This window comes from Schistocerca serialis, chromosome 1 (assembly GCF_023864345.2).
Source record: "Schistocerca serialis cubense isolate TAMUIC-IGC-003099 chromosome 1, iqSchSeri2.2, whole genome shotgun sequence".
Classification (NCBI taxonomy): domain Eukaryota; kingdom Metazoa; phylum Arthropoda; class Insecta; order Orthoptera; family Acrididae; genus Schistocerca; species Schistocerca serialis.
Genome location: NC_064638.1, coordinates 239,122,239 through 239,381,020, shown reverse-complemented (window position 1 = coordinate 239,381,020; position 258,782 = coordinate 239,122,239). Strand labels below are relative to the sequence as shown.

Genomic DNA, 258,782 nt, shown 5'->3' with positions numbered 1-258,782 from the left:
TGACTGATGAAACACATGATGGAACCACAGTACTCTTTGCAGATGACACTAATATTCTAATAAAATGACACAGTGAGGGAAAACTGCAGGAAAACGCAACATTGGTTATGCGTAGCTTAGCACAGTTGTTCCATACCAATAGGCTCATCATAAATTCTGCAAAAACTGTGGCAGTTAATTTTCACATCATACAAAATGTCCATCCTGCAAACCCTAATTTCAGCATTGAAGGAAAAAATGTCTCATGTGAGTCATACAAAATTTTTGAGCACATACACATAGGAAAAACAGAAGTGGGAGGTGCGTCTGAGCAATCTAAATAAAAAACAGAATACACTTACCTATGCTGCTAGGATTCTTATTCAAAATACTACCTGCTCATCAGGGATGACAATATACCACAATAGTATACAATCACAACTTATGTACGGAATAATTTAATTTTTGGAGAGACTTACATAATGTAAAAAAAAATTAAAATACAGAAAAAGACTATTGAGTTGATAGACTCCTCTTTAAAAGTTTCAAAATATTGATTCTGCCTTGTTTGTATACATTTGAAATACTTAATTTGACAAGACGGAGTATCTTGAAAAAAAAAAGAAAACATCTTCAAACATAATTATGATATAAACACATATGGACAAGCTGAACCTAACCATAAGCACAGTATGTACAATCTTATGCAAAAGTATGTATCATACTGGAGTTATGTTGTATAACCATATACCTTCTCACTTAAAATGCATACCAACATAAAATACATTTAACATAAAGCAGAAATGCCTCTTGCTCGACCATCTCTTGGATCATAATAATAAGTAATCATCATTAATTAAGTATTACATCACTGCACACTGTAACGTACCCTGTGTTTACCATATTGCCTCACTCAGTAATTACTGCTTTCATGTGTAGGAGCAACATAGTATGTCCATATATCTTATTATGGATTTTAATTGTGTTGACCATCCCAAGGACTATATGTAACTTAAATTAATTATCTTTAACCTTGTCCTATATAATGTGTATAAACAACGTTCTGAAAATGATTCTTGGAACAAATAAATAAATTAAAATGGTAATAATGAAAATAGATCACAGTTTTATCCTCAACACTGATGAAGTGTGTAAAACTCTGAGAATTATAAAGTTAAAAACTCAGTTCCTGATCCGTTTTTTGCTGCAAAGAAATATTGTGATTTTTCAATCTAACATTATAACAAAACATCCTAATATTAATTTACAATTCTTGTCTGCGATTGAAAACTTGTGCAATTGATAGCTGGTCCAATTTCTATTTTTACGTAAAACAGTAGAGGACACACAAATTAAAAGCTGCAGGAGAAGATTATATTGTGTTCTATAACTGAACTTACTGAAAATTATAATAATAATAAACCACTCCCCCAACAATCTGAGTTCTGTAATATCACAGTCTGGAAATTACATGTTATAAATTTCATTCAATAACATTTTAGCTTTGAGTGAGTCAAACATGCAATGTCCTATCTGGGCTGTTTTGTCTTACTACTTCAGCACACACAGAGTTAAGGAATAAAAGCAGACAAGTATATCAAGAAAATATGGCACTATGTTAAGAAAGAAGACATAAGTAATTATGTAGGAGTTACTTGTAATAAAATATAAGGCAATCTCATGTGGTCCTACCAACTGACAGCACGTAAAACAAGAAAAGCACTTAGTAAACACACTCACTTTTGTGCATACATGTGTGATCCTCAGACCTTCCAAACTCAAAGTGAACAGATGCAAGCAGTGATATGTATGCATCACTGAAATATCTACACTGCTACGCACATTGCAAAATGCTGTAGTACCCATTAAAAGGTGAATATATGCCAATGTTGAGTCCACTCCTCAGTAAGAGAATACGAGGCATGGTAAATCGCTTGTTGAAAATAACAAACGTAAATAAAATGATAAATATGGGTATTAGTTATATTAAAAAGCATATTTAGCACAGAAACACTAAACAGCAATCTGTTACAATGACCTAACACTTAAGAGAACCCCCTCTCCCCCCCCCCCCCCTTGATCAATCTGACCACAATCAAGATTCTGAGGAAGGGGAGGGAAGAGAGAGAGAGAGAGAGAGAGAGAGAGAGAGAGAGAGAGAGAGAGACCATAACACCCTGGATGTATAGTATTAAACAGACCTGCACGTGTGTACAATCCAGCAATATTCTGAAAAAAGGTAAAACACAAACAGTATTACCTAATTAGAACTGGTATACTGCATATACCAGGAATTACAAGAATACGCCACGGAAATATGACTCGTTTTGCAAGCTTTCACGAAATAATACCTCTTCACTGGTGTAATGAGATGGTCACGTCACATATTACACATTTCCATGGAGTTGACCAAGCAGCTTCTTTTTCCATGTACCTAACACACATCAGTTTCGAGAAGGAATCGCAGCCTTATAGCCTTAATGTACCAGGTACTGTTTTACATGTTTCTTCTGCCATTCTTTGCATGTTACCACGTAGTTTTTTCTGCAAGTGATCACGATTTTCATTACTAGCTTGGGTTTCCCCCATTTCAGTGTCACATTTACGAAAACAAATAACTAAGTTAGCATTGCCCCTGAAATCCAGTCACAAAATTTAAAAAAACTTTATACGCCTCAATATGCAGAGCAACTAACGATGGACTGCTGTTGGGAAAGTCGCAATTCAAATTATTGTGAGCTATCTACCCAACAGAATTTAGACTTCTAAAGTTAAGACTATGCTCCTATCAAATTTTGGACTCCATTTGTAAGTTATTTTCTAGCAAATAATATGTTGCCATCTGATTTTCAACGTGTATTTACGTGAGCATTCCCAAACACCGGTCGGTGTAGTTATACACAGAAAAAGCTATGCATTCGGGTGATCGTGAAATGACTATACAATTTCAATAATCAGTATTTATTAAACCACCACACAGATGATAACAATAATTTATACGTCTAATGTCAACACCAGTACCAGATTTAGAAATAATTTCACACTATACTTCCAGATGCTGCAAGTCTGTCACATTTATTTCAAATACAAAAAAGTATTTTACAATCACAATAAAACTAGAAATTCACTGAGAAGTCGTTTCTTGTTGCTTTATAAATCATTTAAATAACAGATTACAAATAATGCGACAGTTCTGTAAAACTGCCCGTCGTTCCGAGACAGCACATGATTTGATGAAAGCCGTCTATATGGGCTTAATTTTAAAGTGAAGACCGATCAGTGAAAATACCAAACACTTGAGGTCTTGCACTAGATAGTAAAAACAACGCAGTCCTTCGGGATCTCTCGACTGGTTAACGTCAACCAATGACCCAGTCTTCGAAGTCGTGAAGGAGATGTGCTCATCGCCAATGACAATTTCCAGCTCCTGTCTTCCCACTCTGTCGGGCTGCGGCCACAACGAATCATCTTCCTGCATTATCTCCGAGTCATGAATAATGCGTTTCAGTTCTTCCATAACACAATTGTGCACATATGCTTCTTTTCTTATCATAGTATCGTTCTTGTAATTTGAGTTATTTGCATATCGTAGTTTCCCATCCGGCCTAAATTCGAATTCCAGGAATTCATGTCCGAATTTACCTTTATGGCCAACGTAATAACGGATGTAGAAGTCCGTAGACGACATTTTCCACCCGCTTCATGCACAGAATTCACACACGCTTCCCATTCAATCATAAACAAATCCCACAGATATACAAGTGGAAATTCGGACGCTCGCCGTGTCAACGATCATTCGCAGCTGTGCTTGAGTAGAAATATCTTTGGTAGGTGCAATAGCGCACTGCCACAGCCGAATCTAGAAGTCGGCTCTGTAATTGTGCATTTTCTAAGAAGCGTCCATATCACGCCGTTTTTTATTCAAATTTGCGCATGTGCATGAATTTCCAGTAGTGCATTTACGCATACGTAATTTCCAATAAATTTCTTTTGGTTGGAATCTTCGCGCTTTTCAGCAGACGACAGACGAATAGGGCCCATGCATGGTTCTATAGTGTGGTGAGGTTAATGCTGAGAAGCGATTTGTGTGCAAGAATGTCTGTTGACTCCAAAGAAAGCACGCTTAAATTTAAAGATGATTACGGATAAGTAAGTGCCGCTTCTAAGGACTATTCGAATAAAAATTTGGGTATTTCTACACGATGCCTCTTTCCTCGTACGCAGTCGCGGCTGCACGGGAACAAAAGCGCATTCACAAAAAGTAGTAGAGAGAACGCACATCTGATGCACGTTCTCGTGTCCAAATGTTGTCTGATTGCTGCAGCCGTCTGCTATAGATCCGCTTCTTTTCTCGGCAGTTTGTGCTGTGTTTCCTGTGATCAAAATGCGACAGAAAATGAAGAGACAAAGGCAACTGTGGATGAAAAGTTATCTAAAATGCAACAAACGTACTTCACTGCGAGGTACACAAAGTGACAGCGATGTTTTGTTTGCAAACTTCACATGTATGTCACAGTCAGATTTTGATTTTTTAACTGCAAGATTGGAAACCTACATCCCTAGGCATGTTACGCTTATGCGAGTTGGATTCTCTGTAGATACTGTGCTGCAAATAAATTTTATGTCGTGTTCAAAGAATGCTTGCTTGCAAAGGCCATCCCAATATTTATTTCATTTATTTGTTTACAACCATCGTGAGATGGTGCCAACATAATAGTTGCTGTTACAGAGTTTTTTGGTTCTCAGCTTAAACTTAAGGTAAATGGTGTTATTATAATGCAGTGCATTTGTCATTCAGTAGCCTTTATAGTTAGTAAACCTTGTGAAAACTCGCTCATGTACCAGAACGACTTCTAAGAAATATATCTTCACACTTGTCTCATAGTTCCAATCATTGTGTCCAGTTGATTGAGATCCAAGAATATATGAGTAAGGAAAAGAGTAGGATACTGAAATCAGAAACTACAAGACGGTTATTAATGCACCAATGCGTATACCTTGTAACTGATTACTGCTCTTCATTACAATGCGTTTTTTTTTATTGTAGCTGCATTTGAAGAAAAACTAAAAAATGTTGATTTTATCTTTGGTGATCTAAATAACCATTACACCAAATCTTACCTCTTGTTTCTCAAATATGCTCTTAATTTTCTAAGCAGTTTCAATGCTCTCTTCCAGAGTGGAAAACTTCTTATTTGTTCCCTAGCAGAAAATTGTATTAAACTTTGTAAAGAAATCGACCATAACATTTTCCCAGTAAGAATACTGCAAGAAATTGAAATTCATCATCCATGTTGTACTGGAAAATTATTTCCCTAAAGTGCAGTATAGTTAGGACACAAGTGTGAAACATTGCTAAAGGAGCTACCTGCTTCTGGCGTTGATGAAATCGATGCAACGATTCTTGCCCATTTGGGATCCAGTGTATTAAGAAATGAAATTGTCAAGCCTTAGTGTAGCACTGGGTTAGGATGGGTCTGGGCTGGCAGAAGTGTGACATTTAACTAAACATTTCAGTAAATTTGTCAGTGGAAATAATGTGTCTGTAAAGTGGCGGCTGATGTCCCATTTCTTGGTAAATAGAAGACAAGTCATTTAATGGGAATGGAGACAGATGAAATATGGCACATTACAATTAATGTTATGTTATGTTAACCAGGGACCTAGAAACGATAGAGAGGCTCTGTCCCCACCGCAGCCGCAGTGGTCCGCAACCCCACGACGACTACTGCAGTCCACTTCACCCATCTGCCGCCCCACACCAAACCCAGGGTTAGTGTGCGGTTTGGCTTCAGGTGGACCCCCCAGTGAATGTCTCACACCAGACAAGTGTAACCCCTATGTCTGCGTGGTAGAGTAATGGTGGTGTACGCATACATGGAGAACCTGTTTGCGCAGCAATCGTCGACATAGTGTAGCTGAGGCGGGATAAGGGGATTCAGCCCGCATTTGCCGAGGCAGATGGAAAACCGCCTAAAAACCATCCACAGAATGGCCGGCTCACCGGACCTAGACACAAATCCGCCGAGCAGACTCGCGCCGGGGATCGGCGCTTCTTCCCGCCCGGAAAGCCGTGCTGTTGACCACACGGCCAACCGGGCGGGCTACAACTAATGTTAAAGACTTTAGTGATAAACTGAAATTTCCTAACTTAGGAAAACTCGCAAAATCGGTACTAGCATTACCTAATTCAAATATGGAGTCATGAAGGAGTTTTTCAGTACTGAGCTATGCACAGACAAAGAAGAGGAATCGAATAGGTGATGTAACACTTGGCGCAGTTGCAGTCCCTTACAAGCGCAGGAATAGGAATGCTGTTTGTCTAAGGTAACCAGCGCCCATCTGAAACTTCACAATCCAGACATCTTGTTTTCGATTTGACAAGTAAAATCGATATAGGTTCAGTACTTTAGATATTTTAGTAGGCTTGTAATTACTCAGTTTCCTTATACGATTTCTAAAAACTTTTAATACGTAGGAAAAATTTTGATCTTGCGGAAAATTATGTGCTTGAGAGAGGGCTCTGGCATCAATGGTTGAGGTGCTTGTTCACACAAATAACCAAAATTTGGTATTTTGTGCATTCACCCAAATTTTCCACATTTGTTTATTTGTAACACTAATGAAGAATTGCTACTGCTGATACAGATGCAAAGAAAGATGTATGAAAGTATGAACAATTACTTTCAGCAGAAAAGTCTCCAAAGGTCTAATTAGCAATATATAACTAGTAAGAGGCACCACCAAACCGACATTTACAAATACTATCTGTGGACACCTCTCTGAAGTAAGATGATGCTGCAGACAAATTTTGGTAACAACGTATCCGTGAACAGTTCCATCAGAATCCACCACAAACTGTCCCCTCTGTTTCAGATAACAGTAACTGCAGCCTAAGGAAAATAACTGTGACATTTTTCATTTCTGCAATGAATCTTTTTTTTAAATTTGTGCTGAGGTCACTGGTCCCTAAGCTGACGCACTACTTAACCTAACTTAAACTAACTTACGCTAAGGACAACACACACACCCATGCCTGAGGGAGGACTCAGATCTCCAATGGGGGGAGCCGCGTGGGCCATGACAAGGCGCCTCAGAGTACATGGTTACCCCATGTGTCTTCTATAATGAGCATTTCAATTTTGTTATTATTTTCTTATATCAGTTATAATTGTGGAAATGTATTAACGGTTTTGTAATTGTGTAGTCTAACTGAAATTAACTATCTAGGTCCAAACAGAACATGTTTTGCAAGTAAAATTATTTTTAATTAGCCTATTTTGCACTCTTCCATTCCCACATGAATTAAGGAGTACTACTATTGGCTAGTAAATCCCTCCCCCAACTGAATCATGTTTCTTCCTGTGATTGGGTTGGCTTCCATGCCTCAGTGATACAGAAAGCTGTACCATAGTTGCCACCACAATTGAGGGATATCTGTTGATAGGCCAAATAAATGTGTGGTTTCTGAAGAGAGATGGCAGCCTTTTCAGTAGTTGGATGGGCATCAGTGTGGATGATTGATTTGGCTAAAAGCCAGGGGAAACTACAGCTGTTAGTTTCCCAAGGGCATACAGCGCTAATGTACAGTTAAATGATGGTGATATCCTCTTGGGTATAATATTCTGGAGCTAAAATATCTCCCCTTTCGTATCTCCAGGTGGATGTCATCATCAGGAAAAACAAAACTGGCAAACTACAGGTCAGAGCATGAAACATTAAATCCCTTAACTAGGCTGGTTGGTTAGATAATGTAAAACAGAAAACAGATATCTTGAAGTTAGACGTAGTGGGGATTAGTGAAGTCTGCTCTCAGGATGAACAGGACTTCTGGTCAGGTGAGAATAGGATGACAAACACAACATAAAACAGGAGTACTGTAGGATTAGGTCTAATAATAAGTAAGAAAACTGAAATGTAGGTAAGCTGCTACAAATAGCATAGTAAATGCATTATTGTAGCCAAGATAGACATGAAGCCAACACCTGTCACAGTCAGGTGAGAATAGGATGACAAACACAACATAAAACAGCAGTACTGTAGGATTAGGTCTAATAATAAGTAAGAAAACAGAAATGTAGGTAAGCTGCTACAAACAGCATAGTAAATGCATTATTGTAGCCAAGATAGACATGAAGCCAACACCTGTCACAGTAGTGTAAGTCTATATGTTAACTAGCTCTGCAGATAATAAACAGATTGAAGAAATGTGTGGTGAAATAAAAGAAATTATTCAGATAGCGAGGAAGGGGAAAATGTTATAGGGGACTGGAATTCGAAAGTAGGGAAAGGAACGGATGGTAGAACAGTAGGTGAATATGGACTGGGGCAAACCACAATTTATTGGTTATAGATTAAGACTGGAGAAATTGCAAAAATCTAGGAAATTAAGGAGTAGGGTCTGGGATAGGTTTAATAAACCAGAGATTGTTGAGAGTTTCAGATGGATATTGGGTAACAGCTAACTGAAACAAGGGAAAAGAATACAGAAGAAGACAAATAGGTAGTTTAAAATATCTTGATGGCAATTCGCCATTTTCAGCTGGATAATACTGTGCACTGTAGCATGTAAAGTTGTTGTTGTTGTTGTGGTCTTCAGTCCTGAGACTGGTTTGATGCAGCTCTCCATGCTACTCTGTCCTGTGCAAGCTTTTTCATCTCCCAGTACCTACTGCAACCTACATCCTTCTGAATCTGCTTAGTGTATTCATCTCTTGGTCTCCCTCTACGATTTTTACCCTCCACGCTGCCCTCCAATACTAAATTGGTGATCCCTTGATGCCTCAGAACATGTCCTACCAACCGATCCCTTCTTCTGGTCAAGTTGTGCCACAAACTTCTCTTCTCCCCAATCCTATTCAATACTTCCTCATTAGTTATGTGATCTACCCATCTAATCTTCAGCATTCTTCTGTAGCACCACATTTCGAAAGCTTCTATTCTCTTCTTGTCCAAACTATTTATCGTCCATGTTTCACTTCCATACATGGCTACACTCCATACGAATACTTTCAGAAATGACTTCCTAACACTTAAATCAATACTGGATGTTAACAAATTTCTCTTCTTCAGAAACGCTTTCCTTGCCATTGCCAGCCTACATTTTATATCCTCTCTACTTCGACCATCATCAGTTATTTTGCTCCCCAAATAGCAAAACTCCTTTACTACTTTAAGTGCCTCATTTCCTAATCTAATTCCCTCAGCATCACCCGACTTAATTAGACTACATTCCATTATCCTTGTTTTGCTTTTGTTGATGTTCATCTTATATCCTCCTTTCAAGACACTGTCCATTCCATTCAACTGCTCTTCCAAGTCCTTTGCTGTCTCTGACAGAATTACAATGTCATCGGCGAACCTCAAAGTTTTTATTTCTTCTCCATGAATTTTAATACCTACTCCGAATTTTTCTTTTGTTTCCTTTACTGCTTGCTCAATATACAGATTGAACAACATCAGGGAGAGGCTACAACCCTGTCTTACTCCCTTCCCAACCACTGCTTCCCTTTCATGTCCCTCGACTCTTATAACTGCCATCATGTAAAGTAGCAACTCTTATTGAAACCTCGATTCCCATCGAAATGAACTATTCAATATCGTTTTGCAATGGTACAAGAAATAGGAAATCTCTATGAGCAAATATTGTAGCCATGTGGAGTGGCGGACTTGACTTTTTTGCGTACTTAAGACATAATTATGATGATTTATAATCAAAAGATGGTGAAATATACATTCTTTTCAAAACTATTCATAGGATGTGTAAACATACCTCAAAAATTATACCTGTAACGTTTATACACGAAAAAATCGTAATTACTGTACAACTTAATCAAAAGACCTAAGAAACATGATAGCAACAAAATCCAGTCTGTAATTAAAAAGTTATTACGCTTTGTATAAAAAATATATTGTGAAACTCTATTTTCAGTGTTTTGGCAGTATTAATCATCTAATTTCAGTTTGTCTATTATTCTGAAGAATATAATAATAATGTATTATCCAAACTCTGTCACTTTGTCTGGAAAACTATTCAACTTTTAACTGTAAAATACAAAATTAACACTTTACACAACACTTGTACTCAAAGTTCGTTTATTGTAAACTACAGAAACAGTGGCTACAACAGCCGAGGGAAGTCAGTGTTACGTCAACATTTAGACACGGAAATCTGCTTGACTTTGTGAGGCAATTAAACACTAATTCTAAAGTTCAACTGTTTTGGCCACATCATTTCACTACACCTGATTAATCAAGACACGTAGATCCTGAAACTGTGGAGAACCCAATACTTTTTTTTATAGGTGGAGGTAAACTATGGGGAAGAAGTACACAAGAATCTTCACCATCAATAAACTTACGCTGACTACCAACTTTCTTAGCATAACAACACAGTTACGTGTGTAAGGCAGCAACCATCTTCTAAGACAGATTAGCAACAGGGAGCAAACGATTTTGCGACATTTTACAAGTTCCTAACTAGGAGCGAATTATATAGTTTCATATGTGTGCTTTGATAGTTTAGTTTCTGAATCCCTGTGTGTTAATCTAGTTTATGAGAGACAACTCTTGCGTTTTTGTTGGTGTCTATGGTAGAGTTTCGTAGCACATAATGATAGTCGTTTGTTTGCCTGTGTAGTGTAGTTTTCCACCGTCTTTGGTATGGATATGAACTGTTATTGTTATGTGTGGATGTGAGCTGAGTTGGTGACACTCCACTCTTAGCTCCAGGCTGTGTTGGCTTTGGTTACACAGCTTGAGGCTGCAGTGGATGTTCTCGACCTGCCATCAGGATCCAACAGATGTCTAGCAAAACCCACAAGTCTGCCGATCTGTCCACATTGGTGGTCAGACCAGTTACTGAGTAGCCTCCCCAATATGTTTGGTTTCTGACTGTAATTGAGCCAAACTTTAAAGGACCTAATGTGAACTGAACTGTAACTGATCTGAATGCAGCTTGACTTTGTATGAAATGTGCAATGGAAATAAAAAAATGATCTAACCGTAATCAAAATTTCCACTTACTTCACATCTTGACAACACTGCTGCAGATTTCTCAAAAGTACAGCAGCAAACAGCAAGCAAGCATTGGCTAAGCTAGATTTCTGATTCTAAATATTATATACAAACTTTTGCATGTGGTAATGTGTAACGACAAACTGTGGGGTGGAGAGTTTAGCTATTTATATGAAGTGATATTCCAAGACAACGATTTTAGAATGGAGTATGTATTCAAAAGATAGAGTAAAACTTCGCTTGATCTTCACACGTAACAATGGTCTGAACAAGAATGCGCTTAACAAAGTGAACAATGATTTAAAAACTACACAAAGTTAACAGAGAATTTCTATAAAAATCTAACAGCTTAATCAATTGATATTTCACTCCATGATTCTGGGAATTCAGCTCTGAGCAAGTTAACTAGCTGACAATAATCATCCCTAGCTGTGCAATGCTGCAGTCTTAGCTCAAACTTCTTCTCTTCAAAAATAATAACATTGTTCAAAATATATATTCCTTTCACATCTCAATGTATATATTATATTCATCTTTAGTGTCCTTTCTTTATCTAACATATATGGTCACAAGTCCACACAGCACTACTAAATATGTCCATTATTTACCACCACACTTCAACTAAGACTGAGCGAGGTGGTGCAGTGATTAGCACACTGGACTCGCATTTGAAAGGATGATGTTTCAAACTCCCTTCTGGCCATTGTCATTTAGGTTTTCCATGATTTCCCTAAATTGCTTCAGGCAAATGCCGGGATGATTCCTTTGAAAGGGCATGGCCGATGTCCTTCCCCATCCTTCCCTAATCTGGTGGGCCACCCAGTGACCTTCCTGCTTGGTTCCCTCCCCCTAAACCAACCAACAAAGTAAGAATGTATCAGACTGTGCAGAGCGATGACAAGACCAACGATTCTTTAACAGTAACATAAATTGCTCTCTCTATCTGATGTGTACTGCGATGACATACAAAACTAAAAAATGACATGGCTACCTTGCAGCTGCTCACACTCAGGTTGACCCCTCACTCGTGTTAGAGTGGGAGGTCGCCTCTGGATGTGGCAAGTTGTGGAAAACTTTCTAGGTGACCAAACATAATGCCTCTATTGTTAGTCCGACAAACAGGGTCTTAGTCCTGTCTGTGGCTGACACTATCCCTCGGCGAGCTACAGTCGCTTGTCCTTTTTCAGAGGAAACCTCTCTGTCTGGAAAATCCAAGCAGCCACAGAAGGTGGGATTACTGGTAGTTGGAAGCTCCAATAACGATAGATGCGCTGTGGCTGCCAAGAAAGGGAAGAAAGCCAAGGTGCATACTGGGGGGAGTCAATCCAGATGTGGAACAGGTCCTTCCGGACGCCATGAAGAGCACAGGGTGCGGCTAATTGCAGGTGGTAGTTGAGGGCGGTACCAATTCTGTGAGTCACTTTGGATCAGAAGAGATTCTCTCTGGTTTTGAGCGGCTATCAGAAGTGGTAAATGCGCCAGTCTTGCTTGTGAGAAGAAAGCAGAGCTCACCATTTGTAGCTTAGTCGACAAGACTGATTGTGGAACTCTGGTATAAACCTGAGTGGAGGGTCTGAATCAAGCGCAGAGTGTGCTACGACCATGTAGGCTGTAGATTTCTCTACTTGCTGCATAGGGTGGTGAGATTTTGGGCTTCTCTAAATAGGTCAGAAGTCCATCACATGCAGGAGGCGGCTACACGAGTAGTGGGAGCTGTGTGGCAGGGACTGGGAAGTTTTTTACATTACAGGGACACTGGGAAACACAGAAAGGACTTCAGTATCAACGGGTACAGCTCTAACACAGGAAGGACATAGATCTCAGAACAATCGGACAAGAGCTGTGAATTGTTGTAGCTGTGTTGGAAAAGTACCACAGCTCCAAGTACTAATAGAACGCCCTGATGCTCGAATATTTATAGACACTGAAAGCTGGCTAAAACTGGAGATAAGTTCAGCCGAAATTTTTGTGAAAGACCAAACAGTATATAGAAAGGATACCCTAAATACAGTTGACGGTGGCCTGTTTGTTGCTGCTAGAAGTAGTTTATCTTGTGGTGAAATTGAAGTCATAAGTTCCTATGCTTTAGTATGGGTACAGGTCATTCTTAGCAACCGGAATGAAATAGTGACTGGATCCTTTAACCGACCTCTCATCTGATACAACTGCTGAAAGGTTCAAAGAAAGTTTGAATCTAATTTTAGACACATACCAGACTCATACAAATACATGGTATTTTCAATTTACTCTCGATATGTTGGCGAAAATACATGTTTAAATCGGGAGACACTCATAAAACAACATCCGAAATTGTGCTAATTGCATTCTCTGTAAATCATTTCGAGCAGCTTGTTCATGAGCCCATTTAAATAGTAAATCGGCGTGAAAATATGCTTGACCTCTCAGCAACAAGTAATCCTGAGCTAATAACTAGCATCCAAATGAATACTGAGATTATCGACACTGGGTGGTCGTGGCGAGACTGAATACCATAACTCCCAAAGAACCGAAAAATACATGTACCAAAAAGACATATACAAATTCACTAGACACCTTCTTGAGAGACAATTTCCATCCCCTCCAAATTAACAATGTAAGTATGGACCAGATATGTCTTGAATTCAAAGAAATAGTATCCACAACAATTGAAAGATTTATATGAAATGAGCTAAAAAAAACGACAGAGCTGATCCCATATGATCAGAACACTGTTGCAGAAACATCAGAAAGTGCATGCCCATTTTAAACAAACGCTAAACCCCCAAGATTAGCAAGCTTTTACAGAAGCTCGAAATTTAGAGCGGATTTCAATGTGAGATGCTTATAATAGTTTCTACAACGAAGCTCTGTCTCGAAAGGTGTCAGAAAATCCAAAGAGATTCTTGATGTGTCTAAAGTATGCTAGTGGCAAGACACAATCAGTGCTTCCTCTGCACAATAGCAATGGAAAAATTATCGATGAGCTGCTAAAGCAAAATTACTGAAGACAGCCTTTGCAAATTCCTTCCCCAAAGAAGATGAAGTACATATTCGAGAATTCAAATCAAGAATAGCTGCCAACATGAGTAACTTAGAAGCAGATATCCTCAGAGCAGTGAAGCAACTTAAATCCCTTAATAAAAGCAAGACTTGTGGTCCAGATTGCATACCAATTAGATTCCTTACAAGAGTACACTGATGCAATAGCTTCACACTTAAAAATAATATACAATCAGTAGCTGATGAAAGAGTCATACCCAAAAACTGGAAAGTTGCACAGGTCACACCAATATTGAAAATAGGCAATAAGATTAATCCACTAAATTACAGGCCCATAACGTTAACGTCGATATACAGTAGGATTTCAGAACATATATTGCGTTCCAACTTTATGATTTACCTTGAACAGAATGACCGATTGACACATAGTCAGCCCGGATTTAGAAAGCATCATTCTTTGAAACACAACTACCTCTTTACTCACATGAAATGTTGGGTGCTGTAGACAAAGGATTTCAAATTGATTTCATATTCTTAGATTTTCTGAAGGCTTTTCACATTGCACCTCACATTCGGTTTCTAATCAGATTGCATGCTTATAGAATATTGCTTCAGTTATGTGACCAGATTCATGATTTGCTGTCAGAGAGGTCACAATTCATAGTAATTGATGGAAAGTCATCAAGTAAAATACAAATGATTTCTTGCGTTTCCCAAGGTTGGATTACAGACCCTCCGCTGTACCCTATCTATTGAAACGTTTTAGGAGACATTATGAACAGGCGACTTAGATTATTTCCAGAAAATGCTACCATTTATCGTCTAGAAAGTCATCAGAAGATCAAACCCAGTTGCAAAATAATTTAGATAAAATATCTGCATGTTGCAATAATTTGCATTTGAGCCTAAATAATGAAAAGTGTGAGGTCATCAATATGAATGCTGAAAGTAGTCCATTAAACTTCGGTTACACGATAGATCAGCCAAATGTAACATCCATAAATTCAACTAAATACCTAGGAATTACAATTACAAACAACTTAAATTGGAAAGAACACACAGAAAATGTTGTGGGGAAGGTGAACCGAAAACTGCATTTTATTGACAGAGCTGTTAGAAGATATAACAGATGTACTAAACAGTCTGCCTACACTATGCTGTCCATCCTTTTTTGGAATGCTGCGCAATTTGGGATCCTCATGAGAAAGGAAAAATGGAGGGCAGTTCAAAGAAGGCAGCACATTTTGTATCATCGAGGAATGGGGAAGGAAGTGTTACAGACGTGATACAGGATTTGGGGTGTACATAATTACAACAAACGCGTTTCCCATTGCAGTGGGATCTTTTCAAGAAATTTCAATCACAAGCTTTCTCCTCTGAATGTGAAAATATTTTGTCGACGTCGACTTACATAAGGAGAAACTATCAACATAACAAAATAAGGGAAAGCAGAGCTTGCACAGAAAGATATAGGTGTTCGTTTTTTCGAGCGCTTTTCGAGATTCGAATAAGAAGAGAATTATTGTGATGGTTGTTAAGGTTGTTTGATGAAACCTCTGTCTGGCACTTAAGAGCGGAATACTCATGTAGATGTAGATGTAGATACTACAATAGGGTGGAGTGTAAGCTGGAATCTGTTGAAAATCGTTAGAACAGTCTTGTTAGTAATTTTTAAGTTTCAAGTATCTGTGCATCACAAAATACTAATTTCAGAATCCTAAAGCAAAGGTATGAATGGCACTGACAACAATAAGGACCAAAAGTGAAATGTAAGGATAGACAAGGAAAATGACAAACGGAGTAAATGGAAATTAATTACATGGAACTTTGACAACATGGACAACAAAGAAAAATAAGCACTTGCACGTTTTCCTGTTTTGTGCAATAGTGACAGACAGTGTGAGAGGTTGTGTGGACTGTAAATCAACATTTTTGATGTGTTAGGCAAAATTGTTCGTTAAGGCAAGGCAAAACGGGGAGGAAAATCAGTTTCTATGTGATTACTGCGAAAATTTATTTAACCAAATCAAGAAGAGTTGGATTAACCAACTAATAATTTGGACAGTAAATTCACACTATGAAAATGAAGCAAAAATGTGAGAAAAGGGATTACCAACCTCAATTCGATCGTGAGGAACTTACAGTAGACCCAGAACACAGACAATCGGATGAACAGTTAGTTCCTACTGAAAACAATGTTCTAAATGTAGAATCAGATCTGATAAAAATGTTGGACATACTTGCACCATATAAAATGCAGTTTTATTTAAAACTATCGAAAATGTAAATTTTAATGAAGACAGGGTGGTAGTATTTGATGCCCATAAGCAAACTGTTATGTGTGTCATGAACAGGATAGAAAGTTGTACCAAAGTTTTACCAAAAGTTACACAATAATTAACAAACACAGAAGCAAAAGCACTCAAATAAAGTTAAAATATCCGAAAATGATTCTAGAAACAAAATTTCTAAGTAAACTCGAAGTTGGGGGATATATATATATATATATATATATATATATATATATATATATATATATATATATAGAGGTATTTTCGAAAGAAGACATCCTGGGAGTTGTAGACTTTAACTCAAACTGTAAAACAAAATGTTATTCCAAATGAATATTGCAATGAAAATGATTATTTGTTTCAGGGAATGATAAAAGTAGAAATGATAAAAAATGAATCCATAAGCACTGTAGGTTTACATATTGCAAAAATGAATAGTAAGCATATAGTGTAAAGTAATAGTAAGAACTATTTAAAGTCAAAAGCATATTCCAAGCCAATTTTATATTTTTCAATGTGTATATGTAATGTTAAACCAAAACAAGTATATTCAAAGAAATTCGTGTCAGAGGTAGAAGCAAATGAATACAACAATAACAATGAGTTATGTACACCATAACTTCAATGACTAGAGGGGCATGTATGTTCTGTTGTATATCATGTGTTTGTCCAACACAATGCTCTGAGCTGATGTGGATCTTACTTCAAAAATTTCGTTTTCCAGAGCCACTTCCATTCCCTAACTGTCCTGTCAATTTACAGATTATCTTGTGCTGTCATGCTATCGTTCTTTAATAGGTGCACATGTAGTAGGTTATTTCAAATGTAGTTACATAGCCATAATAATGATAAATTTATTTTTTATTTGTCCAAGAGTCATATAAACGCATTTAAAATCGATTAAGGCGGTGTAATTTTGAAACATGTTAACACTAACGATATTTTACACTGGTTTAATTGAAAGATACATTTACATCATAGCAACCCATCCGCTTCAGGAACGACAACAGCAGACTATGTAGATCGTCAGTGAGCAAAGTGGACCAAAGTATTGGAATCTCTCTGCCATGCACTGCCTTGCGGCAGCCCTGAGATTTTTCTGTAGAAAAGTATGTGGTGAAAAGAACTCACTGGCTACCACTTTTCTCACCGACGCTGAACGATTGACATGCTCCCCTGAGCGAGATAGTGTTGTATAGTGAGTATCTTTGCATTGTGTAAACTTGAAGGAAAGGTGCAGTGATGATATTCTGGATGACGCTGGTTAGTCTGTATTGCAAGGTCGGCCGAACAATGATTCAGGCATTTGCAAAAACCTTGCTGAGCGCTAGTGGCAGAATGCTAACATTTTGTTCATTTGGCCCGGATTGAGACATGTTTTTCACACAACCCTATCAGTTTCACAGGATCGGTAGGCTACTTCTGCATCACAGAATTCTTAGAAACGTTTGTATCACGGCGGATATTGTGTCAAGTGTCATCTGATTGCCATAGTCTACCATGTGTGTGCCCACAAATGTCCTTTTCTTGTATTTGCTAGGTATGGAATACTATTCGTTACTTGCCACTCATTGAAACCTTTAGTTCTGTGAGGCTACTGAATGCCATAGAAATTATTTCCACTGTGTCCATTTTTATCAATATGTAACTTTACTTTGTTAATGTCCTGTGTTAATTTTTATGAAGTTGTGTCCTGTTCCAATAAAGGAACCGAAAAATCAAGAATACTTTCCATGTCCTGTTAACCTTTTTTCCCGCTAACGCCTATATGTTAAGTATACCATAGGGCTGTTGGTGCAAGGTCAGTGAGGAAACAATTTCACACAACTTTTTTGCTTATATAGTGAGGAAGTTGTCCTACATTTTAAAAAGATACATGTTTTGATCGTCTTTGAGAAGAAATCTATTTTACATTAGCTGTTCTGTGAATTACTTTGCTGTTTGATTTCATTGAAGTTACATAAACACGAATTTTGGAAGCACTTAGAGAACATTTACTCTGTACTGGATCTGTAAAGGAAGAAATGCAGGATTATTAATTAAATGCTGTCGTTTTGAATGTCTATTGTTAGCAAACGAGCACTGATAAAAAGAATAGACTATGAGGGGTGAATAATAAGGTGAAAATTTCAAGAACGTGTATTGGTTACTTCAAGTACAGTTTATGTTTTGTATGAGTAACTTTATGTGTGAAGTGGAACAATATTTGAAATACATTAAACATGTTTTTCTATTTTTGAAAGTAATGGTACTGAACATGTGCTGATATATAGTATGTTGTGCAACACCCCACCCGTCCCTTAGCTGGTTTTGGCGTGTGTTCACCCCAACTAATTGACTAATAGATCAACAGAGAGTCCAAAACTGCCACAATATCAGATAACGCAAAAAAGTAATATGGCCCTGTGACTCCTGATTGAACTGCGGTAGCAGTGTTGACATTAATTTATTCGGAATTGATCACTTTTAATTAAAAGGGGTGCACATTGATGTTATATTGAGCTACTGAACACGAGATGCAAATGTTGAACATAAAATTAATTAAGAAAGTGACTTGGGATTTCAACTACTTGATTGAAAAGAGATGCAGTCGATTAGCACAAATTTATTTTAACTCCCGACCTTCAATCATCACATTACAAGACTCTCCTATCAGGCAGTGGTAATAAATTGCGTTTGTGTGGAGTAAAGCGCGATAACTCAAAAGTAATTCCTATCGACTGACCCAGGCATAAAATTATTTTTGGAAAATGTTGGAGCTAACGTAATGTTGTTGTCTGGTATTTCACACCAACTGAGTTGCAAGCCTGATCTATTTAAAGAGAATACAGCTTAAGGAGTAACTTGGGGTTTTTTGATTGTGTAGTGACATCCAAAAACTGTGTCTCATGTAGAAAAGAAGTTTGGGACTGTATTGTCTCATGGTATAGGAAACAATTTTGCTGTTTTGAAAATGTGATAAGATCAATATAACACTGCTGTCTAGAAGGACACATCTCCAAAGAGAATTTTGAACTGCTGTTGATTTGTACTTATAGTTTTTGAGAAGTGTTGTAAGTGATGTAAATAACATACGAGAATTTCTTTATTTAATCCACTATAGTATAGGTTTTATCACTTTATCATAGTGTGATAATTACCCTTTAACATACAAGAGATGTATGCATACACTTGAAGTGTGTACATAGTATGAAGCATTTTGAAATCTTAGAACTTATTCCTGTTAGCACCAAAGTCTGATTAATAGTTGCCTACATGCAACAGATATTTGTTTACTTTGTACATACTAATTGATTGATTAACACATTTTATTGCTTGAAACAAATTATGTCACTGTAATTCAGTGGTTGATTTCAACCTCTAGTAACCTATTTATCAGTATATGAAAGAAAAGTGAAACACTGTGAACTCTGATACGATACCTCGATTTTACTTGTAAAGAGAAAATTACTTTGTTGGAACCACAGATCTATACATCTGGGAATGCAACACCAACACATGAGATTACACTCAAAGAGATATGACTGGTTTCAACTATATGTACACACCATTGACCATATTTATGAAATGCTAGGGAGATAAAAAATAATACTGATGATCACATGACAAAACAATTTGATACGAGCTATGAAACTTATACACTGATTTGTATGAATTACCAATTTGAGTACATTGCCTGACACTGAAGTTTCTACATATTACAAAGAAGAAATGCAATTTATATCTTTCCTAGGTATAAATTTTTCTAGGAAATAAATTGCAGAAAAATGAATATATTATGTATTTCACGATAGCTTTTGTTGTGAAAGGTAGTCTCATGTCACATCTATGAAACGTCATCTCTAGACACATAAAAGCAACATTCTTCCTTGTCACAACCAATCAGCTTATCGTTTACATATTTGACATATAAAAAAAACACAAACAAAAATTTTCCTTAACAACTAACAACATGAATTATGGAATGTGATTTTCCAGTAGCCTAAATCTAATATTATTATACATATACACAACTTAGAGGCTACACAGCCCTTCTTCAATATATAAACGTACTCAAGTCTTTGTGTGGGTAAAGGCCCTTGTCTTCACCCATGTTGGTGTGTATAAATCTGTATGTTCCTGGGTGGAGGATTTTGTAATTATGTATGGTCTGGTGTATAGTAGTTGCCACTTACCGTTTGGTTTACCAATTTTTGTGGGTTTGGGATGTGTCTTATGTAATACCTTTTCACCTATATGAAATTGTATTGTACGTTTCAGCTTTCTGTCATAAATTCCTTTCCATGGTATAGGGTTTGAAGTAGAACAGAAAGTTTCATAAGGATATGCTTCCATTTTGTACACAAAATCTCTAATGATATGTGTTTTATTTTTCATATTCGTGTATATAAGCAAGTATTAGTTCCCTTAGTTCTGCTTGCTGTCTTGAGACAAGCACTTTGATGTACTTACCTTTCTGTTTATTATGCCAACGTTTATCTCTTCTGCTGCTGACTGTTCGTTATTGTATGTGTTGATGACACACACAACTACAGGATTTATCAATTAAACCTAAGTCGTGAGTAACCTCGGTTTTATGTCTAACAGTAGGCCTACTTCCCTTGATTATGTCTACCCCAAATAATTGGTAATTTACAGTGAAATGACATTGGCCCTTTCCTATATCAATTTGTTCTTGGTATGTCCTAAGTATATCCATACCAATTAAACAATCAACTATTAATTTCTCTACTATCAAAAAACTGTCCTAATTGGACAGTAATTAAGGCTTGTAATTTAACTCATTTCGATTTCCGAACAGTGGCACTTTCTACCTTTCAGTTTTGCATTGGCAGTGTGAGTATGCGCCCACGTTTCTTCAGTTCTTGAAAAAATCCCTGTACATCGAATTATTCGAAGCACCCATGTCAAGCACAAGGACAAATCTTTTAGGCTTTAATAGTAGCTTGTACCTTGCCCTCTGTCAAGTTTTCCTGTATGCCCTCATTGCTTTGATAAAGATCATATTTCACATCACTACCTTGAACGTATCTGATAAAGCAAGTGTCGATCGAGCTCGTGCGCCATTCTCATCCCAGGTCACAGAACGGTGTCCCACAGTGACTGGTTCACGTTTTCCTGTGCATCACTCTCTAGGTTAAGTGTAACTTCTACTATACGGACTGTTAGTGTTTGATTATGCCAATTAATATCTTGTGAGGCTCTCGACTGAAATTATCTTTGCATTTGCATGTTATTCGACATATATGCTTTACTTTGCTGGCCGCATTCCGCTGTCTGTGGATTATTCAGCTGTCTGGTATTGTTTTATGTTAGCCAAGCGATCGGTTAATTATTGCCACTAGCTTGTGTCTGTACATGTTGTACAGGTTGGCCATGGTCTACTTGCCTGTTGTAGTTGTTTTTGTTAAATTTTTGCCCATTTCTTTTATATCCACCCTAGTATTTACAGTTTTTGCCATTGCCTTTGTGATTACTGTAACTGTTACCCTAGGTCTATGTGGGATAAGGTTGCCATCCGTGTTGTACTACGAATCCGTTGTTCACTTGTTGACCCGTAAATCCCTGTGGCATTATCTGCATATTAACAGCCTTGGGTTGCACTGGTACAGATAGAAAGTATTAGGTGTGGTGTTCCGGAATGGTAATGAGTTTTTCCCTAACGTGGGCAGGAAGACCGCTCTTTAACATTTTCAGCACGTCTACTTGAGATCCTGGGTTCGTCCAGTATCCAGTTTTATTCAAATATTTTTCAGAATAGCCACTTAAGCTTCCATGTATGGTATTGAATGGAGCTGGGTCGAATACTTTACACCTGAGCCTCTCTTGTACGGCCTCAGACCAACATTTATCCAATAAGGCTCCCTGAAACTGTTCATAGTAGTGGCAACATTCCTCTGTGTCCATAGCCCAGGAACGAGGTAAAACATTTCGAAATGCTCTGATAAAGACCACAGGGTTTGTTCTTTTCCCTTCAAAGGTAAATACCGGAAATTGCTGAGAACCATGTCACACTTTCTGTGACAGGCGTGTTTATGTTCGCTTGTGGCGTAGCGCATGACAATTGCGCTTACTCGACAGGTACAGATGCCGCATGTGTTGCTGCATTCGGCAACCTTCGCTATTTACCTTCGATGGGCTAGCCACGTATCGTGGGTAACCAGTGAAAGTATCTAACTTCTCTAAAAGCATGGGTTTGTTTTATGTCAAACGTTGTTTTGGAATGTCAGTAGTTTTATCAATACTGCCTCGTAACTTTTCCTCTGCTTCCTTTAAAACTGAATCTATTTTAGCTAGAAATTGACTTTCTTTCTCTTTTAGAGCTTTCTTTACTGTATCTACATAAATTTTGCACTCTGGCACTACCTTTTCAGCAAGGGTGCTGCCTTTATCCAGCATCCAGGCTTCAGTTTTTTCAGTTATTTCCTTTACCTCTGCACATACCTCATCTCTCTGTGTTTCGGAAAATTTTGACTCTAAACGTCACTGGTTTACTCTTAGACAACTTTTGTACTTCTGCACCATCATATTTTTTACCGACACATCCACTTGGGATTGCGCCTCCTGAATTTGAGAACGTGCATCACTAAGGTTCTGTAACTCACTTGCAAGTAGTTCCTGTTTATCGTCTACCGATGATATTTTTTCCGTTAACATATTTATTTTGCTGAAAAATTTCTTGTTTTAGTTGTTTATCTATTTGTTTCAAGTTCCTGGATAGTCCCTCAGATAATTCAGTGCGTGTAGTTTTGCTCACCTCATTGAACTGCCGACTAATACTATTCTTGAAACCGTTAAATGCCTGCTTCTGCTGCGAAAACTATTGTCTTATATTTTCCTGATGTTTTGTGAACTGCTTTGTCATACCCTTAAGTTGTCGTGTTATACTTTCTTGAAATTCCTGTTGTTTTGTAAGCTGTTGTGTTATTAGTTGCTTGAGGTGTGTCAAATTGTGTTTCTCACTAGTATTTATATTGTTTTTAGGAACTGTTTCCTGTTCTTGCGTTCGTGACATCGTGAACAAGCAATGAAAGGAATTTTCACTGTCGCACACCTCAGTTTCACTATTTGAAAAAATGTTTCCCGGTGAGAACTGAGCAAATGTCTATTGAGGGTCATGAAAGTGACATCATGATTAGTTATAGTGGGACACCAACCTCGTTGTTTTGGTTGCCATCGGCCAGTTCAGGAGTTGGTGTGTTACTTTCAACAGTTGCAAAAACTGGATTTCTGACATCTTGGCACGTGGCATTTTGTAATGAATTTTCAACAATGGCGATTTCCTTTGACTCCATTGTACATAGTTTTTAACAAAATCATGAATAAAAATATGTTTTTTCAAAAATGAAATTTTTTCTATTTGGTACTTTTTAATTAAACCTGATTTATCTGTGTATTCACTAATGAACCTGGTCATTACCTGACACAGTCTTATAGAATTTGAATGACTTATCGTGCATTTTAATGATGGCTTTGTACAAATTTTGCGTACTTTCTGTAAAAATGCACTTTCCGTAAAGGATATTAATTGGAAGGAAAAGAGAGACTACACCAAGTGCGGCCATATAAGCAAACAGTGTAGCAGCTTCCTATCTTTACTGCTGAAATTAGCATTCTTGGCTTGACTCGTTTGTAGGCATAATTTAAATTTAATTTGCTCCTTTAATGTTTTTATCACTATCAATCTCGTGGGCATGTAACAACTGCAATGAAAGTTTCGTTAGTTTCTTGTAACAATATTATGAGTCATTTATCTCAAAACTTTTTATCTCAACTATTGAAAGGTCTGCTCATATTTCGCTCAGTGCCGTCTTTAAAGAAGTCGTCATTGGATATTTATATATTTATGTGGGGGGATAATCGTGGAAATTGATTAATAATTGCTGAAATAATTGGAAAAATTGTTTAGAAGAAATAGTTGAAAGAAATTTTGAAGGTAATTTGTGACTCTGTGCAAAATCCTAGGTGAAGTTCAACTGATAACAATATCAACAGACATTCAATATCAATACATTCAAGGTCAATATTGATAATTTGCATTACATTCATATATAGAAAGAAACAGTTGAAGATACAGGAAGTAATAAATTGAAGAGTGTATTTCTTATTTTGTTTTGTGGTGGATGTATCAAAACATTATCCTTGCCACAAAACAACTCGTTAATTTATCGTCATCAGGATCTGTAACCCATTTAGTTTACATGTACAAAAAGAAAATAACGAAAAAAATAATCTGAGTCAACATAAACCTCAAGCAATGCTTTCTTTGGACAGCTATATAATACAAAGTAAGAGAGTGTATCAATAATTGTATAACACTGTAATGCTCAAAAAAGCGTGTTCAAATGTGTGTGAAATCTTATGGGACTTAACTGCTAAGGTCATCAGTCCCTAAGCTTACACACTACTTAACCTAAATTATCCTAAGGACAAACACACACAAAAATGCCCAAGGGAGGACTTGAACCTCCGCCGGGACACTGTAATGCTCAGTTTGTGCGTTTGCTGTCTGTATGAAAGTCTGTCGATGTGCCAGTGTGCCAGGCCACACCTAGTAGTATAATACAGAACTATGTCTACATGTATTACAAAAGAGCTTTTATCTAATCTATTTGTGCACAGAATGAGATAATTAAAAATGGATAGACAACACGAGGACTCCCGAACTTGGTTCAAAAGACAAATAAATTCGCCAGACGTTTTCAGTGTAATATTTATACCTAATACGACTGGTTAGCCAGTAGCGGTGACCGAAATGCGGTGTTTGGTGGTATTGTCTGATGTTTGGGAAAAACAGAAATTCTAGTTGGGCCAGAACTTGCTACACACATTTGGGAAATTCAGTGATGTCGATAACTGAGCATGGACTGCTTGTTAATCATCTGTGAATGTCTATAGCTGTATCTGATTGTGGGGAAAATATAATAGAAACTTGCAATAATGACCATCTTAAAAAAGAAATATCTGTGCACAAACAGAAGCTAAGGCAGAACAGAGACCTCCTTAAAAGGCTTAGTAACGCAGAGTTTTCTCTAGGAAAACAAGTGTTGGCCATCAGTTAAACAATGAAACAACAAATTCTATTAAACAGGAAAATCACGTGGAATTGTTGAAGTGCCGACAGGTGTGGCCGAGAATTCTAGGCGCTTCAGTCTGGAACCGCGCGACTGCTATGGTCGCAGGTTCGAATCCTGCGTCGCGCATGGACGTGTATGATGTCCTTAGGTTAGTTAGGTTTAAGTAGTTCTAAGTTCTAGGGGACTGATGACCTCAGATGTTAAGTCCCATAGTGCTCAGAGCTATTTGAACCAATTGTTGAAGTAAATTGCAGAGTATGGTCTTCATTTGGTGGAGCACATAGAAACCTCTACTGGGTTTAAACGAATTTCTAATCGAATTCAAAACGATTTAATGCAGAGTGGTGCATGATAAACCAGCTCTGAGCCGTTTATGCACGAATTGTTGTCAGGCACAAACAGCTGTAACGATAAATAAACATGTAATAATTAGATAATAAAGACATAGCAAATACGTTTATGTAAAGGTATATATTTACTGCACTATTCTTGTCTTTTACATTACATTATGTGCTGAAAATGACCCCCGTATTCTTCAGTGAACGTTTATGCGCACCCTAACATGTTAATATACATTTTGCGTTAATTCTCAAAATTTCATTACTAATATTACCTTCAAGTCTTCTAATGTTATTGGATTATTTGCGCCCATTTTTCCGTAAGGACTACCTCACTGATAAAAGTCACAATTTATTTGGTATGATGGACGTGGTGGTCATAATTCTTTGCTGACAGTCCTTTCTTCTGTGAATCTTTCAAAAAATTGTGAGACCGACTCACGTGAGGCGTAACAGATCATCCCATTCTGTTGAAAGACAACGTATGTACGTTCATGGGGAGTCAACTTTGTGTAAAATACCTCAAAGACTCTCATATATGCAGCAGTGCTTACTGTTGTTTAAAAAAAATATGGTACCCACAATCTGACTTCTTGATACGGTACACCATACATTGCTTACTGAGCAGTATCTGCTGTTCTGGGCATTAACATGCCCTCTCAGATGAACTCACGCTTCATCACTAATGAAATGCAGTAGCCAATCCAGCATTCCACTCTCAATTGTTTGTCATGGCCATGCATGATAATATACACGTTTTGCCTTATCTTTCTCCTTCATTTCTTGAACATATGTCATTTCTTCCCTGTATGATGTAAAACACGTTGACAAGACCTACACGATATGTTCACTTGTTGCAACAATTTACATATCGACTTCTTTGGCCTCTGGATCATTTGTGCTCGAATTTCCGCAATCACCGCAGGTGTACAAACGGATGGGCTCGATTCTGTTTGCGTTTGTAACTAGTCCTTTAGTATGCCACTGGGTCACCATATTCTGTATGTGTCAGTGGAAAGTTAGGAGCTCATAGATTGGAAGCAGTTAAATACACACAACACTATAGATTGCCTGGAATGGGAGACCATGATGTGAAGTCATTAGGCTCAATGTTATTGAATTTTCATATTGAGGTAATTCAGTTTGAACTATGTATGGATATGGAAGTAGTGCTTCATTTTAGCGAAAGTTAGAGTATGATCCTGAGGGTTGGACTTTCTCTTAGAACATCATGCCAAAATTGATCTTCAGTGACATACAGTGGATTTTAGGATTTTAGAGGGATGGCATTCCAGCTAGTGGAAACCCAGCGCCTGTGAAGTACTGTTGCAAGGTTAATCTAACTTAAGCGACAAATCGATTAAACTGCATATGAAGATGCTAAGGCTTGATTCTCATGACACTGTGCTAGAGAGCACTGGGAAGTGTTTTTGGATGAATGTAAGACCTGAGAAACCTGTTGATTGTTAAGTGTAATAGACCCACTAGAAGAGAATGATGTGTTGGACACATCATGTTGTTTTGCAAAAAAAGTGTATTGTACATGTACAAGAGAGAGATGGCAGGAAAATAGTAACTGTGAATATGGATAATTTTGGGGCCAATGACGTAAAACTAACAAAGGGACTGTTGTAACGAATTTGGATATCATGGAAGAGGATGACAGGGAAACATCAGATGTCCATTATCAGATGCTGGCCACCACTAAAACTTCATTATGTATAAAGACAGAGCATCTGGAGGGACTGGAAAATTTGGGAACGGAGAAACTGCTAGAGAGTCTGAGGATTTATTTTACCCTTGGAGTCCATTCCAGCAACACCCTTAACACAACATCAAATTCCACCAGGGAATGAAGCATTTGTATACTGGAAACCATATTGTGTACCTTGGCATTTACAGCCAGTTATGGAGGATTTCATTAACAAACAGCTAGTCGATGAAAGGGGAATGGGGAGCTACCACATGGCGGGCAACTGTCGCAGTCATGTTCAAAAAGCCAGCAGATGGTTCTAAGAAACATAGATTCCGCTGTGACTATCGATATCTTAGTAGTAAGACGATAACTGACGCCACTTATCCCATACCTAATATCATGGAGATCGCTGATAATATGGGACAGTGCTGGTACTTCTCTACTGTGGATTTGAGGAGTGCATACCATCAATTAGAGTTAAATTTGTTCTGTTCAAAGTATGTCTCAATATAAGTGCAACTTTAGCAGCTGACTGAAAGCAGGCATTACTTCATCGGCCATTCCTTCACACAAAAGAATTCCACTGTTAAAACTTTCAATAACATTCAGTATTTGATTGTCAACTTAATTTTCATTATACTTTGTTCACACTTGGTGAATCTCAGGTATAAAGTACACACTTTCTCCACATAAAATATGCAAAGTCGACAGACAAACAGTAATTCTAATTCTAAATGCATTCGTTCACTTGCCAGTCCCATTTCAACTGGTACATTGTGACGAAATTGTATATCGTCATTATTTCCTTAACCACATGGCAAGGCCACGTATCTGTTGCCCATTACTCGGAGAGTAGGCGCTGCCTGATACCGAGTGAGTGACCGGCCATCCGTGTGCTCCTGAGTGCATGTGCATAGCGAATGATACAGACAAACACTTCTCACATGGGTTGGCTACATGGATGCAGTGATGCAATACTCTAGTAAATGGAGCACATACTTTTGAGAAATCGGTTCTCTCCAGTAATCTTTTACTGGCATGTTTTTCAGAAAACTTCCTGAGACTACCCTATTCAGGGTTGTACATCTCTGGGCTGTATACCTGTTTACGTAAATGTTCCTGTATGCCTGGAGACCAGTATTTTGCAAGAAAAGCGTTTTCAGATTCTTCACATGTATGACAATTTTCTGCAGTTTTGTTAGCCCAAAGGGCAGCGTCGCCTACTACATGTGAAATTATAAACTGTATCTTCTGATAATCAGGTCAGAACCGTGGTAGTACGTTCTGGAATGCTTTTATAAAAATCACCAGAAGCAGTGTAATCTTTTTGTCATTGGAAAACGTTTTGCTCTGCTAGTGTTTAATTAACCCTTTTGCAGGTCGTGGGGATATATATCCCAATAAACGTACTTCTTTGCAGCGTTTAAGGGAATATGTGTTACCACTCCTGTATGTTCGTGGTATCTAGTGACAGTCTGCTGCACCAGCCGTAGTTCCTGTTTGTTGTGAAATATAGCATTCAGGATTGTGAGATATCCCACCAAACAACTGTGTTCAAATGTCTCTTGGGAAGTATGGTTACCACCAAAGTAGTTTCTGTAAGGGGTTTGGGAAGTATAACTACCACAAAATTAATCGGTCATTTGTGGTCATTGGGAAGCATACTTACCACCAATGTAGGAGTATTCGAAAGCTTTTGGGAATACATCTTACTACCTCCATCTATGCCTGACATCTTGTGGTAGTACACTGTACCAGGTGTATGAAAATAGGTACAACAATCAGCTTCTGTTTGTTGTGGGATCAACTGAGTAGTGGGACAGGGGCGGCATCAGTGCATTTTGTTAGTGTGGGTTGCCTACACCAGGGGCAGGCATATGTCAGGGCAAACCTATTGGTCTCCTTTGATTGACAGCTACTTTACCTAGTGTTCTGCTAAGAGGATTAAGACCCACTGGGGATAATCCACCCATTTGGATTGACAGCTTATGATCCCCCTGGGTATATTCCAATCTTTTGATTGACAAGTCTTTAACTTATTGTTCCCCCACCCCCTCCTCCTCCATAGCCTCCACCACTTCTTACCCTATCCCCCAGGGAACTCCCCTCAACGATACAATATTACTTTTGATATCAGTTTGATTGACTAATTCATTAAATCCACTGGCTGGAGAACCTCCAACCCTCTGACTCCCCTCCACCTCCCGGAAATTGTCAGGAAAAAGATTCAGTTGATGGGTCATTTGGAGGGAATTCGATTGTGATGTATGGAATATTGTTTAAACAATTTAGACAAAGTGTTGATTATTTTTATTTAAATAATTTATGGGATTCAAGATGGTGTATGGAATATAGTCTGTGAAATATTGTTTATTTAAACAGTTTACAGGAAACAGGATAATGTATGGAATATAGTCTATTTAAAAAAAATTTCAGGAAATCGATCGCAGCATGGAATGTTTAAACAATTGCGGCGCTTTTTTTATTCTGATCGCGCTTGGAAATGCTGTGTACGCTTAGTTTATATCTGTTGTCAGAGTCAGGGATGTTAATGCTCTTATTTTCTTCACTTTTCGAAGCACGCTGGTGTCTAAGCACAGAGGGGAAAATCGGAACAATTACATATCTAAAAGTTCATGCCATATTTCGAAACCCACAATGACTTTCTGCAGATGGGCAAATTACAAAAAACTCAACAGCAAACTATTGTCTACAGGTAGAGAAACATACAGCAGTCATATTGTACTGACAGATAAACCTTGCAAAAGCGGTCTACAGATCATGAATGTAATGAAGTGCGGTATAGTAGCCGCTGTTTGGGATCTCTGATGCGTGTCTCTATCGTCAGATCACTGCAACGAAGGTCAAAACCACCCAATATTCTAATTACACACCACATTATTAAATACCACCGACCATGGATCCCATATCAGCATCCTCTGGTCTCACTGTACCCGAACAAAGCATCGAGTGGCGGCATTCTGCTGATTGGGAAATTCCAGACTCTCTTCCTGTCTCTGTCTTTCTCCAGAGGCTACTCCCTGATTGCCTGTGTGAACCAATGTCCTGAAACTTGCAGGCAGAAATTTGCATCTCTCCTCAGAATACAGTGTTTCTATTGGCTAATACTGGAGACAAAGAGAGAGGTAATACACTTTCGATATCAAAAATAGAGTGAAAAAAGCCATTCAGAGCTGTTTGCAATCTATGATGTAGCCCCCATCCCTGCTGGCAGGAGAGAGACCCATATCCAAATGTATGTATGCACTCAATACAAATATCGGAAACGCGATTGGGTTCATAATTAGTTCTCTCCGCTAAATTCAGAAGGAGGGAGGAAGGTTCTGCTGCATGATAGAGACATCAGCAGATACCACTGTGAGACAGAGTTCATTGCGATGTGTTGAGAAGCACTAAACATAACATACTTAAACTGCGATCCAATCGGTAGTAATAAGCTGTTCATGGCTATATGTCAGAGCTCGCTACCAATCAGGATCTGACATCGCGACTGGGTTTTTAAAGCACTATTTAACATCTCGCTGCTTCTCTCCACTAAGTTCGGAAGAATGAGAAGGAGGAAGGCCTACTGCATGACAGGGTAGAGACAGCAGAAAATACTGCTGCAAGACAGAGTCCACTGCGATGTATTGAGAAGCACTGAACACGACACACTTAAACCACGATCCAGTCTGTGGAGACAGCTGAAAACACTCGCACATACTGTGCACTCACTTACCAGACGCCCACACGCAGTGCGCCAAACCCCTCAAACGCCAGCAGCACCTACGTAAAGAGGTCAGTGAAAATTTCCGCTGTGGCATCAGATGCAGTTGTGGATGCACTTATACGCGAGAATGCACCAACCTCTGCCATAGATATCATCCAGGGATGACTGGAGTGGTAGGAATTCAGATGTTGTCAATATGTCCAGTGCAAACGTCCATCATTTTGAATCTTCACTTATACCCTTGCAGGCAGCCATGGAGCACTGCGAAACAAACAACTGCAACTTGGATGTATGCAGTGGTTCTAAACAATTCTACCCTGACATAGACCTCCCAGTTTAAAAAACTCACTTTACCCAATCCGAAGCAACGATGTTGTTGACCATACACCTCGAATTTCTCACACGAAATGTAGATTCCTTCCGCTTATACGAGTTCTTTTCGAAGATAGAAGAAGTCGGACAGTACACGCAATTTTATGTTGCTAACGTATCGCTACTTGTACTAAAAATCCTGTATGGGACTATGGCGTACTCTAAGGATTCTAAGTATTCTTTTATCAACCAGAAAATTATCTTTTCTTATCTATCACTTCATGCATCACAGGACTAGAATATTAAACTCATTTTCAGCTCTTGAAGTAGTGCTGAGATCTACCACAGTCACAGAACGCCGCCTGACTTTCGAACTCTCTCTTGAGGTAACCAAATATCTCGCCGCATACGAAGCCTCTTAAGGTAACAGCATAGAGAAGTTGTAAATATAAGCTCTATACTATGTATCGCTTCATAAATTCGTTAACGCATCTGATTTTATTACCATAGTTGTCTCTCTCTGTATAGATGGATGATTAAAATATCGTTAAAAATATAGCCGCAACGAAAAAGACACAAAGTGAAGATCCACATCCGTGCAAGAGAGGGTTCCTAATTTGTTGTCTGATACATTCCGAAGGTGATTGACAGCCTCTACATTTAAACTCATCTTCCACAGTGATGGAATAACTGAAGTCTTAGTATTCCGTTTCGATTGATTCCTCTTATTGCAGTTATGTACGCGATCATGTTGTGGTGCTAGCCATCCCTGGAAGGTGTTGCCCCTCCACCAAGACTCTTCCTCCATCTCAAACAAGCGAGCTAGTCAATCAGTATGCGGTAATCAACGGCGTACCAGGGGACAGACGGGATGGAAAAGACACCGTGGATATACTGTAATAAGCATCACAGTTGATACTGCGATAAATTTTAGCAATTTTACCGTAATTTAAAACACCGACCAATGACGCGGCAACATGCTACCCAATTTCTGTATCATCACTAAACCGCCTCTCCTCTACTTTGCGAGTACCGTTGTCAATGTAGATCAATGACTGTGCAGTACTTTCATTCACTGTTAATTGTCGAACATATACATCAAAGTATAAGGTTAAAGTTAGAGACTGAAAGACCTCCTCGCATTATCTTTGACCAACCCTCCCTGCAGCACTGTCACCGATTTAATGTGCAGTTGACCAGAAGTGGAATAAAGTGAGCTGAATCCGTAACAGATGTTCTGCGCCCATCCGAGAGCACAAGATTTCTCCAGAAGTGCGTATGTAGGGGATGTTAACACCCCTATCGGTATATAGTAGTAGATATGAAATTATTGTGATATAATTGCAGACAGTTAAGAAGGAGAATAAACGTGGTTGTTATGTGTGATGGAGCATTCTAGAGAGAGAGAGAGAGGTAGATGTTGCTGCAGGTCATTTGACAATTTTTTTCCCATTGTTCTGTCAGGATGCATCAGTTGTGTGACATAACCTGTGTTCGACTGGTATAAAAGCGTGTGTTCTGAGTGTGACTTAGAGCACTGTCTCCTTGTAATCGTTAACAGCGAGCCTCTCAGCATTCAGAGGAGTTCCATCTCATGTGTAATGAAACATTTCCATCCTGTTTTGACACATTCCTCGAGACAAATGAAGATTTATGTGACCTACTCCATTCCCTTGCCGTATCTTGGGCATAAAATCGAGTCTTCAGTTTCATAACTATGGTGATTCTAAGTTAGTGACAGCTCGTTTGTACAGCAGTCTTCTTGTATACATCTGCTTGACAGATGTCCTGTTAACAGAGTTAGTGGTGGCATGATGTGTAATTTCACATGTCAAACACCGCTGCTATGCGTTTGTCTCTTTCTTTGAAAGAGATTTTCTCAGTTACCAACAATAATTTTATATAGGACTGATGCGAGCGTAGCATAATTTGTGACCTATGATCAGAAAGCTGTATTGTGCATGTATCACGCAGAATCGATGTTTGAAGGAAGTAGTTTTTTCATTTTACAGTTTGTCACCATAGTTTATTGTAGCGAAACCTGCAAGGAGAATGTATGTCATACAATAGAAATATATTTCTTACATTGGAATATTTACAGCCTTGCATTCCACATGACTAACAAGTTGGAAACTCTAACATTATAGCCTGTTTTAAGTGCAGAACTGTGTAGCCTTAGGAGTGCATGTGTTTATGTTCTTTCTTACCGATACCTTCTTCATAATTCTGTCCAATTTCCTCTGTGGACTATCGACACTGTAGGGCGTTGTCTCATTTCTCCTAAATATGCGTCACGATTACAAAGAGTATTTGTTACTAGGTATAAGGTGATTACCTTGTTTTGAGCTTCATCAAAGGAGACATCAATTAAGCTCCTCTGTCTTTATGCACCTGTGTTGGAAAGTTAATTGTTGTAATCAACTTGTAAGATCCAAATAAGATTCCCAGATCATTTTTCCTATCCCTATTCGATAGAAAATCTACATTGAAATCACCACAGACCATTAACTGCTCGGTGCTAGCTGTCAACAGCATCGTCATAGGGAATCCATATTCCTCATAAACAGTTCAAAATCTCCCAGTGAAGATCTATAAACAGTGACAATTAAAAGTGAACTATTTTTCTGTATTAATTTAGAAGCACACACCTCTGTGTGCAGATCGATACAAAATCTATTTGTTTCAATGCTTTTGTATTTGTGTTCTGTTTTAATGTACGTAACAACTCCTTTTCCCATGTTGAAATATGTTTTTTCTTCACTCTAGTCAGTTTAGTTATGTTACAGTCTGTTGCTTGACTTATGAATTTTAAATATGTTTTCTGAATTCTAATACAGCTGGGACAGTAGTGGAACATTATGCAATATCTTGAGACATTGTTTTATTTGGAACAATCGTGCTTGCTCATATGTAGAACAATACATCTACATCTACATCCATACTCCGCAAGCCACCTGACGGTGTGTGGCGGAGGGTACCTTGAGTACCTCTACCGGTTCTCCCTTCTATTCCAGTCTCGTATTGTTCGTGGAAAGAAGGATTGTCGGTGTGCTTCCCTCTGATTTTATCCTCATGGTCTCTTCGCGAGATATACGTAGGAGGGAGCCATATACTGCTTGACTCTTCGTTGAAGGTATGTCTCGAAACTTTAACAAAAGCCCGTACCGAGCTACTGAGCATCTCTCCTGCAGAGTCTTCCATTGGAGTTTATCTATCATCTCTGTAACGCTTTCGCGATTACTAAATGATCCTGTAACGAAGCACGCTGCTCTCCATTGGATCTTCTCTATCTCTTCTATCATCCCTATCTGGTACGGATCCCACACTGCTGAGCAATATTCAAGCAGTGGGCGAACAAGCGCACTGTAACCTACTTCCTTTGCTTTCGGATTGCATTTCCTTAGGATTCTTCCAATGAATCTCAGTCTGGCATCTGCTTTACCGACGAGCAATTCACAGGGAAGCTGTTACCTAACTAACTGACATACAAGCACATACTATCAAGTTTTTTTTAACCAAGCGAGAATTAAAACACAGGTATTAATAGTCACAGAACTTGGCAAGGAGGTACCAATCACAGTGCTCCTGTTGACCAATACATGAACCCTGTTGACAGATGGTCGAGCAAATCAACCGTCCACCTGATGAAGCTGTGGTCTGCTGCATGTCCCCTCAGATAAAAGGGAGTTTCGTTCTCGATTTGCATGGTTGATGAGAATGTCTAATGTTCTTCCACTTCTGCTAAGAATATGATGCAGACCAGTATACATAAGCATCAATTCACCCCATCTCTGCGCAACGTTACATGTGTACAGGACTGCAACTCTCAAAGTACAAAGGTTTGTGGAGTCCCATGACATGATGCTTGACATGGCCAGAATTGTGACATCGTTCTCTTAAGTGAGCAACGAAATCTGATTCCTTCGAGGCATCCATTGTGATTGGCGTGGTTTGATGAGTTCACTGGGGAAGTGTCCAGGTCAGGCTTGCAAATGTTACACAGCCCAAGTAAGACTAATGATAATGGAGATGTCCTTTTTAACTCATAGCATATTAGTGCAGCTTTTAACAACTGGTGCTGCCATTCAGCCGTACCATTACTTGCGGGATGGTAGCTTGTAGTTTTGGGGTGCAATGTGCACACAAAATTTACTCAACTGGGCACATAGCTCAGACTCAAACTGACATCCTTGGGCTGTTGTATCGTGAAGTGGGCAACCAAAGTGAGGTACCCTGTGTGACAAAAAGGCTGTGGCCAGTGTCTTGGCTGCTATGTTGTTCACTGGGATGGCTTCTGGACATCAGGTAAAAGCTCCTTCACTATCAAAAGATATCATTGTACATCTGAAGGGGGTACTGGTCCTACCACATCGATAGGGTCTTGAAAATCTCCAACTGGGCGTGGATATGGCCAGAAATCTTGCTGCAATGGTGTTGTGGACATGCTTGAGATCAGTTTCAACTATCGTTTTGTATCCCTGGCCATACAAAACTGCTAGTTATTAGTTTCATTGTTGTCTTGACGCTGGGGTGACACAAACTGTACAAGTTTTCTAAAACACACTTACGAAACACAGAAGGTATGAAAGGACGAATTCTACCATTGCTAACCTTGCAACACAGTTTGCCATTTGCACCTAGGATATCTTTAAGCTTCAGTTGAATGCTGGATGCACTGTCTGTTAAAAATCCCTATAGCTCTTGCTCAGGTTCTTGTGCCTTAGCTATTTGCATAAAGTTTACTGCCTCTGTGATATTGCGCATATGGGAAAGATAGTTTGCCATTACGCTATCGATTCCTGATAAGTGTTGCACACCAGCACTAAACTTTGCGACAAACTCCAGTTGATTATATTGTCTTGGCAAATACTTGTTATTATTTTGCCGAAACGTATAGACGATGTATAAATTGAAAATTCCCTCACCTCTAAACGTGTACAAAAAGTTTTATGGACCTGTAAACCGCAAGTAATTCGAGATCGTACATGTTCCATTTTTGTTGTGCTGGCAGGGATTATGTGAGTAGAATGCGAGGGGCTGCCAGGCATCATCCACATATTATTGTGAAACTAGTGCTGCTTCTGCTATGCTTTGTGTAGCTGATTCGAAAGTGGCATTCATTCTGTCTGTCCACTGCATTGGTGTTCTTCCTTCAGTACTGTACAATAATGTGGAAAGAGGCTCCTGAAGTTCTGCTGAGTGGGGTTGATAGCACAAATAACTATTGAGAATTCGTAAGAATCTTCAGCTCTTCAGCGGTTTCTGGCTGCAGCATACTTAATATGGCTTCGATGTTCCCTGGTAATGGCAACCATTTCACTTGTGATCTAAGATTGCCTAAGAAGGTGATCTCTGTCTGCTTGAAAACACATTTTGCAGTGTTCAGTATGACATCGTATTTGTCTAGGCATCTAGAAATCTTGAGTAAGTGCTGTTCATGTTCCTCCAGTGTTGCCGAAAAGAGGAGGATATCGTCAAGATACCCAAAACAACATGACAGCTTTTGTAGCCCTGTACCTATGACTCTTTGCCATGTCTGTGCAGCGTTTTTTTTAATTTCGAACATCATAGATCAGCTTTCAAAAAGGCCAAAAGGCATGATGATAGCCATCTTTGATATATCTTTCTCAGTTGTGGGAACATGAGTATAGGCTTTTGCACAGTCTAACACGCTAAATAATAATGCTCCACGTAATGCATAGTTTTAGTTTCTCAATAGTGGTACAGGACAACGATCTGGTATTGTCTTAGCATTAATGGCACGATAATCCCTGCATGTGCGCCATGTGCCACTCTTATTAGGGAGCAGATGTACAGGCGATGACCATGGGCTGCTAAATGGACGAATGATGCTTTCTTTCAACATGGAATTAAACTCGGTCCTTGCAACAGCACAGTAGTCTCGAGCTAGGAGTCTGGATCAGCATGAAATTGGAGGGCCTGCGGTAGTCTTAATATAATCTGTGGTGCTGTGACACATGGTGCCTCTTTTGGGGCACCTGGAGGACTCATGACATCTGAGAACTGACCCAGTAGCTCAGCATCTCTACTGCCTGTTGAGCAGATCAGCTTGATGTCGGAATCCATCGGTAGAAAGGCCAGTGACGCTGTCAATCAGGAGTGTCATTCTACGAATTAACTCGAAATTGATCTTTGCTCACGCTTCCGTATCTGAAGGTGAGGTTATTACATCTTGCACCTCTGCTATGTACCAATGATCTAACTGGCTGACGACCAGCGCCAATTTGGTGGAGTCTGTAGTCAAACCGGTGCAGAGAAAACTTGCCACTACCTATGCGAAAAATAAGGCTGGGTTGTGTGGCCAAAATGAGGGTAACCACACTGCCTAATGCCTGTGTGCCTCCCATCTCGCAATTTCCTGTTTCTTGAAAATTCGGCGTGATATTTTTGTATTGCTGATTTTATTTCCTCGAGCTGTACCACGTCGGGGTCACTATTATTGTACTCTGTTGCTTGACTTTCAAATTTAACACATATGCTGAGTTCTAGTACAGTGAGAACAGATATGCAACATCTTGAGACAGCGGTTTAATCAGAACAATTAGGCACGTTCATATGTTGAACAATTACAACAATCCACAGAGAAACTCTTGCATAACTAATTAACATACAAGCCCGTACAAGTTTGCTCGGGAACCAACTGAGAATTAAAACACATAAATTAATGGTCGTAGAACTTTGCACTGCGGCATGGAGAAACCGATCACACCGCTCCTGGTGGCCGGTGCATGAACCCTGATGGTGACAGCTCGTCGAGCGAATCAGCTGCGTGGTCTGCTGCGTGGTCTGCTGCGTGTTGCTACACAGCCCTAGATTTCCTTGTTTATCGACTTAGATAGCAAGAACAATAAATATCCGATATGAAAGTCAACTGATGCAAGAGCGAAAAACTTTTTGATGTTTTTAACAAGCATGCCATATCTCAACTGGCTCCATAATACCAAACGTATATCCTCACACAGCGAGAAAAATTACACGCTACACGACAAACAATGATCCTGAATCTGAGGAAATGAAGGAGCAGGACACATATACGATAAATTAGCCGCCAAAAAGTAAACGTTCGGGTTGGGATGGTCTTGTTAGCGCAGTAATTAAAGACTGTGCAACGTTGTGTCAGTGTGAAGATTTTGGTTGTTAATTTGCTGAGGATTGTGTTACTGTAAACCTGTCAGTTTCGAAAATTATTGTGATTCCATGATAGTGGTTATAAATTTTGCCTTTGATGAGTGAATATAAATATTACAACGACGTGGCTGTACAAAGTTTGTTAGTCTCATAAATGAGCCTAGGCTTGGAGATTTGAATCTATTTTTGACGCAAAGTAAAGTTTCATGTTTACGCAATGCACCAAGTGTTGCTCAGGGTAACCCTCGTCATTACAAAACGGTTTTTTTTCAGTTTTTAGGCCCTTCTCCTGTGTATCAGTTTTATAGGAGAATCAGATGTAGCAACCAAGATCTGCTTTCGTATTTCGTTTTTATCAACGCCTCTGTATTCTCTTCTGCTAAATACTGCAATTTTGTCAATATTCTTACTCATTATTTCCGATGACTCAATGTTGTAAACTGTACCGACGTGAGGTCCAGTCGGAAGTATGGAAATGGGAACTGGCGCCAGAAGAAAAAGGCTGTAGTGTGGGCTGTGCATGTGCAAGGTTTCCACATAGTTCTTTGGTACGCCCCATTTGGCGCGAAACGTGAGACGTGTTTCGGATGCATTGCAGTACTTTTTGTTCTTTGCATTTGGCGCGAAACGTTGGACTGGTTTTGTCATGGTTGGGTAGTGTCAGATTGAAAAACTGTTTAAAATGTCGAAAGCAGGAGTTTTAAGAAGAAGGAAGGTTGGTAAACGACGACAATATGTGTTAATGTTAGATGTCTGAGCCTGTATTTGTTGTGTTTATATGTGTGCGCTAATGTTACAATGTTACGTAATTACTGAAAGGCAGCTACGGCAGATGTCATTTTACGGTTTTTGAATAAAGCTCCTGTAGTGTGTTACCAGATTGCTGCAGATTACCGATTTAATGTAGGATTAGTGAAATAACTTCGCACGAACTGTTGAAATGAACTGTTTGTGAGTAGAATGTGCTATTTTTCACTTACTGATGTCGACAGAAATAGCTCAGCAATCGAGAAGTTGTCGTGAAAAAGTTTTTTCCAGAACCTGAAAGAGAAGGAAACATGGATATTAAGTCTCTTCTCAACACGAGAATTGTATGATCACCTGCAATACGATAATCGCATGCTCACCTTCACATTATCAAAATATTAATATTTCGCCATCACACCTCAGTAGTGTACACCTAGGACTGAGTGATTTATGCCTTTTAACAGTCTGGCAGCCTCCCTCGTTGAACAAGATCGTCTCTACTGTTTAGCACCTAGGTATTCATTTAAACTATACACGGCTGCATAGACCCAATAACTGTGTAATTTGTTTCTCAAAACAGATGTATATTTCAATGCTTTTTATTCTGTGTTGCAATTTATGTTAAATGCACCCAGCAATGAAACGATCACTCTCGGATACCTTGAGCCATTTCCTAAGTTGTTAATCGTCAGTATTTCTCGTAGTGCCTATTCTAATTGTGTATGTATCTGTTCAACTGGGTGGTACTATTTCGTTTCATGTAAATTTAGTGCAGGGACTGTCATTAAGTTCCCGTAATTTTTCTGCCGGATAGTCTTGAGGGTCACATTTGCAATGCACGTAACAGCCTTCTTTCAAGTCACTTACCTATAGATATGTGTATATGCATTATTTCCTCAGACTACAATGCAGGATTATAAGTGGGGGTAGATCAGACCATGGTGTATTGTTAATAACATGTCTGTGTTTACTGTTTTAGACATGTTCCTCATTAAGAATGTTTGTGCTTACCTTTGAGCATACTTTGCAAATAGGTCCTCTTCAAATGCTTGTTAACGATGACAACCATGAATTTGTAATTCCTTACTTTTTTGAAAACTCCATTACTTAATTGAACGGAAATGTCAGTCTCTGCAGTTTTATTCGCTTGGTATTTTCATGTATGTTGACTTATTTGCACTTACAAATATGATTTCACTGAAGTATAAATTATTTGTGCTACATTAATCAACTGTACAGTATTGCAATCATTGACTTAAAACTTAATTTCTATGTTACAAGTATGCAAGAATTCTGTGAGACTGTAGTATGGATTGTCTATTAACCATTTGTGCAGTTTACTTTTAGATTAGATTACTTTCATTCCAATTGACTCATAGTGAGGAGGTCCTCCAGAATGTAGAACATGCCAGAAAAATAATACATCGCAAATATTTACAACTAAAACAAATGAGCTAATGTACCTTCCCCAGGTCCCAAGTGGAATGATTGTCATATTTTTTAATGAGCACTATATGAAAGGATCTCTCTCTCTCTCACACACACACACACACACACACACACACACACACACACACACACACACAAACGCGCGGTTGTTAAGCTTTTTATGGCTGCTGGCAAGTTTTTGAAAATGTGTGTTCCTGAATAATGCGCACCTTTTTGTACATGAGTAAATGACCATAAATCCTTGTGGAGATTATTATTTCTAGTATTGATTCCATGAACTTAGCTGTTGGTTTGAAAAAATGATATATTTTTAATGACCAATTTCATTAAGGAATAAATATACTGGAAGCAGTAGTTAGTACCCCTAGTTCCCTAAACAGGCCTCTTTAAGATGTTCTTAAGTTCACATCACATATAACTCTTACTGCACGTTTTTGTGCTCGGAAAACTTTAGCTTGGCTTGATGAATTACCCCAAAAAATACCATATGACATAATGGAGTGAAAGTAACCATAGTATGCCAGCTTTTTCATTTTTATATTCACCATGTCTGATAGGATTTGCATTGCAAATAGAGATTAGTTTAGATGCTTCGGCAGTTCTGTGGTTTGCTCCTCCCAGTTTAATTTATTATTAAGCTGTAATCCCAAGAATTTAACACTGTCCACTTCTTCTATATGCTTGTCATCATATGATAGGCATATAAAATTATTGAAAGGTGTATTGAGTGCAGTATGTGGTAATTTGTTAAATAATTTCAAACAGTTCACTTTGTGAGTGTTGCCTGTTTTTGTCAGACTGTCTAGGAATATCAGTACTCTGTTTCTGGTGTCATGAAAGTGTATGTTCTCTCTGGTGTTAATTCTGTTCTGTTCTTTTTAGAATATATCAGCGATGCATAAATATAAAGATTTATCACTGCCATTATTTTCATTTTGACGAATAAGGGACGGTAGTGTTCCCTTGGACCAACCTTGCACATTATTTGTAGCCCCTTTTTCTCCATCATTAGTACATCACTGACATAACATGAGTGGCCCCATAGTAACGGTGCATAAGATATGAGGCTGAAAAAGTCCAAAGTAAGCTGTTCTGGGATACTTGTTACTCACTAGATCTGTTTCCAGATGTGATAGAACACCCTTGATAACTTTTTGCAGACCTGGTTGATATGGGGTTGCCAGATAAGTTTGGAATCAATGTGTATTCCAAGCAGTTCCACAGATTTTTGGTTCTTCCTCTTTTGCCGGATGGGGATGCGGAATTTTCTCTGGATTACATAGAAGTTTGTTAGCCGAGGACCAGTTTAGTGTTGAGTGTGTTATGTGATTTATGGTGTAACTTTGATAAATCTCGATCTGTGCTGATTAAGGTTGTATCATCCACATAGATAACTGGCTCAGACCTAACATAAGATAGCAGATCTTTAATTGCAAGGACCGAGGACAGAACCCTGAGTTACACCAGATGTGACACTATTCATAAGAGTCTCTATTTTGAATTGATACAAATTGTGACTTGTAGGATGTCAAAGGAGAAATAATCACATGCCTTACTCAGATCACAAAGTTCAAGTGAAATTGTTTATTTTCAAACGCAGTTAATGTCAGATTAACTATTTAAAGGATTGCAGAGGTGATATTTTTCCCTAGTCGAAAACCATGCTGCCTACTACAGAGGAGGTCATACTTTTCAAAATAGTTTCTTAATTTGTGGAAAATTGCTTCAAATATTTTGGAAAAGATTGGTGCAATAGACACTGGTCTACAGATTTCAGGGTGGTGTTTCCCCCCCCCCCCCCCCCCTTTTTGTGTATAGGTATAACTTTAGAAATTTTAAGCTGATCAGGGAAAACTCCAACTTCTAGGCATTTATTCATAATAAAAGACAGTGGATTGCAAAAGAGGTGTATTGTCCTTTGTATTGTGTAGTTAGATAGCCAGTAGTAGTCCATGGTTTTAGAGTTGGAAATTTTTTTTAACTATATTTATAATATCTGTGGGTGTGACAGGGTCACAGTGAAATTCATGCCCTTTAAGTAGCTGATAAGCAAGTATATCAATTGGTGGTATGTCTGACTGTTTAATTTTTTTTATTTTAATTCATTTACTGTAGTTGTAAAATATTTACTGAGCTTTTTGGGCTCAAGTGGGACATCTTGTGTTTGGGCAGAAGTATGTTTTTGTTTTGTAGTATCCCAAGCAGCCTTGCATTTGTTTGGGGCCCCTTCTGTGTACTTTTCATAGGCAGCTTGTTTGACAAGTTTAAGGTTGGCTTTGTAATGTTTTTTACATTTCAGGTAGTCTTATAATAAGTATCATTTTGTTCTGTCCCACATTTGCCATTGTTTTTGTGTGTTTTATACAGTGAAAGCATCTTTTCCCAGATACTAGCAAGGTCATCAGTGTATCATTTAAGCTTTTTACCTTTTTATTTGCTTTAATACTGTTTCTTTTCATTGTTGAGCAAGAGTACCAGAAGTCAGTGTATGTGCTAAGGAAATTATTATAGTGTTTCAACAGTTGATTGATCTGTGTCGTATTCATAAACAAAGTTCCAGTTTACCTTTCTGAGGGAGTCTGTGAATAACTTGGACATATTCCTCTTTCTGACCTCTAACCCATGTCATGCTTGGCTTATTATTTGCAACCTTATAATCGGGTCAACAGAAACCTCCGATCTTACTTGTCGGCTTTGACCCGTGACGTAAGCGTGTTGTGGTGTGTGACGTCATTACGGCGCGGAGTTTGGTTTGTGATTGTGGCGTGTTTGTAGATGTCGTGGGGTGTTTGTCGTGCCCTCTGGTGGTGTGTTCATGGTTTACGTTTGTTTGGTTTGTTGGGGTCAGTTTGCTGTTGCTCAGTGGTGAGTGCTGTGTTCGTGGTTTTGAAGCGGAATTTGTATTAGTGAGTTAACGGTTTTGTGTGATGGTTAATGTATTGGTAATTGCTGTACGTCGGGTGAGTTTGTTATTGAGTGTATTCGGTTTGATTTTTGTATTGGCGGATGGGATCGGGAGATTCTGTTGAGCTATATAGGTCAAGGGAAGTGTTCGATCCTAATTTATGGGATCGGGAGCTGTTGTAGATGTATGTAGGTTTAAGGGAAGTGTTTTTTGAGTTTTGTATCTGGGGATGTGATCGGGAGGTTCTATTGAGCTATATAGGTCAAGGGAAGTGCCCGATCCTAATTTATGGGATCGGGAGTTACTGTAGATCTAGGTAGGTCAAGGGAAGTGTCTGATTCTGGATAAGAATGTGTTTTTTGGTATTTGGTCAGTTTCGTGTTGTTGATTTTTTTCGTCGTTTTGCGTGGTTTTGTGTGGCGGTCGGTGGCTACAATTGTGTATATTTAGTTTCTCCCCAACCAAAAACCCCCAATTTCCCACGCTTGTCCCGTTAGAGTCATTAGGCTTTTTGTGAAACCTGTGTATTTCAGTGTTTATGATACGTATGCGATGTTTTTATGTCCGCCATATTGGAATTGTCGTTTATGGTCGTTTCCGCCGTATTTGTGACGTCATGCGTCAAAGCCGACGGGTAAGATCGGATGCTTCTGTATTTCCTTATAATCTTATCTGACTGTGTATACTGGTATGTTAAGAGTAGACGATCATGATCTGCAAGATATTCATCTGCAATGCTTACACTATATAGGTCTCTTGAAAAATTTATTATAATATTGTCCAAACAGGCATTTCCACGTGTCGGGCTATTGTTAGTATAATATAGATTTATTGATCTGAGTAGGTTTAAGAATGTTTTTGTGCCTAGTTCCTATGTCTAGCAAGTCGACGTTGAAATCACCACATATAGCTACATTTGTTTTGAGTTTAAAGATTTTTGTCATCATCTGTTCAAATTTCTCGAAAAATAAATTAACATTACTGTTTGGAGATATATACAAGCTAACAATTACAATATTTTGGTCTATCAGTCTTATACAAGTAGATTTGCCATTTAATTTTGAGGAGTATGAACTTACATCTATTGTAGAGAATTGTGTACATTGTCTAATAAATATTGCGGCGCCTCCATTTTTTCCCTCTCGTTTCTATACATTATAGCTGCCAGAATGTGCTCTTTAGGTATGAACAAATCTACTTGATGTTCTATAAGCCAATGTTCTGAGCCACACAGTACATCACATTTTTTATTTTACAAAAATGTTCTAGCTCTAACAGCTTGTTTCTAACGTTGCAAATGTTGACTTGCAGGATGGTAAGCCAATGTTTTTCATTGAAAATATTGATGATCAGTTTGAGGACGTTGTGGCAATAGTTAAGATGAGAAACCGATATTTGCCGATAAAATTATCACACACCAACCACAGGCACTTCAGGCCAGTCTCAAGTTAGATGATATACCAATCACAATTTCTCCTCATAATAAGCTTGATAGATCCCACGGTTTTCTCTTCCTTTGGGACCTAACACTTCACTCATGAAGAGCTGAGTACTAATCTGGTACAGTGTAGTGTCCCATTTTGTTTGTCCTATCCAGAAGGGACCAAAGATAAGAGTGTAGACACTTTTATCCTAGCCTTCAATGGCGAAATTTTGCCTGAGAAGGTTAAGGTCATGGTTTGTGTGTGATGTCAGGCCTTACTCTCCTCCTCCGATGAAATGTTTTATGTGCCGAAGGTTTGGACACGTGTCCTGCCTCTGTTCTAATGAGGCTGGCTATCTGTAGGTCATGTGGACGGGCGTCCCATGAGAGCAGCCCTTGTGATCAACCCTCTCACTGTGTCAAGTGTCTGGACCCTTACACTCCTCATTTGCTGCAGGGCTCAGTGTTCAAGAGGGAAAAGAAAATTCAAGAGTATAAAACACTTGACTGCATGTCTTATGAAGATGCAAGTTTCAAGTTGCCACAGTCCTCATCTCAGTGTCTTGCACGACACCTTGAGGCCCTGTTCATATTCCAGGGCCTGCCCTCCAGTAGGGCGAGGGAACATCAGCCCCTTCATCCCCTACACATATAGCACCAGCGGTTCCCACACAATTAGTGTGGCCAGAGATGCCTAGTCATCCCCTGGTGTCAGGGATGAGGGCACCCATCAGTGTTCCCCCTCTCAAGACAAGTACCAGCAGCCATGGGCTGTGGGCTGAAGAAAAGTACGGTTCTCTTGACTCCTGGAAGATAAAATGGGGAAATCTTTACAGAAATGAAGTCTTGGAAGGATAAGCAGAAAGGTACATTTTTTCTTAGGCTTCGGACGTTCTGCTTCCTAGCCCCATAGCAGTCAAGCCTGTGCACATGGATGATGGATTGCAGAGTCTTGTGGACTATGACCTGGTGGCGGTAGCGAAGTAACCACACCCATAATTTTAATTTGCCACTTTCTTAGGCCTGTCACCAATCCTCCTCCAGTGTAACTTTCTTGGTTACTATTGCCATTTGACCAAACTCCATCATGTAATGACAACTTATTTTGCAATTGGCATAATGCTTCATGAAACACGGTTTATGGCAGCACCCCTCCCTGTTCTGAAAAACTACCACCCCTACTGTACCAATCGCATTAATGTCGAGAGGGCATCCTGTGGGGTCTGTACCTTCATACACTCCAGTATTTTTAGTGAGCAGGTGCCCCTTACCACTGCACTGGAAGCTGTAGTCATTAGTGTCCACCTATCACTGGAAGAGCTAGTGGCACGGCCCTTTTCCTCTTATTGGAGGACTTGATGCCCATAAAACTCTGTGGAGCGGCGACACTGTCTCTCAGAAGCCGAGTGCCAGAACACCTCTTTTCAGATTAAATGTATGCCTACTCAACACCGGAGTTGCAGACCATTTCAATGTGGCCCGTAGAAAATTTTCAGTTATTGATATTGCAGTTTGCAGCCCAAGTATCTTACCCCTGATTCAGTGGCATGCCGTTGGCTACCTTCGTGACAGCGACTATTTGCCTGTTGTTCTCTCTCTCCACTCAAGGACGTGTAGAACATGCTCCATGTTGGTTGTTTTGGAAAGTGTAGTGGCAGGCTTTCTCCTCTGCAGCCCTGTTTGCAGCTGGTCATGTGATTGATATCGACAAAGTGGTACAGGATACTATTGATACAATTGCTCATGCTGGAGGGTGGTCATGTGATTGATATCGGCAAAGTGGTACAGGATAGTATTGATACAATTGCTCATGCTGGATCGGAAACACCTTATTTAGTGCTGCCTGCTATCTTTTCATGTGCAAGGCTTTGTATCATACAATGTCTCTTTTAGTGAATGGGAGCTTTTCAGCACTCTGAAAGAGTGACACAAGGCCCCTGGACCGGACAAAATCCACAACCAAATGTTCAAACGTGATTGTACCGACAGCTTGAAACATATCCCCTGACTTTTTAAGCCCATTTGGTGGGAGAGTATATTTCTCTTTTAATGGCTGGAGGGTATTATTCCTGTTCTGAAACCCAGATATTTTAACTACCGGCCTATCTCTGTAACAAATGGGCTGTGTAAGCTATTCGAACGAATAGTCAACCACCATCTTTGTAGGTGCATTGAAGCTGGAGGGCATATATCATGATTCCAAAGTGGCTTTTGGGCTTTCTTGTGCACCATATATACCTGTTTCATTTGGAATCCGCAGTACTTTCGCGCATCACCAATATGTGGCTGATTGCTGTCAGGGTTGCCTCAAGTTCTGGAAATCAGGGAATTTCAAATGTATCAGGGAAATTTGAAAAAAAAAAAGTTTGAAAAATTTCGTTTTGGTCTCGGTAGATGAAATGTTCTGTTCATTGAGATGTCATGCTTTGTCGTTGGCTTGGTGCAGCTGAGTATGTGTGCCTCTTCCCTGCTACCTCATTCTTACTGCTTCTCCCTTTTCTACCACTTCCCTCAGATTGCAGTCAGTGCCGCCACTATTTCTTGTCGCTAGCCTAGCAGCTGCTGACGAGAGGCGTGAGGAGTGGTTAGTTTGGATCTGATTCTCAGACTGTTGATGCAGCAGCCAGAGATGGTCACGTGCGCATGAGTTGTCTGAGCGCTTGTGTGAATGTGTGTGATCTTGTATTCTGACAAAGGCTGTGACCAAAAATTTACTTGTGAGAGTGTGATTGTCTTTTCTGCATGCTTGTCTTTGGCTCAGCGATCATCTTTATGGTGAGCAGCTACCTATCCTTATTAGTATTGATTCTCAGAGTATTCGCGCAAGTCTTATTTCATCGATATTGTGTCTGTGACACATGAACATGGTTTATCCTTGGAGCCAGGACTGCGGTGCCCCTTGGCAAGCCAGAGGACACAGGCAATGTCTTTCAGGAATTGCAACTGTACCACCACAAGTACATTGTACAGTGCAGCATTTTATAGGCATTTTATTTATTCTGATACATTTTGACACTTTGAAAGTAGTTTATATATTAGAAAGTGTGGACAATAAGAAGGAAATTGTTGCAGTGGCTGACACGTTGTACACTATGTACTCACGTATGTCTTGAAGAAAAACCCACACAGTACCTGTAAAATAATACACATAACACTATGGGTAATAACCCACAAAAGTGGACATCGTCGAACCAACATTTTATTGGCGGTCGGTACCTATGATGGTTTACACAACTCTTCCCTGCCCTATACACTGCTTTCCAGGGGCCTACATTTTTCCTAACATTATTTCTGAAATCAGAGAAGATTCTTTAAATATGTCTTGCAACCCCAACAAAATACATATTTTTATCACCAAATATGTTTTTGTTTTATTGAAATAAAGTATCAGTGGTCTAGATGAAACATACACACATCTAAAAAAAAGTTTTGCATCACCTCAGTTCCAGGAGTTCCGTAACCTGTGCAGAAAATTAGAATAGAGATCGACATAAACATCATTTCCGCTCTTTTTAGTGCTAATGGAAACCACTCATTGCATATTGTACCACCATACAGAGAGACTTTTCAGAGGTCGTGGTCCAGATTACTGTACCCACTGATACTTCTAATACCCAGTGGCATGTCCTCGATGGTCCCCTGTAGGGTTTGACTTCCATATTTCAAAATTTTTCCGGAGAGTGAGCCAATTGGGGAAGGGTGCCTTGCATGGTGCATCGTGTCCATCATGCATTGAGATCTTTAGCCCACTTTCTCGTTGTCACATTGCAGTGCCACTCATTCTCCATCCCTTGGGTGAGACTACATTCCTGGGTGCAGTTTCTTTCATGCACAATGCTGTGTCGTTTTCTGTGCCGACAACGACCTTGGACTTCTTTGCACGTGATATCCAGCATGGTAGCCAGTCCACTGTGGTGGGGCTGCCATGTACCCTGTTGGTTGTAGCACCCTGACAACACAGGGATCTCTCTGCTGATGACTGTGCTGTTAACTCCCTGTATATGCCAAGTAGTAGATGCCTATCTCCCTGGGACATTGGGACTCCCGGCAATGGCCATCCTGCCTAAGTGGCCCTTGCTGTGGCTGGGTGGCACCCATGGGGAGGCCCCTTGGTCTGGCCCACCCTAAGTGTTCGCGGGCGCACTTCAATGCGCAGGCGTATGACCCCAAATCGTTCCCCTCCCTGGCCATATCATGAGAGGAACGAAAGTCTAGGGCTGGCGGCGACGCTTTTTTGCCCTGGTACCTAGTACGTACGAGAGCTGTTTGGAAGTCTTTCATGACGATGAAGCCTCAGTTCTTTGTAGAGCATTTAGAGGGCAAGTTTAGGGAGGTGGAGGGCTTGTCTAAAATGGTCTCTGGGTCAGTTTTGATAAACACAGCATCCGCTGCCCAATCACAAGCATTACTCACTTGTGACAAATTGGATGATGATCCTGTTATCATCACACCCCGTGAGAGTTTAAATATGGTCCAGAGTATTATCAGGGTGTATACGATCCGGGACAGCTGGGAGATTCTGGAAAAAACCTGCGAATTTTTTAGAATTCCGGGAATTTTTCATTGTTTTAGTTTTCTGTTAAATTTTTGTAATTTTGACTGATAAGAACCAATACTCTAACGAAGGATATTACTGTATACCACTTTTGCAGAATAATACTGCAGCAATAAAACATGAACAAGAGAGAAAAAAAGGAAAATAAGGCTTAAGTCGCAAAGGAAATGCGCCATATACAACAAAACACTGTGCTCATACAAGCGTCTGCCAACCAAAGTGTGTCAAAGGCTTTAGGAAGAATATGCAGTGCAACCTAAAAACAAATTGGCTCCGATGAGCGTGACGTGACAGCTGTTTACATTACTCATTTTAGCAGTTGCAGGCGGGGTCTTGCGCGTGCGCAGTTGAGTCGCGTGTGAGTAGTACCCCAGATCACGTAAGATCTTATGTGATCTGGGCTAATACCTTCTCCCGCTTCTGGCTACAGATGTGTGGCTTTGCGCCACTATCTAAATTGCTCCAGTTCGGAAATCGTAGATCCGGGGCTGATGCACAGAGCAGTCAGAGTTGTAGTGGGGAGGTGGGTAGTCTCCACGTGACCTGTGTTTATGTTTAGTGATTTTGCTGTTTCCTCTTCGGTTATTGCTCTCACATTAAATGAAAACAAAACGGATTTCTGTGGCCGGGAGCTACCAAATGAATTAAAATACGTTCGCATAATTACTGAAGGCTAAAATATGTTGTTAGTTTGATGTTTTATTTCCACCTTTCTGACAATTAAGCATTAATCGCCTTGCAGAACAATGAAGTTATTTTTGTCTGTTTGCTAAAGACATTTGGCTTTCATTAATCTTTTGTGCTGAGGCAGTCAATTTATTTGGAACTAAGTGTTTAATTTAACACTGTTGGCTAGTTTCAACTGTTCGCTGCACTTCAAGTGCACGTTTTCCATTTTCTAGCTCGTATGGCATTATGCCATAATAATGAACCAAACATGAGATAATCAGAGTACTGGTACTCAAGGAAATTCACATCCGAATCTGGACATACGATTGTGCACTTTAAGCCGAATTGTGCATTTTAGTATGGTTCACGAAATTCCGAAGCTCATGAAGTAGCCTTTGATGTCTTGTTTCTTTTATGACATAATGCAAGATCTTTTAATGTATTGCACGTACGAGCATGTGGGCTTCCTGCGTCATCGTAGCTACGCAGGCACAAATGATGGTTTGAAAAGTGTTACTTTCAAAGTAAATTTCCTTTTATGCAACATGAACTATGTGCAAGAATGTACGATGAATTTCTTAGATCACAGAGCGTTTGACTCTCATTCAAAAATCTACTCTTTGAGGACGACCATCTAGAAGAATTTCGAGCCCAGAAGATCAGGTATTTACGTCATTATTAAAAATTTTACTCGCACATTTGTGTGATGTTTCTTAAAGGATAACACGCGCAAAAAGATCAGCATTATATGTAGAAACTTACCTTCTCTTGCAGCTTATTAATCTTCGAGACGAATATTATTTGTGAAAGCTTTGTTTTTCTTGTAGCAGCACTATGTCTATTAATTTCCACCATTAACTTTACTGTTTTTTGTGTGTTCGTGCTACTTAAGAGTGATCTTGCTATTGGTTGACTACAACACGTGTCCTATGCTGTCATCAGCTGGCAAGATCACGTGACATGAGCTATGACTGGCTTACAAAAGCGTCGCAATTTCGATTTCATTGCTTCGGAAAGTAACATGCAGTGTTTGGTGGAATTCGAATTTATACCACCGTAACAAGGAAAGAAATGCAGTGTACATGTTGCTGCACATCACAGATATTTCCAAAACGTGCTTTTCGCTCCTGGGTTTCGTTTTCTATAGTGCTGGCAAATTCTATGTCTGTGTAGAAAATCGTAAACATTCTAAGGATTGATAAGTTTTACAGTGCCAAGGAAAAGTATACTGTCACTTAACACGGAAAAAGTGTATTTTCAACCGTGAAATCCGGGAAAAATCCAGGAATTTTTTTTTCTTGTCCATGTATACACCCTGATTATATTCTGCAGGGACATTCTTTTGCAGTTTGATGACGAGCTGCACTCCAATGTAGAGTGGCGAGGTGTTCATTTCGTCTGGTGTGTTCATCGGGGCCAGAGAATTATCAGGTTATCACCGGTGCCTTCATGTTGGCCTTCGAGGGTGATACATTGCCCGAGAAGGTCAAGGTGATGGTCTACTGCTGTGACATCAAGCCCTATATCCCTCCCGCGATGCGGTGTTTTCATTGCTGGAAGTTCAGCCATATGTCTTCCCACTGTACTTCCAGCCTTACATGTCATGATTGTGGACCCCCATCACATGCCAATACTCCTTGTGCCCCGCCTCCCAGCCGTGTCAACTGCGGAGAGCATCATTCACCTTGTTCGCCAGACTGCAGGATTTTACAGAAAGAGAGGAAAATCATGGAATATAAGACCTTGAACCAGCTGACCTACACTGAGGCTAAGCGGAAGTTTGAACACCTCCATCCTGTTTGTATGACCACCTCATACGTCGCTGCTACAACTGTTCTAGCCCCATCAGCTCCACCTACCCCAGTCACCTCTGAGCCGGAAGACTACAGCTGCCCACTTGATGGTGGGGAGCAATTCCGTCCCTGTTGCTTCTGCACCACCTACTTTGGGAGCAACTCCTCTCCAACTATCGGGGACTTCTGTCCACCCTTCTAAGCTGGAGAAGTGTCCAACTTCTTCGGCAGCCTATCACTTGCAAGGGGTCCCTTGGGTCTCTCCCTTCCCAGGTTTCTGCTAGGGGGAAAGATGACTTTCGCCAGTAGCTGGTTGTAGGGTTTCACTCGCATCCTCAGTCCTGGAGACTAAATCAGTCAAGCCCTCCCAGCCAGAGAAACTCCAGGACCAACTAGAGAAATCCAAAAAGAAGACTCCCAAGACCAATGGAATGGTGGTGGCACCCACACCACTGCTACCTACAAGCTTTGCTTCTGAGGATGAGGTGGAGATTCTGGTGTCAGCTGAGGACCTAGCTCTCCCTGGACCCTCAGACACCAGGGATACAGACTGCTCAGGAAATAAATCGGTGGCAGCAGGTGACCCTGAGGTGTAAACTGTCTCATTGAATGTTCCATGCCTTCCCAGCCTCATGATCACATCATCCTCCAGTGGAATTATGGTGGTCTTTTCCTCCACCTGGCTGAGCTACGGCAAATGTTAAGTTTTACAGCTACTTCCTGCATTGCCCTCCAGGAAACCTGGTTGTTCCCGATAATGTGTAAGCTTGCCCCCCCCATGGCTATAAGTGATACTGCAGAAACCGTAGTGACTATAATAGTGTCAGGTGGAGTTTGCGTCTTACTGGCCGAGGCAGAGATGTCGAAAATTTACTGTCACAACTTGACCTCTGCCTCTTAAATACAGGTGCCCCATGCATTTCAGTGTGGCACATGGCACATACTCGGCCATTGATCTCTGGGTTTGCAGTCCTGATCTTCACCCATCTATCCACTGGAGAACACATGATGACCTGTGTGGTATAGTGACCACTTCCCCATCTTCCTGTCACTGCCCCGGCATCAGACCAATGGACGCCTGCCCAGAAGGGCTTTAAACAAGGCACACTGGGAAACTTTCACCTCTGCTGTCACCGTTGAATCTCTCCCACATGCTAACATTGATGTGATGGTTGAGTAGATGAATACAACTATTGTTTCTGTGGCAGAAAATGCAATTCCTTGCTCTTTAGGGTGCCCGTGGTGAAAGATTGGCCCGGTGGTCACCAGAAGTTGCTGAAGCAATTATGGAGCGTTGGCGAGCTCTACAGCGGCATAAGCGGCTCCCTTTCCTGGAGCACCTCATAGCCTTTAAACGGCTCCATGCCTGTGTTCGCCATCTTATAAAACAATGGAAGCAGGAATGTTGGGAGAGATAAGTCTCGACCATTGTTTGCCATATGTCACCTTCCCACGTATGGGTAAAAATCTAATGTGTTTTCAGGTACCTGACCCCAATAGGTGTTAACATAAGTGGTGCGTTGTCCAACAAAGAAAATGAGATTGCTGAGCGCTATGCGCGAGCCTCTGCGTCGGAGAATTACCCCCCAGCCTTTCGCACCCTCAAGCGATGGCTGGAACGGAAAGTCCTCTCGTCCACTACATGCAACAGTGAATCCTATAATGCCCCATTTACAGAGTGGGAGTTCCTCAGTGCCCTTGCACATTGTCTCGACACCGCTCCTGGGCAAATCAGATGCACAGTCAGATGATTAAACATCTCTCATTTGACTACAAGCGACATCTCCTTGTCATCTTCACCCGAATCTGGTGCAATGGTGTCTTTGGCGGGCAAGCACCATCATTCCAGTCCTCAAACCCGGTCAAAACCCGCTTGATGTGGATAGCTCTCGGTGCATCAGCCTCACCAATGTTCTTTGTAAGCTGCTGGAATGTATGGTGTGTCAGCAGCGGGTTGGGTCCTGAAGTCACGTGGCCTGCTGGCTCCATGTCAGGGCGGTTCCCGCCAGGGTTGCTCTGCCACTGATAATCTTGTGTCCATCGAGTCTGCCATCCGAACAGCCTCGGCAATACCTGATTGCTGTCTTTTTTGAATTACCGAGCGAGGTGGCGCAGTGGTTAGCACACTGGACTCGCATTCGGGAGGATGACTGTTCAATCCCGTCTCTGGCCATCCTGACTTAGGTTTTCCGTGATTTCCCTAAATCGCTTCAGGCAAATGCCGGGATGGTTCCCTTGAAAGGGCACGGCCGATTTCCTTCCCCATCCTTCCCTCACCCGAGCTTGCACTCCGTCTCTAATGACCTCGTTGTCGACGGGACGTTAAACACTAATCTCCTCCTCCCCTCCCTTTTTTGAATTACATGAAGCATATGACATGACTTGGCGACATCATATCCTTGCCACATTGTATGAGTGCGGTTTCTGGGGACCACTCCCGATTTTTATCCAAAACTTCCTGTCGCCTTGTACTTTCCGTGTCCAAGTTGGTGACTCCCATAGCTCCCTTCATATCCAGGAGAATGGAGCCCCACAGGGCTCTGATTGAGTCTCTATTTTTAATGGCCATTAACCGTGTAGCAGCAGCTGTTGGGCCCTCTGTCTCACCTTCTCTGTATGCAGGTGACTTATGCATTTCGTACTGCTGCTCCAGTATTGTTGTAGCTGAGTGGCGCCTCCAGGGAGCCATCCACAAGGTGCCGTCATGGGCTCTAATCCACGGCTTCCAGTTTTCAGCCGCAAAATTGTGTGTCGTGCACTTCTGTCGGCGTCATACCGTTCATCCGGAATCAGAACTTTATCTTACTGACAATCCACTCGCTGTAGTGGATGCATATCAATTCTTAGGACTGGTTTTCAGTGCCTGACTGACATGGCTACTTTGCCTTCGTCAGTTTAAGCAGAAATGCTGGCAGCACCTCAATGCTCTCCGCTGCCTGAGCCATACCAGCTGGGGTGCAGATTGCTCTATGCTGCTGCAGCTCTACAGAACCCTTGTTCAATCCTGCCTTGACTGTGGGAGTGTTGTTTATGGTTCGGTGGCACCCTCGGCATTGCGTTTACTCGACCCAGTGTACCACTGTGGTATTCGCCTAGTGACAGGTTCTTTTAAAATGAGTCCGGTGACCAGTGTCCTGGTGGAGGCTGGAGTCCCTCCCTCCATTGAAGGTTAGGTGTGCACAACTGCTCGCTAGTTACGTTGCATACATTCATAGTTCTCCTCCGTATCTAAATTACTGTCTCCTATTCCCACTCCCGCATCGGTGGCCCTGGTCAGGGCTAATGATTGCGGTTCGCGTGAAATCCCTTCTGTCTGGATATGAGTCCTTCACTTTACCACCTATACTTGAGGTCCATTCATATACACCTCCATGGTGTACACCTAGGCTGTGGCTTTGCCTGGACCTTTCACATGGCCCTAAGGACTTGGGTAACTCTGCGACTCTCCGCTGTCACTTCTTCTCGAGTCTCAATATGTACCGGGGCCATGAAGGGGTTTACATTGATGGCTCGATGGCCGATGATCACGTTGGCTTTGTCTATGTTCATGGAGGACATATAGAACAGCAGTCCTTGCCTGATGTCTGCAGTGTTTTCACTGCAGAGCTTGTGGCTTTATTTCATGCTCTTGAGCACATCTGCTGATGCCCAGGTGAGTCATTTCTTGTGTGTGCTGACTCCTTGAGTTGCCTAGAAGCTATTGACCAGTGCTACCCCTGTCATCCTTTGGTAGCGACCATCTAGGAGTCCATCTATGCACTGGAACGGTCCAGTCGTTCAGTGGTGTTTGTCTGGACTCCAGGTCACGTTGGAATCCTAGGCAACGAACTTGCCAACAGGGTGGTCAAACAGGCTATGTGGAAACTGCTTCTGGAGATGGGCATCTCTGAACCTGACCTGCATTCTGACTTACGCTGCAGGGTTTTTTGGCTTTGGGAGACGGAATGGCGTAACAGTATGCACAACAAACTGCATGTCATTAAGGAGACTGCGAATGTGTTTTCATGGTGCAGGAGGTAACTGTGGGCTGCCCAAGCATGGCCTTCGGGATCCGGCAGAGGACAACTCAATCCCTGCGAGAGGCCCACATTGAAGACTTCCACACATTCGCAGTATCTTCACACTGTGTTAGCTGACAGTCAATGTTCATCTCTAAAAACTTTGTGTTCGCCACACAATCTATGGATTTATCATCCATGCTTAGTAACAGTAGTATCTTCCTCTCTCTCTCTGTTTAAATTCATACTAGTCATTTTATGTTCAGTGTAAACTTATTACATACTGCCCAATTGTAGACATCTGTGAAGTTTCATTTGCTTCCTCAGTAGGAGTACTGATATTTTATCAATGACTAAGATGTTTCTGTAATCAACTCTGGAAAGGCACTGTGCACTGGTGCTGCTGCTCGCAGTGTGGTTTCAGTCCCCTGAGACTGCTGTGTGTGTGTGTGTGTGTGTGTGTGTGTGTGTGTGTGTGTGTGGGGGGGGGGGGGGGGGGGGGGGCTCTCTGGAAAGTCATTGATATATATTAGGTTGGTGCATAGGTTCATAGCATATTTGTTTTGTGTGAAGGTATTCTGGTTGCTGTGGGTTTATTTACCAATTGTCATTTTTTTACTTGTGGTTCACTGTTGCTATTTGAATTTACATATTGTCATTTAGAGATAATGAGTAGAGATATGGACACAAGAAAATGGAGTGCCAAGTGGGGAAATTGGAACATTTCAGAGATATTCTTCCATTAAGTTCAGTCGAGTGGTGACAGCAGTTGAGGCAGCCAAAAACAATGCGCCATGTATAGGGGTAATATTATTGGATAGAACATGGCAAGAAAGTTGTTTTCTTGTTTTAAGGAGGATCGTTTTGTCATTAGTGACTCACCATGTTCAGGAAGAGCTTTGGGGTTTGATGATGATCGTTTAAATGCATTAATCCACAATGATTCAGGTCAGTGTACTCTAGAACTGGCAATTGTGATAAACAGCGATCATTCCACCATTGTGTGGCAGTTTCATTCAGTGGGGAAGTTTCAAAAAATGGGTGTGAGGGGACTGCATGTTCTAAGCCAGTCACAAAAATCAGTTGGTGGCTATGTGTTCATCTCTGCTTGCTCATCATCAATTGGCTCGTGAACAACACTGTCAATTCCTATCTTGTATCATTACTGATGACGAGAAATAGATTGAATGAGCTCAAAGAAGGTGACAACACGCCATACAAAGACATGTGTACATCCATAAGATATTGTTATCCATCTGGCAGGACAGCAATTGCTTCCTTGAGGTGTAACCATCACTGCTGACATTTATTGTCAACAACAGAGGCTTCTTGCAGATGCAGTCAGAGAACAATGACCAGGAAGACTGTGTGAAGTGATGCTACTCCACGGTAATGCCTGTCTGCATTCTATTAGACTGCCAAAAAATATTATAGAGGATTTAGGTTGGGAAGTCATTCCACACCCACCTTATTCAGCTGATATTGCTCATTCTGATTTTCACCTTTTCTGCTCTTTACCAAACAACTTTCAAGGAACTTCCTTTCCAGATGCAAATGCACTCTGAACGTGGCTTGACGAGTTCTTTACCCCAAAACTTCGTGATTTCTACTACCCCTGTGCTGGCAGATTGTTGAAAACAGTGAAGGAAAATATGTTATAGATGACTAAAATCTCTGTTATGTGTATCTGTTGTGTTTATAACTATGCACCAACCTGATATTAAGAATGTAGTTCGATTGAATACTATGTGCTGAAGAACAACTTTGTTTATATATTTCTTGTGTGACAGTTCTTTCACTAAAAATTTGTCATCAGAAGATGTGTGGATGATCTCCACTTTTTGTACCCAGTTTTCCAAGTAAGACTGAAACCAATCTATCGCTGTTCCTCTTACACCTAGTGCTTTGAACTTGCTCAGTGGTATTTTATGGTCAACAGTGTCTGCAGCATTGGACAAGTCTAATAAAATACGTGTAGCCACTCAATATATCAAGACCTTAGAGTATCACTTCGGTGAACTTGGCAGTGACTGATATTGTACTTCTTCCACTTTTGTAACCAAACTGTGCTTCATTGAAAAGGTTGTATTTATTCATGTAACTTATCACTTTCGTGATTGCTTCAATTATGTTTCAGAATAAAGACAGCAGTGAAACTGGTATGTAGTTTTTAATGCTTTACTGATTTTCTTTAGCAAGGGCATGCTTTAGGTAGTCTTTGATAAAACATGAACTAAATGATTCATTTACACAAATGTAATGTGCACCTCAGTTTTTAAACTTAAATTAACAAAAAAAAGGGTATTTGGCACATCACTGGTGGTGTATTTTTGTATTGTTGAAATTTATTTTACAATGCTAATTTTACTTCAAACAATAGTGAATGTGTATATGAACTATAAAAAAGAACACCTAACTTGATTACCTACATGACATACAAAGAAACATACTGTAAATTACAGGTGGTAATCATCATTATTCACTAATGTCATTACTGGAATCCTCAGAAGAGTTTACATCAGAAGTAAATTCATTTCCTTCTTCCCTGCTGTCCTCGGTGTTCCAGAGCACATCACCTTCACTGCCACTGCCTGTATTTGAAATACATCATTTCTTGAATGATTTTACAATCATTGGGGCTTCGAAGCATTTCCAGGCAGCCAAAACCCAGTGCGCAATAATGTAGGGTGCAACACGTGTAATTTTTCCTGTCAGAGTCATTTCAAGATTCGGTTCGCAAAACCATTTTTTGTAGCATTCCTGAGCATAACCTTTGAAAGGTTTATTTATACTAATGTCCAGGGGTTGTAATACAGAAGTCGTTCCTCCAGGATTAATAACAAGTCACTGGATAGGCTGTGGATCTTCTTTTTTACGTCGTCAGTGAGATGACCACGAAATACATTGAGACAAATCACTGATGGTTGCTTGGGAAGCCCACCAGGATGGAGTTTCCACACATTTCAGAGCCAGTCAAGCATCAGAGTTTGTCGCCCTTCCCTTCTCTTGATTCTGAACAATGACATCATCAGGGAATAGCTTTTCATTTTTTAGAGTCTTCGGGCTTGTTTTTCGCTTGAAGATTAAAAAAGGGGAAGTTTGTTCCCATCTGCTGTGATTGCCAGCTTTACTGTTACTTGCTGTTTTTCACACCCAGATGTTTTGATGGTAACTTCTTTTGTACTTTCCTCATCAATTGCATAATTACATGGCTTATCAAACCAAATTGGAGTCTTTGTCAGTGTTGCCTGTTTGGCCGATAGAAAAATTCTTCTCTTTACGAAGTGTCATAACATACTGCTGAAATGCTTGAAGATTCTTCTCAAAATCCTGTGAAATCTTTTGGAATATTGTTGTATGGCATCGCAGAGATAAGCTTGCTCATTTCATAAAGCGATCAACCCATCCTCGGCTAGCCTGAAACTCTTAGTTCGGTATATTAAGAGCTGCAGCCACCTCTTTTGCTTCTTTACTACTTTTTTTCATGTCACTGGTCACATGTTGCCCATTTTTCCTCCTTTCTCGGACGAATTCCAAAACATTTACTTCAACATCAGGATGTCTTCCTTTGCGAGGTCCAGCTAATTTCTTTTTAGTAGCGGTAGTTGCAAATAATCCCAGTTTCTGTTTCTTCATAAGAGAATGTTACTCTCAGCTACACTGAACACTACCTGCACTTCTGTTACCGTATTTTTCAGCATAAAGAATTACTTTACGCTTGAAAGTAGCTTCATACAATATTCTTCTCTGCTTGCCTTCCATTTTGTGACTGCCTAATGCACTGAGCGAGGTGGCGCAGTGGTTATCACACTGGACTTGAATTCAGGACGACGACGGTTCAAACCCACACCGTGCCCTCCTGATCTAGGTTTTCTGTGATTTCTTCAAATTGTTTCAGGCAAATGCTGGGATGGTTCCTTTGCAAGGGGACAGCCGACTTCCTTCCCCATACTTCCCTAACCTGATGGGACCAATGATCTTGCTGTTTGGTTGCTACCCCCAAATCAGCCAGTCAACTGCTTAATGCAAACACATTGCAAAGGACTGTAGTAGGCCAACAATAATGAATCAAGGTTGAGAAGTATAACAAAAAATTCTATTTGAACTGATGACTAAAGAAAATTTCCTCTCATGACAATGGATTTTGTTCGGACGCCTACAAACAGAATTCAGAACTGGAAATATATACCAGCTCTTTTAACTCGATAACCTCTTACCCAATTTACATCTTCCTTTCTTTAATCCACAGACACCGTACCTGTATTTTCTAGCTAGAGTTTAATAAATTTCTTACTACTTCAGGTCACATAGGCCAGCCAATAAGATTTCCCTAGCCGGAAATGGCTGGGCCCAATCATCATGTATCTGGAACACTTTGTGTCAACTGTCTTGTTTTTCCATTACCACTACAACCTAGCAGTAGCTGAATGATAATTGCACAATGAAGCAAAATGTTGCAAGTTGCGTTGGCAACACCTATCTTGGATTATGTCAACATTTCCTCTCTCTAATCTCCCTCTCTACAATGGCCTAAAATATTCCATTAACTCCAACACCACGACCACCATCACCACCACCACCACCTGTGGTGCGAACCATCTATTTTTTGTGCCATTTCACATCAGATGTCGATAGGAAGAAAACGGGATGAAGTCAAGCGAGACATTGAGTAAGAATTTAGAATCAAGGTAAAGCTTCCTAGGAAGAAATATAAATGTAGGAATTTTTGCAGTGATCTTAAGTGTTTCTCATGGGGGGGGGGGGGGGGGGGTGGTACGAATTTATAGTGTAGAATCATGAAAAACTTAAAATCGGAGAATGTAAAATCAAAGTTCCACTGTATTAATTCATCCCAAACATCCACTGTAACAGAAAGCTGTTTCCCTACTATGAATCATTAATCGTGACTGATTTACATGCCTGCAGTTAAACACTTTCAGCCGTTCGCAGTACCAGCACAGCAAGGCCGTTTTGGTTATTGTTACAAGGCCAGATCAGTCAATCATCCAGACTGTTGTCCTTGCAACTACTGAAAAGGCTGCTGCCCCTCTTCAGGAACCACACGTTTGTCTGGCCTCTCAACAGATACCCCTCCGTTGTGGTTGCACCTACGGTACGGCTATCTGTATCGCTGAGGCACGCAAGCCTCCCCACCAACGGCAAGGTCCATGGTTCATGGGGGGAGGCAAGGGGAAACTACAGCCGTAATTTTTCCCGAGGGCATGCAGCTTTACTGTATGATTACATGATGATGGCGTCCTCTTGGGTAAAATATTCCGGAGGTAAAATAGTCCCCCATTCGGATCTCCGGGCGGGGACTACTCAAGCGGATGTCGTTATCGGGAGAAAGAAAACTGGCGTTCTACGGATCGGAGCGTGGAATGTCAGATCCCTTAATCGGGCAGGTAGGTTAGAAAATTTAAAAAGGGAAATGGATAGGTTGAAGTTAGATATAGTGGGAATTAGTGAAGTTCGGTGGCAGGAGGAACAAGACTTCTGGTCAGGTGACTACAGGGTTATAAACACAAAATCAAATAGGGGTAATGCAGGAGTAGGTTTAATAATGAATAGGAAAATAGGAATGCGGGTAAGCTACTACAAACAGCAGAGTGAACGCATTATTGTGGCCAAGATAGATACGAAGCCCACGCCTACTACAGTAGTACAAGTTTATATGCCAACTAGCTCTGCAGATGACGATGAAATTGAAGAAATGTATGATGAAATAAAAGAAATTATTCAGATTGTGAAGGGAGACGAAAATTTAATAGTCATGGGCGACTGGAATTCGAGTGTAGGAAAAGGGAGAGAAGGAAACATAGTAGGTGAATATGGATTGGGGGACAGAAATGAAAGAGGAAGCCGCCTGGTCGAATTTTGCACAGAGCACAACATAATCATAACTAACACTTGGTTTAAGAATCATGAAAGAAGGTTGTATACATGGAAGAACCCTGGAGATACTAAAAGGTATCAGATAGATTATATAATGGTAAGACAGAGATTTAGGAACCAGGTTTTAAATTGTAAGACATTTCCAGGTGCAGATGTGGACTCTGACCACAATCTATTGATTATGACCTGTAGATTAAAACTGAAGAAACTGCAAAAAGGTGGGAATTTAAGGAGATGGGACCTGGATAAACTAAAAGAACCAGAAGTTGTACAGAGATTCAGGGAGAGCATAAGGGAGCAATTGACAGGAATGGGGGAAATAAATACAGTAGAAGAAGAATGGGTAGCTTTGAGGGATGAAATAGTGAAGGCAGCAGAGGATCAAGTAGGTAAAAAGACGAGGGCTAGTAGAAATCCTTGGGTAACAGAAGAAATATTGAATTTAATTGATGAAAGGAGAAAATATAAAAATGCAGTAAGTGAAACAGGCAAAAAGGAATACAAACGTCTCAAAAATGAGATCGACAGGAAGTGCAAAATGGCTAAGCAGGGATGGCTAGAGGACAAATGTAAGGATGTAGAGGCCTATCTCACTAGGGGTAAGATAGATACCGCCTACAGGAAAATTAAAGAGACCTTTGGAGATAAGAGAACGACTTGTATGAATATCAAGAGCTCAGATGGAAACCCAGTTCTAAGCAAAGAAGGGAAAGCAGAAAGGTGGAAGGAGTATATAGAGGGTCTATACAAGGGCGATGTACTTGAGGACAATATTATGGAAATGGAAGAGGATGTAGATGAAGATGAAATGGGAGATATGATACTGTGTGAAGAGTTTGACAGAGCACTGAAAGACCTGAGTCGAAACAAGGCCCCCGGAGTAGACAATATTCCATTGGAACTACTGACGGCCGTGGGAGAGCCAGTCCTGACAAAACTCTACCATCTGGTGAGCAAGATGTATGAAACAGGCGAAATACCCTCAGACTTCAAGAAGAATATAATAATTCCAATCCCAAAGAAAGCGGGTGTTGACAGATGTGAAAATTACCGAACTATCAGCTTAATAAGTCACAGCTGCAAAATACTAACACGAATTCTTTACAGACGAATGGAAAAACTAGTAGAAGCCAACCTCGGGGAAGATCAGTTTGGATTCCGTAAAAACACTGGAACACGTGAGGCAATACTGACCTTACGACTTATCTTAGAAGAAAGATTAAGGAAAGGCAAACCTACGTTTCTAGCATTTGTAGACTTAGAGAAAGCTTTTGACAATGTTGACTGGAATACTCTCTTTCAAATTCTAAAGGTGGCAGGGGTAAAATACAGGGAGCGAAAGGTTATTTACAATTTGTACAGAAACCAGATGGCAGTTATAAGAGTTGAGGGGCAAGAAAGGGAAGCAGTGGTTGGGAAGGGAGTAAGACAGGGTTGTAGCCTCTCCCCGATGTTGTTCAATCTGTATATTGAGCAAGCAGTAAAGGAAACAAAAGAAAAATTCGGAGTAGGTATTAAAATTCATGGAGAAGAAACAAAAACTTTGAGGTTCGCCGATGACATTGTAATTCTGTCAGAGACAGCAAAGGACTTGGAAGAGCAGTTGAATGGAATGGACAGTGTCTTGAAAGGAGGATATAAGATGAACATCAACAAAAGCAAAACAAGGATAATGGAATGTAGTCTAATTAAGTCGGGTGATGCTGAGGGAATTAGATTAGGAAATGAGGCACTTAAAGTAGTAAAGGAGTTTTGCTATTTGGGGAGCAAAATAACTGATGATGGTCGAAGTAGAGAGGATATAAAATGTAGGCTGGCAATGGCAAGGAAAGCGTTTCTGAAGAAGAGAAATTTGTTAACATCCAGTATTGATTTAAGTGTCAGGAAGTCATTTCTGAAAGTATTCGTATGGAGTGTAGCCATGTATGGAAGTGAAACATGGACGATAAATAGTTTGGACAAGAAGAGAATAGAAGCTTTCGAAATGTGGTGCTACAGAAGAATGCTGAAGATTAGATGGGTAGATCACATAACTAATGAGGAAGTATTGAATAGGATTGGGGAGAAGAGAAGTTTGTGGCACAACTTGACCAGAAGAAGGGATCGGTTGGTGGGACATGTTCTGAGGCATCAAGGGATCATCAATTTAGTATTGGAGGGCAGCGTGGAGGGTAAAAATCATAGAGGGAGACCAAGAGATGAATACACTAAGCAGATTCAGAAGGATGTAGGTTGCAGTAGGTACAGGGAGATGAAAAAGCTTGCACAGGATAGAGTAGCATGGAGAGCTGCATCAAACCAGTCTCAGGACTGAAGACCACAACAACAACAACAGTTAAACACTTGCTTCACATGATGGAGTAAAACAGAAAGGTGGCAACACACTAAGAAATAGCAAGTAACACTTATTACGAGAATGTTACAAATGCTACTTAGGTACTGTCTGATGATTGGCAATGGATATTTTAATAACTTTTTCTCTCTAGGCAGTCCATGAGAGTAATGATTGCAGACACTTTGTACTGGTCCTAGTTCTATGTACGCAGTGTGAACTCAGAAGGTAGTCTTCAGAGCATTTTACTATGCAGATTGCAGGTACTGAAAAAGGTGTGCAACTGCTAGTTTGTAACTGTCAGGATGTCTGTGATGTGTCTTATTTTCTTTCCTCTTAGCTGAAAGATTTTCAGGTCTGTCAGTACAGGACAGAAGCAATGTAGTCTGCAGTTGACAGTGTTCCCTATTGGTTGCCCACTCTGTCAGTCAATGTACATGACATGCTCTAGGAAGTAGTGTGGATGCAGGAGGAGGCCAGAGCTTCTGAGTACCATGTGGAGGTTGGTGCAAAAGACCTGAGAGATGTCAGGTGTTTTGCCGTTGTGGTGGTGGCTTTTTGCGGTATTTATTGAGTATGTCTTGTGTGGTACACAATGGCAGTTGAAAGCTGACAGCAGCAGTGGTGCCAGCTGTCAGGGATCTCTTTTCGCCAACTCTACTACAGTTGAACGCACAGGAGCTGCTAGGTGTGTTCCTTAGTAATATTTAATCAGGTGTTCTCCACCCACCTTGTAGTAACTTGCCTTTTTCCAGCTAGTGGTTTATGCATCTGCTATTTAATTCATCTTAAAATATGATTTACATGTACTCTTTCAGACACATGGCATGTGTGAGGAGAGATTTTCAGTTAATCTGAATGAGTAATTGGGCTAATTCTGGTGATTTATTTGTAATCCTTCGCAATCTTGTTTGTTGTCCCAAATGAATACTTTCATTTGGTTTTCAGTATTGAAGGTACTTCATTACCAGTACTTGTTAGTTCATACAATGTCAGTGTTCAGTAACTGGGTCATTGTGTGTGAATACATTTTTAAATCCAGAATTTAATATTTTTTTCTTTCACTGATGTCTTCTGTGCTCTCGATGGTAGATTTGTTTGTAGATATCAGACTGCTAGTGTTTTCTCTATCAGCTTGCCTCCATTTTCTCCTTTTTGCAATCTCCTATTATATTACAAGGCATATATCCATCTAGCATGCGATTTATGAGGTTTATAAATTTTGCCTACAGCTCTTCTACATTAGTCACATTTGAACTAAATGTTCGCATTGTTCGTGTTTTTTCCAAGTATTTTGGCACCCATGTAAGAGTTTTGCCAAACCGTATTCTCCTTGATAAACTTTTTGCCCTCGTAGAACTTCATTGCTATAATAGCACCTTGATAGCTAATCCATTGTGCATTGAGAAACTGTGTGAAAAATCTATTTGGTTAATACTCAGGAGGTCTGAAATATTTTTTCATGTTGACTGTTGAACTGTAGTCTGATTAGTTACTTGGTAGTTGACACGTCTCACTTTCAACATAAGTTCCTCTTGTCAGAGCTCTTCATGTTGTGTGTAAACTGGCCACCATTGGGGAAGTGCATCTTAACAATTAACAAAGGTCCACTTCACTGACAGTGTTGGAGTAGAGCTCACCTGCTGTTGCACTTTGAAGAAGTGCCATGAACTAGCAAAATGCTTTACCGTGAAAGCACTGCTTTTTAGTGATCACAGCAGGCAACACTGCCTCTATTTATACTCAGGTAGCATGCTTTGTCTTTGAAGTGTCAGCTAATGGGGGAGCTGACGGTTGCTGTGACAATACTGTAGTGGCACTTTCCAAATACTTTTACAGGTAACTGTTGTTGTTACACTGATTTATGAGCTGTTTATTTTGCTGTTGGTATTGTATTGTGGGTTTCTGAGTTGGCTATATGTTGATTGAAGACAGTGCCTACTACAACTGTTGTGGTATAATCCAAAGTGAATTTTCTTGGTCCATCTACAACCCATTCATGTGGCTGAGTGTTCCATGTTCTGGTACTAGTGAATTACAGGCTGTTACCACCCTTACTTCGAAAGAAACAATCCATTCTTGTAGGTTAAGATTAATTTTAAAATGTGTTTCTGATCCACAAAATTTTCTGTTTCATATTTTACAGGAGGTAAATTATAATGAAGATAAGATAGGCATAAATTTAAAAGAACTGGAGAACGGAGAAAGAGAGTACCGAAAAAGGAAACTCAGTCCATCTAATGGACATGAAAAGACTTCTGGAGATGTAAAATCAGAACATAATAGAGCACAGGACTCTTCTGATTCATCAGAAGAGGAGACAGAATATGATCTTAAAAGAAAAAAGGTTTTAGAGGAAAGAGAGCGGATGCTAAGGTGAGATCAGTTACATTCAAAATATGAACATTTAATTTTTGTTTTTTTACATTTAACTATACATTACCATATTTTTAAAATCTGTAAATTAGTATCTTGTTTCCAAGTTTTTGTGAAGAAATTATCAGCATATGTTAATTCTGTTACTTGAGTTCATGAATTTTTCTCTCTTGCGTGAGAAGTTGGTTGCCATCCTGTGGCATGCTGTCATCGTAAATGTGCGTGGTAAAATTTGTGGTTGGAGTAGTTAACAACTAGCCACTGTCTAGCCATAGCAAACTTCATTTCAAAGTATTTGACAAGAATCACATTAGAAAATTTTGCGTATCCATTTTTTTGTGTTGGAATTTCAAACCTTGCAACACCCTAAGAATCAATCCTGTAGAGCCCATGAAGATAAATTAATCATGGCAATCAAAGAAGTATTCAAATATCTTTCTTCCCATGTTCCACTCTTACACACATCCACCCTTGTTCATTCATAAATTATGGCTATAGTGTATAACCACCTCCAATAGCTTCCAAACTCTGTTATCAGTAAAGGGGATGTCACATTGCTGGGAGCATTCTCAGATGTATTTTTATACTCCTGAAATGGGATATGCTTACATGACGTGTCCACCCTTTGCAAAATATGAGGAACATTTCCTGGAATTGTTCATTCACTGTCAGTTGCCTGTGTGACATGCACCTTATTTCTAACCTTATCCATCCTATTCCTTTTTCTGGTGAGAATGAGACTAACAGTTGTGGAAATTAAGCTTGCTTATGAAGGAATTATTCCACCTTGAGCAGCTTGAACTTAATGGAAATGTGCTTAAAATGGAGCATTGTACCTGTTTGAATAGGTACTGATGCCATTCATCTGTAAAGCTGTGGGGCCACTAGTGTTATCTGAGCATCGAACACGTAGTGTGAATGAGACTGTTGTTACTGTGTTTGATGATAATCACGAAGAAGCAGACGTGATAGACAGAAGGCAGTTAATCCTTGGAATGTTTTTAAGCTACTGTATGAAAGGATATTTTGCATTTATGTATTGGGTAATGCATAATCTAATCAAATCTAAGATATATTAAATTGGAGGATTGGCTCTGAAGTGCTACATCCAGCAGCTGAAGGAACTAAAAGTAAAGGTTAATATGCAGCTTCATCCCCAAAAATATCAGAGAAGTGTGTTGCAGAGTTTTGACGATTGGACAGCATATAGGATTTTTATAACTGTGTTTAGAATTCTTAATATTAACCAGTGATCCAACATAGCTGCTTTGACTTGCAATCCAGTGGCAATGTAATTGTAGTTTGTAACGTGCAAAATGCATGGCTCAGCTCACTTAAAGGGAAACAAAAACATCAGAATAGAAGTCTGAGAGCCCTGTTTGATGGAGCTAGAGACAATATATCCACAGTCCACTATTGGCCCATTCAAATCTGGGCTGTAGAAGCTGCTAGAGCAGTTGGTCTGGACAGTTCCTTTGCATTTGCCAGTGCCTACAAAGAATATAGCTTTCTCCTGGCACACAGCTATGTTCATGGCTTGCAAAGAGATTAGAGAAGACCATATTGTTATGCCGACTCCAGGAACATATGTGGCAGATGGATTTTTATTTTCATTTTTGAAAATGAACTATTGCCTTCTTCAATACTATTGAAAACAAGGAAGAAATAAAATGATATTGTACAGCCCATTCATAGGGCCACATTTTTATACAATAGATGTGATTGTGGTCGTCGATGGTAGTGTGTCCAATATGGTTTACATTTGTTGTAGAAAACGCAAGGGACATTTGGCCCACTGGCTGCAAAGAACAGCAATGTGTCCACAGAACATCCTTGTTGAAGTGAGTTAAAGTGGCAAAATAAGTAAAGAGCACTTGAAAGTCTCTTGGTGAACTACTTCCTCTGATTTGGTCAGTTACGATTTGCTGAAAGCCTAAGACTGTAAAATGGTGGGTTTGTTTGTAAATAACTTTTCTATTGCAAGTCATTATTTTCATTTATTTATCTTTTACATGACACATTTCAGGAAATTATGGAATCATCTTATAGTAGAGATGTTGAGTCACAGTTAGGCACAAAAAAGACTGTTGGGACAGTCAGGTTTCGGACAACAAGGCCTTTGCTGAAAATGCCCCCCCCCCCCTCCCCCGCCGCACACAAAACGCACACGCAAATGCAACTCCCATCATGCGCTTCTACTTGCTGTCTGGCTTCAGCTGCCAGAGATCATGGTTATTTGAGTGAGAGTTTTGTGTGTGTGTGTGTGTGTGTGTGTGTGTGTGTGTGTGTGTGTGTGGGGGGGGGGGGGGGGGGGTGTACTTGGTGCTACAGTTAGCATGTTTGTCCAAGGTAGAACACAAAGCATTCCTGGATTATTATTTTGTATATTTCAGAGTGAGCAAGGGTCAAGTTTGTACTTAGTTACATATTAGTTTTTGATGCAGTTCATTGGATTTAGAAAACTCAATTTTACTTTGTGGATTTTGAAAAGATTTGCAATATTCTGTGATATATTGATGGTGTATTGGATGTTAGATATATGTATGTCTTTGTCTTTTTCTTTTGTGATGCTGTTTGTTTTGGATCTTTCTTGATATTGTCTAGGATAGTGTCAACCAAGGGTCTGTTTCACTTTATTTCTTGTTGCAAGTTTTATTGGTTCAAAGATATTTTAGTTGACCTGTACACTGCCTGTTTGTGGATGTTCGGATGACATTAGGTTGCAGGAATTGTCAGTCATCACGATATTTTTCCTATAATTTTTGAATGTGCATGTGGTGTTGTGTCTTCTAATATTTAGGTCCAGGTAATTGATTCTTTTCACCTGTTCATATTACACTGTAAATGTAATTTTCTCATGTAGATTATTGAAGCAGTTTAGACTGTCTTTTATGTCTTAAGCATTACCTTAAACCAGTAGTGTGTCATTTACATATCTCCTATGAAATTAAATTGTCTTAAAGCAGGGTTCTTGGCTGCTAAATAAATTTTGTTCTATATGTAGGCTATAATTCCATATGTAAATGATCCCATTTCTAGGCCATCTGGTTGTTTACACCGCATGTGCGCGCGCGTGCTTGTGTGCGCACACTCTGCACCACAAAAGAAAAAGAAAAAGAAATAAACAAACATGTATATAGCATTCAGTACATTGGCAGTATTCACAGAAGATAGCAAATATTTTCAAAAACCACAAGGTACAAGTAGAGTTTTCTAAATTTAATAAACTACAACAAGAACTAATACATAAAGTATATACATATCCCATGCTCACTCTGGAATATACAAAATAATATGCCAGGAATACTGTGTGTTCTTCTTGGGACAAACAGGCCAAAATTGTAACACCAAGTACACACAGCACATTTAAGCCTACACAAACACATCATACTCTTGACGTATGTGAACACCTGTAAGCAGCTAAGGGTGTTCATTTCACTGTAATTTCATTCTAACGAGCTGCATGGTCACCGATGGTATCTGTTCTCTCGGACATGTCCGAAAGAACAGATACCATCTTAGTATATATATCATACTCTGTCAGCTACATCTAAAAATATATCTGTTTGTTTATGTAAGTTGTTCTTCAGGTATAGTGTACACAGAAAATTGCATGTGATGTTTAGCATGTGTGAGACTTTGCACAAATGGACCATAAGAAAACTGTAACTGCAAGTTTTCCCAGATTTTGCCACTAACTAGATATAAGAATTGATTACCAACTAAAATTTTGCTTTTTTTCATACATTGCAGTAAACTCAACAGAACAAAGCAGAACCTCACACATAAAAAGCATTATGTAAAAATGGTTTAGTACACAGTAAAACACCCTTTAAAAAGGGAATTATTTCCGGAATGTGTCATGTAAAATATAAAGAAAAGAAAATCGTGACTGGTAACAGAAAAGTTATTTATAAACAAACCTGTTGAATATCTTGGAGAAAGAGGTCTATTGTTCCATGATTCATGGTCAGGACCCAAAGACTACAGTATCATCTTAGCATGTTTTTTCCCAACAATGTTATTGCATTAAAGATACTGTTGACAGAGACAAACAGGCAGTGAAGATCATATATCAGAAACCATGCTGATTTTTTGGCTTGCTGGCTGGATAACTTTACCTAGTTGCTAGATGGATATTCCCCTATCCACTTTCATTCTGTTATTTACAAATTTCTGCGCCAATATGTAGAGGTCTGTTAACAGATGCCTGGTAAAGATCCAGCTTCAAATTTGATATTCTTGTTGCATCATTTGCTAATATGATAACTTTGGCTTTGATATTGGCTACTACAGTATGTGTAGACCAAAAATGTTCTAACATCACATTCGAACTTCAATATTGAGTAAGGGAGGAACATATGACAACACAGCAACCTCATGTTTTGGAAATATGACTGTTCACATGAACGGCATGTGTTAATATAAATTGATTCAAACAAGCAATTACCTTTGCCAAATAATACCTAATTTGTGACTGTTGTAAATCTGCTGATAATTGTCTGTTACATCATGTTGTTTGTTCATCAAAGTCATTTTTTCAGTTTTGGCTATGCAAGGTAGGCTGCTTCCCTTGTTACACTTTCACCTCTCAAAAGAATAATTGGCCAACCATTCTGTTTTTAATTTGTGGTTGACATACACATTCGCTTACAGCACTTGATGCATGAATTCATAAGTACATGTGTAAAAGAAAGTTCTACATGTGTAGCAAGCAAAGTATATTTAACCCATCTTCCTGTATTGCTCTGTCAAAATAGGCAGCAAAAAGAACTAGTATGACAAAGGTGGTGGTATGGGTGTTGTATAAGGATGAGAAGTGTGGCACAACATTTGGTTTGAATCTGACAGTGGTGCAATTTCATGCAATCCCCACAAGTGCTGATGTACACATGATAATTTAATGGAGAACATTATACTAATCCCCCAGGCGGTTTGCCACTCTTTGGCGGGTTCGTGCTTGGCTACCACGGGGCCCCAGCCTTTGCAGCACTTTTCCCCTTCCATGCTGCATGCCTATCCTCTTGATATTCTTTTTCCCCCTCCCTTGGGGAACATGTCTGTGGTATTATTGGAAATGTTCTGCGTTGTGTCACTGACGTGTGAACAGTCTCTACTTTTTCCTCCCTTTTCCTTTCTTTGTTTCCCTTCTTCTCTCGTTCCTCCGCTTCAGCATTTGGGAATCCTCTTTTTTCTTCTTCCTGCCTGTGAGCTCCTGAAGACCGGCCCACGTGCCTGATTTGTAACAGGTGACCGGGTAATGGGTAATTCCCAGCCCCGGGTAGACAGGTAGGGTTCGCACAACCCCCTGGTACAGGCCAGGCCCCGGGAGGGGTGATTGCCTGAGCTATACCCTTCCCAAATTGCCAATTGGTCCCTCCACCAGGTGTTTGGGAGGTGTGAACGATCATCTAAGGCGGGTGCGCCCCTTGTGAAGGGGGCCCTCAGTTGGAAGGAGCGCGCCATCAGAGATGCTGGAAATTGTGGGGATTTCCTCGCAATGTGTCAATCATCCTCCCCATCGACATCTACGAAATGTAAAAGTAATGAGGCTACTGATTCAAAGACCCTTCCTGCTGCACCACGGTTCCTTGTGGTCTTACATACTGAAGACGGTCAGTCTTTCGCCACAGTGAATCCGTTTATTATCCAGAAAGGTGTTGATGTAGTTGCTGGCTCTGTGAAATTCTGCTCTCGTTTGCAGAATGACACTTTGCTTTTGGAGATGGCTTAAGATTCTCAAATACAACAGCTGCTTTCTGTCTCGCTTCTCCATGGCTACCCTGTTCATGCCAAGGCACATAGAACTTTGAATTATTCCCGTGATGTAGTTTACACCAGGCTGCTTGACGGTCTGAGGCTAAAATACAATCTTATCTCTCTGATCAAGGTGTCATTGCTGTCCTTTGTGTAACAAGAGGTCGATTCATCCTTGGGGCCCACCTGCACTCTTCTCCTCACCTTTGATGGGGTGGTGCTGCTGTCAAAGATCAAAGCAGGCTATGAAATGATCACATTCCAGCTGTACATTTCGAATCTGATGCACTGCTACCAGTGTCCTTGTTTCAACCACACTCGAACATCTTGCTGACACTCAGCCAAATTCGTAACCTGTGGCAGGGATTCACACGAGGGTGAATGTCTGCCTCCTCCTCCCTGCTGAATCAACCGCAATGGCGGCCATGCTGCCTCCGCTCAGGATTATCCTGTGTATCTAGGTGAGTGGGCTGTTAAAGAGGAAAATATGCCTTACCCAGTAGCTCGCAAGTTACTGGCTAGTCGCAAACCCTGTGTTCTCCTGTCTGGCACCTACAGTTCTGTTCTTGTTACCCCTCGCTCCATGAAGGACGTAGCCACGCAGACATGCGACCTCAAATTTGGCTCTGAGGCTGTGAAATCGCCCAGTGTCAAGGTAGCATCGCTGTTCCCCCATCCCGCTGTGCAACAAACTGTCAAAACTCTTGACTTGAGGGGCAAAGCCACCCATTACACAACCAGCAGGCAGGAAAGGACAGAAGGAATAGTCCCGTGAAGACTTCTCTGTTCCTCCAGCCAAACAACACCCAACTCTTATTCTAACCAGAAGGGCTCGAAGAAGTCCGCTTAAGACAAACTGTCTTCTCCTTCGCCAACTCGGAGATCCTGCTCGACGGTGTCGCCATGTGGTCCCTTAGCCCAGCTGAACTCTCTCACCGGTACGCACCATCAACTGTTTTTCGGCGTTGGACTCCACAGACTGACTGCATGAGTACGCCGATGCTTCGGTGGCAGCTGCCGAGTTGACACCCCTACATCTCTTCCTCCTCATGACTGTCCTTCAATGGAATATTTATGGCCTTCAGTCCCACAAAGAGGATTTATGGCTACTTTTAGCATCGCAGCCTCCTCTTGTACTCTGCCTTCAGGAAATGAAATCGCACCCTCACAACCGGTTTGAGCTTTCACATTACATACTGATTTCTTTTGACCTTCCCCCTGAGGTCGGCATTCCGTCTCATGGAGGTGTCATCTGCCCAAATGGGATGACCTTCATAATCAACCCATCTCCCTGACTACACGTCTTCAAGCTGTTGCAGTTTGCCTTTTCCTTCCCTGCCTGACTTTTTCCCTCTGTACAATTTATGTCCCTCCGTCATTTGCTGTCACCAGGGTAGACTTTCTTCTGCTTATTGGGCAGCTACACCCCCCTCCCCCCATTTTTGTTTCTCAGTGACTTTAATGCACATATCGACTTTGGGGTTCTCCCAGGACATGTCAGATAGGTGCCCTCTTGGCTGACTTTAACCAACTTAACCTCTTCTGCCTTCACACTGAAGCACCCACTTTCCTTTCAGACTCCTCGCACACCTGTTCCCATTTGGACCTATCCTTTTGCACTGCCCAGCTTGCCCATCATCTTCAGTGGTCCGTTCTTTCTGATGCCTACTCGAGTGACCATTTCCAATGTGCTCTCCGTCTGTTGACTCCTACCCCATCTGCATCCATGCCCAAATGGCAGCTTACTAAGGCTGACTGGCAGCTTTACTCCTCCCTGGCGACCTTCAAAGAACGGGATTTCCCCAGTTGTGATGACCAGGTGGACTATCTCACAAAGGTTATCCTTACTCCTGCAGAATGTTCCAATCCTCGCACTTCCTCTTTACCATGTCTTGTCCCAGTCCCTTGCTGACTGAGGCATGCCGCGACACAATTTGCGCACGGAGACGTGCTCTTTGCTTTTTTAACCACCAGCCTATGCTGGAAAACTGCATTCATTATAAACAGAAGTATGGAAAACGTCCTCTATTTCTTTGGATTAGCAAAAGAACTAGCTGAATTTCATTCACTAGTTTTTCTAACTGTTCCACACCTTCCTCTGTCGTGTGGGCCAACCTCTGACAGCTCTCTGGAACCAAAATCCATTCCCCATTTTCTGGCCTGACAGTAGCTGATGATGTCATCGTGGACCCTATTGCTATCTCAAACACCTTGGGCCACCATTTTGTGGCAGTTTGGAGCTCTTCCTACTATCACTCTACCTTCATCCATCGGAAACGAGTGGAGGTGGCTTGAGCGATACCCTTCTCTTCTCAAAATCATGAGTGCTACAATGCCGCCTTTACTATGAGGGAGCTAGATCATGCATTCAGTTCATCCTGATCCTCCGCCCCAGGGCCAGACGCCATCCACATTCAGATATTGCAGTACCTCTCATGCATGCAAGCACTTTGTGCTCAACACGTACAACCACATCTGGGCTGAGGGTACATTTCCTGGATTCTGGCATGAAGCCACCGTGATACCCATACCTAAGCCTGTTAGGGACAAACACCTTCCTTCTAGCTACCACACCATCTTTCTTACCAGCTGCATTTGCAAGGCGATGGAACGTATAATTCATGCTTGGCTGGTGTGATGGTTCGAGTGTCGCCATTTACAAACGAATGCACAGTGTGGATTTCAAGCGCAGCATGCTGCAGTTGACCATCTCGTTACTTTGTTCACTCATGTCGTGAATGCTTTTCTGCAGAAATTCCAGACTGTGGCTGTGTTTTTTTATTTGGAGAAGGCCTACGACATCTGCTGGAGAACTGGTATCCTCTGTGGGGCTTCCATGGGCGCCTGCCCTGTTTACTTCGGGCATTTTTACAAGACTGAGTTCTCAAGGTACGTGTGGATTCTGCCTTGTCAAATGCCTTTATCCAGGAAAATGGTGTGCCTCAGGGTTGCGCCCTGAGCGTCGTCCTCTTTGCTATTGCCGTTAACCCTATAATGGCCTGTCTCCCACCAGGCATCACTGGCTCCCTTTTTGTCAATGATTTTGCCATCTATTGCAGTTCTCCACGGACCTGTCTCACTGAGCAGCATATTCAGTGCTGTCTTGATCGTCTTCACTACTGGAGCATTGACAATGGCTTTCGCTTTTCCACTGACAAAACTGTCTGTATGAATTTTTGGTGGCGCAAATGGTTTCTCCCACCATCTCTCCATCTTGGGCCTGTTGCCTTTCCATTTGTTGACACTACGAAATTCGTGGTGCTCGTGCTCGATAGGAAACACTCCTTGGTCCTACCATGTATATTACCTGGCAGCCTGCTGTACGCGGTCCGTCAGTATCCTACATGTCCTCAGTGGTACTTCTTGGGGTGCCGATCGAACCACCCTCCTCAGTTTGTACCGGTCCCTTTGTCTGTTCAAAACTCAATTAGGGGTGCTTTGTTTATGCATCTGCACGCCCGTCCCTTTACACCATCTCAACACTATCCATCATCATGGCATCCGTTTGGCCACGGGCACCTTTTACACCAGCCTGATAGAGTGTCTGTATGCTGAAGCTGCTGAACTACCATTGTCCTACTGCCGTGACTTTCTCCTCAGCAGGTATGCATGTTTGTTTGCCATGCGTGGCCACCCCTCCTGTGCTGCCTCCTTTGATGAGTCCTTTGATCATCAGTTTGGGGCTCGTCCCTCTTCTCTGTTGCCTCCTGGAGTCAGCTTTCGCCACTTGCTTCGGCAGCTTAACTTCACACTACCTGCTATCTTCCCAATGGGTGTGAACCCTTCACCACCTTGGCTTCGTGAATCAGCCCATGTTAATCTTGGCCTTCATTCACTTTCTAAGGGCACTACTCCAGCCTCGGTTTATTGCCTTCAGTTTCACCTCCTTTGCATGGAACTTTGCGATAGTACCTTTGTATACACTGATGGGTCTCGCACTGACCGTGGGTTCAAATGGTTCAAATGGCTCTGAGCACTATGGGACTTAACATCTATGGTCATCAGTCCCCTAGAACTTAGAACTACTTAAACCTAACTAACCTAAGGACATCACACACATCCATGCCCGAGGCAGGATTTGAACCTGCGACCGTAGCAGTCGCGCGGCTCCGGACTGATCGCCTAGAACCGCTAGACCACTGCGGCCGGCACTGACCGTGGGGTCAGGTGTGCCTTTGTCATTGGCACCCGTGTCTTTCAGTATCGGCTTCTGATCCATTCCTCAGTATTTATAGCCAAGCTTTTTGCCTTGTATCAGGCCACAAAGTACACCCAGCGACACAGCCTTCCCAATTGCGTCCTCTGCTCACTCACTCACTCAGCGCCCTCCAAAGTCTCTGTGCACTGTACACTGCTCATCCCTTAGTGCAGCAGGTCCAGGAAAACTCACATGCTCACTCTTGGTGGAGCCAATGTCATGTGTCTGTGGGGTCCCTGGTCATGTCGGTCTGCTAGGAAATGAAGCTGCTGGCGCTGCTGCCAAGGCTGCAGTCCTCATACCTCAGCCCCGAGTACCTACGTTGCCTCCGGTGATCTCTGCATTGCTGTCTGTCAGGAGGTGGTGTCCCTTTGGCATCGCCCTTGGTCCTTCCTTCACCGGAATAAGCTTCGGCTTATTAAGCCTCTCCCGGCACCTTGGACGACCTCCTCTTAGCCCTCCCACTGGGAGGAGATTATTTTAACTCGGCTGCATATTGGGCACTGCCTTTTTAGCCATTGTCATTTGATCAGTGGTGCTATCCCACCACTTCGTACGCATTGCCCGAAATATTAACTGTCTGCCACTTCCTGCTGGAATGCCATGGTTTTAACAATTTACTTTCCAGTTTGGGTTTGCCGTCTGATTCATCAGCCGTTTTAGTGAATGACACACGGGCTGTTGACCGCATTTTACTTTTTATCCGCCAAAGCGATATGACGAAGGCCATTTAATTTTTAGTTTTGGACCTCCATTTTTGTATGGTGTTTTTTTAGCCCTTTCTCCACAGGCCTGTTATTAGCTGTCTCCTATTACGTCTATTGGGACTGACTTATAGTCATTTCCCTCCTCTCTCTGTTCGTGTTCTATAGTTTTGACTTGGGCGCGTATGACCTCAGTTGTTTTTTGCACCACAAAACAAAACAAAACTAAACATTTTACTAATGGCTACTCACAAACCCTTCCAAGATACCACAACTATCAGAATTGTACTGGCCCCAAGGGAGCATCTGTAGGGGTCTGGACAGGGAGATCCCCTCCATACAAAATATAAAAGAACAGCAGTGTGAGTGCAAATTACCCCAGAGATCACCATTCGGAGCTTCCTCTCCCCACGCCCCACCTCCAATGCCCGTACTGTCCTGGCAAGGCTCCAAATACACTTTGAGATAGGTACCCTAATCCAACAACATCACCGTCCCCTTCCCTTTTTCTGCTACTTGGGGCTTTCAGTGCAAATTACTACATGAGGGGAGCACCACATCTTCTTCTAGGTGCCTTCTTATACACCAACTTCTTTTTAGTCTCTATCAGTGTCTCCTCAATGATGATTACCCCTACCCAGTTTAGTGCTGCCTGTGGCATAATTTTGATTATAAACCTCACAGTTTCTAAACCCAATTTTGTTATTTGAATACAGTGGTCATTATACAATGATTTAAGTGACAGTGATTACCCTCCGGTGATCTTATCCTCCTCCTTGTCATTGCTCAATGGAGAAATTGCCACACAGATCTCATCAGGGCCAGTTGGCGGTTGTATACCTCTGCCATCAACTTCATCTCTCTTCCGTCAGATTGAATCACAGAGGTTGTCGGAGAGGTGTCTGCTGTGATCACCTGGGCCACTGAAACTACCATACTCCTATCAATGGCCTCAACTACTGGTGAGTGGTAATGTGGTGGACCAATGACATATATGACAGCTGTTAAATACCGAAAGGGCTGATACATAGTGAGTGGCTTCCTTGTCAGACAGCTGTCATCATTGTCCGAAGGTGTACTACCTAATTAAACACAGTAGAAACAAATGCTGGGAGTGCTACAGATCTTCCCTGGGAACATAAGCCTCTTCATCTCAGGTGTGGGCCAACCTCTGTAGCCTACTGGATTACCAAAGCTCAACTGTTTCAGATCTAATCCTCCTCCTGATGCTTTGTTCTTGTTGAACACCTTGCGACACACTAGGTGACCCCTCTGCGGGTCTGGGGGTTAGAATAGGCCCGAGGTATTCCTGCCTGTTGTACAAGGCAACTAAAAGGAGTTTCACACGTTTCGGCCTTTGTGATGGTCCCCTGTAGGGTTTGACCTCCATTCTTCAGAATTTTCCTGAAGAACGAACCAATTGGTGAAGGGTGCTTTACAAGGTGCATCGTTTCCATCGTCCATTGAGATCTTTAGCCTACTCTCTCGTTGTCGCATTGCAGTCCTGCCCATACTCCATCTCTTGGGCGAGGACACCTTCCTGGGTGCGTTTTCCACCATGCACTATGCAGTGTCGATTTCTGCATTGACGATGACCATGGACTTAATTACACCTGATATCCAGCATGGTAGCCAGTCCATTATGGTGGGGCCGCCATGTACCCTGTTGGTTGTAGCCCCCTGACCACACAGGGATTGCTCTGCTGATGCCTGTGCCGGTAACTCCCCATGTATGCCAAGGGGTAGATGCCCATCCTCTTGGGGCATCGGGACTCCTGGCAATGGCCATCCTGCTAGGTGGCTTTTGCTGCTGCTGGGTGGCACCCGTGGGGAGGGTCCCTGTTCGAAGTGGGTGGCATCAGGGCGGATGAAACATGATGAAGCATAATCAGTCATCTCTTGCTGGTGGTGGAACACCAGCAGTCTCTAAGCGATAACGAGCTCAATTCAACACACACAAGTATTGGCCCAAATCGTTCCCCACCCTGGTCACACCATGGGAGGAACGTCAGACTAAGAATGGCAGCGGATCTTATTTGCCCCAGTACCTTGTATGTTAGAGAGTTGATGGGGGAATCTTTCATGACGATGAAGCCTCAATTTCTTGTTGAGCATTTAGAGGACAAGTTCGGGGAGGTGGAGGGCTTGTCCAAACTGAGATCCTCTGCCCAGTCACAGGAGTTACTCGCTTGTGACAAGCTGGGGGATGTTTCTGTAATGATCAGGCCCCATAAGAGCTTAAATATGGTCCAGGGTTTCATATTTCACAGAGACCTTTTGCAGTCTGACAATCAGCTGCGTGCCATTTTAGAGCGGTGAGGTGTACATTTCGTCCGGCGTGTCAACCGGGGTCTGAAGGATAATCAGGTTGCCTATGGTGCCTTCATCTTGGCCTTTGAGGGTGATACATTGCCCGAGAAGATCAACTTGATGGTCTACCGCTGTGACGTCGGGCCCTATATCCCTCCCCCAATGCGGTGCTTTCAGTGCTGGAAGTTCGGCCATGTGTCTCCCTGCTGTACTTCCAGTGTCACATGTCGGGATTGCGGACGCCCATCACATCCCAATACTCCATGTGCCCCACCTCCCATCTGTGTCGAGTGCAGAGAGCAACATTCGCCCTGCTCGTCTGACTGCAAGATTCTCCAGAAAGAAAGGAAAGTCGTGGAGGACCAGACCCTGGACAGACTGACCTACACTGAGGCTAAGAAAAAATTTGAACGCCTGCATTCTGTGCCTATGACATAGTTTTACGCCGCCGCAACAGCAGTTCTGGCACCATCAGCTCCACCAACTCAGGTCACCTCTCAGAGCCGGAAGACTACACCTGCCCCCTTGATGGTGGGGGCATTTTCCTCCCTGTTGCTCCTGCACCAACTACTTTGGGAGGAACACCCCCCCTCCCCCCCCCCCTTCCCCCGCCCCAACCATTGGGGACATCCTTCCCCACGTGTAAGCCAGAGAAGTGTAAGTCTTCTTCGGCTTCTCTCACTAGGAAGGAGTCCTTTGGGTCACTTCCTTCCCAGGTTTCTTCTTGTGGGAAAGACGGCACCCGCCAGTGGCTGAAGAGCCGAAAAGCAGCTGGTCGTAGGTCTTCATGCTCATCCTCAGTCCCGGAGACTGAGCCAGTGAAGTCCTCCCAGGCAGGGAAACCCAAGGAGTAGTGAGAGAAATCCAAAAAGATAACCCCCTAAGACAAAGGAAATTGTGGTGGCACCTACACCACTGCTACCTACAATCTCTGTGGCTGAGGATGGGGTGGAGATTTTGGCATCCACTGAGGACCTAGATCTCTCCAGATTCAGACACAATGGATATAGACTGTTCAGGCAATAAATCTGTGACAGCAATTGACTCCTGAGGTGTAAACTGCCTCATTGAATGTTCCATGCCTTCCCAGTCTCACGATGTCATCCTCCAGTGGAATTGGAGCAGGTTTTTTCACCACCTGGCTGAGCTACGGCAACTGTTAAGCTTTACACCTGCTATCTGCATTGCCCTCCAGGAAACCTGGTTCCCAGCAATGCGAACCACTGTCCGCCATGGCTATAAGGGGTATTACAGGAACCATAGCGACTATAGTAGAGTGTCAGGTGGAGTTTGCGTTTATGTCCTAAACTCGGACTGTAGTGAACATGTGCGCCTTCAAACCCCTCTTGAAGCTGTGGATGTTAGAATAAGGACGATGCAGGAAATAACAGTCTGCAATCTATATCTTCTTCCAGATGGTGCAGTACCCCTGAATGTATTAGCTGCACTGATTGATCAACTCCCTAAACCTTTCCTACTTCTGGGAGATTTTAATTCCCATAACTCCTTGTGGGGTGGTACCATGCTTAGTGGCCGAGGCAGAGATTTCAAAACTTTACTGTCGCAGTTCGACCTCTGCCTCTTAAATACTGGGGCTGCCACACGTTTTAGTGTGGATCATGGTAGTTACTTGGCCATTGATTTATCAGTTTGTAGCCCAGGACTTCTCCCAGCTATCCACTGGAGAGCACATGACCACCTGTGTCGTAGTGACAACTTTCCCATCTTCCTGTCACTGCCCCAGTGTCAGGCACATGGATGCCTGCCCAGATGGGCTTTGAACAAGGCAGACTGGGGAACTTTCACCTCTGCTGTCACCGCTGAATCTCCCCCACGCATTAACATCGATGTGGTGGTTGAGCAGGTGACTAGCACAATTGTTTCTCTGGCAGAAAATGCGCTCCCTCGCTCTTTATGGTGCCTGAGGTGTAAGGCAGTCCCTTGGTGGTCGCCGGAAGTCGCTGAAGCAATTAAGGAGCGTCGGCGAGCTCTACAGCGGCATAAGCGGCACTCTTTCCTGGAGCACCTCTTAGCCTTTAAATGGCTCTGTGCCTGTGTTAGCTACCTTATCAAACAATGGAAGGAGGAGTGTTGGGAAAAATATGTCTCCACCATTGGGTGCCACACGTCACTTTCCCAAGTCTGGGCAAAGATCAAACGTCTTTTTGGGTACCAGGCCCCACAGCTGTCCCCGGTGTTACCATAAATGATGAGTTATGTACCGATGCTAACACGATTGCCGAGAACATTGCTGAGTAGTTAGCTCAAGCCTCTGCGTCGGAGAATTACCCCGCACTCTGCAGTGAATCCTATAACACCCCATTTACAGAGTGGGAGCTCCTCGGTACCCGTGCACATTGCCCCAACACAGCTACAGGGCATGATTGCATCCACAGCCAGGTGATTAAACATCTCTCATCTGACTACAAGCAACATCTTCTTGTCATCTTCAACCAGATCTGGTGCAATGGCGTCCTCCCATCACAATGGTGGGCGAGCACCATCATTCGGTGCTCAAACCCGGTAAGAGCCTGCTTGATGTGGGAAGCTATTGGCCTATCAGCCTCACCACCATACTTTGTAAGCTGCTGGAACATGTGGTATGTCGGCAGTAGGGTTGGTTCCTGGAGTCACATGGCTTGCTGGCTCCATGTCAGGGCGGCTTCAACCAGGGTCGCTCTACCACTGATAATCTTTGTCCATCGAGTCTACCATCCAAACAGCCTTTTCCAGATGGCAACACCTGATTGCCGTCTTTTTTTACTTGCGTGAAGCATACGACACGACTTGGCAACATCAATTCCTTGCCACATTGTACGAATGGGGTCTCCGGGGACCACTCCAGATTTTTATCCAAAACTTCCTGTCGCTCCGTACTTTCCATGTCCAAGTTGGTGACTCCCATAGTTCCATTTATATCGAGGAGAATGGAGTCCCACAGGGCTCTGTATTGATTCTATTTTTAGTGGTCATTAACAGTGTAGCAGCAGCTGTCAGGCCCTCTGTCTCACCTTCGCTGTATGCAGACGACTTCTGCATTTCGTACTGCTGCTCCAGTACTGTTGTTGCTGAGCGCCGCCTCCAGGGAGCCATCCACAAGGTGCAGTCATGGGCTCTAATCCATGGCTTCCAGTTGTCAGCCGCAAAGTCGTGTGTCATGCACTTCTGTCGGTGTTGTACCGTTCATCCGGGACCCGTACTTTACCTTAACTGTAATGGAGACGTATCAATTCCTAGGACTGGTTTTCGACGTTTGATTGAATTGGCTCCCTCATCTTCGTCAGCTTAAGCAGAAGTGCTGGCAGCACCTCAATGTGCCCCGTTGCCTGAGCGACACCAATTGTGGTGCAGATCGCTCTACGATGCTGCAGTTCTACAGAGCCCTTGTCCAATCCCGAATTGACTATGGGAGTGTGGTTTATGGTTCAGCAGTGCCTTCAGCATTGCATTTCTCATTCCTGTGCACCATCGTGGGGTTCAATTAGCGACAGGAGCTTTTAGGACAAGTCCAGTGACCAGCCTACTGGTGGAAGCTGGCGTCCCTCCACTGCAGATCAGACGTGCGCAACAGCTCCATTGTGGCTCTCTCCAAACTGGAGTCCTTTCCTTTAGCACCTCTACTTGCAGTCCGTTCTCGTACGCCTCCATGGTGTAAGCCTTGGCCGCAGCTTCGATTGGATGTTTTGCATGGCCCTAAGGACTGCGTTAACCTCGCCACTCTCCACTGTCACTACACCTCGATTCTTGACATGTTCCAGGGCTCTGAAGTGGTTTACACTGACGGCTCAATGGTTGATGGTCATGTAGGCTTCACATATGTTCATGGAGGACATATTGAGCAGCACTTCGTGCCAGTTGGCTGCAGTGTTTTCACTGCAGAGCTGGCGGCCATATCTCTGCGATCTTGAGTACATCCACTCATGCTGTGGTGAGTCATTTCTCCTGTGTACTGACTCATTGAGCAGCCTACAAGCTGTTGACCAGTGCTACCCTCGCCACCCTCTGATAGCATTCAGTCAGGAGTCCATCTATGCCCTGGAACAGTCCCGCCGTTCTGTGTTGTTTGTGTGGACCCCAGGACACGTCAGAATCACCGGAAACGAACTTGCCAACAGGCTGCCCAAACAGTCTACGCGGAAACTGTTCCTGGAGATAGGCATCTCCAAAGCTGACCTGTGTTCTGTCTTACACCACAGGGTTTTCCAGCTTTGGGAGACGGAATGGCATAACAGCAAGCACAACAAACTGCGTGTCATTAAGGAAACTGTGAATGTGTGGAAGTCTTCCATGCAGGCCCCTTGCAGTGAATCAGTTGTCCTCTGCTGGCTCCGAATATGTGACTAACGCATGGTTACCTACTCCATTGTGAGGACCCACCTCAGTGTCGCTGTGGCTCCCAAATGACAGTTGTCCACCTCTTGCTGGACTGCCCACTTTTAGCCGCTCTGCGGCAGACTTTTAACTTTCCCAGCACCCTGCCTGTGTTGGGCGACAATGCCTCCACATCAGCTTTAGTTTTACGTTTTAAGTTTCATCCGTGAGAGTGGGTTTTATACTTCTTTGTAGGTTTTAGTGCATGTCCCTCTTTGTGCTCCACCCTAGTGCTATTAGGTGCCTTTAAACCGACCAACCAACCAACCACTAGGTGACAGCATCAGTGTCTCTTTCTTACCTGGCCATCTATTGAATATGTAAGACAAGTTGATAAATAATGAATCTTTCAATGACTGAGAATTGCTTGAGGCCCTTGTTTCATGGTGTGGCCCCAAGACATGATTAGAGTCATAATCAGATGGTGAAACATCTGAATGTGACTCACGCTTATCTACTCGGGACCTTCAACTTTATTTGGCTAGAAGGTGTTTTCCCTTCACAGTGGCGAGAGATCTTCACCATTCTATTCATAATACTACGCCAAAAACCCAATGTATATTGTCAGCTACCAGCCAAACAGCCACACTAATGTGCTGTTCAAACTGCTCCAAACAATTGTGTACGACAATTTTACTGGGCTGTATTTTGTACTTTTGTCGGGCGTGGTTTCCAAGAAGGATGATGCAAAACTTTGCCTATGATTGGATTGGAAACAGCAATGTGACAGTGTTTTTCTAAATGCAAAGTTTCTTTGTAAGTTCTTTGAGGCATACAAAACTTCTTGTGGCCATCCCATTTTGCTTACCTTGCATGGCTGGAACTTTAAAGGCTCCCTATTGATTTTTTGTAATCAGCTTTCGTCTTCAGATGGTTTCAGATTAGAGGTGGTACAGTGCGCAATTACCTGTAGGTCCAGGAGAACAGTGCTCCTCAGACCTCTATGCTGAGTGTTCCACTCATCACCACCAGTGAGTTAGTGATCTGTCTTATTATCAGTAGCTACCCCTGTGCTGTATATTTGAGTTTTGGGTTTGGAATATCTTCCAGTCTGTAACCTTGGCTCAACACCAGCTTTGAGGTACCATCTGAAGGGCCTCAGCTTCAACCCTTTGCCATGCCTTCTGCATTTCTCCCATGAAGATTTGACTTGTTCATTTCTATTTCTGTATGACGATTAATTCTGTCCCAGAACTAGGCTTGGATACCAAGCACTATGTTATTGTTGCATAGTGTTGAGTTTCTGCGATGACTCTTTGATAACAGCTGACAGGCTGTCCCTTATTCGATAACTAGTTGTTTGTGACAGCCTAATACTGTCTGCTTCCTCATTCTTGGGGTGTAGTTCACAGTACTGTGCTCCGTATTTTCTGGATCCTAGTCTTGATCAGACTGGATTGTTTGCCAGATTTATGGCTCAGTGGCTCCATTGGATTTGAAATTATTGGATCCAGTATGTCATTGTGCATTAAGACCTGCCACTGGCACATTCCAGTCTAATCCCACAGATGTTCTCCAAACTCTCACAGACATTCTCCTAGCCTAAGAGGAGATCTTACCTCTTCATTTCTGATGGTACCAGCTCTAGCTCACTTAGGAAATCACCATACGACAATTTCTTAATCATCCCACTAATGTGATTGGTTGATTTGATGTATCGTTGTTTATTATGGTTCCTGTTCATGAGGTGTTGCCATAGTAGGAAAGTATTTTCACGAAGAATATCACAGACATCTTTCAGCACTGTTTCACATCAACTAACTTTAAACTGGACAACAAAATCTAAAAGCAAACTTAGGTGGACAACAAAATCTAAAAGCAAACTTAGGTGGACAACAAAATCTAAAAGCAAACTTAGGTGCCGCTAAGGGGAACCCAGTCAGTGCAGTTGTAGTGAAATTATATTTGGAAAACATTTGAAGAAGCAGTCTTTTGGCCATTGAAGAAAAATTCCTCATTGGCTTCAGTATGTCATTGATACTTCTGTTACATGGCATATGGAGAAAAAAATCTCTTTTAAAATTTCTCAATTTTCTGAATGATATTAATTCTAATATAAAGTGCACTATGGAGAAAGAAAAAGGCCAAATTTCATTTTTGGGTGTACATGACGGTGCCCGTTCATTGTGTTTTTCCTGGGACAGTCCTGTTTTTTCCAAAATGTTCCACTGTCCTGAAAAATGTTTTATGGGGACGCTCAAATGTTGTGCTCTTTTTAATCCCCTTGGTTAAGGTATTTTACGTTACTGGATGCTTGATTTGCAATTTATTACTGCGTGTTGTGCAAGTGTATACGCTAGGGAGAGTCACTTTTTATCACTGGTAGCGGTGAAACTGTAGAATGTACATTGTGCAAATCAAACTTTACTATTGATGTGGTGGAAAGTGTGACATTGTGAAACACATTAAAACTAAGAAAAATTGCATGAGTGCACACGAAAATGCACCTATTGATGAAATACATAAAAGTGAAAAGTATGATGACAGTGTGGCAGAATAATATTGTAAAAAATAATTTGGGATCATGAGAGCCCATGATGCAAAGGTAAACTTCTGTGTGTATTAAGTTTTATGAATACAGTATTTTTGTTTTTTTTTTCCCTTAATTATCATAGGCCTGTTTATGAACTTTCTAAAATTACGTTTTTTAAATAAAAATGAAATGGATGTCCTAAAGTACATGTACTCAGAAAACTTCATCGAACTTCAGGGCACAAAGTCTGCAGGAAGCCCACTCACATGCGTAGATACAGCTACAGAAAATAGTCTCCATCCTCTGCAGGAAACAGAAGTGATCAAAACATTGGTGGACAGGGCTGAAAGAATTTGTGAAGTACAGTACTTGAAGGATGAGCATAATCAATTAAGATCTGTTTTTGGCTGAAATCAGTACTCTGGCAAAGAGACCTAGGGCAGTAAATTCTAAAAGTTCTGGAGTTTCTAGTGAAAAAGAACCAACTACAGAGAAAGTTTTCCTCCTATTTGCAAAAACAGTCAGAGTTCGCACCAGCAGAGTATTCAAAAGACATAATATTAAAATACTGTTCAAGCCAGCAAAAAAGTTGTATGAATATTTCAGCACTGCAGAGGGCCTATGCCTCTACTTTCCACAGCAGGAGTATATGAAATCCCTTGCACATACACTCCTGGAAATGGAAAAAAGAACATATTGACACCGGTGTGTCAGACACACCATACTTGCTCCGGACACTGCGAGAGGGCTGTACAAGCAATGATCACACGCACGGCACAGCGGACACACCAGGAACCGCGGTGTTGGCCGTCGAATGGCGCTAGCTGCGCAGCATTTGTGCACCGCCGCCGTCAGTGTCAGCCAGTTTGCCGTGGCATACGGAGCTCCATCGCAGTCTTTAACACTGGTAGCATTCCGCGACAGCGTGGACGTGAACCTTATGTGCAGTTGACGGACTTTGAGTGAGGGCGTATAGTGGGCATGCGGGAGGCCGGGTGGACGTACCGCCGAATTGCTCAACACGTGGGGCGTGAGGTCTCCACAGTACATCGATGTTGTCGCCAGTGGTCGGCGGAAGGTGCACGTGCCCGTCGACCTGGGACCGGACCGCAGCGACGCACGGATGCACGCCAAGACCGTAGGATCCTACGCAGTGCCGTAGGGGACCGCACCGCCACTTCCCAGCAAATTAGGGACACTGTTGCTCCTGGGGTATCGGCGAGGACCATTCGCAACCGTCTCCATGAAGCTGGGCTACGGTCCCGCACACCGTTAGGCCGTCTTCTGCTCACGCCCCAACATCGTGCAGCCCACCTGCAGTGGTGTCGCGACAGGCGTGAATGGAGGGACGAATGGAGACGTGTCGTCTTCAGCAATGAGAGTCGCTTCTGCCTTGGTGCCAATGATGGTCGTATGCGTGTTTGGCGCCGTGCAGGTGAGCGCCACAATCAGGACTGCATACGACCGAGGCACACAGGGCCAACACCCGGCATCATGGTGTGGGGAGCGATCTCCTACACTGGCCGTACACCACTAGTGATCGTCGAGGGGACACTGAATAGTGCACGGTACATCCAAACCGTCATCGAACCCATCGTTCTACCATTCCTAGACCGGCAAGGGAACTTGCTGTTCCAACAGGACAATGCACGTCCGCATGTATCCCGTGCCACCCAACGTGCTCTAGAAGGTGTAAGTCAACTACCCTGGCCAGCAAGATCTCCGGATCTGTCCCCCATTGAGCATGTTTGGGACTGGATGAAGCGTCGTCTCACGTGGTCTGCACGTCCAGCACGAACGCTGGTCCAACTGAGGCGCCAGGTGGAAATGGCATGGCAAGCCGTTCCACAGGACTACATCCAGCATCTCTACGATCGTCTCCATGGGAGAATAGCAGCCTGCATTGCTGCGAAAGGTGGATATACACTGTACTAGTGCCGACATTGTGCATGCTCTGTTGCCTGTGTCTATGTGCCTGTGGTTCTGTCAGTGTGATCATGTGATGTATCTGACCCCAGGAATGTGTCAATAAAGTTTCCCCTTCCTGGGACAATGAATTCACGGTGTTCTTATTTCAATTTCCAGGAGTGTATGAGCTCATCCTGTACAAGGTTTTCCAGTAGGAATGCTCCTAAAGACCTTCTGCCTACTTCCCTTGGAATGTGCTCACCATGTATTCCCATGCACTCCTAATTGGTTAGTACCCAGACCATGAATTGGAACTGATCAGTCTAAAGGACCCATGACTGTCTCCAGTCAGGAACAATATTCATTACCAGCAATGTTTAGTGTTTTCATGGCAGAGCTGACAGCTATTAATGACAAATTGATTGGTGTTACTAACTGTCATTCTATGATATATACTGTTCACAATATTCTCTGTGACCTTAGCTATACTACCTCCTCAGTTGTCTTGCTCTGGGTTTCAAGTCGAGTAAGTATCATGGGAAGTCAACTTCACAACTGCTAACATTAGCTTTAAATGATCCAAAGCACAGATTAAGTAGCGGTGCAAACAGGAACTAATCACTAAATGATGTAACATACGGTTGGCTACCGACCCCACTAATGTGAGCTATTATCCATATTTGCCCTGCGATCACTGTGTGTGGGTACCTCATTAAATAAGATAAAATTAAGGGTTAATCCGGTATGCTCATAACGTTTTTAGACTTCTTATTTCCACTGTTATTGATTTTTTTGACTAGAAGGAATTATTAATTCTGTTACTTTCGTACCCTGCATTGGACTACCAGGGAGTTGGACACAGGGAAGGTGCCTCTCCCTGCAGATGAGCTCTGTCAGTTCTCAGACCTGTAGATTGGCCCAGCTTCTGTAATTTTATTTCACTTTAAGTTATTTCTAGAATCAATGTTGCTTTTAGTGCCTATTTTTACAATTGATACATAATCTTAAAATTTGATTTCTGGTTGGTGTGATGAACTCAAAGTGGACCATGCCCACTGACTGACCAACATACCAACCAGTTTGGAATTTTTCCATTCAACATTGAGTCATTTAAAAAAACCAATGTTGTGTCATTCCTTCAGAAAATCATTCAATTTCTTACATAATTTGATGTTGCATACATTTCAACTTTGAATTTATTGATTTTCTAATGATTGTTCTGTAAGAATGGAAATGTGAAATAGAAGTATTTAATGCTTTCAGGGATATAGGTGTCACAACAGCTAAAGAAGAGGTCCAAGAGGTCATTGATAAAATTAAAGCAGTAAACAAGGAGAAAAAAAAATCAATAAAAAGCTATGTAACCCGTACTCGGGAATCACTGTAAGTATAGTTACCAATTGCAGTACTAATTTTTAATTTTTTTTCAGCAATTAAGAGTTATATTCTGTACATAATATCAATACGTTTTATTGATCATGAAATGAGTTTTGAGAGGTAGTGGTGGTGAGCTCAAGAAGTTGTTTACAATAGTTGAAAATTAGTTCTAGCTGCTAGTGCTCAGTGTTTGTTTGCAACCCATACTGACTCTAAATTCATGTTGTACTGGGATATGTGCTAACTGTCATACAGGACAAGAGTGCAGATTGCTGCTGAAAAGCCACAAATGGCAACTGGTACAACGAATGTCAGCATTATTGTCATTTGAGATGCTACACTGCCCACCCTGCTCCTTCCAGAATCTGGAGTACAGAATTTTTAATCATTATAGGATTTTTAAACAATCCTAGAAGTGATGTCCCATGACTCTACTGAATCTCGTGTTTGGTGAATTGTAGCAATTGTGATTACCATATAACTGCAAAACTTTGATTACCAGATAACTACACGGTTTTACAAAAAATGCGAAGCATCCAAAAGATAGCGTTGGAGATTAGTGTAACTTTGTACTTGCGCGCATGATCGGCAGGTTTGTAAATGATATTAGTTGAACGTGTAGTGTTGCTACCAAGCTTAGTAGGGTATATAAGGGTTGTTGGTTGAACATTGTGAAGAATACAGAGACATGTACTTGTGTGAGGCTGTGTTGTTAGCACTTGGTCTCAGAGAGATCTCATTGTTGGTCACCATTTGGTTGGCTGGTAGAATCTTGCAATGTCCTGATCTGTGGGGCATTTGGATGTGATGCAGGCCCGATATTGGGCTGCATGGGAATATGAGAGCAGGCATAATCCTCATCGAGGTTTCGGGCATCACGTCTAACTACTGTAAAGGTGAATTACCGCATTGTGCACTAAGCGCATTGTTACCCTCTACGAATGCACCATCCATCTGAGAACAAGTAATGGACTCCTTTCAACACTGTGTCCTCTGGCACCATTGATCAGGTACTAGGAGCAGCCGGAGTAGAGAACTACTATCCAATGTGTAGGCTGCTGTTTACACCGAAACACAAACAACTGTGTTTGGAATAGTGCCATGACAGGGAAGCACGGACTACAGATGAAAGGCGTCACATTATGGTTCTGCTCTACCCCAGATGACAGTCATCAGCAAGTATGATGGCGGCCTGGGGAGAGATCCCATTCTTCCGAGGTTTTGAGAGGCACACCAGTGTTACTCTTTGTGTTATGGTGTGTGGAGCTGTGAGGTATGACTTCAGGTACTGAGTGTTAAGGAAACTCAGACAGCAGTATGGTTCATCACGAACATCCTGCATCGTTGTGCGTTATCTCTCGTTCAATAGTACCGTGGTGCCATGCTAGTCTACAAATGGTACTTGCCTCAGTGAACTGCCCACGAGATGTTGAGGTACTCCTGTAGCTGGAAGGATCTCCAGATCTGTACATTTGCCCTTGAAAGAGGGTACAGTGGCTTGATGATACTCTTCCCAGCTAAATAAGTCAGTGTATCCAGGTCAGAGAGAGCAGCATTGTGAGGGGTCATAATGCTAAGTTCTTTTTAAATTAAACACAATTTTGTAATCATTGAAGTACCACAATCCTCTCATCCATGAAGCTTCATTTTATTTCCTCCTCTTCTGTGGATGATGCCCTTTCTTGTCAAACAGGGCAGCATTTCTAATCAAAGCACAGGGCACAGTCATGATTTAGGCTTTTTGGGAAGGATGATGAAAAAGATACTGCAATAATAGTAGAGCTACAGGCAATAGTTTGGACCATGACCAGAGTCGTGCATTTAAAGATGACATCAGGTGCACAATGCTGAAAATGCTCGTCACACTAGTGTCACTCTGAGTGGTGAGGGAAGTTCTAAATGAAGATGCATTGTATAGGCTGGTGGTAATGCAGTGGTTGTTAATTGCGGAGGGAAGAGGGATATTCACTTCAGAGGATCGATGCTTCGCCCCTCACTATACACGACATGGTCTGCACTTGAATGAATGCTTCAGGTAAGAGGCTACTTGTGTGGCTGATTGCCAAAAGCATTTATTATCAATCATATCCAAATGTCTTCTAGATTTTTGCTGGTTTTAAGGAGATAAATTCAACCAGAAAGCAGAGCTGCAAAATAAATAGTTAAAATTAAAACCTGTACTACAAAGTACTGCAACTCCAACATAAACAAGGGTATTAAAGTAACAGTGTTTGGTGTTGTCCATCTAAACATCAGAAGGATTATCAATAAGGAGGATATACTTCTCATACCTGTACTGGAAAATGAAACAGTTATGAAATTTCAGATGATTTGTTGTGCATATTGAAACATCATGGGTAAATCACTTCAGTTCCGGTGATTTATCTTGATGTATGCCTTATTAATGTTACTGAATTTCGTGTTAAACAGCTCTTTCAATGCTGTGCTACGACAGTCAATGCGAAAACATACAAACAGTTAAATGGGCAAGAGTGGAATGCATTTAAAGTTCATAAAATAGTTACAGACACTTTAAATAAGATTATGCAGGCTTCAGAGAGTCATTGTTTCAATTTGAATATTGAGTTTAAGATAACACTGAACAAAGACATCTAGCTTTACATGATTTGCCTCATTAAAATTGCTCATGAGAATTAAAGGACATCATGTGAAGGGCATTGACTTTTGTGTTTACAGTACTACTACCCTCAGTGGCTTTAAATGTAAAAATGATTGTCAACAAAAACAAACAAAGCAACTTCGAACAGTTATTTACTGATCATGGAAGAAATCTATTGTTTTGCAGCATTGAAGACAATGAGCGAAGAGAGTTTTTGAAAATAATGCTGGTGAGAAATTTATATAGAACCTATGTACAAAGAAAACTTGGCTCTTTCTCAAACATATCGCTGAAGCACTGTGCCTAGTTCTTCCCTAAAACAAACAGGTACAGAATTGGAATAAAGCAAGGATGAAAGAAGAATTTCTAATGTAAAAGTATATTATGTGAGAAAGAGAGAGCTCTACAAAATTCACAGGTCAGGATAATGCAAGAATTAAAACTCCATTACCACTGTTATTGTAAAATCCTCCCGTCTGCTATTACTAAAGGCAAAAATCATGCAGTATGCTCAAAAAGTTAAAAAACTGCAACATTAAGGCAAAGTAGTTTAAGAAACAAGCAAAAATATGACCCAATAAAACAGCTCACACAAAATAGCTGTTGCAGACATGGTGACATTTCCAAATCATTGGCCACCAAATTAAATTCTCAGTGTAGCAGCAAATGTTGCACTCACTACTAAACAACCAAACATACATGGATAAGATTTACTTGTGCAGGCACTAAGTGCACAACTATAAGACAGTTTCAAACATACAGCTCCTAATGAGATACCAGTATTCGCCAGCTCTCAAAAAAGTATCATTTTATGGCTGTGATTGTATTTCAAGCAGAATATTAAAATCCTGAGCTGAGCTGATATGATTAAGTTATCTTTGCAAGCAATCAGTGGCTTAGGGCAGTTTCCTAACAGACTCAAATATGAGGTTTGTTTAAAAAATTCCGGAACATTCGTAATTTAGTACCAGTGGTCTGCTAGAGCGAAATGCACACTCCTGTGTTTGATGTGTAATTGTTGTAAGTTTCATTGTTGTATGACTGTTAGTTGTTGTTCAGTGCTGTATTGAGCAGAATGTTGTGTCTCACAGTTCTCTAATTTTGAGATGGCAGAGTTTGAGGAGCAACATGTCTGCATTAAATTTTGTGTGAAACTCGAAAAAGCCTTCACAGAGACACACCGAATGATGCAGGAAGCCTATGGTGATGAGTGCTTAAGCCATACTTAGTGTTGTGAATGGTTCAGATGGTTTAAAAATGGCCGGATGGAAGTTAAAAATGACCCACGTTCAGGGCGCCCTTCGATCTCTACCAATGATACTCATGTCAGGAACGTCAACGAAATAGTGCATGCCAATCAAAGACTGACTGTCCAAGAGATTGCAGAAGAATGGAACATTTCAGTTGGATCATATTATTAAATCCAAACACAGCATCTTGGAATGCATTGTGTTGTCACCAAGTTCCTCCCTTGAGTTTAGACCAGAAACACCTTTGCCTCGCCAGTTTTCGGCTGCCAAGAGCTGCGTTATGCATTTCTGCCGGCGACGAACAGTTCACCCTGAGCCGTGGCTTTATTCTGCCGGCGAACTTCTTGCTGTGGTGGAGACACATCGGTTTTTGGGTGTGGTTTTTGATGCCCGGTTAACTTGGCTCCCACATATTCGGCAGCTTAAACAGATGTGTTGGCGGCATCTTAATGCTCTGCGATGCTTGAGCCACACCAGCTGGGGCGCCGACCGCTCTACCTTCTTATGGCTCTACCAGGCGTTAATCCAGTCCTGTCTGGATTATTGGAGCTTGGTTTATGGTTCAGCATCCCCATCTGCGTTGCAGGTGCTGGACCCAATCCTTCACAGTGGCATCCGCCTTGCCACTGGTGCTTTCTGGACCAGGCCTGTGAACAGCTTTCTTGTGGAGGCAGATGCCCTCCACTGCAGTTACGGTGCCAGCGTTTACTGGCCGCATGCTGCACATGTTTGTAGCTTGCCCGGGCATCCTAATTATCGTCTCCTGTCCCCTCGGTCAGTTGTCCATCTCCCAGAATGTTGGCCCCGGTCGGGTTGTAAGATCGCGGTCTGTGTCAGAGAGCTTCTCTCAGGGCTTGAGGTTTTTCCTCTTCCACCTCCTTTCTGGGCCCCTCTGCGTACACCCCCATGGTGCGTGCCCTGCCCTTGCCTTCAGCTCGAATTGGCACAGGGCCCGAAGGACTCAGTCCCTCCGGAGGCCTTCTGCCACTGCTTTCGTTCCATCCTTGCCACATATCAGGGCTCTGGCGTTGTTTACACTGACGGTTTGATGGTTGCGGGTCGTGTCGGTTATGCTGTGACTCTTGGGGACCATTACGAACAGTATACATTGTTGGCTGGCTGCAGTGTTTTCACTGCTGAGCTGGTCGCCATCCTTCGTGCCCTAGAGTATGTCCGCTCCTGCTCAGGTGAGTCCTTCGTTATCTGTAGCGACTCCCGGAGCGGTTTACAAGCTGTCGACCAGTGTTTCCCTCGCTCTCGTCTGGTGCTAGCTATCCAGGAGTCCCTCCATACTCTTGCCCGTTAAGGCTGCTCTGTGGTCTTTGTGTGGACCCCAGGCCATGTTGGGATATCTGGCAATGAAAATGTTGACCACCTGGCGAAAGAGGCCACCAGTAAACCATCTCTGGATATTGGCCTCCCGGTGGCTGATTTGCGAGCAATGTTACACCGCAAAATTTTCGAACTTTGGGACACTGAATGGCGCAACCTGACCACACCAAACAAACTCTGTCCTATCAAGGAGACGACGGATGTGTGGCGGTCGTCCATGCAAGCCACTCGCAGGGACTCACTAGTCCTTTGTTGGCTCTGCATTGGCCACACCCACTTGACACACAGCCATTTACTGCGCCATGCGGACCCGCCTCTATGTCGCTGCAGGTCGGCTTTGACGGTGGTCCACATTTTGTTGGCCTGTCCACTTTTAACTATGCTCAGGCAGACGTTTGCACTGCCTGATATGCTCCCTGCCCTTTTAACTGATGACTGTGCTACGACAGGCTTAGTTTTGCGTTTTATTTGGGCAGGGGGCTTTTATCACTTAATTTAGGTGTTTGTCTTTTTGTGTTGCTTTTTGGCCTTTGGCCTTGTGTGATTTTAATTCCTTTTGTCTCTTCTCAGTCTGCGTCTTTCTTGTCCTATGTCGTCTGCCCATTGTTCGTTTTTATTCTGTGTGGGTGTTTTTAGATGTTGGAAAAGGGGACCGATGACCGTAGTAGTCTGGTCCCTTTAATCCCACAAACCAACCAACCTTTGCCTCGCAATCTGTGAAGAGCTTTTGGATCGTGCAGTAGAGAATGAGATGTTCCTTAAGAGAATCGTAACTGGTGATGAGACATGGGTCTTCTGTTATGATGCTGAAACCAAGGTTCAGTCTTCACAGTGGTTTGGGAAAGGTTCCCCAAGACCAAATTAAGCTCATCAGGTCAGGTCAAATGTGAGAGCAAAGCTGATAGTTTTCTTTGACTTCGAAGGATTAGTTCATCATGACTTTATTCCACAGGGGCAAACTGTTAATTGATGGTACTATAGGGACATGTTGCAATAAGGAAATGGTCTGAAATGTGGCAAGACAATTGATGGCTCTTGCATCACGATAATGCACCATCACATTCATCCCAGTTGGTGCATGACTAGCACAAAAAACAAATTCACAGTGCTGCCTCGTCCTCTGTACACTCCAGTTGTGGCCCCCGTGGACTTTTTTTTTATTTCAAAAGTTGAAAACCCCATTGAAAGGATGAAGATTTACAAAGAGAAAAGAAATAAAAGAAAATTCACTGATGGCCTTTGCACTTCTTAAGTAGTAATACTCAGTACGTTGTCCTCGATGGTGAGTGTTCATCGGAGGTGCGGGTATCATCTGGAGTGCCCCAGGGAAGTGTGGTAGGTCTGCTTTTGTTTTCTATCTAAATAAATGATCTTTTGGATAGGGTGGATAGCAATGTGCGGCTGTTTGCTGATGATGCTGTGGTGTACGGGGAGGTGTTGTCGTTGAGTGACTGTAGGAGGATACAAGATGACTTGGACAGGATTTATGATTGGTGTAAAGAATGGCAGCTAACTCTAAATATAGGTAAATGTAAATTAATGTAGATGAATAAGAAACAGAATCCCGTAATGTTTCATTACTCCATTAGTAGTGTAGCGCTTGACACAGTCGATTAAATATTTGGGCGTAACATTGCAGAGCGATATGAAGTGGGACAAGCAGGCAATTGCAGTTGTGGGGCAGGCGGATAGTCGTCTTCGGTTCATTGGTAGAATTTTGGGAAGATGTGGTTCATCTGCAAAGGAGACCGCTTATAAAACACTAATACGACCTATTCTTGAGTACTGCTTGAGCATTTGGGATCCTTATCAGGTCGGATTGAGGGAGGACATAGAAGCAATTCAGAGGCGGGCTGCTAGACTTGTTACTGGTAGGTTTGATCTTCATGCGAGTGTTCCGGAAATGCTTCAGGAACTCGGGTGGGAGTTTCTGGAGGAAAGGAGGCATTCTTTTCGTGAGTCGCTACTGAGGAAATTTAGAGAACCAGCAGTTGACACTGACTGCAGTACAGTTTTACTGACGCCAACTTATATTTCGCGGAAAGACCACAAAGATAAGATAAGAGAGATTAGGGCTCGTACAGAGGCGTATAGGCAGTCATTTTTCCCTCGTTCTGTTTGGGAGTGAAACAGGGAGAGAAGATGCTAGTTGTGGTACAAGGTACCCTCCGCCACGCACCGTATGGTGGATTGCGGAATGTGGATGTAGATGTAGAAGAGGTGTATCAGGACTGCTTACGAAAGGGGAAACGGTGTTGAGAATGGCGTATCAATTGCGGAGGAGAGTATTCCAAAGGAGACCATGCACAATAAGTAAAAGGTAAGTGTAAAAATGTTGTGGAGAAAGTTCCAAAATTTTGTGAGCAGACCTCATACTATATAACAACAATATAGAAAACTGGAGATGAGTCTCTAATTAGAGACCTACTTCATTCTTTCCGATTGTATAGAAATTATTTGAGAATGTGCTGTTTTATAGAATGATGACTAATTTAACTGAGCATAACGGTCACTTTAATTGAGCATAACTTTCATCAGAGACAAGGGCATTCTTGGGAATGCCCCAGGGAAGTGTGATAGGACCACTCTTGTTCTCCGTATACATGACTGATCCAATGGGTGGGGTGAACAGCAACCTGTGAGTGTTCACTGATGACACTGTCTTGTATGGGAATGTATCGTCATTGAGTGACTGTAGGCTGATACAGAATGACTCACTCAGAATTTGTTTGATTGGATGTGTAGCAGCTTGCTGTTAATGCAGAAAAACTTAAATTAATGCAGATGAGTAGGGCAAACAATCCCCAAATGTTGTAGTACAGTATTTGTGGTATGCTGCTTGACAGTCACATTGATTTAATATCTAGGCATAATGTTGTAAAGCTTTAAGAGGTGGAACGAGCACATGATTGGATAATAGGGAAGATTGTTTGGGAGAATTCTAGGAAAGTGTAGCTCATTTATATGTCGGACTGAGCATAGAACACTAATGTGTATGGGATCCACACCAGGTCAGATTAAAGGAAAACATTGAAGCAGTTCAGAGGCATGCTGCTAGATTTGTTACCAGTTATTGGAATTAACATGCAAGTGCTATAGAAATGCTGTGTGAACTCAGATGGGAATCCCTTGGGAAGAAAACTGTGCTTTTTGTGAAGCACTGTGGAGAAAATTTAAGTGAACCAGTGTTTATGGCTGACTGCAGAACAATTCCACTGTTGCCAATGTACATTTCACACAAGGACAGCGAAGATAAAATAAGACAAATTTGGAATTGTTAAAAAGCATATACATCAACAGTTCTCAACGGAGGTAGCACCCACCAGCCTACATAGTCTCTTCACAGCACATGGAAAGGATTCCTTATGCGGACTGCTTGTTTAAAAACCATTTCTATTGCAGAACTGTTTACACCAAAGATAAGGTAATACGTTTTATTGAGTTGTATGTTTATTAGTTCTTCTGGTGACTGATGTTACCAATGTGCATGGTGACAACTGAACACACATTTATATGGATTATAATTTTATCAAACAATGGACAGCTGTGGTTTGAATGTGTGGAATATATGAATATAATTTTGTGTGTGTTAAGCTTTCAGATAAAAATAAAAGTAGTCTGTCTTGTATGTAATATGATACATGAAGTACACCCTACAGGTGTAATTTTTTGTCAGCACCTGGGCACACTTCAAGATTTTACAAGCAGATTTCAGGATCCCTTTCAAATGACCATTCCAGATTGAGTACCAGAAACTCTCTCTGACCCACAAACATCAGAATTACACTTGCAGAAAGAGCTGATAGAATTTATAACAAATGAAGAGTTAAAATTAAAAAAGGATATCAAGAATTGTGGCTTCAAAGACAAATTCCTAATTTGTATTCAGCTTTATGAGCTATAGCAATGAAGTATTTCATTGCTTTCCCATCTTTGTATTTCACAGAAAGAGGATTTCACATGGTTATAAAGCCAATTACTAGGAACAGACTGACTTTCAGTGGTAGTGTGTGGATTAAGATTGCTGATGACAAGCATGACACCAGACATTGAAAAATTAATCATTACACACAGTTCAGCCCTCTTACTAAAAATAATGTAATATTTTTAAATACATATTTGTTAATTAACCTTTGTGAATGACACTAACATTGATAATACCTGTTAATAAAATTATTTTAAAAATTCAATTCCAATTAAACATTATTGATAATTGTGAACCAGGTTGAATATTTAGAGCAATTCTCTTAAAAATTCAACAACTGCGGCACAATTGATGGCAGTTCACAATGTAATCTTCTGTTTCCTCTCTCCATGTCTTTCCAAACTTCTGTAATATGGTATTCTTGATATAAAACTGTCATAGAATTTTTGTTTTGTTTTGAAAAGTAGGTTATGATCAATGCTAGTTGGAAAACTTTGTTGTTTACTTATAGATTGGGATGGCCAGATTTCCTTTCTCTGAAAACAAAGTTGTGGGGAAGTTGAGTAATTTTTTCTTTGAAAAGTTGGTCATGGGTTGGAAAAGGTTGAGAACCTATGATATAGATAACAGTTTTTCACTCACTCCATTTGCGAGTGGAACAGGAAAGGGAATGTCAAGTAGTGGTACAATATACACTCTGCCATGCATTGTGTGTTTAGTGATGTACGTATGTATGTATGTATGTATGTATGTATGTATTGACTGTGTTTGACTTTTGTAAATGTTTCTCTACAGAGAAAGCAATAAAACAGATTAGAAATTAAGTTCTAGTAGAGCTCAAAAAGCAAAATTTTCCTGTTGAATATTGTGAATTTGGCACACCCTTAAACTGTGTGGATAGTAAAAGTTGAAGTGTTAGATCATTAATGATATCCCATTTGCATTTAAGGAGTTTTATTTTAATAATAGAAGGGAGAGGATCTTATTAACAGTGTCTCAAAGGCGTGATCAGAATGGGGGAACATGTAGGGTCGCACATGGACTGATTCTGTGTATGCTGGTGTTCTTCCCCAATGTAAATGATCTTTCAATGGCCTTAAAGGAGCAGAAGCATACTAATCAAGGTTCCAAACTCAGTCTCTTCAGACACAACTCAGATGATAGCTGAACAGGCCTATAAGAAGTTCTCAGTTGAAAGTTTGTCTTAATTCTCAGAAAAACTTGCCTAGCATGTTGTCAAGCAACCGATAATGACCTTCATTTGTGGTAAACTATGTGAAATTGTGTTTCCGACCTTTATTTGTGGTAAATTATATGAAAATTATATGTCTGTGTTCATTCGTCCTACAAGGCCAATTGCATAACAAATTGTGTGTGTGTGTGTGTGGGGGGGGGGGGGGGGGGTAAAGTGTTTATTTAGCAGAAGACAACAGTAAGAGTATTAAGTAAACTAATGATGTCAAGCACACCTAACCTCAAATCGTCATTGTCGTCATCTAGACTAGATAATTGTACATCTTGAAGTGTCTTAAAGGCAAGGTGTTTGGAATTCTTACTCACGTTTCAATATATTTACTTCTTAACAGTTTTTGTTACTAACAATAAAAATTAATTTGAACTGAACTCTGATGTACACAATTGTAATACGATGGCAAGTAGTGGTATACTTGTGACCCGGCATGATGTGTGGTAATGGTACCTTGAATAGGACTTAGGTTACCCAGAACTGTGAAAACTTTCTCATTGAGAAATACCAATGTATTAAAGTAAATTAGTTACCAGTAGGAAATAAACAGCAGCTGATGAGAAGGCAGCAGGTTTTCCCAAAGTGGCAGCTTTCTTTCTGATTTACTTGTGTAAATTTAACTGATGTAAACGTGGATAGCAATAAACAGTATAGTGATAGTTACTTGTTAATACAGTGTACAGAATAAGTTTATATGATTTATCTTGTGTTTCGTTCATTTAACATTTTGTTCTATGTCCCTGAAGGTCCTATCTTGTGATGGGGTCTCTAGAACATAATGAATGAATTAATGAATATATATCAGAGTTCTTACCATTTAAGTATTGTCTGAAATCCAGCCCATTGTCAAGGTAGGTAATAAGCATGTATCCAGATAATCTGAGGAGTGTAACTCTAGGATAATATTTTCACCTGCCTCGAGATGACTGGGTGTTTGTGTTGTCCTCATCATTTCATCATCATTTCTGAAAGTGGTGAGTTTGGACTGCACAAAGGTTGGGAATTTGTCTGGGTGCTGATAACTGTGCAGTTTAGTGCTCCACGAACCAATCAGCATCAAGTAATGGCTTGTAAGAAAACTGAACTGATCAGAAGTACATGGTTGAATGTGGAAAGAAGTATGTGGTTGAATGTGGAGAGCATAATGTGTGTGGAAGCTCACTAAACGATGCAGAAAAAGCCAGTTTTTTCACTTGCTATTAACATAGGGATAAAAACAGTTTGTTGCTGAGGAGTGTGATAGGTCACTAAGGAGATGTACCATCAGCCTTATCCATCTGCTTCTGTCACCATGTTTCTACCAGAATTTGTAGGACACAAATGCTCTTCACACAGTTTTTCTATTGACATGGCCACAGTAACTTTTATACCTATTATAGTAAAATTGTTTGTGGAAAGAAATTAATTTATTGTTTGACATTTGTGTTCTTTCATCAGTGTTGGTCACAATTTGTATTGCAGGCCACGCCGTGCTTCCATGAGACTCAAAGGTCAAGCTCCTGATGGTACTGAAGTAATTACAGAATCTTCGGAATCTTTCTTGGAAGTATCTTCTAGAAAACCTGCAGGTGAGTTGGAATAATTTTATTTGTAAGTAGTGATCCTTATGTTTTTTGTTCCAATATAGTTTGAAAGTTACCTCTACCTTTCAGAAATTTTTTGCCAGTGGCAGACATAATTACGTTTGAAGTCTCATGACATTACAATTCTGTATGGATCTAGCCCCTACATGAGTTACCTCTATCTATCTGCCCTCTCTGGTATGGTTCATCACCATCCTCTGACTTAGTATTCTCTCCAGTTCAAAGACTGGTTTGATGTAGCTCTCCATACTAATTACCTGTGTAACCTCCTCCATCTCTGAATAAGTACTGCAACCTGCGTCCTTCTGAACCTGCTTACCGTGTTGATCTCTTAATCTTGCTCTAAGACTTTCACTGCCCCCCCCCCCCCCCCCCCCCAACGTCACCCCTATACCGACTAGTACTAAAATGGTGATCCGTTGGTGTCTCAGAATGTTCCCTATCAACTGATCCCTTATTTTAGTCAAGTTAAGAGTTTCAGTAACCTCTGCAACATTGTCTGCCCACTGTTTTGTCTTTTGCTTGCCTTCTTCTGGTTGGCTTCCATTCATAAACTGTTTCGTCATTTATTGTCAATCCAGTCTACAAAAAGGTGACAGAAGTACAGGGGTAGTGATACGCACTTATTTCAGATGGCAGTAGTACTGTGTACGTAAGGGCTCTGCCTTGGCCGAGCTGTCATTTATGTTCAGTTGATTCATATGAAAAGGTTTCTGAGGATACTATGGTCACACAACACTTAGTTGATTTGATGTAGGACCAGAATTCTATCAGTTTTTAGGCTGGAACACCACCTCGTTGCCAAGCACCACACAATGCAACTTGTTAGAATTTTTATTTATTTTTGTCCATGGTGGGCACATTTTTCACCTTACCATTGTCTTCACGTCTCACACTTTCAATCTATTTTTTTGTTTTGAAACTACCATTTCAGCATAGATTCTAAGTGACCTGGACTCCACTCCTTTTAGTCAGTGAAGAAGGAACCATTTTGTCTGAAAGCTAGGTTTAACTGTTTTTATTTACTATGTTTCACTCAGCTGTGCTAAGAGTTGTTGCGCTTGGAGGTAAATACTGGCTAACCTATCTGTATTTTGTAAATGAAGCAAAATTCTGAGGGAGATTTTCCTTTTTGACTTGCTTGTTTGGTAATACATTAAATTTTGGGCATGCAGTTGCACAAGTACTACCACTTAATTCATATTTTATCTATGAATCATCTAGCCATCCTCAGAGTGAGTTGCAAGACTGATGACAAGGTTCCAAGTGTGGCCTTATATGCTCCACTGTGGTGGTACTGTGCATGCGGGTCACTGATGCTGGTCGGTAGCAAAGAGGTACACTTACACATGCACCAACTGTGATGAAAGTGTTCACACAATCGATTTACTTATTAGTATATATTTGGTGGTGGTAACAACTTCACATCGCTGCAATTTAATTACACCAAGAACCAGATCCCACATCTTATCCAAATTAAAACCATTACCTCAACTTATTAAATTATCGGTTAATCTAATTTCTATGACTTCTGTGAAAATGGAATCCCCAAAGGAAGCGTGTGCTCTTTCCTTGAGGGTAAGGCGTATTCTCGACAACAACCGTGTTATGGTGATCTTCCGGTCTGCTATGGAGATTGCAGCTTTGCTTGGTTATGTGAAGGATGATTTATTGCTTGGTAAGGCAGGTGTGCATCAGATTGCTTGTGGGAATTCTGATAAGTAATACACAGGTTAGACAACACATACCATTCATGAGAGGTGCGTGGAACCAAGGCCTGTGAGATAGATAGGGTGCGGCATGTGTGTCACCAAGGTAGGCCTGCGCTCGTTTGCTGGCTCGGCTCGTTTGCTGGCTCGGCTCGTTTGCTGGCTCGGCTCGTTTGCTGGCTCAGCTCGTTTGCTGGCTCGGCTCGTTTGCTGGCTCGGCTCGTTTGCTGGCTCGGCTCGTTTGCTGGCTCGGCTCGGCTCGTTTGCTGGCTCGGCTCGGCTCGTTTGCTGGCTCGGCTCGGCTCGTTTGCTGGCTCGGCTCGGCTCGTTTGCTGGCTCGGCTCGGCTCGTTTGCTGGCTCGGCTCGGCTCGTTTGCTGGCTCGGCTCGGCTCGGCTCGTTTGCTGGCTCGGCTCGGCTCGTTTGCTGGCTCGGCTCGGCTCGGCTCGTTTGCTGGCTCGGCTCGGCTCGGCTCGTTTGCTGGCTCGGCTCGGCTCGGCTCGTTTGCTGGCTCGGCTCGGCTCGGCTCGTTTGCTGGCTCGGCTCGGCTCGGCTCGTATGGTGGCTCGGCTCGGCTCGGCTCGTTTGCTGGCTCGGCTCGGCTCGGCTCGTTTGCTGGCTCGGCTCGGCTCGGCTCGTTTGCTGGCTCGGCTCGGCTCGGCTCGTTTGCTGGCTCGGCTCGGCTCGGCTCGGCTCGTTTGCTGGCTCGGCTCGGCTCGGCTCGGCTCGTTTGCTGGCTCGGCTCGGCTCGGCTCGTTTGCTGGCTCGGCTCGGCTCGGCTCGTTTGCTGGCTCGGCTCGGCTCGGCTCGTTTGCTGGCTCGGCTCGTTTGCTGGCTCGGCTCGGCTCGGCTCGTTTGCTGGCTCGGCTCGGCTCGGCTCGTTTGCTGGCTCGGCTCGGCTCGTTTGCTGGCTCGGCTCGGCTCGGCTCGTTTGCTGGCTCGGCTCGGCTCGGCTCGGCTCGGCTCGGCTCGTTTGCTGGCTCGGCTCGGCTCGGCTCGTTTGCTGGCTCGGCTCGGCTCGGCTCGGCTCGGCTCGTTTGCTGGCTCGGCTCGGCTCGGCTCGGCTCGGCTCGTTTGCTGGCTCGGCTCGGCTCGGCTCGGCTCGGCTCGTTTGCTGGCTCGGCTCGGCTCGGCTCGGCTCGGCTCGTTTGCTGGCTCGGCTCGGCTCGGCTCGGCTCGGCTCGGCTCGTTTGCTGGCTCGGCTCGGCTCGGCTCGGCTCGTTTGCTGGCTCGGCTCGGCTCGGCTCGGCTCGTTTGCTGGCTCGGCTCGGCTCGGCTCGGCTCGTTTGCTGGCTCGGCTCGGCTCGGCTCGGCTCGGCTCGTTTGCTGGCTCGGCTCGGCTCGGCTCGGCTCGGCTCGTTTGCTGGCTCGGCTCGGCTCGGCTCGTTTGCTGGCTCGGCTCGGCTCGGCTCGGCTCGTTTGCTGGCTCGGCTCGGCTCGGCTCGGCTCGTTTGCTGGCTCGGCTCGGCTCGTTTGCTGGCTCGGCTCGGCTCGGCTCGGCTCGTTTGCTGGCTCGGCTCGGCTCGGCTCGTTTGCTGGCTCGGCTCGGCTCGGCTCGGCTCGTTTGCTGGCTCGGCTCGGCTCGGCTCGTTTGCTGGCTCGGCTCGGCTCGGCTCGTTTGCTGGCTCGGCTCGGCTCGGCTCGTTTGCTGGCTCGGCTCGGCTCGGCTCGTTTGCTGGCTCGGCTCGGCTCGGCTCGTTTGCTGGCTCGGCTCGGCTCGGCTCGTTTGCTGGCTCGGCTCGGCTCGGCTCGTTTGCTGGCTCGGCTCGGCTCGGCTCGTTTGCTGGCTCGGCTCGGCTCGGCTCGTTTGCTGGCTCGGCTCGGCTCGGCTCGTTTGCTGGCTCGGCTCGGCTCGGCTCGTTTGCTGGCTCGGCTCGGCTCGGCTCGTTTGCTGGCTCGGCTCGGCTCGTTTGCTGGCTCGGCTCGGCTCGGCTCGTTTGCTGGCTCGGCTCGGCTCGTTTGCTGGCTCGGCTCGGCTCGTTTGCTGGCTCGGCTCGGCTCGTTTGCTGGCTCGGCTCGGCTCGTTTGCTGGCTCGGCTCGGCTCGTTTGCTGGCTCGGCTCGGCTCGTTTGCTGGCTCGGCTCGGCTCGTTTGCTGGCTCGGCTCGGCTCGTTTGCTGGCTCGGCTCGGCTCGTTTGCTGGCTCGGCTCGGCTCGTTTGCTGGCTCGGCTCGGCTCGTTTGCTGGCTCGGCTCGGCTCGTTTGCTGGCTCGGCTCGGCTCGTTTGCTGGCTCGGCTCAGCAGAGAAACTACATTTCTACACCTGTATTTAGGTGTGTACATTCAAACGAGAATTGCAGCTTCTACTTGAAACTGCTATTATGGAGTCTTACTGTTATTAGTCCTACAAATATCGGAAGTTCATATACCTACTTAAAATTGTTTCAGCTGTACTTCCATACAATAAAATGAAAATCGTGACAAAATGATCACCAGTTGCATAAGGCACCACTTCTTGTATGAAGTGAGGACTGTTAATCAGAAGAGACTAAAGGCTATAAACAAGCGGTTACACAATTTATATTGGGTACTGATCTTAAATTAAATTTTGTTGTAGTACTCTTATCAGTAAGACTTCATAACAGCAGATTCCACTAGAAAATGCAGTTCTCGTTAGTACGTACACACCCAGCTGCGAGTTAGCAGGTTTAGAAATGCATTCTGTCTGCTGAGGCGAGCAAGTTCAGGCCTACGTTCGTAATGTATGCGCCGCGGCCTGTGTTTCTCTTAAGCCTTGGTGGAAAACTGGAGATACGCATGCTTACTAGAGCCAGACAAGACAGCTGAGGCAGAACATTGTATTGATACAGATCATTTGATGGACTACAGTGACATGAAGATCTTAACATCCACCTTTTATGTTTGGGATACTGTTTTCAAGGAAGCCTTGGAAACTAGATTCACTGATAACTTCATAAATAGTGATATGATTTTAATTTGGATAAGACGTGGAATCTGGCTCCTGCTGTAACTAAATTACAGAGGAGGCATCAAAGTGTTACAGCCATTGAATGTGCATTGACTTGTGTAGGTGTACCTCTTTGCCACCGAGCAGCATCTGTGACTAACAGATGTGGTACTGCTGTGGAAGAGCATTTAAGGCCATCGTGGCAGTTTGTCATTTGTCTTGTGACTCACTATGAGGATGGCCGTAAGATATGTGGCTGAAATATCAGTTGAAGTAGTAGTAACTGCACGGCTGCATGCCTGAAATTTAATGGATTATTCATTATGTCACAAGAAGATAGAAATGCTTGTTCGTTATATAAAGACAATATGAAAACTGTCCTGGTTCCTATCCTCGTCCACACCTGTCAACTAGCCCACTATTAACCCACATCTTCAGTATCAGTTCCATTGTAAAACTCTGCTACCAAGTTCATCTTCATCTTAATTTCAGCTTGTTTACCAGATTTGTTCAGACTTGTCCACAGTCTTGGATTACATATTTTATTTTTTCAAAGTATTGTTTCATTACTTGATTGTGCAGTGTGCTGATTCAAATTTCTTCAGTCCTAAGGGTACAAAAACCAGCTCCTTTTGAATAACACTGTTTCTTCTGCTCTTCTGTCCCTTGTACTAATGCGAGAAATTTCAAATTGACATTTTCTCTTGTTAGTTAACAAGATTTTGCGTCCATAAAATCCTACAGGAGCAACATTGTTTTCGTGCCAGGTTACTAGCTACCATATTTCGAATATGTCCCATGCAGTAAAGTTAGGAAAAGTAATTCCACATTCTCCATCCCCTGCCCCATTTTTTAAAATTATGTTCGTAAAGGAATGTAATCTGTAATTGTCAGTTTTCCTGATAAATGCGTGAAAGGCAGCAGTGTACCCCACCCAATGTACCCATCAAAAGAATTCAAACATAAGTAACTGGAATAAATTAAAAGATGTTAGGCATGGCTCATCATTCCTCGGTTTTTATTCTGTAGCTTTTAAAGAATAAAGTTACAATTTCAAAGTATGCGTTTGCATTGTCCTCTAAGAGTAGATTTCTATCATTGACATGTATAGCCTTCTTAGTTAATATTTATAGTCTCCTGGTTTATTTTCCAAGTATTCCATGTATTAAAAATGTGTTTTATGTACTGTGAGAATTTTTTATTGTTTAGCTTTCTCATTTCGTGTATCTTTCCAGATCCCATTGATATGAAGTTGTCAGATAGTGACTCTGAAACAATTTCAAATGATTATTTGCTTGATTTGAAGCCACATTTAACACAGAAACTAACTGGGCCAGCTTTAGAGGCAGATAATCTTACCAGGTGAGTAGTTTTCGTAAATATAGGAAGCCTTTTCAGAATGATTTGGTATGTGAATGTATAATCAAATACCTATACTCCATATGGCAAGAGAAGAGCTCTGGCAGTTGTCGTGGCCATGGCGCACGTGCTTCGCATATCCACAACGGCTAATCAGACCGTGAGCTTCTGTTTATGTTACCGTGGCAATGCTGTAGTGTTGGGCGACTGGTGCTTTGTCAGTTCAGGTTTGTGTGTATACATGTGATTTCCACTACTACTGTGAGTTTCTTGCTGTGGAAAAGTGTGTATAAGTGGAAAATGGCTGTCTTTAGTGCAGAGAAGAGGGCGTTAGGGAAAGGAGCTAAGCTGAAATCCTAAGCACATGAATTTATATTCAGATTTCTTGTTTACTTTGAACGGGAATTTCAAGAATGATTGCCTATCCAAGTTGCGGTGTCCAAACGATACATATCGAACGTGCGATCATAAATCGATCATGCAACTCTGGTGGCAGGCATTATGAGTTAGTTTAGGGTGGTCGCTACAGCAACGACAAAAGAAGAGCGTTACAAAAATACTTGTAATTGAAAAGGAGGCGACTTACCTTACTCGTCTTCGGTGTTGTCATCATGTGAGGGTCCATTACAGTGGACAGGATGGATAGTCTGGAAGAACCATGTATTCTTCCAGCTACTCGTTCATTTCCCACACTGTCCGCAGTGAAATTGTAAACAGTATTTCAGCATCGAAACTGTTCTTATGGAGTTTTACACACTTCGCACCACCACAGTCTACACAGTCCCTTCTTTCATCATCCGGTAGTAATCCATATTTGCGACAAAAAGTCGAACAATTTTCTACGCTCGATAAACGTGGAATTAGATTTTTCCATGTGAGAGAATCCGTCGAAGAATCCTCAAGAACAGCGGACACCCAACTCACTAACGACATAAATTGTCTGGGGTTCCCTAGCAACTCACAAATAATTCGCAGAGGTATGTAATTTAGAGCAAGTAAGGGAACTGTGGAAAACAGATAAAAATGACGATCACAAATAATTGATCACAACGCCCGCCACCAGAGTCGCATGATCGATTTATGATCGCATGTGCGATATGTAATGTTCGGACACCGCAACTTTGATAGGCAATCATTCTTGAAAATTACCGTAAAGTGTTTGACAGTGGCAGAAGCATTGAACATCTCTGCAGTGACAGTGAAGGGTGTCACAAATGATAAATGCTGCCAAATCCCCTTCCGAGCCCTGTTATTGTGACGCCTGGAAAGTCAAGGAAGAGATTGTGTCGTGTGACAGAAACAGATAACTTTGACAAAAGTGTCATCAGGCAACATAGATACGCGTACTACAGCAGGAAGGAGTATCTGACACTTAAAAAGTTCATGGCATCACTGTCGGACAGTGGTTTGTTCACAAGCAGAATGACAAGTATCTCCATTGTTTTGAAAAAAATTGGCTTCCACTGGAAAAAGTTCTCAGGACGAAAGTTATTAATGGAACGGCGGGGACATTGTAGCATGGAGATGTTGTTTTAGCAGTGGATCTGGAAAATGTAATATGGACTGACGAAACATGGGTCAACATGCGTCGTGCACGTTCTGTTGCATGGAAAGATGACGCGCGCCACGGAACTTTGAGTGTGAGTGTGCCAACTGGTAAGGGAGGGTGACTAATTATAGTTCATACTGGCTCTATAAATGGTTTTGTGCCCAGTGCTATGATGGTGTTTCAGTCAAAAAAACTGACTACCACTAGAAGATGAATGCAGATACATTCAAAGACTGGTTTGTTACTAGTTTGCTACCAAACGTCACTTCTGGTAGTGTTTTTCTAATGGACAATGCGCCATACCATTCTGACAATTAAATAAGGCACCAGCAGCTGCTGCAAGGAGAGATGAAATAGTCAGCTGGTTGAAAGATAATAAAATAGGCTCTGAGCAGAATATGCGGAAAGTGGAACTTCTGGAATTAGTGAAACGATATAAGCCACAGAAGATGCATTATGTTGTTTGATACATTAGCCGAGAACCATGGCCACAGAGTTATGTCTTCCACTGTACAACTGCCATTACAACACATTTGAACTCGTCTGGGATCAAATAAAAGCAGATGTAGCGCAACGAAACAGAACCTTTACGTTGTGAAACTCAAGAGGCTGTTAGAGGCTGTCACACGAATAATGCCAGAAATTGGAAGAACGTTGTGAACCACATGCAGAAATAGACTACAAGTTCAAACATAGAAAACGATGCAAGAGAAGAATCCGTTTATAATACTGTAATTTCTTTATCAGACGAAGAGGACAGCAGTAGCGAATATACCGAAGACTATGTGGTCATGATGAGAGATGAGTAATCAGCTGACGATCTTGGGGTTTCCATTCTCCCACATGAAAAATAGAGGTAACATCCTTATTCAATATTTTACACATAAAATTTGTGCAATTTGCTTTACCTTATTAATGTTGAAAATCTGATTTTGTGTAATTTTTATTTTGGCTGGAACCATAGTCATGGTAATTTTTTTAATGACTGTACCGCTGTCTGATGCTAATAACTTTTATTTTATTGTTGTATGATCCAGAGTTCAGCCATAGTCCATTTTCAAGTACAGTAACTTTTTTATGTCAAAAGATATCAGACTGATATGAAATACAGCGAATTCTGAACCGTATAACAATAAAATAAAAATTGTTGTAGTCAAATGGCTGCAACATCTTTAAAGAAAATTGGAAGCAGTTGGTAAAACAGGCTAGGGAGAAACTGAAACTGTGGTATGCAATTTCATGTGTGGACAATTTTAAAATTAGCACAATTTGTTGTGAGGAGGAAAGTAACCTTTGCATTATGTCACTGCCAAGTAAAACAGCTGGATGAAACATGGACCATATGAACAAAGAACAGCTGCAGTGTAGTAGAGAAGGTAACTGAAAGAAGTACACAATTAGACAAACAGAATTACATTGCAGTCATCATGATTTATGATTATTCCATGGACAATACAAAATTTCCATGGCTCTGAATAGGGCGGGTGATTATCAAGGAGAGCTATATGTGCTTTCAGGTTGGCCATAAGGTTGGTAATTAGTTCTTATGGTATATGTGATGTCTGACAACTGATGGATACGATACGGCCCAAAGTAGTGCGTCTGCAACTTTTTGAATAGTCCCACAGTCTGCTCAGGAGTAAAAATTCATACCTAGTCTCTCGGACTGTTTCTCACTGGCCATTGGTATTACTGTACTCTCTTTCTCCTGGGCATTCAGGGTCCATATGAGTCAAATGTCTTGCTTGTTTGGTCCTTGTCTTTGTGTTTCATGTAGTCATCCTGAGTGTCATCATCTTGAATTAAGAACAATGTATACATTGTCATTTCAGTCTTGAAGCTGTGGAGCAGCAATAACTGTGTGGAGCCTGTTGAGTCTTGCTTCGCTGTGTTGTATGCGAATGTATCCTAATGTCTCTGTTAAACATCAGTGCACACTGAGTGCTTATCGGCCAAGGTCTTTAAATGCGAACATTTTAGGTTAGGCTTTACCGTGCTTGTTATTGACATTAAATGAAACAACAAGTTTACTGTTACCAGTCACCGTTCCATTTATCTCCATGACACATTTCAAAGGTTTAAACCTCCATCATCAGGTGGATTTAGTTAGTATGACATTTGTCTATGTGTTGTGTTACAGTTTTTTTGGAGGATCTTGTGGCACTGTCTAGTGGAGAAACAAGACACTGTTCCAGAACATGGTTTTGGGTTTCTTCTTACAAAAAACTAAACTTATATCTAACGGTAAGTATAAAATAAGTAAAATAGAGTACCTCCAGTGGTCACAGGTTACTTTCGCTGTCATAACACATCACATGTATACTGTCATATTTGTAAACAAATATGGTGTCTGGAAAGTGCTGGGTGCAAGGTTCATATAGCAGAAGAGAAGACATTATCGCAAAGTACAAAGAATATACACCATAACAACATTATTACAGAATAATTTTTAAAGGATTTGGAGGTGTTTGTTTTGAGGTGTCGAGTACCTGTGTTAGAATAAATACTTCAGGTGGCATATAAATCAGATTTTGACAAGTTAAAACAGCTTGAACTTCATACTTGTTTATACAATCAGGTGAAATGTTACAGACTTCAAGTACAATAATCATATTGGCTACAGCGGTAAAATTACACATAAATAACAATTTTGATTGGGATTAATAGATAGATATGAAAGGCTGGAGGCAGAAGGAGAGAAAGAGAAAGTGAGAGGGAGAGGGAGGGAGAGAGAGAGAGAGAGAGAGAGAGAGAGAGAGAGAGAGAGAGAGAGAGAGAGTGAGCGTAGGAGAGCAAACTTTACATAGCAACAAAATCTGCTTTATATGGCACCTGAAGAATGTATTCCAACACATCTATTCGACACCTCAAAACAAACACCTCCAAATCCTTTAAAAAATTATTCTGTAATAATGTTGTTATGGTGTATATTCTTTGTGATTTGCGATAATGTCTTCTTTTTTGCTATACAAACCTTGCACCTAGCAGTTTCCAGACACCATATTTGTTTACAAATATGTCAGTATACATGTGATGCGTTATGACAGTGAAAGGAACCTGTGACCACTGAAGGTACTCTGTCCTACTTATTTTATATTTACTGTTAGCTAGAAGTTTAATTTTTTAAGAAGAAACCCAAAACCATGTTTTGAAATAGTGTCTTGTTTCTCCAAAAAATTGTAACACAACACACACACACACACACACACACACACACACACACACACACACACACACACACACACACAAATGTCATACTAACTAATGTAAATCCACGTGATAATTGAGGTTTAAACCTTTGAAACATGTCGTGGAGATAAATAAAACAGTGACTGGTAACAGTTAACTTGTTTCATTTAATGGGATTTTAACTACCTGACATCAGTGGAAGCCCGAGAAGATTTTATTGATTCATCACCATGAGACTGTACATTCATACTGGCCAGTGATACCTACATCTGTTTCTGTCTAAATTCTTCATAAATGCCAGGTAGTCAGATGTTGGATCGTCATGGAAACGCTTCATGATAGCTGGTCATTATGGTTCATTGTCTCATAGTTCCTCTTATACAATGTTCTGTTTATTAGTTGCTATTCTCCTTTGGTTGGTTCTTCCGCCAAGATTTTAAGGATTTCAGCACTGCTCGATCTTCTCTCTGTTCAGCAGCAGTGTCATTTAATGTAGTGATGAGATTGCATCCATGCTGCTGTGTTCAGCCAAAGGTTTCCTGGAAAGGTTTTTGGCATCCTTCTACTTGCATCCACTTTTGTATACCACTGTGATTTTGTACTCACGAAGTCTCAGTGCCCATCTCATTACTCCACCTAGTGGGTCCCTTAGGATTGCCAGCATATATAATTGTGGTCCATCACAACAGTGAATGGTTTGTCAAATAATACTTGGACTTGTTGATGGCCCAAACAACTGCAAGGCACTCTTTCTTGGTTGTAGAGTATGTCATCTCAGGCTTAGAGAAGACTCCGAATTCACAAGCTATCACCTTTTTGAGGCCCCTCATGAATTTGCGCTGTTCTGCACCTATCCCATAACCATCAGCATTGGTGTGAATTTTGGAGAAGTTGTTAGTGCCTTTTTAAAGACAACAATCAATCTTTCTTGAATCTCATTCCAGGAAAATCTGGTGTCTCCTTGCAGTTGTTCTTGCAAGGGACCTGCCATAGTACAGAAATCTTACATAAATTGCTGATAGCACAAACATATTCCAAGAACTGCTCAAGTCATGAATGTGCTGAGGAGTTGGAAAATCTGTGACTGCTTGCATTTGCTCTTGATTGAGACAGAGTTCATTGCCATTAACTAGATGCCCTGAGATACTATTTCTCGTGTAATGAATAGGCAGTTTTTGAGCTCAGGTGATGGTCTGTCATTTGAACATTCTTAAACACAGTTCTCAGCCAGCTCACATGCTCTTTAGCCAGCAAACACACATTGTCAATGTAATGTGTCGAAGCAGGTTGTCCTTCAAATGCTCGAAGGTGGCCGGAGCGTTACGTAGTCCAAATGACATAATTTTAAACTCGTAGAGGGCATCAGGAGCTATGAAGACAGTTGACTCTCAGTCAGCCTTGTCAAATTAAAATTGCTGGTAGCCTGTTTGCATAACCACAATCAAGAATTACTTTAATCCTTTTGTGCTGTCTATGGTGTCAGAAATGCTTGACAATAGGTAAACAATCTTGCATAGTGAATTTATTGAGTGCCTTGACATGAAAACACCATGTGTCATCCTTCTTCACAAAGATCAGGAGAGGACGAATGATTTGCTGAAGGTTCAGTAGCATCATCTTGCAGCATCTTCTCCCCTTCCTCTCAAATTATGCTTCGTTCAGCCAGTGACACCCTTTACAAATGCTGACTTCTTGATGGATGATCATGTTGATACGATGTTTACCATGAGCCACTTGGTTTTTCTTCTCTCCATTCTGGATTTGAAAGTATGCAAAGATTAGAATAGAACTGTTAATGCTCATCGATGTAGTTTCTTGGTTAGGCCAGATGTATTGGCAGTGTGATAGTAACTTCCTCCACTGCGTTGTGTATAGTGATAGTGGAGTAAGATTACTTGTTGATGACACTGAGCTGCCCATCCTTTACTGGTTCTGCTTTTCCTACACATGTACCTTTAGGGGTGAGTTATGGCTTCTTCTGACAATTACTGCTGCAGTGTTGACCAACTGCAGTGCTTGTGATGGTCACTGGAATATAAATTTGTTTAGTGCATCTGAGTAGCTTTTTGCAACTGTCAAAAGCTTTACAGTTCATCTTGATTGATGACTCTGGCTCAGTTATTGATGAAGGTTGGATACAGCATCTTCAGTGGCAAACAACCACTCGAGAAACCTTTGTTATATGTGCGTGTTGGAATAGCTTCGTCACTTCAGAGCCCTGATCTTCTACAGTCTGACTCGTTGTGATGCCAGCAAGAAGTCCCATCTGAGAATAACGTTATGATTACATTCAAATAAAATGTCAAATTTGAATTACACTATTGTATTATTGATAGTTAATCTTGCAATACAGGTTGCTGTCAGGTGGAGATATTTCCCATTTGCAACTTTCAGCTCAGTTTCTTTCATATAAATGAACATGGTCTTCTATAGTTGACAAAAATAAGCATTCAGTATTACAGTAATTGATGACATTAGTTAGATTTCCTGACTTCTTGGTAATTGCTGTCCAAGGAAGATTTTCACCTGAGGTGGCTTCATCTTGCTTAGTTTTGCTTAGTTCAGTGGCAAGATGAGTGGATTGTATCTCTGTATGTGATATGGAGTGGATGTGGTGTGTTGGGGTAGTGATCTCAACTAAAGTATGCCAATGTGCTTTGTCCCACAATTGGACTATAATCATTTGCAGTTCACTAGTGTGAATAGATTTTGTTATGGTTGATGTTTTGTGATATATTATTCATCAAAAATTTGTCATCTTTCTTGGCAGTGGCATACAGTGTGTCCAGTGCTCCCACAGTGGAAACATACCGGTACTTTGTCTTACGTCCTTCAAATATCTTTTCTTTTTACTTGCAAATCAGTGGTGGTTGTGTGCTGGGTTGTTGATTGATGGTTGTGGCATTAGTGAATCCATTCTACCTGGTGCATTCGACTTGTGGTGGAGATTGGTGCTGTAGATTGAAACATCTGTTATCTGGTATGTTTTAACCTATGAGGTGGAGATTAATTTCTGCTTTCTTTTACTTACTCTGTACGACTGTTCTGGCTGCCATAAAGTGCTGTATGTCTTCCACAACTGCTGTAGGGAGCACGTTTGTGAGTGATACCACTTTCGTCTAGCTCTTTTGTTGAATTTCCATGAAGTGGTGTCGCCACTTGATGATTTCCTCTGTTGTTGTGACATATTTTACTGGAAGATCAACTCTTTTCAACAAATGTAAGATTTTTGTCATATTGGCATCCACAATGTGACAGTGCCGAAACATTCCTTATGTGATACTGTTATTTCCCTGTGATTTTGGGCCCTTTTTCTCTCATTCTTCCACTAATTACACTTCCTACTGATTATGTTTTCTTCACTTCATCCGGGATTTTGTCTGGGCTATTGAACTTAGATTCACTGTTCTCAAACCACTGTTAAGCTTTGCCACACAGTAAAAGTAATACACATTTTCCAGACACATCATGTCGTCCCACCTCTTTTCTTCGGCAGTACATCTAGTGGTAGACTTAGTATTCATTGGTAGAATACTAGAGAAATGCTGCCAATCTGTAAAGGATGTTGCTTACAGAACATTCATGCCACCGAGCCTAGAATATTATTCAGATGTGTGGGACCTGTAGTAAATAGTAACAGGGAAAATTTGACAGATACAGAGAAGGGCAGCATAAGTGGCCGGTGGACGCATAAAGATAGATGCAAACTGCCACGAAGAAACCTTTTCACAAAGTTTCTAGTACTATACTACAATCCTTGCATATCTCCCATAGGACGAGGCTGGACTGATTACAGCATTCATGGAGGCATTTAAGCAATCATTCTTCCCATGGTTGGTACACTGTTGGAACGGGAAATAGCCCTAAAGCTGTCAGCAGACAGATTGTGCTTTTGAACGTCAACATTGAGCGTGCAGAGTTCAGCGTGTTTCTGAATGCTCAGAAACGAAGTGACTTGTGCATGTGGTACATATTCCTCAATGTGATATAGGTAATGGCAGTGTGCACCATCATCAGCAGCTGTTGGCTGTATCTGGCTCGTAAATCACACTGTTTACAAAGTAGATGGATGTAAAATTTGTGTGTTTGTCATATCAAAATGCACAATTCTACCCTTGTCCATATGCTAGTCATGTTGTTCTATCTGTAGTGTACATAAATAAAAACTTCAGTACCCATGAACATGTTATAAGGTATAAAGCAAAGTACCATGTCCAGTCAATAAGGTCTTAGTCTTACAAAAGTTCCATTACAAATAGTGTGATACCAATTTAAAATAGTTCTCCACACAACATGAAATAATTTTTATCAGTCTGTTTTTAGAAAACCCTAAGGTCAGTCTTCCTTCATCTCTGCTCCCATCTAGTAGCAGAATCTTCACATGCAAAATACAAAACTTGGAAAATTGCACAATATCTTCTTGCAAGTAGTATAAGCTGTCTTATAGATAAAGCCAATCAAATAAACTCATCAGAAAGACCACACTTATTTAAATAACATAGAATATTATAGAATATACTTATATTAAACCAGTATAGTGTCAGAACCTATTAGAAAACACGAAGTTTAATAAAAAAAAGCCGGCCATAGTGGCCGAGTGGTTCTAGGCGCTACAGTCTGGAACCCCGTGACCGCTACGGTCGCAGGTTCGAATCCTGCCTCGGGCATGGATGTGTGTGATGTCCTTAGGTTAGTTAGGTTTAAGTAGTTCTAAGTTCTAGGGGACTGATGACCGCAGAAGTTAAGTCCCATAGTGCTCAGAGCCAACCATTTTAATAAAAAAAAAGCACTTCAGCCCATTGGGACGCGATCCAGCACCACATTACCTGCGACAGTACAATTCTTAGCCTCTACCCATTATGCTAAACCAACCATGAATGACGCACGATCATGCTTTGAGCCTTACCATCTTCTGAAAGCTTTAATTGTAGATGTTTTATCAACTGACATTTAATTATAAGAAATTGTACCAAGAACAATGCGTTTTCGATGGCAGTGTGCTGTTGCCTCGAAATGGCTTATTTTCATAGCATGGAAGAAAAATTATAACATTTTACATCAGTTTTTTACGAAAAAATCTTTCAGTTAACAATGGGCTTTCTATAGATCCTTAATTTAGTGATGCTTAGAAATGGCGTATATACATATTGGCTTCAACTGAAAGCCAGTATGGCATCTCGCGGCTGCCCGGAATAGAGATGGTGGCATGTGACATATGTGGTGGTCTTCCTTCTCATTATTCCACATTAAAACGCATGTTCAGATAATCTGACATACCAAATATCGCTCTGCATGTATGGAAAGACTCTGCAACGTGCTATTTCTGTGTTCTGACTTCAGAAACTTGGCACACTCAAAATTGATATTCAAATACATGGTCTGTGTGCCATAATAATGGCTACCCTCTGCCATGCACATAAGTGGGTAGTAGACCATGGACATAGATGTGCATCTATACACTAACTTTTATACCATTGATAGCTTTTGCACATAACCAAAATTTATCTGGATTTTGTGAGAGGCGATCTGGTAAGATTCTGCTACGGTAGTCATTGAAAGCTGCATGTACACTCCTGGAAATTGAAATAAGAACACCGTGAATTCATTGTCCCAGGAAGGGGAAACTTTATTAACACATTCCTGGGGTCAGATACATCACATGATCACACTGACAGAACCACAGGCACATAGACACAGGCAACAGAGCATGCACAATGTCGGCACTAGTACAGTGTATATCCACCTTTCGCAGCAATGCAGGCTGCTATTCTCCCATGGAGACGATCGTAGAGATGCTGGATGTAGTCCTGTGGAACGGCTTGCCATGCCATTTCCACCTGGCGCCTCAGTTGGACCAGCGTTCGTGCTGGACGTGCAGACCGCGTGAGACGACGCTTCATCCAGTCCCAAACATGCTCAATGGGGGACAGATCCGGAGATCTTGCTGGCCAGGGTAGTTGACTTACACCTTCTAGAGCACATTGGGTGGCACTGGATACATGCGGACGTGCATTGTCCTATTGGAACAGCAAGTTCCCTTGCCGGTCTAGGAATGGTAGAACGATGGGTTCGATGACGGTTTGGATCTACCGTGCACTATTCAGTGTCCCCTCGACGATCACCAGTGGTGTACGGCCAGTGTAGGAGATCGCTCCCCACACCATGATGCCGGGTGTTGGCCCTGTGTGCCTCGGTCGTATGCAGTCCTGATTGTGGCGCTCACCTGCACGGCGCCAAACACGCATACGACCATCATTGGCACCAAGGCAGAAGCGACTCTCATCGCTGAAGACGACACGTCTCCATTCGTCCCTACATTCACGCCTGTCGCGACACCACTGAAGGCGGGCTGCACGATGTTGGGGCGTGAGCGGAAGACGGCCTAACGGTGTGCGGGACCGTAGCCCAGCTTCATGTAGACGGTTGCGAATGGTCCTCGCCGATACCCCAGGAGCAACAGTGTCCCTAATTTGCTGGGAAGTGGCGGTGCGGTCCCCTACGGCACTGCGTAGGATCCTACGGTCTTGGCGTGCATCCGTGCGTCACTGCGGTCCGGTCCCAGGTCGACGGGCACGTGCACCTTCCGCCGACCACTGGCGACAATATCGATGTACTGTGGAGACCTCACGCCCCACGTGTTGAGCAATTCGGCGGTACGTCCACCCGGCCTCCCGCATGCCCACTATACGCCCTCGCTCAAAGTCCGTCAACTGCACATACGGTTCACGTCCACGCTGCCGCGGCATGCTACCAGTGTTAAAGACTGCGATGGAGCTCCGTATGCCACGGCAAACTGGCTGACACTGACGGCGGCGGTGCACAAATGCTGCGCAGTTAGCGCCATTCGACGGCCAACACCGCGGTTCCTGGTGTGTCCGCTGTGCCGTGCGTGTGATCATTGCTTGTACAGCCCTCTCGCAGTGTCCGGAGCAAGTATGGTGGGTCTGACACACCGGTGTCAATGTGTTCTTTTTTCCATTTCCAGGAGTGTATTATCATCTCTTATCTATAGCTCTGCACTTTGTTTTACATATATATGTCACCGCTTTTTTTAGAAATTTGTTTATAGAGGCCATAAAACGTGGAAGACAGCTCCAATTGTGAAGTGTTCAACAAGGTATGTGTCTTAACAAAACTCGATCGGCTGTACTCTTAAACTTACGCTACAGTTCCTGTACTTGCTGTTGCCATAAGGTAAATGTTTTGTGGGTGTGAAGAGTGAGGGTAGGGAGAGGAGTAGGAGGAGGAGGAGGAGGAGGAGGAGTGGTTTTAAATGAGACAATTTTGAGAAAGGAAGAGTGGAGAGTGGGAACAGGGGAGAGGGATACAACATGTAGAGACACAGGATGATATTAAATATACGTATGTCCTTCAACTCATCTCCATGTCACATTCCTCATCCCAACTATTCCCCTTCCCTAAAGCCCTCCTCCCCCCTCTCCCCCCTCTCCCCCCTCTCCCCCCTCTCCCCCCTCTCCCCCCTCTCCCCCCTCTCCCCCCTCTCCCCCCTCTCCCCCCTCTCCCCCCTCTCCCCCCTCTCCCCCCTCTCCCCCCTCTCCCCCCTCTCCCCCCTCTCCCCCCTCTCCCCCCTCTCCCCCCTCTCCCCCCTCTCCCCCCTCTCCCCCCTCTCCCCCCTCTCCCCCCCTCTCCCCCCCTCTCCCCCCCTCTCCCCCCCTCTCCCCCCCTCTCCCCCCCTCTCCCCCCCTCTCCCCCCCTCTCCCCCCCTCTCCCCCCCTCTCCCCCCCTCTCCCCCCCTCTCCCCCCCTCTCCCCCTCTCTCCCCCCTCTCTCCCCCCCTCTCCCCCCTCTCTCCCCCCTCTCTCCCCCCTCTCTCCCCCCTCTCTCCCCCCCTCTCCCCCCCTCTCCCCCCCCTCTCCCCCTCTCCCCCCTCTCCCCCCTCTCCCCCCTCTGCCCCCGCTCTCCCCTCTCTCCCCTCTCTCCCCCTCACACATCATTGTTGTAACTCGTATTGTACTTTGCACATTAGCTCATGCACGCACTCAGAATTATTGTTGGTAAAACAAATGAAGCCACAGTAGAATGTGTGTGGGGGCGACTTACGTTTTGCAAAAGGAAAATGAAGCAAAAGGAAATAGCAGGTAACTAAAAAGTAAATTGAATGGATGATATCAATCTATTTGTGACCCCATTTTCTGCTGACAACAAAGGAAAATCTGTGGTCTTCAAAATACTTACAAAAACGAGCAATAAACACGATAAGTGACACATCTACCTCAATTCATAAGAATTTATTTCTTACTGAGTAAGAAGAAAATTCTAGAAACAAATTATGATGGAGTATTTACATTACTGTCAGTGATGGTGCTTTGTCAGTAAATGCCTCTGGTATAACTCTTTCCTAAATTAACTGTGCACCTAAGACAGAAGGAAGAATATAAGTAGTTAAATCCAAGTTTCGTAGTGGCTTTACCTGTTATTCATTCTCATCAGTACTATGATGTATGTCATATTGTATTCACCATTCTTTGCTTGTGTGAAATAGAGAGGAATGAGAGATGAGATGTCAGGTTTTCTCAGCATGATTGATTGCTGGTGTGTGCTATGGGTGTTGAGGAGAGTTATTGGTTTCATTTCTTTTTCTTATTGTCTCTTTCATGTATAGGAGAAAAATGGAATCAACAATTTGACTGAACACCAAAAGACACATCATTAAGAGAGATATTTGGAGCCTGAGTAAAAGCATAGAGTATTGTGTCGTAAACAATGTTACTCTGGAACATACTTTTTCTTCATCTGATATTGAGCTGTGTGTATTCTCATAGTTGGTATTCACAACTTATCTGCAGGTCATGTCCAAATAAAAAATGTCCCTCTTCTCAGCTTCACAGATAGCACGGTATGTTTGGCAGGAATTGAAGCTGTGTTCTTCCCTTGTTTACTGTATTTCGTGTTTGCTGTCATTTCCCATCCATGTGTATGGAATAGACACATAGTATAACAGAGTGTTAACTCTCTGGGACAACCGGGAAATCCAGGTAAAACTTGGGAATTTTTTTATTTGGGAGAAAACTGGGAAAAACACACGAATTTTTAGAATTCCGGGAATTTTTCATAGTTTTTGTCTTCAGTTAAATTTTTGTAATTGTGACTGTCGAGACAGTAAACTGTATCTTGCTACTGCAGAATAATACTGCAGCAATAAAATGTAAGCGAGAGAGTAAAACCATAATAAAACTTGTTGCAAAGGAAATGGGCCATTTACACCAACAAAACTCAGTGCACACACAAGCGCCTGCCAGAAGCAAAATGTGTCAAAGGACTTTGGACGAAGACTACGGAATACTTCGTAACATCAGTCTGCTTCCGACGAGCCTGACCTCACAACTATTGACACTAAGTTCGTTTCAAGCAGTTGCGAGCAAGCTTGTACGCATGCACAATTGAGTTGCATATGAGCAGTACCTTCTCCCACTTCTGGGTACTTGAAATGTGACCGGTATGCTACCCACAAAACTTTTTCTGGCGCGCCCAAGCTGCCAGATTTGCGCATGTGCAGAGCAGTCTGGGTTGTAGTGGGGAGGGGGATAGTGACCCATGTTCACATTTAGTGATTTTGCTGCTTTCTCTTCATTTACAGTTCACACATCAAATGAAAACAAAACGGATTTCTGTGGCTAGGAGCTATCAAGTGAATTAAAATACATTGACATAACTACGGAAGGCTAAAATATGTTATTAGTTTCAGCTTTCTGATTTTATTTTATTTCCATGTTTTTGGCAGTCGAGCATTAATTGCCTTGCACAACAATGAAGTTATTTTTGTCGGTTTGCTTAATAAATGTGGCTTTTATCAATCTTTTCCAGAGTTGCAGTCAGTTTATAAGAAACAAAGTGGTTTCATTTCACACTGTTGGCTAGTTTCAACTCTTCACTGAATTTCAAGTGCACATTTTTATCTTCCGTCACATATGACATTATGCCATAATAAAGAACCAAAGATGATACAGTACAGTACCGGTACCCCAAGAAAATTTGCATCCCGAACAGTGCACTGAAAAGCTTAATATCAGGTAGGGGTCTACTTAATTGTGAATCTGGACATATGAATGTATCCGTTAAGCCAAATTATGCATTTTATTATGGCTTACGAAATACCTGTGCTCGTTGAGTATCCTCTGAAGTCCTGTTTCTTTTATGATGTCATGTAAGATCTCTTAATGCTACACAATGTATGGACATCATACGTTGTCATAGCCGCGCATGCGCAGTAAAGTCTGCTTTCTGGCACTCTCAAGCAGCTGCTGAAAACAACCCATGTCTAAGAGGTCGTGGAAAAATATTGAGAATGGTTCTTTGAAAAGAGTTATTTTCGAAAGAAATTTCCTTTTATGCGAGATAAATTATTTTACGTGTGAGAATGTGTAAGAAATTTCTAATCAGAGCGTTTGACTCTCATTTAAAACATTATCTTTGAGTACCAGCCACTTACGTGAAACATATCAAGTGAACGCATTATTGTGGCCAAGATAGACACGAAGCCCACGCCTACTATAGTAGTACAAGTTTATATGCCATCTAGCTCTGCAGATGAAGAATGAATTGAATAAACATATAATAAAATAAAAGAAATTAATCAGATACTGAAAGGAGACGAAAAATTAAATCATGGGTGACTGGAATTCGGTAGTAGGAAACGGGAGAGAAGGAAACGTAGTAGGTGAATATGGGTTGGGGGTAAGAAATAAGAGGAAGCCACGTGGTAGAATTTTGTACAGAGTGCAACTTAATCATAGCTAACACGTGGGTCAAGAATCATGAAAGAAGATAGTATACATGGAAGAAACCTGGAGATACTGGAAGGTTTGAGATAGATTATATAATGGTAAGACAGAGATTTAGGAACCAGGTTTTAAACTGTAAGATATTTCCAGGGGAAATGTGGACTCTGAGCACAATCTATTGGTTATGAACTGTAGATTAAAACTGAAGAAACTGCAAAAAGGTGGGAATTTAAAGAGATGGGATCTGGATAAACTGGCTAAACCAGAGGTTGGACAGAGTTTCAGGGAGAGCATAAGGGAACAGTTGACAGGAAAGGGGGAAAGAAATACAGTAGAGGGATGAAGTAGTGAAGGCAGCAGAGGATCAAATACGTAAAAAGATGAGGGCTAATAGAAACCTTTGGGAAACAGAAGAAATATTGAATTTAAATGTTGAAAGGAGAAAATATAAAAATGCAGTAAATGAAGCAGGCAAAAAGGAAAACAAATGTTTCAAAAATGAGATCGACAGGTAGTGCAAAGTGGCTAAGCAGGGATGGCTAGAGAACAAATATAAGGATGTAGAGGCTTATCTCACTAGGGGTAAGATAGATACTGCCCACAGGAAAATTAAAGAGACCTTTGGAGAAAGGAGAACCACTTGCATGAATATCAAGAGCTTTGATAGAAACCCAGTTCCAAGCAAAGAACGGAAAGCAGAAAGGTGGAAGGAGCATATAGATGGTCTATACAAGGGCGACGACTTGAGGACAATATTATGGAAATGGAAGAGGATGTAGATGAAATGGGAGATATGATACTGCGTGAAGAATTTGACAGAGCGCTGAAAGACCTGAGTCGAAACAAGGCCACAGAAGTAGATAACATTCCATTAGAACTACTGACAGCCTTGGGAGAGCCAGTCCTGACAAAACTCTACCATCTGGTGAGCAAGACGTATGAGACAGGTGAAATACCCTCAGACTTCAAGTTGTTGTTGTTGTTGTGGTCTTCAGTCCTGAGACTGGTTTGATGCAGCTCTCCATGCTACTCTATCCTGTGCAAGCTTTTTCATCTCCCAGTACCTACTGCAACCTACATCCTTCTGAATCTGCTTAGTGTATTCATCTCTTGGTCTCCCTCTACGATTTTTACCCTCCACGCTGCCCTCCAATACTAAATTGGTGATCCCTTGATGCCTCAGAACATGTCCTACCAACTGATCCCTTCTTCTGGTCAAGTTGTGCCACAAACTTCTCTTCTCCCCAATCCTATTCAATACTTCCTCATTAGTTATGTGATCTACCCATCTAATCTTCAGCATTCTTCTGTAGCACCACATTTCGAAAGCTTCTATTCTCTTCTTGTCCAAACTATTTATCGTCCATGTTTCACTTCCATACATGGCTACACTCCATACAAATACTTTCAGAAATGACTTCCTGACACTTAAATCAATACTGGATGTTAACAAATTTCTCTTCTTGAGAAACGCTTTCCTTGCCATTGCCAGCCTACATTTTATATCCTCTCTACTTCGACCATCATCAGTTATTTTGCTCCCTAAATAGCAAAACTCCTTTACTACTTTAAGTGCCTCATTTCCTAATCTAATTCCCTCAGCATCACCCGACTTAGACTACATTCCATTATCCTTGTTTTGCTTTTGTTGATGTTCATCTTATATCCTCCTTTCAAGACACTGTCCATTCTGGACTTGGAAGAGCAGTTGAATGGAATGGACAGTGTCTTGAAAGACTTCAAGTAGAATATAATAATACCAATCCCAAAGAAAGCAGGTGTTGACAGATGTGAAAATTACCAAACTGTCGGTTTAATAAGTCACGGCTGCAAAGTACTAACACGAATTCTTTACAGATGAATGGAAAATCTGGTAGAAGCCAACCTCGGGGAAGATCAGTTTGGATTCCGTAGAAATATTGGAACACGTGAGGCAATACTGACCCTACGACTTATCTTAGAAGCTAGATTAAGGAAAGGCAAACCTACGTTTCTAGCATTTGTAGACTTGGAGAAAGCTTTTGACAATGTTGACTGGAATACTCTTTCAAATTCTGAAGGTGGCAGGGGTAAAATACAGGGAGCGAAAGGCTATTCACAATTTGTACAGAAACCAGATGGCAGTTATAAGAGTCGAGGGGCAAGAAAGGGAAGCAGTGGTTGGGAAGGGAGTGAGACAGGGTTGTAGCCTATCCCCGATGTTATTAAATCTGTATTCTAAATAAGCAGTAAAGGAAACAAAAGAAAAATTTGAAGTAAGAATTAGAATCAATGGAGACAGCAAAGGACGTGGAAGAGCAGTTCAATGGAAACGACAGTGTCTTGAAGGGAGGATGTAAGGTGAACATCAACAAAAGCAAAACGAGGGTAATGGAATGTAGTCGAATTAAGTCGGGTGATGCTGAGGTCATAGATTAGGAAATGAGACAAAGTAGTAAAGGAGTTTTGCTGTTTGGGGAGCAAAATAACTGATGATGGTCAAAGTAGAGAGGATATAAAATGTAGACTGGCAATGGCAAGGAAAGCGTTTCTGAAGAAGAGAAATTTGTTAACATCGAGTATGGATTTAAGTGTTAGGAAGCCGTTTCTGAAAGTATTTGTATGGAGTGTAGCTGTGTATGGAAGTGAAATGTGGATGATAAGTAGTTTAGACAAGAAGAGAATAGAAGCTTTCGAAATGTGGTGTTATAGAAGAATGCTGAAGATTATATGGGTAGATCACATAACTAATGAGAGGTATTGAATAGGATTGGGGAGAAGAGAAGTTTGTGGCATAACTTGACTAGAAGAAGGGATCTGTTGGTAGGACACGTTCTGAGGCATCAAGGAATCACCAATTTAGTATTGGAGGGCAGCATGGAGGGTAAAAATCGTAGAGGGAGACCAAGAGATGAATGCACTAAGCAGATTCAGAAGGATGTAGGTTGCAGTAGGTACTGGGAGATGAAGAAGCTTGCACAGGATAGAGTAGCATGGAGAGCTGCATAAAACGAGTCTCAGGACTGAAGACCACAACAACATATGTGAAAGCTTAGCTTTTCTTATAGCTACACTATGTATATTAAATTAAACTACTAACTTTTCCTGTTTGTGTGTTTACGCTACCTAACAGTGATGTTGCTATTGGCTAGTTATATCGTGTGTCCTATGCTCTGAATATTTGCTGTAATTGGCTGTTGAGATCTTGTGGCATGATTTATGATTGGCTTACAAAAGTGCTTTGCAGTCTCTGTTTCAATGGTTCGGAAACTAACGTGCTGTGTTTTGGTGGAATTCAAACTTATACTTTTGTAATACAAAAATACGTAGCGTACATGTTGCTGCACATCGTAGAACTTTCCAAATGCATTTGTCAGCTTCATGTATAGTACGGTTACTTTCCTGTATGTTTGGCAGGAACTGACACTCTCTTCTTCCCTTGTTTACCTTATTTCATGTTTGATGTCATTGCCCGTCTATATGTATGGTATAGACACGTAGTATTAGTGGATGGAGTTTTGCTGTTACTGTCGTATGTGCCTCTGAATTGAAGCAGCAGTCTTCATGCATCCTATACAAGACTATTACATATTAATTTCAAAGTGTGAGCCTGTGCAGTTCCTCCAAAGCTGACAACAGCTGAGAGTATTGCCTTGAGATGCTCTCTCAAGTTTCAGTGAAAGTCTGAAGTTTTTGCAGTGACATTTGAAATTTTATTGGACTTCATTTTAGATACTTTGTTATATATTTGGGTTATATGCTTCTAAAAATTTTGATGCTTGTCAGGCATAGCACCAAGAAACAAGCATACTTCTTTCTTAGTGATTACTTCTCTGTTCCTTCATAGGTAGGCACCTGTTTTATGTGGATTTCCATTAAACAGGACTCGAAAAGCCTCGTGAGCGGTTACTATTATTCTGTTCTTGAAGTACCACCTATGTGTTACAAATAAAAGCAAAATGGCACTGTGTTTTACAAAATGTGAATAAATATTTTTGTAACCTTTACATTGCCTGCTTTTCATGTGGATCAACAAGTTTTCTCATTGAGCCAACAAAGATGATTTATTGGTAAATTACTTTTATTAATTAATGCTCTTCCATTGCTGTGTGTCTGTACACTGATTGGTAAAATATGTTTGTTCCTAAATTGTGCTCTTCCTTTTACAAATCGTCTATACTGAGAGTACGAAAGTTAGCATAGAGCAGTATTACGAAATATGCTAGTGTAACTGCAGTGGAACTCTTGAGTGATTTTTGAGGAACACTTCTGCAAAATAATTTGAAAACTGTGTAAAATCTTAGGAAGGAAGATACATTGATTTGATTTTAAGTAGTTGTTCTGTAAAATGCAATTGGACTGTTGGTTGCAGTGTTAGTTGCATGTTCCATGGATGATTTGTGCAATAAATCATTATACTGTGAACTGAGTCAGTCTTCTTTTTACACATTCTTCTGCAGAATAGTAGGAATTAAGGAGAAATGTTTTCAGCCTTTTCAAATTTTACTTGCAATCTTAGTTGCAGCATTGTGCACTCTTTCTTTGTCCTAAAGACAACCTTAATGTGGAATAACGAATGTCTTTTTCCTTCTGGTATTGTAATTATGTAGAGCATGGTTTCTTTTGACCTGCAATGGATAATTCATAACATGATCATGGATGAGCATGACATATTATTTTTAGAGTACGTTTTTGAGCGATGAAGACATTCTCTCTTAAAGCTGAATTACCCTTGAACTTTATTTCGTAAGACACCATTGACAGAAAATATGCACAATATGTCAACTTACTGAATTTGCATAATATGTAAACATACTGAATTCTCTGACCACAAGATTTCCAATAAAATTAAGTTTTGAGCCTATTTATTATTTCCTCGCCATGTTTTTTATTTATCATTGGTGTAGTATCCCTAGATGTGCAGAATTGAACATGTTGTATCTTTTAAAATTGAGGATGTTATTTTGTATACAGTCTTCAAGTAACAGAAGTGTTAAAACTTTTTGAGTTACTACTTGTAAATTTGATTTTGTGGGCACAGTGATAGAAAAGATCAGATAAATGTCACAAAAGTGGTAGCTATTCACATATTTATTTACTCAAAAAGAAATTTTTGTCTTGTATGTTCTGATAATGATATTCTGAAATTCAAATTTTTTATCTTCCGACAGTTTTAAATCGAGGGTACAGAAACTGAAATTATCTCCAAGCAGAATACAGAAAGTAGTACAAGGGAGGGTGACAGCAGCAGCTGTACATCCGTCTGAAAGTAATCTTCTGGTAGCTGTTGGAGACAAATATGGAAATATTGGTAAGATGTTCTCTTAGGTTACATATTGTTAACCATGTTAATGTTGAAGAACTTTGTGGTAATATAGAGCTTGAGCATTGGAAATGATGTAAATGCAGATTACCATCACAAGTCAACATTATTATTTTTTAAAACTGGCTTGTGTTTTCCTTAATGCATACAGTGAGTAATTACATCTCATCTTGTGCTATTGGGAAAAAACCTCTACTGTGGATTAGCAAATGCACTTGGTATTATCGTCACCTCTCAAAACTGATAGTTTCTCATTTTCCAGCAGAAGTTCCAAGTAAACTAGGTATTGTGTAGGACTACAGGTTGAGTGTGGACATGCTACATATAAAAGAACAGTGAATAAAACATTTCAGTTAGATACTTGTATTAATTTCTGTAACTTCCCGGAAAACTGTGTTGAAGTAGGAAGATAGAACTGTCAGTTACCTCTGAGTAAGCTAAAGAGCTGATTATGCAAAATATGTGAAGTGAAAAAGTCCCAGAACATGGTTGCACATTGTTGTTGTTCATTGGCAGACTAGAAGTGCTATGGATGATTCATCTAGGTTTGTTTGAGCTTCATCATCATCAGTTATCTGCTATATTAGCAGGTCCTTTGCCTCTCCATTTTCTGCGATCCATTGCTTCCTTCTTAAGGCTGCTGTATGTTGTACCGTCCATCATGTCATCCAGTATCTGGAATCTCTTCCTTCCTCGCTTCCTTTTCCCTTCTACATAACCTTCTAAAACTGTTTTTATCAGTCCGTCACTTTTTCTTAATATATGCCCAATCCAATTTCTTTTTCTTCTCTTTATTACATCTAGTAACTGCCTTTTCTCTCCCACTCTTCTCAGTACCTCTTCATTTTTTACTCTGTCCATCCAACTTATTCCTTCCATCTTCCGCCATGTCCAGATCTCAAAAGCCTCCAGCCTTTCTCTGTCTTTTTTCCTCATAGTCCATGTTTCAGCGCCATATAGAAGAACACTCCATACAAGACATTTTATGAGTCTCTTTCTGAGTTCTCTGTCCATACCGCTGCAGAAGATTCTCCTTTTCTTATAAAACGCCTCTTTTGCCATTGCTATCCTTGTTTTAATTTCTGTGGTGCACTTCCAATCGGTGTCTATCCTGCTTCCAAGATACTTAAAATTTTGCACCTGTTCTAGTTTTTCTCCATTCAGCACAATTTTTAGTTCCTTATTTCCTCCTATTGCCAATACTTTTGTTTTATTTGTGTTAATTTTCATTCCATATTTTTTTCCGTTAGTTGCAATGGTGTCCACCAAATCCTGTAATTCTTTTTCCCCTGTGGCTAGAAGGACCATGTCATCAGCAAATCTCAAGCACCCTACTCTTCTTCCTCCAATTTCTACTCCTTTGTCATCTAATGAGCATTGGTCAATCATATTTTCCAAGTACAGGTTGAAAAGAGTAGGTGATAAACAGCATCCTTGTCTTACTCCTTTCCCTAGTCTGATCCAGTTTGTACTTTCTCCTCTCACTTTAACTGAAACTTTTTGATTAAGGTACAATGAGTTTATAAGTCTTCTGGTTTTCCAGTCCACTCTCTTTTCCCTCATAATAGTCGCCAGCTTGTCCCAAACCACATTGTCAAATGCCTTTTCTAAATCGATGAAGCACATATATAGGTCTCTTCCTTTTTCAATAAACCTTTCTCCTAAGATTCGTAGGAGCCCTATTGCATCTCTGGTGCCCGTATTCCGTCTAAAGCCAAACTGCTCCTCGCCGAGATTCTCCTCTATTACTTTTTCAAGTCTTTTATTAATTATTCTTAACATCGCTTTGGCTGCATGTGAAATGAGGCTGATTGTCCTGTGCTCGCTGCATTTCTTGGTTCCTTGTTTTTTCGGCAATGGAATCATTACTGTTGTCAAAAAGTCCTCAGGCCATTCACCACTGTCATATATTTTATTACATAACCTCAATATTTCTCTTATTCCATTGTGGTTCAAGCATTTTAGTATTTCTCCCGGTATTGTATCTGTACCTACTGCTTTGCCATTTTTCATTGCAGCAATAGCAGACTTTACTTCTTCCATTATGATGGTCGGTCCTTTCTCTTCATCACTTACACTGTTGTGTGATTCAAGTTCCAGAGTTTCTGGTTTGCTATTTGTGTCATATAGCTCTTTTATATATTCTTCCCATCTCTGGAGGACATCGTCACGATCTTTATACACTACCTCTTCGTCTTTACTCAAAATTTCCATAGTAGCACTTCCTGCTCTGTTTTGTTCCCATGTCATAGTCTTTACTCTGTTGTATAGTAAGTCGTATCTTCCTTTCCTGTCCAGTTCTTCAATTTCATCACATTCCTCTTTTAGCCATTTTTTCCTAGCCTGCTCTGTTTCTCTTCGCAGTTCGTTATTTAACCTTCGGTATATCTTTCTTGCATCTTCAGTGTTCTTGTTTTTCAATTTTCTTCTCTCCTCCATCTTGGAAATCATTTCTTGTGTGACCCATGGTTTTTTTGACCTTTTCCCTTTTACATATCCTATATTTTGCTGTCCTGCTTTAATGATTCCTTCTTTCAGCATATTCCAGTACTCGTTGGCATTATCAGGTGCTTCTTTGTCTCGTAATGTGTTTAGAAAGTCCCGAGACAGCATTTCTGTAATTTGTTCTTTGTTGGACCTTATCTTCTCTAGATCCCATTTCTTCACCATTGTCGCCTTTTTCAGTTTTTTCATTCTTATTTCTATTTCTGCCATAAGTAAGTTGTGGTCACTATTAATATCTGCACCTGGTAATGTGTGCACCTTCTTGATTCCATTCCTGTATCTTTCTTCTACCAGTATAAAATCGATTTGGTTTCTATATTTATCCCCTGGTGATTTCCAAGTGTAGAGCCTCCTCTTATGGTTCTTGAACCATGTGTTTGCCACTATCAGCTGCCTTTCCCTGCAGAAGTCAATTAACCATTCACCTCTGTCATTTCTCTTTCCAAGACCATGACTGCCTACTATGTTTCCCTCTTTCCCTTCTCCCACAATGGCGTTCCAGTCTCCCATTACTATTTTGCAGCATTTTTTATTTTCGTCCATTATTCTCTCTATTACATTGTACGTTTCCTCTACAATTTGGTCATCATGTTCTGAAGTTGGCATATACACCTGGACAATCAGTAAATCTTTTTGTGCTCCTTTCAGCCATACACCAATAACCCGGTCATTTGCATACTCTACATATTCCACACATTTAGCTAATTCCTTTGTCATAATCATTCCTACTCCATTAATTCCTTTTATTTCTCCTCCTGAGTAGTAGAATACATATTCATCTGACTGCAACTCTCCATGTCCATTCCATCTTACTTCAGCAACTCCTACGAGGTCCATATGATTCTTTTCCATCTCTCTTTTAAGGTTTTCTAGTTTTCCTGCTTGTAGCAGAGTTCTGACATTCCAGGTACCAATTCTCGTTTTGAGCTTAGATAGCTTATTTACATTTGCAGTTGGGAGAAAATACGTGCCAGAAACTCAAAGCGTGTAGTGAGGTTGATTTCTGTGGATAATGATATTTCATAATCCATTGAGGACAAAAAAACTTAAATTGCTCAGTATAGTGGGAATGCACCACGACACTGTTAGCCCACTGGAGTATTTGTGAATTTAATGTTTTTTCCTCATACTTTGCTGTTTGATGATCATATGATGGGGTGGCTCATCTGTGAATGGCAGTAGTGTCATGGTGGTGGCTCTCCGATCTAGGCTTCTGAACATATTTTGATATGACGTTCGGTTTGGATCCAGACTCTTGGTGCCTAGGTAGTCTAATCTCTGCTTTTGTAACTAACCCTCCTCGGGGAAGAAATGGCAAGGTTGCATTTGGTTGAAGTTTTCTTGTAGTGCTTTAGCTTTTTGTGCCTTGAACATCTATATCGTGTGTTCACCTCTACTTTTGGTGATTAATGGAGGAGAGCTGAGGAGAGGTAAAGAAGATGAGTTGAAACTTACGCTCGCAATTTGGGTTTATGCATAGATGATGATCCAGATATCCTGGATAGTTTCCATGATGCGAACTACTGTCTTCATTCTGACTAACAAAGATGTAGATTCAACAACGGCTGACCAATCTATTGGTCCTAGTGCTCATTGCTGGTGAGTAGAGGCATTTATTTTCTCTGTCAAGTTATTTTGACCAGGGAACACCAATGTCTCTTGTGGACGAAGGGCTGTTACCTTAGATTGGAATTTGAAAGAACGATGATATGGGTTCATTTATTTGGGAATACAAGTGTAACATGGTGTACTCAGCTGGAAATCCTACATTGTACTTATTGTGCCATGTGCTGATGAGCTGATAAGGAATCAGTCCCAAAAATCAACTGAAGGAGATTGTGATCTGTAACATGTTAGAAGTGGACCCAGTAAGGCTAGTTTCTTTTTTTCACTGCCTGGAAGTAGTACTTAAAAGAGTGACAATGCGAAGCATGTACAAATGGATATTCTGATTCATCACCTTCATGGTGTGTGAAATGATCGAGACATGGCACTTGAAGCTGGATGTGCTTCGATAGATATTATTTGTACTGAAATAAGTTTGTAACTTTAGTGCTATTGGTTGGAGCTGGACATTCAGATAAGATCTCTTTGGCTGTAACCACAGCCAATGTGATAACATTCCTGAAGTACTCTCCTTCAGCTTGCAAGAAAAGCACTTTTGAAGGTTGGAATTCATACTACCTGCTGTAGTATTTAGAAGATCTGTTGCAAGTTTTGTAGATGATTGGCTTGATTATTCTTGGTAACCAAGTTCTCATTGTAGTAGTTAATACATGGGCAACATTACTTTTTTTTTTTTTAGAAACACCTGAAAATTTACCTTTGAGATAATTATGCCAAAAGGCAACCTGCAATATTGATGAAAGCCAAAGTATTCATGTAATTAACTTCTATGATTCACTATTTAGGGTTGCTAAATATATATTTCCCTCCTTCAGTCTTTAAGAAGCAGACCCTTTATGCAGTAAGCAGAAAGCTCTCGTGTGTATGAAAACAGGCATGTACAAGTGAGACCTAACTTTATCCCAGAGTATACAATGTTCAAATAACTTGGAATTTTCATTAACATACTTCTATTTAGTGATTTAGAGTTAATTTTACATTATCATGAATGTAATTGTATTTCCTTCTCAAATTAATTTTAATAACGCAGACTCCTGCTTCTGCTCACCTATGTAAATATTCTATAATATGAATGAGTAGCAAATAGTATCACTTACGATTTACATTTGATCAGTTTATCATCCATATGTATCTATTAATATTTTAGGATTCTGGGACGTTAAATCCAAGAAAGATAGTATCTCATTCCAGCCACATTCTCGTAGTGTAAGCCACATGACTTTTTCTGTGTTCGGTTCAGAAAAGCTGATAAGTACCAGTCTGGATGGAACTGTCAGATGTGGAGATCTGAACAAGGAAGTTTTTACTCAGGTGAGTGCCAACTCATCAACTTGGAGGTGGTTAATAGATGACAGAAAATTGCGGTATTTTAGTTATCATGTTGTTGTATTTGTTTAGGATGTGTGAGAATACTCTATAAAAATGGGTTAATTTGATGGGGAAGGAGCACTGTCCGGCCAAATCTACCTGCAGATTAGAAGATAGATTTCAGTACAGTACATTGTCATTTCTCTGTAAAACAGCAATTAACACACACTTCAGGGCTGAAATCCTTTGGCCTGGAGTGTACGATGTACAAACAAATATATTTAAGTCCAAGATATAAGCTAGCCATTCAGTGCTCATCCACCAGGAGACATAGAAGACATTCATAGTTCCATTTTCTGTTGTTTGTTAGATTTGTCATCACTGGTGTATTCATGGAGAATACTGCCAGAGAGATGTTGAAATACTGAAAAGTCCCTCTCAAGGTGTCCATGGGTGCCTTTGGTACTGATGGAAAAAACTGCAAGTCAGCAGACTTTTTTGTTACTAATATAAAGTTTGTTCAGTTTCCATTGATTTTTGCAATAGCTCATATCTTACGGAAAAATAAAAGTAAATCAAACAATGGAAAATCCAGGACGGAAAGTAACAATATTATGAGAAGAAAGTTGCTACTCACAGTATATCGTAGATGCTGAGTCAGAGACAGGCACAACAAAAATACTCTCACAATTAAAGCTTTCGGCGATTAAGACCTTCGTCAACAATATGCGCGCAAGTGCTCACACACACGAGCAAATGCAACTAACACATGACTGCCGTCTCAGGCAACTGAAACCACGCAGCGAGCATCTGCAGCACCAGTGCATGATGGGAGTGGCGACTGGGTGGGGAGGAGGAGGCTGTGGCAGGGACGGGGAGGGATAGCATGGTGGGGATGGCGGACAGTGAAGTGCTGCAGGTTAGACGGAGGGTGGTGAGAGCTGTGGAGAAGGGGGGGGGGGAGTAGTGGAAAAGAAGAGAAATAGAGAGACTGGGTCTGGTGGTGGAATGGGAACAGGGAAGGAGATGGATGGGTGAGGACAGTGACTAACAAAGGTTGAGGCCAGGAGGGTTACGGAACGTGGGATGTTTTGCAGGGAAAGTTCCCACCTGCACAATTCAGAAAAGCTGGTGTTAGTGGGAAGGATCCATATGGCACAGGCTGTGAAGCAGTCATTGAAATGGATATCATGTTTGGCAGCTTGTTCAGCAACTGGTTGGTCCACTTGTTTCTTGGCTGCAGTTTTTTCGGTGGCCATTCATGCGGCCAGACAGCTTGTTGGTTGCCATGCCTACATAGAATATAGCACAGTGGTTGGAGCTTAGCTTGTAGACCACATGACTGGTTTCACAGGTAGCCCTGCCCTTGATGGGATAGGTAAGGTTAGTGACCAGGCTGGAGTAGGTGGTGGTAGGAGGATGTATGGGACAGGTCTTGCATCTAGGTCTATTACAGGGGTATGAGCCATGAGGTAAGTGATTGTTAGTAGCGGTTATGTAAGGATGGCCAAGTATATTGTGTAGGTTCAGTGAACGTCAGAATACCACTGTGGGAGGGGTGGGAAGGATAGTGGGCAGCACATTTCTCATTTTAAGGCATGATGAGAGGTAATCGAAACCCTTGCGGAGAATGTAATTCATTTGCCCCAGCCCTGGTTGGCTTTGAGTTAAGAGGTGAATGCTCCTCTGTGGGCGGACAGTGGGATTTTTATAGGTGATGGGAGACTGGAAAGGTAAGGCACAGGAGTTTTGGTTTTGTACTAGGTTGGGAGGATAATTACGGTCAGTGAAGGCTTCATGAACCATGGATCTTGCCGTTGGTGGGGAGGCTTGCGTGCCTCAGCGATACAGATAGCCGTACCGTAGGTACAACCACAACGAAGGGGTATCTGTTGAGAGGCCAGACAAATGTGTGGTTCCTGAAGAGGGGCAGCAGCCTTTTCAGTAGTTGCAAGGGCAACAGTCTGGATGATTGACTGATCTGGCCTTGTAACAATAACCAAAACGGCCTTGCTGTGTTGGTACTGCGAACGGCTGAAAGCAAGGGGAAACTACGGCCGTAATTTTTCCCAAGGGCATGCAGCTTTACTGTATGATTAAATGATGATGGCGTCCTCTTGGTTAAAATATTCCGGAGGTAAAATAGTCCCCCATTCGGATCTCCGGGCGGGTACTACTCAAGAGTATGTCGTTATCAGGAGAAAGAAAACTGGCGTTCTACGGATCGGAGCGTGGAATGTCAGATCCCTTAATCGGGCAGGTAGGTTAGAAATTTAAAAAGGGAAATGGATAGGTTAAAGTTATAGTGGGAATTAGTGAAGTTCGGTGGCAGGAGGAACAAGACTTCTGGTCAGGTGACTACAGGGTTATAAACACAACATCGAATAGGCGTAATGCAGGAGTAGGTTTAATAATGAATAGGAAAATGGGAGTGCAGGTAAGCTACTACAAACAGCATAGTGAACGCATTATTGTGGCCAAGATAGATACGAAGCCCACACCTACTACAGTAGTACAAGTTTATATGCCAACTAGCTCTGCAGATTACGAAGAAATTGAAGAAATGTATGATGAAATAAAAGAAATTATTCAGATAGTGAAGGGAGATGAAAATTTAATAGTCATGGGTGACCGGAATTCGAGTGTAGGAAAAGGGAGAGAAGGAAACGTAGTCGGTGAATATGGATTGGGGCTAAGAAATGAAAGAGGAAGCCGCCTGGTAGAATTTTGCACAGAGCACAACTTAATCATAGCTAACACTTGGTTTAAGAATCATGAAAGAAGGTTGTATACATGGAAGAACCCTGGAGATACTAAAAGGTATCAGATAGATTATATAATGGTAAGACAGAGATTTAGGAACCAGGTTTTAAATTGTAAGACATTTCCAGGGGCAGATGTGGACTCTGACCACAATCTATTGGTTATGACCTGTAGATTAAAACTGAAGAAACTGCAAAAAGGTGGGAATTTAAGGAGATGGGACCTGTATAAACTGAAAGAACCAGAGGTTGTAGAGAGTTTCAGGGAGAGCATAAGGGAACAATTGACAGGAATGGGGGAAAGAAGTACAGTAGAAGAAGAATGGGTAGCTCTGAGGGATGAAGCAGTGAAGGCAGCAGAGGATCAAGTAGGTAAAAAGACGAGGGCTAGTAGAAATCCTTGGGTAACAGAAGAAATATTGAATTTAATTGATGAAAGGAGAAAATATAAAAATGCAGTAAATGAAGCAGCCAAAAAGGAATACAAACGTCTCAAAAATGAAATCGACAGGAAGTGCAAAATGGCTAAGCAGGGATGGCTAGAGGACAAATGTAAGGATGTAGAGGCTTATCTCACTAGGGGTAAGATAGATACTGCCTACAGGAAAATTAGAGAGACCTTTGGAGAAAAGAGAGCCACTTGTATGAATATCAAGAGCTCAGATGGAAACCCAGTTCTAAGCAAAGAAGGGAAAGCAGAAATGTGAAAGGAGTATATAGAGGGTCTATACAAGGGCGATGTACTTGAGGACAATATTATAGAAATGGAAGAGGATGTAGATGAAGATGAAATGGGACATACGATACTGCGTGAAGAGTTTTACAGAGCACTGAAAGACCTGAGTCGAAACAAGGCCCCCGGAGTAGACAACATTCCATTGGAACTACTGACAGTCTTGGGAGAGCCAGTCCTGACAAAACTCTACCATCTGGTGAGCAAGATGTATGAAACAGGTGAAATACCCTCAGACTTCAAGAAGAATATAATAATACCAATCCCAAAGAAAGCAGGTGTTGACAGATGTGAAAATTACCTAACAATCGGTTTAATAAGCCATAGCTGCAAAATACTAACACGAATTCTTTACAGACGAATGGAAAAACTAGTAGAAGCCGACCTCGGGGAAGATCAGTTTGGATTTCGTAGAAATATTGGAACACGTGAGGCAATACTGACCTTACGACTTATCTTAGAAGAAAGATTAAGGAAAGGCAAACCTACGTTTCTAGCATTTGTAGACTTAGAGAAAGCTTTTGACAATGTTGACTGGAATACTCTCTTTCAAATTCTAAAGGTGGCAGGGGTAAAATACAGGGAGCGAAAGGCTATTTAGAATTTGTACAGAAACCAGATGGCAGTTATAAGAGTCGAGGGGCATGAAAGGGAGCGGTGGTTGGGAAGAGAGACAGGCTTCTAGCCTATCACTGATGTTATTCAATCTGTATATTGAGCAAGCAGTAAAGGAAACAAAAGAAAAATTTGGAGTAGGTATTAAAATCCATGGAGAAGAAATAAAAACTTTGAGGTTCGCTGATGACATTGTAATTCTGTCAGAGACAGCAAAGGACTTAGAAGAGCAGTTCAATGGAATGGACAGTGTCTTGAAAGGAGGATATTAGATGAACATCAACAAAAGCAAAACGTCGATAATGGAATGTAATTGAATTAAATTGGGTGATGCTGAGGGAATTAGATTAGGAAATGAGACACTTAAAGTAGTAAAGGAGTTTTGCTATTTGGGGAGCAAAATAACTGATGATGATCGAAGTAGAGAGGATATAAAATGTAGGCTGGCAATGGCAAGGAAAGCGTTTCTGAAGAAGAGAAATTTGTTAACATCGAGTATAGATTTAAGTGTCAGGAAGTCATTTCGGAAAGTATTTGTATGGAGTGTAACCACGTATGGAAGTGAAACATGGACGATAAATAGTTTGGACAAGAAGAGAATAGAAGCTTTCGAAATGTGGTGCTACAGAAGAATGCTGAAGATTATATGGGTAGATCACATAACTAATGAGGAAGTATTGAATAGGATTGGGGAGAAGAGAAGTTTGTGGCACAACTTGACCAGGAAAAGGGATTGGTTGGTAGGACATGTTCTGAGGCATCAAGGGATCACCAATTTAGTATTGGAGGGTAGCGTGGAGGGTAAAAATCATAGAGGGAGAGCAAGAGATGAATACACTTAGCAGATTCAGAAGGATGTAGGTTGCAGTAGGTACTGGGAGATGAAGAAGCTTGCACAGGATAGAGTAGCATGGAGAGCTGCATCAAACCAGTCTCAGGACTGAAGACCACAACAACAACAACAACAACAACAACAACAACAACGCTTCAGTGAGACCCTCGGTAAATTTCAAGAGGGCTGTTAGTCACTGCTGATGCGGCGACCATAGGTGGCTAGGCTGTACAAAAAAGGGACCTCTTGGTACCAACGGATGGCAGCTGTCAAAGTGGAGGTATTGCTGGTGGTTAGTAGGTTTGATTTGGGCAGAGGTACTGATGTAGCCATCTTTGAGGTGGAGGTAAAAATCTAGGAAGGTGGCTTGTTGGGTTCAGTAGGACCAGGTGAAGCAAATGGGGGAGAAGTTGTTGAGGTTCTGGAGGAGTGTGGCTAGGGTTTACTTACTTTCAATCTAGATAGCAAAGATGTCATCAATGAATCTGAACCAGGTGAGGGGTTTAGGATTCTGGTTTTTAGGAAGGATACCTTTATATGGCCCATGAATAGGTTGGCATAGGATGATGCCATGCGGGTGCCCATAGCCGTACCCCGGATTTGTTTGTGGGTATTGCCTTCAAAAGAGAAGTAATTGTGGGTGGGCATATAGTTGGTCATCGTGATTAGGAAGGAGGTTGTTGTTTTAGAATCCATTGGGCACTGGGAAAGGTAGTTTTCAATAGTGATAAGGCCATGAGCATTAGGAATGTTAGTGTTCAGGGAGGTGGCATCAGTAGTGACGAGCAGAGCATCGTGTGGTAAAGGAACAGGAACTGCGGTGGAGGAAATGGTTGGTATCTTTTGTATAGGAGGGTAGATTCCGGGTAATAGGTGAACGTGTTGGTCTACAAGAGCAGAGATTCTTTTCAGTGGGGGCACAGTAACCGGCCACAATGGGGCATTCTGGGTGGTTAGGTTTATGGACTTTAGGAAGCATGGAGGAGGCAGGAGTGCGGGTAGTGGTAGGGGTGAGTAGAGAGATGAACTCCGGGGAGAGGTTCTGGGATGGGCTTAAGGATTTGAGTAGTGACTGGAGAGCCTGCTGGATTACTGGTATGGAATCACCCATAGCAAGGTTTGTAAGTGGACGAGTCTGGCAGCTGGGGAGTCCTGCCAGGTAATCCTTGCAGTTCAAAACAAGTGGTGGAGCCTTTGTCCACAGGTAGGATTACAAGGTCAGGGTCAGTTTTTAGATGTGGTAGACTGCAGTTCTTTCTGTGGATGTAAGGTTAGTATGCCTGGTGAGGGATTTGGGGAATGATGCTGAGGCAAGGTTTGAGGTTAAGAAATAATGGAAAGTTGACAGGTGGTGGTTTGGGGGCAGTGTGAGTGGATCATGATCATGGTTGGATGGAGGAGTGAACTGAGTTAGGCATGGTTCAATATTGGTCTTCAGTTGAGTCTGATTGGTAAGGTTGGTGCCAAAACAGTGTTTCCACTGTAGGGATGAAGAAGGTCTTCAACAAGTCCTGTATGATTAAATTTGGGAGTGGGGGCAAACAGTGGGGGGGATGGGCACAGTATAGCAGTATAGAGGTTTTTAGAAACAATAATGTTTCTCTTTACATGTAAGCCAGGGTGAGTGTGCCCAGGGACAGCTAGAAAATCTGAGAATAACCTGGGAATTTTTTCAACCAGGAGAAATCCAGAAAAATCCTGGAATATTTTAGGATTCCCAGAATTTTTCATTATTTCAGTTTTGAGTTAAATTTTTGTAATTTTGACTGGTAAAAACTGATACATTAATGAAGAACTTTACTTTAGCACACTACTGTAGAATAATACTACAGCAACCATTTACAACAACGAATCACAGAGCACACACACAAGCTTCTGCCAACAGCAAAATGTGTCAAAGGCTTTAAGACGAAAAACTACACAGTAATTCGTAACAACCAATTTCTTTCGATGAGTGTGACAGCACAACTGTTAACATTAGGTTCGTTTGAGCAGTTGCCAGAGGGCTCGTGGATGGGCAGAGCTGAAGTCGTGCATGAGCAGCGTCTTCTACCACTTCTTGCTACTTGAAGTGTGGCTGTTAGATGTGTAATCAGTAACTGCAAGCAGCTAGATGCTAACAAAAAAAAAAGTTTCTGGCATGCCTGAACTGCACAGAGCAGTCAGAGTTATATTGGGGAACAGTCTCCATGTGACCCGCATTTTCATTTCATAATTTGGCTGATCTCTTTGTTTACAGCTCTCATTTCAAATGAAAACAAACCAGATAACTGTGGCTGGGAGCAACCAATGAATTAAAATGCATTCACATAATTATGCAAGACAAAATATGTTATTAGTTCCAGTTTTCTGATTTTATTTTATTTTATTTCCAAGTTGACAATCGGGTATTAATTGCTTTGCTGAACAATGAAGTTACTTTTATTGATATTTGTCTTTTGTTAATTACCTTTCATTAATATTTTCTACAGAGGCAGTCAATTTATTTGAAATAAAGTATTTCATTCCACATTATTAGCTAGTTTCAACCGATTGCTGAATTTCAAGTGCATGTTTTCAACTTCTGGTACGTATGGCGTTATGCCATAATGAAGAACCAAACATGAGATAATACAGAATGGTACTCCACCAATATCGGCTTCTCGAAAATCACACTGAAAAGCTTTAGGAGACGTATCTGCCATCCATGAAACACACAGTTTTTTTATCACAAGACACGTTTCAACACTTGTCTGGCACCTCCTCTTGGCTTGACATTATTTCATAATTTGTGTCCTTTACATCCTATATTTACTTAACACCATTCTTCAGTAAATTATAGACTGGCAGCACACCGTGTTTTATCATTGTAACCCCCTAGATGGCTTTGTATTTGCTCCTAGAGTACAACATAAACTGTTGATTATACATCAGTTAAGTCAGTTGTACAGTTTTGTGGTTTCACAAGTAACCTCATTAATTGTTATATGGTTAAGAAGTCATGAAAAGGTTATTGTTCTTAGTTGTGGACTACACAAACAACTGCTATATTATTATTATTGCAAGAAATTTGTAGTGCTGTGTGGATGTAAATTTGATTGGAAATGCTACTTAAGAGTATCACAAAGCATAAATAAAAAAAGTTACTCCCCACATTGCAGTATATTACAGTACATTAAGTTGTAAAGTGTACCGTATTTACTTGAATCTAAGCTGCACTTTTTTTCCGATTTTTGTAATCCAAAAAACCGCCTGCGGCTTAGAATCGAGTGCAAAGCAAGCGGAAGTTCTGAAAAATGTTGGTAGGTGCCGCTACAACTATAACTTATGCTGTCGAATATATGTAGCGCTACACAGGTATGCTTTATAGGCACAAAGATAAATACTTTCGCCAAAACCTCTGCGTCAGTAAATAAATTAAAAACAAAAAAAAAAAAGAAAGAAAAGAAAGAAAGAAAGAAAGAAAGAAAGGTGGAAGACGAGCTTTTTTTTTTCTCCGCCCCGAGTTTCGACCACTGCATTTTCATACATTATCCAACGGAGTAAATACAAATTCCGTATTGTTCGTCTTCGAATGTAGCAGAATTTCAATGTACTACGAAAATCCGACTGGCAAGACTGTTTAGGATGTTTGTCAATATGGCCAACTGAACGTTCTGAATTTTTTCCTACCAGTGAGAAGAGTTGGTTGCTAATAGGAACCTGATGAAATGTGAATCACATGCAGTATTCTCTTCACCATAAGAATAATCGAATATAAACATTTTGCCATGTATTCTTTCGCGTTTGCTGCTATCTCATTTAAATCCTGCCTAATAAACTACGAAACTAGAGTGAGACAACAGCAACCGCGGAAGAATATACGTATCGTGTCATGTTTATATTCGTATTATTCTTATGCCTAATGTGATACAGTCAGAAATGAAGTATGACAACTTACCAGATTTTTAAATCTAAGATGACTCTAATTTCTGTGCAGAATTTGATGTACTACAGAAGCGGCCGCAAAGATTTTCAAACGGAGAAAAATTTTCGGCGAACTCTCGTTCAGAACATGTTCTGAAATACGCAGTCTATTATTTGGTTCTTGTTGATCATTATCAAAGAAAGCAGCAGTGTAAGTAACAACAAATAGCAGTCTCTTGCCATTGTTTCGCTAATGAGACGATTCGCCTCTCTCTCTCTCTCTCTCTCTCTCTCTCTCTCTCTCTCTCTCTCTCTCTCTCTCTCTTTTTTTTTTAAAAAAAGCGGTGGTAGCGCGCACAAAAGCAAGCCGTGCCGCGAGCAGCGACAGGCCGTAAACACACGCTGTCAGAATGCGACAAACAGTGCATGACAGTACAGTAATGCATTTTCAGCTTAGGATGACGTGAACACCTATAACAAAGAAAACGGCACTTATCAGATCAAAGCAAAATAAGCAATCGAGTCAAACCAGACACAGCACGTGAAAAAGGAATGGTACTCGCATAAATACGGACGGAGCGCCTGACGCATAGCAATGGCTACTTGGTAAAGCTTAACTGCTAAGCTTACGACTCGAACCAAACTACTGTCGCTGTATCGTCATTCATTCGACGTAAATTGTGTCTCATATTACAATGGACCAACTTTGTTTCGATTTGGAGGTGTGGCCTAAAACTTTTCTCTCCCCTTGAATTTTGAGTCGCAAATTTCAGGTGCGGCTTAGATTCGGGAATTGTTTTTTTCCTTTATTGCGAGTCTCATTTTTCAGGTGCGGCTTAGATTCGAGTGCGGCTTAGATTCGAGTAAATACGGTAGTTTTAAAATGAATATTGTGCCAAGGGCTGCTTTTTAATTTTTCATTCCTTATCTGGAGAGGATATGACAGAGCAATTGCTCTATGTACACTAACTCTATATGTCTCCTCCAAACATACTGCACTGCTTCACATGATCACGTGATGCTCCACTGCACATGAAATTCCAAATTCACAGAGAACAGGCATCTCATGTCACGGTAGCTGCGTGTGCACAGTAATGCTTGTATTCTGGCGCTCTGTGGTAACTGCTTCAGTGAACCTATTTCTAACAGACTGCAGGAAAATATTTTGAATGGCAGTTCGAGAAGTTAAAATATGAGGTGTCATACGTAATTATATCAATGAAAATGAAATATGGAAAAAAGTAAATCCTGCTGAGGCATAATTATTCAATGAGGGAGCCACTGAAAACCAAGTAAATAATTATTTTAATACTCAGAATGGATATTATCATTAACGAGTCAATAGCAATCACTAAATGTCCACTGCGCACTGAACGTCTGTTCATTGTAGCGCAAATTGTGTTTGTTGGCAGCAGTGCGTAGACCTATGGAACATTCCAGATTCTACCGATGAGCTCCGAGAAGAACTGAGGGATCTCGGGGAACCAGCAAAACTTTAGAAGATATGGTGACACTTGTCTCTAATACTGTAACATTAAGAAGAGACATCAAAATATAAATAGCACTTGAAATACTATTGAGAAGTAAATACCTTAATAAATATTGTAAAAACATACTTAGTTTTTTGGTTTTTGTGTGCTTTTCGCAAACTCCATCTTCTCTTCCTCTGTCAGATAAATATTTTGCAGTCATACGATAAAACACTGAAGTTGATAATATAATTCGCTTACGAACTTCTGTTTACTGGTGATGGTGGCCAACCGCCGCAATGCAGTCCGTGCCAAGTATTTGAAAGCTTCGTGACTGTTACAGTTTGTTGGTTGGCCACCGTGCATGCGAAGTTCTGATAGTGACTTCTGTTTCGGTGCTTGCTAGAAACCTTTGGCTTCAGTCAAAACTATGGCATATTTTGGCTGAAGTTGTAGGGGATTTTTGGCCAAAGTCGAATGTTCGGTTGGACACTACTAAAACACCTTACATGTCGCATCCAAGAGAGTGATCCTGCGGTAATTAGTTTAAACAGCACCTGATATACTGCAGCCAGCCTTTGTGCAACAACTTAACACTGTCTGTTGTATTATGGAATTCTAGGCAGCAACAAATATATGCGTAGCCTGCACAACATGGAGCTTCATCACTTACTTCCTTCCTCTCAAGGAGTGAAATAGACTTCTCCACAACTGCTACTCTGTATTTGGCTGTAACAGAGCATATTATGCCCAGGTCCAGAGGCTGCAGATAACTCTTGCAGTTCAGGGATGGAACACAGCATTCACATTCCTCAGAAATGGTGTTTCCTTGGATTGTACAGGGCATGGGGGGTCTGTAAGAAGTAAAATTGTCTTTTCCTGCTGCATTGTTCTTTGCATCTAAATGCCTGAAAAAGTAGTAAATATTACTGATGTCTCCAGGGACTGCTGTTGTACTCTGAAGTACAAAATAACATATGTATATTTCGGAAACACCTGGGAATTAAGTGTTATTCTTCCAATAACTTCTCTTCCTGTTACCAGAGTCTCACTTTCTCCACTTACACTTTGAAACTGCAGATTGTGGCGTCTTTTAAAACAATTAAACCAGCCTTTTCAGTGCACTGAGATTTTCAGTGCAGGTCTTCAGAGCAATTTCATGAGCTTTCTCTTGCAGTACGTTTTCAGTTATAGGAAAACTTCCACTTCAGTCCTTGGACCTACTTCAGAGGAATATTTTCCACTTAATTGAATGCAGACATAAGAATATTGCTCCTTCTTGGATCCAAAGGAACTGTTAGTTTCAGAACAGTGTAACAGTGTAAAATCATTTTTTTTTTTTTGCCATATCAAAGAGATTTGTTTTAAAATTGCGATCAGCATAGTGGAAGATTGCCAGCTTTCGCTGAATTTTTAGCTTTCTATGTTTGCAGGCCAGAAATTCACAAAAGTAAAATTGAACAATTGCACTTTTTCCGCTTCGTAGACTCAGTGACTGCTGACTTGAGTCACATGGAAATAGATTTAGATTTCTTCAGTGAATCTACTGAGGTTGCTACAAAGGAAGTTACATCATTGACAATGATCTAGGTAAGTGTTTACCAGTGGAATTGATTACTATTTAGTGCGTCACATAACAAAATATACAACCTGTGTGAAATGGATAGAAATTCGCTCATTCATACACAGTGTGTAAAAGCTGGATTTCAATTTGTAAAATGTATTGTTTATTCCTTAGAATCGGACTTTTTCTCAAAGTGGGTTCGTTAAAAGCAGTGATTTTCACTGGGACAGATGGAAATATGTGTGAAAAATGGGATTTGCTTAAAAGCTGGTGAAGTAATTTGGGATTTAACTGTACGTCCTTTTTTTTTTCTCCACTTGGAAGCACCCTTCCCTCCCTTTAAATTTTCTTGATATGGCCAGTAACGTACCCGTAAAGGCCCTTTTGCCATAATTATAGCATTTATTTGCAAGTCCCATGTTAAAAAACTTGCAGTGTCCTTACAATTTCAGCACACTGTTTGATGCTGCATCTTTTGCTGATGAAGCTATTTTCCAACATATGACACAAGTCTTCTCACAGGAAAAGCACAGTCCTTTTACACTTGTAAATTACCACCTTTTTACTTCCCTAGATTTCTAGCTCAATTGGGCCCATAACCTATCAAGCCTACTTGTAAAAATCTGGGCATTGTCTTTTATTTAAATGCTCACATAAAATCACAAGGCTACAAGGAATGACAGACTTCATTTACTACTGAAATAGCAACCAACTATTATTGTCGACTTATTAGAGAAACAGGTACCTATTGTTGACTGATACTCTTTTTTGAATAGCAACATTCCAATATTATGTTCTTGTTGTTGTTATGGTAAATGAGTCTCTGCCTCTGCTGATAGGTATGTTCTTTGCTGTTATTCTGTGAATGTTATTTGTTTTTGTTTCAAATGTGTGTGTTCTGTTTATTCTGTATCTGCTTTAATGCAATAAAATGTTGTTACATTATTTCAAACTGTGATCGCTTTACTGAAAATTAACGTAAAAGCATGTTGAATGAACGTTAGTGGTATTTCAATATGCCCCTTGCCCTTTGTTATTTTTCGTTCAAAGATACTTTTATAACATAGTGTGGAAACTTGATTGTCAATACACATTTGTCAGTTGATTCAAACCTGAAATTCCAAACTCTTGTCCAAGGCATTGAATCAAAGATACATAGTGAACGAAGAGACAGTGCTTAGGTATTCCATTTCAGTTGTAGATGTTGCCAAAAGGCTTTGCTTTTGAGCACGTATCCTCCTTGCGTCATATGAGCGTTGCTGGTGGAGCATTTAGTTGTGGTATCATTTCCATAATCATAATCAGCACAGGCAAGCAGTGTTGATCTCTTATCAAAGAATATGTAACACTTCATAGTTATTTTTAGTTAGAGAAAAATGCATTGTACTATTTTCCAGTGACTGACCATTGGTTTATTACTAAATATACTTAAATAATTAATAGCAAAACTAATACCTGCACAAAATATTGTTGCAAGGTACAATATACTCACTATGTCTTCTCAGTACAGTTGTGTTCTTTCCAGTGAGTCATCACAGACAAGATTTTCATCTGTCAACATTCCATACTTCATAGCTGTAGTTACTGGATTGAAATCATCAAATTTAAAATGTCTTAAGGTTTTCTTTTTATATGTAATACGATTTACAAAAATTTTCTGTGAACGTACTTTAATTTCCATTCGAAGATGTGGCTTTATAGATACTATCAGTTATCACAAAACAATGCTATAATGTTGATTTGGCTTTCATTGTAATAAAAACAAGACTTAATCATCCGTATTTACAAATCCTACTGTCATCAGATAATTTGCCAGTTTCTCATTCCAGTTATTTGGAGCTGTTTTAGAGCATATAAACTCTTCTTTAATTAATAAACTCTTTGTACCATCATTGAATTCAGTGAAATGGAGAGCTCCATCAGACTATCTCCAGGCTGAACGTTATAACACAACAGTGGAAAAAATTAAAGCATCTGATTTGTTAGTTTCTAATTGCCTTTTTTACAGGTTTATGCAAGTGATGAAGATACATATGGACACCATACTTGTTGGCATACAGAAATGAGCAGAGAAGTGCTGTTGATAGCTCATGGTATGTGTTAATTTTTACTTAATTTATACAGTGTGAATTTATCTTGCATTAATTAACACATTGTGACATTGCCTTAGTTTCACATGGACAATGACATTCTGAAGTGTACATTACAGAATTAAATTGAATGCTGACTTGCAAATAGTGGAGTTCTGCTACTAGATGCCCACGAGGATGCGAAAGAACTTGCCCCCCTTCTAACAGCCGTGTACCGCAAGTCTCTAAAGGAACGGAAGGTTCCAAATGATTGGAAAAGAGCACAGGTAGTCCCAGTCTTCAAGAAGGGTCATCGAGCAGATGTGCAAAACTATAGACCTATATCTCTGACGTCGATCTGTTGTAGAATTTTAGAACATGTTTTTTGCTCGCGTATCATGTCGTTTTTGGAAACCCAGAATCTACTATGTAGGAATCAACATGGATTCCAGAAACAGCGATCGTGTGAGACCCAACTCGCTTTATTTGTTCATGAGACCCAGAAAATATTAGGTACAGGCTCCCAGGTAGATGCTATTTTTCTTGACTTCCGGATGGCGTTCGATACAGTTCCGCACTGTCGCCTGATAAACAAAGTTAGAGCCTACGGAATATCAGACCAGCTGTGTGGCTTGATTGAAGAGTTTTTAGCAAACAGAACACAGCATGTTGTTATCAATGGAGAGACGTCTACAGACGTTAAAGTAACCTCTGGCGTGCCACAGGGGAGTGTTATGGGACCATTGCTTTTCACAATATATATAAATGACTTAGTAGATAGTGTCGGAAGTTCCATGCGGCTTTTCGTGGATGATGCTGTAGTATACAGAGAAGTTGCAGCATTAGAAAATTGTAGCGAAATGCAGGAAGATCTGCAGCGGATAGGCACTTGGTGCAGGGAGTGGCAACTGACCCTTAACATAGACAAATGTAAGGTATTGCGAATACATAGAAAGAAGGATCATTTATTGTATGATTATATGATAGCGGAACAAACACTGGTAGCAGTTACTTCTTTAAAATATCTGGGAGTATGCGTGCGGAACGATTTGAAGTGGAACGATCATATAAAATTAATTGTTGGTAAGGTGGGTACCAGGTTGAGATTCATTGGGAGAGTCCTTAGAAAATGTAGTCCATCAACAAAGGAGGTGGCTTACAAAACACTCGTTCGACCTATACTTGAGTATTGCTCATCAGTGTGGGATCCGTACCAGATCAGGTTGACGGAGGAGATAGAGAAGATCCAAAGAAGAGCGCCGCGTTTCGTCACAGGGTTATTTGGTAACTGTGATAGCGTTACGGAGATGTTTAACAAACTCAAGTGGCAGACTCTGCAAGAGAGGCGCTCTGCATCGCAGTGTAGCTTGCTCGCCAGGTTTCGAGAAGGTGCATTTCTGGATGAGGTATCGAATATATTGCTTCCCCCTACTTATACCTCCCGAGGAGATCACGAATGTAAAATTAGAGAGATTAGAGTGCGCACGGAGGCTTTCAGACAGTCGTTCTTCCCGCGAACCATACGCGACTGGAACAGGAAAGGGAGGTAATGACAGTGGCACGTAAAGTGCCCTCCGTCACACACCGTTGGGTGGCTTGCGGAGTATAAATGTAGATGTAGATGAGGTTCAATTGTCGAGACCGCTCTCAAGTTAGTGGCTTTAGCATCCGAATAATGTGTGTAAGACATATTTTGTAACTGCTTTAGGGTTGTTTTCCACCAGTGACCTGTCATTCCACTCCCTATCTCACAGATACTTCTACACCAGTAACCTGTAATTCTGCTTCCTCTACACTCCTAGTAGACAAGTCTCCACCATATCCTCTCTGTTGGATGGACTGAATGGTGTGCTGCCAAAATCCTTTTTTCATCACTGACAAAGATATGATCCATTGTGTGGTTCATGCATCCATTCTTTAGACATTAGGTCAGTATTGGAGACAATTTTCCTGTGGTGGAATAACAAGAATCATTACAGTGAGGAGCAGACAAGTAACAGGGAGGAGATTGACATCGAAACTGACTGTCGAGAACCTTGCAGCATTTTGGGTACCAGGGGCTAAATAGAGATACAGTAAGAACTGTCAGGAGGTACAGCTCAATTTTATTGAACTAAATATACCACAGTTCATACATTTACATGTTGTATTATGTTAACCCATTGTGAAAGAGTGTGTTCAAGGATGTGGAATGGTCATATTATGCACTGGTAGTGAGAAACAGCCATTGAAGGCAAGTAAAAGATGTAAACAAATTGAGACTAATGATAATCTATTCACACTAACAATTCAGGGAATTATTTTGAGATTACTGTGTGTGTGTGTGTGTGTGTGTGTGTGTGTGTGTGTGTGTTGTTGTTGTTGTTGTTGATGTAGGACTGAATGGCCAAAATTGTGAGAGTCTTTTTATTGTGTCTGTGTGCGACTCAGCATCTCCACTATACGGTGAGTAGCAGCTTTCCTTCTCATAAAATTGTTACATTCCATCCTGGATTTTCCATTGTTTTGAAGTAATTTTGATACCTTTTGAATTTAATATGCCTCTGTAAAATTCTTGTGGGGAAGAAGACCTTGTTACACAAAGCACCTAGCATCAAGCGCACGTTGGCCTATCGATTATTCATATGATTTTGAAACGCACCCCTGCTGGTTTTCGAACACATTCTAAGTTGATTTTTGAATGCGTGCATAGTTTACGTGATGTCTCTGCCAGAGGAATCCTCATCACATCCAGAAATAAACTTTCCTGCAGACAAAACGGATGGGGATATAGGAGCTGAGCTGAATAAAGCCGAACTGGTGAATGCCAACTGCTGCTTGTTTATGTGGTTGATTTCGTTTGCGAATGTTCAGCGTTGTTATAATTACTAGCGAAATCCATAGATTCAGACCACCAGAGTGGAAATAAATGACCAACAGGAATAACAGGTAAGAAAGATTACGTATTATCTTCTTGGTGTATCCAAGAAAGTGAAATTTTGACAGAAAATTTTTGGCCAGATCGCTACACTAAACAGGGCCAGTTGAAGTCCCTGTGTGTTTAATTTCCTCTGTCCTGAAATAATTTGATGGCATCCATTACAAAATATCCATGTTTGAGTTCCACAGAGGGAAATGCAGTGACTTGTGGTGTATGATTATTGTTTGAAGAGGCATGGCACTGCACTGCACACTTAAGACAAAATAACGTGTCGTTAAATTTTGTCAAAGACATATGTTTTATGTATCAGACTCTTCAGAAAGACTTGCGCTACAAAATGAACTTACTTTTGAAATTTTTTTTATATAAATTTTTGACGGCTTTTACTAAGCTTTCCTGCTGAGGCAGTCAATTTATTTGAAACGGAAGTGTTTAATACCACACTATTGGCTAGTTTCAACTGTTCGCTGCATTTCAGGTGCACGTTTTCATTTTCTAGCATGTATGGTGTTATGCCATAATAAAGAACCAAACATGAGATAATACAGTACTGGTACTCAAAGAAAATTTGCATCCAGAAAACTGAACTGTAATCTTAGTATTGTATTGGGGCCTACTTTATTGTGAGTCTGGACATATGAATGTGCACTTCAAGCTGAATTACGCATTTCAGTATGGTGTAAAAAATTCCATTGCACTTGGAATATCCCATTTGTTTTAATACATCTCTTAATACTACATATGTACCAACATAATAGGCTTACTGCATCATTGTAGGTGCCCATACACATTAACACTTGTTTTCTGGCACTTTCTGGCAACAAAGCTATTTCTAACAGGTCGTGAGAAAATACTGCGAATGGTGCTTTGAAAAGCGTTAATTTAAAAGTACATTTCCTTTTACTTGAGATGAATTATGTTACATGTGCCGAATGTGCAATGAATTTCTTAAATCACAGAGCACTGACTCTCAGCTAAAGCTTAACACATTAAGGACTAGCCACATAGAATAATTTCAAGCCCAGAAGACCAGACCATGTAACACATGCGAAAAAGACCACTATTTTATGTGAAAGCTTAGCTTTTCATGTGGCCTTAATAGGTCTTAAAGACCAGTAATATATGTGCAAACTTAAATTTTCCTATTTGTGTTTTCACACCACTTAACAATGATGTTGGTATTGGCTGACATCGTCAAGTGTCCTATGCACTGAATATCTGCTGTCATTGGCTGGCAAGATCACATGACATGAGCTATGATTGGCTTACAAAAGCACATTTCAGTCTAGATTTTGATGCTTCAGAAACTAACATGGTGTTATCTATACTTTCGTAACAAGAATACAAAAATGTAAAATGTGCATCATCACATCACAGATCTTTCCACTGCCCCCCCCCCCCCCCCAATTTTTTCATTCTCTGGAGTTCCGTGCTAGTGTGTAAAACCTTAACCATTCAAAGTATTGATATTTATACAGCTCCAAGGGAAAGTGTACTGTAAATTGTCTTGGAAAAAGCGCATTTTTCACCTTGGAAGAAGTGTATTTCACATGAGCAAAAGTGTGATTTTAACTCAGAAATCCGTCCCCCCCCCCCTCCCCCCTCCATGTATACACTTTGTTGTGCCGCTTTAATTCTCAATTAGAGCTAACCTACTTTAAAGTTACCCCTTTCTGGCACATGATACTGTGATCGCAGATGTTGTAGTTTTTTCTGTCAACTTCATCTGTGATTGTCTCTCATTCATTGTATAGCAACACTGGATATTAATACTATAAGAATTTTCAGGAAACAGTCAAATTTACCATCTACAGTGTGTCCATAACCTCCTTCCAATGGGTCATGCTGTAAATTGTCAGAATAGGGTAATGGTGTGTAAAATTGTACTTCTTAAATGCTTATAGATGTTTAAAGAATTTGCTATTGGTAGCCTGTACACTGCTGGAACCCCAGCCTATGTTTTTTCAAGTCTTATACTGTGAGGTGCACCATCCAGGGCATTTGAGAGCATTACTCATCGAGTTTAGGGCCTGTGACATTATAACCAGGTCCCCTTCCTATATATTATTCTACAGTAATGTGGTACTAACTTGTATCTAAGTGCATCTGTTCAGTTTCTGTGGCTTCCAGAGGATCTGTTATGCACAGCACATCTGTAGAAATACCTTCTGGGATATAAACACACCTTTCTTATTTAATTAGTTGCTTATGTTCTAATGGAAAAGTCCAAATGTGTTATAATGGTTAGCCCTTCAGCTAACCAAATTACCTTATTTATTTCTTCTGTGAGTGTTGCAACAGTGTCTATGATTTATTAGAGAGCTCTTTCTCGTGGAAAAATGTATAGTAAGAAAGGCAAGTGAAAATGTTGGAAGTATCATGAATTGCCAAGGTGATGCGTGGCTACTCAGCATGCTTCTACAAATTACTTTTACATCTTTCCTCCCCCCTGCGGGTTCGGGGGTAAGAATAGGCACGCGGTATTCCTGCCTGTCGTAAGAGGCGACTAAAAGGAGTCTCAAACGTTTCGGCCTTATGTGATGGTCCCCTGTCGGGTTTGACCTCCATACCTCAACATTTTTCCGAAGAGCGAGCCGATTGGGGAAGGGCGCCTTACTTGGTGCATTGTGTCCATCTTGCGTTGAGAACTTTCACAATCTTATTCGTCGTTGCATTGCAGTCCTGCCCGCTCTCCATCGCTTGGGCATGGATACGCTCCTGCGTGCACTTTCTGCCAAGCGCTGTGCACGGCCATTTTCTGCACTGACGACGCCCATGGACCACATGTCACCTAACATCCAGCACGGTAGCCAGTCCGTTGTGGTGGGGCCACCATGTACCCTCTTGGTTGTAGCCCCCTGACAACACAGGGATCGCTCTACTGATGCCTGCGCCGTTAACTCCCCACGTATGCCGAGGAGTAGATGCCCATCTCCCTGGGGCATCGGGACTCCCGGCAATGGCCATCCTGCCAGGTGGCCTTTGCTGTGGCTGGGTGGCACCCGTGGGGAGGGCCTTGGTCGGAGTAGGTGGCATCAGGGCGGATGACCCGCAATGAAGCGTGATACATCATCTCTCGCTGGCGGCCAGTCGTCAGCAGTCTCTAAGTGTTCCTAAGCTCACTTTAAGGCTAATGTGTATGACCCCAAATCGTTCCCCTCCCTGGCCACACCATGGGAGCAACGAAAGGCTATGAATGAGAGCGAAAGATATTCGTCCCGGTATCTCGTCTGTACCAGAGCTGACGGGGACTCGTTTGTATCTGTGAAGCCTCAGTTCTTTGTCGAACATTTAGAGGACAAGTTCGGGGAGGTGGAGGGCTTGTCCAAGATGCGGTCCGGATCGGTGTTGATAAAAACGGCATCCTCCGCCCAGTCGCGGGCCTTGCTCGCTTGTACTAAGCTGGGGGATGTCTCCATCACTATCACGCCCCATAAAAGTCTGAATATGGTCCAGGGCATTATCTTCCACAGGGATCTCCTTTTACAGTCCGATGACGAGCTGTGCGCCGAGGTGTCCATTTCGTCCGGCGCGTCCACCGGGGTCCGAGGGATCGTCAAGTTGCCACCGGTGCCTTCATCTTGGCCTTCGAGGGTGACACGTTACCTGAGAAGGTCAAGGTGATGGTGTACCGTTGTGCTGTCAAGCCATATATCCCTCCCCCGATGCGGTGCTTCAAGTGTTGGAAGTTGGGCCATATGTCTTCATGCTGTGCTTCCGACCTCGTCTGTCGCGATTGCGGTCGACCATCCCATCCTGATCATCCCTGTGCCCCACCTCCAATCTGTGTGAACTGTGGTGCACTCCATCCGCCTTGCTCGCCAGACTGTCCGATTCTGCATAAGGAGCGGAAGATCATGGAAATCAAGACTCTCGACCGCCTGACGTACACTGAGGCGAAGCGGAAATATGATCGGCTTCATCCAGTGCGCATGACAGCTTCTTATGCCGCAACTGTCACTCCTGCTACGGTTCCATCCGCTCCAGTCAGCTCTGAGTCGAAGTCCCACACCTGCCCCCTTTATGGTGGGGGGCACTAAACCCACTGTTGCTCCTGCCCCATCTACTTCAGGAGCAACGCCCCCCCAACCATCGGGGACATCAGTTCCCCCTTCCCGGCCGGAGAAGCGTAAGACTTCTTCGGCTACTCTCGTAAGGAAGGGGTCCCTTTGGGACCTCCCTTCCCAAGTTCCGACCAGTACCAAAGCTGACAGCCGCAAGTGGCTTAAACAACCGCCGGTCCCTAGTCGTCGGGACACACGGTCGTCGTCTGTCCCTGAGACTGACCCAGTGACGCCCTCCCAGCCTGAACCTCCAAAAGCACAGTGCGAGAAGCAGAAGAAGAAGAAGAAACTCCCCAAGGCTACCGACATTACGGTGGCACCCATTCCACCGCTTCCTACAAGCTCTGCGTCTGAGGATGAGGTGGAGATTCTGGCGTCTGCTGAGGACATGGATCTCGCCAGTCCCTCGGACGCAACAGTTGGCTGTTGTACAGGTGGTGACTCAGTAGCAGCAGGGGCCCCGGAGGTGTAATCTGCCTCCCCAGTCCCTTCACTCCTTTCCCATCCATGGCTAATAGCATCCTCCAGTGGAACTGCAGTGGTTTCTTCCACCATCTAGCTGAGCTCCGCCAACTTCTCAGCCTTCATCCTTTCCTTTGCATTGCCCTGCAGGAAACTTGGTTTCCAGCAATGCGAACCCCCGCCCTCCGTGGCTATTGGGGTTATTTTAAGAACCGGGCAGCTTATGAAAGGGTGTCTGGTGGCGTCTGCATATATGTCCTTAACTCTCTTCACAGCGAGTTTGTACCTGTACAAACAGCTTTAGAGGCTGTCGCTGTTCGGGTGTGGATGCCACAGGCTATTACCGTCTGCAGTATTTACCTTCCTCCAGATGGTGCTGTCGCGCAGCATGTCCTGGCTGCTCTGATCGCCCAACTGCCGCCACCTTTCTTGTTGCTGGGCGATTTCAATGCCCACAACCCTCTATGGGGTGGGACTGTCTCTGATGACCGCGGTCGTGCCGTGGAGCATTTGTTGGCTCAGCTCGACCTTAGCCTCTTGAACACCGGTGTTCCCACGCATTTCAGTGTGGCCCATGGCTCGTTCTCGGCCATCGATCTCTCTCTTTGCAGCCCCGGACTTGTTCCATCCCTCCACTGGAGAGTGCATCCTGACCTGTGTGGTAGTGACCATTTTCCCATCTATTTGTCACTGCCCCAGTGTCATTCTTCTGGCCGCCTGCCCCGCTGGGCTCTCCACAGGGCTGACTGGCCGGCTTTTACTTCCGCGGCAACCATTGAGTCTCCCCCACAAGGTGACATTGACGAGGTGGTCCATGTCTTCACCACGTCAATCATTTCGGTGGCCGAGGCTGCCATCCCCCGCTCTTCTGGACTCCCTCGGAGGAAGGCTGTACCCTGGTGGTCGCCGGAGATTGCTGAGGCTATTCGCGACCATAGGAGGGCCCTCCAGCATCATAGGCGGCAGCCGTCTCTCGAGACCCTCATCTCCTTTAAGAGGCTCTGTGCCTTCGCCCGCCGTCTTATTACACGGCGTAAGCAGGAGTGCTGGGAGCGGTATGTCTCATCCTTGGGCTCCTGTGTCTCCCCCTCGCTCGTGTGGTCCCGGATACGGTGGATTTATGGACACCAGACCCCTATGGGTGTCCCTGGGATCTCCTTGGACGGCGCTGTCTGCACGGACGCTGCCGCCATTGCTGAACACCTTGCTGCGCACTTTGCTAAGAGCTCTGCGACTGCAACTTATCCCCCCGCCTTTCGCTCTCTCAAGGAGCGAGCCGAGCAGATGCCGTTATCGTTCCGCACACGTCGTTTTGAAAAATACAATGCTCCTTTCAGCGAGAGGGAATTCCTCGCTGCCCTCGCCGATTGCCCTGATACGGCGCCAGGACCGGACTGCATCCACGCACAGATGCTGAAGCATCTCTCCAGGGACCGCCAGAGACACATCCTCACCATCTTTAACCGCATTTGGAACGAGAGTGTGTTCCCGTCGCAATGGCGAGAGGGTCTTATTGTCCCCATCTTGAAGCCCGGTGCAGACCCACTGGCGGTGGACAGCTATCGTCCCATTACCCTCACCAACGTTTTGTGCAAATTGCTCGAACGTATGGTGGGGCGGCGTTTGTGTTGGGTCCTTGAGTCGCGCGGTCTCCTCGCTTCATCCCAGGGTGGCTTCCGTCGGGGCCGGTCTGCCACGGACAATTTGGTGCGGCTGGAATCTGCTATTCGTACGGCCTTTGCCCGACGTCAGCATCTCGTTGCTGTATTTTTCGATCTGCGGAAGGCGTATGACACCACATGGAGGCATCACATCCTCGCCACGTTGCATGAGTGCGGTCTTCGTGGTCGGCTCCCGGCTTTTCTTCAGACCTTTTTATTGCGCCGCTCTTTCTGGGTGCAAGTCGGTGCCGCCTCTAGTTCATCTTATATACAGGATAATGGGGTCCCGCAGGGATCGGTGTTGAGTGTCTCCTTATTTCTAGTGGCCATTAATGGTCTGGCTGCAGCCGTGGGGTCGTCGGTGTCTCCTTCTTTGTATGCCGACGACTTCTGCATCTCATTTAGCTCCACGACTACGGGAGTCGCCGAACGCAGGCTGCAAGTCACCGTTCGCAAGGCAGCATCATGGGCTCTGACTCATGGTTTTCAGTTCTCTGCAGCCAAGACTCGAGTTATGCACTTCTGCAGGCGTCGGACGGTCCACCCTCATCCTGAACTTTACCTCGACGGCCACCTGCTTGGAGTGGTGGACACTTGCCGCTTCTTGGGACTCGTGTTTGATGCCCGGCTCACATGGGTTCCTCATATTACTCAGCTGAAGCAAAAATGCTGGCGGCACCTCAACGCCCTCCGCTGCCTTAGCCACACGTCTTGGGGTGCAGATCGCCGCACGCTGCTGCGATTGTACAGAGCTCTTGTGCAGTCCCAGCTTGATTATGGGAGCCTGGCCTATGGGTCTGCATCACCCTCAGTGTTGAAGTTGTTAGACCCCACTCACCACTGTGGGGTTCGGCTTGCAACTGGCGCTTTCCGTACGAGCCCCGTGGATAGTCTACTGGTGGAGGCCGGGGTTCCCCCGCTGCGGATTCGCCGCCATCAACTGCTCGCCGACTATGCTGTCCACGTGCATTGCTCGCCTGGCCATCCCAATCATCGCCTGCTTTTCCCTGCCGTGGTCCTCCATCTGCCCGAACGGCGACCTAGGTCTGTGCTTTCCATAGCTGTCCGCGTCCAGTCCCTGCTGTCCAAACTGGGGTCATTCCTTCTTCTGCCTCCCTTTCGGGTCCGTGCACCTACGCCACCCTGGTGTTTGCCCCGGCCGTCCGTCCGTCCGTCCGTCTGGACTTGGCACAGGGACCCAAGGACTCGGTTCCGCCTGTGGCCCTCCGTCGCCGTTTTCTTGCGCTCCTCGCCTCATTTCCGGGCTGTGAGACTGTCTACACTGATGGTTCCCTGGTTGATGGTCGCACTGCCTACGCTTTTGCTCACGCTGCCCATGTTGAACAGCGCTCCTTGCCGGCTGGCTGCAGTATTTTTACTGCAGAGCTGGTGGCCATATTGCGTGCTCTTCAGCATATGCGTTCCTGCTCAGGTACGTCCATCGTCATCTGCAGTGACTCCCTGAGCAGCCTCCAGGCCATCGACCGCTGCTATCCCTCTTCTCCTCTGGTGTCCTCTATTCGGGAGTCTGTTTCCACCATTACCCGCTCTGGTCGTTCGGTGGTCTTTGTTTGGACGTCTGGTCACGTTGGCATCCCGGGGAACGTACGTGTTGACAGGCTGGCCAAAGGGGCGATCGACGCCTCAGCTTTGGAGATCGGCCTTACGGCTCGCGATCAGCAGCTGGTGTTGCGCCGTAAGGTGCTTGGGATGTGGTCTGTTGAGTGGCGTGGCATGACAGCCCCAAATAAACTGCGGGCTGTCAAGGAGACGACCGATGTGTGGCGCTCCTCCCTGCGGCCTTCTCGCAGGGACTCTGTAATCTTGTGTCGGCTGCGCATCGGCAATACCTACCTGACGCACGGCCCTCTTTTGCGTCAGGAGGATCCCCCCCTGTGTTGGTGTGGGTCCCGGCTGATGGTCGCCCACATTTTATTGGAGTGTCCCCGACTGCGCACCCTCCGGCAGTCTTTTAATCTCCCGGGCACTTTGCCTTTGGTTTTATGTGACGATGCCTCCATGGCTGACAACGTTTTAAATTTTATCCGTGGTAGTCCTTTTTATGGTTCCCTTTAGGGAGGTCCTGCTGCTTTCCCTTTGTGTGTCTCTTGTCCTCGATTCTCTCATATTTGGTTGCAGTTTTTAGTGTGTAGTCGGTTGGTTGACTCTTTCCCTTTTTTGTTGTCGTGGTCAGTCAACCAGTCTCCGGCCATCTTCTTTTCTTCTGTTTCCTTTTGTCTGGTGTTCTTCTGTACTCTTCGTGTCTGTAGTGTTTGTTACCGCATTTGTGTTCTTTTAGGGCCTGGGGGGGGGGGTCTCCTTCCCCTTGGGGTTTTACCTGTTTCGTGCATTTATGTCTCGCCTGTTTTTGGAATGGGGGACTGATGACCTTAGCTGTTTAGTCCCCCTTAAACATCCCAACAACCACCACCACCACCTACATCTTTCCTCTGCCAGAAACATCCAGACAAGCTGTTTCTCATGTGGTCCAACTGTATGTGAAGTGGTGTATTTGTCCCAATATGTTGAGTGACTCCTGAAGTTCTACACGTACAAGTTAAACCAAATGCTCCATCTTAATAACTGCCTTGTATTGCTCAAAGAATGATACAGTCTTTACATTTGTGTGAGGAACATTCCTTGTGGGTGATGTCATCCTCAATTGCCTATTTGAGTTAACAATCCACACCGTTTTTGACACTCCCCCCGCGCCCCCCCTCCCCCCCCCCCCCATAATCAGTGCATTCACTTCCTTATCAAGATCTTTCCCAGAGAGCTAAAGCCCAAGACCATTGCTGGGTTTTGCATTTGGTTGCAAAATTTTCATTATGTGGTATATCCCACACAGGCTGTTCTGTACTAATTCAGACTTCCATCACTACTTCCTAGCAGGAGGACTTCTTGGTCTTTGTAACCTTAAGACTTCTTTTCCCTGTCCTGTCAGTGTTCCTGAATTTTTTGGGTTATCTGCACAGTTTTATCCGCAGTCTCCAGGACAGCGAAACTGTTGGGTGTGCCTGAAGAGAGTAGATTTGTAGCATCTCTTGAACCTGTTGGTTGATTTGGCAGGGTTGGCTATGATTCAGTCATCTACCTACTGTCCTTGTAGCTACTAACTACAGATGTCAGCTACTCTTACTGTGCCTCACTGGCATATCAACTTTGAGTTTCAAGTATACCTGCCCCATTCCATAATTACTGGGCTATAAGCACTACAGAACTACCGTGCAAAACGATAGTAACGCCTCCATCCAAGGTGGTTACGTCAGCCCCAACATGAAAAAAATGTAGGCAGTCTCGACACTGTCGACTTTCTCTCACTACATTGTGGCAGCTACCAATATTCTCCGTAGTGACAGTATCAATTTAGTCTAGTCACATTATTTGGTGATATGTTTTTAACAAAAAAAAAAGTGATATATAAGTGTTGCTGAATTAGTTCAGTGTTACATTACTAAATATTTTTTCCCATCCATCAGGCTCAAGTAGAGAAAACCATCAACAGATTTTGAAATATGCACATAAGGTTGCAAGTACCTTGTGTAGGGTGACAGCCAAATTTGACCACTGACATAGCACATGGCTAGGACAAATGCAGAGGATTACTCTGTTGATATCAACACAAATAATAGGGTTGCAGCTGCCTGTTATCACAAAGAGGTGCAGGTGAGATTTCATCTGTCAATGATTTATATAGCTGACATGCAAAGGAGAGCCTCCCCACTCAGTCATATCTAGCAGACTGGAAAATATCTAAATTGTTGGAGGAGTGCAAACCTTTTTCCCCCTTCTCAAGCTGTTATTTCTCTAGTTGGCAAAATTTATTAGCCACAGATGGAAGACCTCACAGCACATGGTAAACTGCGAACTAAACTTTTTTTGTAAAACCAAAAATTTGTTTTGTCATTTCCGTTGTGATTTTATGAGGTGCTTTTACAGTGTTAAAGTGGCCCTGCTGAAGGTCTATACAACAAGCTTTCATATGTGAGACACATCTGGTAGCTTAGCTTCTTTCAAGAGATAGTTTACCATGCAATCTGGGGGCACAGTATCCTCACAACATATAGCAACTTCAGAATATGATGTGATCTGCTCTGTTTCCAACCATGTACTCGTGACTCGTCAGCTTCAGATGGTGACAAACAATTCGAAATAGCAGGTGTAAATTCTTGATGGAGGAAAGGTGTCAATCTTTGATTTAAATTGACCTCGTGGCATTTATGTTTCAGTTGAGCTACAAAAGGTCAAGAGGTTTTGATTTTAAAAACAAATATTACTTTATGTTCACATTCTGTAATAAACTGTGGAAGTTCACAAATCTAATGTATCTTTAAGCAAGGGACTACCCTGATAGTAGGAAGTAATTGATGGTGTACTAGCAGTAATAAAGTGTAAACACAGCAAGGGTCACTGTGTGCATAGGTGTGCGACCCCCAGACTAGATGTGAGGAAACGCAGATCAGCAAATCATAAGTAATTACTTTAAAAAAAAAAATCACAACATCAACTGGTTAATAATCTAAAATCAACAAAACTGTATTGTTATAGATCCCACTGACGATGCTTTAGGACAAGATAAGGTGAAGCACATATGAGATAAATAAATTAGGTAGCAGCAGGAAAAGGCATTTTATTTACAAGGTAAGTATTCATATGCTTGCTGCAGAGGATGGTCATAGAAACAAACTTGAAAATAGAGCTCTTTATGCAGAGCATTGCTTAACCTTTTACTAGCCATTGTTTTGCTAGACCATTCCATGGTTTAAAGCCACTTCTTAATTTTCTGTTATTCAGCGATAGTAATATTTAGTAAGTAGAACACTGTAAAGAATATTGAGTAATGGTACTGCTGAACTGAGGAAATACAAGTCGATTGAAAAAACTTAATAAGTTTCTGGTATCTGCACACTGTATTTGAATACAGATCTATCTTTGTAAAAGGCTTATCATATCATGAGAATAATTTTAGACAATTTTTGATGACTTGCATTGGGATATTCCAATTTGCTTCTCAGATTCTGCTGTATTGTTCCTTTAAAAACATAAAAACTTACATTTTTGAACAGAAGAAAGTAAGCACATTGGTTAAGATTGTTGTTCAGCTAGTGGTAAAATGAAATCCTCATGAAATAATCATGAGAAAAATAGCCAAGCAAATTAGAACTGCAGCAAAGTTTTTGATTCCATCCATGATTTCCAACCAGGTCTTTGCAACTGGTTATGTTGTGAGGCTAGATGAATTAACTTTATCACAACATAGACTAAACCTTAACTCATACTTCTGGTTAATAGCACATTCAAAAAAGTAATAAACATATATAACACAGAGAAAACATAGTCATTAAAATAATCACTTGCATGTAGCATTACACTGCACAGAACATGTCACTTCAATTAAAAATAGTCTGATGCAACACACAAAAAATAGGTCAGCAGTTCAAGTATTATTTGGTATGTTACAGTATTACTCTTCCATCATTGCTTGTTTGCTGTTGTAGTTCAGACGAATGTGTAAAAGAAATACATGTGACAATTCCATAGCATTGATGTGCAAATGCAGTGAAACAAGATAATTTAAACTTCACATTTTTGCATATGTTTTCCGTACATTATCTTGTTTCAAGATTTGAAATGTTAGATTAAGTAGCTGACTGAAACATTGTGAAAACACAGTAAAGGAATTACTGGCAGAAAGGGGATTATTTTGAATACAGGTCACCATTGATAAAAATACATATTGTGTAGAGACAGAGTAATCAAAGAATAAAGTCTCCCACCGCCTCCTGAAGTCCTACAGTCCGGCCACAGAGGAGCATTCCCCTCGTAACTCAGTACCATCTGGGACTGGAGCAACTGAATTAAATTCTCTGCCAAGGTTTTGACTACCTCTTGTCGTGACCTGAAATGAGAAATGTCCTACCCACTATCCTTCCCACCCCTCCTACCATGGTATTTCGCTGTCCACAAAATCTACACAATATTCTCGTCCATCCTTACACAACCCCTGCTCCAAATCCCTTACCTCATGGCTCATACCTCTGTAATAGACCTAGATGCAAGACCTGTCCCATACATCCTCCTACCACCACCTACTCCAGTCTGGTCACTAACCTTACCTATCACATCAAAGGCAGGGCTACCTGTGAAACCAGTCATGTGATCTACAAGCTAAGCAGCAACCACTGTGCTGCATTCTATGTAGGCATGACAACCAACAAGCTGTCTGTCCGCATGAACGGCAACCGACAAACTGTGGCCAAAAAACAAGTGGACCACCTGTAGCTGAACACGCTGCCAAACATGATACCCCTCATTTCAACGACTGCTTCACAGCCTGTGCCATATGGAACCTTCCCACTAACACCAGCTTTTCTGAATTGTGCAGATGGGAACTTTCCCTGCAATACATCCTACGTTCCCGTAACCCTCCTGACCTCAACCTTTGTTAGTCACTGTCCTCACCCATCCAGCCCCCTCCCTGTTCCCATTCCAGCACTACACAGCTGTCACTTCACCTCCACACCCAGTCTTTTAATTTCTTTAATTTCTTTTATTTTTATTTTTATTTTTCTACTTTCTGCTACTTACCCCCTCCCCCCCTTCTCTCCTACCCTCTGTCTAAACTGCAACACTTCACTGTCCGCCACTCCCACCATACTATCCCTCCCCATCCCCACCTCAGCCTCCTCCTTACCCACCCAGTCGCCACTCCCATCATGCACTGGTGCTACTGATTGCAGTGTAGTTTCAGCTCTCTCAGACTGCAGATGTGTGTGAAAGTTGCACTTGCCTGCTTGTGTGCGTGTGCGTGTGCGTGTGTGTGTGTGTGTGTGTGTGTGTGTGTGTGTGTGTGTGTGTGTGTCTACTGCTGACAAAGGCCTTAATGGCTGAAAGCTGTGATTGTGTGAATCTTTTTATTGTGCCTATTGCGGCTCAGCATCTCCGCTGTATGGTGAGTAGCAACTTTCCTTCTCTCGTATTGTTACATTCCATCCTGGATTTTCCCTTGTTTGAATAAAGAAGTTGTGATATCTCTGTTACATCAAAACCAGAAACAGGTCTTGCACCATCAGCTGTAGTATAAGATTTTCTCCATCTTGTATTATAATTATTCATCCAACTTTGTAAAAATAAAAAGACCTTCTTTCCCACTTACCAGCCAAAATTGACGATAAAACTGTACAGTTAAAAGACAGTATTGTGGGCAAGTATGGGCCTTCAGGAAGCAAAAAGCTTAGTGGTGCCAATATACACATAAAAGTACAAGAAAATATCCAATCTGTTGGGACTATTAGATGCATTTCCAGTTAGTAAAGAGGCGGGAGACCATTAATGTTTCGTGGAATGCGATGACGGCAGTAGGTTGCTAGTTATTGTTGGAAAATGTATTAAGACACACAACCACTGCTGGAATCTCATATAGTTGGAGTTGCTTATTTTAACTCTTATTAGAGTGGGTGCGCCAATTTTCATAACATGAGCAGTTGTGCAGCTAATCTTTGTTTAATTAAACAATGATAAAATAAACTTTTACAAGCTAAATCACTGTGTAATGAAACAGTAATAAAATAAAATTTCATTGTATTACTGATGCAGTGTAAAAGTGTTATCACACAGTAATGAACCACTCTGAGCATTAAACAGTGCAGTTCTATCACTTCCATGCCAAACACTTGTACATTTAAGCTTTTATTTCATATTAGTAAATTTCTGTAAGTCATATTTATTATCAAGGGTGTGCAGACTTTCATTCTACTTGCAGAAGAAATTTTTTTTTTTCTCTGTTATCTTGAAATACAGATATTACATCTGCAGACTACACCTTATCTTTCCTTCTTTGTCTTTGATTCACAGGCTCAGGGGAAGTTGGAGTATTTGACCAAAGAGAAGGAAAGCTGTCTTACATGTACAAATGTCATGAGAGGTCTGTGAGAACTGTGCAGCATCATCCAGTCGCTGAAAATTATTTTGTCACAGGCTCAGGACTTGGGTAAGTGTTATTTGTCATTAGAATGTTAGTAATATTGAATTTATGTGATAAAGAAATGAGGAAATTAAATGAGGAAATCAAAGTATTTTAATGAAGTGTTTGCAGCATTTCACAGTAATAGTTTAGTGATAACAGTATTTGCTGCCCAGAAGCCCTTATTGACTTACATTGCAGAATTTTTTTTCAAAACATATTAGTACAGATTATTTCTATATAAAGACTCTTTGATCTTAATGGCTCATGAACTTCCTCCTCTTCTTTTGGAGAATGCAGATGATGCTGTAAGATCTTTATGGTCATAAAATTAATAGAAATAGACATGTTTCTTACCATCCTCTTGTGCACTGCCAGAAGTTTTCTTCAGATTCATTGCTTGATAAGAGGTTTAAAGGTTTTTAAATGAGGTCATTCTGCTTTAGGCTGTCAAAATTGAAGTGTTGGCAGAAGTGCCAACACCGTGTTGCTAGAGGAGGCCGAAATGCACGCTTTTAAGCTCACATAAATTGACGTGATGTCTGGAACAAGGTAAAGTAATTATCCTATAAAGAAAAGAATGTAGTTCTTGGAATACTTAACTTTAATCCACAATTGGAGAACATCGCTCTTGTTTAGACATGCTTCACACGATAAATATCAAATGCTATGGCGGCTTGCTAGGTCGTAGCAAATGACGTAGCTGAAGGCTATGCTAACTATTGTCTCGGCAAATGAGAGCGTTTTTGTCAGTGTAGCATCGCTAGCAAAGTCGGCTGTACAACTGGGGCGAGTGCTAGTAAGTCTCTCTAGACCTGCCGTGTGGCGGGGCTCGGTCTGCAATCACTGACAGTGGCGACACGCGTGTCCGACGTATACTAACGGACCGCGGCCAATTTAAAGGCTACCACCTAGCAAGTGTCGTGTCTGGTGGACGCCACATTCCTCCCCCGCAAATCGGCGAACGATGCGACGAGGTGGGGAGCCTAACAACAGGCGAGGATGTGCCACCTGCACCCGGCCATTCGGTCCGAGGGGAACTAGGAATCGCCTGAAAACCTAGTCCAGGGTGCACGCCAACATGCAGTGTATGCGCCCGTAAAGAGACAAGAGGGGCCGAAGATTCGACCTCCATCGGGGCGGGGCAGCCGACGGGCGAAGACGACATCTGGTTCGGAGCAGGCAAGAGGTCCATGTCGGAGGATAGCTGGTCACGGGAAGCGATCGGCGGCGTGTGACCCAGGGAGGCGCTTGGCGGCTGCAGCGAAGTGTCCACTGCGGGCGTCGCCGGCGGGAGAACAGGCGGCGGTGGCGCGTCGCCATGGGGCAAAATGGAAGGCAGCGTCGGTAACACCTGGGGCTGAGGCGAGTCAGTAGATGGGTCCCCAGGGTGCTGACCGGACGGCACCGTCGCTGAAAGCAGACGGGGTGCGGCAGAACCCATGCGACGACAGAGGCGCAGCTGATTGAGATGCCAACGCACCTCACCAGAGGCCCCCAAAACCAGATACATAGCGCGGCCGAGGCAGCGAAGAATGCGCCCTGCGAGCCAACGCTGTGAACCTCGATAGTTGCGATAGTATACAACGTTGCCTGGAGCAAAAGCAGGTGGCTGCCGTTGCACAGGAACCTGATGCGGCGGATGCAGCATAGACATCAAGGTTCGATGAGGACGACCGTGGAGCAACTCAGCCAGCGAGCGACCATCTCGGGGCTGAGAGCGATACGAGGACAAGAAGAGCAATAACGCATCCTCCCGAGAATGCGATTCTTTCAACTTCAACATCTGGGACTTGAAAGTCCGGACCAATCGTTCAGCGGCACCGTTTGACTGAGGCGAAAACGGCGCGGATGTCAGATGTTGAATACCATTGGCCTTGCAGAATGACTGAAATTCTGCGGACATGAATTGTGGGCCATTGTCGGAAACAATAGTCTGTGGAAGACCTTCAATACAAAAGATAGCAGATAACGCTTGGATGGTGGCAGAGGACGTCGTGGAAGACATCCTGACAACAAAAGGAAAATTACTGAAAGAATCGACCACAACCAACCATCGAGCATTCCAGAATGGACCAGCAAAATCGATGTGTAAGCATTGCCAAGGGGAAGTGGCTTTCGGCCATGCAAAGAATTTCCGCGGCGGTGCGGATTGTTGTTCGGCACATGCCATGCAAGAAGAGCACATATTCGTAATCGCAGCATCGATTCCGAACCAAGTACAGTGCTGGCGAGCAAGTTGTTTCGTTTGCACTATACCCCAATGTCCTTGGTGGAGAAGCTGTAAGACAGAGGACTGTAACGAACGTGGGACCACGACCCTGGACTGATCATTATCAGAACGCAACAGCAAAGCACCACGTCGTACAAAAAGTCTCTCCTTGTGAGCAAAAAATCGGCGAACCAACGGATCCTCGATCCGTGACTTGGACAATGGCCATTGCGTAGCAACAAAACGCAAAATGGTAGCAAGGACAGGGCAGCAGCTGTGGCTGTAGCTACACGATGAAAATCAATCGGAAACGATTCGACCACGTCATCGGTTTCCGCATCAATGAACATGCAAGCAAGTTCAGAAGAATCGAATGCTCTACCCTCAGCAACAGGCAAACGGGACAATGCATTGGCGTTTCCGTGCTTAGCAGTGGACCGATACAAGATATCGTAGCGGTACTGCGAGAGGAAAATAGACCAGCGAATGAATTTCTGCACTGTATGTGGAGGTACAGGCTTGTTGGGATGAAAAAGTGATGTCAAAGGTTTGTGGTCTGTGATGATGGTAAAGTGACGACCATACAAGAAATGATGAAACTTTGTAACGCCAAAGACGAGAGCCAAAGCTTCTTTCTCGATCTGGGAATAATTTCTTTGCGCAGACGAGAGCAATTTGGACGCAAAGGCAATAGGGCGCTCATGCGATCCATCTTTGTGCGCAAGCACAGCACCAATCCCGAAATCTGAGGCATCTACCATCAACAAAAGGGGTTTCAGGGGATCGAATGGTGTAAGGCAAGTAGTGGAAAGCAACGCCGATTTCAACTGGCGAAAGGCGCGTTCGCATTCCGTCGTCCTGACGAATGGAACACCTTTACGGCGTAAGCGATGAAGCGGAGCTGAAATGGAAGAGGCGTGGCGCACATATTTGTTATAGTAATTTATTTTTCCCAGCACACTCTGTAGCTGCTTCAAATTCTGCGGCGACGGCAAGTCTTGTATGGCACGGAGGTGCTCTGGACTGGGATGTATGCCTTGGGCATTGATTACATGTCCCAAATATGGTAAGTCAGGAGCAAAAAACACACATTTGTCCTTCCGCAATTGAAGACCATTTTGTCGCAAGACCTGAAATAATGTTCTGAGATTGGCTAAATGTTCTTCTTCCATCTTTCCGGAGATCACAATATCGTCCAGATAGTTTGCTGCAGTAGGGACCGAGGCACAAACAGTTTGCAGATATTACTGAAACAATGCAGGGGGGGGATGCACACCCGAATGGCAGTCTTTTGAATCGGTACAAACCAAGATGCGTGTTAACCACCAAGACGCGCTGGGATTCGTCATCCACTGGTATTTGCAAGTACGCATCTGCTAGGTCCAACTTCGAAAAATATTTACCCGGGCACAGTTTGTCAAAAAGTTCTTCCGGGCGGGGTAAAGGAAAAGTTGCAATCACTAGTTGTGGATTCACTGTTGCCTTGAAGTCCACACAAAGTCTCAATTTTCCGGAAGGTTTTCTCAAAATTACTAAGGGTGATGCCCAGAGAGAAGCCTGCACACGTTCAATCACACCTTGTGATTCCAAATCGTGTAACGTTTGTGCGACCTCATCACGCAATGCGTGGGGAACATTGTGCGCTCTGAAAAATTTTGGTTGCGCGTTTACTTTCAGTTCCAAATGTGCTTTATAGTTCGCAGCGCAACCAAGGCCCGGTGCAAAAATGTCTGCAAACTCTTCACATAAACGAGAAACAGTGGCTGACACAGTCTGGTTCACTGATAGGACCTGATTTACTATAGACAAGTTAAACAACTGAAATAAATCTAAACCAAACAAGTTCACTGCAGAAGAAGAACGAAGGACGTAAAATGACACAAGTTTTGTTTGTCCCTTGTATGTTGCAAGAAGGCTGCACTGTCCTAACACAGGGATATCCTGACCGGAATAACTATTTAACTTAACATTCGCGGCACGCAATGGAGGTGTGCCCAGCTGTTTGTACGTGTCGTGAGTGATCAAGGAAACTGCAGCTCCGGTATCGAGCTGGAATGGTATGACCGTGCCATTAATGTCCAAATCTACAAAAAGTTTATTGTCCTGCTGACAACAAGAGCGACTGTCTCGTGCAACGTGAACTGACACTGGTACAGAATCACTTGCAACTTGACGGGATTTCCTGCGATGTCGATGCACACTATTTGTGGGACGAACACAGTCACTGTTAGAAAGAGCGGCACTGGGCGGAGAGGAATGAACTACATGAATGTCCATGGGCGAAGGTTCACGAGCCTGAGTATTCTTGGTTCGATTACGGCGCGAAGCAAAGGGCCTGGAATCGTTGTGAGTGTCCGATCTGAGCTTTTCCTGGCAAACACTCTGAACATGTCCTTTTTTATTACAGAAAAAGCAAATAGCTTGGCGTGACGGGCAATTGTCACGCGAATGTCTAGTAGCACACCGCGGGCATGATTTTAGCACTGCATTTGCTTGCTTGCGCGGCACACTTAGCGGAGAGCTTGACGGCAGCTGCGCGGACGGGCGCGAGGGCTGTTTACTGTTCCACGCAGCTCGCCCGGCGGGCCGGTTAATGTGACACACAGCTGGCGAACTTTCAAATGATTCCTGAGCAAAGTCAAGTGTGTCTTGCCGATCCAATATGTCCATCACTTGTTGAAGGGAGGGATTGACTAGTTTCAAAATCTGTTCCCGGATACGAACATCAGAAACGTTCTGTGCAATTGCATCACGCACCATAGTATCTGAATAAGGGAGTCCACATTCACACTCAAAAGCACAATCCCTAGTAAGGCCTTGCAAGGTTGCAACCCACTCCCTATTAGTCTGACCGGCCGTACGTTTTGTACGAAAGAAAGTATACCTTTTTGCAACTACATTGACTGATTCTTTAAAATATGCATCTAATGCAGACAAAATTTAGTCGTAGGACAGAGTTACTACGTCGCGTCGGGGAAACAATTTCACTATCACTCGGTATGTGGACATGCCGACGCACGCAAGCAAAAAAGGCTGCCGCTCATTACCTTGAATTCTGTAGGCGGCGAGATGGAATCCAAATTGGCGTGACCACTCCGTCCAGCTTTCCAGTGTCGGATCAAAAGGACGAAAAGGTGGTGCAACTGCGTGTTGTGGCTGCGGTAGCGGTGAAGTGGCGGCGGCCGCATCGTTTTGCATTGCACGTTGACCCTGGATGAGCTGTCCAAAGGCATCCAATGAGGCCTGCGTCTGCTGATTCTGCAAGCGATAAAATTCGGACAGTACATCTGGAGATTGTGGCGAAGCCATGACACAAGTAAATTAAGCAAGCATAAAGAAGAAGACCCTGTTTAGACTCTTTTCATACTCGTCGCCATATGAAGTGTTGGCAGAAGTGCCAACACCGTGTTGCTAGAGGAGGCCGAAATGCACGCTTTTAAGCTCACGTAGATTGGCGTGAGGTCTGGAACAAAGTAAAGTAATTATCCTATAAAGAAAAGAACGTAGTTCTTGGAATACTTAACTTTAATCCACAATTGGAGAACATCGCTCTTTTTTAGACATGCTTCACACGATAAATATCAAATGCTATGGCAGCTTGCTAGGTCGTAGCAAATGACGTAGCTGAAGGCTATGCTAACTATCGTCTCGGCAAATGAGAGCGTTTTTGTCAGTGTAGCATCGCTAGCAAAGTCGGCTGTACAACTGGGGCGAGTGCTAGTAAGTCTCTCTAGACCTGCCGTGTGGCGGGGCTCGGTCTGCAATCACTGACAGTGGCGACACGCGGGTCCGATGTATACTAACGAACCGTGGCCGATTTAAAGGCTACCACCTAGCAAGTGTGGTGTCTGGCGGTGACACCACAAAAATATTATTTGTTGTGATTACAGTTTTGACACATTGTCATTGTCAGGTATTGTGAGATGTTGTAACCCACTTAATAACATGAAGCTGTGATGTGCTGGAACATAGTTTCCACCAGTGTAAAAGCAAATGCATTTGGTGGTATAAATTTATCCGCTTTTCCATACACCATGCTAGCACATGTTAGAAAGATGGTGTGGGGAACAGTGGATAAATTTACACCATCATATGCATTCGTTTGTATATTGTTGGTAACTGTTCCAGCTTGTCACAGCTTTGTTATTGAGTGAGTTACAAGAGCCGACAATGCTTGACAGTGACCATGTGTTGAAATTGCAATCACAACAAATAATATTTTAACTGCCATAAGTGGAAAGACTTCATTCAAAAATTTCATGTGTATCCAGTCCTCATCAAAATTCTAGCCATAAGTGTCTGAAATATTTGCTGCCTGCTGGACTGAATTTGGGTTTGTTTTCTTTGTGCTAAACAGCAGGGCCATTAAAATCTGTTGCTTAAAATAATGGGACGAGTTCTCATTGATTCCCCAATACGGAATATATTAGGTTGGTGTGTAAGTTAGTTGTGTTTTCTCATAAGTTGAATAAACACAACATGTACACATAACAGAGACTTCAGTCATCAGTAGTATATTCAACTTCACTATGTCCGCCTATGGTGTGGTGTTTTGCACTGTAGAAATCATGTTGGTTTTGAATTGAAGAACTCCTTAAGCCATGTTCTGAACACATTTTCATCCAGATAGGAAGTTTCTTGAAGATTGTTTGATAGAGTGTGGAAAAGGTGAAAATCTGAAGGTGCAAGATCAGGTAAATAAGGTGCATGTGAAACGACTCCCCAACCCAATCCCTGTGTAGTGCTTTTTGATTGCCTAGCAGAATGCGAGCAGGCATTGTCGTGGAGTAGGATGACTTCTCACAGTCTTCCTGGATATTGTTCTTGGATTGTGTCTGCAAGACATCTCATTTGTTGACGGTAAATGTCAGCAGTGATCGTAACAGCTTGGGGAAGCAATTCATAGTACACTACACCGTCGCTGTTCCACCAGATGCATTACGTTATGTTTTGTGGGTGTGGGCAAGTCTTTCTATGGGGAATTGCCTCTTTGTTTGGACGCAACCATTCCTTTCTTCTCCTTATGTTAGCATAAAGACACCATTTCTTGTCGCCAGTAGCATACAGGATAGGATTGGTCAGTGTTCCTCACAACCCAATTGATGACGAGCGAGCAGAGATGCACATATGACCACCTGTTGATTTTATCTTACAACACCTGATTTTTGAACCTTCCCCATTGCATGCGAATGTTGCGTGATGGTGGCATGATAGCAGTTCATCACTACTGCTAGTTCTAGAGTACACTGACGTGGATCATTGTGGAGTAATGTGTTTAAACGATCTTCATCAAACCCCGAAGGTCTTTCTGAATGTGTAGAATCACTGATTGCAAAACAATCCTCCTCAAAATGAGAAAACCATTTTCTTGCCATTCTCTGTCCAGTGGCACTATCCCCGTGCATATCACAAATATTTGTGGCTGGGTCCCCTGCTGTCACCCTTCTATTGAACTTGAACGGAGGAATGCGTCAGAAATTTTCAGATTTCTCCACTTGTCATTTTCTAGCATCCACAGCTCAACTCATTATCTCCAAATGACAAAAGAAGTTTATGCTCAAATAGCAACAGTGAACCACAGATAAAAAAAATGACAGTCAATAAGTAAACCCATAGCAACTGTAATAGCAACAACCAAACCAAAAGTGCTATAAACTTACTCGCCAACCGAATATATGTATGATGATGGGCTAAATATTGTACATGTGTTCAGTGGTGCTTCTGAGTCTAGTAGTGTCAGTTTTTGTCATTTTATGAGACGAATCTTCATATCCTGAGTTTCTTTTTGACTGTGGGAACCAAATGGCACTTCAGAAGTGGGGCAGGGGAAAAGAGAGAGAGAGAGAGAGAGAGAGAGAGAGAGAGAGAGAGAGAGAGAGGGGGGGGTGAGTAATTGATATGCCTTTACTGATAAGAAGGATCATAAGTTGTCACCAATTGACTGGCTTTGCTTGCCAGAGTAGAATATGTAATTCCAAAATTGTTTGGGGTATGATATACACTCAGTGGGTGGAGGACAAATTTGTGGTAATCTGTAGTCAGTATGATGTGGGGACTTCAGCAGAAGTATCTTTTTTAACCTTATTAGTACTTTGTACCCATATTTCAACTCAGACTAGTAACTGCAAGTCTATTACTCTGCAACAGTTTTCAACTAATTGCCACCATCATGGACACACACTTTTCAAAAGCTGCAAATGTCAGCACTAATCTGTCAAGATGATGAATCATTTTAGCACCGGAAACATTAGAGATACCTGACTTCAAGATTCCACATAGTTACCAATATTAACATGCATACTTGGTGTAGACTTCTTTCTGAAGTAACAAAACCTTATCTTGAAGATAGAGGAAAATCAGATATGAAAGTCCCAAGTAACACACTACTGGAGTCTAATGTATGGAAAGAGTCCTAAATTAGAGCAATATAGAGTGAGCTGGAAAGAGGCTACTGTTAGGATGATGATGTCAACTTTTCGGGAACCCAGTGAGTTCAAAATATATTATCATTTTAAATGTTAGAACTTCCCAATGACATGTTAAGAATTTTTGCAAGTTTTTAGTGGTTACGTAGTGGCTCTTGCATAAGATTTGGAACTGCAGTGCTGACTGGAATATCAGAGATTGCTTACAACACATTCATGCAACAAACCCTAAAGTATTGCTCTAGTTAGTGGCATCCATACCATTTAGAAGCAAAAACAGATACTGAACATATGTAAAGGAATCACTAACGGTCACACGTTTGTTTGACCCATGAGAGAGCACCACAAAAATGGTAAAAAATCTGAACTGGCAGAGGCATGAAGATTAGATGTCAACTACCCATGAGAGCCTACTTGGAATCTAGAAATATACTACAGCTCCCTACATACTGCTCCTGTAGTTATCATGAAGACAAAGATTAGTGCAATTACTGTGCACACAAAGGCATTTAAGCAATCAGTTCCCGTTTGTTGTATACTCTGGTCAATTGGAAATAAACCCTCACATATGGTTCAGTGAGTAGTACCCATGCCATTCACTTCAGTGTTTTATAGAGTATAAGTGTAGGAACCATGGTGATGGGGGCTACTTCTCTTTGCAGCTCTCTGTTCACTCTGCACTTTTACGGGTTGTCTGGCAAATTAAACATTTTTACTCCACACTTAATTACCGGCCTTTTAAATTTCTTATAACATTGTTGAGTAGTGTCTTGAAATGGAATGTAGTAATTGATAATGTAGTTCTCCTATTTTATTTATGTTTTAGTTAAGTTTAGAGATAACATCACCATCACCACCACCATCACCAGTTTCCTGCTATATTTGCAAGTCCTTCTCATCTCCATTTCATGCAATCAATTGCTTCCTTCTTAATGCTGGTGTATGTGCTGCCATGTATCGTATCCATGACCTGAAATCTCTTCCATATGTCCTTCTAAGTCTCTTTTTATAATCCCCTCCTTCATTCTTAATATATGTCAAGTATCATTTCCTTCTTTTTATTACATCCAGTAATTGCCTTTGCTCTCCCACTCTTCTGAGTACCTCTTCACTTTTCACTCTAGCCATCCAACTTACTCTTTCCATGTTCTGCCATGTCCAAATTTTAGAAGGCCCCCTTGTTGCTCTGTCTTTCTTCCTGTTTCCACATTCCAGCACCATACAACAGGGCATTCCATACAAAACATTTTAGTAGCTTTTTCCTTAAACCTTTGTCCATATTACTGCAGATAATTCTCCTTTTCTTGTACAATGCCTCTTTAACCATTACAGGCTTTCCCAGGGGAGATAACTCAACTTAAAATCATATTCAAGATTCAACTGACTGAGAATTGTTAAGATCTGAAAATTATGGCGCGAGGAGACACTTGAATGGCAGTGCATGTGAATGACATGTTGCCCATATCTGTGCAGGGAATTTTGCAGCAGTAGGAAAGTTTATACTTCTCAGTTTGCCTCTTTTGGCATAATTTTAATGATACGATACACATTATCATTGCTTAACTATGATGTGCTATCATTGAAGCAACTGTACATAGTGGTGGTGCTGTGCTTGGTAGGACAGAGGTAGAAATAACAATACACCAAGTCAAGTGGCTGAAAGCTGACAAGATAACTGACACACAAGCCCTTTTAGAACAAGGGTGGGTCTAGCTAAACTGTGGGGCGAAAATGTCTCTTTGCACAGTAATCAACTTATTCTGCTTGATCACTACTTTTACAGGAGGTCAGTAAATGACTGATCAGTTTTCAGAAAATAATTTTTTACCACCATGTATGTAATATAATTATTGATATATTGGCACACTTAACAGATTAGAAAATCATATTAGGTTTTGCATTTACATTATTTTATCACATGTACAGGTAGGTGAGATGGTTACAGGGACAGGTACAGGCAGCTTTAGAGACCAGCAGAAGCTGCTGAGCAAAGAAGCAAAATGTATTAGCAATCACATACATACAGATCATGATGTGCACTTCCAGGTAGCATACAGAGAATATGGGAGAGTGGTGGGAGTAGTGATTTTCTCTACACGAAACATTTACATGTTGCATTTGTGGATACCTGTATTATTATTTGTTTCTTTTATTCAATTGTTACTGAGCAGTTGAGAAACGGATTGTAAATACCTTATGCGACTTACAACCAGCTATTACTTGTAGACCGTTTAGGACTCCTGGCACTGTAAACATATTACGTCTAGATTATACCTCTTGTTGAATAGAAATGAAGAATGTCAACTGAAAGAACAACAAAGCATGGCCTGTCAAATTACTTCAGCAGTTTTCAGTCAAGAATTTATTACCTTTTTTGTATGGTAGGAGATTTTATTAACTTTTTTGTATGGTTGGTTTTCCTTCAGAAATTTATTAGTGTTTCCTTGGATTTGTGTGAGACCTATTTTTTTTATTTATAAGATTATTTATTAAGTGCTTAATTGCTGTGTCTTCCTTCTTTGGATTGTTTATAGGGAAGCACGAATATGGGACTTAAGAGATAGCCGGAAATCCAAGCCCAAGCCACTGACAGATCTGAAGCATCCAAAAACTTTAACAGGATGCTTCTTCTCTCCAGCTGGAAACTATTTGTTAACTACATGCAATGATGATAGGCTTAGAGCATATGACACAACAAAGTTTCGATCTGAGGTCCCAAAAGGTAAATGTTACATTGTCTTTACTGCTTTACATGTTTAATTATTCATTGCATCATGATATCTTAAACTAAAAGTGTGTAAGAAGTGTGTTCATGTTAGACAGCAACTTTTATGTTACCTAGGTTTATAATTATTGTGTAAATCGGTGTAGACTGGTGTAAGCATTAAGTAACCCCATGTTTGACCTGACACTGGTACAAAATCACTATTGAGCATGTCACAATGACATGCTGGTGACACACTGGCCATTGCTGCTATGCCAGTCTCGAGCTTTATGTAAGTACTGTGTACTGACTTGTGATATGAAGCCTGAAGTATTTTCTAAAATTGCTCAGCTATTACAGAAACAGTTAGCGATAATTTGCCCAGGATGTGATGTGGTAGAGAAATCAATATTGTGATCAGGCTTTAGGTCTAGTATTTAAATTTAAATTCCCTTATATTTTTCACACACACACACACACACACACACACACACACACACAGCTAAAGTCTTGTTTAGAATGTTGAACAGAAGGTTATATGGCAAGCTAGATAGAGGGATTGCAGAGGAGCAGTTCGGATTTAGAAGAGGAAGAGGAACAAGAGATGCTATAGGCCTGCTAAGAATTATAGGGGAAAGATTTATGGAAAAGGGTAGAGAAATCTTTGCTGTTTTTATAGATTCAGAAAAGGCTTTTGACAGAGTTCAGTGGAACAAGCTGATGGATATCTTGAAGAGGAAATGGGTAGACTGGAAAGAGAGACAACTGATACAGAATCTATATTTACACCAGAAAGTAAGGATAAGGATTGGAAATGAAATGTCAGAAGGAAGCAGCATTGGACGAGGTGTTAGACAAGGTTGTTGCTTTTCCCCACTGTTGTTTAACATATACCTTGAAGAGATTATTGCGAAAAGTTTAGATGGGAAAAGAGGAATATGTATTGGTGGAAAGATAATAGAATGTATAAGATTTGCTGATGATATGGTATTAGTGGCAGAAAGTGAGCGGACAGTGAATAACATGCTCAAAGATCTGAATGAAGCTTGTGTGGAATGTGGGGTGCAAATAAACACAGCAAAAACAAAGAGTATGGCCATCAGTACAAGACGCAGACTGTCCAATATTAAAATAGGACAATCCACCATTAGCCAAGTAAGTGAATTTAAATATCTTGGAAGCACAATAATTGAAGACTTGAGATGTGACCAGGAGGTAAAAACTCGAATTGCCATAGCGAAGGAGGCATTCAACAGAAAGAGGAGACTCTTATGTGGCAAATTAGATAAAGGACTAAGGAAAACGCTTGGCAAATGTTTTGTCTGGAGTGTGGCACTGTATGGGGCAGAAACATGGACACTGAGATGAGAGGATGAAAAAAGGTTAGAAGCATTTGAGATGTGGATGTGGAGGAGAATGGAGAGAATAAGCTGGATGGAAAGAGTGAGTAATGAAAGAGTATAGGAAAGGATTGGTGAGAGAAGATGTCTGCTGAAGGTTGTAAGAGAAAGGAAAAAGAACTGGTTGGGGCATTCATTGAGAAGGGAGTGCTTGCTAGTAGATGCTTTGGAAGGATTGGTTTGTGGGAGAAGACTGAGAGGAAGAAGGAGATACAAGGTGATAGATGACATAAAGGGAAGAGGAAATTATGCAGACCTGAAGAGGATGGCAGAAGACCGGACAGCCTGGAGAACTACCATGTGAAAACCTGCCTTTAGGCAGAACACGATGATGATGATGATGATGATGATTACATTTTTCAAACCACTGATGTATGGCCACTGTTTTATGTATTGTGTTTATGTCATTGAAAATAAAAAGTTCATATCATTTTTGCACAATATGGGTGACAGCTTCTAAGAAGCAGTGAGTGAGGAAACTGTTAAATAAAACTTGGGATCCTTTGTCAAGATATAGTTCAGTAAAGCCTGATAAGTCAAAGAATGCTTTCCTTCTCTAAACTTCCATTTTTTTAAAAAGTGCAAGAGTCTGGAGACAAATTCTTTTTTTTTCTGTTCTATTGATTCCAGATCAAAGCATTACTATTTGGAGCATGGACACACTATTTTGGGTGATGGTACTACCAGGATTGGTAGTAGCTAATATCTCATTTTTTTATTTATTTTGTTTGTTGGTGTTGAGGTTTTGTTCAAATTGGAATGTCAGAAGATGATGATTTTCAGATGGTGATGTTGTAAGAACTATTAGCAGTAGGTAATTAGTTTATACAGGGTTGGGCAAATAAAAGTGACCAGGAGAACAGTTACAGGGTACAAAGAAGTACAGCAGAGGAAGGGAAGTACAGTACCAACTTAGCAGAGGAAGGGAAATACAATACTAACTTGACTAAAGCAGATGTTGAAAGTGACAACCATTCATTTCTTGTAACTTCTGGGCACCGGTGAGCAAGTTGCTGAAGCCGGACCGCTGGAATTGCTGCAGTCTCATCTGAAAAGTTCTGCTTCAGCTATTGGGACTTGAAGACTCCCCACACAAAGTAATTGCACATTGACACATTAGGTGACCTAGTGGCCAGCTAAGGCTGCAACCAGACTGTGAACAGCTCTGTCAGTTATGAAGATTGTGTAAATTTGCTCCAAGGTTTGGCCGACTGTATGGTCGGTTCATCCATCCTGTTGGAAGTAACTGTAGGGTAGGTCTTTCCCTCCTTCGTTAATGCTGCCCCCAAGTGGCTTCAGAATGTTGTCAATGTAACGCATCGAAGTCAGCATCTGATTAAAGAATGTGGGATGAGTAATGTGGCATGCAGACACTGCATACCAAACCCCTACTGTCTCAACATGCAATGGCGTTTTGTGGAAGTTGTGAAGATTCTCCACTGCCCGGAACCTGTGATTATGAGAGCTGGCATAACCACTCAGGTGAAACCAGGGTTCATCAGACAAAAAAGAGAAAAAAAAAAAAATCCATGTCCGAGGCATTCCTTGTTATCTCAGTGAACAGCCACCCACAAAACTGGAGGCACTGAAAAGCATCTGCTGCTTTTAATGCATGAACAACACACACTCGGTAGGGATGCATGCGCAGGTTCAGGTGGAGTATTCGCCTGCATGATCGGTGTGATATGCCAGTCTCTTGCAACAGTGTTGGGTTGATGTAGTAGGACTTCATGGAAAAGATTGTAACTTTATGGTTTTCTCTCCTGTGACAATCTCCACAAGTTAAAACTTGGTAAATTGCATTCTACATGTCCTTAGATACTCTGCAAGCCACCGTACATTGAATGGCAGAGGATCACAGTAGTGAAGAAATGTGAATAACAGATCATGATTTTCACTCTATTTGATGCCAGAATTAAAACCTATTTATATAATTACAGTATTTTCACCAGACGAATATTTGTGGTGTATTATTAAATTTGTTCCACTATTGATTTTAGCTTGCAGCTTTTCTCATGTAGTTTGGAGTGCTAAGATTATGAGTTGGGAGTGGAACTGAGTAACCTATATGTCGGATAGTTAATCTGAACATATTTGCACCTATTGTTAACTGTAAGTCACAGCATCATCTGTAGACTGTTCTGTCTGAAACCAGAGCTATGTGTTTTCTTCTAGTCCTGTGTATTTAGAATAACTGACATATTTCATTTTTTAAAATTTGGCCCACTTTGTAAAGTACACTTGTTTTTGTCACAATGGTGCTCAGGACAGACACAGGTATTCTCAAACTGTGCTAATCGATAGTGTGTTCCACAATGAACTTCAATTCTTTTGAGAATTTTGACCTTCTCTTTCTTCTAAAAGGTTTCCCTGTCTCATTTGGTAACACTTGAATTTTCCATCCTAAAATGTTGACAGAAAGCACTCGACAACTTTAAAGAAACAACTAATGACTTACTTCACTTACGTAAAACAAGGCTAGGAACACACTACGTGATGCTCACAATAAACTCTTGGCATGGTAGTTGCCGAGAGTATCTGTGTCATTTAAAATCGACTCACCTGTGTTGTAGCAACAGTTTTGTCAGCTTTGCCAACATGCAAATCATAAACAAAACTAATGTGTGTTGTCTTGTTATAAATACTGGGAAGTAGATGTCCTCTGCATATGGTCTTAATCATGTTGTTGTTGTTGTTGTTGTGGTCTTCAGTCCTGAGACTGGTTTGATGCAGCTCTCCATGCTACTCTATCCTGTGCAAGCTTCTTCATCTCCCAGTACTTACTGCAACCTACATCCTTCTGAATCTGCTTAGTGTATTCATCTCTTGGTCTCCCTCTACGATTTTTACCCTCCACGCTGCCCTCCAATGCTAAATTTGTGATCCCTTGATGCCTCAAAACATGTCCTACCAACCGATCCCTTCTTCTAGTCAAGTTGTGCCACAAACTTCTCTTCTCCCCAATCCTATTCAATACCTCCTCATTAGTTACATGATCTACCCACCCTATCTTCAGCATTCTTCTGTAGCACCACATTTCGAAAGCTTCTATTCTCTTCTTGTCCATACTAGTTATCGTCCATGTTTCACTTCCATACATGGCTACACTCCATACAAATACTTTCAGAAACAACTTCCTGACACTTAAATCTATACTCGATGTTAACAAATTTCTCTTCTTCAGAAACGATTTCCTTGCCATTGCCAGTCTACATTTTATATCCTCTCTACTTCGACCATCATCAGTTATTTTACTCCCCAAATAGCAAAACTCCTTTACTACTTTAAGTGTCTCATTTCCTAATCTAATTCCCTCAGCATCACCCGATTTAATTCGACTACATTCCATTATCCTTGTTTTGCTTTTGTTGATGTTCATCTTGCATCCTCCTTTCAAGACACTGTCCATTCCGTTCAACTGCTCTTCCAAGTCCTTTGCTGTCTCTGACAGAATTACAATGTCATCAGCGAACCTCAAAGTTTTTATTTCTTCTCCATGGATTTTAATACCTACTCCAAATTTTTCTTTTGTTTCCTTTACTGCTTGCTCAATATACAGATTGAATAACATCAGTGATAGGCTACAAGCCTCTCTCTCTTCCCAACCACCGCTTCCCTTTCATGCCCCTCAACTCTTATAACTGCCATCTCGTTTCTGTACAAATTGTGAATAGCCTTTCGCTCCCTGTATTTTACCCCTGCCACCTTCAGAATGTGAAAGAGAGTATTCCAGTCAACATTGTCAAAAGCTTTCTCTAAGTCTACAAATGCTAGAAACGTAGGTTTGCCTTTCCTTAATCTTTCTTCTAAGATAAGTCGTAAGGTTAGTATTGCCTCACGTGTTCCAACATTTCTACGGAATCCAAACTGATCTTCCCCGAGGTCTGCTTCTACCAGTTTTTCCATTCGTATGTAAAGAATTTGCGTTAGTATTTTGCAGCTGTGACTTATTAAACTGATAGTTCGGTAATTTTCACATCTGTCAACACCTGCTTTCTTTGGGATTGCAATTATTATATTCTTCTTGAAGTCTAAGGGTATTTCACCTGTCTCATACATCTTGCTCAGCAGATGGTAGAGTTTTGTCAGGACTGGCTCTCCCAAGGCCGTCAGTAGTTCTAATGGAATGTTATCTACTCCGGGGGCCTTGTTTCGATTCAGGTCTTTCAGTGCTCTGTCAAACTCTTCACGCAGTATCGTATGTCCCATTTCATCTTCATCTACATCCTCTTCCATTTCCATAATATTGTCCTCAAGTACATCGCCCTTGTATAGACCCTCTATATACTCCTTCCACCTTTCTGCCTTCCCTTCTTTGCTTAGAACTGGGTGGCCATCTGAGCTCTTGATATTCGTACAAGTGGTTCTCTTCTCTCCAAAGGTCTCTTTAATTTTCCTGTAGGTAGTATCTATCTTACCCCTAGTGAGACAAGCCTCTACATCCTTACATTTGTCCTCTAGCCATCCCTGCTTAGCTATTTTGCACTTCCTGTCGATCTCATTTTTGAGACTTTTGCATTCCTTTTTGCCTGCTTCATTTACTGCATTTTTATATTTTCTCCTTTCATCAGTTAAATTCAATATTTCTTCTGTTACCCAAGGATTTCTATTAGCCCTCGTCTTTTTACCTACTTGATCGTCTGCTGCTTTCACTACTTCATCCCTCAGAGCTACCCATTCTTCTTCTACTGTATTTCTTTCCCCCATTCCTGTCAATTGTTCCCTTATGCTCTCCCTGAAACTCTCTACAACCTCTGGTTCTTTCAGTTTATCCAGGTCCCATCTCCATAAATTCCCACCTTTTTGCAGTTTCTTCAGTTTCAATCTGCAGTTCATAACCAAGAGATTGTGGTCAGAATCCATATCTGCCCCTGGAAATGTCTTACAATTTAAAACCTGGTTCCTAAATCTCTGTCTTACCATTATATAATCTATCTGATACCTTTTAGTATCTCCAGGATTCTTCCAGGTATATAACCTTCTTTTATGATTCTTGAACAAAGTGTTAGCTATGATTAAGTTATGCTCTGTGCAAAATTCTACAAGGCGGCTTCCTCTTTCATTTCTTCCCCCCAATCCATATTCACCTACTATGTTTCCTTCTCTCCCTTTTCCTACTGACGAATTCCAGTCACCCATGACTATTAAATTTTCATCTCCCTTCACTACCTGAATAATTTCTTTTATCTTGTCATACATTTCATCAATTTCTTCATCTGCAGAGCTAGTTGGCATATAAACTTGTACTACTGTAGTAGGCATGGGCTTTGTGTCTATCTTGGCCACAATAATGCGTTCACTATGCTGTTTGTAGTAGGTAACCCGCACTCCTATTTTTTTTATTCATTATTAAACCTACTCCTGCATTACCTCTATTTGATTTTGTATTTATAACCCTGTAATCACCTGACCAAAAGTCTTCACTAATTCCCACTATATCTAACTTTAACCTATCCATTTCCCTTTTTAAATTTTCTGACCTACCTGCCCGATTAAGGGATCTGACATTCCACGCTCCGATCCGTAGAACGCCAGTTTTCTTTCTCCTGATAACGACGTCCTCTTGAGTAGTCCCCTCCCGGAGATCCGAATGTGGGACTATTTTACCTCCGGAATATTTTACCCAAGAGGACGCCATCATCATTTAATCGTACAGTAAAGCTGCATGTCCTCGGGAAAAATTACGGCTGTAGTTTCCCCTTGCTTTCAGCCGTTCGCAGTACCAGCACAGGAAGGCTGTTTTGGTTAATGTTACAAGGCCAGATCAGTCAATCATCCAGACTGTTGCCCCTGCAACTACTGAGAAGGCTGCTGCTCCTCTTCAGGAACCACATGTTTGTCTGGCCTCTCAATAGATACCCCTCCGTTGTGGTTGCACCTACGGTACGGCCATCTGTATCGCTGAGGCACGCAAGCCTCCCCACCAATGGCAAGGTCCATGGTCCATGGTTCATGGGGGGGGGGGGGGGGGGGGTCTTAATCATAGGATGAAGTTAATGCTGAAACAATTTGGCTATGGTAATGTAACTGTGTGAGGCGTGGTACACAGTATTGAAAGAAAGTTTGCAGTGACAAGTAACAAATGAATGTTCCTCTGAAGTCACACCTTCTTGAGACTTTCATCGAAACAATTGTTACCGTCAGCCACCACACCAAATAGAGGTTTGCAGTGGCAGGAGAAAAAAGTTGAATTGTTCCAACTTTTACTGATTGCGATTTGCTGAGTAGAACATCCATGTGTCAAAGTTAAACACATGTTTCTAAACAATACTTGCAGTCCAAAGCAATGCCAGCGGCATTTTATGTCAATTACGCCAGTTTTTTTTTTCCTTTCCTTAAACAATTGTTTCATAAAGCATAAATTGGGGAGAAATTATAAGTACATTTTTGTAAACCCTTGTCGCCAGTTTTGTAAAGGCCTTGTCACTACTGCTGTGAGGGCAAAATTGCCACTGTTGTTAAGGTAGGCTGAGCTTATGAAACGACTTTTGGTGCAGTACACCACTAAGACAATTTCTCTGTGCCACTATTACACAGCTATGCCCCAGGATCAACTAACAGGATAGATCAACTAACAGGATAGATTCCATCAAATTAATAACGAAGTTGCACAAATGAGTTAAAAAGGTTTACTTATCTTTGTGGCATGTTGAATAATGAAGTGCGCAACATGGCATGTAATATAACAAAAAAGCCCCAAGTGCAAATAATCGTAGGTAAACTTCACAGTATATAGCAAATGTGATTTACAACAGCTGTGTGTCCACTTCTAAGACTGCACTATACGAAATTTCCTGTCTGTCAGCCCTGGATGACGATCTATAACCAAGTAGGGGAGAGCTGCTCTTCTCTCTTCTGAGAAGGCTTCTGTCCGTTGTTGTCCTGTCAAAGGTGGATTGTACTTGGCTGAGGCAAAGTCAATATCTTCATTTTCAGCACTGCTCATGGTGCTGGTGGAACTCGTGCAAGTGGCGAGTCTCTAAGGCACTTGCACCAGCATGCATCTTTGTGCCTGTGGTGCTTTTGCCCTGGCTGTGTCTTGTTCGGACAACACAGCATACATTAACGCAAAAACAGGAGCGCATTTATATTGCAAACATTGGAAATTTGATGGGAGTGATAAAAAATGTTACAGGCAGTAGGAAAACATTAATTACGGGGAAGTAAAAGGGGCGTTATACTACACATCCAGTTCCCATTCATATTTAACATTTGCAAAGCATTGCTGGGTTCGCTAGTGCTCTTACAAAAGTTTATTACAATGCTGAAGTATGGAAAGGGAGATGCTGATCTTCATCATATCCCAGGTGCCGTTACATGTGTTAGTCAGTGCTTGAACAATGATTTTGAAATGTCACCTGATAAAAGGGTGAGATATGTCAGGGTCCAACCTCCATCTTAACTCCATTTGTAAGTGCCAGTAAAAGCCATTTGCCTAGTGTAGCTTGGTTCGTGACTCTAAGCTCATACTGCCTTAGGTGCCATCGAAGTAGCATCATATGAAACAACTACTGCCAGATAAACACCTGTTATTTAACAGTGTTCATGTGGCAATACGTCACTTCATTCATGCTATTGGCAACATGGCTTTGCAGCTCTGTTGCTACCCTGCATGTGCTTGTGTGTTCACTGTATATGAGTATTGTATGTTGGTGAAGAGAACAGTGATCATCACTACTGTTATCGTCGTCCGCAGCTCGTGGTCTAGTGGCTAGTGTTGCTGCCTCTGAATCACAGGGTCCCAGGTTCGATTCCCGACTTGGTTGAGGATTTTCTCTGCCTGGGGACTGCGTGTTTGTGTTGCCCTTATTATTTCATCCTCATCATTCGTGACAGTGGCTACATTGAACTGTGCAAAAAATTGGACTGTGTAATAATGGGGAATTTGTACGCACGCAGTTGAGCACCCTCCAAACCAATCGTCGTCGTCTCCGTTTATTCCTGTTTAGTGCCAAACTTCTCCAATTATGAATTCCAACCTTCATGTCTTCTATGGTACCTTCCTCCTACCTTTGCTTTGGTCATCTGTCTTGGTTCCTGCAATCACTGAGCTGAGTATATTCTTCTTGATCATTATGTCATTGCTCTCAGTACATGCCCCTGTCATTCCTGCCTTTTAATCTTAATGTAGATGACCGTGTCTCAGTTATTACGAGGGCTATCCACAAAGTACATTATGTTTTGGAATTAAAAATAAATAAAGTATTGGAATTTTTTTTATTATATACAGATGAAAGCCACACTTCAATACTACTTTTCTACATAGTTGCCATTTAAATTAAGGCACTTATCATAGCGATGATGAGCTTGGAAATTCCTTCGTCGTAAAATTCGGCTGTCTGCTCCTTCAACCGCGTGGTTACCTCTTCTTTTGGGACAGAAAAGGTGTGATTTTTTGTGGATTTCCTGGAATGAGGCACTACAATAAACTCTCAAAGGTATTGCCAAAACTCTGCACAACCTCAGAAGAGCAATACAAAACAAGCGCAGGGGAAAGTTGGGCTCAAAGATCTTACTGACTCACGACAACGCCCGGGCCCACACGGCAAATGCCACTCGTGAAGTTCTCGAATCTTTAAGTGGGAGTTGTTTCCTCATCCGCCATACAGTCCCGACCTGGCACCGAGCGGCTTCCACTTATTCCCAGCAATGAAGAAGTGGTTGGCTATGCAGCGTTTCACAGCTTCAAGAAAAGGTAACCACGTGGTTGAAGGCACAGGCGGCTGAATTTTACGACGAAGGAATTTCCAATCTCGTCCATCGCTATGATAAGTGCCTTAATTTAAATGGCAACTATGTAGAAAAGTAGTATTGAAGTGTGGCTTTCATCTGTATATAATAAAAAAAATCCAATACTTTATTTATTTTTAATTCCAAAACATAATGTACTTTGTGGATAGCACTCGTATATAGGTTACATAATTCATAGTTAAATCTCCTCCTCCACACTCCAGTTTTCCTCCACAAGTCCAAGAATATTTCTGAAAATCTTTTTTCTGGATATGTCAAGTTGCTTTCCATGAAATTTCTGGAATGTCCATGTTTCAGCACTGTATTTTAGCATTGGCCTCACTAAAATTTTATACATCATAACCTCAGTGTCCCTGAAAACCATCTTAGATTTTGACACTGTGGTAGCACTTGTTGGTGGACAGTATTATGTTTTTGTGAGTTAAGGTGACTCAACTAAGAGACACAGTTAAAGGGGTTCACATATGAGTTATATGAATTTCTTCGCAACCTTAGATGTTGACAGAAGAGATGAAATCATGTCAGCATCACAGACTTCAACAGCAAATGCATGTGGTGTTTCACCAAGAAGCATACAATATTGGCAGAGGTATTATAATTGCAAAACTGTGGTTAAAAAGTGAGGTTTAAATCTCTGAGGAAAGATGTTAGTGGAAGAATAGCTGTCAGTGATTTGGACAATTTCCAGAAAAATGATGTCCATTGTACCATGCTGGAATTTTACAACAGTGGTAAGTACCGTACAAGCAAAAAGTAACAGATGGTTTACATGACTAGATTGCTTTCACAGGCATCTGCAATTCGAATGGAAGAATTCTGAAATAATTGGAATGCAGGTACAGAGAATGCAGTGATAGAAGACATATTCTGATGGAGAAATAAGATATTGTAGTAGATAGGGCAACTTTCCTGAGCAAAAAGCACATCAGAAGAGAGTCATCGTACTATTGTTTATCTTCAGGAGACCTGGCCAAACCAAAATCACACCAGAAAGCACATCTAGCAGGATTCAAAGGGCAATGTCATTGTGAAAGGCAAGGAAACAAACTCATGTCTTTGTTGCAGGATCATCTAAGCTAACACTTACACCCACCAAATCCAGTAATTTTCATGAAGAGATGAATAGGTGCCACATGCATCTTTACAATCAATTTGAACTAGATGGATTAGCACCAGAAATGAAGCCAGATGTTGTATGGTGATCACTTACCACTGCCAGTACAAAATGATGGGCTCTAGTGAAAGAAAAGGTTGCATGCTGAAATTGTCTTTTCAGAATGAAAATGGAAAAAACGTGCAGAAATTGAGTCTTTAGAACTGGACAGTTAAATAGCAATAAAATAAATTTAAAATGCTATATTTCTGGTTCCTTGCCGCCCCAAAGCTGTCAACACTGTTCTCCCTCTTAAATCCATTTCCTGTCATTCCTCTGTACCCCAAAAAATTTACCTGTACAGGCCTGCGTAGCCTTGGGTACACAATGACTGTGCTGAAAGGTGCTCAGTGTTATATGTGGGAAGCAGAAGATCCATGTTTTTAGCTTTGTGCCGAGGTTTGAAGTAATGTGGATATAAGAAATGCTTAAAATGTTCACATAATCAAAACAGAAATAGATGTATAATTTATCACATGAGCAGTAATATATTTGGTGATGTTACACATTTTATCTCACATGAGAACGTATTAATTGGGAGGGGCAGCTGTTTCTCTACAATATTTTCTAAACATTTTCCTGATTTATGGTTTTTACACCCATAATAAATTTTGAAATAATTCGTTGTCCAGTTCTGGCTATAAAATCTTTATTGCGGTGTGCTATCTTCAGATTTTGGTTATTATATTACTATTGAGCGAGTGCCTCATATTGCATTGTGCGTACATGTTGCAGATGACATAGTTTGCTGGGCTGGGCTCAGCTGGGCATGGCTTGGCATGTGCAGGCCAGGCTCTTATAACAATGGGGTTAACTGTAAGGCCACCAGTGAGGGAAGAAAATGTCAAGAGGAGTACCTTCTACATTTTTACCTCCAGCTGGCACTTCTGTTGCTCCCTGCTGTAGATGTTTTACTTTCCTGGGAGGCAATGAGATGCAGTGTCAAATACAATGCAGACTGAATATCATTTCCATTAAACATTATTGCACTGACAGCTCCCTCATCGCACTTTTATTGCACAAAATATCAGTTCATGTTAGTGCTATATTTTGTGACATACAAAGGCCTTCAGTGTATCTTCTTCTTGCAGTACATTTTCTTACCATTTACGCAAAAGATCTGACAGCACCACGCTACTGTACTATTTAAGAACTTGCAGCGTACAGTATGACCTTTCCATGCTGATAAATATCACTTGATTCGACTGACTAGTATTAGTCATCCATAGCTTTTCTTATTGTATTGCCTTGGCCCTTCAGTTATTTGATTAACGGAAATTGATTGTTACTGGGGTTATTGTCAGAGAACTTTAGAGATTTAAAAGTCATTACATATTGGATAAATCAGTGTTTATATTCTGTTTCAGTTGTAATGAATATTGCTCACAACAATCACGTTGGAAGATGGCTCACAACATTCAAAGCAAAATGGCACCCTCTGCGTGAAGACGCATTTGTTATCGGCAGCATGATGCATCCAAGACGAGTAAGTAAATATCATAAAATTTACTGTATTTTGTAGGCTGCCTCAGCAAACGAGAAATCACTAAGAAAGAGCTTCGTATAGTAGTTGCTTACTACTTTTCGTGTGTTCCCATTTGTGGTACGCCTACACCTATATCTACTGAATACTCTACAACTGACAATGAGCGGCACATAGTAAACATGAACACTTAAATCTTTCTGTATGAGCTCTGATTTATCTTGTTTTATTATAATTATCATTTCCTCTTATATAGATGGATGTCAACGAGACACTTTCACATTTGGAGGAGAACGTTGGAGATTTCATGAAAAGATCTTGCCACATTGAAAGATGCTTTTCTGTTAATGATTGCCATTATAACACAGTTGTTACATCCGTAGTGCCGGGAAAAAGTAGAGTTTTATGAAAAATGCAAATTCTGCCTCAGAATATGAAAATGCAAAATTAAACTAAGAACACTATTTTGTAGTGAATTGTATCCAGAGGAACTGTTTTATCATAGATAGTTTGAAGTAGCTTTATTTTCTGTTTATTGGTAGTGAAAATATAACAACTTTATGTGTACTGGTATTGTACATCATGTGGTGAAGCCCAATTTGAAAAGATACCACATGTTACAACCTGTTTGCAAAATAGAAAGTGCACAAAAACAATAACTTCCCAATGCACTTGATGCTTTGCTGCCATTCTGTGGATAGTTGAAAGGTCTGTTTAAGGTATACACCAAATAATGCATCACAGTACTCAGCCGTAAGGCTTAGCACCTAGCATTTAATAAAAAAAAGAGTATGTATGATTGTTAGCTAAAGTTCGAAAGTTGGCATAATGAGGACACTTTCAACGTGGGAAAGTAAGGTGGTGGTTGTTTTGAAGCATTGTTGCGTCAAATACCACTTGAGGTCAGGCCCGAATTACCTCGTTAACAATACTCTGCCAAGCCAACTCAGCAAGCAGTTTCAGGGTAGCTGTTAATGAATGCTTTGTGTTGTGCATTGGTCGTGGTTTTCTTTTCGTGTTTGGAAATGAAGTGACTAATCTAATTTTGATTATGACCCTTAAAACACCAGAAGAGATTGCCGATCCCTGTGATGTCAGGTCTGCTGTTGCAGAACATGGGTTTAGGCTGCTGCCCTGTGTGAGGAAGCCAGGGCTTGTTTCCTCGCACTGGTCATCTCCTCTCTGATGGTCAAAATACAAACTTGTTTGTGCTCTTGGTAGGCTGCCACTATATAGTGTCCACATTCAATACTACAGTGATCGGAAAATTATTCACATAACGTTTCAGAAGTAACTTTTGGTTCATCTTGTATGCTAAGTACCTTGTCAGTTCTATGTATATCATCGTCAAGCGTGGATTGCAAGACTATGAAAGTCCACGAAAGGTAGAAATTAATATTCTCCACATTTTGTGATCATCGAATTGGGTGGGAAAAGATAAATAATGTGAAGAAAGGACTTAAATCAGACACACATTCAGTTCGTTGGTGGGAAAATCCCCTGCTACTTTACAACAGAACAGTTATGTGCTGAAAGATGAAATACAGCCAAAAGAAGAAAACAAAGGCCTTTTCGCTGATAAAGCTGTTGAAGATTTACCAAAAGCAAACACTTCTATCAAAAAGTTCCCAATCAGCACTTATTTAGTAGTCACTTTCAAATAACTGAGGCTTTGTTTGTATTCATTCATGTAGTGTGACAGTTTTACATTTATGAGTCTAATCATTTACAGAAAAAAAGTTAATTTTGACAAACATTGTTGCAGATTTTGATAAAAATAGAAGGTACATTTTTCGATACCTATATACCCATGACACTCTCCTCAGTTTCATGATAATACAAAAGTGAGCTGAGCTTTGAACTTCTTTGAAGTCTACCGTCAGTCCTATCTGGTAAGGATCCCGTGCCACACAGCTGTACTGAAGCAGATGATGAAACAATGCAGCATAGGCAGTCTCTTTAGTAGATAAGTTGCATCTCCTAAGTGTTCAGTCTATAAAACAGTCCTGGTTTTTGTTTTCTGCACAACATTATGTACGTGATCGTTCAAATTTGTTATTTGTAATTGTAATTAATAGGCACTTAATTGGATTAACAGCCTTTAGATTTGAGTGATTCATTGTGTAATCAAAGTTTAACAGAATCCTTCCAGCACTCGTGTGAATGACTTCACACTTTTCGTTATTCAGGGTCAGTTGCCACTTTTAGCACCATACTGATATCTTGTCTAAATCATTTTGCAGTTGGTTTTGATCTTCTGATGACATTACTAGATGTAAATGACAGCATAATGTGAAAACAATCTAATATAGCTGCTCACATTGTCTCCTAAATCATTTATATAGATTAGAAGCAGCAGATGGCCTATAACACTTCCTTGGGCATCTCCAGACACCATCTCTGTTGTACTCGATAACTTTGTGTCATTTGGTACGAATTGTGGCCTTTCTGACAAAGTCATGAATTCAGTCGTTCAGCTGAGACGGTACTTCATAGTCAAGCAGTTTGATTAGAAGCTGCTTGTGAAGAACAGTATCAAAAGCCTTTCGGAAACATAGAAATACTGAATCAATTTGTGATCCCCTGTCGATAGCACTCATTATTTGTGAGAATTTTCTACATCCAAAATCCTGCTACAAATTGACATCAGTGGTATGGGTCTGAAATTTATTGGTTTATTCCTACTTCCTTTCTTCAGTATTGGTGTGACTGTGCAATTGTCCAGTCTGTAAGTATGGGTACTTCGTTGAGTGAGCTATTGTACATAATTACTAAGTAAGTTGCTATTTTATCTGCATACTGTGAAAGGAATGTAATTGATGTACAATCTGGACCAGAGGTTGCCTTTATTAAGTGACTGAAGCTGCTTTGCTACACAAAGGATACCTACTTCTAAGTTACTCATGTTGGCGGCAGTTGTTGATTACAATTCTTCAATATTTACTTTATCTTCTTCAGGAAACTAATTGCGAAAACCATATTTAGTAACTGTGCTTTAGTGGCACTGTCATTAATAACATTGTACTGTTGCTGGTGTACTTAACATATGACCAGAAAGTTCACACTAAATTTTAAGCTGCTGTAAAACTTAGCTATTATTGAGGATTTTGCATTCTTTTAAATTTGGCATGCTTCTTTTTCTCTCTTCTGCCAAAGTGTGCTAACATGTTTTGTGTACCAAGGGGGTCATTACAGTGTCTCATTAATTTATTTGTTACAAATCTCTTCAGTGCTGTCGATAATGTTTCTTTGAATTTAAGCCATGTTCCTCTACGCTTACATAGATGAGAAGGAATAGATGTTGTTTCCTAGGAAGGCATGAAGCAGACTTTATATCTGCTTTTCGAAATAGATGTATTTTGTGTTTATTTTTGGTGAATTTGAATGTTAAATTATTCAGTCTCTCTACTGTGACCTCTGGATAATTAATCCCTGTATCCATCATATTGCTCCCTATTTGCTCTGGATTATTTGTTACTGAGAGGTATATCTATGTTTTCACAATCATTTATAATTTGAATGGGCTGCTGAACTAATTGTTCAAAATAATTGTCAGAGAAAGCATTTAGTAAGATTTTAGGTGATGTTTTATGACTACTGATGACTCTAAACATTTATTTTCATCAACCTATTGATGGTAGATTGAAGTTGCCACCAAGTATAATTGTATGATTCAGGTAGTGAAACGAGAGTCAAATTTTATATGAACTGTTCAACAACTGTATTATAAGAGTTGGGAGCTTAGTAAAAGGCACCAATTATTAATTTGTTCTAGTTGACAAGTGTAACCTGTACCCTTACTAAATCACAGGAACTACCTGCTTCAGTTTTGCTACAATATAGACTACTTCTAACAGCAACAAACAGGTCATCCCCAGCTGTCTTTAACCTATCCATTCTGAACACCATTATGTCCTTAGCAACAATGTTGACTGAATTTCTCTAGCTTCAGCCGTCTTTCAGTACCTATAACTATTTGTGTTGGATCTCTGGTTCTTTCTTCTTGCAGCTACAATAATTTACTGTTATAATACATGTGGTTTGTAAGTCAACCTTGTCCTGTGTTTGACGTACACCTTTTGAGACCAAAACCCTTTCTGTTCTACCTATATGCCCTTCAACCTGCCATCCAACATCCTACCACCCTATGGCACACAATTGCAGAACTGTCAGCTTATTCAGACCATCTACTTGACTCTGTACCAAAGATCCACAGTCAATCCTGGCACCGATGCTACAGATAAGAACTCTGCGTTCATATTGCAAGCAACACGGGCAGTCTTTACCAGTTCACCAGAAACCAAAGAGAATCTCTTCCGATCCAAAGTAGCAAACATCATTTGTACCAACATTAGCCACCACCTGCAGTTAACCACACCCTGTACTCTTCATGGCATCTGGCAAGACCTGGCCACATCTGGGATATTCCCTCCCTCCCACCCTCCCTGGCACGTACATAGAGGGTGCACTGGACTTCTCCCCCTCCTTGGCAACTATGTCCCTGAGGAGCCTCATTACACACCTAACATTGGAGCTCCAACCACCAGTTCTCACCCTCTGTCTCTGCCTGGATCTTGGAGGCTGAGATGCTTTCTCCAAAAGAGGACACAACTGCATAGTTTCCGGATATTGATCAACCAGAGATAGCACTTCAAACCTGTGAGGCATTTCAGTCCCCACCTCCCCCAGAAAGTCATTTTGCTGTCTGTTACACTTTGTGATGAGACTTCTCATGTGACCAAGGGTAAGAGGTCAACCTCAGTGCAGGAAGTAGCCAGGGCAGCCACATTAGTTGACCAGTTGGACAACACGTGGGGCGTGCAGGGCAGCCCTCGAGTTCCCCCTACCCGCTGCTTCCCTGTGATGTCTATTGGCAACAGCCTCAAGCTGTGTGACTGCAGTTAGCACCACTTGGAGCTGTGAGTGAATAATCACCAACTCCACCTGCACCCGAATGCAGCTATCACAGTTCCTAACAGTATTAAAGACTGCAGAATTGTACACTACACAGTCGTTAAGATGCTAAATTGTGTCTAGTATGGACATACACACACAAGAAATTTAAGAATCAAATGACTATGCCCAGAGCTAACTGAAAATGAGTCACTCCTGTTCGGAGCTTATAAATTATATCCTTTGAAAACATTGAGAGAGAGAGACAACAAACTTTTCTGTAGGTGTTTTGACGAATGCTCAAAGTGGGTAATGCAAAACAGAGCAGTCATCAACTCAAAGATTTGTGTTCTCACTTGCGCCATGAAAATTGTGGATTTTTATGAAGGTAAAAGCTGTTGTAATTAAATGTTTAGTGTGTGATTTTGTTTGTATAGGGAGTGATACTACTCGGTTCCAGCCTTTATCCAAAAATTGTGTATCTAACTGGCGGTATTTACCTTAATCAAGAAACCCATAATTGGAGTTCTGACACTCATCCATATTTCTGAATTTGTTTTGAGAAATCATGTGAGAGGTTCAAAGACTAATCTATTACATGCATGCAAGATTTTTTTTCTGTAAAGTATTCTGTAGTAGTAGTAGTAGTAGTAGTAGTAGTAGTAGTAGTGTGTCCAGCCACAGGCAGAATATCTGCACAGGTCTAGAACTGGTTTACAGCGGTCAGCTTAATCCTTATTCTTCATATTGCTTATATGAAATAATTTAAAAGGATTGACACTAAATGAAATTCTGTGTGATAAAACTTCTTGATACTCAAATAGATAGCAAAGTGCTCTATGTACATTACTAAATGATTATCCACAAACCTAGTACAATTGCCGGTTGTCTAATAGCTTCCAGGAGCAATTGATATTTTATTTTTTCATATTTCGCATAGTTATTGACCACATTAAAATGATCTCGTAATTTATTTGTTAAGAGGTATACTCGTATGTTAAAAGTTTTACCCTTTGAAGTCCTAAGTTGGAAAATGAAAACCTCACTTACATCTGTTTCAGTACTAATTCAGTGTTCGGTCACTAAGAGAATCCAGATATTGCCTTTATTGTCTGCAGCTTTGGCTACTTGACAACAAAACACATCCTTTCATCTTCTGTCTTTTATTGTTGTTCAGGTAGTGACCATAGTGATACTGAATTTGACATTGACTTTAGTGGCTCAGAAACTGCAGAATATTTTAATGTTACTTTTTTGTTGGAGACTAAAAGTGAAGAAAGTTTGTTAGACAATGGTTTAACAAATGCTCTCCAGTGGTAGGAGATAAATATGTCAACTGTGCTCCAGCCAGCTCCTCAAAAATTTCTGTCCACAGGAAACCCTGCTGTACATGAAGTGAACAGCTTTGCCAACAATGTCGTGTGATGTGGAACAGGTCATTGATAACAACTTCATAAACATCGTTGTCACAAAGTATAAAGTGCAACAGGTTTCCCATTGGAAAGACTACCAGCAATGAAATGAGTTTATTGGTGGTGTACTGCCTCAAAGCATTGTGATGAGGCCAAAAAATGCCTTAGTTTTTTTGGGTAATTTGGTGTACAATCCTGTGAACCACCCACAGGTGAAGCTAAGTAAAATTATCCTATACTTCACCATCTTGATAACAATTTCAAAAGCTTGTGCATGCCAGACAGAGGTGTAATAATGACTTGTATAGGTAGAGTACTGACCACTGAAAATGGCAAGGTTTGGCATCAAGATGTTTACATTATGAGAATACTAAACTGGGTATGTGTGGTGTCATTTAAATACACAGGAAAAGGAAGGAAATTGGACAAAATCTGTGATGAATGCTACAGTCAACTCGTACTGTAATGACACTGATAAAACCACTTCCGAATAAAGGCTATAACATTACCATTGATAACCATTACATGTCACCTCAACTTGCTGACTTGTATAGAGAACTGTCACATATGGAACTGTGCCTTGCAAAAAAGAGATGTGCCACTATCATTTCATCGTAAGAAATTAAAGAGGAGGGAAGTTGTTGCTTTGTAGAGGGGAAAAGTTACAGTAATTCGATAGGACAACAGATGTTTCTATTTTGACAACAGTTCACAAGGCTGAAATGGAAGCTGTAGATAAAAGATGCAGAGAAATGTTGAAGCTAGTAGCTGTCATTGCACACAATGACACAATGAGCAGAGTAGAAAAAGTAGATCAGCACTTGGCTAACAACCCAGTGACTTGTAAAAGGGGAAAGAAGTATTACAAGAAAATCTTTTCCATCTCATAGAACGTGCTATGTAGAATGTATATGCTCCATAAAAAAAGGAGGTAAAGAAGTCCCCTAGAGTTCTCTGTTTCTGCTATTGAGAACATGATTTCAAAACACTAGAAGAGGGGATTGCTTCAGAAGTAGCAGATTGTCCCTCTTAAAGTGCAGATCCCAGGTGACTGATTGTCCAACATTTTCTGTCAATAACTCTACCCGCTGTGAAGAAACAACATCCAACACGGTCTCTCGCAATGTGCAGCCATGTTTGGGATACAGATGGGAAAAAGGCAAGAAGGGAATAAAGACACCGTGTGTGAAGACTGTGATGTCACCTTGTGCATTGTTCCTTGCTTTTGTGTTTGTTGCACAGCTACAAACATTTAAAGCCATTGCAAAATTTGTGGTTTAACTTGATACACACACAGAAAGTTAAAAAATGGCTTAAGTTGCAGAATACTTAAGTTAAAGACCAGTGCCAGAGTAAACTCAGGATTCTATTTATGACGAGCACCAAAAATTTGTAATTCATTATTTTGAACTTTGAGTTACCTTTATATATCTGTATGTAATGTCATTTATTAAAGGACTTCTTCCATTCATTAAAAAAAGAACATAATATGTAAAGGCAAGTATTACACTTAGAAACTGTATGTTTGTCATGAGGGAGTGTAACTGGCAGTGCACAAATATGCATACTTCATTCATCCAGTGTTTGAGAATGAGAGCACTTAGTGACTTCAGACGAAGCTTACACATAATTTATGAAACTTTTCCTCTTCCCTCTCTCCCTCACACACACACACACACACACACACACACACACACACACACACACACACACACCACATGAGATGAAAGGAAAAAGTTTTGTCACTTCCTACATTTTCGCTGTTTGGGCAGGTGCAATAAGACTTGTGTAATAGACTTAGCGTTTTAATTCATTACTGTTTTACTGTAGACTCTCTTCACAATACAGTTCACATACAGTATCCGCATATACCAATGAATGTGCCTACAAAATTACATCCTAATGCAGCTCATAGTTTAGGAGACATGATGTCATAAATCTTGGGATGCGAGAAAAACTAGCTTCAACGTAAAATGGAGTGCAGATTACCCCTTTATATTCGTCCGTTGTTTCATAATTAGAGCACTTAGTGACTTCCAGCAAACCTGAAGCAGAATTTCAGACCTTTCCAAAACTTCTCCGTACTTACATGTTTGAAGGGAAATATTGAATGCATTATCTTATTTATAAAGTAATCAGACATATAAAGTTGTTTAGTACATGGGGGAGTGATTCTGTAAAGACTCCAACCAGTAAAGGTTGGATACTAAAGTGAAATAAAATCATCGTGTTGAAAATCAGATTAAAACTTATTCTCGTGTAGTTTCTACCTAAAAGTGTAACACATTTTGCTCAACTACGAACAAGCAAACTCCTGAAATTGGCAGCATAAAATTCTTCTTGTTGCCATATTAACGAAGCAGTTGTAATGGTGCTAATCTGGTGGTAAGCTCTTCTTTTTGGTAACAATCAAAGTTCATGGCCTCAAAAATTGAAAACTTTTTGGGTGTTGACTGTTGTTATACAATAATGGATACACCACCATTGTATTTAGTTCCACTTGTTAACTCATTGAATAAATTTAGTTTGATTTTCTGATCAGTGAGTAGGTTCTCAATTCTTCCGTTTATATATCGCGAAAACCAAGCTAACCCATACAATCAGTGGTAACACATATAACATACCACCTCCTTCCACTAATCACAGTCAGCTACTAAAGTCACTATAAACATTTAGTGAGGCACATGTCAACAACACATCTATAAGATCCAAACTAATGAATGCAGTTCTTGTCCATATCAGTCGAAGTAGTTCAGAGATACTGAATGACATACATGTTAATTGAATGATTTCTGATGGCAGACTGACTTTCATGCACTCACTCCATAACATCATCTGAACAGAAACTCTTGCAGATAATTTAGCTTGATGATTGTTAACTACGAACTTTGATACACTTTATACAATATGAACTACAAACTTTCGTTGAGGTTGAGGTATTAACTGCGTAGTTATTTGCATTGACTCTTGCAAAGGTAATAAAAGATTGCAGAATAGCTCATAAGATTTTGAAGCAGAGACTGGGAATTTTTGGGTAAGGGGGGGGGGGGGTATTCTGAGGCAGATGAAAGGATATTTTATAATTTAATTAGTTGCATATTAATTTAGAAAACTGTAAGATGATAATTTACTATTGCAAACGAGTTCTGTGCTGCAACAATAACTTTGCTTGCATAATATATGGCTTGTTAACAGAGTAAAAAAGATCAGAGAACTATTTAGGACGCTTTGGCTTTAAATTACCTATTTACAAATATGGTTGCTGTTTGAAATTGTTAATGTCTACAAATCCGTAATGACTTAATTGAGCAGTGGGTGATTGTTTCAGAAAATTGAGGCAAGTAAAGTGCATGGGCTTTGAGAAATAAATATAACAACTCAAATATCATATATTTGGGTATGTCTGACTTCATAATTACGTTTATCAGGTAGCAATTACGGAAAGGATAGATTGCTGTTGTCCGCAGCTCGTGGTCGTGCGGTAGCTTTCTCGCTTCCCGCGCCCGGGTTCCCGGGTTAGATTCCCGGCAGGGTCAGGGATTTTTCTCTGCCTTATGATGACTGGGTGTTGTGTGATGTCCTTAGGTTAGTTAGGTTTAAGTAGTTCTAAGTTCTAGGGGACTGATGACCATAGATGTTAAGTCCCATAGTGCTCAGAGCCATTTTTTGATTGCTGTTCACTGTAAAAGATTACACGTTGAATTGCAGACAGGCACAATGAAAAGGTGGTTACAAAACAAGCCATCGGCCAAAACCTTCATCAGAAAAGAAAAACGCACATGAACTCACACCTCAGACATACATGACCGCTCTCTTTGGTTGCTCAACCCAGACTGGAAGTGAAATGTGTTGAACGGTAGCAATCATTGGTAATAGAGTGGGGAAGGGGGATGGATAACAGGGTACGGATGAGGGAAGATGAAACAGTGCAGTCTGGCAGTGTGTGCAGGGACTAGAGGTGGCAGAAAAGGCTATGTAATTTAGTGTCTGGAGGCTGTGGGGGAGGAAGGGAAAGGAAAAAAAGGGAGTGGAAAGCAGAGAAGGAAAAAGACTGGTGGGTGCATTGGCAGAGAGCAGTGCACAATGAAGAAGAGGGGATGTGAGTTGGGAGGAGGTAATAGGGGGCAGAAACTGTTGGGTGGAGGGTGTGGGGACAGTAGGTTACTGTAGGTGGAGGCCAGATTGATTTCTGGAATGGATTAGGTGTTGTAAGGTTAATTCCTATCTGCACAGTTCAACTGCATGTTGTGCGTGCTTAACAGCAGTCGCAACAGAGCTAGTACACAGCATGGCTGCTTTCTCAGTGGCCCAGCCTCTGATGGAGTAGGATAAGCCTGTGGCAGGACTGGAATGAGGAGTGCACAGTGGGTGGAGTGGGCTAGTCTTGCACCCGGGGCTTCCACGGGGATATGATCCTTATGGCATGGGATTGGGAGTGGCATAGGGGTGTACTAGGATGTAGTGAAGGTTGGGTGGGCAAGGAAAAACCACACGTTGTCATATTAATTTGAGAGACTTGTGCTTTTCTCATTGTCACTTACATGTAGGTTGCTCTTGGGATGGGATACTGAAAGAATTATATATCTGCTTAATTAATAGCAAGATGATGAAAGTAGTTTATAAGAAAGTATTGTGATAGAATAAGTTAATTAAGTATGAAATATAGTGAACACAAAGCACAGTTTTCTTTAATTAAATAGGGCTGTATTGAGAGTATTTTCACCAGGACATGTTCCATCTTTCTCATCAGTGTATATTTTAAGGGAAAGAATTTGAGATTTATCTATGTTGTTGAGCTTCTATAGACATTTTTGAATGTTAACGAATGTTTTCAACTGTTCTAAAATGTGTTCTATAAAGAAATGACCAGCAGAGTACTATATTCCAAATTGGCTTATTGATGAATAGTTTAGTGGCTTTAAGAGTACAAAAGAGTATTTCATAGCATTTAAAAATTTTAACATGGCATACTAACATTTTTACAATGTCTCTCTATGGCCATCTTTTCAGAGATGGTTTGCAGGACATTATCTGTTCAGTACATAATGTGAAATCAAATGCCTTCCAGCCATCTAATTTTCTAACTTAATTTATTGTGTACCAGTGATATATTATGAAATCTTAAAGTCCCCTGACTGATGTGTAGGAAGATTCTAACCATGGTTCTAGTCAAAAAGGGGGACAGCATTCAAAAACTGGTGTCTGTAGATTTTTGATACAGTGATCACTTCAAACATCATCTGCTGGCTGTTGACCGTAACCGAGGTTGGAATCTTCCTACACATTAGTCAGGGGACCTGAAGATAGTGTAATGTATCACTGAAACAGGTAGCCCAATAAATTAAGAGTTTGGAAATGAGACAGCTGAAAGGTGCTTGATTTGACATTCTATTCTTACTGTGTTATAGAGTGATCTGGAATGTTGGAAGAGAACAAATGAAATTAAAAACCATGTGAAGCTGGTCTTTTTCAGCTAGTTTTTTAAATAAAGCCATATATATTTGAACCTGCATGTTTTGTTTAGCATAACTGAACATACAGATTTGTTTGGTAAACTGATTTCAGGTCAAACTAGAACTTAACTGATGGTTATCACAACATTATGCTTAAAGTAATCAATTATCCAAGGGCTCATGCAGAGATAAAACATACACTGTTGCAAAATAATGACCTGACGTGATACAGCATGGCACAAAACAGTGACACGGAATAGTAACAATAATAAGAGGGTTGACTGAAAAGTAATGCTTCCACCTTCGTAACTTTTCAACAGGTGGCAGCGTTGGTAGGTGGCAGTGTTGGTAGGTGGCAGGCACTGGCTTGTTCTGTAGCCTCTTCTCTACAGCTCCAGTTGGTGGTAAGCCTTAGCACTGAACGGTTGTATTGCTACAGTGTAAAGTATGGAACCCTGCACAGACAGTCGGTCAATGCGATTTAAGCAACGTGCAGTCATTGAAGTCTGGACAGCAGAAGGTGTCACCCCAAAGGAGATTCATCAGAGAATGAAAGCAGTTTATGGTAATTGTGTTGATGTGAGTACTGTGTGTCGTTGGGAGAGTAAGTTTGAAGATGTTGAGGCGGGAACATTTGACCTGTGTGACAGACAGAGTTGGACATCCTGTGACAGCAACTACTGAGTATCACAAGCAGAATGTTGACAGATTGTTTCAGGAAGATGGTCGTATCACTTACAGAGAAATTGCAAGCACAATTGGCATTTCACAAGAACGTGTGGGTCACATTATTGCTTTGCTTGGCTATCGGAAGATTTGTGCAAAAATGGGTGCCCCGGATGCTGACTCCTGAAATGGAAGCTCACAGACTTGAAATTTGACGGGAACTCCTCTCAAGTTACGAGAATAAAGGCGACGCCTTTCTCTATTCAGTTGTGACAGGAGATGAAATGTGGGTACACCATTACGACCCGGAGACTAAACATCAGTCTATGGAATATCAACACACTCGCCCCAGAAAAAGAAATTAAAGACACAGCCGTCAGCTGGAAAAATCATGGCCACAGTGTTCTGGGACACAAATGGTGTTATCCATGTTGATTTCCTTGATCGTAAAACAGCAATAAATTCAGAGCGTTAAATCACAACACTGCGAACTCTGAAATGACGGTTAACAAGGGTCCAAAAGGAAAAGGGAAATGTTTTCCTCCAACATGAAAATGCCAAACCACACACTTCACGTGCCACCACAGCAGAACTTCAGTGATTGAATCTCACCACCGTACGGCATCCTCCACACAGTCCAGATTTAACACCATTTGACTTCAATCTGTTCCCAATAATGAAAGACGATTTGCGGGGACGTCATAATGCTTCTGATGATGATGTTGAGATAACTGTGAGACTGTGGTTGCGGAAACAGTGTGTTGACTTCTTCTGCGACGGCTTCAGAAAACTTGTTTGTCATTGGCAGAAATGTATCCAATTGGCTGGTGATTATGTGGAAAAGTGAATATGGGTAATTAAAGATCTCATTCTAAGGATTACTTCTGTGTTTGATTTATTAAAATATTTCCATCCAAACCCAATTAATGAAGGTGGAGGCATTACTTTTCATTCAACCCTTGTAGAATTTTCAAAAGCAGCAGTAGATACACAAGAGCTTATAACTTCTGGAATTGTAGATAAGCATTAAGGAACTGCAGTTGTTTTGGTGTGTTGCAAATGATACATTGTCACATAGTTAATCAGAACACACACAGAACATCGGTTCTGTTTCTGTAACGTCAGTACTTTCATCAATCATAATGAACAACAAAAAATCCTTATGGTGAATTACAAGAAGACAGCATATTATTTGGAGAAGAATTTCTCAAAGTTATTTTAAATTGTTCTTGTGTGTTTCAAAATTACACTGATGAGCCAAAACATGACCGTGTACTTGTTCGTCCATCTTTGAAACAAAATACATATCAGAGTCCAAGTATCAGGGGTCAGACAGTTTGTTGGTAGGTTTGTGGAGGTATGTTGCATTAGATGTTTATGCACGGGTCATGTAATTTGCATAAATAATAGACCACTGATTTGCATTTGGGGTGATGATGCCCAATAGTGACCCAGTAGGGTTCCATAGGATTTACATCAGGCAGATTTTGTTACTGAGACATCAACGTGAGTTCATTATAATGCTCCTTGAACCACTGTAGTACGGTTCTGGCTTAGAGACATGGACAGTTATACTCCTGAAAGATGACATAGACATCTGGGAAGACAAGACGTGAAGGGACGCAGGTGATTTGCAGCTGTCAGAATGTCTTTGATTACTGCCACAGGTCCTATGCAAGTCTCATAGCATGATACTTCTCCCACCAAACTGCAGCTGTGGCGTGCTGCATGTTTTGGTACACTGTTCACCTCGATGAAAGCATTTATAGAGGTGATCATTGACATAGTGTAGTAAAAATATGATTCACTCGTAAAGCTGACATGTTTCCCTTGATCAACTATTGAATCCTGTTGGTGCTATGTCCATCGCAGTCATAATTGACGATGTCGTTCTGTCAGTAAGTGAACATGTATGGGAGGTCTGCCCTGGAACTTCATGTTCAACAATGTATGATGAATGTGTGCTCTGAAACTCTTCTGCATGCACAAGCATTGTGATCTTTCGGCAGATATGCCACAGATCACTACGTATCCTACTTTACAGATCACAGATAGGCCTCTCGACCCCACATTCTGTGAAGTCGTGGACATACAACCATTTAGCTTCTAGTTGTAGTTTCACTGTCTTTTTACCTATTTCTGTAGATGCTAATGACAGTAACACGTGAACATTTGACTAGCTTTGCCGTTTGAGATACTCGTTCATAGGTTCTGCAAAATAATAATCTGCACTTTGTCCAAATTGCATATGTCAATGGATTTGTAGCACGTATCCTCACTAGTGTGATCCCCCCCCTCCGTGTCTGCTCCGATTATGTACTTCCGTTACCCCATCGTGTGCCTGCAGTGCTGGCAGGCGACATCCAACAGATAATAATGTTTTGGTTTATTAGTGTGTCTCCTGCTTAAGAGCTATATACAAATGCCTGAGTAACGTATCAGGATAAAGAACTCTCGATTAAGATTACTTTCTTTAATTGTTTTGACAGCATGTTTAACAATCCATTTTCAGCTTGTAGAGCAATCTCCAGTAGTCAGCATATCAAGCTGATTAAGTAGATGAAGACCAAACTTAAACAAAAATGCAAGAATACGAAGTACTTGTAAAATTTAACCATGATTGATGACACATGTTGAACTCAAATTTTTTATCGTACCTCTAGGAAAGCAGTAGAGCGCTCTGGTGGTGACACACTGCCCTGACCTCAACTTTGAAACTTCTCAGAAAGTCAGTTACTGCAATACCTGTTATGCATGTGTAAATATTCTCATTACTTACAAAAATATGCCAGTATCAGATTCAGATCTGTCTGTAAGACCCAAAAATCATATTTTAACGTAGTTAAGATGACGTTTGTGAATACTGTGACATTTGTGCACAGTTTCTCTAACCATTGTACACAATATTGTAATAGGTCAACTAGCTCATTAATGTAACAGGCAACTCATTTGAAGGCAATGTAGTGCGATAGATAGTACAAAACTTATCTAAACAAGTCCTTGTTTTTAATGACATACTAAAGCATTTGTGGTAATAACTGCAATGCATAGTTGATCCTCTATTTGGTGAGATGGATTTTGTTCAGTCACATGATTGCCTATTTTTCATAAAGCTTTTCCATTTAAATTACTGACCTGCCGATTTTTATTAATATAGTGGACCTTATTCTTCATTTAGTCCATTACGATATACACAGCATCATTCTGTGAACAATAAATTGTAACAGAAATTTTGGATGTGACTGGTAGAGTTCTTTATATCATTCAGAATAAAATGTTGTACAAGTTTTGGAAGTCTTCAAATAAGACTGACGATGACACGTGGAAAAATCGGGTCTACTGCCGGATGTTTGTGTCGCTCTGGCACAATATTTCGGCCACGTAACTCATTGCCTTCTTCAGGTGCTACCTGAGACTGCTGTGTTGGAGGATCTTGTCCAGTATTTATGCCCAGAGGGCGCTGGGTGCTCTCTTTGCCGTCTGCGCCTGCCTGGCGCTGCTTGTAATGTGTTGTCTCTTCCCCGGTGTTCCCTGAGACGTCCGCGCCCGACTTGGACACCATCTATGGCAACTCTCTGAGGCCTGTCCTGTGTCGGGCGTTCCGTTGGCGGTCCGCGCCCGCCAGGTGCTGCTCCTGAGGTTTTAACCCCTCCCTGGTGCTCCCACGGATGTCCGCGTCCGCCTAGTCCACCATCTGCAGTTGTGGCAGCTGTCTGAGGCCCGTCTTGCGTCGGGGGCTCTGTTCGCGGTCCGCGCCCGCCTGGCGCTGCTGGTAAGGTGTTTCTTCCCCGGTGCTCCCTCAGACGTCCGCGCCTGACTTGGTCTCCATCTGTGGCAGCTCTCTGAGGCCTGTCCTTTGGGACAGTGTCATAAAGGAGGCCATCGAGATCAAGGTCACTGACAACCTAATAAACTGAGACAGCGGTTACCAGCTTAGCTCGTCGTGGAGTCCAGCTCTGGAGCTTATTGGGGCTCAATGGAATGAACCAACAAACTCCTCAAGACGTAGTAACACTGCAGGAGTAGCGCCAGGCGGGTGCGGACCGCGAACGCAACTCCCGACGCAGGACAGGCCTCTGACAGCTGCCACGATCGCAGATGGTGGACGAGCCGAGCATGGATGACAGTCGGAGCACCAGGAAAGTGCCAACACCGCAGGATCAGCGCCAGGCGGGCGTGGACCGCCAATGGAGGTTATGAAGGTTAGGTGGACGGCGGAAAGACACTCTTGGTGAAGTGGGGAGGATTTCATGAAGAATGGATCTCATTTCAGGGCTGGATTTGAGGAAGTCGTATCCCTGCTGGAGAGCCACATTCAGAGTCTGATCCAGTCCCGGAAAGTATCCTGTCACAAGTGGGGCACTTTTGGGGTTGTTCTGTGGGAGGTTCTGGGTTTGAGGGGATGAGGAAGTGGCTCTGGTAATTTGCTTCTCTACCAGGTCGGGAGGGTAGTTGCGGGATGTGAAAGCTGTTTTCAGGTTGTTGGTGTCTTGGTTCATCCCTATGAAATCCCCAAACCACCTTCCCTACCCTCTGGATCCTACCCTTGTAACCGCCCCCGGTGTAAAACCTGTCCCATGCACCCTCCCATCACCACCTACTCCAGTCCTGTAACGCGGAAGGTGTACACGATCAAAGGCAGAGCCACGTGTGAAAGCACCCAAGTGATTTACCAACTGACCTGCATACACTGTGAAGTTTTCTATGTGGGAATACCAGCAACAAACTGTCCATTTGCATGACTGGACACATGCAGACAGTATTTGTTGGTAATGAGGATCACCCTGTGGCTAAACATGCCTTGGTGCACGGCCAGCACATCTTGGCACCGTGTTACACTGTCCGGGTTATCTGGATACGTCCCACTAACACCAACCTGTCAGAACTCCGGAGATGGGAACTTGCCCTTCAGTATATCCTCTCTTCGCGTTACCCACCAGGCCTCAACCTCTGCTAATTTAAAGTTGCTGCTGCTCATACCTCACCATCATCTTTGCCTCTGTACTTCCGCCTCGACTGACGTCTCTGCCCAAACTCTTTGCCTTTACAGATGTCTGCTTGTGTCTATGTACGTGCGGATGGATGTGTGTGTGTGTGTGTGTGTGTGTGTGTGTGTGTGTACCTGTCCTTTTTTCCTCCCTAAGGTAAGTCTTTCCGCTTCCGGGATTGGGATGACTCCTTACCCTCTCCCTTAAAACCTACATCCTTTTGTCTTTCCCTCTCCTTCCCTCTTTCCTGATGAAGCAACCGTTAGTTGCGAAAGCTTGAATTTTGTGTGTATTATATGTGTTTGTTTGTGTGTCTATCAACATGCCAGCACTTTCATTTGGTAAGTTACATCGTCTTTGTTTTTAGTTATAATTTTCCCACGTGGAATGTTTCTCTCTATTATATTCAAATAATTTATTTTACAAGATGATCATTGTGATCCTCTAAGGCAGCAGGTCTAGTATGTGATAGTTCTGAAACTTCCTAATTTTTGGTATCTGTAATGGCATCATAGTTTCATATTGAAGTGTACACGTTATTGTATTGAGTTTTTCAAATTAAAATTAATATTTTGATTTTTAGGTGCAGCTGTATGGTATTCATGGAAAAATAGTTCATGAACTCATGGATCCAGAACTTCAGGTGGTTCTCTCTGTTTGCGAATTTCATCCAACTCAGCTGGCTTTTGTTGGTGGCAGCAGCTCTGGCAGAATATATGCTTTTGTGTAAATATTTGTTTGAAGCGCCAGTTTCATACAGCGAACACTTTTTGTTAATGAAGATTTACTTATTTTTTAAAGCACCTTTTCCTGATTTTTAACCTTTTTATTGATTGTTCATGCAAAATTAAAATTTCAGTTGAAACACGTAATAGTACATTTTTATGTATGTTTTCTTACTTAGTAAAAATTGTCAACACTGTCAATAAGTGGAACCAGAAGAATAAAGAAAAAGTGTTGCTAATCTGATGGGATGCAGGAAAATAAGCACGAGCACTTTTACATACAGGGCGAGTCAGGAGGAAAGGTACATGCTTTGTGATGCGATAGTACTAGTGATTCTGAACAAAGAACTTCATATGGACATATGCCCAAACACTAATGGTTTCAGAGTTAGAACATGTTTAATATGACTTTGGTACGTGTGTCTTTAATAGCTCGAAAACCACACACTCAGTACACAAACTGAATTAAATTTGCTACAAAAAGGTTCCTGTTTATTTTTTGTCTAGGACTAACAGTTTTCGCGGAGAGATCGCGAGACCATTGAAAATCTTGCGTGACGCGCATGCGCTGTAGTTTAGGTACTTTTTGTAGGCCGGTTTGAGGTAGTTTTCTGGTTTGATAGACCACAAGTGTCTTGTATCAAAATGTTCGCCTGGGTTCCTCTATATTACTGTGGTACGTTGTAAATAGTGACAATGAATAATACAGAAAATAAATAGAAATGTACATTAAAAGTGTTCAATTTTGGAAACCATTTGGAATAGGGCATATGTCCACATAAAGTTTTTGTTCAGAATCAGTTATGCTATCACCTGTATAGAATTGGGGAGAAGAGTAGTTTGTGGCACAACTTGACAAGAAGAAGGGACCAGTTGGTAGGACATGTTCTGAGGCATCAAGGGATCACAAATTCATTGGAGGGCAGCGTGGAGGGTAAAAATCGTAGAGGGAGACCAAGAGATGAGTACACTAAGCAGATTCAGAAGGATGTAGGTTGCAGTAAGTACTGGGAGATGAAAAAGCTTGCACAGGATAGAGTAGCATGGAGAGCTGCATCAAACCAGTCTCAGGACTGAAGACAACAACAACAACAACAACATCACCCGTCAAAACGCGTACCTTTCCTCTTGGCTCACCCTGTATATAAATCATATGGCATTGTTAGCCAGGAGACATGTTAGCTGCAACAGGCAGATGATGTGATTTGCCCCACATTTTAGCAATTTTTTAGCACGGTAAAATCGTGCTTCTGTGGCACACCAGTGTAGAAGTGTGCAGTGAAACAGCTAAGTGAAAAATCCGTAGAATATGCCCATTTGTTTATATATAAAAGCTGACTTCGGGATTTTCCTTTGCGTGAGACAGCATGTGCGGGATTTGTGTACTGATTTAGAGTTCCAGATTCACATATTTTACTGTTCGTATTGCTTCAGCATACTCTTTTGCTGATAGTATCAATACCCATTTGTATTGTGATATGTGATATTGTGATATGTGATATTGTGATATGTGGTTGTGAAATTGAAAATATTTGCAAGTGCCATGATAAGAACTCGTACTATTGTTGTCTGTTGTATGCTTAAATGGAATAGCCCTCTTTCAGAACAGTAGACTTATCCTCATTCAAACTAGTTGTTCTCTAATTTCATTGTGTAATCACGTGAGCAATAGGTTATTTTTGAGAATTTGTGCACGCTGACAAAACTATATTTTTGCAAGTTACCAATATGTGTTTTTTGGATACTTAACATGTTTCATAGCAAATCAGTGTTGTTGGTTTACAGTTACTGCCAAAAAATGCATCACCCCTTATTTTTATTGCAAGTCATGCAAATAAACATGCTTTCTTGAAAGCTACCATTGCCCTCTGCATAATCTAAGAGTAATTTGTGATAAATTGGCGTTTCTGATTTAGTTACTGTAGCAGGTATTCTAACAAACATATTGTGTTATGTTTAATTTTCCCTTGAAGACAAGTAGCCCTATACACGATCCAAATTTATTATAAATTACTGTTCTGTAATACATTTCACATAACTCAAAGAAATTCTGGTCATATGTAAAGGCTGCTAATTGCACCAAAGTTGGTTTCCGGTCCTTACTGAATAAGACAGGAACTGAAATTTAGGGTAGGAAAGCGAAAGCTGAAATAGTTAACTCTGTTTTTAAATGCTCCTTCACAAAGGAAAGCCCAGAACTGCCCCAATTTGGTCCTCGTGCCACTGAAAAGATGAATGAAATAAGTATTTGTGTCAGTGGTGTTCAGGGACAGCTGAAGTAGTCAAAATTAAACAAAGCTCCAGGGCCCAAAGGAATCCCTATCAAATTCGTTACGGAATTTGCGGCTGAGTTAGCCCCTCTTCTAAGAGTAATCTGTCATAGATCCCTCGCACAAAAATCCATGTCTGGTTCTTGGAAAAAAGCACAGGTCACATCCATGTACAAGATGTGTAGTAGAAGTGATCCACGCAACTATGATCCAACATCTTTAACAGCGATTTGTTGCAGAATCTTAGAGCATATTCAGAACTCTAACATAACGTCGTGAGGTATCTTGTTCAGGAAGACCTCCTGAATGCCAATCGGCATGGATTCTGAAAACATCGATCATGTGAAACCCAAATCGCCCTTTTCTCACATGACATACTGGAAACTTTTTGACAAGGCAGTCAGGTGCAGTGTTTCTTGATTTTGGTAAAGCTTTTTACTCAGTACTACACCTATACTGACTGTCATAAGTACAATTATATGGGGTATCAAGTGAAATTTGTGACAGGATTGAAGACTTTTTGGTAGGGAGGACACAGCATGTTATTTTGGATGGACACTCGTCACTGTAGAAGTAACTTTGGGTGTGCTCCAGGGAAGTGTGTTGGGACCCTTGCTGTTCATGTTGTAGATTAATGGCATTGCGGAGAGCATTAATAGTAACTTTAAACTTTTTGCAGATGACACAGTTATCTTTGGTGAAGTACTGTCTGCAAGGAGCTGCATAAATATTCAGTCAGATCTTGATAAGATTTCATAGTTGTGCAAAGATTGACAACTTGCTTTAAATGTTCAGAAATATAAAATGATGCATTTAACAAAGTGAAAAAAGTGTAGTATCGTACGACTATAGTGTCGATGATTCACCGTTTGAATCTGCTAACTCATACAAATACCTGGGTGTGAGACTATGTAGGGGTGTGAAATGGAATGATCACATACACTCCTGGAAATGGAAAAAAGAACACATTGACACCGGTGTGTCAGACCCACCGTACTTGCTCCGGACACTGCGAGAGGGCTGTACAAGCAATGATCACACGCACGGCACAGCGGGCACACCAGGAACCGCGATGTTGGCCGTCGAATGGCGCTAGCTGCGCAGCATTTGTGCACCGCCGCCGTCAGTGTCAGCCAGTTTGCCGTGGCATACGGAGCTCCATCGCAGTCTTTAACACTGGTAGCATGCCGCGACAGCGTGGACGTGAACCGTATGTGCAGTTGACGGACTTTGAGCGAGGGCGTATAGTGGGCATGCGGGAGGCCGGGTGGACGTACCGCCGAATTGCTCAACACGTGGGGCGTGAGGTCTCCACAGTACATCGATGTTGTCGCCAGTGGTCGGCGGAAGGTGCACGTGCCCGTCGACCTGGGACCGGACCGCAGCGACGCACGGATGCACGCCAAGACCGTAGGATCCTACGCAGTGCCGTAGGGGACTGCACCGCCACTTCCCAGCAAATTAGGGACACTGTTGCTCCTGGGGTATCGGCGAGGACCATTCGCAACCGTCTCCATGAAGCTGGGCTACAGTCCCGCACACCGTTAGGCCGTCTTCCGCTCACGCCCCAACATTGTGCAGCCCGCCTCCAGTGGTGTCGCGACAGGCGTGAATGGAGGGACGAATGGAGACGTGTCGTCTTCAGCGATGAGAGTCGCTTCTGCCTTGGTGCCAATGATGGTCGTATGCGTGTTTGGCGCCGTGCAGGTGAGCGCCACAATCAGGACTGCATACGACCGAGGCACACAGGGCCAACACCCGGCATTATGGTGTGGGGAGCGATCTCCTACACTGGCCGTACACCACTGGTGATCGTCGAGGGGACACTGAATAGTGCACGGTAGATCCAAACCGTCATCGAACCCATCGTTCTACCATTCCTAGACCGGCAAGGGAACTTGCTGTTCCAACAGGACAATGCACGTCCGCATGTATCCCGTGCCACCCAACGTGCTCTAGAAGGTGTAAGTCAACTACCCTGGCCAGCAAGATCTCCAGATCTGTCCCCCATTGAGCATGTTTGGGACTGGATGAAGCGTCGTCTCACGCGGTCTGCATGTCCAGCACGAACGCTGGTCCAACTGAGGCGCCAGGTGGAAATGGCATGGCAAGCCGTTCCACAGGACTACATCCAGCATCTCTACGATCGTCTCCATGGGAGAATAGCAGCCTGCATTGCTGCGAAAGGTGGATATACACTGTACTAGTGCCGACATTGTGCATGCTCTGTTGCCTGTGTCTATGTGCCTGTGGTTCTGTCAGTGTGATCATGTGATGTATCTGACCCCAGGAATGTGTCAATAAAGTTTCCCCTTCCTGGGACAATGAATTCACGGTGTTCTTATTTCAATTTCCAGGAGTGTAGTTTCAGTTGTGGGCAAAGCAAGTGGTGGATTTTGGTTTAGTGGCTGAATATTGGGGAAGTGCAATCAGTCGGCAAAAGAGATTGCTTACAAATCGGGCCACGTGTGACCGATTCTAAATATTTTTCAATTGTGTGGGGCCTGTACAAAATAGGACTAGAACATATACAGAGAAGAGAATTATGAATGGTCACAGATTTGTTTGATCCTTGGGAGATTGTCACAGAGGTGCTGAAGGATCTGAATTGGCACGCTTTTGGAGACAGATGTAGATTATCCCGAGAAAGTCTACTAACAAAGTTTCAAGAACTGGCTTTAAATGATGATGCTAGGAATATACAACAACTTCCTGCCCATCACTCACGTAGGGATCGTGAAGATAAGATTAGAATAATTAATGCATGCACAGAGGTATTCAGTCATTCTTCCCATGCTCCATATGTGAACGGAACGGAAAGAAACTGCAATAACTGGTATAATGGAGTGCACCCTAAGACATGCGCCAAATGTTGGTTCACAGAGTATAGATGCAAAGACTTCGTCTGGGCTTGTTTGGCTGTCTGGTGCAAGAATTTCTATTTGACACCTCTTCCATGATGTGCTCGTCTTCTTGAAGATCTGGAGAAATGATTAGGGCAACAGGAACATGCAGTCTCTGAGTAGAGAAAATCTTTGACCTGGCTGGGAATCAAACCTGGGAGCATGTAATCTAGAAGCAGAGACACTAACCACTGGACCGTGAGCTGTGGACGTACCAGCAATAAAAGGAAAATTGCCTCCATTGAGATGTGGTGTGGTGGCCTTAGAGTTGGGAGAACAGCAGTTAGTCCCCATGTAGCTATCCAGCTTTAGGCTTTCCTTGGTCTCCCTAAATCCGTCAAGGCATATATTTCGTGTGGTATGCCAGTTTCCTGCCCTGAACTGAACTTGAGCCCTGTCTGATGATTTCACCATAGAATAGCTGTTCAGCATAAGTTTTCTTTCATTCCTTTGTCCTTGCCTCATCCTGACTTTAATTATGTCAATTAGAGAATACAACTTAATAATAAAAAAAATTGGAGAAGATGATGGGAAGCTCATGAAACATTTTATACAAAGTCTTTCATGTTTTTTTCCATAGTGAATGTTAAAAAGGTAAGAGAGAAGGAAAAAATTGAGCAAGTAATTTGAAGATCATCCTTAACATTTATTGATCAGGTAGTTCCCTGATATAAGTAATGTTGATAAAACTTTTAAGATTTCATAAATATGGGTTGTCATAGCTAGAGCTATGACATTTCTGAAAGTGACAGTCAGTTTGTGTCTTTATCAATATGGGAGGCTTTAAAGGGTTTTGTTATTATTTGCTCACAGTGATATGAAATTGTCCATTAGTTTTTTTCCTGTTCATTCACATAATTTGTTACTCATTCTCAAAATAACTTCATCTTACGGTGGATGAGGATCACATTTTATTTTTATAGCAAGTTTTTGAACAATGAAGAATTTACTTCTTAAAGATAAGTTGCCCCAGAACATTATTCCATATAAAATTATTGAATGAAGATATGCAAAATATGTCAACTTGCCGATCAGTACCTCTCGGGCATTTGCAATTATTCAGAGTGCAAATGTGGCTGAACTAGGTTGTTAAGATTTCCAAAATGTGCTATTTCCAGTTTGAATACCGTCAATACGGACACCAAAGAAGGTTGAAGTTTCCACCGTATTTATTGTTTCCTCACCATGTTGAGATATTTTCTCAGGGTGGGTCACATCCCAATCTCTTTAAAAAGTTACCAATCAGAAAAAAAAAACCTCGTATGGTCTTCAAACCCACTCAACACAAATTGGATTCAGTATTATCAAAAATAATATATTCCGTAAAAACTTTTGATTTTCTTTTCGGAAGACACTGTGTGTTTTATTTTGGAACACTTTATACAGACAACTGCCACATTAGTAGTTTTATGTTCATGTGTCAGTAAGCATAGCTGTCATAGAATGGCTATTAAGAACTTAACATACATATTTTTTTCATTTTGAAACATTTACATTCTTTAAATTACATAGGCCACAGCATCTAAGGTAAGCTTCTTGTATCTTCTTCGTGTATGGCCAGGGGGGCCAGTGGCAAGATTCTAGACTTGTGTTTTGGGAGTGTTTAGAGTCAAATCCTTGTTCATCCATCCTGCTTTTGGCTTTTCTTAATCAGCTGATGTAAATGCTGCGATTGTTACTGTTGATTCTTTTCCCTGACTTTCACCAATCTGATAGTGGTGGGCTTCCTTTGTGATCATCTTGTCTTAGGTAGCATGAGTAAGTCCCTCCCTCCCTCCGTCCAATCCGTTCGTTTAAATTGTACATCAGAAGTTTAGCAGCCATTTTGGAGATGTTAATATAAAAAGAGAAATGATGATGATGATGATGATGATGATGATGATGATGATGATGATGATAGGTTTGTGGGGCGCTCAACTGTGCGATCATCAGTGCCCGTACAAAGTCCCTATTATTTCACAGTCCACTCTAGCCACTGTCACGAATGATGGTGGTGGTGATGACGGTGGTGATGGTGATGAAATGGTGAGGACAACGCAAACCCCCCAGTCCCTCTCTGTCCCTTGTTTTTTGACGAGAGAGAGAGAGAGAGAGAGAGAGAGAGAGAGAAGGATTCCACACAGAATTTAAGCATAAACCTCCATCTCTATTTGCAAGTGTACTTGTTAATTTAATCTCAGCTGTTTCCTTAACAACACACTCGCAACAGCAAGAAATATATTCCAGAATCTCTGTGCTGTATTCCATAGGATAACCAATGCATAGAAAATGTGCTGCAATAACTGATTTGCACGGCTGTTGTAACCATGGGTGACAGGTGTTCAGTACACCTGCCCTCCCCAGTCCTGGTAGTCTGACCAATATATGATGTGCCACTGCTGCAAGGTATACGAAAGACACCTGCCTTACGCAAAACACCATCATTAATGGAACCTAAAAGGAACCTAATCTTAAGTGGTGACCTGAAAACACATTTCACATCACATTTTCGCTCTTCATGGCATCTGGAAGGACCCATTCCACGTCTGGAATGACTCCACCTGGTGTGCACACGGACTCCACACTGGCTTTTTCCCCTTTTTGGCAGCCATTTTCCTAAGAGACCCTATATTGCGCCTAACGTTTGAGCTCCCAATTATCAATAATCCCACCCTCTGTGGCTGTCTGGATCTTGCAGGGTGAGAGGTTTCCTCTGAAACAGAACAGGTGACGGCATCTGGACAGGTGAGAGGTCAACCCCAGTGCAAGCAGTAACCGGGCTGGCCAACTGGTGACTGATCGGAGGACGCAGATGTGCTGGATGTCCGTCGGATCCGCTGTGGCTGGCCCACAACAGTAGTGCCCATCCACTGCAGCTTCAAGCTGTGTAACCAAAGCCATCACAACCTGGAGCTGAGAGTGAAGTATCATCAACTCGGCTCACATCCGCACACAACAATCACAGTCCCTATCCATACTAAAGACCCTGAAAAACTACGCTACCCAGATAAACAGATTATTGGCACATGCTGCAGAACTCTGTTGTAGACACTGACGAAAATGCAGGCACTGTATCTAATAAATTAGATTAATCTGCAAAGATTAAAAAACCGAACTATCGAACCACTCAGCTGAAACTAAATAATGTTCCCCTGATAAGAACTTGTAATATGTCACAAAATCAGTTTACTTTCCGACGCAAATGAAAACGCGAGAACTGTGGCTATTAGATATTAAATTAACACCCAGAAACTCAAGGAACTAAACTATTGAAACACACAGATGATGATATACAATTTGCTCCTGATTAGGAACTCATCAAAGTCACAAAATCGGTTACTTGCCTGTTGCTGCGTCTGTCTCGGCCGGCTACTGCTGCCTGACTGAACTCCTCCATGATAATAGTTTCTAGATGAGCAGCTTACGTATAGTAAATATAGAGCTAGTTGTTCTCCCAGTAATATGACTTCTGTTCCATCAACCAGTACAATATAGTACAGTAAAAAAGCCTGCCTCTTTGACCCACATGTTTCAATAACTTCATTCTAAATTCCTGAACGCCTGTGGATGGTGTGCTTAAATGCTTTTGTTTAAGGGCTTCAACGCCAGATCGAGCTCGAAAAATAACCATAATTATGTGCTGGTTCATTTATTCCAACTTCTCCGGAACCACAGCTTCCTCTTACGGCAGTTTACCATCTTCCGCACAGAAGTATTGTTTCCACGGTTCTTGTGTTCTCGTCAGCAATTTTACTGTTTTCCGCAGTGATGGACTCTGTAACGTCGAGTGCGTTGTCTTCTGCGACCTTGCCAATGTTTGTTGCCTGCTCGGCAGCGAATTTGATATTTCGTATCTGCATGGTGATAAAGCTCTCTAAGGATTTCTTCCTGTCAGTGAATGGTTTACTATAACAAAGACTCCAAATCCTTGATGGCCAGAACCGCTTTCTATTTTTCCAAGTAAAATACATACTTTGCCAAATGCTCTGTGCATGACGTCTGAGTACACAAAGCACGAGTGCTTGGCAGTCCAATGACGTTGAATAGAAAAGGTTCTTGCCAGTGACTGGAAACTTAAAGTATCTGATAGGGTCCAAGGCTTCTTCAATGTTCTCAACTTTTCCTCGTTATTAATTGGGGTATGACCAGTGTATCTCTCAATATCATAATCCATGGACACAGCCAGAGACAAATCAACCTTGGCTGTAAAAGAAACAATCGAATTAAAATTTGTTGTAGATTTTGACGGCGATCGGGAGACCGTAATGTAGCCAAACTCCGGACTGGCACTAAAGCAACCGAAACTCAGCGCACTCCCGCCGTGCAAAGCGTTTAACTCGAGTTATTAATGATGTCACCCCAAGTTAGCCTGTTTCATAAATCGAGCTGACCCTAAGCTCGCCCAAACAGAGTGGTCAGGAAAAGATAAATGAACACTCGACGTCGTTTGCCACGTTCACGTCTGCTCGGATTAGATACGGTAGCCAAACCGAGTAGGTAGAAAAATTCTAATAGCGCCAATTTCTCTCATTAGCTTCTGCGAGGTTTGCGATTGGGTTTGACTGCAATTTTGTTTGTTATATGAAATCAGCCATCAAACTGAAATCACTTTTTTATTATCTGACATGGAAATACCTGATATCAAAGCGATATGTTCCACCTATTGCCATTTTTTTCTTACAAGCTATATACTGAGTGCTATATAAACCTCTTACCATATAAGTATTTTTTTCTTGAGGACATTTCGTAATCGGCAATCTCGTAGCCTAACGCCTCGCCACGAGCGATAATGGCTGCGACATTGCAGGCTGAAATTTGAAAATATGCACACGAGACAGTGTAAGATATGGGCGGTGAGCGGACAATCTTATGGTGGGAAAATGCCTCGTCATGTACATAAATGGTTGCTGTTCAAATGGCTCTGAGCACTATGTGACTTAACTTCTGAGGTCATCAGTCGCCTAGAGCTTAGAACTAATTAAACCTAACTACCCTAAGGACATCACACACATCCATGCCCAAGGCAGATTCGAACCTGCGACCGTAGCGGTCGCTCGGTTCCAGACTGCAGCGTCTAAAACTGCACGGCCACTCCGGCCGGCCATGGTTACTGTGCTACAGGTCGTAATTTGAAAATAAACTCATGAGACATCCGAAATTAGCTGTAAGGATATTTTTGACGACATTAAGATAGCCAAATGCCGCTGTTTGAACATGAATGGCTTAAAGTTATCCCTTCGTCATCGTTTCCCTCAGTCATTTTGCACTCTAAATTGTAACGTTTACATATTTTTCCGAGTTGCCATGACGATAACATTCTGTATAGACCAGCTTGTAAATAAGACTTATCAAATGCTTCACGAATTTCTATCAAAAAATGAATCACACTAAGCTACTGCACTTCTAAAGAAAACAGTGAGTGATGTCCTATTCTGTAGGCATAGATTCAACTCAGGTTAGGTTGGCGCGACAGCGGCAAACTCCAGCCTCGCTCGAAACAGTCATCGCTATTGGCGACCGCGACGCAGCATGTGAACACAACTCGAGTTAGTAGCCATCTTACTCGGGTTGACTCGAAATCCTCTCAACCCGAGTTAACCCAGTTGGGTAACTTGTGGTGACCCATCTCTGTGGCGTACACCTAGGGTTTGGCCACATCTAGCTGGGACTTCGTTGGGACGCTCTGATGTTCAAAATGTTCAAATGTGTGTGAAATCTTATGGGACTTAACTGCTTAGGTCATCAGTCCCGAAGCTTACACACTACTTAACCTAAATTATCCCAAGGTCAAACACACACACACACACACACACACACACACACACACACACACACACACACACACACACACACACCCATACCCGAGGGAAGACTCTAACCTCCGCTGGGACCAGCCGCACAGTCCATGTCTGCAGCGCCAAGACCGCTCGGCTAATCCCGCGCAGCGACGCTCTGAGATGGGGGTATAAAAATAAAGTAAAATTTTTAAAAATATATTTGCTTTTTATTTAGAACACAACTACGTGGAACATATTGCGACAGAAGTACTTGGTGGACCATATATTTCGGAAGATTTCACCTTCTTCAGCAAATTTTTTTTCCGTTTTACGTATTGAAAAACTTCAACCATGTCGCTTGTTCTTGAAATGGCACTGTAAGATTGATTCCACAGTCCGTGGCAGCAGCCGGTTTCTGTCATCAGTCCACTGGACCGACAGGGGCGTTATGTGCGGAACTAGAAAACAAATATTCGCATAATTTCAGTAGTTGGCATTTACGTTCAGTATTTTCGGTATCCTTAACAAAGTAAATCCGTCTTTCTTCCTCGAAGTGTTTAGATTTCCGTAGAACTTTTCTTTATGTATTCAAATGCTGTGGTATAGAAAGCCATTGACCCTTTCTCTTGCCCGTGAAATTGGCAGTTCCTTTCATTCCGACATCTTTGAGTGTTGATTAATATATTTCTTATTTCAGTTATCGAGCGCTATTCTTTTCCACACTTTTATATATTTTTCTAACAGGGCTGAGTTTGACTGCAGGAACATGAAGTAAATCTCACTGATCAGACTACTGAAAAAAATCTGAAATTATTTGAGATTGTCAATCTTCGATGTCAAAAATTGTTTTAATGCAATGCAAAGCTTAAAAATTACCTCAAATGCTGGCATTAATGACAGCCACCTCGTTTTTGAGTGAGATAGAAGAGTCTGATGATTGGCATCAATGTATAACTAGAACTCTAGCAGCTTCTTTCTGCTTATCGTGTATATTAGAAAATAATTAAATATTTTCATGACGATTATTTCAATGTAGACAGGTACGACTCTGGCAGGGCTTGATATTGTGGAGAATATGGTCAGTGCATCCAATTTCTTCTACATTTTTTCTTAGTTCTTGTTTAATTTGGTGAAACACATTCCGTTGGCAGCATCGATGAAGCCCTCCGAAATTGGTGTAGGTATTGTCTCCACAAAAGGCGATTAATTTGTGTAATAGAATTTGCAGTTGTCTTAAAGTGTCCAGACAAAACTTTGCAGTTGTCAGACATTTCGTTATTCAATGAATCAAACTTCAACAGCTTACGTTGGTTTCCGTCAATTTCATTGAAGTATTAAGCAACTGAAGGAAACATCCTTTTCAGCCTTGTGGTTCGATACGTTGGTGATATGCCGTAAAATGAAACTTCTTGCATTGGGACACGGAGTTTTCAACAATCGCTGTAGCTTTGACTGTAGACTGCTCTGCGGCAACTTTTGGTGTCAGGATACATTGCGGCATTGTTTTACGGTACAGCCAAGAGAACTGAAGGACTGGTGATGCTTAACAACTGTATAAGCTGTTGTTAGTTCTACAGCAGCAACGAGCAATTCTTCCTGAGTATCTTCTTTAATTATTAGTGCAGAAATAGGCTTTGATATCGATGCTACCATGAATGCATTTGTACGATTCTTCGTAGAAATTTGATGCCTCAGAAATGCCTCATTTCCGTGAGTTACTGAGATGAAGCAGCTATAAATCTCACACCACGCTTCCTGATCCCTATGTCCTTTCTTGACAAAAGATCAGTCTTTTGTGTAATCAGCCGAAAAGTGACATCTCTTTCCATCCCTAGGTATTTTCGTAAGCTATGATAAGTTTATTAGACGGTAAACAGTCGACGATAACACTTTAGTCATCAAAGTACACATGACTATACACTTCACGTCGTATATACCGGCAGTAAAAACTTCAGACATTACTAACGTATTACGTTTAGAAAGAATCATCTTATCAGATCGCTACTCAAATGGGAACTGCCCGATTCTTGCGCATGACGTTGCTTAAATAATTCCAGCCGCGTAGTGCTGGAGAAATCTGGTATTTTCTGGAATGATGGCGTTAGATCTAGAAGGTGACTGCATCATCGATACAGGATACGCATCGTGCATCGTCATCTGTGAGACGACCTTGTCAACATAAAGCTGTTACTTCAGTACTTCAGACAAGCTCGTAACAGTAGTTCTTCAAAATCGCGAAAAAACAGTCATTTCGGGACAAGAAAGTACTTGACGGTGACGGTCTCGATATGACGGAACGTAATGCAACCCTAGGTACATCTCGAAGGCAACTTGACAATACTTAAAAGAAGTCTATAAAGGGAGTCGGCACAGCACATAAGAGCGACTTTTTTTTTGCTTTCGTTCGTTCCTCATCACAGCAGCGTGCTCATTATTATGAAAGGAGAACGACTCACAGACTAATGACGCCGGTGCTCTGTAATTGACTATCTGGTGTTACACTTTCTAATGAGAGGATGGTAATTGCTATAGTATCTCCCCACGGCGATCAGCCACATAGTGTTACAACTGGCTATGCTAGAGGATTTGTGGGATCACTTTCTGGAAGTGTATGAGAATTCCATAACGAATAAAAAACCCATACTCCATATTCCAGGGGTGGGGGGATGTGCCCTATCTTGCCGCCCCCCCCCCCCCCCCCCCTCCCACTTCAGCTTTCAGGTGCGTATGAGGAGAAAGGACTGCCAATTTTTAGCCATGCGTACGCCATGGGCGCTGTCTATCAGCAGCTATGGCATGAATTGCGACACAGAAGAAACAAGATTTTGGGAAAGCGCGATATATAGAGCTCATGTTCAAACATTACTTCTTCATCTGTGGCCCCACAACTAATAATGAGTCTTGGCCTCTTGTACTATCTCCTTCCATCTGTTCCAGACCCTTATTAGCATTTTCCAGTTCCTGTAACCCTGCTTCTGAAGGTCGTCTATGACGCCGTCTTTCTATCCAGTTTTCCATTGACCACGTCTTTTCTGTCCACCTGGCTTTCCTTGTGAAATATTTTTTGGTATTTCCATATATTCATCTGTGCCACGTGTCCATCTCACCTGAGCCTAGATGACTTCACAATTCTTCTAACAGGCTGATCTTTGTAGATGGCATACAACTCATGGTTGTCTCTCCTCCTCCATCTTTCCCTTTCGCAAATTGGGCTGATGAGTCTCCTGAGTATCCTTCTCTCGAATGTACCTGGCAATTCAGAATCCTCTGCTGCCTGAACCCAGGTTTCAGAGGCATATGTAAGCAAGCACTGGTCTGTTCAGTGTTTTACAGATGGTTAGTTTTGTGATTCTAGTCAGGAGCCTTGAAAATAGCTTTGTTTAGGTGTAATAAGTTTTATTGGCTGTATGTAGGCTCTGCTTCATTTCATAGGTGGTGTCATTTAGAATGGTTACAATCGAACCCAGGTACTTGATATAATAATTATAAAAATTAAAAAGCTGGCATACTATGCTTACTTTCATTCCATTATATCATATGGGATTATTTTTTGGGGTAATTCATCAAGCCAAGCTAAAGTTTTCCGGGCACAAGGGCGTGCAGTAAGAGTTACATGTGGTGTGAACTCAAGAACATCCTGCAGAAGCCTGTCTAGGGAACTAGGGATACTAACTACTGCTTTCCAATATATTTATTCCTTAATGAAATTTGTCATTAAAAATGTATCACTTTTTCAAACCAACAGCTCAATTCATGGAATTAATACTAGAAATAAGAAAAATCTTCACAAGGATTTAAAGTCACTTAGTCTTGTACAAAAAGGTGTGCATTATTCAGGGGGACATTTTCAATAACTTGCCAGCAGCCATAGAAAGCTTAACCAAAGAAATTCACTTTAAGAGAAGCCTAAAGGATTTATTGGTGGCCAACTCCTTCTACTCCATTGATGAATTTCTCAGGTTTATATATATATATATATATATATATATATATATATATATATATATATATATATATATAGAGAGAGAGAGAGAGAGAGAGAGAGAGAGAGAGAGAGAGAGAGAGAGAGAGAGAGAGAGAGAGACACACACAAACAATAAGGGATTGGAATGACTTCTTACCCTCTCCCTTAAAACCCACATTCTTTCGTCTTTCCCTCTCCTTCCCTCTTTCCTGATGACGCAACTGTTTGTTGCAAAAGCTTGATTTTGTGTGTATGTTTGTGTTTGTGTGTCTATCGACCTACCAGCGCTTTTGTTTGGTAAGTCTCATCATCTTTGTTTTTAGATATATATAAACACTCCTTATGTTATATATATTAGTTGTATTACATGTTTATTACCCTATAAATAAATAAAAATACTTTTTAATTTTAAATTCAGTGCATTAGTATTTGTAAAATGACTCTTTCATATAGTGTTCATTAAATGACGATCATTCCACTTGGAACCTGTGGAATGGTACATTAGCTTATTTGTTTTAGTTTTAAATATTTGTCATGTATTGTTGTTTTTCAGACATGTTCCACATCCTGGGTGACCACCTCACTACGGATCAGTTGGAATGAAAGTAAATATAATGTAATCTAAAAGATACGTGGGGTTGAATTTGATAGTGTAAATAATTTGTTTCCTTTTCACTAAACATTAATCGTTTTCATTTGCACCAGCATTTATTCATGAAAAATTCTTGTGACTATAAATTCGAGGCCACTGTGTACTTGCACGGTTAAGGCAGAGACAGGAACACAGTTTAGTACATATAGTGTCCTGGTCGAATGTATGTTAGTAATATTGCCGTTAATGAGTCTATTGCTAGTTCCTAACAAATCAACATTATTATTGACAGTTACTATACAGTTTGATGAATGTTCTTTTCCATAAAAAAATCATCTAATTTCGTTTAATTATCATTGGAGAGATCTACACTCCTGGAAATGGAAAAAAGAACACATTGACACCGGTGTGTCAGACCCACCGTACTTGCTCCGGACACTGCGAGAGGGCTGTACAAGCAATGATCACACGCACGGCACAGCGGGCACACCAGGAACCGCGGTGTTGGCCGTCGAATGGCGCTAGCTGTGCAGCATTTGTACACCGCCGCCGTCAGTGTCAGCCAGTTTGCCGTGGCATACGGAGCTCCATCGCAGTCTTTAACACTGGTAGCATGCCGCGACAGCGTGGACGTGAACCGTATGTGCAGTTGACGGACTTTGAGCGAGGGCGTATAGTGGGCATGCGGGAGGCCGGGTGGACGTACCGCCGAATTGCTCAACACGTGAGGCGTGAGGTCTCCACAGTACATCGATGTTGTCGCCAGTGGTCGGCGGAAGGCGCACGTGCTCGTCGACCTGGGACTGGACCGCAGCGACGCACGGATGCACGCCAAGACCGTAGGATCCTACGCAGTACCGTAGGGGACCGCACCGCCACTTCCCAGCAAATTAGGGACACTGTTGCTCCTGGGGTATCGGCGAGGACCATTCGCAACCGTCTCCATGAAGCTGGGCTACGGTCCCGCACACCGTTAGGCCGTCTTCCGCTCACGCCCCAACATTGTGCAGCCCACCTCCAGTGGTGTCGCGACAGGCGTGAATGGAGGGACGAATGGAGATGTGTCGTCTTCAGCGATGAGAGTCGCTTCTGCCTTGGTGCCAATGATGGTCGTATGCGTGTTTGGCGCCGTGCAGGTGAGCGCCACAATCAGGACTGCATACGACCGAGGCACACAGGGCCAACACCCGGCATCATGGTGTGGGGAGCGATCTCCTACACTGGCCGTACACCACTGGTGATCGTCGAGGGGACACTGAATAGTGCACGGTACATCCAAACCGTCATCGAACCCATTGTTCTACCATTCCTAGACCGGCAAGGGAACTTGCTGTTCCAACAGGACAATGCACGTCCGCATGTATCCCGTGCCACCCAACGTGCTCTAGAAGGTGTAAGTCAACTACCCTGGCCAGCAAGATCTCCAGATCTGTCCCCCATTGAGCATGTTTGGGACTGGATGAAGCGTCGTCTCACGCGGTCTGCACGTCCAGCACGAACGCTGGTCCAGCTGAGGCGCCAGGTGGAAATGGCATGGCAAGCCGTTCCACAGGACTACATCCAGCATCTCTACGATCGTCTCCATTGGAGAATAGCAGCCTGCATTGCTGCGAAAGGTGGATATACACTGTACTAGTGCCGACATTGTGCATGCTCTGTTGCCTGTGTCTATGTGCCTGTGGTTCTGTCAGTGTGATCATGTAATATATCTGACCCCAGGAATGTGTCAATAAAGTTTCCCCTTCCTGGGACAATGAATTCACGGTGTTCTTATTTCAATTTCCAGGAGTGTACTTGTGTTACCACCTATTGAAGGTTGGATTTCATAGTTTCTTGCTGTAATTGCAAAGTAATCAGATTTTCAATCAGCTCCTCCACAGGTTCAGGAATACTGCTAATAGAGGTTTTCAAGTCGGAGGTCTCATTAGTTACGGTTTCCATATCAGCTTGCAACTTGTTGGTCATGTAACTGGCAACCTCAGTTTTTAACTGTTCAGTCTGATTTTTGACTTCGTCAGTTACTTGCGCAACCTGATTGGATAAGTTATCCTGTTGTTCTTTCATACTGGCTGTGTCATCAGCCATAGTCTCTAGTTTTTATAAAATTAATGTTATTGGAACTGTTATGACACTGATAGATTCAGCAATAATCTCCTCTATAGCCGGTGATTAAATTTCACTCGTCGCAGCTATCACATTAAATTTTCAGTGGCAAATTCACCCTCTGAAACTCGAACTCAGTCCCTCGGTGTGAAAGATTGTGAGCTACTGTTGGGCTTTCTCCACTCTAACGTGCTATACTGATCGTAATGTGGTATGTGTATAAAGTGTACACAGATGGTATTTGCGCATGTTTTAAAACAATTGCAAATCATGACGTCAAGCTACAGTTTTACGTATTCTGGAATCCAGTGACTCTTTTACAAAACGTGCAATAATTAATTAATAATAAAAAGATCTCAAATGACGAAGCCACAAATAAACAAATTTTACACCTACAGAAAGCAGAACTATATTATCTTACCTCGTGTTGTAGCCGCTAACAGTGTATTCGCAAGAAATTTATTAACTGTTATTTCTCTTTGTTTCATACCATTTCCTGATTTTATATTCCTTCTTTTAATTTCTCTGCTAATTTACAATAAATGTCTTTCCCTTTTAATTTTTATGAGTCTCTAGAAATTAACATTTAGGTCTCGTTGGCTAACATGAAAGATACATTTTTTGGCATAAAATTGCATTGGTTCCCTATACAGCATATTACAATTTGTTTTGATAGTCCCACGAACGGTCGCCAGTTCAACTCTACTGGAGAGTTAAACAGATGATGATTTTGAAAATCCTTAAACTTGCACAAAATATTATATGTTTCAGGAGCACCTGAGTTTCTTATTTTTCGCTACTGTGTCAGCTTTGAATATCACATGTGCGCCAATATTGTTTGCACTGGGTGATCGGACTTCATAAATTAAGAAGCAAGCAGGCCTGTAATAACAACTACAACTTGTAGTTAAGCCCATGAGATGGCTGTAGTGGTGGATAAGCAAACTTTGCCCAAGCCTGTTATTACTGTTCATACAACAAGACTCATACGCATTTTGTTATAATAACGTAGTACAAAGGTGGCATTAGTATAAATGAGAGACCATAAAACAATGTTTGGATAAAAAGCGAGTGATTATTTTCACTTAAGGGGTAATGGATTTTGGTTAAAAAAAATCGATTTTTCAGAAATAGTATTTTATTGATCTACACAGTTTAATACATGTTACGTGTGAATTTTATCGTGACAGCATGTTTAGAAATGCTTTTAAATCGTTAAACTGGTTAACACTGCACTGGCGGTCACTCCCACCTTTTCCGACATTTAGGAAATTGCTTGCTTTAGTAGAATTTTTGTCAGTGTGAAGGCTCTCTTTGGCTGACATCTGTATCTCTGGCTGACATCTATACCTTTGCCTGAAAACTTTCTTGAATGTCGTTTATTTACGTTTTCACAATACTAACACACATTAGTAGGTGGAAGGTTGAATTCGCAAACCTTTACTTGGAAGTAAAGATTTATGCATAATGGGTGGTGGAAAATCTGAGTTTAGGAAATGGACGTTTAACGAAATCGGTTTACCAACAAAAAAGAGGAAGCAGCTCGAAATGAAGAACATAAGCTCTCAGCTTCATCATTGAAACTTGGGACAGGAGAATTGTACACGTGCATGAATGATCCAGTTATGGATTCCACTGGATTCAGACTTACTGATGTAGAGCTTCTCTGCCAGGCTATAGAGTTTTCATGTTCATGTGTTAGCTGTACAAAAATCGAATGCAAGATTGTTGCTGAAGAAAGAAGAGTGGGAATAGCTTGTAATTTTAAATTAATTTGTAATTCATGTGGATATGAATTTTCATTTTCCTCCTCCAAAAAAACTGACACTGATACCAATGAAAGCAATCTTAGGTTAGCATATGCTCTGAGATGTCTTGGATGGGCCAGGGAAGGAAGTAATTTGTGTGGTTTTCTGAACGTGCCTCCACTTTTTGTAAGGATTGAAAAAATTAGTAAAGAAATGTCTGATGCTGTATGCGATCCTGCCAAAGTTTCTATGAAAAAAACAGTGGAGGAATTCGTGGACATAAACCAAAAAGAAATAGATCCTGGTGTAGATAATCATGATAGTGAATCCCCTACAAATGTTACTGATCTATGTGTGTCTGTAGATGGGACCTGGATGAAAAGGGGTTACACATCTCTGTATGGAGTTTCCTCTGTTATTGGTATTAACTCAGGTAAAGTTTTAGATGCAGAGATTATGTCTAAATACTGCCACCAGTGTACAATAAGGAAAATGTCTAACGATGAAGACAGTGAGAAACTGCACGCTCTAAAAATTATAGTGGCTCAAGTGGGGGCATGGAGGCTACTGCAGTTGTGAGGATGTTCTCCAGATCTGAGAACCAGTACGGTGTTAGCTATACTAAACACCTTGGTGATGGGGTTTCCTCTTTGTTCAGAGCTGTAACAGATAAAAATTCGCTCAATACAACCATAGAAAAGTTTGAATGTGTTGGCCACATCCAAAGAGGCTTGGTGGTAGGCTTTGTCGCTTGCTGAAAGAGAAGAAAGGTGAAGTATTTGAGGATGGAAAACCACTAGGAGGAAAAGGCAGGCTTACTCTGAAAGAAATTGATTCTCTTCAGTTATTTTATGGAAGACCTATCAGGAAAAACATACATAATGTAGAGGCAATGAGGCGTGCTGTGTGGGCAATTTTTTTCCACAAATTATCCACTGACCAAACACCAATGCACAATCTGTGGCCGAAAGATGATTAGTGTCAGTTCAACTACAGAAATGAGACGTATTCACATAAACAGTCGTTACCAGAACCTTTTATGAATGCAATTAAGCCCACATTCAGGTTTCTTGCAAACCCTGATTTAGTGAGGAAGTGTCTTCACGGAAAGATAAAAAATGCAAATGAAAGCCTCAGTAATTTAATTTGGATTGGATGCTCAAAAACGACATTCTGTGGATTTTAAGTACTCAAAATGGGTGTCTATGGTTCAGTTTTATGTTACAATAACGGAAATAATGGCAGAATTGAAGTTCTGGATAGAGTTGGTATAGATCCTGGTGTGTTTACAACAAAAGCATTTTACACCATCGACGAGAGCAGGGTCAAGAAAACTAACAGATAAATCAGTGTCTTACCTGCAAATACAGGCCAGGCAGATTCGAAGAGGAGAGAATAAAAACCTGGAGGATGAGGAGTGTCGGTTTGGAAGATTTTTGAAATTGAGATAAGCTTATTACATGTAGTAGTATGAGAAGAAAATCTTTGAACCTTATTTTCTCTCTTTTATATTTTTTACTTTATTAGAAGCCTTTTCTCAAACTCTAGATGCGCTAGTGCTCTGAAATTTTTAGGAACTGTTTGCCACGTATTTCTGTCTGCCTGAAACTAAAAACTACGAGATCCTGCAATTACATTCTGATTTTTGGATGATTGTATGTAGAAAAAAAGTTAATTTTGGATGTTCATAATTAAAAACTTTGTTAACAATACAATTTGTACTATAAATTAATAACTATAATTCTGTAGTCTTATGAAGCTCTCAGGACACTACAATAAAATTTTCGGATTTATCGCATGATTACAATTTTAGTTATGGCTTTATACAAAAAAGACAATAAAACATTAAAAATCAGTTTTCTGATAATATATTAATCCTGCATATTTTGCTAGGAGGATGAAAGGTGAAGAGGGAAGTGGCTGACAGAGAAGGATGTCAGACAAAAGACGAATATTAATTTGACAATGATCATCCTTTCACTCACTCTGCTTCTCCGAAGTTTAACTGAGGCCGTTTTTATGATTTTACTTTTTAAACCCATAAATTCTTTTCTCATTATAGATGGCATCTTCAACGGTCATGCTATTATATCTGTTCTAAAAATAAAAATAAATTTGATTTACACAAGCAAGGAAACAAAAAAAATACGAATGTGTGTGTAAGACATCACAAAGAAGAGGAAAGTAAGACGTAGCCTATTGTAATGTTTATGAAGAAAGAGGTGTGTGAAGAAAGAGGTGCATATCTCTATTGCCCTTTGGTTCATTAAATGAGTTAGTTTGAAATGGAGTAATGTTTTCATTAATTGACGTTATATCTGTTATATACAGGGTGATCATTATTAGAGTTCCAGTTTCAAAACGCTGTAAAAAAACAGGATAACTGCCCAGACTGACTTCAAATTTGATCGGAATATTATCGAAGGAGGAGGGAATTTTGCCACTAGACGGCGCTGTGGGCGAGATATACAGCTGTTCCTCAGTTTGTGTCTGACGCACTCGGCATGACTGCCCGAATGCAGTATCACACCCTGCTGCTAAAAGCCCTTTTACAACAACAGTGACTGTGAGCCAGCATCTCTGCAGGAGTTCCAGGCACTCAAGGATATGAATAAAAAGCGCTTCTCCTATAATATCTGCCAAGTCTGGAGTAAACGATTACGAAATTCGAAAAGACAGGTTCTTTTGTAGTGCAGTGTGGTAGAGGGACGAAAACAATTGATACATCAGTAGATGATGTGGCCACAGCATTTTAAGGGGGGGGGGGGCGAGAGCAGTGGGAGTGCAAACATGTAGTGTACAGCGAATTGACCGAGCATTGACAATACCTGTAGGCACGGTGTATAAAATTCCACGAAACATCCTGCATTGCTACCCATACAAAATTGCCACTGTCCATGAGTTGCTTCATGCTGATCTGCCGGTAAGACAAACGTTTGATCTAGAACATCTTGATCGCTTGGAACTGGACAGTGAATGGCCATGGAACATTTTGTGCACAGAGAAGCCCACTTCCATATCCAAGGTCATGTGGACATACAGAATTGCAGAATGCGGGCAACGGAAAATCCGCTCTCACATCGAGCAGTACTTCTGCAGAGGTAATTATGTCGTGCGGATTGACGACGTCGTTTATCGCAGGGGCATTTTTTTTTCGAGAAGATGAATGCAGCGTAGGGTTGTCAGATTAAATTGACAAAATTACCGAACTTTATGTGACGAGAGGATTCGCTGAGCTGAGGCTGAGGGTGAACAAAGTAAAACACTTGGTAAACATTAAAAATTACATTTATTATTAATAGTTACAGCCTTCAATGAATTTGTTACTTTTAATTTTTTGGTAATAGTTGTTGCGTGTTGCAAACTTCAAATTACAGTGAACACAAAATTCTGCTCGTATCATGTCAATGCTCAGTTTGTTTCTAGGATTATACCATTATTGAGTCATGTGATTGAAGACTCTTTCCATGTAGGCAGTTCTGCATAGAACTGCCATCATTCTTTCGATAGTTTTGAAAGTCAATAAATGATATAACATTCCATGTTACATTACAGTTTTAATATTACAGCACAAATATTTCCTTATCTAGATCAACAGTGGTTGAGTGTAACGAATTTTTAGGGACTAGAAAACGTTGAGATGGTCAAACTGAGGAAACGAGATACAAACGATTTGACGGACGTGTCTGATTTAGGTTCAACCGAAAACGTCCATGATACTGAAGGTGACAAACCAGTGAATTTCCCCTCAAAGTCGACTCAAGCTGAGTTACGGACAAGCAGAATTGAAGGCACGGAAACTAAAGTGGAGAACGTTGATAAGCGTGACACCTTGAACTGAACAGAAATTCTCTGTTTTTCAGGAGTAGACCCATTTGTGAAATTTTTCAGAAAATTGGAAGCGCGTGGTGAAGAAAGGGATCGGAAGCAAGAAGAAATTGGTCGCAAATTACTATTAGAACTAGATTAAATGAAAGAAGAACTTTCAAGTGTAAAGAATGCTTATCGGCGTTTTCCTGAAGAGGCAACTAAACTGAACACAGATGTACAAGCGTTACAGGCAGGAAACCGTGGAGTCGAGTGCTGAAACTCTCTCGAGATACGTCAACTACTTAAAACTCTAAAGTAAACAGTACTTGGACGAGCAATTAGAAGCGCAAATAAAGCTTTAGAAAAAGGTATACCCAACAGGGTTCAGGTAAAAGATGGAGAAATCAACGAACATGCGTGAAACGCGGTGGTGGCGAAAAGGTAACCGCGATTAAACGCGAATTTCAACAGATAAAAGTGCGATAACTGCAAAGATTCCACAGTGGAAAAGGGAGGTCGATGCACGTTTATCGCTCATTGGAAAATTGTTATCGACCGACTGTAAGCAGACACACAACACAGTTCACCAAAATTCAATATGTATTCATCAATGTTTGTAAATGAACAGAAGTATTACGAATCACAAACGAATGGCCAGCAAAAGTTTAAAAGAGAAAATTCAGAGATAGGTCTGGACATAACGCCTCGAACAGCCATCCTTATGGCAGGAACCAGTGGCGGGATAGCTATTCAGGCCCTTGGCAACAGAATTCAAGTCCCGGCCAGTAACAGGAATAATGGAATATTTGTAAATCTGAACAACAGTAACACTACAGGAAAAAGTTGCCAAGTTAACCAACTTGTAATTTGGGTAAACAACACAATAAGTCCTCCAATGCAGACTACACTAAACTCTCGCTAATCTGACCCTCAGTAGTCCGTCCTCTCAGTAATCTATCCCACATCCAGCCTCCAATCGCTTAAGCAGAAATGACGCACACTACCCATAACGAATTTTTGCGTAGAAATGTAGTTAGTTAACTAAAACGTTGAACAATTCTACACGTGTTTGAAATTTTGGCTTTCTTTATGGTTCGGTGTCATGGCTTCTAAAAGGAAACAACTTAGTCTAGACTTCAGAAACTCGAAATTAGAGATAAGTTGCACTAAGGTTCTTCAAAGAAAGCCATTGCTACTGAATACAATGCTCGACGAGCATCGGTTTATGACCAAACTTTAACAGATGAAGAGATAATCCAAAGCGTACATGAAAGTTACAGTGAAAGTGATGAAGAAGAGGACATAGGAGGAGAGAACATGAAGATATCTCACGCTGCTGGTTCTGAAGCTGCAGACATCTTCCTGAAGTACATTATGCAACAATCATAAAACAAGTAGCACCGACGTAATGCTTGTAAAGCTGTTGTGTGATGCAACGTACTGCCATCACGTAATGTCATTTCTACAACTAAAAATTTGGGAAGTCTTCCCTGGTGACTGATACTAATGTATATGTACCCGATTATGGACTAGGTTTGTCATGAAAATCAATGTACCTTGGGGCTTAATAAAATACAATCCTTATGTGTTTACACTAAATTTAAGACACTCTCCATAATCTGGCACTTTCGCTAATCCAGGACCCATACACACAAGGAATGGCTGGATTAGCAAGAGTCTAGTGCATACCGATGCCTAGTACGGACGATAACAGAGCAAAAGAGCAATCCTGATAGCAACCTAACCAGTTAGTAAGGATATTCGAAGTCGTAGACGAAAAACGCAAGGACCTTCAAAACAGTTCAATTGAAGACGGCCATGCTTCCTCGCCTTAGCTAAGAGTGGCAGCGAAGTTGTGGAAGATATTAAAATGTTGCATTATAATGATAGTACGGACATCCGACAAGAACTGATCTGTGAATCTCGTCCATGCCAACAGCATACTACTAATATTGCAAGCTGCTAGTACAAGAAGAAAATCTCATCTACGCCAATAGCATACTACTAATATAATCTGCTCTACGAAGAAAAATAAGTGAGATGACAACTAACATTATTATCAACTCCAGTGTTTCAGCGAATTTAATGAGCCTGGAACTTTTTCAAAAAATTAATCCCGACAAGAAAGTACCAGTTTTTCCAGTACAAAATTGTAAAATTACAGGTGACGTAGCAGCACATACTTAGAATATTAAAAACCAGGGACAAGTTAATATTTTAAGTGAAAATGAAGACAGGAAATGTAATATTTTTGATATCGAGAATTTAACAATACCCTGTATCCTGGTTTGTGTCTTTCTTCGTGAGAGGAACGCAAAAATCTGCCTCTCTGAAGGCAAATGTACTTAATTAATAAAGAAAAATGGTTCATTTGGGGCTGGTTAAAAACATCTAAGGTGCAAAGAAAATACTGTCAGAGCATCAGAATTAAATATGGAGTGTTACAGGTCCTACATATAGTCAAGGAATGTAATGAGAAGTATATAGAGCCTGAAGCCTTTAGTGAGGGAATTCAGGACAATTGAAAAACTGTGAGTCAAAGGTGACTGAATAAGAACATCTGGACAGCAAGCAACAAACTGAGCTATCTTCTTTGCTATACCATTATACATTAGTATTGTCAAAGAAACCAGTTATCATCAAAGAATATGTATATGATATGCAAATGCCCCACACAAATCTTCCTGCAAAGCTGTGTAATCAGTACCTTGGATGAAAAACGAAGCGGTTACACAAGAAATTAGACGAATGCTCCAATGGAGAATAATTGAGACATCTTACTCTCAATATAGTGGTCCATTGTTGGCTGTTGCGACGACAGGTGAAAAAATAGATTGGATATTAGATACATATGATGTAAATAAAATCGTTATACTTGTACTATACTTCCAGAGCCCTTGACAGAATTACTGCAGAGATTGTATGACACAAGATGTTTGTCCAGCATCGATTTGTGATACCCTACTGGCAAGTGTTGTTGTCGGAAAGATCATGGAAATATACTGCTTTGATTTTCTCCAGAAGAAGTTAGTATTCAAAGTTGTACCTTTCAGGTTAAATGTGGGTGCAGAAGTGACAGTCTCAATTGGACAGTGTGCTAGGACCCGAACTACTGGATAAAGTGACTTTTTACGTTGATGACTTATTTCTCGTGACCATGACCTGAGAAGAGCATCTGCAACTTTTAGAAAAAGTGTTAGAAAAGTTCGTTAAAGTCGGAGTCACTGCTAATGTTGACAAATATAAGTTTGGAAGAAATAAGAATAAATTTTTAGTACATTTAATATCTCAAAAAAGGAATAATAGCTGATCCTGAAAAAAATGAAGACTATAAAAATTTTGCCATACCAACCATCAAGAAACAATCAAAATCGTTTTTAGGCCTTTCTTCGTGTTTTCGTCGTTATGTTCCTAATCAGTTGCTTAATGATCCGAATTTACTTAGTTTATTGTGTAAAAACACTGCTTGGGTTTGGACAAAGGAATGCCAAAAAGCATTTGAGAAATAAAAGCTGCTCTGTTAAAAGCAGGTTTACTGCATCATCCCAATATGAAAAAAGATTTTTGCTCAGCCATTGACGCCTCATATTGCGGTTTAAGGATGTGTTTGCTAAAAATAGATGACTCCCAGAACAAGCATAAAGTAAAAATTTTCGGATTTGATTTGCTAGCAGGATAATGACCTAATGTGAGTGTCCCTATTGTGTCATGGAACTGGAAGCCTCGGTGGTTGTATAGGCACTGAAAAATTTATCGATTATATTTGTGCATTTCCCACAATCCAATCCAATAGATAGGATCGTCCGAGCACTCAACAGATTTATGCAAATATACATATCAATGGAACAGTCAAAACAGGTTGAATACGTCACACCTTTGCAAGATATCTTCGACACCCTTCCACGTTTCTCATCAAACTATACACCTGCCGAACTAATTTTTAACAATGGAGAGTCTAGCGAATGGCTGAAGTCTTTGCTGTGGATATCTAGGCGAGAAATGGATAAAGAAGAAAAAGTAAAGCAAGCATTAATTACTTTACGTAGGTGTGCCCAGAAGAGGAAAATTCAGTATGACAGGCATGTCCAAAATGTGTATAGATATTCTATAATTGACAAGACCTTGCTCAGAACACATCGCAAATCTTCACCCATGAAAAGACAAACCAAAAAATGGCGGAGACTGTATGGCACACTATATGAAATTGTAGATGTTCCTCATGAAGGAAGCTATTTACGAGCACATCAAAATATGGTGAAAATCAAGAGCCGTTATCTTCATATAAATATAAAGAAATCTGTCTACGAATATAAATCAAATTGAATATACTCTCTTCTACCGTGTGTTACAAGTATGTGAATGAACTGAGAAAGCTGTAAAACCATCTCAGAAATATGTAAATATGTTAATAGTAGTTTAGAAGTGTATCAGTAATGTGTAATGTAAGAAGTGTGTCAAGTGTTTTCTTTGATTTCTATCAGTAATTTCGTGATGTGTAAGAGTACTTTCATTACTAACTATTTAAACCTGATAATTAGTTATACGTGAAGGGAGTTGAAAGAGGAGGAATCTTTCTCATAGAAAATGTAGTTGTTAGAGAGAAGGTGCATATTTTTATGTCAGTATTTACTTTGTACACATAACTAAACAAAAATATTTGAAGAATTATTTTTGCACAAGTATTCCTGTGTTTAGCTAATATGTAATGTATACATTTTGTTTTCTGACTTAAAAACCCATTAAAATGCATTAGGTGTCTCAAAGAATATTCTCTCAGTTGAGACTTTTAAGGCATTATTTAGTTTAGGCAAGATTTTCCAAGCCTTCTCGAAGTTTTCTTTGTCGATTTAGTACAAAGTTTCTTTAGAACAAGGGACCAGTATTTGTGACTGTTTTCCCCATACGAAAACATACACTAATGTTCCACAGAAGTGTCAAACAAAATTGTATGTTTTTCTATGTTCCAAAAGTGACATGAATTTTGTAAACTCATACCAAAGAGGTAGCCACTAATGATAAAATGATTAGGGCTTGAACTTATACAAGTGGCAAAAGTGAATGTGTTGAGAGACATTTTTGTTTCATGACAGTTGTAGGAAGAGTAAAGTGCATTACCTGAATCGTGTTCATTATGATAGGACGATACAAATTTTCTTTTCAATATAATAAAAAACCATAGTGCTACATAAACAAGAACGTATCCTAAAGAGTGTTAATGCATGCCACTGAAGCAGTGGTACATTTACTTAAGACTTACCATAAAGCGAAGTGATTTACCAATATCTTTGATGTGATCAAAACAACAAATTGCAACTTTAAGTGAAGAGTGAAAATTCTTCGAATCAGTGTTGTGGTTGAACAGACTTTCTCTAAAGTGACATCATTCACGACGAACTGTGTGTTTACACAAAAGTTTGAAAACATAAACCAGAAAAAATACAGTAAAGTATTCTGTACACGATTTGGGCGATTATATAAGAAGTATTTAGACATTCTGAGTAAGCGCTGCACTTTGCAGGTAATGACAAACAACTAAGAAACCAGTGATCTAACATACTGATAATGCGTATCATATGTAAGTTTTACACTATCAAGATTAATTCCCACAAATATGTCCAACTGTAATGTCACGACGCTATGGTGTGATGGGCGAGACCAGGTGTCGATGTTTGTGGAATGGACAGAATTTTCCATTGTAGACCGCTCCCTGCTTACCAAAAACCCATTGTTGAGCGAAATTTGCAGCTCACGTGTGGAGTATATAGTATTTTCAGGGCAGCGCGTAACTCTCGCTTTATGCAGAGAAATGGTGTTTCCATGAGATAAAAAGTCTAAAATGCAAAATTCATTGGGGCAATCAAAAATGGTTCAAATGGCTCTTAGCACTATGGGACTTAACTTCTATGGTCATCAGTCCCATAGAACTTAGAACTAATTAAACCTAACTAACCTACAGACAGCACACACATCCATGCCTGAGGCAGGTTTCGAACCTGCGGCCGTAGCGGTCGCGCGGTTCCAGACTGTAGTGCCTGGAATCGTTCCGCCACCCCGGCCGGCATTGTAGCAATCTCCAAAGAAGAAAGAGTCATATCAAAGACAAAGCTAATCACTCCCAACCTTTTTGGGCCCATGATATAAATAAAAGTGTGTATTTATGTTACAAAAATTCTTGGAAAATGTTTCATGTTACCTAGACTGCTGAGCTGCTTAAATGCGTGCGTGGCAATGTCCAGCAACGAAAAAAAAGGGGGGGGGGGGACTATGGCTGCTATAACTGAAACCTATACCATCACTCGTCCAGGCGCACGTGCTCGCTTCCGAGCGTGAATATCCTGCCAGGCGTGCTAGAAGGACCCGGGAGAAATGGCCCAGTCATGCCTCTAGGGACACTACGTAGCCAGCCACAGGCACGAGGACAACGAGAAAGACTCGTTGGCCTCGCCACAGGCATTGGGATCAAGCACATCTGTGTGCTCAATCTGGAAGAAATGACCCAGTCGTGCCTCTAGGACACTTATCTAGCCAGCTACAGGCACCGCTGGTCAAGCACATCTGTGCACTCAAGCTGCAAAAAGTGGCAAAACCCGGATGACCTACATGGAAACCGGCAGCAGAATCTACCAACCAAGAAGACACCAATAAAAAAATTGTACCAAAATTATAAAATTTGTAAACATTGTTTCACTTATACCACATCCAGTTGCAAATGTTTATTATGAACTATTGTTACTTATGTAGCTAGCCAAATACCTAAGATGAAAAATACTAGTAACATAAAGTTTAAAATAGTTTTGAAATACTTAAGCTGACATGTATTAAGAAGGTGAAACTCATATTTTCTGAAATGTTTAAGATAAACTAGGCCAGCAATACATAATCTAAGGTAGTTTTGAAAATAGTTGAGATAGATCCAAATAATAAAACTTAGAAAAATCCTGGAAATATGTAAGTATCAATGAATTTTATACAATGTATATTGAAAGGTAACAACTCTGTAAAAACTAGTTTTTGTGATATTCGAAAGTCACACTCCATATAACCTGATCAGTCCAGGTTTTTACTTGAGTCTTCCCATTACATTTGCCCAACTGGGCGAGCAGATGGTAAGATTTTCCCAAGAATTTGTTATCAATGTTCCAGGTTACTGTGATAGAAAATACAAAACCAATATCACATGTCATTAAATCAATGTAGTTCAGACAAGATGTTAACAGAATTCGTCGAGTAATGCAACATCTGACTGTAAAGTAATGCACTCTGAAATAGTCCTGTGTAGTAAAAAAGTGAAAATTCATGACACAATGATGTTTTATAATGACTGCAAACAGCAGGTTTCCTGCAAACATAGCTGGCCCCTGTGGCCGAGCGGTTCTAGGCGCTTCAGTCCTGAACCACATTGCTACCACGGTCGTGGGTTCGAATCCTGCCTTGGGCATTGATGTGTGTGATGTCCTAAGGTTAGTAGGTGTAAGTAGTTCTAAGTCTAGGGGACTGATGACCTCAGATGTTGAGTCCCATAATGCTCTGAGTCATTTGAACCATTTTTGAACCTGAAAACATGCTCCTAGCAGTTTGGGGGGGGGGGGGGAGGAGGGGGTGGTTGTAACCGATCTTACAAGTCTCCCTAATGCAACGAGTAAAATTACATAGGACAGAATTTTTTATATAATGTTCCAAACAGAAAAAGTAATACCTGAAGAGCTTTCATGAGGAAATGCAAAATAATAATAATAAAGTAATAAGGGTAAAGACATTTAAAGGCAAAGACCACTGTATGATTTTATGTAACTCTTTGCTAGTAATGTTAACCATAAGTTAGAACATTCATCTTCTTGTTCTTGTTGACATGTGTTTTCTAGATGACATTTCGTGTTTGTTCAGTTGAGGCACGTAAGTGTGGCTTTTTCTTAAAATGCAAAATATGAGTATAAAACGACTTCAAATTATTCTTTCATAAAAATTAATCACATAAGTATGACCTTGAGATGTTAATTTTGATACATTTAGTGCTGACTAGCCTAATCGCTGCATATGAAAAAGGAGACTGAAATTACTGAGAGTTAAGTAATGTTTTCATTCAGTAAGAAGAGATAGAATTTCAGTCCTTTCACTAAATTGCAAAAATAGTTAATACAATATTATTTGACTAGAGACTTCTACTCTCACAGCCAAGACAAGAAGAATAGATACTCTGTTTGGTTTGGCACATGGTAGATTTAAATGTTATTTTTGAACTTTAATTTGCTTGGCTGTGTGTTGGTTGTAACTAAATATTGAGGGACATTTCATAAGAAATTGGGTAATAAATTAACAACAATGCAAATAAACATAGTTACCCTCCTCTTTTATGAGATTATGCCATACATGGCACTATATTGTAACACAAAAAAGTTTGACACAACCACCTAGGCTGCATTGTGAGAACACTGAATAAACTCCAACCCAAGGCAACCTCATGAACTGTTGAATGATGAACTGTTGCTGTCATGCACATTGCACTGTACAGATGGATTAATGTGCAACTCACACCACAGCCATTGTTTTACGATTTATCTGTTGTTTGTAACTTAATCCAGTTACATTATGACGCTTACAGTGCCATGTAATGGAAAAATTTTGCTATATTTTTTTATTTTCATAGCATCCCCCCTCTTCTTCAGTAATATTCCATTCAAATTTTTTTTCATCCTGTGCAGAAGTTCTTTTTTCTTCCGCTTTTTTTTTTTCTTTTTCTTTTTTTTTTACAGGCACTTTAATGTTGTAATCACCCTGTAACAGACATGAAACTTGTTAGTAATGTTTGTTAGTTACATGTTCCATACATCATTTGAATGATTCTTTTATAGAAATGACGGGGAACAAGTCAGTTTATGGGTAATGTAAAAATGATAAGCTTTAACAATAATGAAGCGCTGTTTTTTAGTTCTACCCATGTACACACTTAAAAAGGGTTTTAAAAATATATAATCTAGTAAATTAATAAAAACTGGCTTCCAGTTTTCAAGTAGAAATATGTCAGCGGAATAGAATAAATTATCTGGGGAAAAATGATTTTGAGCTAGATTTTAAAACTTGCTTTGCTATCTTACACACATTTTATGTTACTGTGTAAATGATCAAAAATTTTTGTTACTGCTATTTAGCTCCTTTCTGAGTCACTGACAGCTTCAATAATGTGCAATAAAGGTCACTTTGCCCTTGAGTATTGTGGGTATGGATATTATTGTCTTCTCAAATTGTGATGGACTATTTATGACAAATGTCATTATCAAATATATGTACTGTGGTACTGCAGTTAAACTGGCTAGCTCCTTGAAGTGGTAACTAATGATGTCCTTGGGTGAGCATGATATATTATTCTTACTGCTCGCTTTTGTGCAATAAATACTTTCTTTCTAAGTGGTAAATTTTATGGAAAAATTGTTCCATAAGGCATTGTTAAATGGGAATAGGCAAAATATGTCAGGACATTGATTTGTGTGTTTCCAAGACTGGCAATTATCAATCATCAATCATCAGTATGTACACCCAAAAAGTCTGGAAAATTCTACCCTATTTACTGACTGCTGATCATGTGCTACATCAATTGGTGTGACTCTTTGTTGTGCAGAAGTGATTCTTTCTCAAGATTTAGTGTGAATCCATTTTCTGAGAATTACTTTATAAGTCTTTGAAAAATATGATTACCAGCTTTTCTGTTGCTTTATCTCTTGTGGGATTTATTATAACAATATTATCATCTGCAAAAATGCCAATTCTGCTTGTTGAATATTGAGTGCAAGGTCGTTCATGTATATAAGTGAGGAGAGTGGACTCGAATTGAAACCTGTGGGACTCCCCTTATGGTTTCTCCCCAGTCACTAAGATTTTCTACTCTTCTGACATCGTCTGAATCATTCAGCACAACCTTTTCCGTTCTATTTGCTAAGTTTGATTCAATCCCACTGTGCATAAAGCCAAGAGTTCCACAAAATTGCGTTTTTAAAAAAAAAAGAGAGTAACATGACCTACAAAATCAAACATCTTGGAATGATCACAAAAAATACGAGCTAGGGCTATTTTACTATTTAAGGCTTGTATTATTTGATGAGTGAAAGTTCAAATAGAACCCTCAGTCGAGCAACTCTTCTGGACTTGAATATGATATGCTAGGTAAATTGTTTGTACATAAGGGTGAGACTACCCCTTACTGTTTTGAATATTTTGGAAAATTTGTTCCGTATAGAAACTAGACAATAATTGTCTTAGTCTGCCTCGTCACCCTTCTTATGAAAAGGTTTAATTGTTTGAGGAGATAGTGAGGAAGAATCAGTCCTCAAAGAAGTCAAAGACGTACAAAAATGTTCCAGGAGATTCAGGAATACAGAAATAAATGGCTAACACTTGGTTCAAGAATCGTAAAAGAAGGTTGTATACATGGAAGAAGCCTGGAGATACTGACAGGTTTCAAATAGATTATATAATGGTACAACAGAGATTTAGGAACCAGGTTTTAAACTGTAAGACATTTCCAGGGGCAGATGTGGACTCTGATCACAATGTATTGGTTATGAACCGTAGACTGAAACTGTAGAAACTGCAAAAAGGTGGGAATTTAAGGAGATGGGACATCCGTAAACTGACTAAACGCCGGCCGAAGTGGCCGTGCGGTTAAAGGCGCTGCAGTCTGGAACCGCAAGACCGCTACGGCGCAGGTTCGAATCCTGCCTCAGGCATGGCTGTTTGTGATGTTCTTAGGTTAGTTAGGTTTCACTAGTTCTAAGTTCTACGGGACTAATGACCTCAGCAGTTGAGTCCCATAGTGCTCAGAGCCATTTGAACCATTTGAACTGACTAAACCAGAGGTTGTACAGAGTTTCAGGGAGAGCATAAGGGAACGATTGACAGGAATGAGGGAAAGAAATACAGTAGAAGAAGAATGGGTAGCTTAGAGGGATGAAATAATGAAGGCAGCATAGGATCAAGTAGGTAAAAAGACGAGGGCTATTAGAAATCCTTGGTCAACAGAAGATATATTGAATTTAATTGATGAAAGGAGAAAATACAAAAATGCAGTAAATGAAGCAGGCAAAAAGAAATACAAATGTCTCAAAAATGGGATCGACAGGAAGTGCAAAATGGCTAAGCAGGGATGGCTAGAGGACAAATGTAAGGATGTAGAGGCTTATCTCGCTAGGGATAAGATAGACACTGCCTACAAGAAAATTAAAGAAACCTTTGGAGAAAAGGGAACCACTTGTATGAATATCAGGAGCTCAGATGGAAACCCAGTTCTAAGCAAAGAAGGGAAAGCAGGAGGGTGGAAGGAGTATATAGAGGGTCTATACAAGGGCGATGTACTTGAGGGCACTATTATGGAAATGGAAGAGGATGTAGATGAAGATGAAATGGGAGATATGATACTGCGTGAAGAGTTTGACTTAAGTCGAAACAAGGCCCCGGGAGTAGACAACATTCCATTAGAACTACTGATAGCATTGGGAGAGCCAGCCCTGACAAAACTCTACCATCTGGCGAGCAAAATGTATGAGACAGGCGAAATACCCTCAGACATCAAGAAGAACATAATAATTCCAATCCCAAAGAAAGCAGGTGTGACAGATGTGAAAATTACCGAACTATCAGTTTAACAAGCCACGGCTGCAAAATAATAACGCGAATTCTTTACAGACGAATGGAAAAACTGGTAGAAGCCGGCCTCCGGGAAGATCAGTTTGGATTCTGTAGAAATATTGGAACACGTGAGGCAATACTGACCCTACGGCTTACTTTAGAAGCTAGATTAAGAAAAGGCAAACCTACGTTTGTAGCATTTGTAGACTTGGAGAAAGCTTTTGACAATGTTGACTGGAATACTCTCTTTCAAATTCTGAAGGTGGCAGGGGTAAAATAGCGAAAGGCTATTTACAATTTGTGCAGAAACTAGATGGCAGTTTTAAGAGTCGAGGGACAGGAAAGGGAATCAGCGATTGGAAGGGAGTGAGACAGGGTTGTAGCCTCTGCCCGAAGTTATTCAGTCTGTAAATTGAGCAAGCAGTAAAGGAAACAAAAGAAAAATTCGGAATAGGTATTAAAATCCATGGAGAAGATATAAAACTTTACGATTCGCCGATGACATTGTAGTTCTGTCAGAGACAGCAAAGGACTTGGAAGAGCAGTTGACCAGAATGGACAGTGTCTTGAAAGGAGGATATAAGATGAACATCAACAAAAGCAAAACGAGGATAATGGAGTGTAGTCGAATTAAGTCTGGTGATGCTGAAGGAATTAGATTAGGAAATGAGACACTTAAAGTAGTAAAGGAGTTTTGCTATTTGGGGAGCAAAATAACTGATGATGGTCGAAGTAGAGAGGATATAAAATGTAGACTGGCAATGGCAAGGAAATCGTTTCTGAAGAAGAGAAATTTGTTAACATCGAGTATAGATCTATGTGTCAGGAAGTCGTTTCTGAAAGTATTTGTATGGAGTGTAGCCACGTATGGAAGTGAAACATGGACGATAAGTAGTTTGGACAAAAAGAGAATAGAAACTTTCGAAATGTGGTGCTACAGAAGAATGCAGAAGATTAGATGCGTAGATCACATAACTAATGAGGAGGTATTGAATAGAATTGAGGAGAAGAGGAGTTTGTGGTACAACTTGACTAGAAGAAGGGATCAGTTGGTAGGACATGTTCTGAGGCATCAAGGGATCACCAATTTAGTATTGGAGGGCAGTGTGGAGGGTAAAAATCGTAGAGGGAGACCAAGAGATGAATACACTAAGCATATTCAGAAGGATGTAGGCTGCAGTAAGTACTGGGAGATGAAGAAGCTTGCAGAGGATAGAGTAGCATGGAGAGTTGCATCAAACCACTCTCAGGACTGAAGACCACAACAACAACAACAACAACAACAACGACATATATATCACTATCAGAATTTCCAGAGAAAGGGTTATCTTGCAGTAATATGCGAGGGCTAGAGGGAGAATGATCTGAGTGCAAGGGAAGGGACCGAGAAAAATGGAAAAGACTTGCCAAAAATTTCGAACCCACGTTAGTAGGGAAACACTGAGGAAAATAAGAAGAAGATGAAATGGACCGATAACATAGACTCAGTCGTAGTTTAAGTAGGTGACGGGCTTCAGATCATTGGTAGAACACTAGGCAAATGCAATGAGTGTATGACGAAGACAGACTGAAGTGGCCTGTCCTACAATTTGTCAATTGAAGACATTAAGTATGTAAATGAGTCTGTGTTCATATTTTTAGCACTTTATTTTACAGGTCCGTTTGATCACACTAACTTTTACACTTCACTGTTAGCGGTTTCGGCTACTGCCATCCTCAGATCAAAAAATATTCTGATGTAGTATCAGCGTCAAACTAAACATGTAGATACACAGTAAGTGCTCACTTGCTATGTACCTACATGTTTAGTTTGACGTTGTTACTACATCAAAACATTTTATGATCTGAATATGGCAGTAGCCGAAACCGGTAATAGTGAAGTGTAACAGTTTGTTTGATTATGAGATGGGCCTGTAAAATAAAGTGCTCTCCTACAATACTGCTCAAGAATGTGGGGCTATACCAGATTGGACTAACAGAGGGTACTGAATGTATACAGAGAAGGGCAGCATAACTGATCACAGATTTCTTTGATCAATGGGAGTGTCACGCAGATGCTGAAGTAACTGAACTAGCGGGTAGTATAATGTTTTGGTTTAAGAGATCCTAGCATGATTAGCTAAGTATAATTTACATGCCGTTTAATCATGGCATATGGAGCCAAGTATATTGTAACATAGCCTCTCACTACATTACTGTTTTGATTCGCGTCTGAAGTTATGTTATCCCTCTGTTTATTTTTCATAGGACGCCAGTGTACATCTACGTCTCAACGAGTATAATGTGACTACTATTATCTGTCTACTGTATGTTAACATTTATGCGCTATAGAATTTATATATCTATCCGTATTTTATTATCTGACTGCGTGTGCTATTGGCATCTGGCTCTAAGGTAACTTATTTGACATTGCGTTATGCTAACGTGTAGATCGCCTTCTTCGTCTGCTGAGGTGTTCTACATGCATGCAATATTGTTCAATTTTTTGTTACCTTGATATGTGGTGGTGTTGCAGTTTGTTGCACGGATCTTTTCTTGCTGTGTTTTTGTGGGTAAACAGTCCACTGAAATGACAGAGACCTGCACACGTTCTCTTTTGTATACCATTTATGGTTTCGACTGATGTTTTGCGACACCAGCTGTTGTTTTGTGCCAAAATTACATATTGCACCATCCGTGCACTTACACAGAACACTGACAAAATTAAATTTATTCGTGAACTTTTACAATCAGTTTTCCACCCTCGGTATTGATCTTTCCTCGAAGTTTCGAGATGTGGCATTGTTTCTACTAAAAACGCGAAATTCCTTTCAAATATATCTCATGAAATGATGGATGTCTGAAAACTCCCAGTGGTTTCAAGTGAAACTGTCTTCTTGAAATGCGTTGAGTGTTTACTTTTTGCCAGTTTCTTCTTGTACTCGCTATGATAGTAAAGTTTAATTTAATGAAAAACTTAAAAATTATGTACCTAATTGAAATTTTAAAATAATTGATTGTTTACTTTTTGCCAATTTCTTCTTGTATTTGTTGCTTCTTATGGTGATGACATTCATTTTCGTGAATAAAATTTGAAAGTAAATATTTTTTTATCTTTTTGGGACTGAAAGAGTTAAACAGTCTTTCTTCCTGCATATCATACTTGAGTGGAACAGGAAGAAACCCTAAACTGGTTAAGTGAGAAGTACCCTCTGCAGTGCACTTGACTGTGGTGTGCGGAATACGGATGTAGATATAGAGTGTCAATTCCATGTGTTTGAAAACTGGAACAAGTGCGTCAGGAAAATCGCACTATTTAACAAATTTTTCCTCAATTTCGTAGTAATGTATTTAACTTTACTTCACCCTCTAACATAGGCACTGTCTGCCAAGCAGCACGACTGCGGATCAGACCTCTGTCGGAACTGGTAAGTAGACCGGAAAACAAAATATGATGTCTGCACGTTTCAGAGCAGTCGGTTAACAAGTACTGTGATTTTGTTCTCCCAACGCTCTATTCTGAATAAAGAAAAGTGCGAAGTTATTCACATGAGTTCTAAAAGAAATCAGCTAAATTTCGATTACGTGATAAGTCACACAAATCTGAGGGCTGTAAATTCAACTAAATAATTAGGGATTACAATTACAAATAATCTAAATTGGAAAGATCACACAGATAATATTGTGGTTAGAGCAAACCAAAGACTGCGATTCATTGGCAGAACACTTAGAAGGTGCAACAGGTCTACCAAAGAGACTGCTTGCACTACGCCTGTCCGCCCTGTTCTGGAGTACTGCTGTGCGGTGCGGTGTTGGATCCGCATCAGGTGGGACTGACGGATGACATAGAAAAAGTACAAAGAAGGGCAGCTCGTTTTGTATTATTGTGAAATAGGGGAGATAGGGTCGCAGACATGATACATGAATTGGAGTGGCGTTTTTCGTTGCGACGGGATCTTATCATGAAATTTCAATCACTAGTTTTCTCCTCCGATTGCGATAAAACATTCTGTTGGCACCCACCTACATAGGGAGAAATGATCATTACGATAAAATAAGAGAAATCAGGGCTCGCACGGAAAAATTTAAGTGCTAGTTTTTCCGGCGTGCCGTTCGAGAGTGGAACGGTAGAGAGACAGCATGAAGGTGGTTCATTGAACCCTCTGCCAGGCACTTTATTCTGAATAGCAGACTAATCACGTAGATGTAGATGTAGATTATCGATGTACTAGATGCTGCTCGCTTACCTGAGCTATCTCTTTTAGTAAACGTAGATAAACAGCAAACTTTGTAGCTGAGATTAACTCGCCGCCGGTGGGACGTATTCCACGGACGATCGGCCCTCATGCATTATGAATGAACCGATTCTTCGTGAGGTCGAGCTCTCCCTTCTCTCTAGCTGCAGTTAAATAGCTACCAGCACCTGGAAGAGAGAGAAGCACAGAGGGCACGTACATCCAGTTTGATACAGTAATTGCAGTGGCTTGGACAAATAGGCTATTACTTCTCTTCCCTAAAAATTCAAAACACATTTTAACCACAGTCGATGCAGTATCAGGCATGTCACGGTAATCTGTCTCAAATATTAGTAATGACATAAAAAGTTGGCATAATAGGTACCAAAGTGGTGGAAATCAGCAACGAATTTTCTGTAAGGAGTAATCAGCTTACAGCATAACGATTCCATATATATCGCCGGCTTAGAGCAGTTGCTGCGTTGCAGTCTGGCACTGAAAGATTATGTTTTTAGTTCAAGATAGTACTTACTTTTTCGAATAAGTCCACTTTTTGATCAGTGCGCACTGTCTCATTTTTTTTCGAGCTAGTGAATTGTATTCCTGAAGCTCGGTTCCGGAAAACGATCATTTTTGGCAGCCATATCGTCCTCATCTACTTCAAAGCGGTTTCCAGCCACGAGTCCCGGTGGACATCAGAGGGGTACGGATCTGGTAAATAGGATTGTTGTTGAACGACACATACTTAAATAACTCCGTTCTCTAATTAGCAAAGCACCTCCGTGATCACGTGTATTTCCTTGTGACAAGCATATTTTCTTTGCAGTCCAACCATCTTATCTTCAGATGATCTACATCTGCATCATAGTCCGCAAGCCATCTAATGATGTGCAGTGGAGGGTACTTTTTGTACCACTAACTAAGCCCTCCAACCCTGTTCCAGTCACGAATAGCGCGATGGGCGAATGACTGTCGGTAAGCCTCTGTTTTGGCTCTAATTTCTCGTGGTCACTACGCGAGGCAAATGTGGAGAGAAGTAATATGATGTCCGACTCCTCCTGTAAAGTGCTCTCTCGAAATTTCGATCACAACTCTCTCCGCGATGGATAACGCCTCTCTTGTAAAGTCTGCCAATGGAGTTTGTTTAGCATCTCCGTAGCGCTCTCGCGCCGGCACCGTGACGAAACGTGTCGCTCTTCGTTGGATCTCTTCTAACAGTCCTATCCGATAGGTATCCCACATAGATGAACAATACTCAAGAATTGGTTGAACAAGCGCCTTATAAGCCACTTCCTTCGAGGGTGACATCTACATCTACATCTATACTCCGCGAGCCACCTTACGGTGTGTGGCGGAGGGTACTTATTGTACCACTATCTGATCCCCCCTTCCCTGTTCCATTCACGAATTGTGCGTGGAAAGAACGACTGCTTGTAAGTCTCCGTATTTGCTCTAATTTCTCGGATCTTTTCGTTGTGATCATTACGCGAGATATATGTGGGCGGTAGTAATATGTTGCCCATCTCTTCCCGGAATGTGCTCTCTCGTAATTTCGATAATAAACCTCTCCGTATTGCGTAACGCCTTTCTTGAAGTGTCCGCCACTGGAGCTTGTTCAGCATCTCCGTAACGCTCTCGCGCTGACTAAATGTCCCCATGACGAATCGCGCTGCTTTTCGCTGGATCATGTCTATCTCTTCTATTAATCCAACCTGGTAAGGGTCCCATACTGATGAGCAATACTCAAGAATCGGACGAACAAGCGTTTTGTAAGCTACTTCTTTCGTCGATGAGTCACATTTTCTTAGAATTCTTCCTATGAATCTCAACCTGGCGCCTGCTTTTCCCACTATTTGTTTTATGTGATCATTCCACTTCAGATCGCTCCGGATAGTAACTCCTAAGTATTTTACGGTCGTTACCGCTTCCAATGATTTACCACCTATGGCATAATCGTACTGGAATGGATTTCTGCCCCTATGTATGCGCATTATATTACATTTATCTACGTTTAGGGAAAGCTGCCAGCTGTCGCACCATGCATTAATCCTCTGCAGGTCCTCCTGGAGTACGTACGAGTCTTCTGATGTTGCTACTTTCTTGTAGACAACCGTGTCATCTGCAAATAGCCTCACGGAGCTACCGATGTTGTCAACTAAGTCATTTATGTATATTGTAAACAATAAAGGTCCTATCACGCTTCCCTGCGGTACTCCCGAAATTACCTCTACATCTGCAGATTTTGAACCGTTAAGAATGACATGTTGTGTTCTTTCTTCTAGGAAATCCTGAATCCAATCACAAACCTGGTCCGATATTCCGTAAGCTCGTATTTTTTTCACTAAACGTGAGTTACATTTCCTTAAGATGCTCCATATTAATCTGAGTTTGGCATCTACTTTTCCCACTATTTGTTTTATGTGGTCATTCCATTTAAGGTCGATCTGAACAGTTACTCCTAGGTATTTTACGGTAGATACTGTTTCCAGCGGTTTGTCATCAATAGTGTAGCTGTACTGTAGTGGAATTCTTTTCCTATGTATGCGCAACATGTTACATTTATTTATGTTCAGTATCAACTGCCAGAGCCTGCACCATTCATCATTTCTCTGGAGGTCATTCTGCAGATCGTTAAAATCATTTGGCGTTGCTACTTTGTTATAGACGACGGCATCATCTGCGAACAGACTTAAAGAGCATCCGACGCTTTCTACTAGATCATTTATATATATTGTAAACAGCAACGGTCCTATCACACTTCCTTGTGGTACTCCGGAAATTACCTTTACATATGTCGATTTTGTTCCGTTAAGAGCGGCGTGTTGAGTTCTATCTGCAAGGAAGTCTTGAGTCCACTCTCAGATCTGCTCAGACACTCGATAACGCCATATTTTTTGACCTCACAGCAGTGCGGGTCGGTGTCAAATGCCTTCCTCAGGTCAAGGGACACGGCATCGACCTGAGCGTCTTTGTCTACGGCGCTGTGGGTCTCACGGGGAAACAGAGCAAGCTGAGTATTGCAGCTTCTCTGTTTGCGGAATCCAGGTTGGTTTTTATAGAGGAGATTTTCATTCTCCAAAAACGTCATAATACTTGAGCATAAAACATGTTCCATAATTCAAGAACAGATTGACGTCAACGATATAGGTCTATAAATGTGTGTATCTGTCCTACAGCCCTTCTTAAAAACGGGAATGACCGTACGACGACTAAAAACTTCTGTTGCATTCTACAGCTACTGTTTTACTCTTCGAAAAGCGATAAGTAAGAATCTCTTTTATATCGCAGAAAATACTTTCCCAAGCCTTAATGCAGTCAGCCTATTTTGGTGGCGGGTCATCGGAATCTGGCCACTGTTCTTACTACTGTTTCGTTCCTAGCGTGAAGCTGCAGAGCCCTGACTCATCCATCGTACAAGTGGAGCCCCAAAATGAAATCACCTACTTCATATACAGCACTTCTCATTGCCAGTCGTGCAGCAATATTCAAGGCGCCACGAAACTGGCGTTGAAGCCTCTTTCACCCATGCTTTTGGATTTTGAAACAAAAACACACTGTCAAAACGTTGTGTGATTCATCGTTTGTGAGAAACCTGCGTTATAGTACGCGTCACGCAAACTGCGCACCACATAAAAAAATTTACCATTGCAAGTTTTAGTACAGCATACGAATTGATTCTGACAATGAATTTAAGTTTGAAATCTATTCCTCTTTATTTGTGGCGCGTAAAGATATGGTACAATACAAGGTCACTGTAACGAGCACAGCAAAGGTCATTACAAAACACTGAAAGTGTTTGCATCAAGTTGCACTCGAACTTCAAAATATTTCTGGACACTAGATCATCTGAGACTGAACATTCCGTCAAGTGTCAGCAGCAGTGTTGGTGGAGGGATGCGTGCTATCGAGTCAATCACAGTGTATATTTTTTTTTTTTTTTTTTTTTTTTTTTTTGAGTCATCAGACCCGCCACGAATATCTCTCCTGTGCCAACCTCTTCATCTCAGAGAAGCACTTGCAATTTATTTCCTCAACTGTTTGTTGGATGTATTCCAGTCCCTGTCTTCTATCGCTTCCTCTGGTACCACTAAAGTTATTCCGTGATGTCTTAACAGGTGTCCTTCAATGCTGTCCTTCTTCTTGCCAGTGTTTTCCATATATTGTCCTTTTCTCGCCGATTGTGCGGAGAACCCCCTGATTCCTGACCCTATAAGCACACATAATTTTCAACATTCTTCCGTAGCACTACTTCTCAAACGATTCGATTGTCTTCTGTTCCGGTTTTACCACATCCAAGTTTCAGTGCAACACAGAACTGTACTCCAAACGTAAATTTTCAGAAATTTCTTCCTAAGAGTCAGGCCTATGTTTGATACTGGTAGACACTTTTTGCCCTCTTTGCTAATCTACTTTTGGTGTCCTTCTTGCTCTTAATGTCATCTACTTCGTGATCATCAACTCTGATTTTAAGTTTATACTACTTCTCATTACTTTCGTCTTTCTTCGATTGACTCTCAATCCTTTTTCTGTGCTCATTAGACTGTTCATTCCATTCAGGAGATCCTGTAATTCTTCTTTCATTGAGGATAGCGATTTCATCAGCGAATCTTATCACTGATTTCCTTTCGCCTTGAGTTTTAATAGGACTCTTGAACCTTTCTTTTGTTTCCGTCATTGCTTTTATATATATATATAGATTGAACAGCAGGGGCGAAGGACTACGTCCCTGTCTTACACCCTTTTTAATCCGAGCACTTCGCTCTTGGTCGTCCACTCTTATTATCCCCCCCCCCCCCCCCTTGGTTATGCTACATATTGTGCATTACCCGTCTTTCCCTAGAGCTTACCCTTATTTTTCTCAGAATCTCGAACATCTTGCACTATTTGAGATTGTCGAACGCTTTTTCCAGGTCGTCAAATCCTATGAACGCGTCTTGATTTTTCTTTAGTTTTCCTTCCTTTATTAACCACAACGTCAGGACTGTCTCTCTGTTAACTTTATGTTACCTACAGCCAAACTTATCGACATCTGACACACTCTCAGTTTTCCGTTCCTCTGTGTATTATTCTTGTCGATGACTTGTATGTATGAGCTGTTAAACTGATTGTGCGATAATTCTGCACTTGTCAGTTTTTGCAATCATCGGAATTGCGTGGTAATACTTTTCCGGAAGTCAGTATATCACCAGACACACATGAATCGTTGACATGGGAAGCGAGTAAGTCACGAGATGTGAATTTTACAGGAGGAGCAAAATATTGCTTGGACACTACGAAATAAGAAGTTATATTTACAAAATGCTTGAAGAAACTCCAAATTAACTTTACAAATATATTTACAGCACGCTATCACATTTGTATAAGAAATATAATTATAGTGTACAAAGACTGCGGTAAAATGCATAATATTTGATGTCCATATAATACAACATCGCCAGGAGGTCTTTTTTCAGCTTCACTAACGATGGACCTGCATCCACCTGGTGGCAGAGAACGAAAGGCAAAGATGTTCTTGATATTCGAAATGTTGTGCTCCTAATACATTTTCATTTGATTGAACGAATCTTTTATTTTGTAAGTAGGCTGTTTATGTTTTGGCAACGTTACGTAGCGCTCAATATGAAAATCACTGGCTGTGCTGTGTGCAGTCTGTGGCTGCTTTGCATTGTTGTAATACTCGCCATTGTAGTGTTAGGCAGCTGGATGTGAACAGCGCATAGCGTTGCGCAGTTGGAGGTGAGCCGCCAGCAGTGGTGGATGTGGGGAGAGAGATGGCGGAGGTTTGTAATTTGTCATGAACTGATATATATATATTATGACTTGTGAAAAAAAAAAAAGTATTTTAGGTAGGATTTTCTTGGAAATAAATGATGAGGTAAGATAATGGAAAATAAAAATGAGGTAAGAGATGTGTGAACATATAAATACAGAAAGCATGCTTAGATAGAATTTTTTTGGTGGAAACAAAGGATGAAATAAGAGGAAAGATATATGAAGTTTTGGGTTGGACTGCAGTACCAAATGTTACACTGAAAACGAACCCTGTCCTTTCCTATTGGTGTTATCCCACTATGTGTGTGTGTACCCTTGTGTATTTGTTTTCTTCCTGTCTCTGTGTAGTTTCATAGAATTTTTTCTTCTTTTAATATTAAGCTACATTCACTATGATGAGGAATACTGTTATCCTCGAATATAATTGGCATTAATAATGTGTTATTTACTTTGTAAAGATGTTTAGACATTATTTACTCTGTTTTGTGTTAATGCTCATGTGTGAAGTTGATGTTTCGAAAGTTATTCTGATCTTTTATCTATGTACTCATGTCATAATTCCACTGATGTATATGTTATTTCGATTCTTTTGTAAAGCCCCTATTACTACAAATGTTATCTATATTGTTATGTTCTTTAATGATGTATTTTGTACCTTTGTAATTGTATTTTCATGTTGTAAATTTATAAAATTGTAATTGACACCAGTTCATCTTATTATTAACTTGTAAGTTACATTTCACTGCACACGTTTCTGTTGGTCATAGTATATGGATAATATGTGAGAAGTTGGGACTATTAGTGTTTGCACGTGTGTTAATAATTCAGCAAGGGACTGGATAACAGCATTGCTGGTTCTAAGGACAATTCCAGAAACTTTGTGAGTGCACAAGTGGTGGTTTATGGACTTGCTATATTATCCGCAAGACTCTTCAATGGTGATTGTGCACCTGCACAGTCACAACAGATGGCTGCTGGCTATCTCTACAAGGACTACAGTGGGTCTGCACCTCTGGTGGCCCACCAATACCACAATCTCTACCAGGACTCCAGTGGGTCTGCTCTGTGATGACCTACCTACCAATATTCTTCAAAACGTCGACTGACTCTGCTGTGGGTTTACTCTGTTGTGGCCCATTACCTGTCTGCATGTCGAGTCAGCACTGTCTTTCCGTTGGAAGGACAACACTCCTTCTTCAAGACTGCATGGAAATCCACTACTTCCGTGTGCATTTTCTTCTACTGCTCAGACTTTGAGAAAAACACTATATTTTACCGTAATGAATGATCAGGACTGTCTTTATGGACTGTGAGAAAATTTTAGCTTTTGACCAACATTGTATCAATAAGTGTGTGCATTTGATTTCTTTGTTATTGTAATTATGAAAAATTTTATCAAATCATTATTGGCCACTGCCCAAAAAAAAAAATTTGTAAAATTTTTGTGGGGAGCATGGGGGCTATGTAAGTAGGCTGTTTATGTTTTGGCAACGTTACGTAGCGCTCAATATGAAAATCACTGGCTGTGCTGTGTGCAGTCTGTGGCTGCTTTGCATTGTTGTAATACTCGCCATTGTAGTGTTAGGCAGCTGGATGTGAACAGCGCATAGCGTTGCGCAGTTGGAGGTGAGCCGCCAGCAGTGGTGGATGTGGGGAGAGAGATGGCGGAGGTTTGTAATTTGTCATGAACTGATATATATATTATGATTTGTGATGATATTAAGGTAAATACATTGTTTGTTCTCTATTAATATCTTTCATTTGCTAACTATCCCTATCAGTAGTTAGTGCCTTCCATAGTTTGAATCTTTTATTTAGCTGGCAGTAGTGGCGCTTGCTGTATTGCAGTAGCTTGAATCTTTTATTTAGCTGGCAGTAGTGGCGCTCGCTGTATTGCAGTAGCTTGAGCAGCGAAGATTTTTGTGAGGTAAGTGATTTGTGAAAGGTATAGTTTAATGTTAGTCAGGGCCATTCTTTTGCAGGGATCTTTGATAGTCAGATTGCGTTGCGCTAAAAATATTTTGTGTCAGTTTAAGGACAGTCGTGTATAATTGTTCAAAGGGGACGTTTCAATTTCTATGATGGGCAGATTATCCCCCACAATTCTAATCCAAGAAACAGAACTTACCTTCTCTGGTGCTGTATGCAATAATATATCGCATACCGTGGCAAAACCATAGGATGAATATACATTCTTTGCTTCTCTAATCATATCAGCTATTTCTTCAGGAGTCACTGGTTGTGAAACTTTCTTTCTTTTCTCTATTATGCCGAAATCTCGGTCACAAGGCATATACGAATGCCTCGATGCTAGAAATTTCAAATTGACAATATCAGCCATTCTGTTTACCACTGCACAGAATAACGCCGTTAAAACCACCTGGTTTTTATTTTGGCCCGTGTGTCATATCATACGTGAGCGCACTTACAAGCCAAGAGGCTACATCGTTTCCTTTCGCGACCAGCAACGTCCTCACGCTTCAGGCACATGAGACTGTTGCTAGTATCTATAGTGTGAATCCAAAGATTAAAGTTCAACAGCTAACGACTGTAAAACATGTTGGAGTGTGTGAGCGTGGACATAAAGAACAACTGCTGCTTGTCCATGATGATGGCGCATGTGTTACTTGAGGGCATCCCTGACAAAAAGTTTCATAGCTTTCTCAGGCTTCCTGAGATGTATACTTTTTTTTAAGGAATGAGACGTAGTTCTTCTAGTCCCACTACTCATTTTGTTTTTGTCTTCAGAAGGTCGCATTTCGAACAAGTGTCAGTTCGAGGCGGTTGAAGAAGAGTTTGCGAAACAATATTCTGAAAACTCTTCTGTAGAATCGCTGGTTGATGTTGTACCGAACTGAGAATTCTTCTCTTCTGTCGGACCTGAAATGACGAGTAGATGATTAATGAGATTGCCCTACGTTGGGCGCAAAAAATGTAGTGCACTGAGAATTCTTCTCTGCTATCGGACATGAAATGACGAGCAGATGACTAATGAGATTGCCCCACGTTAGAAGCCAACACTTAATTGATATCAATTATTAATCAAACTCAAAGGACACGAAATTAAGGGGTTGATGTTTGAAGATAATAGGACTGCTTAGATGATTAAATCATGAGAAAAATGTATTTATTTCAGTGCTGTTAACACAAACCAAAACAAAATTACAATTCTCAGGGCCGAGTTGTCTGGGCGTGGACACGACTCAGTTATTAAGAGGAAGGATGGAGGAGGGGGGGGGGGGAGACAATTCATCTCACCAGTATTTAATGTCATTCGTCGTGTACTGCTGTCGGCGGCAGGAGTCGGCTCTCATCAGCAATCGCGGCTCTGCGACAAGGCCCTGGTACGATCTTTGCTTTGTCTGCCCGTTGTCAGCTGCGAGGCCGAGGCTGTGATATCACCGTGTCGGAAGGCGGATATTAGCGGTGGATGGAAGAGTTTCCGCGCCGTCTCGCCGACTCCCCTTTCCAGTCCTCAACCCTCTCTCAACTCAACTCTTCGAAATTTTCTTCCTATCGCCGTTGTCATTGACAGACAAAATTTTCAGTGCAATCCAATGACAGATCGCTGTTTCACAGCCACGCCTCTCCGTGCAGGTTGGAAACATCCTATCTGGGATGAGCTGGTGTGTCCCTCGTGAATCGACATCTTCCTCACGATTTCACATTCTTACGATGTTTTCCTGCATTCCTAAGTAGCAGCTATACATCACTTCTTAGCAACCGCTATATCTGCGTGAGGCAAACAATACGTGACAGATGTTTGTTTTCTGCTAAAAGCAGCCTTCTTTGTTTTATTTGCACTCTGTTGTTTAAAGAAAAAAGAAAACTACCTCGACTTACGCAATTTTGGTTGCAAAACTCTGTGTGCAGCTTCCGTACATCATTCTCTTCAAAATATACGGCCATTATATTTGCATTTACATGTAGCTTGGAGAAAGAAAGTATACAAATCGATTAAGTCATAATAAAACACAAAACACACTTAAGTCTTCCAAAGCTCTTGTAATACTAGATCCCCTATCTGTTCTATATCGACTCCTGTTTCCTCATCTATCACGTCATCAGTCAAGTCATCCTCCTCGTAGAGGCCTTCAACGTACTCTTTCCGCCTATTAACTTCCTCGTCTGCATTTAACAGAGGAATTTCCACTGCACTCATAATGTAACAACTAATGTAACAACCTTTGCTTTTAATTTCACCGAAGTTTGTTTTGTCTTTTCTAGTTGTTGAATCACTCTTTCCGACAATTATTTCTTTTTCGATTTCCTCACATTTCTACGGCAGCATTTCTGCCTTAGCTTCGCTGCACTTCCTGACTTTCTATTTATTTCATTCTTACGTGACTTGTATGGTTGTATTCCTGGAGCCGGCCGAAGTGGCCGTGCGGTTAAAGGCACTGCAGTCTGGAACCGCAAGACCGCTACGGTCGCAGGTTCGAATCCTGCCTCGGGCATGGATGTTTGTGCTGTCCTTAGGTTAGTTAGGTTTACCTAGTTCTAAGTTCTAGGGGACTAATGACCTCAGCAGTTGAGTCCCATAGTGCTCAGAGCCATTTGAACCCTTTTTTGTATTCCTGAATTTCCCTAAACATTTTTTTTGCTTCCTGCTTTCATCGATCAACTAAAGAATTTCTTCTGTTACTCGTGGTTTCTTCGGAGTTACGTTCTGTGTACCTACGTTTTTATTTTCAACTTCTGTTATTGTCCTTTTTAGAGACATCCATCCTCTTCAACTGAACTGCCTATTGAGCTATTCCTTATTGCAGTATCTACAGCCTCAGAGAACTTCAAGCGTATCTTTTCATTCCCTAGTACTTCCGTTTCCCACTTCTTTGCGCTTTGATTCTTCCTGACTAGTCTCTTAAACTTCAGCCTGCTCTTCATCAATACTAAATTGCGATTACAGTCCAGTGTCTGATTTCGGAATCTCTGTCGGACCATGATGTAATCTAACTGAAACCTTCCCCTATCTCCTGGCCTCTTCCAAGTTTTCCTTCTCACCGTGTCATTCATGAACGGCGTATTCCCTACTACTGGCTTGAATTTATTGCAGAATTCAATTAGTCTTTCTCCTCTCTCATTTCTAGTACCTAGCCCTTATTCTCTAGCGGCCGATTCTTCTGCTACTTCCCCTACAGCCGCATTCCAGTCCCCCGTGGCTATTAGATTTTCATCTACCTTTAAGATCTCTTCATCTTTGGATTATGACGTCGGCATGTATACATGAACTATCGTTGTCGATGCTGGTTTGCTGTTGATTCTGATGAGAAAAACCCTATCACTGAACCAACCACAGCAACTCATTCTCAACCCTACCTTCCTATTCATAACGAATCCTTCCCCCGTTATTCTGTATTCTGCTGCTGTTAATGTTACGCTGTACTCCTCTGACCAGAAATCCTTATATTCTTTCCATTTCACTTCACTAACCCCCACTATATCTAGATTGAGCCTTAGCATTTCCGTTTTCAGTTTTTCTAGCTTCCCTACCACATTCAGACTCCTGTAATTTCACGTCCCCGACTACTAGACGTTATCTTCCATTGCACATTCCGAATGGGGAACTATTCTGAAATCTTGTGCCGACGGGGAGAGATATAAAGAACATCAATGGTTTATTTGTTTATTCATTTTCTTTATTTTTAAAATTATTATTAATATCACCGAGAATACCAGGAAACCAGCGTCACAAGGAGGAGGGAGCGGCAAATCGCCGGACTCGGTGAGATTATCGATGGATAGTTTTTCAGAGAACAACATTCCAATGACCAGAAAAAACGGTTCTAAGAGTGGAAAAGGCGTGGATCAACTCCTCATTGAAGTAACACCCCAACTCTCGGGTGGGTGACGAAAGACACTACCAAGGAAACTGGAGAAAAATCGTCCGTATTTGGGATTGTGGACGGCTATACAGTATCGTTCATTAAAGAAGTGCCAAAAATCAAGGAAATTTTTCTCGCCATCAGCAAAATAGAAGTGAACTGCATGTCCACAAAACCACTTCACGGAATTTTAAACATTGTTATTGGCTGATGTCCAGCAACCGTGCGTGAACTTAATTACAAAATGTATGTATAGCCACCTCGACATTTTATGCACCCGAGGTGGCTATACATACATTTTGTAATTAAGTTCACTTTACAGAGTTTGTCTTCGTTTCTGGCAAGTATCCCGAGTCCAGAAAGAGGCGTAGTTGAGGAGGTATCTGATGAGAATTCGTACAGGTAATTAGAGCCAGTAATTGTCGCACCAAGAACGAGACATCTATCGCCGATTCACACACCAGGCGGTGCTCGTCCGTGGCCAAAAAATCACTTGCGACACATAATGGGGCGTCTTCAAAATGAATGCCGTGAAGGCGCGATCGGCAAACTTGTTTCCCTTTAACCGTAAGGTACCATGCAGACTGGACATCAGTGGCAAGACAAGGAGCATACACTGATCGCTAGACGGTAAACCAGGCAATGTGCGGGTGCTTATCCTCTACAACATTCAGTGGCCTGTGCTGTTGTAGAAAGCCATAGATCGCCTCCTGGATGTCAGCTGCGTTGGCAGCATCACAGTGCAGACATATCTCAGTTCGAGGAAAAATCGTAGAAGTAAAAATAGGGCGGCGCGACGTCCGTAAGCTGGATAGGGGCTGAGAGATATTCTGGTACAAGGGCCTCCAGCAATAGGTTGGTCAGGACAACAGCAGCACAGCACCATTTGAGAGCTAACGAAAAAGGCTATCGCTCTGTCAGGGACATGAAACAGGCCTAAACTGCTCACGCACCAAGGAGGGTGAGTGTTTCGTACTTTATCTTAAAC

At 41.4% G+C, this 258,782-nt stretch overlaps 2 protein-coding genes across 2 annotated transcripts; one reads left to right on the top strand and one right to left on the bottom strand.

The window, feature by feature from the left end:
- Window positions 1-3,223: 3,223 nt before the first annotated feature.
- LOC126462307 (protein mago nashi) lies at window positions 3,224-3,667 on the bottom strand. The gene has a single exon (XM_050096066.1). It carries the CDS (start codon window positions 3,665-3,667, stop codon window positions 3,224-3,226), a length of 444 nt encoding a protein of 147 aa, XP_049952023.1.
- A 35,464-nt stretch (window positions 3,668-39,131) lies between these two features.
- On the top strand, window positions 39,132-207,368 carry LOC126466663 (WD repeat-containing protein 76-like). The gene is made up of 12 exons (XM_050096400.1): window positions 39,132-39,282; window positions 66,480-66,709; window positions 89,694-89,813; window positions 101,642-101,748; window positions 107,614-107,740; window positions 128,367-128,506; window positions 133,797-133,960; window positions 147,826-147,910; window positions 164,848-164,983; window positions 176,128-176,315; window positions 188,969-189,087; window positions 207,080-207,368. The coding sequence occupies exons 1-12, from the start codon at window positions 39,250-39,252 to the stop codon at window positions 207,224-207,226; spliced, it is 1,596 nt and encodes a 531-aa protein (XP_049952357.1). The 5' UTR covers window positions 39,132-39,249; the 3' UTR covers window positions 207,227-207,368.
- The last annotated feature ends 51,414 nt before the right edge of the window (window positions 207,369-258,782 follow it).

Coding starts and splice junctions, on each gene's coding strand:
- LOC126466663 (XM_050096400.1), top strand. CDS start 39,250: ATGTCGAAAGCAGGAGTTTTAAGAAGAAGGAAG. Junction 66,710..89,693: donor GAAAGAGAGCGGATGCTAAG/GTGAGATCAGTT, acceptor TAATGCTTTCAG/GGATATAGGTGTCACAACAG. Junction 133,961..147,825: donor ACAAGGAAGTTTTTACTCAG/GTGAGTGCCAAC, acceptor CCTTTTTTACAG/GTTTATGCAAGTGATGAAGA.
- LOC126462307 (XM_050096066.1), bottom strand. CDS start 3,667: ATGTCGTCTACGGACTTCTACATCCGTTATTACGTTGGCCATAAAGGT.